Genomic DNA, 288,358 nt, shown 5'->3' with positions numbered 1-288,358 from the left:
GGTGCCTTCTCTAAGATATTTAGAATTATCTCATTCAGCTCCACTGACTTAAAGAAAGAGATGCCTTAGAAAGAAAAATCATATTTGCTTTTCATTACTTTTTTCCCCCAAATCTGAATTCTAAAAGACTTTCTTACCTGAGACAATTCACCCTCCTGGTTCTACCTCCAATTAAATGGTGCCAATTTCTACACTACGGACAACCTGTTAAAGTGCTGTCCTTGAAAAAGTTAACATATTCCAGGAGAATGAGCAGTTGGTTTTTATCAGTATTTAAATATTTAATTCAATACCCAAAAGCCTCAAAGGATCATTTCAGGAACATATTAAAACTTGAAACTCAGAGTTTACTTTGAATATTACTTATCTACGGAAAGGAATTTTCAATAAACTCTAAGGATACTTAAATCAACAAATACTTATCAGCTGTGGTAATTGGACACCCAGTCCTGCTCGTGTCACTGGCATTACTAACAGACCACACGCTGTGCTCGGAGTCTTTCCCTGGGATCTTATTCCACAGCAAAAAAGCACAAGATTTCTTGTAAAGAACTTTTGAAATTCCCAGAGGAAGTGGCTGTCAACAGAAATGTTGTCAATTTGCCTGTCATTTACCCATGGAGATTATTTTCAATCTCTTATTTTTCAAGCTAACAGAAAATGGCTAACGACTATTCATGTGGTCCCAGGGAAAAATTCTTCTGGAAGAAACAGAAGGCAACCTCTAATATCATAACGGAACAACACAACCTTCACTGGTAGGTGGAAAACACAAACCTTGAAGAACCAGTTCTTAGAACCCAGAATCAGTTCTTGAAATCCAAAATGGAGGAAGAGCTAAATTTTATATTTTACTTTTTCAGCTTAAATTTCACTATAAGCCAATCACTTTAAAGTTTTTGAAAAATCACCTTTGCCTAGTTAAAAATATATATATATATATATTTCTAAGAAAAAATGTTAAGGTCTTATGGGGCCAATGCTTTATAGCACGTTTACAGTCTTCATACTAAAATTCTTTTAACTACGTCCTCTTCAAGGTTGCCAGTAATCACAGAACATTTAAATTGCTAGAAAATCCTTATAAATATTTACAGAGGCCAGAAAAGATCTGGTGTTATTTCTACCCAAATCAATTTCTATCCAAATATCCAATCGAGTAAATCATTTGCCATCTTGTATGTAATTTCTCTGCATATTTGATTTAATCTGGTTTATTTTTAGCAAAAAAAAAAAAAAAACAAGTAAATCTGTTCTGTTTATACAAGCCAGTCTTTACCAAGCTGGTTTTATTGCTAAACCAAGGAAATAACTTCAAAATGAAGCAAAGTTTAAACATGTACTTTTTATTTACTCTCAGATATTATGGTGTATGTCTCTGATAAATAATATGAGAAAAAAAGAGACTTCAGATCTGAAAAATATGAATTAATCAAAACTAATTGGGTGTCTAATGTTGTTAGGTTCAAAACAAACATTAAACGAATGTAAGATGACATAAAGGCCGTTTCCCAGAAAAACAGACAAGCAAACTAACTGGAATCCGGAGCCCTGTTCAAGAAGTCTTAGTAAAATAAGTCTTAACAAAGTATTTTTTTTCCTTTTTACTGACTTACCTAACAGCATTATGGCCACAATCGTGGCCCTCATTAACCAAGAATAGCCAATCTATCATACCATAAAAGGAAATTTAACCAGATAAACAGATTCTTTGACTACACTCAACATTTGCACATACATAAATACATAGTAAACACACATTTTCTCGTTTCTAGAGCTGATCTGCAATTTCAAGAGTTGTAGCCCTTTTGTCTTGCCCTATGAACATTTGAGGTGCCCCTTTCAAGCACTAACACGAGGCAGGCTCACAGGCATTAGAGCTGGTTGCTTTGGGGCAACGCTTAGCAATTGCAAATTTTTAAATCTCAAAACTGTGAAAGACTGCAAAGATGCTTTACCAATTCTCTAAAAATACCAGGGACGCTAAATTCTAATGAGAAGCCATGAGAGAGTACAAGTGGTATTTATTAGTCCTGTATTCCCTTATTCTAGTACATTGTTTAAGGAATTTAAGGATATAGGGTTTTGCAGACAAAACTCTATCTGGATCACCCTAATGTTTTAACCTAGGCACTGACAGGAAGTTGGAAGCAACAGACTGACAAAGACTGAAGACAAACACTGTCTTGAAAGAAAACCAAATACTGTAGTTACCATCCCTACACTATGAAGAACCTTTTTTTTTTTTTTTTTAAGATTTTATTTACTTACTTGACAGAGAGAGAGAGTACAAGCAGGCAGGGCAGCAGGCAGAGGGAGAGGGAAAAGCAGGCTTCCCGAGGAGCAGGGAGCCTGATGGGGGCTCGATCCCAGGACTCTGGGATCAGTACCTAAGCTAAAGGCAGACACTTTACCAACTGATCCGCCCAGGTGTCCCACCTATAGTATTAATAATTTCAGTGAACTTCATCAGTTACATGGCTACTTAATACAGCTCCATGCAAAAATACTATTTACATAGAAACTATAGAGAGAAAAGAATTTTTAAATTAATTTTAGTGTATCACACTCAATTTGTAAAACATTAAATTGATTCACTTCTTAAAACTGTAACAGAAACAAATATTTTCTGGCAATTCCAACTCAAAATCTGAGGTCGCCCCTTTCTGTTCCTTTGATGTTAAAAACATTTTGGGGTGTTTTCTTATGTTTGTTTCTTTGTTTTGTTTGCATATTAGGCTAGATATATTATAGCTGAAAATGAGATTATGGCTGCTGTGTGTGTGTGTGTGTGTGTGTGTGTGTGTGTATACACTTGGTCAAAAAATTAAGAAAGCAAATGGGGAAGAAATATATAAATGAACACTTAGGTTAAGGCACCGAGGTGGCTCAGTCGGTTAAGCGTCTGCCTTAGGTTCAGGTCATGATCCCAGGGTCCCAGGACTGAGTACCCTGTCGGGCTCCCTGCTCAGTGGGGAGCGTGCTTCTCCCTCTCTCCTTGATCCTCCTCCCAGCTTGTACTATGTGTGTGTGTGTGTGTGTGTGTGTGTGTGTGTGTGTCTCAAATAAATAAATAAATAATCTTTAAAATTTAAAAAAAAAAAAGGATTTGGTTTTAGGATTCATTCTGACAAAACAGTTTAATCTACTGAGGCTTTGATCTGAACTAGATTTTAATTATCACCATTCATTTCAAAAGATTAGTGTAAGACATATGAGCATGTGTCCCAAAACATTTTGTTTATGAGCACCAAAATTTGAGCTTCAAACTCTCACATACAATGAAATATTATTCTTTTAGTTTTTTTCCTACAATTTAAAAATGTAAAAACTATTCTTAGCTAACAGACTATGCAGAAGCAAGCTGCAGGCCTGGGGCAGTGCTAAGAACTCTGTGTAAACCAGACCTCTGAGTCTGAGCTCTCTCTACTGGGCAACTGAATGAGATTACCTCATTGGGCCTCAGCTTCCTCATCTATAAAATAAAAGGGTTGAAAAGTCCCTTCCAGTTTTAACATCTAGAGATTGTAGTAAGATTATCACCCCACAGTTGATATCTGGGTAGCTATTATTGATAAGATTCGCAATGGTGTTTGGTAGTTAGCAAAATGCATTTGTGCTTTATTGTACTGCATCCTCAAAATTTCCTGTGAGATGATATAGTTTCCCCAACTTTTCAGGGAAGGAGATTGGTTGCTTCAGAAAGGTCCCTAAGATCACACAACAGCTGGTGCTAGCAAACCTTCATCTTGAACCCAGACCATCAGGCCACATTAAGTTCCCATCACATTGCTAATACTTTGAGAAAATTCATCCTTAAAAGCAACTCTTTGAGTAATTTAATACTCATGTTTTCAAAATTTTTATCACCTTGGGAAACTAACTGAAAAGCTTTCGATCAAAATTACTACATTCATCTAATCTTTCCCAAGGTACAGGCTATAATTCTGAGAAGAAGCTAATGATGTCTCAAGAAAGAAAGGGGAAATTAACTGACATAGTAATAGAACATCTGTGTCTCTTCTACATATCTTGTAAAATTGAGATACTGGTAGCTGACACTTACATTTCAAGGTAATAAGTCTTGTGTTTAATTTTACATCCTCATAAATGCAATGCCTATTTTCAATTTGCCTACCAACATAATGGGCTATCTTCTTTATGTAAAGATGGTATCCTCCCTAAACAGAAATAGCAAATCTCTAAGAATTTTGTACCTGGTTAAATGAATAAATCTTTATTTTAGGCCTTTTCTCCATGCCTGATCAATTCCTTGACAATCAAAAAGCTACAAATATTCTGTGGGCCTTGGTTTAGCCACCAGGTCCTGAGAATAAAGGACATGTATGACGAAAGTGTTTGTAACTAGTTGGGGTGAGAATATAGAATAAGCTGAAGGAAAATAAGCCTACGCTATCTTAATTTTCTGATCTAGATTGTGGATAATTTAATTTTTAGTAAATTATGTACATTCATTTGGAAATTATTTTGAGTGACTATTGCTTGCCAAGTACCATTCTAGATCTTTGGAATGCAACAATGAACAAAACATAATTTCTTCCCTCATGAAGCTATTTTTTGTTGGAGGAAACAAGTGAAACATGATTTTCGAGGTACCAGCAAGGATTATAGGGAAAAACAAAGCAGGATAAAGAGGAAAGAACCGATGAAGAGAGAAAAACACATATAAGGACCCTGGGGCATTGTACATTTACCAGGTTACAGCACAGGAAAAAGGGCCACGTGGCTGGGGTCATGGGTGCAAAGGGACAAGTGAGAAGAAATTAGGTCAGACAGGATTTTCTCAGCTCAAAAGAGATCCTTGAAATCTTCCTTGCAGAATAATATCACCTGCCTTACACTTTGAAAGGATCATTCTGGAAGTATATACTATGAAGACGCAAGGTCAGTTATAGGGATAACAGGAAATAATTGCCAAAGTCCAAGTGCGGATTTATGGTGAATTGAGAAAGGGTCATCGTAGTGAAGTTATACGTGGTGGTCAGATTGTTCTAGGCATGTCAAAGAAAGAGCTGCAATTATTTACAGATCGTTTGGTTGTGGCAACTGAAGGCAGTCAAGGCTCCTGAGTACTTTGGCCTGAGAAACTGGAAGATATATAGCACCTTTCACACAAGATGGGAGAGTGTACATGCATCAGGCTGGTGGAGGTGGGGAGCGTGCAAATCAAGAACTGGGCTTCAGACATGCTACATTGGGGCAGCATATTACATATCCAGATGGAAATGTTAAATAGGCAGTTGGATATGTGAGACCCGAGTTCAGCAGAAGTCTTTGAAAGTTGAGTCCCCCCAGAAAGTAAGCATCGGTAGAGAGAAAATACAGGAGTTAATGCCTGTGGGGTGTGCAAATGTTGAGAAGGCAAGGAGAAGAGTAACAGAGCCTGAAGAGAAGCAGCCAATGAGATAGGAAGAAGAGAGAAAACCATTCTGGAAGCCCAGTGAAGGAAACATTTTAAGAAGAACATGCATTATATCCAATGCACTTAAAGACTGCATACAATGAGATATAAGAAACTGACCACTGAGTTGGCAATGCAGAAGCCCCTGATAACCCTAACACAAGCTGTTTGAATCCAGTAGAGAGACAAGAACTTGACTGGACTTGGTTCAAGAGAGAAGAGGAATAAAGGAAGTGGAGGCCCAAAGTGTAGTGAACACTTTTGAGGAGATTTGCTACAAAGAGAATTGGAGTAAGAGGTAAAGATTGCGGCATCAAGGGCAGGTTATTTTAAGGTGGGAGCTGTTATAATATGGTTGTATAGGAAAATATTAATGCAGAAGTGGAGGGGAGCTATTTTAAGAGAGTGATGCTAGAGCAGATAATGGGATGGAATACAGGGCATAAAAAGGACTGCCTTAGTCAGGACAGTACAGTCACCAGAAGAAGGAGGAAGAGAATATCGTACACATGGAGGAAGACTGGTGATATGATGGTAAGAATGTGTGGAAGGTATCTTCTGCTTCAGTATCCTTAGGAAAATACATAGCAAGATCACCAATGGATAACTGGGAAGGAGGTTTGGGAATTTGGGGGAAAGATGTGGAATAACGTCCTAACACCAAGGGAGAACAAAGGAATAGGGGGAAACACAGTATGTTTCCTGGCAACACTTTAAAGTTCACTGGAGATCAGTGGTCATTACTACAGTTTTTAAGTTGTTGTGACTGTATGTTTTTCTCCAGCGTTGGTCAGCTACTTAGGTACCAGTGCAGAAGGTTCAGAGTAAGACTGAAGGAAGAGTGAGGGCTTTCTAGGATAGCACTGTGGAGATGGCAAGTTCAGCAGTCCCGGGGAGGTCAGCGAGTTACTGGCATCTTAGACATTTAGGGGAAGTGAATGGGAAAGATGAGATGTAGTTTTCAGAGGATGAGCTCCTTGAAGTTAAGGTTATGGAGGTGACAGATATGTTCACGGCAACAAACTCTAGAGTATGACCATGGAGGTGGGTGACTGAACATGGAGAAATAGGTTGTGGAGCAAGGCAATGAGAGTCCACTGCCCTCTGGTTCCCTGAACAGCGGTGCTGTGGCTTGCAGACAAGAGACAACACCGAGAGCGAGGGGGACCTATGCAATCCTCTGGCTGACCTCTTTAGAAAAAAAAGTGGGTCTGCGTTTTTGTTTTTTCAGTTCTATAGGCCTTCATTTCTAAAACCCTAAGCAGAGCTACAGTGAAATGTGTTGAAAAATGGCAAATGGACCACTTATCAAAAACTATGATTTATTTATTAAGGAACAGTAATTTTTAAAAAAAGTTCCTCCTTGCATCCCAACTCACAGGATAGGGAACCCAGTTACAACTAACGCGGAGATCGCATCAAATGTCTTTCACATCCCTCTCTTACTATTAGACCACGAATTATTTTGTCAAGACAAAGTAACTTCCAAGAATATAATTTTTAATATACTATGCCATAATTTGGACATACGACAATGGAATGACCAATTATCCTACCCCTGAGTGTTAAAGTTATAATTTAGTAATTATAAATGACACCCAAGAGAGAAATACTTTTATATAAACCTGTGTCTGCATCTCTCATAATTTTCTTTAAATAAATTCTGGGAGTGAAGTATATGAACCATTTTAACGAGTGCTCTCATCTCTGTACCTCTCTGTTCCCCCCCTCTCCTTCTGTGTCTCTTTCTTTGTGTCTCTAGATCTGTCTCTATCTCTCCTTCTATCTCTGTCTCTCTCTCTTCTTCTATCTCTGTGTGTCTCTTCAGATAGATAGGCAGATAGATATCCAAATTACTCTCCAATAAGATCACAGCTTTAGCAAAATCTCATCAGAAATATATAAGAATATTTTCTCACTGTTTTGATATACCTTTATAAAAACTAAACATTCAATTTTAAAAATTCTCATGGCTTTAAGAATACAGAATATTTTTTATAAGATGTGTTGAGTGAGAAGATAGAGGCTTTCAATAATTATGTACCCATTAGAAAGTGATAAACTTACAGAAGAAATAAAATTATTAGAGCACATTTGGGTAAAGCTAAATGAAGGGAGAAGCAGACAATGAAGCTGAAACAGAATTTACATATAGCAGTGATGGGAAACTTCATCCATTCACAAAGTTGACAAAGACTCATTAGCTCAAAGGAGGACAGCTATCAAGGTTTGACCTTGCTCATATTTTCATTGATCTGAAGTCAGAAGCAGCATGGAGAGAGACTGTCATATCAGAATTAATTCTAATCAACAGGGAGAAACACATTAGCAATGGAAAAATTATGATGAGACAAAAATAGGTAAGTCATTTCAGAGGAAAGGACAGAGCTTCCTTTGTATAATTCTTTGAGGCAGACCTCACATTCAAACGAAAGGATTTGATTCTGTATTCTGGTTCTTTCTTAAGAAAGATGGATTAAGAGAGTTTGAAAGCTCTAAAAATGTAATTATCTAAGCATAACTAATTATTCCAATGAGGTAGAAAACTGACAGGCAAGTGAGAAAATACATGAGTTCCACAGGCTGTTCTCAGTAAATTAAAGTCATAATAGATGCATATAACAGCAGGAAGATTGAGCACATAGACAAAGACAAAGCCATCTTACAAGCGATGTCAGAGTCTGGCTTAGACAAGTCAAGAAGGTGAAATCCCCAAGATAGCAGGGGGCTTATACTATGAAATGCTAAGGAAAACACAAACAAGAAAGGGATAGACCCTACTAGAGTCAACTGTTTGAACATTAATGGATAATGGAAAGAAATAAAAGCATCTCCTAGATTTTTATTTTATTTGGTGTTCTCTCAGCTTTATAATGACTTTCAAGCTCCAGAGGAAAAAAATTAGTAAAAACAATCAACAATTTGTTCAAGCAATGCCGGCTAAAACCATTAGGTTAAGGATTATTGGGGAACAGAATATTTCCAAAGTCTTGTGTCACCCAAAGATTACTTACATAACCTTTATGTTGGAGAGATGTAGAGCTCACACCTTAACAAAAGCACCAATCTTTGCATTGTGGGATAACCTGATATTATACAGTTAGTGTTAAGGAGTTCAATATATGTCAAAAATGCCTAATCCGAATATAAATAAGGTTTTAGAGCTAATTTCCAATTATCAGAAAATGCAAGGTTTAGAAGATTCAATTCTATATATGCCAATTTAGGATATTTGACCAAAAAATATCCTAATATCTCCCAAAACTAATGTTATGAAGGAATTTAAATATGTGGGAGAAATGTTCTAGATCAAAATAAAAAACAAAAGTCATCCATAAACTTTACTGGGCATTGGTTCAATTCTGACCATGACAAGGAATTAGAAAAAAGAGAAGGACACTAAACCCAACGTTAGCAGAAGGAAGATTAGAGCAGAAATAAATAAATAAGAGACTAGAAAACAACTGAAAAATTAATGATACAAAAAGGAGCTGGAGGATGGGGGATATGTGGAGATGTTTGTCAAAGAGTACAAAGTTTCTGTTATGTGGGAAGGAAAAATTCAGGAAATACAATGTAGAGCTTGATAACTGTAGTTAATAACACTACACTGTCTACTTGAAATTTGCTAAGAGAGTAGATCATAAGTGTTCTCATGACCAAAAAAAAAATGATAATTATGTGAAATGATGGAAATGTTAATTAGCTTCATATGGTAATCATTTCATAATTTATATATCCTAACATCACACTGTACACCTTAAATGTATCAGTTTTTAATTTGTCAATTTTATTTCAAAAAAGCTGGAAAAGAGGTTAGAAGAAAAGTAACTGAAACCTAAAATAGATGATACTATACAAGTTAGATGTTATAAATTACCAAGTCTTCTCATTCAAATGAATTAGACCCAATATGTTCAATGTACAACTACTGTTCTCTGTGTAATCAAATAAAATGGCAAGGAAAAATAAAATACATAGTTCCAATGACCCAAAAGTGAAGGATGCAGGAAGTGTTAATGTCAACAAATTATGTATCAGTAAGCTTGATATTCATCTTGGTCACTTACCAACATCAGTAATAGAAGACAAAATATGACTACTTTAAAAAGGAAAACATGATAACTAAGACTTAACAAGGTTATACTACACAGACATATGTCAAATCAATCATTTTTTATTTTGCAGATTAGTAGATTCTGAAGTTGATCAAGGGAGTCCTATAAACATACTATACTTGGATTTAAGTTAAAAAGTTGATAAAATTTATCACTTTAATCCTATAGATAGGGTTTGGCAAACTGTACTCTGGACGCTAACTCCAACTTACCACCTGTTTTTGAAATTAAAGTTTAAACATTAATCATGTTCACTCAAATATGCATTGCCTATGACTATTTGTGTGTTACAACAGCAGGGTTGAGTATTTGTAACAGAGACAGAATGTCCTATAAGCCAAAAATCTGTAATATTTGACCTTTAGAGAAAAAGTTTGCTTACTCCTGTTGTAGCTAAATAAAGAACTATAGACAAAATATGTAGTATATCACTAGGTGTATCAATAGTTAATTTGCCAGAATGGGTACAACTTTATGGGATTAATATCATTTTGAATAAAAATGTATAGCTTATGTTACGGAAATTAGTATTTAATGCTGTGAAATATAACACATTTATCAGTTATTTTTGGAAAATATATTATGTGTTACATAAACTTACAATCAAAAGATGTACCTAAGAATATTCACTGCAACATCATTCATAAAAGTATATAAAGAACAGAAGAAAGCCAAGGACAGAATGCTAGGACACCCTAACATTTAGAAATCCAATACAAGAGGAGGAAAAAATCTTAAGGAGTACTGCATCAGCTAAAAGAAAAACAGAAGAAAGTGATGTCATGGGATCCCACAGAACAGAAGAATTTCAGGCAGGAAAGAGAGAACAATTGTACCAAACGTTTTTCAGAAGGCTGGCAAGATGAAAATCGAGTTAAATCTATTTTAAGATTAGTCTCTGGTGGGGGTGCCTGGGTGGCTCAGTGGGTTAAAGCTTCTCTGCCTTCAGCTCAGGTCATGGTCCCAGGGTCCTGGGATCGAGCCCCGCATCGGGCTTTCTGCTCAGCAGAGAGCCTGCTTCCTCCTCTCTCTCTGCCTGTCTCTCTGCCTGCTTGTGATCTCTGTCTGTCGAATAAATAAATAAAATCTTAAAAAAAAAAAAAAGATTAGTCTCTGGTGACTTAGATATAAACCATTTCACCAGAATGGTAGAGATAATTGACCCACGGGGTTGGGTCGAGATGATACGTGGAAAAGTAGAGACAACAAATATAAATAACTCGTTCAAAACTTTTAGCTGAAAACACAAAGAGCTGGAGAAGGACTTTTTTGGGAGGGGGGGTGCTGGTTTTTTGCAGGAGTGATCTTAAAGAATGTTCACAGGTAAACAGAAATGACTGTGAGAGATAGAGAAATCAGTGCTGTAAAGTAGATCAGGAGTGAGTTTAGCAGCAAAGTCCATATACAATACGATGGAGGCCGAACATGAAGGAAGGAGTCAACATAAGTACTAAATGTGTAAGAAAGAAGGCAAAGTCTGAAGAGAGAGATACGTGTATGTTGGTGGACTTGGTAATTGGAAAATGAGCTACTTTTCGTTGCACTTATTTTTTAGATAACCATGAAGTTAGGTCATTAGTTACAAATTTGAAAAGAGCAGAAATAATTGAATGCAAGAGGAAAGAGTTGTGAAATAATCACATCAGAGGATGTGATTCCCATCAGAGGATGGGAAAATCACTTTAGCAGGTAAGTACAAAGATACGGTTGAGTGCCCATTTAAAACTTTTGTTCATTACATTTAAATCAAGACATGGCAGTGCAGATACATAATTTCTCTCGGCATCCACTCACTTACCAAATAACTACTGATGATTATCTTCCATTTTCCAGGTGCCATTCAAAGTCGTGGAAATACATCAGTGAACAAAATAGATGATAATCTTTGTCCTCACTGAGCTTTCACTGCGGTAGGGAAAGAGACGATAAAATAAATAATTGAGAAAAGTATATAGTATGTAAGTTTATAAGTGCAAAGAAGAAAACTAAGGCAGGGTAGAGGAGGTGGAGGGATTTCGGGATGGAGGTCGCAGACAGATACGTGAGTAGGGTGAGCGGTGCAGGCTTCACTTAGAAAAGCAGAGACCTGACGGTCAGCAAGCCCCATGGGCAGCTGGGGAAGAGCTATCCTGGAAGAAAACAGAACCAGTGTAAAGACCATAAGGCCAGAAGAAGTCTGGTGTGCTCAGGGAACAATGTGGAGGTCAGTGAGTGTCACACAAAGTAAGAAAGGAAAGAGTAGGAGAAGATGAGTGGCTTCGGCAGAGGTGCAGCACAGACCAATTTCTAACTACATATTCTGACAGCAAGAGCCACGGAGGGGATCAGAGACAGGCAGAAGCAAGGTAAGTGCCGAACCATGGGCCTGAATACAGGAGCAGAGTGATGACATTCAGGAAGTGGATACAGTACAGCAGGAGTTGGAACAAAGCACTGGGGACTGCTGTAGGGTGGCAGAGTAGCGAGCTAGCTTCGGGTATCAGAAGACGTGAACAGGCAGGTTGGAACTCAATACGCGGCAGGATGTTTACAGTTCAGGGTTTGGAGGTGTGCGGTTACTGGTATTGGCGATGTCTAGGCCAGAACCATGAAAGTAAGTAATGAAGGTGGCGTGGAGAAGACGACCATGCCGACCAAGGAGGCCAAGGTACCAAGAAGATAGGATGGGTAATTCCTATGGGTGTGGAAGATCCCGAGAATGAATGACGGCAGGAGAAGTTCGTGGAGAAACAGAGTGAACCAGATCCTAAACACACAAAATATTATAAAGTTATGAGATTTATAAAGCGATTTCTAAAAAGGTTTGTTTTTTAAAAGATTTGTAAAATTGTAAAGGGCAATGTCAGAGATGTTCTACTTCTGGCTGTGATGGAGTAACATACAGCAGATGAGCCTCCTGCCACAGGAAATGTGAAAAGCAGATCGTGTGTACAAGGCCCATGTTTCCAGTCATGGGACAAGAGGCATAGAAGGCTGCAATTTCCAAGAGAAGGAGAATCCATGGAGTAAACCCCACAATTGCCCCTGCTCTCTGCCTAAGAATACCCTCCCAACCGTAATGCAGAGACTTGAGAACAAGAGGAGTATAGTGGTCCCGCAGACTGGGGTTTGGGGCTGCCACACCAGCTGGGATTTGCAGGGAGGAGTGCTGGAGAATGTGGCAAGGCGGGCTCTGTGGAAGTCTGTAGATGGGAGAGGGGTCCTCGGCAAGTCTTTGACCAAGGGCTGGGCAACCCGTACACAAAGCAAGTGTGTGCAGGACTTGTCACTGCTAGCGACACTCTCATGCTGAATGTTGGAACAGAGCTAGCAGAGGCTGGCGGGGCGGGGAGTGCTGCAGTTCTAACCAGCCAGAGGAGAGAGACCTTGCTAATACCACAGGCATTTAGCTTAAAAACCCACCAAATCCATGCTTCTTAGGGGTAAGATCCATGCTCAAGAATAAGACCTACTCTAGATCTGTTGTAACAAAGCCTAATACCAAACATCCTCAAGATCTAAGGAGAGACAGAGACTGGGTGATGCTGAAGTGGTGGGGAGTTAGGCGTTACACACATAGGCCTTGAAAAGCATAAAACCAAGCCTTCAAAAGTTTAAGATGATCAATCAGTAACCGAACCACCTCACTGAATAAAAATCAACACTTTAATGATAAATGACAAAACTCAATCTCCACAACCTATCATCACATGATCAAAAACTGCCAGAAAGAAAAAAATGGAAATATGACTTACTGCCAGGAAATCTAGCAAACAATCGAAACCAATCCTGAGATGGTCCAGATGTTGTAATTATCAGACAGACTTCAAAGCAGTTTTTACAAATATGTTCAAAGACATAAAGTAAAATATGGTTTTAATGACTGAATAGGTAATCTTGGAAGAGAAATGGAAATAGTGTGTGTGTGAGTGTGTGTGTGTGTGTGTGTGTGTGTGTAAATAAGCTAAACTGAAATTCTAGGACAACTGAAACGAAAATTTTTCTGAAAGGGTTTTATAAAAGAGTGGTGATGACAGAAATTAAGGTCAGTGAACTGGAAGGCATATAAATAAAATTTATCAATCTGAAAGACAAAAAAAATCAAGAAAAATGAAATAGCCTCAGTGAGCCTTGGGACAATATCAAACAGTCTAACACATGTGCATCTGAAATCCCAGATGGGGAGGAAAATGAGAATTAAGAAGAAAAAACTCTTTGAGAGAAGAACAGTCACAACATTTTTTGATCTACTAATCCAAGTTCAGTGAGACTCAAACAGGATAAATACAGAGACATCCACATCAATGCATACTACTGGCAAGTGGCTATAAGCGAAAGGTAAATAAAAATCTTAAAAACACCCAAAGGTGAGGTCTGGAGTCTTGACTACACTGTGAAAACGGGGAAATCTAAATTATGGCCCACTTCCCATCAGAAGCAACAGTGGACAGGAGACAGAGGTACAACATCATTACCATGTTGAAAACTCAGAACTACCAGCCCCAAGGTCTGCATTAAGCAATAATACCTTCAAAGCCAGGTTGGAAAATATTCAGAGAGAAACAAAAGTTGATCACGCTTGTTACCAGCCAAACTGCAGGACAAAATACACTAAAAGATGTTTTTCAGGTGGAAGGAAGCTGATCTCACATTGAAGCTGGGAACCAGATGCTGGAGAAAGGAATGAGAATCACAAGAAATGGCAAATCACTGAGTAAATGTGCATGATTCTTTGTCTTCTCAATCTCTCTAAGAGACAGGTCTGTTTACAACACAAGGCAGCATCTGGAGGGCAGGAAGACAGAGGATGATGAAGATTGATGACATTAACGTCAAAGATCTGTAGTGTAAGAGGGCAAAGACAACAGGGGTCCACAGGAGGGATAAAGAAGAGTAGCTCTATTTGTTTTTCCAATAAAAAGCTTTTGTTGGTAGGGGCAGGCATGTTCATGAATGTTATAAAAACATTACTGTACCATAAAGCACCAAGCAAATACAGTAAAATCCCCAATTTAGAACTGTTACAGACTATGCACATACACAATTCAAAAGAATTAGGAACCTATGTAATATTTAAAGATTTTTAAATAATATAGGATCAGGGGAAAAGGACATGAAAAGAATATACTATTAAGCTAAATATTACTTAGCGTAATACAGGAATTGTTTCTTCCTTAGATTGGGAAAGAATTTCACTTGAATACTTGCCATAGAGCCATTCTCAGGGTCTTTTCCCCCTAAAACTTCCAATTTCTTTCATAGCTATCCTTTTACTCACATTTTTTATCTTGAGTCAATGTTAATACTTTATATTTTCACTCCAAAATTATCCATTGAATCAAGATTCTCAAATGTGTTTTATCCAACTTTATGTCACCTTATTTTAAAATTTGTTTTTATTTCTGATTCTTTCCCTCTGCTTCTTTATTAGACAGTCCTTATTTACTTCTTGAAGAACATGTTACTTACATATTCTTCATTTGCTTTTTGAAAGACTTTGATCTTGGATTGATTTATGATTTCTATTTTGAAAAACCTTCCTAGTTTTTTCATTTACATATATTTTTAACATTCTCTCTCTCTTGCTTTCCTTAGATTTTTTTTCTTTGTAAGTTTTATTTGGATGTTTAGTTCATTTATTTTTGTACTTTCTAATTCATTACTGAAAACACTTAAGGTGATGAATTTATTTCTTAACAGGCCTATGGCAATAATTCAACCATTTTCTTATACAGTACTGAAATCTACGTCTGAAGCAAAGACGGATGGATAGGAGGATGGAAAACATGAAAATATTTTCAGTGGTTATTTCTGTGCAAGTGGGACTATGGTGTCTTTTATCCCCGATTCACTGAATGCAAGATCTACATGGTCAAACACACTGTCTCATTTATAGGTATTCCGCCAGCGGAGTCTGATAAATATTTGTTGTTGAGTGAATAAATATAAACAGCAGAAGCAAAAGATAAAATGCCCTCAAAGAGGTAGCAGAGAAAATGGGAACCTTGAAATGAGTCTTGAGAAATTCACAGACTGTTTAGTGGGAGAAGAAATGAATGAGAAAGGAGTAAAGAGAGCAATATTCCAGGGACAAGGAGATCCTGAGCTAACAAGGCTGATGTGCAGATGGGAAGAGAAAGCTGGGGAAAGTGAGTCCTCCCAAGTAGCTAAGTCCTCATCCAAAAGGGCATTATATGACGCCAATGATCGGGGGTTAGAGGCAATAAGCAATAAAAATCTAATAAGGGGGGGGTGCCTGGGTGGCTCAGTGGGTTGAGCCGCTGCCTTCAGCTCAGGTCGTGATCTCGGGGTCCTGGGATCGAGTCCCGCATCGGGCTCTCTGCTCAGCAGGGAGCCTGCTTCCCTCTCTCTCTCTCTGCCTGCCTCTCCATCTACTTGTGATTTCTCTCTGTCAAATAAATAAATAAAAATCTTTTTTAAAAAATCTAATAAAGGGTTAAAAGAAGCTATGTGGAATGATATTTATCCCAATAAATACTCTTGTAGAGGTGCAGCATACACAGTAACACTAAGTTTGAATTCTGGCGTGAAACCAACCCATGCACAAATTCTAGCCCCTACAAATTGTCTTCTTGAGTAAGTCACTTAACTCTGAGTAACCAGATTCCTCACCTGAACACTGTGGATAGTATTTCTTGAGAAGAACAGTGAATTCAAAGAGCTTAGCACAACACCAGGTCTCTTTAATACCATGTTTTTATTGGCATAAGACCTCAGGTCAAGAAAGGCTAAAGAGCTTTGGGTTTGTCCAGCAAGATTTCCCTCCCCTGCAGCTTTGTGTGGCTTGATTCCATACACAGACCCCTCCCAACGGGGACAACTCCTCTAGGTGACGCCCCAATTCTTCCTCTTGTCTTATTCCTGGATCTCGACTCATCCCCCAGCCAAAGTTAAGAACTATGCTCTCATGAAAGGCCAGTTCAGTTCCTCCCTGAGCCACCTCTACCTTTTAGCCATTTCTACTTTGTTCTCCTTAACTCTATTATACTGACCGTGAAGGCAAATCATCTCATTTTTAAGTTTTTGTTCATTAAAGGACAAGCCTTTCTCCAGTTGAATTTTCTAAAACTTAACTTTCTCTTGTTCACTCTACTTTCATTTTCAAACTCTCTTGGATACAAATTGCAAATTTACCCACATCTTCCAAAGTCTCAGCACTTTTCCTTACACTAGGTGCCATTTTCACTCTTTTTCAGCACATAGGATCAATAACCCTCCACCAGAGTTGTAGTAAGTTTCTTGTGAGTGAGGACTCCTGATTTATGGTTTTGCCTTCCTACGATCCCTCTTGGTGATTTCCACACCCAAGGGAATGAAGCTCACAAACCCTACATTCCTGGCATCTTCTCCATCAGGACTGTAGGCAAGCCATGTTATCTTTGGTAGTATCTCCATCGATAATGGCATATTCTGATACTACACCCCTTAAAAATAATCTCCCCTTCCTAATTCTTGCTCCTACCAAATACACTCTTGAACCTCAGCTCCTGGATCCTTTCTTGTTCTCTCAAGGGATCAATCTCTAAGTCTTCACTCCATTCTTTATTCAGTCTAGAAACGAGAGCCCATCATTTCAAATCTATACACAAACAACTTTTGAATGAGCCATAATCTTCTGACATGATCAAATCAACACTTCACATTATTTTTCCTGAATGAAATATCTTTCTTCTTCATTTGGAAAATACCACCTATTTTTTAATTACCACCCACCCAAGAAAAGTATTATTTGCCTACAAGTATAGGATTTTCCAATACTTAGTTCTAACAAGATTTTGACTAGGGTGTCTAAGAAATCAGGAGGAAAGGTTAAAATGAATTGATGGTGCCTTTTTACTTGTTTTGCTATTTAACTTTATAAATAATTTTTTAGGGGTAATGTGTTATATTTGACTGTAAATATAGTTTGGCATTCTCCATCCTTTTTTTTTTTTTTTTAGAGCATTCTCTATTTTAGAGCATTCTCTCTTTACTGAAGAAATAACTGATCAGAGTAATCAGAGAAATAACATCAGAGGGATTTTTAAGGCATAATAAGAAACTTACCCCCAAGGGTTGGTGAATGGTTGGGTGAATTAATCTGGGATATCAAATAAAGAAACTCTAAGTGAACTCCATTTTAACCCAGAAATTTTAGCTTTTATCACTGCCTATTGAATATGTCCTTAGGTGAAATATAACAATTAAATCTTAATCTTGGCATATTTATAGGTTATATCTTACATTATTCATATAAATTTATGGCATCATTTTTGGGGAGAGGAGCATGGTGGGGACCAATCACACTAGAAATTAAAATAAAGGATTTACATTTCCCCTTTTGGTTGGGGGTACTATGAATGATATATAGTATTAGATATATATATACATAGATATATAGATATATGTAAAATGATATAATTTATAGTATTAAGTCATATAAGCAAATCTAATTTAAAGATTACAGAAAACTAATAAGGCTCTGTTTTTGGTAGGTGCACAAAAACACTGAAACAAATTCTGCTAAAAGGATTTGATAAATTAATTAAAGCCGATTTGAGGATTTCAAAACCTCAAGACTGCTGAATTTCACAAAGACCTTAAAACAAAATATAATCTAACCTTTAAAGCCTTAGCAATAACAGTTTTCAGCATGGTTTTGATTAAAACATCATTTTTTCCTCTTCAATTAAATAATTGAAATTAAGAAGTGACTCCCTGTAAGTCATGCCTCGCCTTTCATGTATGCTTACTATAATCTGCATTTGATCTTTGGATTTTACATAACGTCACAACATCCAGAGGTGAGCATTCAGCTAGCTTAATTTTGCCCTGTGGAAATAATGTGAAATTAGGTCCTGAGTCATGACTAATCAGTTTGCCTTCAAAGGGGCATATAAACAACAGAGGTGGCACAGGAGATGAGCATCTTTCATGGTGACGAAATGGACATCAGCCAAGTTCATTAACCTCTCTGTGTCTCCACTTCATCATATGTAAAAATTGTATCCAGACGACAAATGGTTTTGTGGTTTAATGAGTTAATACATTATAAAGTGTTAAGATCCTTCTCACATAGAGAAAGTGCTTGGTAAAGGTTAGCTCAAAGAAAAGACAGAGGCACAAGGAAAACTGTATCAGATCACAAACATGAGGTTTTAAGTTCATTGTTAGACACAATTGCTGTTCAGTCAAATGGCCGTATGGTCATGTTGATTTTGTCACTTACAAGCTGAATGACCTTGAATGTGACAATGAATCATTCTGGGCCTCCTTTTTCTCATGGAATTTGGAACATAACAAATTCTCAGTAAATCTTCGTAACAGTTGTAGTGATATCATTAACCCAACGTATCAGAAAGAAGCCATCAACATGACCAACCGCATTTAATGTAACAGCCACTGAAAATTCGAAGCTTTAAACCAGTGAAGTCTCCCTTCATTTCTAATTAAGTCCCCTAAGTCTTAACACTTAGTAAACTGGGCCTGAAAACGAGACCCTGCATAAGTGATCTTGCTCAAAGAGTAAGAGGACATGGTTACTAAGGGGATTATTAAGAAGTTATCTCATGTAACAACCGGGTTGGGGTCACAGCTATACAGCACTGACGAGAGGAAGCTCACATGTCTGTCTCGTGGAAAGAAAACGTCAAGTCTAATCCAGCACAGATGTTAGGATGGTCTGAATTGGGCCTTTGTTATATCCACTCTGAACATGAAGCACAAAAATACACTTCAACAGTTTATTCATAACACTACAATAATTAGTCAATAAAATTAATTCCAACAAAGAATAATGGACTTTATAAGGAAGTTCCATCCAAGTTTTTAACAGGGAAGTCAGCCCAAACTGATAAAAACAATTTTTCCACTGCCGCAGCCACACATGTAAGGGCATAATGTACATACGTACTGGAGTTACTCATTTTAATATTTAAAGTATATAAATTTGGACTATCAACTAGATCCATTTCAGAAAGAAATCCAATGTGTAGAATTTTTAAAAAATCCTTCTATGCTATACCAAGATTTCTGAACTACAGTTTTCTAAAAATCAAAACATGGACTGTAAAAGTAGTAGCACTACTATCCCAAGTCTGCCAAAATCTTCCTGTTGTGATACACACCCTAAGGGAAAGAGCTGGAACAGCCTTACACCATTATACTAATCCACTGAATCCATTCCTAATTGTTAAATAAACAACTTAGCTTTACATTAGATATGGGACATGCGGCAAGTAACAGATACTTTGAAGGACTGGGAAATTATTTTTCAGGATTATTACAACAAGAAAGAGTCGGACTATGGAGAAAAGAGAGTACACAGAACCCGTCTGAATTATAAAAATTGTGTAATGACCTGAAATGGTTATCGAACTTACAGCCTTTTACATTTATGTCTTGTTTTCCCTCCACTAGACTCGGCATACTAACTGGCGCTGACAGTACCCTGGGAAGTATTTGAGGAAGATTTTATACCAAGAAATGCATTCTTGTGCACTTAGAGCAAGTCCACTAGAAGAATTATATGGAATTTAATATATTTCAATTAGGAAGTGCATCCCTAGGCTACCATCCAAATTTGGGGACCTCAGTAAAAAGCCATGAGGAGATCACGCTCAGGCAGCAAACACGTGGCCACGTTCGTTATGGCCACTGATTCAGAGGACAGGGAGCCTCCATAACAGCTGAAATCTTTTTGTTTTCCTGCTAGTGGAAGGTCGACTAGTAGAATGCAGCCACTACCTTCAACTTTTGAAAATTAAACAGGTCCCTCTACATAGGTTGTAGATCACTAACATCATCACCGTTGCTAATGACAGACGACCGTCTCAGTCAGGAAGTCACCTGAAGATACCATTTCCCTGTTTAAAGTTTGTCAACCCACCCCTCCTCCATCTCTTAATCAATAAAGACCAAATTCCTTCGTCTGGTAAAAATGGCCCTTCATGCAGCTCAGACCCCATGTCCCCCAACTTCCCAACAGCCACTCGGGCCCCATCAGCCTCTCCATACTCTCTGTTCCTTCTTTGGGCCCTTTGCATTTCGTGTGCTCTATAGAGCCTGAAAGGGCTTGGTCTACCCATGCCTCCCTGAGGTTCGGAAGAACTAGAACCCATTAGTTCTGATGTAAAGTCTTTCCTGCCTCCCCTCTAAGTATAGTCAAAAACAGTAATTCTAATAGGACATACTGAGCTCTTCCTTTTCCCTAGAAGGAACAACAGAGTCATTACTAAAATTAAAGTTAGCATCAAACCACACAGGCACCCACTCTGGCTCCCTCATCCACTGGTTCTGCAATGTCTCTAGCTTTGGTTTCCTCCTCTGTAAAATGCAGAGTGATAGCACCACCGACCTCATAAGACTGTTGTAATCCATCTTAGTTACACAGCAAGGCGAATGGTAACAGAATAAGATCTGTGATACTCTGGAGGGGACTGGGGTCATCTGTTTGCTGGAGGGGGAAGGTATAGATTGAGCTTAGAGATGCATCTGGGCTGAAGTGACCACATCTGCACGTGTCAGGCCTCCTGTGATGGGGAATAGAGCTGAGCATGAGAAAAAGACAAGTCACAAGCCAGAGGCCAGCTCCAAGACCTGCCATCGCTTTCCACACCAGAACCTGGAGTGGTCCAAGAAGTTTTAAATTCAAACATGCACGTCCAACTCCTAATGAAGGTAACTTTGTTAAGATGTGAGCATAGGACATACTTTATTTAGCATAGCATTAGCTTGGTGTATAAATTCTAGATGCCTAGCCAAACATTATGGGGTCCTACCAGTATACTTTTACCCCAAACCCTGCTAATATTAAGGGAAGACAATAGAGACATAAATAATAATAATAATAAATCAATAATACAGCCACAGCTAAACCTAGAGTCATTTTTCTCTGTTATGTCAAAGAATTAAGGAGCTTAGTAAGGCAGAGAGAAAGCAGTGATACAGTTCTGGGAAAATGGCTGGGTAAACCTGCATCCTTCTTGTTGGTGGGTTTAACCCACATAGGCAGCTTTGCTCATAAGCCTCTATAATTATTCCAAGATGATTAACATGAGAAAGATTAATTTTTAAAAACTCTGGTTTTTCATATGACAGCTACCATATTTATCAGACAATCACTGTCTCCAATGCTATGCTTCCTCCTAATGAGGTCCGTATGTAGGAAGGAGAGACGGCTAGCCATGGAGAGAGGAGCTCTACTTGTCAAGGTGCAAAGTCCCAAGCAGGAAACCTGTTTTCGCTTGGCAGCCCGGGGAGATATTGAACTTAGCATCAGTAGAAACGCTTGTTAGCCAGGTTGCCATTTCAGAGATCCATGGGGGAGCTAGTCAACGGAGAATGCAGCTTCGTTTCCACACCGACAAGGAAATTGCCAGTGTAGACGTGGGCTACATTGTTTTAAAGCCTGGCAGCCTCTCTTATCAGAAGCAAGCAAGCTAAAAAGAAGGGAGGTCTCCAAAGTCTACCTCTGTTCAGCAAAGCAAATGCCATATCAGTTTGGTTTGTGTTACAAGGATGGACATCAAGAATTATAATAAATCCAAGGGGCATTTTTGCTCTTTAAAAAGGGGGAAAAGGAACTGTGGAGCCTTGCAGGGAAGGAAACTGCCAGTGAATCCAATCTGCGCAGAAATCAATTTCACACGGCCATAATTCAAGGAAACGGGCAGTATGTAATGACGTGGACGCTCATTTTGCTTTTTAAAATCTGAACTTTCTTCTTGGCCACTATAATATTTTTAAAAACAGCTGGGATTTTTTTTTCCCCTCTCATCTCCCTCTACAAGCACTTTTGCTAAACATGGGAACCTGCAAAACCCAGACTCCCATCATGACTCATTACTATTGTTTTCTTAACTTTTCTCACCATCTCATCCTGCATCATTTCCCTTTTCTCAAGAAGAAAAACCAGTAAGGAGAAAAATCAGTGTTTTAAAACATGTACTGAACATAGACTGAGAAAGATACGAAGATAAATTCACTCATTTTGCTGTGACTTCCCACTGGCACATATTTTGAAATTCATACACAATTCGTGTTCAAGTGCAGAACTGTATTATTCATATAATGAAATAATTAGTAAATCTCCATTATTTTCCCCCTCTGATAAAACTAGAAAAAGAGGTGCATGAATTTTTTCTGATTTCTACTTCTACTGAACGTACGTCCTGGAGTCTTTCTGTGTATCTGCTACGAAGATAACATTTTAACGTATTTTAAATAAGAATGGTAATGACAGTGTTGATACAGAAAAAAAAATATATGTTTAGGGGCGCCTGGGTGCCTGAGTCAGTTGAGCGTCTCCCTTCTGCTCGGATCTGATCTCAGCGTCCTGGGATCGCGCCCTGAGTCAGGCTCACCACTTGGCAGGGAGTCGGCTCTCCCTCTCCCTCTGCCCCTCCCACCCCGCTCGTGTTCTCTCTCTCTCTCTCTCTCAAATAAAATCTTAAAAAATATGTATGTTCAGGGGTGCCTGGGTGGCTCAGTGGGTTAAAGCCTCTGCCTCCACCTGAGGTCATGATCTCAAGGTCCTGGGATCGAGCCCCCCATCGGGCTCCCTGCTTGGCGGGAGGCCTGCTTTCCCTCTGCCACTCCCCCTGCTTGTGTTCCTGCTCTCGCTATCGCTGTCTGTCAAATCAATAAATAAAATCTTTAAAATAAATAGATAATATGTATATATATGCTCAGATCGGAAGCCCCATATAACTGTTTTATTTGACCAGACCAAATAGGACATCTATGACTTTCAGACTGACCGGCAAACAAACAACAATGTCTAGGTTAACCCTTTAAATAGAAATACCAATATTTTCATGGCAACCTTTTAAGAGAAATTCAGGAGCGAAGAGGTAGCACTTCGAGCCACAGACGGAAAAGAGGCGGCGGAAGAGTCCCAGTCTTCTCAGCAGATCAAGGTCCCAGGAGGACCGCACCGGGACGGGCTGTGGAACCAGCAAGGCGATGCTGCGCAGGGAGCCTGGGGGCTGTCTGCAAACCCGTCGCAGAGAGCAGCAGTCAGGAGCAGCACAGAACGCGGCCCCACGCCCGGACTTCAGCCCTCGGTCATCCGACCCCGCCAGGCCGAGAACCAGGAAACCCCCGGTGCCGCGGCTCCAACAGAAGGGCCAGGACGGCGACGCCTCCAACTGCGGAGTCCCAGGGCAAGACGCCGCCTCTCTGCTTTCGTCATCAGTGGTCACACCTCCTTAAGTATCCGCTTTTTAGATAATAAACCTTAAATTTAGTAACTTTATCAAAGATGCTTCTTCAGGACCGAGAACGCACAACCACCAACCAGGCCGCAGCGCGTCCCCTCACGCCGCCCCCGGCTTCCCGCGCAGACGCGGCCGCCCGCACCAGGCACCACGCGCCGCGCACGAGCGCGCTCCCGCGGCCCCTTCCGCGGTGTCCCGCGCACGACGCAGCGACCCGAAGGCTCCGGGGCGCCGGTTCACCGCGTGGACGACCGCCGCAGAGACCCCGCGACGGGCAGACCGTCCCGAACACGACGTTCTGGGAGGAAGACGGAAATGCGAAGCTGCGTCGTCACCGGCTCGGAGACGCCGGACACCGGGACGAAGACGGGGGTGTAACCTGACTGCGGACGGGGATGGGAGGCGACATTAGGGTCACCCGGGTCGCTCGGGCTGTTGAGCATCGGGCTGCGTGTGCCTCCGGCTCAGGTCGTCAGCGTCGCGGGGTCCTGGGATCGAGACCCACGGCCGGCCCCGGCTCGGCGACGCTGCGGCTCCCTCGGCCTCTGCCCCTCCCCCCACCCACGCTTGCTCTCTCCCTCGCATATAAGCAAATCACGTCTTATTTAAAAAAAATAAATACCTAGAGAAAAATGTAAGGCTGTCAAACAAGTATTTCTATTTTAATCAAGGGTGGTGATTCCCAAAAAAAGTGATTAAAAAAAAAGTGTGGGTGATTAAAAAAAACAAAAAGGAAGCGAATGGAGACTCGAGACTTTTTGGAGCCACAACCGAAAAGGCCGGGGCGTGGGGCGAGGCACTTACCGGGTCAGCGCGGCGTGGGCGGCCCCGGAGAGCGGGGCCCGGCCGGGAGGGCCCGGGGAGCGGCGCGGGGCCGCCGGAAAGGCCAGAGCTGAGGGGCGCTCGCGCTCGACGCGGCGGCTGTCGGCGGCCCCGACGGAGGCGGCGTCGGGAGGAGAAGCCTGCGGGGTCGCCGAGGGAAGCTGCGGCCGGACGACGGCCGGACACCACCCCGGGGCCAACCTGCGGGGTCTGTGCCGGAGCCCCCGGGAGGCCGCGGGGCCGCGGCCGATAGCGACGCGCCCTCGGGCAGTCAGGGGTGCGGTGGCTTCTGTTAAGAATAAAAATCCTGCGGCAGGTGTCGTGGCCAACAGCAGCTCAAGGGCCGCAGGAGTCGAGGGCGGCCTGACCCTGGAGGGCGAGCGGGCCGGGTTCTGGCCCCAACCCCACGGGCCATCTGCCAGGCCGGGCCGCAGGCGCGGACCCAGGCTGCACCCCGCGGGCCTCACGGGGGAGGCGGCCCCCACGCCGGGCCCGGGCGCAGCCAGCGCGCTGCGGCCTTGCAGGGGAGCTGCCCTCGAGGACGCGGCCCCCCGGCCCGCCCTGCTTTTCTGCGTATCTGCGTTTTTAACCCAGATCTGCGTTTTAACCCTTCTGGGGGACGAGAGGGCGCTGGAAGACACTTCTTTCCACCCTGACGCGGGACTCCCCCCCCCCCCTTTGCACACCTCCCCCTGCCTCCTGCAGGTGCTCTCCCTCTCCCGGCTTTTCTGCGCTCCCCAAATGGCGGGAGTGGCTGGTGCAGGGCTTCCTCGGGAAGGAGACAGCGCCCCCTCCTGTCTGGGATGCCACCTCGCCTCTCCCGCGTGCCGGGCGGTGCGGGAGGTTTTCCTGTTGCTTCCGCTCGCTCCGAAAGCGATCGAAGGCTCGCCTGGTGCTTTCCCGGTGGCTTGTTGTCTTAATTGATACTCCAACACCTGGCAGCTCAGTTCTTGACAGGTGGCGGCGGGAATTAATAAAAACGTCGAACCTAGAAGAGACCCTCGTTCTGATTGCCATTCTTGTAAGCAAATTTCTTACATTCTCCGTCACCAGAAATGTAAACTGTGTTTGCAAAACATTTACAGAAGGCTTATTAAAATATGAAAATTAGTTTTCAATTCTTTAAACAATGATGATAGCAGTATATTTCAAATGAAGGATAAATTTCAAAGTTATATACAATATACGAAAAACCCTTATTTCCTGGTATGGACGAATCTAAACAAAATTTTCACATCCCTCGCAATTGTAATACAAATTGATAAGTCCAAAGATCTCTCAATTACTGCACTTCAGAAACGGCATTGAAAAAAATAAATAAACCATGGGGAACCTGCCGTCTCCTGCAACTATGACAATGAGGGGATCCCTGACGTCTATTGGAAAGTAGGGATGTGGGAAAAGGGGAAGAGGGGGATTTATTTACCTCCCTTGTACCCATCGCTGGGATTGAATATGCAAGGGCATACAAAAATCAGGGTGTGTGGATACCGTGGTCACTGTTGTGGCTTTCGGTGGGAATACTGGGGCAGAGTGATTGCCAGAGAAGCTCATCAGTCACTGTTTCTCCAAGGCGGGGAGCCCATTCCCACAACCTCCCCCCAGGGAGCCTGCATCTCTCCCTCCTCTGCTCTATTCTGCATTTTCATCCTGTCCCCCACCCCCACCATTACCCTGTCCGCAGGCTTGCCTTGTCCTTCCTGTGTTATGGGCTGCTCACTTTCCCACATGGCCAGAGTTAGGTAACTGAGTACGTACTCGATCCTATAAGGGAACAAGTGTGAATAAAGGAGGGACAAGAGTGGTGCCCTCTTCTACCTTGTGAATTCTGATGTGTGCATCAATAATGCCACATTTACGTCCTACTGAAGACCTTGAGGAGAAGGTCTTTTTTGTTACGTTGTGAAACTCTCTGCATGTAAGATTTTCAAAATATAATAGCATTTTTTCCTACTCAAACTATTAAACTGTACTATGGCTCATAAAGCTGTTAAAGAGTTGTTTCATATCAAACTTTGTTTCTTTTTTCCTAATTTGATGAGTTGGGCACCTTTTTTGTCATTGTCTCCTGATGAATAACTACTGTTTACATACAGTACCTGAAAACTGGCTTTTTGTATTTAAAAGCTGTATAAATGATAATAGCAGCCAAGAATCCTCAAGAAGTAAAACGAAGAGAAACTGGGTGATTTTTTTTTTTCCTGGCTGCAAAGGGCCTGTGGACAGTGATGATCTCTGTGAGGGGCAGAAGCAGGTTACACTATGATCCCCTCGAAAACTTGGTGCCCCTCCATCAGGAAGAGCCACCAGATACGAGCATAAATGCCTATATTGGAATATCGCAGCCCAGGGTGCCTGGATGGCTCAGCCAGTTAAGCTTCTGCCTTCGGCTCAGGTCATGATCCCTGGGTCCTGGAATGGAGTCCCGCACCAGGATATCTGCTCGGCATGGAGCCTACTTCTCCCTCCCCGCCCCCCTGCTTCTCCCTTTCCCCCTGCTTCTCCCTCTCCCCCTGCGGCTCCCCCTGCTATGCTCTGTCAAATAAATAAAATCTTAAAAAAAAAATTAAAGAAAATAGAGCAGTCAGTCCAACTGTTTCAATGAACCAGTTTGAAGCACAGGAGTCAAACAGAGGCTTACAGAGAGATTATCAGTTTCCCACAATAAATTCTGGATTTGCTGAGAAAGACAGACTGGCAATATTACTCCCTTTAATGAACATACTCTTTGAGGATAAATCACTAATCCCTATTAAAAGGAGAAAGTAGATTTAAAACACAAAGTTTGAGAAAGATCTAAAGATACATGAACTTCAGCATGTAATATATTTTCTGTTGAGACAATCCCTCACTTTTAGAAATGGGAGAAAACTTATCTCGCATAAATTAAGCTTGTTTTACTCTGATTTTATAAAATCTGCCCTTAACTAACAAGCCCGATGCCAGCACCAATGGCTGGATATAATGACTGTTTGTTACTGTTGCAGGAATGATTTAAAAGTGCATTGTTAGACACACATTGGCACAAATACACACCATAAACTGGAGAGCTTTTTTTATTCTACACTATAGAATGAAATCACCTCCTGACATCGACATCAGGGAGTGATTTGCCTTCTCTCGTGTACATACAAATTATTTTACCACAAATTTAAATTCCCCGCCTGCCTTCCCTGTTTTCTCATTTTTCGCCCAGATACACATTTTGGAAACTGAGATGGAGATTTTTTTTTTTTTTAATTAAGTGAGAAAATAAAAATTCATCATTGCTTGAGTACAAAATGCCTCTGGCTCCTGGTAGGCTAATGGGCAGGATTATTATCGTTACAGTTCAACAAACATATCACTTTGACATAATGCAAGGTGATTTCTCTTCTGCAGGTCCTGCGCAGGTGACAGGAAGTGAAGCTGAACCAAAGAGAATGACTGACATCTGCTGGATGACAGGAGAAATGAAAAGAAAAAAATTCAAGTTTATAAATGCTCAGAGTTAACCATGCGGGGATCCATCCATGTCAACAATCTGGAACATAACGAGGTTGGTGTAAATCCTCAGGAACAAAAAACGTCTGTCTCCACGATGTCACATGATGCCAGGTCCAACCAAGGTGTTTCAGACCCAGGGCAGGTACACGACCTCTATAAACACTGCATTTCTGTTACCTGTGACTTTCTGTACCTTATAGTTGATTTCTGTTATCTATGGGTTTCCATCAACTTGATTCTGCCTAGTCTGTACAATCAATCAAATGAGCTTTGCGAAGCCAGGATGAAGAAATTAGTCAGAATCAATCATTAGAAGAGTCAAAACACAACCTAGTTCCCTACTGGACAGATCCCTGACATCTGATTTTTGTTCTCACCTGTTGCTTAAATTGGTCTTTTAAAGTTATTTTCCATTTTATTTTAAAGATTTTATTTATTTGTCAGAAAGAGAGTGTGTGCACGCAGTCAGGGAGAGCGGCAGAGGGAGAGGGAGAAGCAGGCTCCCGGCTGAGCAGGGAGCTGGCCATGGGACTCGATCCCAGGACCCTGAGATCATCCTGAGCTAAAGACAGAAGCTTAACCAACTGAGCCATCCAGTTGCCCCAAACTTATTTTCCATTTTAAAAATGATTTCCTAATGAAATGAGGGGATGGTTATTGAAAGCCTACCATGTTATTTCTTTTTGGCCCCACTACACTTCCCCGAAGTCGGTACTGACATTTAACTTCTCTCATAGAGAAGCTGGGGCAGAGAGGTGTCGCGCCTTGTCCAAGGTTACCCAGGTTGTGGATACAAGAGCTGTAATGAGCCCTCCGGTTCCACCTGCCCTCAAGATCTGTGCTTCTCACTGAACAACCGATTCTAGGGACACGGCTGGTCTGTATCTTTTAGCTCCGGGACCATTTCATGCCACTTTTTAACTGTGCAACTTGTATTAAACAGGAATTGTCCATAAACACTGACTGAGACCCTGATTCTTTACTCATAATCTGGTTCTGCATTTGGACACTATCTAGGTGCAAACATTTTGTAGAAGAGCAGCCGCCCCACGGGACTGTGCTCAAGAAGGAGACAAGAAAGCCCATCGCTCCTTCCTCTCCCAAGGACACTTTAAAATGGGCTCTGGATCCTCGGTTGCTTTGCTTGTACGATGACTGAGATGGATTAGGTCATTCCTAGGACCCCTTCCAGCTGCGTACTCACAGCGAAGAAAAACAGGGGGAGCTGCCAGGCTCCTTGTTATTCTGGAATAACACTCAGACAATCAGTAGATACCGTATGCCCCATTCAGCGATTGAAACCAGTGCTATTTATTGTTCAGAATTTTGTTTTTGTTATAATGTCTTTTGACAATTGAAGTGAAACTAAGTACTCAGAGGTAGTCTATTCTTACATACAAACATAGCCACTCAAGAGGTTTTCTTGCCTGGTTTAAAAAAAAAAAAAGAAAAAAAAATTGAAAGATGGAGCCCATAGTCTTTCAAGTGGTTTGAAAATGTTTCTTCCACCCAGAAAGGAAAGTAGCTATGATACCACCTTACAACACATGTAAAGATCACACACACACACACAAAAAGTATTTGATGGTTAAAAGATCATTTCTATAAATTACAATAAAAATACCATATATAATAAAAATACCGGGTCATAAAAAATAAACAGTGTTTTCAAGCTTCCAGAGGCTAAAAATTTTTATTGTTTTACTTTCTAAATGGACATGTTTTTGGTATTAACGTAGGAGAGAAAAGTAACACAATATAAATGTCTTCTACGTATCAGCCAAATTCCTGCATGAAAATAGGCAGCGGGTTGAATCTTGAACTCAAATAGCACCATCTAGTGGAAATCCACCAAAAATGCTGCTTTTCTTCTGCTCTCCCCCAGCCCTGACAGTAACTAACCCAGTGGTCAAGGAGTTGAGGGAATTTACATGCAGTAAGTACTTTTTTTTTTTTTTTTTTTTTGGATCAAAAATGTTACTAGCGGGGCACCTGGGTGGCTCAGTGGGTTAGGCGGCTGCCTTCGGCTCAGGTCATGATCTCAGGGTCATGGGATCGAGTCCCGCATCCGGGTCTCTGCTCAGCAGGGAGCCTGCTTCCTCCTCTCTCTCTCTCTGCCTGCCTCTCCGTCTACTTGTGCTCTCTCTCTGTCAAATAAATAAAATCTTTAAAAAAAATGTTACTATCTTAAGAATAACTTAAACTTACTGAGGAAATCTACTGAACAAACAGAATGCTATAAAAACATCAATATCTGTGAGCTTATTCTTAACACTCACACAAGATACTGCTAAATGTTCTTGCAAGGGGTTAAATTTTATGTGTGTCCGACAGAAAACGGAACCCACTGTTACAGCCACCTTTCTCCTTCTTGCGATTTCTACCACTGCGGTTTTCGGAATCATCCAGGACACCTGGCTCCTGCTGGCCTCACTTCCCTCTGGCTCCAACCTTGCTTCTATATTAAAAACAAGTCCCTCCTATTCAGTGCGGTTCTCAAATTCTCTTCTAAGCTAATTCTTGGAAGTCGTGAGACCAAATTAGTGAAGATAAATCACTAGCTTCTTGATAAAGTGACACCAGACAGAACAGCCCTGCCAGACAGGAACAGATTCTTCCTTCTCCCTGACAACAACCATGGCCAAGGTTAAGGAGAATATAGATCTATGGGACTTTCAGTTTCAGACCTGAAAGTTGTACTGAGAACTTTGTACTGCCCTCCAGGTGTAGACTGCAACTAATTCTCCTGCTCGGATTACAAAACTCACGGCCCCTTCCACTCTCTTGGACCCCCTTGGATTATAAGTAAAAAATAAATATGTGTTGTTATTGAGCAACTGAAATTCGGGGATACTTTGTATCTTGGCATAATCCAAACAGCCCTGATGGAAATAAGGAGTTAAATGTAAAATAAATACGGCAACTCCTAAGTCCACTGAATTGGGGAAACAGAAATACATCTTCACAGGCGGCGAGCAAGTAAGTAAGGGATTGCCCTGTCTCTGTGCACTTGGAATTCTCTTTCCTGAGGAAACTGTGTATGTCGAATGTGCCTGTCATTTTCTGACACGTTGATCGAACAAAGGTCTCAGAGTCAAAGGATATTTAACCTCTGACCTCACACTCCTGCCTTGCTTCATTGTGGATCTGCAACCATTATTTCTGCTTCATAATTAAGATAAATATTCTCAGTCAGAAGAGTAACCTCCCCACCCCACCATGTGTGTCCAATGGTAGAGGATCTCAAAAGGGCCAGGTTGCTTTATCAACTTTCAGTTCAACAGAATCATCTTTTTTGCGGGACAGAGTGAAAGGTTGTGGGTTGAAGGGTCCCCTGGAAAGTAGGACCTTTAGTGTAGCACATCATGAGGACAGAGATGAGAAGAACAAGATGTACCAGTGGGTCCTGAGTGTAAATGTGAAAGATCACTCCAATTCCCACTTCATTCCTACACCCTGCTATGGCCATGAAAACCAGCACTGAATGCTGGTTCTGCGTATGTTCTATATCCTACCGGAAAGTACCACCACTTGCAAATGTTCTAGGTCACGCGACTCTACAAATTAGCCCCCATAAAGCCATACTACCATTAAAAGTGACTGACTATTCTAGATAAACATATTTTATTCCACAAAAATCGGCCTTACTTCTTTTGCGGTAAAACAATTTCCTCATTCAGAAATAGTGTCATAACAACTCAGACTGTGAATCAGGCATTCAGAAAATTCAGCTGGCGTCAAAATGAAAAGCTGTATTCAAAGTAAGTGTCCATTCCGGGGATGGCAAATCCCTCCTTTCTTCATATCAGAAGTGGTCCACTACAACCAAGTGACCCCAAGGGGACATGATGCCTCCCATCCTCCCTGGGACAAGACACCATATTTATTCGGGGCCATGCATTGGTCAATGCTACTGGCGCTCTGGGTAAAAAACAGCAGTAGCAGCCACCTGTCACTCGGCAAGCACCGGGGATCTTTTTTTTTTTTTTTTAAGATTTTATTTATTTATTTATTTGACAGACAGAGATCACAAGTAGGCAGAGAGGCAGGCAGAGAGAGAGGGGGAAGCAGGCTCCCCGCTGAGCAGAGAGCCCGATGCAGGGCTCGATCCCAGGACCCTGGGATCATGACCTGAGCCAAAGGCAGAGGCTTTAACCCACTGAGCCACTCAGGCGCCCCACCACCACGGATCTTTATGGTTGAATCCGTGAAAACCCATCATGCTTGCTAACAACGGTTGCTTTGTCCTGAGCCCGCTGAACGAGAACTGGAGAAGGCAAAGACGGAACCAACATCTGTAAGACAAGGCACCCTTCACACTTGGTCATGAAGAACTCCGTCTTCAACGAGAGCCCTTGGACGAGCATTTACTTGAGCTGCTCCTGTTTCCACATTCCCTGCACATTCTTGGATGTCCTCGCACATACTCTTCCCCAAGCTTACTTGTCACCTGTTTCCCAATTCTTCTCCTTTCAGGTGCTGATCAACCATCCAAACCATAACCAAGTTCCCAAGAATTGGTGTAGATCGCACACCTCTTACACTCTCTGTCCAAGAAGTGGACCGTGAGACATGCCACTTAAATATCCGGTCACTGGGATTTCCTCCCCACCACCCCGAAGAGCATCTCCAAGCACTAAAAGCCTGTCACTTCTGACTAATGCCAGAAGTCATAGAGCACCATCTATAAACTAAGTTCATTGTTTTTCCCTCAGGTAACTCAGCATAATGTCACAGACACGGATTGAGAAAGGGACGGATGGCAATGAGCTTATTAGCTCATTCAGGGCTTTCCAGATCCCGTATAATCCCTTCAGTTTAATGCTGGAGAACGGTAATGATTTTGAGACTTAGAGGATCAGAAAAAACTTATTTTATAATGTGCCTCTCAAATCTCCTAATAGGTACTGGGTATTTCCTAACCTGATAGTTAGCCAAGAATTACTCTCAAAGGAATATTTCCTTCCTGAAGAGAGCACAGTTTTGCTCCCAAAGCCCAGAGGCAGGCACCAGGATTCCCATCCGGGAGCCAACCACAGGCTCCCATGGCAGCCCAGTCAGATGCTGACTCTCCCAGCACCGCCAGGTCCACCAGGATGCTGGCGGAAGTCTGTGCGGAGCTCACCCAGCAAACCAAAGGATCTTCTTTGATTCTGGGCCACAAAGTTACCAGCCTTTGAATCACTGGTCTGTTGAGTATTTGGATGGGAGCAGCACAGAAATACGGCCTATGCTGCCTCCTAAACCAAGGATGTCCAAGAAGAAAGGTTGCTTTGCGTGGTGGTGGCCGGTACCAGGGCCTGTCATTTGCCTATCACTTTGAGGGCGGCTGTATTACCATGACCCAGATTTCTGAATCCCTGCACCCTTCACCGTAGGGGCAGGCCTGAGAAATCTGTGGGAAAGAGCTCTCACTGCAGCCTATGCATGTGTATAAACACACAAAAGTCTATCAACATAATGTCACTGCAGTACTAAATCATTATCATCCATCTTATAAAACGGTGATGTAAGTAGATTCCCCACTGACTAAATTATAGCCGAAGAATGTCCTGAGACAAGACAGTGAAATGTACTTTAGTGTAAAAGCAAACTTCTGGAGTTTTCTGCTTATTGGGAAAAAGAAAAAGAGAAATAAACACATTTACCAGATCAATGGCTCCATACAAGTTGCTAAGAACTCTATTTTTGTGCCAGCAAATTTTTTCTCCTACACATCTTTATTTGCCATCGTGTTGAACTAGGCCCTCTACAAGACAAGGCCATACAATGAGATCCTAGGTAAAGTAAAACAAATTCCTAGCCCTTAAGAAAATATAAGCTAGCCTCTGGGACTCCTGGGTGGCTCAGTCAGTTGGGCATCTGCCTTCAGCCCGGGTCATGATCTCAGGGTCTTGGGATGGAGCCCCGCATCCAGCTCCCTGCCCAGTGGGGAGTCTGCCTGAGATTCTCTCTCTCCTTCTGCCTCTCCCTTCACTCACATTCTCTCTCTCTCTCTCTCTCTCTCTCTCTCAAAATAAATAAATAAAATCTTAAAAAAATAAAATGAAAGGGTCATGGAAATTATAAAAGAACAAACTAGAACTTGTTAATAAAGAAAATAATAAGAATTCCATAGGTGGGTTAAATAGCTGATTGGCTACAGATTAAAAGAGAATTGGTGACCTAGATACAGATCAGAAGAAAGTATCCAGAATAAACCATGAGATAACAAAGAGAACAAAACATGAATGAAAAGCTAAAGAGCCCTGGAAGACAGGGTGTAGTATAATGTAACATCCATCACAACCCCACGGGGAGAGGAGCAAGGAGACATTTGAAAAGACAGTTAGTGGGAGTCTTCCAGAATCCATAAAAGAATTGAATCCACAGACACAGAAAATACAACTTCTATCAAAGGAAAGAAAAGAATTTCCAAGAAGCCACAAAGAAAACGGAGAATAAAATGATTAGACCACCAGATATATTCTCAGAAGCTAAAAGACAAGGCAGAAGAGAGAGAAATAATACAGCTTAGCCTGGCAGGGCCAAAACCATTACAGACTGGATATCTGACAAATAACCGAGATGTAATTTCTCAGAGTTCTGCAGGCTGAAGTCCGAGATCAGGGCCCCCCTCCCGGAAGCTGATTTTTCTGGTATCCTCACAAGACCGCAGAGGGCATGGAAGTGGGAATCTCATTCACAGGACTCTGTCCTCGTGACCTAATCACCCAAAGGCCCCACCTAACACCATCACGTAAGCACCCGGACTTCAACAGGAGCCTTCGGCCTAAAGCAAATATCTTCATAATGTTGGGAGAAAATAGCAGCCAATCTAGAATCAATCATCCAGCAACAGCTTTTAACAACATAGACAAAGCAACGTCTTTTTTGATAAATAAACACTAAGAGCAAGCATTACTCACATAAGCCCATCAAAGGAACATGGAACAGACTGACTTCAGAAAGGTTTAAAAAAAAAAAAAAAAAAAGCACCAAGTAATAGTCAATCAAGAAACCAGTATCAGTAAATCTATAAACAAAGCTGTTTGTCATGATGATGAGGGTGGTATCACATTTATGTTATTAAATTTTAAAAACATAAATAGATATGATGGACAGCCACAGCATGGAGGCCACAGGCAGGTGAACATGGCTGGTATTCCTCAGCCTGCACAGGCCATGCAGCTGCTGGGAACCCAGCAGTGGGCAGAAGTTCCCCAGCTCTCACGGAGCGCACATTTCTTCAGACTTGACATTCTTAAGTATTCATTTAAGAATCATTAGGCATTTGTTACATATGCATGGTAATAGTTCATGGTTTACCTGGCTTTTAAAAAAATCCATGAGTTAAAAAATGAAAAATAGTCTAATTTATCTGATATGAGAATTGCTACCCCAGCAATTTTGAGGTCCGTTGACATGAAAGATGATTTTACATCCCTCACTTTCAATACAAGGGTGACTTTAGGTTGAAAATGAGCCTCTTATAGACAGCATACGGATGGGTCCTGCTTTTTACCCCAATATGAAACCCTGGGCCATTTCATGGGAACTTTTAGGCCCTTCACATTGAGAGTAACTATCGGAAGATATGAATTTAGTGCCATCATGTTGTCTGTAAACTCCCTGGCCCTATAGATTGTCTCTGTAAATATCTGGTCTATATTACTCTTGGGGTCTTTCTTCTTTTATAGAATCCCCCTGAATATTTCTTGCAGGGCTGGCTTGGTGGTCACATCTTTTTCCAGTCTCTGCCTCTCCTGGAAGCTTTTTGTCTCTCTGTCTGTTCTCAATGATGGCCTTGCCAGATAAAGTACTCTTGGTCGCATGTTCTTCTCATTTAGTGCCCTGATTATGTCTTGCTCTTTCTGGCTTGCAACTTCTTTAAAGAAACATCTCCAGCAGGGCACCTGGGTGGCTAAGTGGGTTAAGCCGCTGCCTTCGGCTCGGGTCATAATCTCAGGGTCCTGAGATCGAGTCCTGCATCAGGCTCTCTGCTCAGCAGGAAGCCTGCTTCCTCTTCTCTCTCTGCCTGCTTCTCTGCCAGCTTGTGACCGCTCTCTCTGTCAAATAAATAAATAAAATCTTAAAAAAAAAAAAAAAAGAAAGAAAGAAAAGAAAAAAAGAAACATCTCCAGGGGCACCTGGGTGGCTCAGTGGGTTAAAGCCTCTGCCTTTGGCTCAGGTCATGATCCCAGGGTCCTGGGATGGAGCCCCACATCGGGCTCTCTGCTCAGCAGGGAGCCTGCTTCCTCCTCTCTCTCTGCCTGCCTCTCTGCCTACTTGCACTGTCAAATAAATAAATAAAATCTTAAAAAAAAAGAAAGAAAGAAAGAAAGAAAGAAACGTCTCCAAAGGCAAGGGAAACAAAAGCAAAAACGAACTATTGGGACTTCATCAAGATCAGAAGCTTCTGCTCAGCAAAGGAAACCGTCAGCAAAATTAAGCGGCAACCCACGGAATGGGAGAAGATATTTGCAAATGACATTACAGATAAAGGGCTGATATCCAAGATCTATAAAGAACTTCTCAAACTCAACACCCAGAAAGCAAATAATCCAGTTAATAAATGGGCAGAAGACATGAACAGACACTTCTCCAAAGAAGACATACAAATGGCCAACAGACACATGAAAAAATGTTCAACATCACTGGCCATCAGGGAAATTCAAATCAAAACCACGATGAGAAACCACCGTACACCAGTTAGAATGGCAAATTTAACAAGGCAATAAATCACAAATATTGGTGAGGATATGGAGAAAGGGGAAGCCTCTTACACTGTTGGTGGGAGTGCAAGCTAGTATAGCCACTCTGGAAAACTGTATGATGGTTCCTTCAAGACATTAAAAATAGAGCTACCCTATGACCCAGCAATTACACTTCTGGGTGTTTACCCCAAAGATACAGATGTAGTGAAGAGAAGGGGTACATGCACCCCAATGTTCACAACGGCCAAATTGTGGAAGGAGCGGAGACACCCTTCAATAGACGAATGGATAAAGAAGATGTGGTTCATATACACAATGGAACATCACTCAGCCCTCAGAAAGGAATACCCACTATTTGCATCAACATGGGTGGAACTGGAGGGGATTATGCTAAGTAAGTCAGGCAGAGAAAGACAATTATCGTATGATTTCACTCATATGCAGAACATAAGAAATGGCACACAGGACCTTACGGAAAGGGAGGGAAAATTGAAGGGGAAGAAATAAGAGAGGGAGACAAACCATGAGAGACTCTGGGCTCTGGGAACCAAACTGAGGGTCACAGAAGGGAGGGGTTGGGAGATGTGGTAACTGGGTGATGTTTATTAAGGAGGGCACGTGATGTGATGAGCACTGGGTGTTATACGCGACTAATGAATTGTTGAACACTACATCAAAAACTAATGATGTACTATATGCTGGCTAAATGAACATAAAAAAAATTAAAACAGAAAGATTCAATCAATTCAAAATGAAACAAGAGTAAAAATAAGCATAGAGAACAAGCACAGGTCATATGTAAAGGACAAAGAAGAGAGAGTAAGTCGAATTAGGTTGATACTCATATAACCATCAATGAAAAGATAGGGAACTTCAGACTGCATTTTTAAAACCCATCCTTATGCTGTTTAAAGGAACTCTCTCTAAGCCTAAGAACATAAAAAGGATGGAAGTAAAATGCTTGCACAATGTCTACTCTTGTAGCTTATCGTTCAAATTGTCCAGAAAATACCTCTTTCTACATACTGTGAGTGGGTTTGTTTTGAATCTAATTCTCAGTGACATTTTATTTTTTCTCTTTATTATTTTTTAGAGCAGGGGAAGGGACAGAGAGAGGAAGAGAGAGAATCTGAAGCACTCAGCGCAGACCCTGCTGCGGGACTTGATCTCACCACCCTGAGATCATGACCTGAGCTCACCGACTGAGTCACACGGCGCCCCTTCGTGATGTTTTAAATTTTACTTGCCTTGTTTCAGTGAGAGGGAATTTGTTGGCACGATGCACACACCTGTGATGAAACATTTATTTCTGTTAGCATCTCTCAAAGAGCTGTAATTTTTTTTTCTAGGACACTGGCTTTTGAGCCTACTCTCAGTTTATGAGATTAGATGTTGCTTTCCCTGGCCTCAACACCCTCAAAGATATTAGCAATTTTTATGTGAGGGAAGACTAAAGGAACTGACAAGTGCACATTCTCACGGGTAATTTTTCTTGACGCTCCTCGGTGTTGTCAATTGGGAGCCTTCGCCAGCCATAGGGTACCCAGAAATGCTGAGCTCTAACTTGCTTTCCCCACCACCACCACCAGAGGGCGCCAGAGCTCCAGTAATCTGCAGTAGCCGCGCATTTGCGAAAAAGACCATCCCAACTATTGGAGTTTTCCACGGCTTTTCACAAGAACATAGCTGCGCCTGGTGGGGAATGTCCACTTCTTGAAGGCGAAATGAAATGCCAGGCCATCGAGGTGTACTGTCTGCACAGAGCACCGTGCCCTGAATAATTTGGCCCTAAAACATTTTATTGTAAAGAAATACTTAAAATCAAGAAATGGGAAACTATTGGTGAAAATTACTTTGCTGTCCAGTAACTTTACAGCTTACATTGAATAAAAAAATACGTCACTTATATAGAAAATTATTCTCCCCTGCCGTGTCTCTAAATGGGTATTGAAAGAACAATGCACTGGATCCGTCTCTCTCTCTATTAAACTCTGTAAAGCTCGCTGGGCCTGTAGTTCTTCTACTGACAGCTGTGTACCATGTCACCATGAGGCAAAACTGGACAAAGGCGCCCTACGTGGGACCTTTGTGCTAGCCCTCAGCCCTGTATATACTGTTTTTCCCGATATATGTGAACGATGAAGTGTAATTTGTCACTTGGGCCCAGTGAGAGACTAACAGTATCTAATCATAACAGAACAATTACACTCTACCATAATAAATGTGAATGTGCTCTCTCTCCCTCTCTTACAGGGTCTTATTTTACCGTACTCACCCCTCTTGTGAGATAAAACACCTACCTGAGGCGCTGAGGGGGAGTGATGTCAGTGTTGTGACCTTAGCGTTATGACATCAGCATTATGACATCAGCCCTGTGACAAAGCACCCGCCAGCTGCTGACATTCTGATGCTACTGCGTGAGGAGGAGCCTCTGCTTCAGGAACAAGGTTACCCAGCAGATCACAGTAACCCTGGATAAAGGGAGACTACTGATTTTCTTCTTTTTCTTTAGAGAGCAGGGGAGGGGCAGAGAGGGAGAGAGAAAGAGAGAATCTTAAGCAGGCTCCATGCCCAGCACTCAGCCCATCCCTGGCTCCATCACACGACCCTGAGATCATGACCCGAGCAGAAATCAAGAGTCAGTCGCTTAAGATGGCCAAGTGCTCCACTACCGACTTTTTTTTCATAGGCAGACAACTTTAAAGTAAAGAAAGAGCTTACAATCTCTTACTACGAGCAGACCAATAGCCCAAGAAAACTTTGTTCTTTTAACAGAAAGAAACCGAATTCTTCTTTTGCCCCAGCTTACTTTTCATATTAAAACTCATTTACTGGGGTGCCTGGGTGGCTCAGTGGGTTAATCCTCTGCCTTCGGCTCAGGTCATGATCTCAGGGTCCTGGGATCGAGCCCTTCAACAGGCTCTCTGCTCAGTGGAGAGCCTACTTCCCCCTGCCTCTCTGCCTACTTGTGATCTCTCTTTCTCTGTCAAATAAGATCTTTAAAAAAACAAAAACAAAAAAACTCATTTACTTAAATTTATTTTAATCTTAGCCAGTCCTGACTACACACAAAATTCCTAAAAGATTTCTTTCCCATAAACCTATGACTTATTGTTGTTAATTTTATTAACATATAATGTATTATATGCCCCAGGGGTACAGGTCTGTGAATCTTCAGTCTCACCCAATCCACAGCACTCGTCATAGCACACACCCTCCCCAGTGTCTGTAAGAGGCAGGGTCGGGGTTCATGGAGGGTAGTAGGGAAGGAAAAAAATGAAACAAGATGGGATCTGGAAGGAGACAAACCATAAGACTCTTAATCTCAGGAAGCAAACTGAGGGCTGCTGGGGCGTCGGAGGGGAGGGATAGGGTGGCTTGGTTACTGACTTTCTAATTAGTAAGGAAGAGCAGTGGAGAAGCTTTTATGACCTGTTACAGTGTTGTAGGAATATTTCATTATCAGAAAGGTTATTGAGGATTTTAAGCAGACAAATGACCAGAAGAGGGAAGTAATAATGTGATACACCGACTTACATAAATATTTAGAACTTGACGGAAAAGGTGTTCAGTAAATACAGGTTTAATTGAATTTATTGATGTGATACAATCAAGTGCAAAGAACTAATGGTTTGTGAACTATCGATTTTAAGTTGAAAGTTATAAACCATGTGATAGAGCTGTGTTTCGTGCTCCTCATCTCTTAGTCCCCTGATTAGGTTTCTACTGTGTCATGTCACTTTCTGGGTAAGGACCCATGGTGCTGTCGGATGATTCTGCAGTCTTCTGCGCGCTCCAAATACCAAGGATAGTGTTGAGCTTTTTCTGAACTGCTCCCAGAAGGAAGCAGTGGTTAAGAAATCTCATGACGTTTTAAGTTCTGGGAAGCAGCTACACTGTGGGATCACCCCCCCCACACACACACACACACATTCTAGGAACTAAAGGTTTCCGCCCTTCTTCATGATTTCCATGTTCCCCTCTCTAAAACTGTAAGCCTTCTTCCTTTTGAGACATTCTTCTGCGGAAATGAATGTTCTCCCAATTACAATGGCCAGAAGAAAACCCTCTCTCTCATCGGCTGGTGCATTTTGTCTTGCACACCAACTTTCGGCCAAGCTTTTATTACTTGATTTCTTTTCCTCGTCCTTTTTATTTCACATGGGTAAAATGAGGACAGATTTTCCTATACTTGTCACGGTCATTAATAAGTTAATCTATCTGACTGAGCTAAGAAATTGGCCTTTTTCCATTTTTACTGGACAAAACTGGAGTAGACTTACCACTTTGCATCACGGGAAGTAAGTAACTACCTAACTTGTTCTATAATTATATGTAAGGGGGGGGGGGACGTGTCTTTGCTGAGACACTTTAAACTCTGAACTGTTCAGCTCTGTTGCCTCAACTCCCCACCCAGCCCCCACCCCGCACATGCCCAACACTTCATAGAAATAATAAAAACCTGCCATGTTGCAAGAATGCTAGAGGGTCCTTTTCCCACACATGCTTATCTCTCACAGCAGTTCTGAGAGAAAGTGATGATCATCCCCATGTTTCTGAGGAGACCGCACCGCCTGAGGGAGGAGAAGAGACCAGGGCTTGGATATTGGCTTTACCACTAAATACCCTCCTGACCTCGGGCAAGTCGATCTCGGTTTCCTTGTCCTTAAAATGGGAATGATAATAGCATCTCCCTCACGGAGCTGCTAGGAGCGTACTAATGGGGAGTTCAGTCAATGCCAAGCACATACAACGCGGTCCATCTCAGACAGGAGGTGTGGGCAGGTGACTCCGCTAGGAAAGTGAGTCTCACTAACCCAGGTTCACACAGCTGGAAAGTGACCGAACTGGAATCCTAACCCAGATACTTCTGACTTCAAAGTTGGCAACTCTTTCTATTATGTAGCCCTGCAGTAGCCGAGGTTTTCTGTAAGATTTTATATACACATTTTGACGGCAAAGACATATAGTAGCGTTACCAATAAAAGACTTTTGAAAATGAGGTACCTGGGTGGCTCAGTCAGTTGAGCGGCTGCCTCTGGCTCAGGTCATGATCCCAGGGTCCTGGGATCAAGCCCTGCATAGGGCTCCCTGCTCAGCGGGGAGTCTGCTTCTCCTTCTCCCTCTGCCTGCTGATCCACCTAATTGTGCTATGTCTCTATCAAATAAATAAAATCTTAAAAAAAAAAAAGGACTTTTGAAAATAGAACTATCTATACTAGTACCCATTAGGATAAATCCTATTGGGGAAAAAAAATGTAAATATGATTTTAAGAAGAAAAAAGAATAGGGGCACCTGGGTGGCTCAGTGGGTTAAAGCCTTTGCCTTCAGCTCAGGTCATGATCCCAGGGTCCTGGGATCGAGCCCTGCATCAGGCTCTCTGCTAGGTGGGGAGCCTGCTTCCCCCTCTCTCTCTGTCTGCCTCTCTGCCTACTTGTGATCTCTGTCTGTCAAATAAATAAATAAAATCTTAAAAAAAATAATAAAGTTTTTAACCTTAAGGAAGGATGTGTTCATTAAATAAATGGTTGTGACTATCAGTCATTACGGTATTTCTATTCCATTTGATACATTTAGATACATTTCTTTTTTTTTTCATTTAGATACATTTCTTGAAGTAATACAACAGCTTATACTTTAAGATGTTAATATTTACATTATGCCAAAAATTATTCTTTCTACTCTTTTAACAAAATGAAAACTTTTAGATTCTAATAATATTCACATTTTCCACTTCCTATGCAAGCAAAAATGTTTGAAGATCTCATTTCTAGAGAAACACAGATGTAGCTACCAGGCTCCCTGTGTAACGGTCCATCATTGGAAAACAGGTGAAGAAATTTTGCAGACTATGGATTGTTATGCATTACTATATTACAATTATTACTCCACAATGAAAACACAAAGACTACAGCTTCCCACAAAAACACTAATAAATCTCTCAATTTACTGTTGAACGAAAGCAGCAAGACTCAAAAAACTCCTATGGTCAGATTCACTTATGTTCATAACCAAAGCTAAATTATATTGCTTAGAGATGTTTGAGAAGTTATGTCATTACTCCCAAGAATTCCCTCCCCCTTCCCCACAAGAGGATTGTGAAACGCATGAGACTTGCACTATTTTATTATTGAATTCACATTTCTGCCCTTTTGAGTTTGGGTCAAAGGCTTTGTCATATGACATGCTTCAGCCAATTAAAAGAGCAGACATGAAGCTTGTCACATTCAACCAGAGGCTATAACGGGTGTCAAGAATTTCTTCCTGTTCTCCAGCTCTGTGCTATTTCAAAGGGAACAGTCCTTTCCAATTTGGATTCTGGAATGAAGAGACGTGAGGAGTAGATCCTAAGCCAAACCATAAAACCTTATCAATTCAAGATACACAGGTTTGTTTTGTAGCCGCTGAGATGTTCCTACTGGTCATGACTGCAAAACTAACATGATGCAATGCGGGTGCTCAAGACTTCCAAGTAAAGCGAGAAAAGGAGGCAAAAGTGAAGGCAGTGGAGAGGGAGGAAGTTGTGATCCAGAAGAGAGAGGGGAGGGAGGCTTGGGGTATTGGTTACAGAGGCATGTGCTGTGTGATTTTTCAATGAACTACTACAAATATTTCGTGCACTTTTCTGTGTTCCTTTTCCCCAACTACAAACATCAGAACAGCAAGATATTCTCCCAATCCCTAATTAACATTAAATTAAATCTAATGTTAAATTAATTTAAATTTAAATTAAAAAAAATTCTCCCAATCCCTATTTAACATTACTTAATATTAAGCATTATCATCAAGCGATATTACTGAGATACCAGTCTAAGCAAATGGAACTAAAAGTTACTCATCACACTCATTTTCTTGGTTTTCATTAATTCATTCAATATGTTTTAAATGTTCCCTGTGTAGAGCTAGGGATAAAACAAAATAAACATAGCTCTCTGCATCGTGAAACTGATGTGTATGTACACTTGTATGTATCAGGGAGCCGATGAGATTATGTAGGGGAAAGATAAAGGGACTGGGGAGGATCTGGGGAAATAATCCACGGAGAGGGATAAAGAAGTGCATTGATTGGGCAACAGGAACCTGCGTGGCAAGCAGGAGGGTCAGCAAGGGAGTCAGTGGTGGCTGCGCGGCGCGTGCGTTATCTGCTGGTGTGCTTTCCCGGACACACATTCTGTGTACGCTCCTCATATGGAAGCGATGGCATCCCAGCAGTCTGAGGCTCTCAACTGTTTATAATTACCTGTACTCAACAGTCTGACTCCCAGGTACCTCTTCCAGGTCCAAACGCAGGGACAACACTAGATCAAAGTAGGGCAAGAGCTTTCAGCAGCATTCACTGAGGTCTTTTGCAAGAAGAAAATCAATAGAAACTGAGTACCCCTTTATTGAAACTTAAAAAATAAAAATTACTCTAAGGAGGGAATACTAGGTTTGTCAGGTAACTCTAACACCTGATAAGTTGCTTTAAAAACCTGACTCTCAAATCCTAATATGCTCACCTTCAGAAAATCCTGAATGCCTAGACACTATAGGTAAGACCCCCCCACACAAAAAATAAATATAAAAAATAAGTAAAAATATATATTAAAAATATTAAAAAATAAAAATAAAAATTTATAGATATAGATATATAGATGGTGTTCAAAAGAATCAATGGGAGCATAAGTAAAATGTGACAGACTAGCTCTGCAAGAAAGCCTTATGCTCCTTGTTCATCTCATGGTTGTTTCTGGAAAGTGAGCACCTAAGAGAACACTATCCTTCCCCAACACTCCTTGCATCTCTTCACGGTTCTGCAATTAGTTCTCACCCCTGGAATCTGACTCGGTGACACTTCTGGGCCAAGCTAATTAAGCAGGTAAGATTCCTCCACTTTTCACTTGGTCCTGATCAGCCAGGTTGAAGGGCTGTGAGCCCTGGGATGGTCATCCTCGGATGGGACGTCCCTGGGTCCTTCAGTCACACCATGAGGAAAGCTGCCTGGACACCATCTTGGCTCCTTGCAAAAGCAAGAAAGGGACTTATTTGCTTGAGCTACTCAAATTTTGGAGTTTAGCTATTACAACAGCTTGCATCATTTTAATTAACACAGAGTACTCGAGCTCTCCAGTGCTGTGCTGAGAGTGACAATTAGGTTGCCATCAGCCTCTTCCAACGTAACTGCACGTGTAAACCTTTAAATGCAGATGAACAGGATTCCCACAGTAGTATAGTCTCTGCTTGTCTCTGCATACATAGTACAATAGTAAGGTTTTTTGTTTTTTTGTTTTTTTTTTTAAGATAATATTTGGAGCAAGAGCAGGCACAGAGGAGGAAGGGAGCAGAGGGAGAGGGAGAAGCAGGCTCCCCGCTAAGCAAGAAACCCAATGCAGGGCTCCATCCCAAGACCCTGGGATCATGACCTGAGCCAAAGGCAGCTGCTTAACAGACTGAGCCATCCGGGTGGCCCAACAATTAAGGGAGTCTGGAAAGCAGCAGGGAAGACTGCAGCAATAGGACAAGCCCTAAGCTGCTCAAATCCACACAACTTGGGGCCTCTTCTAATGGAATCTAGTTCCCTCGAAGCCCAAATCACCTTGCTCTGGTCCCCTTAGAGCAGCTCAGAATCCTCCTCCTCCAGATCCCATCAGATTCCTTCCAGCCCTTTGTACTCACCTCCTTTCCCAGGTAGGTTACAGCCCTTCTGAGCCTCCGTGGGAGTGGGGCCAAGGGCACAGACATGGTGGCATTTAGGAGCAGAGCCTTTTTGTCGCAGGTATCGGGTGCTGATCGGAACCTTTACTTTTCTACTCCCAGATGCCTGTTTCCAACTATACTCAAGAGATGCACCAGTGGGATGTGTATCGACGACACATATTCCAAAGGGGGAAATGCCTCTTTGCAGACAAGTGGGAAGGAAGCGCCAGCTGAGAAACTACTTGAAGCTTGAGGTCTCTTCAGCCAGCGCAGGGCACACCTATTCCAGTGATACATTCTCCTTCTGCAAAGATAACCTGTTAATCAGGCAACAGTTTAATGAGCCCTGAATTCTTGCTTCAACCTACCACCTGGAGAGTAGATGATGAAAGAGTAGAAGGGAAAATGCCTAAGATTAAAGTTCTGACACAGGGTTGCCCAGGTTTGGAGAAAACGAGCAAAAGCAAAATCTAGCTTAACTTTTATCATCCCAGATGACCTATCCTTATGTTAAAAAACAACATAAAAGTACCCTCTAAACTCAGCTGATTCCCTACTCTTGAAAGAGTATTTCTACTGTTTTGGTTGTCTTGAGTTTTCTGGCAAACGTTCTAGATCTTGTTAAAAACTCTTTTGATATAAAAAGGAAAACTGCAATTTCTACAACCTCCTACGTTCCGTGCAAGCCCCTTGGGCCAGATGTGAGGAGCCAGCCAAGCCAGCCCACGTACCCAAGCTGGTAGCTCAGCAAAGAGGGAACTTCTGACCCATTGCCTCATGAGCTGCACGTGCACCTTGACGTTGTTAAAAGTCAGGTCTATGTGGTGGTTTTCTTGTATAAAAGTAAAGCACTTTCCATGTTAATCTCCTCCTTCAGGCACTATCACTTGGCTCTCTTATAACCAAAAGCTGGGTCAAAGAAACAAAGGCAGCATTTGCCACGACTGAGCAGTCTAAGTGGGCCCCAAAGGAAAGAAGAGTCAGATCTAACATCACCAGGAGCTCGAGAGAAAATGCCGGCACCCACAAAGGAAGAAGAGTGTCAACTGGAAAGCAACCCCCGTGATTTGGCCACATTATAAAGACAAGGACTTCATTCATCATCAATATTTATTGGGCGCCTATGACGTGCAGGGCACTATGCTAGGCGCTGGGAAGATACAAAGATAAACCCAACAAGACTGCCCTCAAAGAGCTTACAGTCTAGCAGAGGAGCATACAGTGTCTGGAGAAGACATTTTAGTTGTAAATTACCTCCCCCCACCCCCAGCCCACCAACGGGAAAAAAAAAAAAAAGGAAAGAAAAGAAAAAGACAAAAAGTTAAGTTTCTTAGACTTGGTTTCATCCATTTTCTTTTCATTCAGCAGCTTCACATAAAAAGCAGAAATCTGGAAGTCTTTTAAAATGCGTACTTTCACTACTAAACAAAATTCATTTTCATTAGAAAAAAGTCTGTTTATTGCAATTAAGAAAATCCTCAAACATCTCTTCAGTATTTTCATGAAATTTTTAATGAATCTGTTATTTGTGAAGTAAACAATTTCCCAAATTGCATCAAAACACACCATAACTTTGGGAACCCATCTTGTTAAACCACTGGCAGTCACAGATAATGCACACGGGCTCTCTGCTGAAAGGAAAGCTTCTGAAAGGAACAGGTGCTATTTACTACCAAAGTTCACGGCTTACGGTATTCCCCTTCACCCATTTCGGGTCAAATTCAAGATATTATAAAATAGCACCTCCACTAACATATACCTCAAGGATCCAAAGCTTTAGATAGAATAGTGAAAAAAAATGTTCACTGTAACCTCAAAGCCCATCTCTTAAGTGCTAACACGAGGCCGGCCAGACCTACCAAAGAACTGGAAAACAATTCCAAAAAAGGAAATTCAAATTAACCCACTTTCCTATTATACCCTTAGGAACTTCTGAAGTTTTCTACTATTTTCCTTGAAGCATAAAGAAACCAAACCTCATCAATCAGGAAAATATAAAACACGGTCAGAGCTACATGTCTAGGTTAACCTGCTAGAGAAAAGGAGTCTGTGAGCATAAATAGATGAGCTCACTTCTAACCCCACGTATTTTAGATTAAGTATCTTGCAACTCTTTTCCTTCCCCAGTATCCTGGAAATGTCCGGGCTCAGACATTTCAAATAAGACTTAGGGTTCTGAAAGTTTGAAGCCTTGGGCCTGTGTGGAGACCACAAGACTTCTGGAAACACGGGCACTGAAGGTAGGTGGTGCGCTTCTCAAACCGAGCATGAAGCCATCTGCTTTCACGCAGGATCATAGTCAACAGACAAGGCCGTGCACCCAACAATGAGTTCCTGAGACAGAGGCCTCTTATTCCCATGCTGGAGCATTCCTGTCCTAGCACTTTCTCCAAGTTGAGCAAAAACAAGAAATGGTTTAATCATTGGGCTAGTTGCACCTTTCTACTCGTCTTCCTCACCCAACTCCAAGAAAGCGGGTGGCTTGTCAGGTACACTTTAACTCAAGTAAAGGTCAACATTGACCTCTAGCAAACCCATGATCTGCTCACCACCGAGGGAAGAGGGACTAAGCCAGCGCCTGCTCCCAGCCGGGGCTCCTGCGTTCTTGCGCACGCCTTCCTGAATGCGCGTACCCAATTTTTCAACTTTGACATCTACAGAGACTACATTTCCATGTGTTTTATTTGTACCTAGGAGGTTAAATGTTCTGGGCATAAAAATCTAACAGAAATATAGTCCAATCAGCACAGAACAGTTATGGGTTAGTCTTCCCGGTCATCTTCTTGCCTTCACGTTACTAAGATGCTTTCTGTTCAATCTCTCTGCTGAACGGACAGCACAAATTTTATAGACTTGTGTGGTATATGAAAGAGCCACTATTTAAGTGAGTCCGACTCTGTCATTTTAGATAAAGAAACCGAGACCCTGAACATTTTAATGAAAAAGCTGGGAGCCAAACCCAGTCCGGTATTCATGATACAACAGCTTTGACTTTTGACAGGAACACATGCACTTACATACAACAGCTGTAAAAACCACCGTTAATTAAATGATGTATTTCCGATGAGGTAAATACAACAACTGTTAATTGAAACCCATTCTTAGGAAACATTAGCCCTTTTTGGTTACTGCTGATAGTGTAACTACAGTGTTTGGTCTTGCTTTTAAGGGTAATTGATTTGTAGTTGCTTCCTTGAGCATGTTTATTTGCTCAGGGTAGGAAAAAATCACATTCAATATGATCATATATTCAACCATGTATTATTCTGCATTTAATTTCTAAATCATTTCTACATACATCTGGATTCTTCTACTTTTAACATATGTAATATTAATTTATGCAGAGAATGAAATGAGGTATTATCTCTACATAAGTTGTTGGCAGCTTGAGGGTGTCCAGGGTAACATAAAACATAATGAAAATTGTAAGTGAATTTTGATTGGTCTATACTCTGAGCTACAGGAGAAAGGATACGCTTAGAGAATGACTGAAGTTTTAACTATCTTCCTTGCTAGGTATGAATCCTCAAAGCGATTCAATAAACTTCCGGGTTTCAGTTTCTTCATCTGCAAAGAGCTAACATCTGTACTACTTACCTCGTTAGATCATCGAGGATAACACACAGTAAAAATACAGGAGAGTGCTTCGAAGTGGAAAAGCGCACCAATAAATATTATTACCCCAATAATTATTAAAATGTGGACCTAGAAACTTTTAAATAACTACCACTCATGGCACTAGGCATGCTCACAAGAACAAACATAACTCAGAAGGTAAACCATGCAAACATTTTCAACTTTCAATGGCAATGCTAAAAATTCACACAAAGATATAATACAAAGGAACATTTTTAGAGAAAGCACTGAGACACACATATTTGGTTGACTTAAGAGACTTTAAAATGAGTTAGAATGATTTACAGCATATAAAGAGGTATTTAGTCTTTAAGTGGAGGAAGTTGCTAGTCAGCTGTAAGGAAAACAAGCATATGGGGCATTCCAGAGACAAACGGAATACAATTTCATCACTTCTGGCTATTTTGTAAACCAGGTGTCTTACAAATAACCATTTTAATTTTTCTGGTAATGCAACATAACCTAAAAAGAGAATGTCCACTTCTGCATCACATCCAATGTGAACCTGCATGAATGCGAGGCATAAAATACAGTTCTTCTAACTCCACAGGCACCTGAAAGTCTTAACTACCCTTCATGCTCACTGTATATTCCGTAAGGAACCATGGACATACAGGGAATACCTCAAACATAAATTTTTTACAAATCTTTATTGTGTAGTTGTCTTGTTTTTATATTTTTATAATATTCTGGTGGCCTTTTTTGTGTGTGTTTTGCTTGTAAAATTAAGTAGCACATTAACCTTTCCCCTTCAACTACGCCTTTGATGTTAGTTCTTAAACCACCCCCCGTAAAAAAAGAAAAGGAACAACCAAATGAAGATGCAAGGGAAGAGAAAAAGAAGATATGACTCATTAAGTATAAAAATATGTTGTTTCAAATTCAGAATAATTTAATAACTCTTCGTTATTTCATATGTATCTGGAAATGGGACAGATACGTGACCTGATCCTGTCACAAGAGGTAGAATTCCAGCATTTGGTACAACGTTCCAAGAGAGGGTTAAAGTGACATTCCTGTTTCCCCTATAAAAAGACAGAATAAACATTTTTATTAGATGTCAGCAGAAACATTTTTAGTTCAACAAAAAACATTTTTAGTTCAAGCACTGGGGTTCAAATACTTCATAACCAGCTATTTGTAGCCGGAATCCTAATCTACCAACAGAAGTCCTTTCAAATCTTTGAAATCCAGGAACGACGCTGGAAAACCAGCACTGGTTTTCTGCAGGCATCCCATAATGACCTAACTAAACTCACTCACTTCTTGTGAGTGCCAGTTATTAGAGCTATGGGTCATAAAGCTTAATTGAGTAAAACAGAGCGAGAATATAGAAAGAGATTTGAGCTAGATATCAGAAGGCGAGGATTTGAAATCGAATTCTCTCCTTGTCTAGACTGTGAACAAATCATCACTCATGGCTCCAATTTTTCATCTGCAAAACCTGAGGTCTGGTTACAAGAGCTCTCTCCTAAATTCCTTTCCAGTGTTTACTCACAGAGCTTACGAGCTAAAATGACCCAAAATCTCAGTTATTCTAATTCTTTCCCTGTGCATCAAAGGAAAGGGGGTTCAGAGAAGGTAAGCACAGCTGGAACCCTCAGTGTCAATCCTGGACACACACACTACCTCCTCTTGAAGGGCCCCCTGCAAAGGTCACAGCAGAAACAGCTAAGGGCCTTTCTCAGTACGACTGAGCCATTTCACTTACCGCACAAGAACTCAGTGCTCATCTTAGACCCATGTCTGTGGCAGTGTTTCTACCCAATTTTCCAGATCAGATCTGTATTTATTTTCTCTCAACTTTCCCCTTTTTACCCTCTAATCACTTTCTTAAAAACAAAAGTACATTATATAATTCTCTCCCCCACATATTTAATTACATGTAAAGAATGACAAAGAACCAGGGCGCCTGGGTGGCTCAGTGGGTTAAAGCCTCTGCCTTTGGCTCAGGTCATGATCCCAGGGTCCTGGGATCAAGCCCCGCATAGCCTGCTTCCTTCTCTCTCTCTGCCTGCCTCTCTGTCTACTTGCAATCTCTGTCAAATAAATAAATAAAACCTTTAAAAAAAAAAAAAAAAAAGAATGACAAAGAACTGCTCACTTGAGGCCATTTCCATCGTCAAAGAAAAAATATTTTGTTTTCATATCTTTCAACAGCAGCTTTGGATTATCACCTCGCAGAACAATCTTGTCCCAAAGGACAACTTGGTTCAGAGCCTACATTAAAATGAGAATTAATTAGATAACTCATCAGAACTTACAACTCTGTCACTTCAAATTAAAAGCAGTGCTATGCAAATACTTTAATTTACATTAATGAATACACATTTTCAGGGAATTGCTAAAATCTTAGAACATAACAAAATAACAAGTGGATAGATACAAGAAGTTGAACTTTTCTGGGACAAAAAATTTCCCTAAAGCAAATCACTGCTTTTGCTAAAACAACTGTATTACTTAGGGCCCTCAAAGCTTACTCTAAGGTTTTATTTAGACTCATGTGCACTCCAGAGTGGGGCCCTTGGAGAAACAGAGGGATTAGAATCATCGGAAAGCAAGCAAGCATACTCCTAAATCACTTTTCCCTGTAAAATTTCTGAGACCTTCCAGCCCAGTATGGACTCTGAAAAGTGTCGGGAAACTGAGACAGCTACTCCTGCTCCACCATGCTCCTCACACAGGTCTCTGCTGCCAGATTAGGTCAGGAATATCTATGTATCTCCAAGGTCTTAACATTACCAAGGAATCACTAAAGAAATGAAGTCTTCTTTACATTAATCATAGACACATCATTGTTTTATTATCGAATGTTCTAGAAATCAATTCTTTTAATCCGCTATTCTGACACATCAAAACCAAGTTCTGTTTGGAAAATGAGGGGCATAAAGTGCAGAGAAAACACATCTGTGACCGCTATTAAACCCAAGAAATCTGTTCTTAGTAAGCTATCATCCATTACTATTTAGCCTGGAAGGTCAGTTGCTCAGCGTGTGGTGACTACATTCGCTGAAAAGAAATGTGGACATTATTTCTAAGAAGGTTCAAATCTTCACCACAAAGCCTTTTTCTAGCATAAAACAGAAACATCAAGCCTGAAGAATATATAATCTAAGATATGCCAAAGTGAAATGACTTTAATGCACATTTATTCCTTCACCAAAGGAACGATCTGTTAAGTTCCCAGTTGTATTAACTTACTAGTCACACTGAGGTAAACCAGAATTATGAATATAATTTAGATATACATGTCACCAAGAAGGTTAACATATTAATTCAAATAATCTGTTGAGAGCTATAGAATGATATGTGTGTATACAGTCATTACTCTTACCTTCAGAATAGCTTTTTCTATATGTTCTAACATTTTGTTGACTCTCAAGGGCAGGGTTCAAAACCTACACAATCCAGTAATCCTAGGGCCTAACAAAATATTTGGCATAAAAGACATGCTCAATCAAAATGAATGTAAAATGAATTGAAGTACTAAAAATTCCAGTTAACTGATCAAGCCAATCAGCAGATAAAGTTAATTTTTCATCCCTTGAAAGTGAACATAGTTCCAATAAAATACAGAAGTAGACTCATCTCTAACTACAAATCACCTCTAGACTACGCTGATAACAAACATGAGAGTGAAAACAACACAGAAGCATATTGTAATTCCATGGATTTCACCATCATATTTTAATTCATTTATCACAATCACTCACTTAACACTTTCAGGGATTTCTGTTTTAGCAACATCCTATATAAAAATCTCAGTCCTTCTGGGGTGCCTGGGTGGCTCAGTTGGTTAAGCAACTGCCTTCAGCTCAGGTCATGATCCCAGAGTCCTGGGATTGAGCCCCGCATCAGGCTCCCTGCTCAGTGGGGAGCCTGCTTCTCCCTCTCCCTCTCTCTCTACTGCTCTCCCTTGCTTGTGTCTCTTGCTCTATCAAATAAATAAATAAAATCTAAAAAAAAAAAAAAAAATTCAGTCCTTCCTCTCATCTGCAACAAAAGCTCTAAATCAGACTGAACCAATAAATTTCAATCACAAATTAATAATTTTAAGTGTTTTATTCTAATAGTTTAGTAGCTTTTAATGACAAAACTTCTATAAGCTCTAGTTTATGATTAAAAAGACTACTTTTAAATCCTGAAACTGGTGAATCCCATATAATTCCAAAGCAAAGGAAGATATTTCTCAACAGATGGAGATGTTAATTATAGCTATACGGCTTAGTAAGATGATTAGAACAGCTCACATCAAAACAAAAATACAAATATTTAGGCAGATTTTAAAATAACCTGATAGGATTAAAAAAATGTGTTATCTTTATAGTTTTTTATTACATATATGGATAATGAGAGTTGTAAACACAGGTCACAGATTTTGTTGATTCAAGCATCTTGCCATCTTTTCTCCAAAGCTATGAAAAGAATACTTCATCTTAAAAAATTCGATACTCGCACCGCAACTCCACTTCCCCATTTCTTAGTACACTCCTAATTCAACAGCCTTTCTGAGCTTATCACTGGAAATGGTACCGAAAGATTTGAGCTCAAATTATTTTGAGCACAAATCCAAAATAAGCATTTATTTACAAATTCTGCACATAGTACACATCACTATTGCCATTAGACGATATATCACCACTGATAATGAACATAAATTTGCATTTCTAATAATATTCTTGACCAATGTTTCTCAGACAACTTTGTATTAGATCTCTCTAGGTTCTCTCTTTTTCTAACCCATTAATGTGGCCGAGCACCTCCAAAGAGGAACACACACATCAGCTCTGCTGTGTTCCCGCTGCTTACATGTGGTTGAACCATTTGTGTTATTTTCAGTGTGTAACTTCTCTGCAGGAATGTTTTTAAGCCGTTTTTCCATTTTGTGAGATTTGTTTATTTAAAACTATGTAACATCACCCACTGAACTGGATTATACTGTACAACTTTATAAACCGCTGAACTTGAACAAATAAATTGCATGCAGAACAGTCAACCATTCTGCCCTGCAGAATTCCTCCTCTACCCCTGGAGAACCTGCATGCTGTCGGAGACATGCGACTGTCTGACCACGGAGCTGAGCATATGAACGTCAGTCCATATTGCAAGTACTCATACAGTTTGGCTTCTTTCCCTTTTATTTTTAAACAAAAAACACATAGCTAGAGTACTCGTTTCCAGTACAGATCAGGAGCTTAGCAGTTGCCACTCCATCTTAACATCAAGTGAAAAGTTAATGAACTGAAAAACTAGCAAGTCCTCCTAACTCTATAAGGGAAGAAATAGTAGCTCTTAATGATGTTCCTTATATACCTACAGATTACCCTGCATGCACCGCATTCTGGGGACAAGAATACTAGACAGCTATAGTAACAGAAAAAATAAAAGGCTACCAACCAAAAGAGATGTTTTCTTAGTAGTCACCTCTCCAGAGGCTTAGGATTTTTACTGAACGACTCATGTCAGATATTTTGAATATGTAAGATTTATATCCTTTCATAAAGAATGAGATTTTAAGGATTATTAAAATACATCTCTCTCTCTATATATATATACTTACATTATTTTTAGTTGAATATTCTGCTGATAAATAAAGAAACAATTGCTTAACATTCCAATCAAATATATTCTCTAGATGTAAACATATTAAGGAACATAAAAATCGTAAAGCAGCAAACAACTTCTAAATCAATCTTATTCTTAATTATCCACAGCAATAATAATACTAAAATAGAAAAAAGAGAGGTGGCTCAGAAACATACTGAGACACTAGTTTAATAAAAACACAAAAAAGACAAATAGATTATAAAATCTCATTTCAAAATAAAAAAATATGTGTCAGTGAGATTATTAGCATCATTCCCCTGTGCCTCTAACTATGATTTAATAAGAAAGTAATAGAACAATACAAAATTTAGCTTTCTGTAACATTAGCCAAGTCTAAAAGAAAGAAGATTTAATCTTTGATGCATATTCAATTCCACGGAAGTTCTAAAGTATAACCAATCATCATAGTTTAAATTTACTGACAGACAAACATGAATCAGCTCATGTAATTAAACGAAATATAATAAATGTTCATGTTGCTTTTGAGCCCATGCCAACGGAGATCAAAATGTCTCAGTCCACAAAGTGCTTTGGTAAGAATATGCAGCTGAACGTCAATCCGATTTCCTCAGCTTACCAGAGTGCAAAAAAATATTCACAATGATTAATTACAAGACTGGTGTTACTGCAAAATGAAATAAATTAAGTGTCTGGATTTTATTAAGTATCATATGTAAATGGCTAAGTCATTTTATTACACGCCTTTATACATACTGACAGCAACATGGTCATTATACTCTGCTTTTAGAACTGAAGTCTAAGAATAGCTCTTTACAAAAAAAAGGCCCAATTTCAAGTTTTAGCAGCAGCATTAAGAAAAACTACAAATGATGAGATTGAGAATATATAAGTACAATAATTGAGATGTCAGGAAATTTCACTGTAATTCTCCAGATAAAGTTACTTTATGGAAGAGATCCAAACTCCCTCTTACCAGACTGTTTTAAAATGACACAAAAACTTAAAAGCTGATATACCAAGTTTCCCACAGGCCTCTTCTGACAGTTACACTATCTCCTCACAAAGTGCCTAGAGAACTAATTTCTAGTCTACTTCTAAACCCAACACTTATTTCTAAAAAATCAAGTTAAAGTAATTCCATGGCAGTCAAGAGCCCTATCAGGTAAACTCCCCGGGTTCGTCATCTGCTCCGACTGTTGAGACAGTGGCTTTACAGAAGTCCGGACAGTGCAATCACCATAGCCAATTTTAATCCTGAGGTCTTAAAAAGGTAGGTGTGATCAGACGGCATGGCAGAGAACAATGCTGCCAACATATTAATCTAAGACCATAAAAGATTACATTGGCCAAAATGGACAGTTATCAAATGGTGGAAATTCAAAAGAAAAAGATTAAATCATTCCCATTTTAAAGTAACTCTTATAAACGTTAAGATTTCTCTTGACTCTCATTATAAAAGTACTTATTAAAAAAACCATAACGGCAAAATTCTAATATGGTTTGCAAATAACCATACTGATAATGAACTTCTAAACCTTAACAGATGACAATTAACTTTTTTAACATATGTTTCTCTCTGCTATCATGAAATATGGATATATTACTTGGGATTGTACATAAAATAATCAATCTAGGAAGGCTGAGCACTGCTAACAGTTCTCTTTCTATAATCCAATCGACCTGATTCTATTTTTTTCTTTCTGAAATATTCAGGGGTGCCTGGGTGGCTCAGTGGGTTAAAGCCTCTGCTTTCGGCTCAGGTCATGATCCCAGGGTCCTGGGATCAAGCCCCACATCGGGCTCTCTGCTCAGCAGGGAGCCTGCTTCCCCCTCTCTCTCTGCCTGCCTCTCTGCCTATTTGTGATCTCTGTCTGTCAAATAAATAAATAAAATATTTAAAAAAAAAAAAAAAAGAAGAAATATTGAAACTCTCTTCAAGCTTTCAATCTGTTTAACGTTTCTGTGAAAAGTTTTAAAATCTGTTCACAAAATAATAACTGAAGAATCCATAAATAAATTTTCTCAAGTGTGAATGAGGAGATATTAAAACTATTTTACTAATGGAAATACACCTATAGAAACTTCTAAAGTCTGACTGATTCAGGGGATAGTGAGACTACTGTACCTCCCCCCAAATCACTAAACAACACGTATATCATTATACCAGTACAGAGAAGGCAATAAAATATTTTCTTAAAGGATATCAGCAGTTATATCAAATGTAATGAATCCCAGATCACTTCTTTCTCTAGGTCCAGTGAAGTCTTCTACATTTTTTCTAAAAATAAAGACAAAAGTTTTACCATTCTTCACACATAACAGCACATACAATTCACTCAGTTCCTTAAAGTGAAACACAGGAGCTTGGAGGCACAGGTGGAACAGCAAGAAGTAAAAAATCAGAGAAACTTACAAGTGGGAAAAGAGGATAAAACTTTTAATCCTGTATAAAAATTAGGTCTGTAGCTACAGCATAAACCTTAAAAGAGAATCCCCAGCAAAATGGGGGGCAGAGTGTGAAAACTGCTCCAAGGGAGAGTGAACACCTGCTGTCAGGGAGTCTGGTGGCGGGGCAGAAGGCCACAGGGGACTACAGGGGTGCGGGAAAATTAAGATGAATGGGAAGTGCTGCTGTGTTGACCGAGTGCTTCCTGTGTGTCTGGGAGGCCCAACAGTGAATTTTTCGTAATTATCTCAAATAATCCTCACAACAAGCCTACGACTTGGGTATTATTTCTATTTTTAAAAGGAAATTAAGGCCCAGGACGCTAAGAAACTTGCTCTAGATTAACAACAGCAAAAAGTGCCGGCGTCTGCTGGAATCTAAAACCCGGTACCCCGCGAGCAGCAGGAGGGGGAAAGGTGTGCAGGGCGGGGGCGGCATCTGGAAGCGCGTTGCACAGCAGAGGAGCTCTTCGGTGACTGGCTCGCCGGAGACTCCGACGAAGGCATCTAGAAAACTACGGCTGAAGAACGAGTGACCCTGACGCGAGATGGAACAGAGATGTGAGAACCGGGAGGTGGGGGAGAAGAAAAAGGGGGAAAAAAAACCCACCTACGTATCAAAAACTGTGCCGGCGAACACACATTATCGAGGCAACATTAAACCGGCACATGGACATGACAACGTCATTCTGAAATAAATCCCATTTGGGGCATTTTCGCAGACTCTTCAACCGGCCGCGGGACCCGAGCGCGGGGCTGTCGCAGGCTCTCGGCGCACCGCACCGGCTCCCGCCAACTTCAAAGCGGCTGCGAGTCCGCGCCGCCCGGAAAGAGGCAGCGCCCCCAGAAGGCAGAGCCCCCGAGGGAGGCAGCCCCCACACCCCCGCGAAGGCGGCCGGGCGAGAACCGCGGAAGGCCCGCACGCGGGGCCGAGTCCGGTCTGAGAGGGCAGCGCCGAGGCGCGGCGGCCGGCGGGGAGCGGGGAGCGGGGAGCCGGGAGCGGGGAGCGGAGCCGGGAGCCGGCCCGGGAGCCGGCGGGCGGGCGGCGGCGCGGCTCCGCTGTTGTGTTGCTCCCTCATTGGCCGGCGCGGGCGGGGGAAGTGAGGAACAGGAAGGAAGCCGAGGCACCGGCCTGAGGAACACTCAAAATTAAAATTTAAGAGCAAGCCCGGGAATTCGCGGCGGAGGGGTGGGAGTTCGAGGGGAGGCCGAGAAGCCGCGACGTCCACCCGGGCGTCCGTCCTCGGGGGCGCCGGCCGCGGAGGAGCGGCGGGGCGGGGGGAGGGGGTCCCCCGGGGCGGCGCGGACGCCCTGCCCGCGGCGGCCCGGCCTCGGTGCCCACCCCGGCCCGGTCCAGGCGCCCCGCCCCGCCGGCCGGGCCTCCGCCGCACTCACAGCATGATCCGCGAGACGTGCAGCCGCACCGGGACGCTCCTGTCTTTGAAGGCAGTGGTGATGAAGCAGCCGAAGGTGAGCGCCGCCATCACGCTCAGCGAGAAGGCGAACAGCGAGTTCGCCCGCGACAGCACCGTGTTCATCGCGACCGTCTCCCCGGAGTCCCGTTCCGCACGCACACCAGGGACCCCGCTCCGGCCCCGGACCGGCTCCCTGCGATCCGCGCCGCCTGCGCCGCGCGCGTCCCGGGAGCGCGCGCCGCCGCGGCCCCGCCTCCTTTCCGGTTCCTCCAACGCCGGCGAGCGCGCGCGCACCCGCCTCCCCGGACACACCCACCCTCCCGGCCTATCGCCGCCACCAATCAGCGACGAGCAAGGAGGGGTGGGGTTTCTCCGCGGAAGGCCCGCCCCCTGCCTTCGCTTCCTCTCCTCCGGGCCCCCTGGTTCGCCTACCCCCGTTTCTTGGTCCTTCAGCATGGTGGTCAGCCCCGAGGCTTCTTCAGCGCTACTGTCTTATTAATTTGCACTTAAATCCGGCAGCAAGGCCAGGTAGTTTGGAATGTATTCTGAGGCGTCGCATATGGAAGCAGCACTTCACAAAACTCTTTCCCTTTGTCAAATCTGGTCAAAGTTGGAACAGTTTTTTGGAGGGTATGTATGGGGCAGGGAGAAAGGCCTTCCAGGTCCCCAAAACCAGTTTGCCTTTCCTTTACTTTCCACGTCCAGCCTTAGTCCAGTTCCTACTAATGCTTCGCCTTCCAACTACAGACTAAACCTATTTTAAAATTGATGCTACCAATTTTGAATATTTGCATTTAATGGGGCATTTCCAATAACTAAAAGAATGGTTGCACTGGGTTTTTAGGATCAAAGGAGATAATTGCTATGGAATTGCTATACAGCACAATGTAGAAAAGTTTTAAATTAGCAAGCCGTCAACACATGGTGGCCTCACATCTTGGCTTTGCACTCTGGTTCTTTATTCCCTGGGCCCTCCTGTCTTCAGACTTACTTTTTGAATCTGGCCATTCAGTCCAATGCCTTTGGTCCTCCTGTGTACTTGACTATTTGCCTGCATGAAAAGGTAGCTCATTTGGTGACTGCTGCCTGTTCCTCATGACATGCCAGACTAGTCCACTGACCATCCTTGAGGGTTATCAGAAATTATACCAGGGGCCGTTGGTTCCTGAGGATCTATACCACACTCTCCCAAGGAAAATGAAGATCAAGGGGGCCCTTCCGTGTTCCCTAGACAATCAAAGACATCCAAATTTGCTGAGATTCTTCTAATGGTTTAGGCAGTTAATGTCCAACTTCTCTGCTCACATCACCTAGACCCTATGCTTGTAGGAAAGTGAGAAAATGTTAGTGAAGCTTTTGGCATTTTCTTAGTTGAAGAACCTAATTATCCTTGCTCTTTCTGGCCTCCTCCAATTCACTCAGAGATGCATGGTTGAAACTATATCTTGTACATGGCCATGGTAAACATCTGGTCACTGGAGAACCCACATACATCCTGGGCATGCTAGTCCCACCTGAGTAATCAGCCTCAAGGTTGGCTTTGGGGAATTACCCTATTATAATACATTCAGACCACTGAAGCTCTAGGATAAGTAAGATCTGAAAATTCAGGCCATGCCTGGTGAGGTTTATTTCCTTCCTTAACTCATTTGAATAACCCTTATTCTAGTATATGTGCTGCCAAAGCGAGCACTAAATAACCCTTATTCTAGAAATGTTTCTAGATACCCATTGGCAAACAGAGCCAGCTGTATCTGGAATGGAAATAAAAGGGGAAAATAGTTAAGGGAACTGTGTAGAAGGGTTAACATAACAAGTCTGAGACTTCTATCCTTAGAGGTACCTGCTTGCAAGATTTGCCCTTCGGCATCCTGCCTCTGAAGGCAGGGCTGATGAAGCAGCCGAAGGCGAGTTCCACTTTCACACCCAGCGCTCAGCAAGAAGGCGAAGAGCCAGTTTGCCCACAACAGCACGGTGTTCACTGTCGCCCCCAGGCCCTAGGAAATTGGCAATAAACAGTTCCCTGCACTGATATAAAACTTTTCCTAAATGATTAAAGTGACTCCCTGCACCGAAACTGTTAATTGAAACAATGTGGTTTATGCCAAACACCTGCTTTCCTTCTGGAAGTTTGGAATGGCAGACGGGGTCTATACAACCCTTCCCAAGTGCAAACCCTTGGCACTGAATCTAACGCTTCCTAGGAATTAAGCACATCCACTGCGATTCCAGCGGGAGAGAAGTCTTTGAAGCTTCCCTGGTTTCCTCCAAACCTTCCTGTGCACATTTTCCCTTTACTGATTTCACTTTGTGATCCTTTTACTGCAATAAACCTTGGCTGTGGGTGTGACTGTATTCTAAGTCCTGTGAGTCTTAACACAGCAAACACCAACCTGAAGGGTTCTTGGGGAACCCTAACACAAGGACTATCTCCCGTTTCATAAATTTTAATATAAAAATGGCCTTAAGGATTTCTACCAAAATCTAAGAAAATTTAGCCCATTCTATTCTCTAAGAGGAATAGTAAGAGCAGTAACTTTTTTTAATGCTAAGTCTAATGATTGTGCTCTGTGTTTTGTTCAAGATGGTGTACTGTTTACACATTTTGACCTATCATGCTTTGCATTTATTGTACCTGGTTTTCAGATTCTCTTCTCCTTTCAGTTTCCCGGTGCCTGTGGCAGGCCCTATATGTGCTCTTAAGTCACACGGACACGTCTTGACCTTGAGTTTCTACTTACGCTTGATCTTACCAGTTTTCTGCTTTTACACACGTCCACTGCACAGGATGAGAAGATGTTTTCACTACTTGTTCTTAATCACTGAGCCATTCAGTGTCTTCATCTGCTCATCTGACCTCCCTCTAGGGGGCAGAAACCAGGCAAAATCCGTTATCTCAGTCAAGTATATTTTTTGTGTTGATTTATTACTACTTTCGTGCTCCTCATTTATATATGTGAGCTGAGAAGAACTTAAAATCAATTTATAACAGAGAAGGTTAGCAAACTCTGAGTAAAACCAAAAATTGCTTTCTTTCTGAGAATTTTAACTACTGAAGATATCTGAAAGGTTAAAAACCCATATGGGACTCTATTATTTCATCTTAGTAACTTGCAAAAAAGGAATAAGAAAATACCTGAATTATTTATATTCTTACTTTGAAAGGTCTATTCTGTAGGGGAAAAAATGTTTCAGGAGAATATACTAGGTTTCAACTCCTGAATTCTGGTATATGTTTAAATTTTTTACTCTATTACACTTCTGTGAATCCTTACATCAGAAGGAAGTAAATAGTACCATTCAAGTGATGAGAATATACGACTAAAACTGAAATTCTCGAAGCACAAATTCTGCTTCTGTGCTTTAATCATGTGTCACATTTTAGGAGTTAGTCATAAGTGTAGGGTGTTCTAGAGCAGATGGGGAAGCAAAGGACATGTGACCTGGCCTAAGATCTGTTAACAGATGCTGAGAAAATGGTCTTGCCATGTACCCTGATTTTACCACCCAGTGCTCCAATGGCATTCCCAGGACAGTGGTGACATAAGCAACAATCAGCATACGAGATGTAAGTTGCATGTGCACTCTTAGGGTGTCTTTCTGCTTTTGCATTGCTCATTTGTTTAAGACACATTTCACTCTAAGTTACCACAGTTAACAATAGGTAATTTTTCTGACAACTTCATTGGAAAGATCCCAAGTGATTCCTTGGAACACCAACTGATTCTTGACACAAAGATCCCTAGAAGAAAGCAGTGACTACATCATGTCTTCCTTCTTCTCTTAAACAAGATAAAGAAGAGCAAACCTTGAGCCAACCCACAAATTATGTTTCTTCACTTGGTGCTTTCATTGAGCCTTTGGATACAGATGTGGATACAGAGACGGACATACATGACACTTGTACTTTCCTTTGGTTCAAGAGCTTGAAGTAAACTTTTAATTCTTCTAGAATTATAAAACTACAATGGATGGTTTTAAAGTAAGAGTTATTGTGTGTAACATCTTTTTAAAGCTATTTAAAAGCTTGGGGAGAATTGCTGGAATAAAACATATGCATGATGGATATCTGGGAACATACCTTGACCACTGAGTTTAATTCTTTCAGAGAGAATTCTTGGTAAATCTTTTCACTGAAGTTGGGTTTTCTGGCCACATAATCTTGACATATTACATGCACTCATTTAGGCTTGATTTTTCTGCTTGTAAGAAAAGAACCCCCTGTTGGCAAACTTACAATAGAGGTAGTACTCAGGCATTGGGCAGGTAAGTGGTAATTAAACAAGGTGTCCATGAGAATATAGAATGCTCATGGGTATTCAGGGTAAGACTCCCAGGTACTAAATTGAATAATCAGGTTGAACTTAGAGGTAGAGACTATGGCAGATTCTCAATCCTATCTAAGATAAGGATGAGAATGGGAAGGGAATGTTATAATTTGAGGGTAAACATGGCTCAAAATCACTAAGGAGGCTTATGGAGCAAAGCTGCAACAGCTGGGTCCCAGATCCCAGTTAAGGAACTTTGATAAACAATGCTGCATTCCAGAGCACAGAGGTATTGATACCGTTGATAAGCTTTCTTCCCATGGTCAGGACTGAGTAAACAGCTACAGAATTGAAACTGTAGGTTATAGGGCGGGAGGTTGGGGTGGTGGAAGGATCATCTGTTATTGCCATAAGAAACTTGGAAACAGGACCAGGAGGAGAAGATATGGGGAACAGGAGGGCTGACATTAAATGCCTATTTTTATTTTCTGTTTTAAAATAAAATATCCATGATTATGTGAGTCCCTGAATCAAATCTCAAAACTTTTTTTTATGGGAGGATAATTACAAATTTCAAACATACAAATAAAAATGAGCTGTTTTTAACTCAATTATTCTGTGGACTTTATCAAATGTTTGAAGCTTCTTTTCAATTTATTTGTACATATATTATTTAATTTACTCTATAATCATACGGCAGGTACTATCTTAATGCAAAAGATACTTTTGAAAATTTTCAAATTAAAATAATATCCTATTATTGAATTATTCCAACCACGCATTCTGCAGCATAGACCAGCCTGTAGTACAGGTTTTTTCCCACTGATTAAACACATTTTGCTGCCTGCATTATATAAACTATTGTAACACCTGAATCATGTAGGCACTCAATAAAAGGTAGCTTGTTCATATCGGCACTGCGAAAAGTCAGTTTTATCTAAACATACATTTTGGAAGTCAAGAATACTTGCTTTCAGTGTCGTAGTTAATCCTTCCTCCCCAAGCTTTCATGTAACAATCCCATTTCGATAGAACAGAGCACTGAGTTAAAGCCTAATCAACAATGAATGCCACAGGTGTTGGGAAGAAGGGAGTGTACAAGACAGAAAGAAGACGTTAGACCTATGTTCCAGAGTGGGCTGTGAGCTACTTTGGAGATGACCTGCAAATAGAAACCTATTAATTGTTTAATTTATTGGCTATTACCTGAGGTAGAAGAATGACAGAAGGTCTGGGAGAAGGTGAAGAGTAGAAAATAGAGCACTCATCCAGATTCACTCCCTCCGGGGGAAAGCCTCGTATCTAAAAGCTCGATATGAATAGCGCTGCCATCTGCAGATATGACATCCATCTCGGGCGCCTGCAGACGCCACTTCCATTGCAATGTGGCAACAGAGACCGGTGGAACCCTCTGGCCCCATTAAGCACTGAGGGCTCCCCGTGACGCTCCAGCGAAAGCCCCTGCACAGCCTGGGAAGTCGCCACTCCGAGCTCTGCCATCACACTCTCCAGACAAGGCTGGAGCTCTAAGTGGCTCGGTATTGGCATCTGAGGTCATGCCAAAGCTGTAAAGCGGCAGTGGGATGTTGCTGAAGTACTAAACAGTTCATGACAAAAACCTGAGAAGAGACAAAAGGCGGATCCCCCACGCTGTCCTTCTGCAGCACTTTACGTGGTCCCGACTCTGCCTTTAGAACTGATCTCTTGGGGGGGGGGTGATCTCTTGGGCGGGGGGGGGGGATAGTGATCTCTTTGAACGAGCAAGGCTTAGTTTTTAACGATACGTGTATTTATAAGCCTACTGTGTGCCTAGCATTGTGTGAGCCTTTTCATTTCATTTCCTAGGGATGCAATAATGGGCAAAACAGCTCTGGTTCCAAAGCTCAGGGCTTATAGCCCGGCCGGGGCGGACAGACTGAACAACAAATACACGATCGAAAATTGTAGTAAGGGCTGTGAAGGCAAAGAAGAGGTTGCTGAGAGAGACCGTAAAGGAGATGGCGTGCTTAGGAGGGCCCGTGGGGAATTCTCTCAAGATGCTTTCAACTGCAAGAAAAGCTGAGAACCAAAATGGTAGACACAGTAAGGACATCCCTCCTCTCACCTAGAGGACGTGGAGGCTCAGCTTCATGATGGCTGGATTCAGTGGCCCATCTGGGTCATCAGGAGCTTGGGTTCTCCTTTCTGCTCTGCTGTAGTTCTCTGCTTCCTTTTAAGCTTGGGTCTTTTTATGTCATGTCTCAAACAATAGAAATTTATTTTTCTCACTCTTCACTGGGATTACTCGCCTTTTATTCACATCCAGCATGAGAGAAACAAGCTTATAGACTAAGGACTTCTCTTCAGCTCTCTAGGCTAATTGAGCCATGTTGGTAGAAAGGCTGCTGGTTTTCCACCAACATCCCTTATCCTCAACTTCAAGCAGGGCACACAGCCACCGGAATAAAGATTACATTTCTCACGTTTCCTCACAGCTACATATGGCCTTGTGACTAGGTTTTAGCGATGGAATGTAAATGAAAGTAATTTGTGTAACTTCTGGGATCAGTTCTCACTGGGAGGGAGTGTGCCTTTCCTTGTCCCTTCTTCCTTCCTGCGGCTTGAATGTGAATGCGATGGCTGAGTTGCCCCCACATATTGAAGATGATGAAGCAGTAAGTGTCCTAAGTGCTGGGCACCTATGGCCGTGCTCCGTCCTCTAACTTCTTCCAGACAAGGAGAAACCCATTTGTGTGTTGTTCAAAGCACTAGCTGGGGGCATGTTCTGCTCCCTATACCTCCCAGCAAATGCACTCTCCCTAAGTCACTGGCCAGACCAAAGACCGCCATATGCCAACGGACTGATTCCGGCCACTGCTCTTGCCTGGACTAAGGATGTGGTTAAGACTTCCCAAGTTGCAAAGATCGCATGCAGGAGGGCTGGATGAAATCATGGAGTGGTTAGGAAGGAGGAAGGGAGGGATTTTGCTGAGTGTGACTGACCAACAGTGACCACTACTGAGGATGATTTGTTAACCAGGTAAAAAGGGAAGGGCTCAGTAAGACAGAATGAAAGTGCGTGTTCAGCCTCTGACCAAGAATCTGCTTGGATGTGGATGTGTTCACAGAACTGAAAGGAAGTCGGTTCAATAAATGAAGGGGGAAAATGATGTCAGACCGGGCAGGAGTTAGATTACGTAGACCCTTATGGCAAAGCTATATCCATGTTTGCCCAGGACTGTTCTGGTTTAACCATGTTGTACTGGAAAAATTGTAATGGTATTTCCTTTCACTTTCAAAAATGTCCTGATTTGGATAATAAATTCCAAGAGTATGCTAAAAATAGAGCCTATGTTAAGGAATTTGGGCTTTATTCTAAATACAGTGGGATGCAGTCTTCATCCTCATTCTGTTTTAGTAAAAGTATCAGGCTTTTATAGTTGTTTCAAATTTTATCTTCTAGCTACTCCCTTGTTTGTTCCCCTAGGTCAAGCTAGAAAATTCTTCCTGCATTGGCTGCAAGGTCAACTAGCCTCAAAGAACTGATCAAAGCCCAGTCCTGCCTCTTTCTGAGCTACATGACGTTCCCTACAAGATTGCTTCTCTCAAAGCTAGATTTCTAATCCAGCAGTACAATTACTGCATAAGGAATCTCACTATGTTGTTGAAAACTATATTTCTATGGTTTAAATATTCTTTCTTCTCAAAATGGAACTACCATACAATCTAGCAATTCGAGTTATGGGCATTTATCCAAAGGAACAAAAACACCAATTCTGAGTGTGCATTCCATTGTTTGTTTCACCATTATTTGCAGTAGCCAAGAGATGGAAGCAACCTCAGTACATTCAGTGGATGAAATCATAAAGAAGATGTGATACACATACATACGTATGACAACACAATATTACTCAGCCATAAAAAAGAATGCAATTTTGTCCTTTGTGATGAGGATGGACTAGAGGGTATTATGCTGAGTTATAAAAATTAAGACAGAGAAAGACAGATTCTGTAAGATTTCACTTATGTGTGGAATCTAAAAAAATCATAACGATAAGCAAAAAAACAAAACAGAAACATGCCCATAGACACAGGAAAGTGTAAGTAAGTCATGGAGATGTAAAGCACAGTGTAGGGAATATAATCAATAATGTTGTAATCATTTTGTGTGGCAACAGATGGTAACTACATTTATCATGGGGACCATTTGGGAATGTATGAAAATATCTAATCACTATAATGTACACCTGAAACTAACAGGATATTGAATGACAATTATACTTCAATTTAAAAATAATAGTAAATAAATATTCCTGTTTATGGTACTTCTTTTCAAATCCTTTCTAACTTACTTTGACTGGCCTTGTAGCCAGAAAGTCTGTGGAAAATTCTTCTTCTGTCTGCTTTTTGACCTTAGGCAGGTTATTATACATTTCCTAGGCCTCTTTCCTAGATCTATATAGTTACTTATAAAATGGAGCTATTACTACTATTAGTAGGGGCAGTATTAGTCCTCTAGAACTGCCATCACAAAGTATAATAAGGGTATAGACTAGGTGACTCAAACAGCAGAAATCTATTTTCTCACAGTGCTGGAGGCTTTAAGTCCAAGATCAATGTGCGGTCAAGGTTGGTTTCTGGGAAGGCCTCTCTTCCCGGCACGTAGATGGCTATCATCTTGCTGTGTGCAAGTCCCATGGCCTTTCCCTGTATGGAGAGAGAGATTGAGAGAGAAAAAATGTCTCTTCCTCTTCTTGAAAGGACACCATTCTTACCAGATTAATCTCCCCCCACCCTTCTGACCTCCCCTAATCTTTAGTAATCCCTACAGGCCATATCTTCAAATACAGTCCATTGGGGGTTAGGGTCTCAATACATGAATTTGGGGAGAGATATAATTCAGCTCATCATGAGGGGGATTATGAATAACAAATGAGATACTGTTTGAAAAGCACTTGGAATAAAGTTTAATATCCTATATTTCAATATATTTTAGGATATAGAGAAATATAGGAATTTCTTTATATCCTAAATGTATATTCTAGTTCTCGATAAATGTTATCTGCTACTATTGTGGCTATTAGGTGGGATTCTTTTTTCTTAGGACTAAACTCTATCATTTTATCCCTGCCCTCCTCTTCAAATGGACCTTTATATCCAAGCTCTTAGCGACCGGGACAGTCATGTACTAAATGGGCTTTAATGAGTCATTATTTATCCAAATCAATGATTCTCATATGTAAAATTTAACATTGCTATTTATACTGTCTATAAGAAAACAGAAACTGAGGATATGAGTTAATTGCTTTATTGCGACCAAAGTAGAGGAGGGCAATATTATATACAAAATTAACTGGGAAGAAAAGGGTATCTTTGACACAAGTCATGGTAAGTATTATTTGAAAGAATAATCCAACACAAGCAGTGATAACAGTCATGATTATTGGCCTGATCTGTAGATCCAGAAAAGAAAAAGGGCCTAACTTTGTATCTGTGACTTTGATACATCTGACACAATTATGATATATGCCATCTCGCTATTTTATTATAAACTATATTCATCTTATTCATCACCTCGGGGTTTTAAATAGTAACTACTTATAATGTAGTTAAATGCTATTTTAATTCTCCATTAACTATATTACAGATTCACTCCAAATAATCTTGTGCCTTCCAATGTACAATATCAGAGCCAAGATATTCTAGAACAATAGTTCCCAAATGTGGCTTCACCAATTGGTTACAAAAGAATCAACCGAGATATTGGTTTAATATCATTTCTCAGGCCCCGTGGAATCAAATCTCTGCGGACGATACCCTACAGATTTCTCCCTCAAGTCAGACTTGTTGCAAGGGTTCTTGCTTTATTAACAGTTAAAGCTCAGGAACACCGATGTGAGTATTTTGGTGATATCCCATCATAGTTAGTCGTAACTCCCGAGTTTCTTGAATTTTCTAAGAATTTTATGGAAAGTAATTTGAACCCAATCCTTAATTAAAGTTTACAGGTAGAGTCTTTCATGAAAACCAATGCACTGCCTTAAACACTAAAATTGGTGGAGTTTACATCTAGAGTTGGACAAATGCATTTAAACCTCTCTACAGATTGGCACACTGAAAAATAGGCATGGTCAAAGCATGTTCATCTTCATTATATTATAGAATATCTATATGGAATATTTATTTGGGATCCAGAAAAAATAATCTGGAGTGAGTAAGAGGTAGTGGGGATAAATGCTTATTCTCTAATTTGTTGTATGCCATTATCAGTATTTTATAATAGTTTTTGGCTGCTTCAAACGTTTACCATTTTATGAGTCATTTTCCTGCTCACTTTCATAATGCATTTTCAGATGTGGACTAACCACTACTATTTTCAGTAGAGCTATTTTTAGTTTAGATCTCAAAATGAGAAATACCTCTTAGTGCCTGTCATAGTTGCCAAAGTAAAATCAAAATATTTAATGACAGCAAATGTTTGAAGGGAACTTTTTAGATTATGTAATATAGGAATAGCTAAATTGTCATTTTTATTTGTAGTCTACATTTAGCCCACATAATGCTTTTGTTCAGTCAATGCATTATGGGAATTAAATATGATAATATGTTTTTTTAATTATTTGGAAACTATTTCTTATATGTATATAACTAGTCATAACATAGTTATAACATGTTATAATACATATATATTAATATATAAAATGCATAATAGATATCCAAATGCAATATGTCTCTCTATATAAATGAAGCTAACAGAATTATTATTCTTAAATATAACTGTATATTATTAGACTGGTCAAAACAAAACATCATAATTTTTTGGTTAAGCCAACCACGTTAAGAGTAGGAGTCTGTTTTATAGGCTATGAAACACTGGTTTGATATTTCCATTGTGTTTTTTTAATATCTGATTGTTGTTTTGCCAGAGGGATTTTGTCTCTGTAGAAGACTTGCTTTAATGAAGACTTGTTCATTATCTGTTTTATTACTATGTAAAACAATAAAGTTTGGTAACAAGGTAGAGAAGCTGTTAGCAAGAAAGCTGAAAATAGCAGGCAAATTCCCCATTACTGTGGAAAGGATTCACATTGAGCCTCCTACCAGAAACTGTATGTAGTAGATCATTTCCTAAAAATTGCTTTGGAAGATACAAGAGAGACTGATGCCCGTCAGGCTACTTCTGCAAATTCATATGCACAGAGAACTCTAAAAGCAAAGAAAGTAGAAGATTCTGATAGCACCAGCATACTGAGCTTGCTACGGAGGCTGGTACCCTGACATGTCCCATGCAAAGATTCCTCACTGTGCCTGACTGGTCTAAAAGTAAATTATTTGAAGACCAGCAGAATTAGAAGAGAAACATTTCATTAGACTATCAGTCATATTTAGATCTGACACACTATAAATACATCTCATGCATAGAGACCCACTCTTGTGAGTTCGAATGATCAATTATACTTTTATTGAGAGAAAATAATTTTCTAATATGTGACTTTGTCAGAAGGCAGGTTAACAGCTGACGCATTACTGAAGATACCGGTGCAGATTGTCAAATAATCATTTTTCACAAGGAACATTCTAAATCAAGTATCTGTAATTCTTTGGTTCCTAAATTTTTTTTTTTATTACTGTGGTGGTCAGTATTTATTACCCAGTAAAAAACTGAGTACATTGATGATGGAATCAATATAGCTTAATCTTGAGTGAAGCTTTTGTTAGGTTAAGAGGGCGGACATCTGTCATTCGTGTCTACCCAAATTTTTGTCAGTGCTCTCTCCATACGGGGATAGTCGTCCACACTGTGCATTTTGCCTCCCCAGTGCAGGACCCAAGAAACTACCTTTCCCAGCACTGCTTGTCGCCAGGGTACCAACAACATGTGACTTAGACTTCACCAATCAGATAGAGCTTGATGAACCTCTGATTTGATTGATGACAGGAAAAAACAGAGAACCGACCTCCATACTTGCAGGCAGGGCTGTCCCTGAGATCCAGGGTGAGTGAAGCCGTGTCACTGATAATGGCTGATAATGGCCTACAACAAATCACACCATAATCAGAGGAGTTTGGGTGGTCTTGATGGCAGTGGTACCTTCTAGATCACCATAGAAGCAGCACAGGTCTGAGGTCAGGTAAGGTAGCTGCTCCCTCAACAGTTCTTTCTGTGCTATTTAATTTTCACTTTCTTTTATTCTAGTCATTCACAAATGCTGGCTTCATGTAATTCCTATTTTAAAACGTCATTTTGCAGCATGAGACTTATCAGTATCTTTTTGTTCCTGGAGTATCAAGCCATTATTGACTTCTGAACCTATCCCAGTACATTATAATGAACATGAACCATGTTTTCTCACATTTTGGTAATTTGCTTTATAGTATTTAAGCTCAGCTTAGTTTCAAAGTGACAGATGGCAACTAATTGCCAATAATTTATTAAGCAAATGCCATGTGACATACAGAACTAGAATAGGGAAATCATAAGCTGTGGACATGTTTTTAAATGTACACTGATTACATATTTCTATGGGGTTAATTTTCTAAAATGAAGCCCAAATATCTCACAAGATTTTTAACACTGAAGTCTTTTCTCAGGACTTTTTCCGTTTTGTTTCTAAACACAGTTGTATCCATGCTTCACAAAGCAGTGTTGAACTCTGGTGCCCCAATTTTGTGGTACTGCACATCCAAACTTTTGTTACGCCATCTCTTTGGTATTACTCTTCGAGGCTTTCCGTTCCCTCATTAGCCAATTAATCACCAAGTTCTCGCAAACGTACCCTTCACTGTATATGGTGTTCCTGCCCTTCTCTCAATTTTTACTTCCATTACCCTCATTCGGAGCATCCCCACCTCACCTAGTCTATATTAGCTTCCGTCCTGCCCTCCGATCCTACGCTTGCCCTCTCTGAGTCTATACACACCAGCCAGCATTATCCTCCCTCGCTTTTATTAAAGGCTTCCAATCGCTTGTGTGAAAATCAGCCTTGGGAAGCCTCCCTAATACGAAGTCGGGAGGTCTCGGCAGGGGCGATCTCACGCCCTGTCACTCCACGTCCATTGCAGACCCAACAGGACGAGATGAACTTCACCTTACACAGACTTGATCTTGCACGTGCGTATTAGTCCACTTTCAGCCGGAGGGAGAGGTGCTGTCCTCAAACCCCTGACCTGGCAACAGCTCCACCAGGGAGAAGCCACCACTCCTCGAGCTCCGCGTTCACTGCCGTGGTCTTTTGGTTCCTAGCATCCTTCCGGCTTCCCCGTTTTCCTCCTAGAAAGGCCTCCCTTTCCTTGGTTCCTCCCTCTTGCCCATGGTCTGAGCACGGCTTGTTTGCCCCAGGCTGCAGCGCTTTTATTCACGACTAACCCATCTTTTGCTGGTAAAACAACTGGCCTTTTTACTTTTCAGGCGAGCACTTTCGTGGAATTTAGAGTAAAATCCTATGTAGTTGCTGCGATGTCGCAGTTTGGGGGCCTCAAGAAGTCTCTGAGCCAGACCATCGCCTGCAGGAGGTGGAGTCGAGAGGTTCACGGGCGATTCTCAGGACGACTAACAGCTGAGGGCAGCCCGCAGGCAGCCGTTGCAGCGGGAGATGCTTCTCTTCGGAGGGGGGATCTGGGCCGCACATGTCAGCGTCCACTGGCCATGGCCCTGACTGTCCCCAACCCAGCCCATTCGTGTCATCTCAGCCCCACACAAGTCCTGGGAAGCCAAAATCCTCCCTCCTGGGCCTGGAACGCTCTTCACGTGGCCAGCTCTCTCGTTCTTCAGCTCTCTGATTCCATCACTTTCTCTAAAACGTGGTCCCCTCGCTTCCCTAATCGCGGACCCCACTGTTCTGTTTAGTCCGGTGCTGCCTTTATTTCCCAAATTGCTCACATCACTGTCTCTGTCTTTTAAATTGTTTTTCTTTGGTTTCTCCACAAGACTGTAAGCTCTATGACAAAAGCAAAACCCATTTTGCTCACACTGGTCTTGCTAATATGTAACCTTTCCTGGCACACAGCAGACGCTTAATAAATCTTTATTGAATGAATGAATGAATGAAGTCTTCAGCACGTTTTCGCATTAGGCAAGCTTCATGATCGCCTAGCTCAGAGTGACCTAATTGTGTCAGTCAGACAGGCTAAATGCTGTGGTAACAATTTTAAAACTTAAAGTGACTTAAAAATGCAAAGGATTTTTAATGCTCCCTCTTCTTTTCCCTGCTGGCGAGGTGGGAGGCTCCATTCTGTACTGTCTTCATTCAAGGTCCCAGGCTACGCGAGGCTTATTTTCTTGCTTCTGTTATTTGCTGAGGCAAAAAAGAGGGAACGAAGTGAACTGTGCGCAGACCCCACAGGCTTCTTCTGGAAGTGATATACACGTGCTCACCTATTACTGATCAAAGCAAGTCACACGTTCAGGTTCAGTCATGAACCTGAACCACTCATTCATCCCCTGAATGGCATGCACTCCAACTCAGCTGTGGTCTTACAGGGTAAGGAGACAATGTCCACAAGAAAATGTCTGTAGCATCTAATACATTTGCAGCAGTTTTGCCTTGTGTGATGAAAGTACATTTTTATCTCTGGAAGGTCACGTTATGAAGGACACCTCTGGGCGCATTACATAAAATTCTTAAGGAGAAGCCAACGTGTGGCAAAAGTGAGCCTACTTGGCATAACCCGTCACTGAGGTATAAGCCTTTTATTTATGGACATAAATAGGAACTTGAGAAAATCCACTGATAGCTGAGAATCATTCCAAAAGGGAAAATAAAACCTGCTTTTGTAATACATTTGCAAAATTACTCCACAAATGCCTAATTTTGTCTCAGAGCTAGATTGGAACAATGATTTTTAGCATTTGGATTGCTAGAATATACAGTTTGTGGCATTATTTCTTCATTTGCCTCCACTGAATTTAAGGAATTTGTGGCAAGGCTCTTTTCCAAGTGATCATCTACCAACTCCGTGTGTGTGTGTGTGTTTACATGTGTACTGAAAACTGTAGGACATGTATTTCTGGGACACTGTAGCAATAATTAACACTAATAATGTATCAAAGCAACTTTAAAGTAATTATTACACATGTAAGAATTATTACAGTGACTGTCTTACTAGAAATGCACAATATTGTTGTCATTAATCACAACAACAATAACTAAATTAATGATGGAACTATCCCTACTAATGAGTTGTTCAACGACAAGATTGAGAAAGATGAAAGAAATGATTAAAATCAGAGCTTGATACATAGGTGTGTGGTTACTGGATAGCGTATCTGGTTGAAGGAAATTTAAATGATAATTACCTTACAAGGTCACCTCACACAGTTATAAAAGGCCTATAACATAAATCTGATTAGCAAATGTCACCAGACATTTATCTATGAAACAAATCAACACTCCACTAAAACTAAATGCATCTTGGCCCAGCTGGACATTAACTATCAGTTAATCACTGTATTATCAGAGTGGATTATCACGAGATAAAACTGAGGAAGGAAGAAGCCTCAAGACTTTATATACAAAACTGTTTCTAAAATGGAATGTTATGGGGTATTTAATTAATTAATTAGTACTCAGTACAATTAAACTATTAAATAAAGTCGCTCCCTGTTTGGCGGTGACCTGATTATGGTAATTCTCTGCTGTCGATTTATGAGGATGTATTTTTATATCTACACACAGATGTGGAAGAGAAAAATGGGTCAGCAACAGATGATAGTCTTTACGACTCATCGCCAATCAGTATAATTTTTTAAATTAATCATGGTTGTCTCAAGAACTCAAAGGCTACTCTTCTTACCTTTTTTCAAATAACATTTATTTTTTGTTTACTCTTAGGAAATTATGGATCAAAATTTGGGCATAATTTTTTTTAGTGTTTGAACTAGTGAATGCCTTTTGTTCCAAGATACAAGAGCACAGGTTCCATGACTGCATAGAACCGTCGTATTCGTCACTGTTTTCCAGTGATTACTGAAAAACAAAATGCCTCAAGTGTTTTTAACTACCTTTATTTCAGAGGACTTAGGCATAAGCATTTTAAGAACTATTACTGGTTTATTGAGACACATAAAGCTTTTGCTTCTTTGCTTTTTTCTGCATACGTTTTCTCCAATCCTTTGAGGACTCCTACTAAATATTCTTAACATTTGGCATTGGCTCTTGGGGGGGAATGTGTCCCCTGATGCTTTATCCTAGGTGTAGGGACTTAAGTGATCCCCCCCCACCAATGCTTTATTGACTATCCCCTCTTTTCCATCCCTACACTGAGTGACTAATCTGATTGTCAAGTGTGGGAAGAAGAACCTGGACATGCTCACGTCAGTTCTATGTTCTACCTTTTAGGGCTAACGTCTAACCAGAAGGAGGCATTCTCTGCTGTTCCTCCAGGAGCAAGCTCTTCCCTGCCTCATGGAAGAGTCCGCTTCAGTCCTGAATTGCCAGCAAGTGGGTAGCTAACTGTCCCCAGTTCTTACAGTAAATACAAGAGTCAAATGGACAGTATTCTGAAACCCAGGCTTTACTGATAACCACAGTAATATTTTGACCCTATCTTCATTGCTATTCATCTTCTTCCCTTGGGAAGGATAAAGGTGTTCATTATGAACCCCCTCAGGATTTCAACATTGGTTACATTGGCCAGAATTACAGAGAAATAAGTTATAAGGAAAAAAAAATCTAACATGGAGTCATCAAAGACTCAGCTTGGGGTTTCAGCTTTCACGTGTGGAGGGAGCACCTGTAGTCAGGGTCAATTTACCCCACAGACACCATAGACATACGCCTAAAGCCAGGATTCTTTTAGGGGTCCCCCAAAATGTTTTCATTTCTTTTAAAATCTGAACAAAATGAATAGATATATTCACCTTATAGTTGTCTTTATACAAATGCAGTCATAAAATACAAATTTTGATATTTTAAAATATGTTTTTTCTTATTTTCTTAGGAGTCCCTGAAGCAGAGAAGTGCCTCGGGCACACAAAGAGCATACTGCAGCCTGGCTTGATGGACCAGTGCAGCTTTTATTAAACTGGCTGGACATCTATGGTGGGGTGGTCAGCTTTTATTGCTCTGACCTAAGTTAAATTGGCTGTGGGGCTGTTATCCCGGTACCTGCAGATTATGGCCCCTATATTCCATCCATGGACGAGTGCCTGATCCTAATAGAGGGAGAATTGCAAGAGTGCAAGGCTCTAAGTAGGGAGCACTTGGACAGCGCCTTTGTGAAGCAAAGGCCCTGGGGCAGTGACAAAAGTACAAACTCAGGGTAGGGGTTGCTACCGTGCACAGTGGAGGGACATCTGTAGAGTGTGGGGCCTCAGGGGATGCTGGTGTAACAAGAGCTGGAAGGAGGAAAATACATCTTGCTGCATATAGACGTTTTAAATCAAGGAAGGCAAAATGTAGCAATCATTCTAGAATGCAGGATAACTGACTGCTTTGCTCCCGCAAAGCACTAGTAAGGTTCTAGAATGAAAACTGGGATGTCCTGATTTTTTTCCTTTTCCAAGTTTTTATTTAAATCCCATTAGTTAGCATGCAGTGTAATATTTGGTGCAGGTACAGAACTTCGTGAAGCAACACTTAGATACAAGACCCGGTGCTCATCACGACAGGTGCCGGCCTTCTTCCCCATCATCTACTTCCCCCATCCCACCTCCCTCTGGTGACCCTAAGTTTGTTCTCTACAGTTAAGAGTCTGTTTTTTGGTTTTCTTCTCTTTTCCCTCCTTCTGTTCATTTGTTTCTTGAATTCCCCATATGAGTGAATCATATGGTACTTGTCTTTCCCTGACTGACTGACTTCACTTAGCGGAACACTCACGAACTCCATCCACATCATTGCAAATGGCAGGATTTCATTCTTTTTTATGGCTCAGTAATGTTCCTCTCTGTGTGTGTGTGTGTGTGTGTGTGTGTGTGTGTACCACATCTTCTTTATTCATTCACCAGATAATGGATATTTGGGCTCTTTCCATAAAGTGATTATTGTAGATAACCCTGCTATAAATACTGGGGTGCTTGTATCCCTTCAAATCTGTACTCTCCTATCCTTTGGGTAAATTCCTAGAGGCACAATGGCTGGACCATGGGGCAGTTCCATTTTCAACTTGTTGAGGACCATCCACACTGTTTTCCAGAGTGGCTGCACCAGTTTGCATTCCTTCCCACAGTGTAAGAGGATTCCCTTTTCTCCAGGGATGCCCCAAATTCTACATTTAAGTGCAAGCTGGACTGCAGTACAACAATCTTGAATTCATGTGACTTATTCATGGGGTCAAATGTAAAAATACTCAAAGAATCAATAGATAAACTTCAAAGTAAAATGGTAGAAATCAAAATGGAGGAAAGAGTATCTGAAGCAGTTTTTTAAAAAGACTTAGAGAGTGTGTGATGGGGCAGGGGGAGAGGGAGAGAGAGAATCTCAAGAAGACTCCCCGCTGAGCACAGAGCTGACGTGGGGCTCCATTGCACGATCCAGGAGATCACGAGCTGAGTTGAAACTTAGAGTCAGATGCTTAACCACCTGAGCTACCCAGGTGCCCCAAGTTTCTGGAGAAATGTATACAGACCTCTCAAGGCCTCTCAGGGAACAGGCACTAAAAATCCCAAAAGCAGCCTTTATTTTAGGAGTTTATTGAGGGTGATTTTCCAGTTTGGAACAAATGTAGAGAATTTGATTAACACCTTCTCTGAGATACATGTTTCTTAAACGGTAGCAATCCCACAGGAAAAGACAGTGGCAGCGGCCTCCAAGGCACAAGACTGAAAATATCTGCCAACAAGATATCACAGAGCCCCAACTACCACAGAGAGCTCACACACTGCACCCTAACCTCTGGAAATGTGAGGCTCCCAGGGAAACCGACATTATATGTTTTACTAGATGGGAAGAAAAGTGCCCCCAAATAGGACCTGGTGACCGAAACTGTCCTCACTGCCAATTTCAAATCTTTGCAGAAAGACGGTGGTGTCACAGATATCCCTCCCTGAGAGAGAAGATAGTATGTATAGGTGGGCTTTTCCTTCCAGAAGTTCCTAAGTTCATAGTAGCCTAATTAAACTCTTGCTGAGAAATTCCTTCTCTTGAAGTTCACAGTTGTGGATGCTGTACAATCTCTATCTTTTGATAAGCAATCTGGTGAAGATAAAACCCGATTTTTTTTTTTTTTTTTTTGGTCTACTCTCTGATGCTCAAATACAACTGAGCTCCTGCCACGGCTTCTGGAACAGTAACACTGGGTTCTAGAAATGTCATTTTTCCTGGGATAATTGCCAGGAGCAGGGAACTTGTTTGTTTTCTGCATTTGTTGCGTATGGGGCTAGAACTGTTGATAATCTTACAGGCCCTGCTATGTCTTTGACCTTTTTTGATATGTTAGAAACGTCAGAGAGCTGGCATTGAGCTGAAAGGACTTTTGATGCCCTGAAAGTATTCCAAGTGAGGATCTGGATGGGGATGTTGCGGGAACTCTAACTGTACCCAATTCCTGACGACTCCTCTGACTAGGCTGAGCAGAATGAGAAATTAGTAAAATCATGTTTGGATCTTAATTTAGCTTGAGTTGGTTTTTCTTTTCTTTTCTTCTTTTTTTTTAACTTCAAACTGGTAAGTCACAAGAGCAAATGAGTGTAATTTTGGACTCCAAGTCCTTTACGTCAACATGCTAACCGCTTATTCCCTTTTTAAAACTTATAAAATTCAACAGTATATTGAGGTTGCACAAAACAAATGTCTATCTTAACCAGATTATGAAGTGGTAACCCAGATTCAAGGAACAGGACATTGCCTCCATGCCATGTGCCTATCCTGCACCCAGAGAGTGCTTCCTGCCTAGCTATTCTTCATTATACTCTCAGGGCCTAAGTCTGTATCCCTAAAAATAATGGTCAGTTTTGCCTTTCTATGAGCTTTCTATAAATCAAATTATAGGTCCTTTCTGGAGGGTGGAGATCATTATATCAGCATTCTGTCTATGAGATCACACGTGTGGACAGCTGCAGTTCGTTTCATAAAGAACTAAAGGACTGAACTGAACTGACAGCTTGGATAAGTGGAAACCAGATGGCATCCACAGGGCCGTGATAGCTGTTTAACCTCAGTGCCCACAGCACAGACCGGAGAACGGATGTGGTCTCTCCACTCCCTGGGGGAATTCAATCCTATTCTCTTAGCTCTGGCCAATACTCCCCTTAATGAGCTTCATTAGATTTTTTACGGACTCTTGGGCCATTGTCAATGGCCTACCTATTTGGTCAGCCACTTGGAAAACTACATACTGGCGAATCTGATGCTCTTCTTCGAGGCCACATACTACGGAATCAAATTGTGCCACTAAATGAACCATCTGGGCCACTCATGTGGACGCGCATGGTAAGAGCTCGTTCTGATGAGACCTGCTGACGCTGCAGACTGAATCCACATGCCCAGCTTCCAAGCATCGTTGCCTCCATCCATCATGGCACGGGTCATGACAACACATGGACATAACAGACTGGGCAAAAATGCAAGATTCTGTTTTTTTTTTTTTTGCAGAGCTAACCCTGCCTCAAGACTTGTGACTCTGCCTGAGGCTGACTCATCTGTCCCCCAGTCGGGAAGGCTGCATGGCCCTGCCCCCCTCCTCCTGGCACACTGACTACTTAGGGACTTTGACCCTCTTCTAGGGTTATCAGCAGTGCCTCGCTGCAGATAACTGCCTTCTGTTTATGACCTTTCCTGTTTTTCCAGTCCAATCAGCTAACCACTGTGGCTCTCGAAACTACTCCACGCCATGTGTTTGGCTTTCCGGATTGTTTTCAGTCAGCCTCTCGGTGGTGTGCTTTTTCTCACAAAAACGACTTAACAAAGATGGACAAAGTATTTGATGAAGCTTCTGTGCTCCCTACCATCCACCGGTGTCTGACCCTGTTGGAACAGCTTCCTCAAGAATAAACAAAGCAAGAAATTCTGACCTTACCTTTCACGCTTCTTCCTGACCCACACACCCAAATAAAGCAGAGGGGTGACCGAACGTGGCTGTCTCCAGAACAAGAGCATCCTCCGCTGTGGCTTCCTGGCTGATAATCAGAATAAAAACAGTGGGCAGTTATATAGACACAGTTTGAAAGTTGGGAATTCTACCCTGATCATTCCTAGACATAATGCATCTCCCTTTCCGCTTCATAGCCACGAGCCTGGCTAGGACTCCCGCCAGAAGGCAGCCCAGCTGAGGCAGCCCAGCTGAAGGTGGGCCGTTGGATATTCAAACAATCCTTCTTGAGCCACCTGGATACATCTCCTTCGTTGGGGTGGCATGACTCTAGATCACGAGAATGATGACTGGTTGGGGAATCTGCTTACCACGTCCCCACTAGAGGACCACAGAGGCTAAACTTGGAGATGGAACAGGTCCCTGTGCCTTATAAAAATTCCCTGTCCTAGTGCGTCTGACCCTTCTGGATTAAAAGTCTGAGGGTGAGTAGAGGAACACCAAAGAGAAGGTAAAATTTCAGTTGTTGAAGTGGAGCCAGACCACTTTGTGGTTGTGGAGAGGGGTCCCTAATGAACAGAGAACCCCTAAGACCCTGGGAGTTGTGAGGAGGGAGGATCTCTGCCCTCCAGATCTGCCCGCAGAGCGTTCCTCACTAATAAAAATGGCGTCTCACAGCTTTCCCAAACTGTTGAAGGCACTCTCAGCTTGATGGGTGGCTGGATCTGGCCCAGCCACGTGGTTCTCAGCAAAATTTGATCATCATCCCTGTTGGGGAGTCATCCCTTTTGGAGAGTCTACTGGAAATAGTAAGGGATGGCTTCAGCTCCTTTTTTTTTTTTTTTTTAAGATTTTATTTATTTAGGGGCGCCTGGATGGCTCAGTGGGTTAAGCCGCTGCCTTCGGCTCGGGTCATGATCTCGGGGTCCTGGGATCGAGCCCCGCATCGGGCTCTCTGCTCAGCAGGGAGCCTGCTTCCCTCTCTCTCTCTCTGCCTGCCTCTCCATCTACTTGTGATTTCTCTCTGTAAAATAAATAAATAAAATCTTTAAAAAAAAAAAAGATTTTATTTATTTACTTGACAGAGAGAGATCACAAGTAGGCAGAGAGGCAGGCAGAGAGAGAGAGGGAAGCAGCCTCCCCTGCTGAGCAGAGAGCCCAATGCAGGACTCGATCCCAGGACCCTGAGACCATGACCTGAGCTGAAGGCCGTGGCTTAACCCACTGAGCCACCCAGGTGCCCCATGGCTTCAGCTCCTATACCCCTGTCAGTACCTCCAATGTCTTCGTATCCCCACTCCTGGAGCCCTCACTCAGTTTTCTCTGGGGTGGATGAATGCTAGCAGTTGTGGTAGGGATCAACTGGACAGGTTTCACTATCCTTAGGCAGTATCCCCCCCCCCAAAAAAAAAGAAAATAAAAGAACTAGATTTAATTAGCAAACTACACTGGAGCCCTAAGATTTGCCAGCCATTGGGAGGCCATGTTTTGAGGCACCAGCTCCCTGTGTCCCCCTGACCCCAAGTAATGTAGGGATCACTTGGAGAGTCCTAACAATTGTAGACATGCTTCCTTTCCAAAGCCACCATGAGCATCCTTGGGGTGGTCCCCCTTGTGTAGAAGCCAGATATTAACTTGCCTCCATCCTAAAACCAAAGTGGGTTGCACTTAAGGAGTGATCTAGAAAACACCACCAGTAGATTATGTAGTCCTCGGGTTGAGAGCAGAATGAATTAGGGGTCCCCAGAAAAAGAAAGAGGAGACATAGCTCTCTCCACTGATGAAAGCTCATTTCAGGCCTCAGCTACCTTGAGATGTGTGCCTGACCAGCATTGCTTGCCGAGGGCACATTTCTTACAGAACTTCCTGGATATGCTGAAATTGCAGAGGAATAGACTTCAGCAGTTAATCATTTTAAGGGAACAAAAGAATGTAAGAACAAACAGCCACATAAGGCCAGGAGATACCCTAATCCCACCAGAACAATTAATCAGTGGTAAACTTCCCACTGCTGTTTCAAAAGCAACAACTGACCTGATGCATATTCCATTCTTGAGTTTTCTTTGCAGCATGTAAATGCCTTTGAACACTCAAACAGCAAACCAACTGGAACCAGAGAATTGAAGACACTGACCTTGCTGATCTTCCTGACTTCGATCAACTAAGACCTGGACTCTGGCACCCTAAGAGGATTTTTGCCCCAATTCCTTTCTGAAGTCCCCATTATGCAAGTCCCTTCATGAACACTGCATGCGCCCTTAGCTTAAAATTTCTCTAGTTTTTTGTTTAAGAAAACACTGCTTTGGGAAATACTCCCAGTGTTCTCATTTACTTATGGCAACTAAAACCCTTCCTTTTCCTACTCTGGCGTGGTTGTATCTTTTGGTCTGACACCAAGAGGCAAACCCAGTTTTAGGTAACAAGATGGCTGCAGAGATCTCTCCAAAATGGGACTGGCCTTGATCACTTGGAGTTGCTCCCCAGAGAAATACATGACTTATTATTTATGCATACTCTGGGGATAATTACCCCTACAGTGAGAGTACTGCATTGAGAAAACATGGTTCAAAATTTGTCTCTCCCTTTAGCTAAAGTGATTGATAAAACTACCTTGGCACAAGAAGGCAGGAACTAATGGTTTGTGGGAGTTGTTCAGCTGGTTGGGTCCAGGACTCCGGTGGAATTGTTGACATCAGTGTGGTAAGATTTTCCTCATCCTGCTGCTTGGAGTCTTGTAAGTAGCCTCATGTGCATGTTGTATGAGACAAATTGGATGGATGTGGCCCCATCCCAGCCTCCGTCAAAGCTTCTGTTGTGTCTTCAGATTTATCGCAGGGGCTGACAAGAGTGATGGACTCACGGGAAAATCAACCAGAAGCCAAGATGGTACAGAAATTAAAAGTGAAGATGTTGGCTCACAGTTCTCCAGGTGTCTCTTGAACCTGTGCTCTTCTTCTAAGTAGAGACACCTGCTGCCTTTTTCCCCCTAGACTATCCTTTCAAGAATGTCTACGGAGTCGATAGCCTTGGGCAAGAGATCAATGTCTTTCTCTAGAGCAGAGAGTAAGTTTGTAAAATGATAATGGTCTCCCTCCAGGGCAAAGTTGAGGCTGGCTTACTGATCATTATGGAAGATCTGGACTGCTAAAGCTTCGAGTTCCTCAGCTGTGACACAAATCCTCTGTGTGTGCAGCATACCGTGGGCCCCTCCATGTTGGCCCTGAGGGCCTTGGAGGCAAGAGGAATTGATGCAAACACTCAATTCTTGCTACTCTCTATGCCAGGAATAATAAAGTCCTCTGACCGGAAAGAAAGTCTGTGACCCAGAAGGCTCCCGTCTTCTGTAAGCAGCCAAGAAACTATGGCAAGCTAACTTAATACACTGCAAGTAGAATAGTATCTCAGATCCTTCATAGTTCTTGATGGGGAGGATTTTTTTTTTTTAATTAGCCTCCTTGAGAGTCAATGAGCTTCTTGAATTTGCATATTGATATCTTTTATAAGTTTGTGGATATTCTCAGCCATGATCTTTCAAAATTTTCCTTCTGACCTTTCACCTCCCTCCCTAACACCTTGATTAAATATATGTTAGATTTTCTAAATCTCTTCCTTCTCCTCTTTCTTCTGCCTCTTTCATCCTGGATGATTTGTTCTGACTTATCTTCAGACATACATACTTTCTCTTGGTTACTGCTAATCTGGTATACCCATCCATTGAGTTAGCAATTGTAGTTGTTCTGTTTTTTAGTTCCCAAGACAGATAGATAGATAGACAGATAGACAGATATATTGCTCTTAAATCTGTGATATCCTTTTTAACTATCCCAGTTTCTTGCTGAGAATTTGAAGTTTGGCTTCCATCTCTTATGAGCTTAATATGATACTTGACACATACTACGTTTCTAGAAAACTTCACTCTCCAAATACCTATGGGTCTGTCATTTGTTGTCTGTGCTGGTTTTCGTTCATATTAATCCACCTTTTTGTGCTCCCTATTTTTTAGTGAGTGCTAGATACGTATAAAGAAAAATCTTACCTTGGTTTCATGGACCTCAGTGTTAGGCATATTTATCCTGGTTTATCTTTGTAAAATATTTACAGAACCCACTCCTGCCTTCGGTGACATTACAGTCCATGGCCAGGTGGGGGAGCTCGCCAAAGTACGGTAGGTGGAAAGCTCCACGCGCCAAGCTCTGAAGGCAGTTCCTATGGAAAATGAAGCCTGAATGTACTTATTAGGGGGAAAAATGAGGCGTGAGAAAGACAAGGAAGGAAAAAAAAAATGCTGAGCTAATGCTGATGATGAGGGAACAGAAGGATGGCTGAGGACAAAGCACAAGGAGATGCTCTGCAAACCACAGCCCCCCCTACACTCCTGGGTGGGATGTGTGTGACACTCTTCCAGGAATCTCCCAACTATCTTGATCTTAATGACTTGCTAGAGGGAGAAACCTTGACAAGGGCAAGACCTCTGGTATCCGGTATCTTGTAAGTCCTCTTTAGCATATGAGAGATCTTCTAAAACCTCCCTTTTTCCTTACCTCCCCAACCCCATAGTATAGAATCAGCCACTCCTCACAACCCCAGTGCAGCAGCTCTTTCCGCCCACCCGTCCTGTCCCTGTGCTTTAATAAACCACCATTTTGCACCAAAGACGTCTCAAGAATTCCTTCTTGGTCATGGGCTCTGGACCTCACCCCACCGAACCTCACTTACATTCTAAACTTCATCACTGAGGTTGGTGGTTGAATGAAGGGTTCTCTTGACTTTTCGATGATTTTACATTCTGGGCACTGACAAAGAAAAGAGTAAAAGAACTTGCATAATTTCGAGAAAATCTATTGTTAAAAGCTGGGTGTTTCATCTGTTCCAAGCCCAGACTGAGTCAGCTGAGGGTGGCTTTAGCGTGTGAGAACAAGGACCTCATCTCCTTCGTTTAGCATCGTATCCCGGCGCCCGGCAGAGCCTGGTGCACTGTGTGTGCCCATGAGGTGGACGTTGAACGAAGGAGCCCTTTCCTGACTTGCAAAGCAGGGAAGGACATTGCTGACATTTAGCAGTGGTGAACTAACTGTAGCTTAGTTGTTACTGGAGGGCGAGCTCGTTTATTACTTTAGAAAGGGCCATGAAATCAGAGGCTCATAAGTTGAGGTGTCGCCTTTAAAAGGAAATTAAAATTTTCATATACCTTTACAAGTCTGTTATAGATCTATGACCCTGCTTTACAGGTAAGAGACCAGGCTCAGAGGGTTAAGAATCTTGCCCAAATTTGATAGCTCATAAATAGAGCAACTGGGTCTTCTAAAAACGTCGCCCAGCGCTCCTCACTGCCTTACCCAGTTTATGCTGGGAGATGCCCATCAGACCACACGTCCAGTCTCTTGGATGGCCATACGGCTCCCACTGTCTCTGCTCCCCTTCTTGTACAACTTTAGTTGGTTCACGGGCCAGTTTAGGGTGATAGGAATATATGACAAAATATATTTTGCCATTATTACCCTTCTTATTATCATTGCCATCCATTACCTCTTCAGGGAAGATTTTTACCTTTTCAGTACTTTAGTTTCTTAACCCAGGAACCATGGATTCCAATACTAGATCAGCTTTATTTCTAAGACTCCAATACCTGCTTCTCCCTCCCCACCCCTCCCATGTATCCAAAACTCCGGAGTGTCTTTGTCATGGACCTGGGAAAATACGTAAAGAATTACAAGGGACACCTGGGTGGCTCAGTGGGTTAAGCCTCTGCCATCAGCTCAGGTCATGGTCTCAGGGACCTGGGATGGAGCCCCGCATCTTTCTGCCTGCTTCCCCCTCTCTTTCTGCCTGCCTCTCTGCCTACTTGTGATCTCTATCTGTCAAATAACTAAATCCTTAAAAAAAAAAATTACAAAACATTTGTGATGAATCAATTTCCTAGGAAGTCATAGTTGTCCTTCATATCTTGAAACAAAACGGTATCATTTATTTTGTATCTAACATTGGTTATGAATACCGGTAGTGGAAACGGGCACATTTTCTCACACCGATGGGAGTTTGATAGATTTCTTTTGCATGAGGACACAACAATTGTTGGCTGAGAGTATAGAACTACTGGAAGTTGGATGTTTAGTTAAACAAGTACACAACATTTTAGTGCCTGTGATGCAATGAATTCTAATTTATATAACTTAAATAACAAAATAATAGAAATTATGATGATACAGATAATATTTGTAGCTCTTTTCATGCAGCACAAAGTGTTATGCATTATTGCATTTAAACCCCACAACATGTGAAGCAGATGCTTTTATAATGGGACTCATAACTGAAGGCAAAAAAAAACAGATTTGAAAAGAGATCATATAACAGTACCTATGTTCTCAAAGAAACTGTAATCTCAGGACCCTAAACAGAACTTTCACAGACTCCAGCTGTATTAGCCAACTGACCACATCCCAGGGAAACTGATATGTTTTACATCTTTGAAGAAATGATAATTATTAATTTCTACAAGTATGTATATTAAAAAGCTGATGAAATTGACATCCTGGAAGTGACTGAAACAGCACTGGTGGCTCATTTCATTTCTAACATGCCCCTACCCTTTGGACCTTCAGAAGGATGCCACATGGAAAGGCTTCTTTTTAACCAGTCTTGAAAACAGGTATTTTGTTAAAATGAGATGGCTAGAACACTATCTTAATGTCAAAGATGTGGGTAGGGTCCATTAGCTTTAACTCAGTGAAAAATACACAAGTATGTAGCCAAAGATGATTTATAACCCCAACATGGCAGGAACGTGTGCTGTAAGCCAGAGGGTGCGACAGAGTGGAAGACAGCGAGCCCAGGAACATTTCAGCTGTAACCAGTGAACAATGACATGACTTCTTGACTGCATCAAGAAGAACTAGTGTGGGGATCCCAGCACTTACACTTCAAGAGTGATCATCTTGTACAAATTACCTAGCTTAAGTTTCTGTGTCTTTATTTGCTGCACAAAAGGGATAATAATACCTACACCTCATTATTGGGTTTTGTTTTTTCAGATTTATGTATTTGAGAGAGAGAGAAAAAAGCAGACTCCCCACTGAGCAGGGAGCCAGATCCAGGGTTCCATCGCATGACCTAGAGATCGTGACCTGAGCCCAAACTCACCAAGAGTCTCACGCTTAGCCGACTGAGCCCCTCAGGCGCCCCTCTCATCAACCTTTATAGTGACTCCAGAAAACAGAAATGTATTAGGACTTTTTCTCTAAAAGTGAGAAAACCCTCAATGTTTATTGGTTTAATTCATGACAACCGATTTATTATTCCGTATTATTGTCAGATTCAGCGAGTTCTGATGTACCTGGACCCAGCTCTATATTCAAATGAAGGTGCCACGATGCTACCTGTCCAAATCTTGACTCTGCTCTCCTTTGCACTGGTTTAATTCCTACACAGGCCATTTCCTTCCTGACAGGACAGCTCTTAGCATCTTAAGGCTTAGATCTTGCTAGCTTGACTTCTCTTGCTGGCTTAGCGCATCTCTCCCCAAATTCCGGAAGTCCCCGAAATACCTTTCCCTGGCTTAGTTTGGTCAGCTGTTTTTTCCTAGACCCGAGGTATCAAGTGCAAGGACTGATCCTCTAAAGAAATGCCAGGTTTACAAAAAAAAAAAAAAAAAAAAAAGCTTGGCACATAGTAGGTACCAATAAGTGTATATTAATTTGAAGATAACATCTCCTTTTCAAACTTTCCATATGTAGAGACACCAGCTTTAGGCGAAGTTTCCGTGGGCCACACGTACATGACGATTTGTTTCACCTCAGGCAGCCTCTGGGGAGAGGTGACCGCATATACAACATGTAAATGACTCAGGCTTCAGGATAGAGGCTGTTCTGATCTCCCCTGAAGGTCCCAGTGAAATCTAAGTCAATGATAACCTGATGAATAACATAGGGGTTTTTTGTGGATTACCATAACTCTTTTGTTCTGTTATACTGGAAGTGTGGCTATACTGAAAGCAAGCATTTACTTCCTCATAGTACAATCAAACAGAATATAATAGATCTCAACCAAACTATTCCCAACTAACAGGATAATCATTATTATGATGACTATGAGGTCTATGAGAACTTATCCTTCATCGATAATTAAAGATATCAGTAGGAGCCAGAGTCATCAGTACTGATAGTGCTGCTGTGAATACAGTAGCTACCGATGACAGAAACATTACATGGCAATGTCAAGGTCTCTGTAAGAAGTTACACCAGTGTGCTCTGGGTGGCCTTAGTGAAGCATCTATTTTCCCCAGTATGGCTTTCAGTAAGTGAAGGTAAACCAATTAAATAGAATCCACAGAATCTACTGATTGGGGATAAAGCTAAATTCAGTTACCACTTCCCCTTAAGGATTTCAACATAAAGTGTAAACATTTCTGTGTTGATTTCAAGTTCCTATGTATTCTGAACCTGTAAGACTCCAGTGTATTCTAAACATCAAAAGGCTTTTGTCCCATTTTCACGAGATTTCACAAAATGAGAAAAGGAGCTATTTTTGATGGTGTTTTAAGCACAGCAGTGAGCTATTATGCCACCAATAACGACTTGCATAATTTTCCCCTTACATTTTATTTTTAAGATTTTATTTATTTATTTGACAGAGAAATCACAAGTAGGCAGAGAGGCAGACAGAGAGAGAAAGGGAAGCAGGCTCGCCGCTGAGCAGAGAGCCCGATGCGGGGCTTGATCCCAGGACCCTGGGATCGTGACTGGGGCCGAAGGCAGAGGCTTTAACCCATTGAGCCACCCAGGCGCCCCTCTCCTTACATTTTTATCAGCCATCAGATTTATGAACAAAGGGCTTTTTTCAGTTTGCATTTATGGTGTACAAATCCTCTTCAAAATCCCTGGTCCAAGGCTAGGAAGATGCCTGCCATTACACTGACCATTAGCAAATGTGCTATTTGAAATTATCCCTGTAGTTGTTTTTTGGAATCTTAGGAATAAAAAAGTCCATTAGAGCCTTCAGCTTTCTACCCAAAAATAAGGGAACAGAATTTTTCTTTTTAAGAAAATGATCTTCAATGAGATGTCTGTACTTTATGTAAAAATATTTATGCTAAAGTTTATCAACTGGAAAGCACTAGAAAGAGGCTTTTTCTTTTTATATCCCATTGGCATTTTCAGTCTAATAACTTGCATCAGTCCTGGAGCTAATTCAGCAGTGATTATTCCCATAATCTCTGGAAATGAGATTGTACTATGAGACTTTAAAGGGTGATTCGGGGGCACCTGGGTGGCTCAGTTGGTTGAGCCTCTGCCTTCAGCTCGGGTCATGCTCTCAGGGTCCTGGGATAGAGCCCCGTGTTGGGCTCTCTGCTCGGCATGGAGCCTGCTTTCCCCTCTCTCTCTGCCTGCCTCTCTGTCTACTTGTAATCCCTCTCTCTCTCTGTCAAATAAATAAATAAAATCTTTTAAAAAAAATAAAGGGTAATCTGGCCACATGTGAAAGTCATTATCATGCTCAACTTCTGCATGACATGAAAGTAAGTCTCTGAAACACGCCAAAAAATATGTGTGTGTGTGTGTGTGTGTGTGTGTGATTCCCTGGATGCTAAATGGGGTGGAGCAAGAGACTGGACGGGAGACAGGCTGGGGGCTCCAGGGACTGGCCATGGAGAGGTCTCTCCTCAGACACCTGGGTGGTAGAGAGGAATAGAACCAGAACCGAGAAAGGTGACGACAAGAGGAAGCTAAGGAGCATTTTTCCCTTTGGAAGTTGCTTTAAGGATTATACCTCAACACTGACATCCCCGTTCCTAGCCCATCAACGTATTAAAATCAGAGTTGAAAGTCCCCGTGACCCATTCTGGCTCGACCTAATATCCTTTCTCCAATCCTCATCCTTTTCATTCCTACTCAGTCATTTGACCCTGTTTGGAACACTCAGGATTTCTGACGGACTCACTCTCCACTACGCTCCTCCTCAGCACCGCTCTGTGCTGCTTCCCTGGTGTTTTTATGGGAGCCTGCCGCCGACTCCGTGCTGCGAATAATCCCCAAGTATTGGCTCAGTCATGACCCACTCCTGTTTTCCTTTATTCCCGTGTTGAGCTCACACGTGATCCTGCCTCCTTTAATCATCAGAACACGCGCACCCTGCCCCAGCACCCTGCCCCAGCAGTTCAGGTACTAATTCGGGCTCCTGAGAAAATACAGCTTCACTGTCTGTGTGAATCTGTGTGGCTTGGTCTCCGTGTCTGTTTGCATAAATCGCATTTGCTCATTCAGACTGGAAAGGCTTCAAAACAGAAAATACGAGTGGTGACTTGTGCATGGATTTATCTGGAGTCGGATCTATGTCCAAGCAGTGCTGTTCCTCATAAGGAATGTGTTCAGGTCACCCAAGCCCTCTAAAGCCAACATTCTTCATCTTTAAAACGTAAATAACAATAATAGTCATGCTGAGAGGGAATAAGAGAGTAAATGAGATGAACATAAAACATGTAGCATAACTGGACTCTCAATAAATCACTTCTTCCTGTGTTTTTAAGGTCTCTTGTATCATCCATTCTAGAAGCACAATCGTTGAGCTCAATTTTGAGCTGATTCGTTGATTGACTGAAACTCACAAGATTAAAACAGTTAGGATGGACTGGCTACCTACCACATCATCTCAATAAATCACTTAAGTTACTCATCGATATTTTATTTTTTAAGAAAATGCTAATGCCGGGGAAAATAGGCTCACAATACTTTTCATGTGTCTTTTAAATATTACTCAAGTTACTTCTGGTATTATTTACAAGGGTCTGTAATGTGAAAAATACATCTAGTTTCTATTCGATGATTTCACTTACTTTGAGTTATTTTATTTAGCCTTAATTTTCACTGTGACTGGAGATGGTGAACATTGCCAAGGGAGGAGATCTACCAACACAGAAAACAGAGGTAGAAATCAAGGAACTCCTACAAATAAAACCTGGCATGTTGACATCAAAGCCAAATATTGGGCAGGGGTGATTTTCTCCTGGTAAAACCACAGGACTTTAAACTGGTGCCCCAGTGATCGCAGCCTTATAGAAATAAATGTATTCCTCAACCTGAAAGTATCCAGGCCCCGATTAGCTGATGTGGAGGGAATTATTTATAAAAGCACTTACTGGTAAAGAGGAAGGAGTGAAACCCTAGCCGCACGCTCGGGCGGGTTTTACTTCTGATTCTAAAGCGCTGACGTGGAAGTCAGGCCAGTGACTCAGAGCATTGTGATGGCGCAGCTGTTGGAGGTCGGGCCGCGCCAGTGGGGGCTCCGGCCTGAGCGCCGGTGCCAGAGGGAAGACTAACTGCAAGGGGACTGTCCTGTCAGTACTTCACGGACACAGTCTCACTACTGGGGAGAGAGAGGAACGGCTCGTTCCTTTCCCTTCTGTACCTCAAGGTTCACTGTCATGGATTCCCGGAGTGCACATGCCCAGTCCGAGTACTGGCCACTCACAAGGTCTAGTTCTGACTGTGAAAACCATCCCACTGGCCATTTTCATAGAGAGCTCGGCAGTTTCTTTCTAATATATTGACCTCATTTATTTTTCCGGGAGCCACTGACTCACTGGGGAAGGAAAAAACCTGCTTCATTGAACACATTTCTTTTACATCAATGTCCCCTCTGTCTTAGGAATGTTTCACGTAAATCGCTCCACTCAGCTAAGACGAACAGCATAAAAAACATATACCAGGGCGGATATACCGGTATGTCCCAACATCGATGTGCTCTTTTATCATATTGAGCCACCTCTACTTTCCGAAGTCTAGGTTAATATTATTTTGGAGCTTGTCAGAAGGATTGGGAAGCCATACACAACAGACCCCAAACCTGGTCATAAAACCGTATGAATAAACTCCCTGTATAATATGCCATTTTTTGTCTTGGCATTTGATTTTGGCTTAAGTGCCAAAATATTGTCTTTATAATTTATTCTTCTTAACAATTTGCTTTATTTCTCTCTTAAAAATATAGCTTGCCTAAGCTGGTACAGCCACTCTGGAAAACAGTAGGGAGGTCCCTAAGATGTTAAAAATAGAGCTACCGGGCAAACCAGCAATTACACTACTGGGATACAAAAGATACAAATGTAGTGATCTGAAGGAGTATGTGCACCCCAATGTCCACAACAGCCAAACTATGGAAAGAGCTGAGATGTCCACTGACAGATAAATGGATAAAGAAGACGTGGTATATACATACTCAGCCATCGGGAAAGATTAATACTCACTACTTACATCAACATGGATGGAACTAGAGGGTATCATGCTATTTCACTCAGCATATTATCATATGATTTCACCCATATGTGGAATATAAGAAACAGCAGAGGATCATAGGGGAAGGGAGGGAAAACTGAACGGGAAGTCATCAGAGTGGGGAAAAATCAGAATAGACTCTTACTATAGGAAACAGACTGAGGGTTGCTGTGGGGGTGCGTGGGGGGGTGTGTGGGGGGATGGGGTAACTGGGTGATGGGCATTAAGGAGGGCACTTAATGTAATGAGCACTGGGTGTTATATGCAACTGATGAATTATTGAACACTACATCTGAAAATAATGATGTATTCTATGTTGATTAATTGAATTTAAATAAAAAATAAAAAATCTATAACTTGCCTAAAGATGTCCTTATAAACACATTCATTCACAAATTAAACCAAATTAGGGTTAAAGGTTTTGGGCCTAAAAAGTATCTTGTTTTGCTTGGTTTGGGACAGATTATATAAAACATTCCTGCTTATCTGAGAATTCTCTGAATATGCCACCTCTTCCTGGATGTCTTTTCTGACTCCTTCCAGTGAGGATCAAGCCCTTCCTCTCTGTGCTCCCATGGTACCCTGTCCTCACCTGGATGTATCTGGTATCTGTTTCCCGCTCTCAACTCTGGTTCCTTGTGGCAGGGACACCACATTCTTTGTCTCACCATCACCCGGCAAAATATCTGACACCTGGTGAGTGCTTAAAAAGTGTTCACAAGAGGAATGAACAGTCTAAAATTATTATTCTGTGGCTGTCCCAGCTATCCATTTAGAAGAAAAATTTTTTTGCCCTGATAACAGTAAAAGCAACGTAATTCGCTAATTGATAAGTTAGTCATTAAGATTATCCAGTCATGGACTATTTGATGATTTAGCTCATGGTCTACAAATAGGCCACTTTAAAGGCTTGAAGTGATGGACTGAATTTTACCCAACGTTATGAAAATCATTGACATTAACAACTGGAACCCCATAGACAGTCTTCAAAGTATTTGTGATAATTAGAAGCCGAGAGAGAAAATCATTTGTTTATGACTCTCAATATCTGGGTCTTGAAATTCGGAGCAGAGAGGCGGGGCGGGGGGGTGGTGGTGTCATTTTCTATTGAGAATGGAAAGTCAGGAGCCTTGGCAGCCGAGCACGTGTTGCAGCTGCTTCCAGGGAACATCGTCAGACCAATGGCAGTCTGCAGAGAACTTTTATGGACGGTATAAATATTCTGAGCTCAGGGCATCATGACCAGCTGACATTTTCCTCCCTCAGGACCAGCTGTTCAGGAGCCTCCCAAAGGAGAGCCAGGCACATTTGAGACTTGGCTCAGAGCGGAGAGACCCGCACGCTCTGGTGCAGCAATGTCGGTGTTAGAAGAAAGCCGGCCGTTTGCTCAACAGTTATCTAATGTCTACTTCACGATCCTTTCACTCTTCTGTTTCAAGCTTTTTGTGAAAATCAGCCTTGCCATCCTCAGTCACTTCTACATCGTGAAAGGCAACCGCAAGGAAGCAGCCAGGATAGCAGCTGAATTTTATGGAGTAACCCAAGGACAAGGTATGTTTATGGTAATGCTCTCTTGCTTCACGTGGCGTCTGACTACTGCTCCAGCCACAGCCCACGAAAACATCGCATGTTTTCTCTACGGGCTGCTTCCAAGTGAATATGCCCCGAACGTTCCCTTAGAAAAACATTTGTAAATTTCACGGCTTCATAAAAAAGAAAGTCATCTTGCTGGGTAAAGGTCTGGGTTAATGAAATCCAAGGTATCATTGCAAAATAGAGTAGTGGAAACCTCACATGGAGAAAAGTATTTTAAAACTTTAAACATTGCATTGGCCAAGCTATAATTTTGGAGGCTTCCATTACTGACGGCACTTCAGCTGTCCTTTAACATGGACCCAGACTTTTATGATTCTCAAACTGGCTTTTCGTCATCTGTAAAACAATTATTATTAATGAGAATATCTGAAGGTTGTACTTGTTTTTCACACCTTTTATTTGGCCAGGATTAAAAAATAAAACACGGCGTGTCGAATACTGAGATTTATGTCATGAGTTCTCCTGGATGTAATTGTCATTGCTTTGCTCAACTTGTAAAAAGTCGACTATAATACAATAGGAACATCAATGAACACACTTGATGTGGGCAGCCAGGGACATCAATCCATGTTTCTTAGAAGAAATTGAAGTATGAGACCAAATGAGAAACAGTCATGTTAACCACAGACTTTAAAGGTTATAAAATCATTCATATTCTATTGGACTGGTATTCTGTACAATAAAAACAACTGTTACAGTGACCTTTAAGGTGACGCTTTAATTTCTTACAGCCTTTGGATTCATTGCTGGTTTGAACATCAGCAAACGAGTATGAGCCCAAATGCCTCTAAAGTAACTTCAAATTTCAGAGTCAAAATATACTATCACGGAATTAGAGAACATAATTTTTTTAAAAGAGCATTTAGACTGGAAAGCTTGCCTTGTTAGAATCTATTCTTCTGCCTTTTTGGTTTGTGGAATAATTCATTTTAGAATCTAGGTTAAGGTACATGCAAAGCTGAATGAAGGCAGAAAATCTTTTTTGGAAAGCTGAATGAAGGTAGAAAATCTTTTTTGGTATGTGAGGTGGATTGTAAGTCCATTTGTTGCCCCTGGAGGAAGAGAGTTCTTATGCAAAGTGAGGAATTTACGTACTCATTCAAAGCGAGGAAAATCTAAATGCCAGTATGAAACTCTCAAGAAAGGGTCTCCAGGAAACAGGCAATATGTAATCCTTTACTTCACACCCTGCTTTAGAATGGCCGTCACTATTCAAACGTGGCACACACTATAGTTGTAAGTAGAATATTTTGTTTCAGAAACAGCAAACACAAGAAACTAGATTGTAAAACAAACAAAAAACCCCCCAATATTTCTAGATATAATTTGAAATTGATCATAAGGTGATGAGATTTATTCATTATTTCATAGTCAAATTTCTTGTCTACCTATTATGAGAACTGCCATACATAAAAACATGAAATATTTGCTAAAAATCTACATGTTTTGTGGAGTGGCAAGCATTTTATTTGTTTACTTTTTAAGATTTTATTTATTTGAGAGAGGGAGATTGAGAGAACCAGTGAAAGGGCCAAAGAAGCAGATTCCCTGCAGAGCAGGAAGCCTGACATGGGACTCAATCCTAGGACCCCATGATCATGACCTGAGCTGAAGGCAGACACTTAACCAACTGAGCCACCCAGGCACGCTATAGCAAGCATATTTGAGAAAGCTGCAGAAGCTCCTTTTTGTACACATTCATAAGTAACAGAAGACAATTGTCCTCTGTTGAATCTGATCTCAGAGCACTTTCACTGGAAGCCATAGGAATATATGAAATGGCTCCCATGTTCCCATTTAGCTTCATGAGTCTATGTTTGTTAAGATATATTAGAACTCTAGGATGTCCCAAAAAGAAAAGAAAAAAATCAACACTTACTAATGGAAAAACACTTTTCCTAGAAATATAAATTGGGAACATAGGTTCTTAAAAATTTTTTTGTGTTGTGTTAGTATTATATCAATTTAATAAAATTTTTTTCTCACATCTTGTATTAATCTATAGATTAAATAGACTATATAATTTTTATTCAATGCAAGCATAATTTGGCTCCAATTTTATTGTAATATTAGGAGAACAATCAGGTACCTAACAAACCGATTTTTGTTTTGTTTTGTTTTGTGTTTTTTTACAAACTCATTCTTGATCTCCTAAGAGTTAATTCTTCTTTGCCTAAGAAATTATTAATTTTTTCATTTTGACATAGCTCTTCCTTTTATATACTACAACGAAACTATTTTTATTTTGTTTGTATTTGTATAATTAACCAATCAGGCTTAATTATCTTTGTTTAACCTAGCAATTTCCTCCTTCCTAGGAAAGATTATCACCTTCATTCCACTTTGAATTAGGCTTCTCATTCCTACTTTTAAGACTTAGCCAGATTGTTCCCCAACATTTCTGACGAGGAGTTGCCAAATTCCATGATATAGGAGACGATGTGTGTATTTTCATGTCTCTCAAACCAGAGAGGACGCTGTTGACAACATTCTGGATGTCCTCCCCATGTCATAGTACTTTGGTATGAAGTAAAAGAAACCCTCTCTTACTAGATGCTATTGCAAATGAGCTCATCCTACTGGAGCAACACAGGGAAGGGTTTTTTGTTTTTTTCTCCAAGTACTTTCTAGTCAGACTTGAGACCAAGGTGTGGTTACCCAACGCTGCTGGAAGTTAAATGGCGACTAAAGTAGTTTAAGATTATTTCCTGCTTGATCTTCTTGAAAGGCCAGTAAAACTTACAAATCTGCCTCTTCGTGTTTGAAACGGAAGACTTTTATCAACTCTGCCATCACACAATTTATCACGACTTTTCTCTGTACCTGCTTCCTGTAGTCCTTGCTGTTAAACATCCTGCTTACAATCTTTAAAATATCAGAGCACTAGTCTATTTTTAAAGCTAGCACTATACTTTGAGACTAACAGGGAGGCTAACAGGAGCTGAAAAGTGTCTTCAGCTGTGGTATCAAACAGTATAGACAGATGATAGAGATCTGGGGCGGGGGGTTACATAGATTTTATGAAATCATTCTAAGAGCTGAGACGAAGTCACGAACTACTAATGCCCTTCTGTTAAGAGTAATAATGTTGTCCTGGGCACCTGGGTGGCTCAGTTGGTTAAGCACCTGCCTTTGGGTCATGTTGTGATCCTGGGGTCCTGGGACTGAGGCCCACGTCTGGGTCTCTGCTCAGAGGGGAGCCTGTTTCTCCTCTGCCTCTACACCCCTGCTCGTGCTCTCTCTTTCAAATAAATAAAATCTTAAAAAACAAAATGAAAAGAAGAAAGGATGAATCTGATGATACCTTTAAATGGCATTGGCAGAGAGCAGATGTTACTTTAGGGGAACTTCTTGTCTCCCAGAGTTAGATGTGGACAAACCAAGAAGAAAAATAGGTCTATCAGCAGAGGGACTGATCAGCCATGCAGGCGCAGGTGAGCCCTCAGCGTCCACCCAGGCCACAGAGGGGGCTGGACCCTTCGCTGCTCCGTGAGTCTTCAGACTTGCCTTCCCCCAGTGTGAAACATCGGGGTAACTCGGAAGGTAATAAAACTAGGATCTGCATTCTAGTCTCACATTTGACTTATTTCTGTCTTCCTTTTGTTCCATTTTTTCATCACCAACTAACCTTCTGTTTAGGATTTGGCACTTCCTGTGGCCCTGTCCCCAGAAAGGAAACGAGCTGGCTGGCCCCCAGGAGCGGGGGAGTCCGTGTGACATTTAAGCTTCTTGTAAATTAATGTATTTACATCTTGTTATCACTCTTCGGTAGTGTTCTGTGTTCTCCGAGTTGTAAGTCCACCTCTGACGTGTGAATTTGCTCCAGCTTTGCTGACAGATCGGGTTTCTGAGTCTCCAAGACCACAGACCAGATTTGACACTGTGGAAAATTCATCAAAGTAATGTCTCTCTGTGAGAGACATGTCACAATGTCTCTCATAATGTCACAATCCTTGTGACATCCAGAACTCTTCAGGCACTCCTTTCACAGTTGGGACTTTATATAGAATTACAGAATGCATGTGCAATCATCTGTCTTTGTGATTTCATAAATTTGGTTTGGGGGTTACCATTAAGCATGTTTTTGTTTTGTTTTGTTTTTTGACGTGTCTCTTGTTGACATTTGAAAATAGGCTACAGTGTAAACCTGCTACCACAAGCTCAATGGCCAATGTGCTGGCCATTTTGGAGAATAGGGTAAACTGGATAGGAAAAGCAGTTAGAATTTTATATAATGTCATTCATGGTTTTCTCCATCAAAAAAGCCCATCTCCGGTTTGAAAACAGCTTTAGGAATTTAGCTTTGCATCAGATGTCAACCACAGCGGCAGTGATCATGTTTGCCTGTACCCGAGGAGCCATGTAGTTTTTGATGCCTGGTGTTGACTGTGTTGGGGTTAGCTATGTTAGGAACGTGTCTCAGAATCTCAGCAGTGAAAAACTCCAAGAGGCAAATCTGTAGGATGACTTCTTTCACAGTGTTCATTATATAAAGGTATAAAAATACCTTGACAATGTGAGAGCTTTGGACACATTTTCCATACTTAGGTGGATCTCTCTCTAAGAATAACTTGAGCCAATAGGACTGTTCTTCTATGACAAAAGTATGACAAAAGGCAGGACATTATAATGGAAAATGTTACCAAAAAAAAAAAATTTAAGCTATTTTCATTTTGCCCAAGCTCTATTTTTCTGGAAATGTCAGAGCACTTTTTTTGGAAGAGACCATTATAATCCTGTGAATTAAAGACGGAATGTGGGAACAAAGTTCCAAGTTCACAGAAGACTGTCATATTTCTAACATTAATATCTTTCCTCTTCCTCTATATTTGGAGAAATGAATGACTTTTTAGAATTAAAGAACTTGGCATACTGATAACTTGTGAGGGGTCAGTTTTCCTGGGAATAGTCTTCTCATGCCTTTTGTCTCTCTCTCCTTTCCTTATGTCATTCCATTATTTGCTCCTTTATTACTTAAACTATTGACTTGTGTGTATTATATGTCACAGGCTCTATGCTGGGCCTTAAGGAAAAAATACACAAACGAACCATAATCCTTTTCCTAAAGGTGTATATCATCTAGTGGGAGACAGATAACTGAGTAGTTTAAAAACATGCAAAGTGCCATTTTACAAGGCTAGAGAAGATGCTGTGAGCACAGAGGTGAGAGTATAGGGATAAGAATAGATCTGCCCAGGACATGTCGTGAAAAATAAATTTTACTGGCAATATGCATATTCTCTCCTGTAATCATGCATGTCTCCTTCTTCATAATGCTCAAAACCTTCCCAATTCTCCACTTTCACTGTCCCATTCTCTTTTTCATCTCTATTATTATTATTTCTGACTCACATTTCTTCTGCCTAAGTCTTTATGTAAAAGCTCAGAGTTTTATTTTAAAAGAATGTATTTTTAGGAAAAAAATAAAGCATATTAATTACTTATCCACTGTGGTATTTGTAGGATAACAGGTATTTTGGGAAAAAATTTCAAAAACAGATTTTGCATATATTGCTAGGAGGCACTGGTATAATCAATTCTATAGTTTTAAGATAATAAGAATAGATAAAGAGTGGAAACTTAAGTCTGGACCTTCTGCTTTTCAATTTCCTGTATCTTTTAGACAATGGTAATTTATTGAAATAAGGGTTTTCGCATTAATTGATGTAACTGATACAATTCTGAATTTAATTCAGCTCAGTACTTGGACACCTATTCCATTCCTGGTTCAATGTTATGTGCTACATGTAGACTGGTGAATGCATATGTGTGTGTATGTGTGGGTTTACATATGGAGAGATCTGTATATTATCACAGGTACTACATGACTCCCCTTTTGAGCCAAAGCAAGTGTGCTTAAGTGGGGCCGAACTGTGCCCATGTGAAACAGCCAAACAGCAAGAAAGCAGAAATTCATATGGTGCTAAATGAAAACAGTTAAGTTCTGTAATGACTGTTTTCTAAAGAAGGCCATTGAGAGTATCTGGAGCTTCATCAAGAAGGTGGGGCTTGAGATAAAATTTCTGAGGCAGAAGTTATCTCGTAATTACAAGCAGGGGTGAAAGCAAACTGAATATAAGGGCAAAGAGGAAGTTTAGAATGTCGAACTGAACAAGCTTGGATCGTCGGGGAGCAGACTGATGTATAAATATTAGATGAGGATAGCTGGATTATCGGTGCCAACGTGAAAAATAAATACACATCTTCTCAATCACACATCCAAAAGGAAATTGTTCTATTAAGAGCTTTCTGCTGCCTTCACTAGATTCAGGCTACACAAAAGGAACCACTACGTAATGCTGGAAATAACTACCATGGGGGTGTTTTGCAGACTCTCTGGTGTGATGAGGTAATAGGTCAGGACACGTGAAGTATGCATATTTCATGAGCTGCATCTCAGAGAAGACAAAACACCCCCTCGACGTGGGCTCAACAGCTCAAGTCCTCAGAGTGCCTCGATGGCATTGTGTGGACTGCTGCAGTGATCTCAGCCCGCTCGGCTCATTTCCCAACCGGAGCAGAAGAGAGTCAAGTGTGTCCCCAGTAACAGACGAACCATGTCACGGAAAGCGGTGGAGTATTTCAAACGCCTCTTGCTTTGAAACCACCCTCAAATCCTTAAAAAAAAAAAAAAGAAGAAGAAGAAGAAGAGGAAGAAGAAAGAAAGGAACAAAGAAGGAAAAGAAAAAAAATGAAAGAATAGTTTGCTTAAGGACTCTGCAGATCTTTTGGCATTTCTTCTCTACCAGCTGCAGGAAGAACAAATCATTCCTTCTTTCCAGGCTTCTCTCAGCGGTACTACAAAGGAGACCATTGGCTCTTTAGACTCCAAATGCCCAAAGGATATCAGATCAGGGAAGGAGAGCCACATAAATTGTTAAATTGTTAGCATTTCCAAGTGGCCTGTGATTAAACAAGTCCACTCTGGGAAATTAAATTGGGGGAGACCATATATTAGAATGATTTTTTCCTTATAATTTCATTTCTTAGTCTTATAATTCTACATTGGTTACTGTGGCATGGGTTTTTAAAAATCTGCCTTCTAAGGAGATTTAGGAGTTTTCTAGAAAAGCCCGTGGGATTGAGAGGCTAGGGTGGCATGCAGAGACAAGGTTCCCGTGGGCCCCTTCCTCTTTTCTAAACAGGATAGCTCTACTGTGGTGACGTTCCAGAAGTTGGACTTTCCGAGAAATTTTTCTTTAAAGAAAAGGATGAAATGGTGTTTAAACACAAATGCTCTCAGTGTGTTGAAAATATGATGCAAGTTACGTGCATCTTTACAGAACCAACCACTTTATAAAATGAGTCACAACAGGAACAGCCTTTCAACATTCTCTACTAGGGATGGGAACAACTGTAACATTTTGGGCCCATCAGGAATGTGCGAGACTATGGCACGAGGCCATTCTGTCTCCATGAGGGCAACTAAAATTTCCATGCCACCATCACCTAAAGAGCAAAATAGAAACATTCAGAAATACATACACTCTTTCCAGAAGGCTTAGTGCCGTAAACTATGGACAGGGGACAAGCAAACTGGAACATAAAACCAAAAGGCCATTCACGTTCTTAAATAGAAACACTGGCTCCTCTCAGTCATCAAGTGTGTGGCTTGATTTAAATGGAAACAGACCGTGATACAATGAACTTTAAGGCCTGTCTGTTGAAATCGGCTCTTCGCCCTCATAATGCTGCAGAGCTCCTCAGGAGCTGATGGAGTTGGGTAGGCTGTGACTCTGGGGGACAGAAGCCCTCTGAAGTACCAAACACATCTTTGATTAACCACTGAGGAGATTTATGAGCTCCTTCTGTTTTCCAAACGACCTCATTCACTAGAGAAATGATGATTCCTATAGTCCATCAAGCACAAGGAGTAGGTAAGGTTTAGTGTGAACTGATGCACCAAATGAATTTCTGAATTTGGAAGCCTTGTGTCTTCTTTCCCTCTCGAGCCACCACCCAGAATGGGTAAATAGGAAAAAGAGAAAGTGTTAGTTTCTTCAGAGCTGAAATGCACAGAATCACAGATCTATTGAGTCTGGGAAGGAATGGCTATTTCTTCACAGTGACTCTCCAAGAAGTAAAAGAAAGGAAGCGAAACAAAAATGTAAACATCGCTCTCTCCATTCCCTGTAGTTATGACGAAGCTGCTCATCTAGTAAAATCTAGTTTAGCTGCCAAGTTTTATGGCTACGCACCATTAGTCCAAGAAAGCAACAGAACAAGAGTGATTTGGATTGGAGGGACTACCTCCTACACAGTGATATTAAGTCCTGGAACAATACTTGAGCACCTAATTGGCATGACCTTCCAAAAGTGCAAGGGGAATCTGCTTAAATAAACTCAAACTTTAGGGCCCTCTGGAGGTCGTAATAGTTTTAAAAAGAATTTTATTTATGAAAGCTTGATTCAATGATATTTTGATAACTATTTAAAGGCTAATTTTTAAAAAAGATTTTATTTATTTATTTGACAGACAGAGATAACAAGTAGGCAGAGAGGCAGTCAGAGAGAGGAGGAAGCAGGCTCCTTGCCAAGCAGAGAGCCTGATGCCGGGCTCAATCCCAGGACCCTGGGATCATGACCTGAGCCAAAGGCAGAGGCTTTAACCCACTGAGCCACCCAGGTGCCCCTAAAGGTTAATTTTAAGTAGCATACAAATTTGACCACAAACCTGGTTCTATAGCATTATAACAAATATTTTATTTATTAAAAAAAATAAGGTGTTTGAAATACAAAGGATTTAACTAGAATAAAGGGAAAAATAAGTTTGTAATTAACATAAGGCTCAAGAGGCAAAAAGGATTCTTGCCAAATACTTGGAGACCGAATTGTAACCAGTTTGCAGGGGGAAACTACTTTTTGCTTAGTAAATTATAATTTCCTTCTCCAGAATGATTCTGGAGAATGATTCTGGAGAAGGAAATTATAATTTACTAAGCAAAAAGTCACTGGGACCTTGAAATAGCTGCCAATGGCACGAAGAAAAATAATGCCTTGGAAATTGGAGGAACTCAGCAAATACTTACGGAATGAATAAAATACCTTAATCTAGGGGAAAATAGAGTTTCAAGTCACGTTGCAGATGCCAGTGATTTAGGCATGCATAAATTATTCTGTCATGTTTCTAGCACCTTCCAGCTGTGAGATCCTAGGAAAATTGTCTGAAGTCTGCAGCCCTCAGTTTCTTCATTATTAAAATGGAGATAACGATATTTATTTCAGAGGGCTATTACAAAGTTTCTAGGAGATAGATTTTAATTACTTTTGTCAAGTCAATTTGATAGACAAATTACCATTTGTCACAGTGCCTTGGAATACCGTTACTCCATAAAAGTGAGCTCTTTATATTATGCTTTAAATTTCTTCACAAACAGTACTAAACTGCCTACGATTGAGTACTCAGAGAAACATGGATAAAAAAGGACTGTGGAATTATCATACACTGTGTTTGCTAGAGCTGCTGTCAGCACAGGATGATGCTAAGACATTTTCACTAAGCAACTAAGTTTTCTTCTCCGCATCACGTTAGAGATTTGGGGAGGTTTCAGAACTTAAGTGTTTGGCGCTCTTTATGTGTTTATTTAAGAGTAACCAAGTGAAGTTCTGAAAGGTTGAGTGTTTCCGAGCTACCACATAGAACTGGAGCAGAGCAAGGCAGAGGACTGGCCTGGTGTGTGGCCAGGACCTAAAGGCAAGTTCAGAGCTGACAGTTTTAAAATTACTTGCAGGTATTTCTTCTACCATCTTATTCTGTCAAAGAACACTTCGGACAGAAATCCTTCGGAAGGGAATGTTTTCCAGGGCCAAATACCTAGTCAGGTTATACTGTAGTATTACCAGTTTTTTCCGAAAAGGCATTACCATGACAGCGTAATGGCACGTTACTAATACAGGAGCAAATTTCTCTTCACTCTTCCGCAGTGAGTACCTTACAAAGAGCTGACACCGCTTCATCTCCAAAATACCAAAGCACCGGATATTAACTTCCTCTGCCAAGCCTTCTTGCCCTTTTATTTTCTCTCCTCTTCATCCCTGGCAGCTGAAAGGGAAGACAAAACCCAGTCCTAACAACAGGAGCAGTGAAGGCCTGAGTCAGCACGAGGCAGGGAGTTGGCTTTTTTCCTTTATTTTCTCTGTTTCTCTCCGCCAGCTGGTCTCTCCAGGAAGCAAGCAAAACATAATTTTTCACTGGACCTATCTTATGAAAAAAAATTTTTTTTTCTTATGAGGAAGGAGAAAAATAAGCCTTAAAAAAAAAAAAAGCAGATTTGATCTGGAAATAAAAATGCAGGATTATTTCATAGGCTCAGTGAATAACCTCAGACCATTTTAAATGGTCTGGGGCCCTCTGCACAAGTTGGCAAAATATCCCCCCAAGAGCTTCCATGTTAGGTATGTTACAACTGGGGAACAAGGTGACGATCCAAGCCATGGGAATACTCAGGCTGTTAGCTGCAAGGTCCAAAGTAGGAATATGATAACGGACAAAGCACTTTCTCACAATGGAGAGTCTAACCACGACTTCACTAACTGGGGAGTAACACAGCAACTCCCACATTTTCCTGAGGTAGCTCAAGCTAGCCTGGTCTGCCTTGGGCCACTGAGGAACAATGAAGCTGATGCAATACTGGCCATTTGTTTTAGATGATAGGAATCAGTTCCATGTTGTAATATCAGAATTTTAATATTCCAGCAGAAACGTTATTGTTCCCAATGGCTTCATCCTTGGTGCTTTTAAAGCTATGTTTAAAACTTGGTAAAACCCCCGTCAAATGTACTATACCGGAGTACAAGCAGAGCTGTGCTTAAAAGTTGTGTGCAGGACAGTTTTAGGAAATTACTGGATTTTTATTTTTGTCATCCCATGTAAATGTGTCATGTAAAAGAGTCCCTTTGGGGTTGCTGGGGGTGGGGGAAGGGAGAGATAGGGGTGGTTGGGGGATGGACATTGGGGAAGGTATGTATTGTGGTGAGTGCTGTGAATTGTGTAAGACTGATGATTCACAGACTGTACCCCTGATGCAAATAATACATTATATGTTAAAAAAAAAAAAAAAAGAGTCCCTTGGGAAATAAACTATTTCTAAATATAAAATTTTCATATCTTACATTTTATGAAATTGAGATGATTTCCTAGTAAATATTATGTGGTTAATACTGTAGGAGGAGAAGATGAGAAAAGGAAAAAGTGAATTTGTTTTCCAAATTCCCTATAATTGGACTTAATAGGGGTGCTTAGCATGTCTCTTGACCTCTTCTATCCCTAGCTATGACACTGCAAGACCCACCTCACACTTTCTGAGGGCAGTATGTCATATTTCTCGTGTAATTCACAAAGTCTTTCCATACATCCTATCCCTTTTCATCCTCATAATTGTTCCCTACAAAGTCAAAGGTATTAATGCTTCTTTTACAAAGAAGGAAACAATTTCAAATGTAGCAGAACTTGCTCAAGGTTACCGATCTCCTCAGAGGAAAGTCGAAACAGGAGTGCAGGTATTCTGGCGTTGCTTCTGACATCACTCAACCTGACCATTTGTGGGATGTGTTTTTTTAGTTCACATTATGAAGCTAGCAGTGTCCTTCTTCCAGGGCCAGCTCTTTTTCGGGCTGCAGTCCATCTTTCGCGGACTTGGCAATAATCCCAGTCAGACACAGAATCCCTTTGCATTTTCTGGGCTGCTCCCAGCCCCCGCCACGCCCCCTCCCCACCACACCCACAACCCCCACCTCCCGGTGCCCCACGCATGCGTGAACACAGGGCTTTGCCTCATCCTCAGAGCTCACCTAGCACAGAGACCTACCAAATAATCAAGGAGGTTAGAAACAAAGGAAGGAGGAAAAAAGGGAAAAGAAAGGGATTCAAACTTAAGCCCAGGGATTTTATCACCACTTTCAACACAGCACTTCTCCTCTCCTTCTCATGCCTCGCCCAGCAGTGTGGACCCACACATAGACAGAGTGAACATTCATGGAGAGGCTCAGGGAGTTAATTCTCAAAGGAAAATGAAGACAGAAAATCAATACTGCCCAGAAGTCAAATCTATATTAATGCCCTCCGCTCCACCTTTTTAATCAGACTTTTTGTCCCTTTTCCCTGATTCCTTTTAACCTCATGGACTGGCATGACCCCGCTTCCTCAAATAAAACAAACCCATCATACCTCTTGTTGACTGGAATCCGTTAAAGGCTGTTAATATTTTCCAGTATCTTATTCAGCTCATATAAACTCAAAGGTTTTGCCTTTTGGTGAGGGATGCTACTTGTCTGCTTTTTGATTTCTCATTTTAAGTGAATACATTTTTATTCTTAAAATGTCAGACTTTCTGAGCCAAACTTCAAATATCACTAAATGTTCGTTCTTTGTTCACCTTAAGCTGAATGCCATCATGGCCCTTCAAAGTGTATACAGCATACAGAACACACCCCACATGCCATATATGAGAACTCTGAGAGGAGACTGCTCTTCTTCCTCTAAAGCAAGTCAGAAAATCGTCAAGTGCTAGAAGCTGTTACAAGAAGGGGTTTGGCTGATAGAAAACTCAGAATCACTACCTGCTGTAAACAATACCTCTGGACTTCAGCTCTTCACCCTTAGAGCCTGTGCCCCAAAATCTTTAGTATCTGTTTTAGATAGCAAAGTGGTAGGAATGATTTATATATATATATATATATATATATATATATATATATATATATTCACACACACACACACACACACACACACACACACACACACACACCGGGTGAGCCACCCAGGTGCCCTGGCAAAATCATGATTTAAAAAATAAAAAAAAATATATATTTTTTTATATTTAAAATTTACATTATATATAGTATTATATATATATCTGCCTTCAGCTCAGGTCACGATCTCAAGGTCTTGGAATCAAGCCCTCCACTGGGCTCTCTGTTCAGAGGGGGGTCTGCTTCTCCCTTTTACTCTCCATCTATACCTATTCTCTCTTCCAAATAAAATGTAAATCTTAAAAAAAAAAAATCTTGCTTTTGCCTATGCACACAACTGGCTTCTTCATACACAGGTGGCGAAAGGATCACAGAGGGGAATTTGGTTTGTGTCCATGTCCAGAATCTTCTGTAGTTAAGGTAACACACAGGCAAGAGAGAGTAGTAGCCACCCACAGCAGGGGGTAGGACTCCTGTTTGGCGACAGTTGTGCAAGGATAGCCTGCCCCCAGGACCCCGGAGTGGGCCCACAACGGCGTATGTATGTGGCGCCACCGTGGCTTGCCAAGCTGCAGCAGAAGCCAGCGCACCCGGGTCTCCAGACTTCCTCTCCTTTCTGCTCTGAGACCCAATTCTGTGAGTACCTTCAGTGTGGCAGAAACAAAGGTCAGTACACCCTTCTGTGCAGGATCAACAGAAAACACCTTAGCTGCCGCCAGGGCCTCAACCTTCCATTGAGCATATGGTTCCCAGGGACACAACTATTTGTGGCTAGAACTATGGGGAAGAGAGGAGGTATGTGTAAAATTGTTCTTACACTAAGCCCTTGTTGTAGCATCGTGTATCAGATCTTCTTCCCGGCAGCTGTTGTGCTCAGACCAGAGAACACAGGTTGCTGATTTCATCCCTTGTAGGGATTTGTGGACCTCGTTTAAATTTCAAGCAGGCAGCTGGTAGAGATAGAACACCACAACCAAGTGGGTGAAGAGAAGGCAGGAGGTGGAAAGTGTCGTTTTATGAGAATAAGATACCGAACACCTACCTAGTTCTTAGCTGTGCGCCAGGGACCATTCTAAACATGTATGATCATAAACTCATTTCACCCTAACAAAAAAGCTTATGACGTAGGTACTATAAGTTGTTAAAATCTGTTTTTTGCCTTCCTTATTTTTTTTTTAAGATTTTATTTACTTAGAGAATGGGGCGGGGTGGGGAGTGGGGAGGAGCAGAGGGAGAAAGAATCTCAAGCAGACTCCACAGTGAGCATGGAGCCCCATGCGGGGCTCGATCCCATGACCCCAAGATCACAACCAGAGCCAAAATGAAGAGTTGGAAACCCAGCCAACTGAGCCACCCAGGTGTCCCTTGCCTTCCTTATTTTATGTTCACTGGTTTAGATTTGTCTGCCGGTGGTGTTAAGTAGCAATAGGGTACATTGGAAACCGAACAGGTCAGGAACTGACAATCTTGTTCCAGTCTTGCTTTGCTGGTAACACTCCGGGTGACTCTGGGGATGCCACCCACCCTCTAGCAACTTCAGTTTCTTTATCTGCAAAATGAAGATGTTAGACAAGATCAGTGGGTTCTGAACCTTTTATTTTTTTTTAAGCTGTTGACTTTTTTTTGAATGATCTGGAAGCTCAATTTGTGAGGCTGATAAGAGTGGCAACCACTCTGTTTGAAGGCAGAGCCCCACGCTAGCTGGCATACTCCAAGGCAGCTCGGCTGAACTCCCAGGGCTCTCTGCAACCATACGTAAATCACTGAAGCAGATGGCATCTAAGTCCACTCTTCGCTCTGAAGCACCATGATTCTTCCATGTTATTTTAACTATTGGTGGATCCTTTTTGACCAGAGATGCTTTTAGCACAGAACCTGAGTTCCTTTCGTGAATTTATCCCACCCATGACCTCACCTGCTCTATGGCAGAACGTGGAGACTGTAACTCAACTCTACTGCTCAGAACTGGCTTGAGTCACCAAATAACAGGTAATGACAATGATTTCAGGACAGCCCCTGCAGTCCTGGAGACACATTTCCATATATTCACACCAGGGGTCACCCAAGGTCACTGGAGGCACATGGTTGGTAACTTTCCTCCCCGAGAAGTGCTCTGTGGAGTATTCTCTCTTCCTCTCCACTGTGCACTCTTTCCATCCAAAACAGCCTCTCCCTGTCTCCAGAGAGAGGGGGATTCCTTTTACAGTTATCTTTTTCTTGCCTGTATAGGTTTCCTCCCCCTGACTATACCTCAGGTAGTTGACCCTTTGGTTTAGCCTGCTTTTAAACTTTATGTCAATTGACCCATTCTCTCAATATTCTTTCCTGATTTCCTTTTCTCAGTGAACAACGTGATAGAAAGATTTATCCACGTGTACCTGGAGTTCATTCATGTTCAGTGCTGTAAATTCCAAATTTGGGGTAATTATGAATCACACTGATAGAAACACCTAGTACAAGTAAATTAGTCCAGCTCCAGAAGTGGAACTGCCAGGTCATACAGCATGTGTATCTTTGGTTTTTTTTAGTTGGTGTTACTCTATTTTCCAATATGATTTTATCTATAGTGAGATCCACAGTGTATGAGAATTCATGGTGCTTCCCATTATCGCTAATATGGGGTGTTGTCAGTATTCTTAATTTTTGCTAATCTGGTGGGCATGTGGAGATACCTTGTGGTTTCATTTTCACTTCCCTAATAATGCTATTTTCATGTTTATTGGCCATCTATACCTTCTAATTTTGTGAGGTGCCTTCCAAATATTTTGCCTTCCCTTCTAATGGGTTTTCTGCCCTATTTTTCATTGATTTTAGAAGTTACCTATATAGTCTACAATTAAATGGAGACTGAAAAAAGAATATTACTTCCAAATATCCTTTGTGGCTTGGCTTTTCACTTTTCATGGGTTTTGTTTTTTTGTTTGTTTTTGTTTGTTTACTTTATTTAAAAGTAGTCAAATTTAGCGGTGCCTGGATAGCACAACTGATTTAGCATTGGACTCTTACTCTCATCTGGGGTCATGGGATTGAACCTTGCATCTGGCTCCGTGCTCAGGGTGGAATCTACTTGAGGCTTCTCTCCTTCTTCCTCCCCTACTCCCCCACACACATGCTCACTCGCTCTCTCCCTCAAATAAATAAATCAATCTTTATAAAAAAAGACAGTCAAATGTATAAATCTTTTCTATTTTGGTTAATACTTTTTGTGTCATTTATTTTGAAAATTCCTGCTGTATTTCAACATAATCAAAGTGTTTTTCTGCATTCTCTTCTTAAAGCTTTCCTTTCAAACTATCGACTTGCAATTGAGTTTTTGAATGGTGTAAGCCCATTTTTTCCTAAGTGGGTAGCCAATTATATTCACCCCATTTAATGGAAAGTCGGTCATACATTGTATAAATCATAGTCACTATGGTAAGCTCTCTGCCTAAGAATAGTGTCTGTTCATACCAAGGTCTGTTTATGGGCTTTCTTACTGGGTACATCTCTCCAGACCTAAACCACACTATGTTGGTTTCAGTAGCTTTCAAGTATCTTGATACTCAGTAGAGCAACCCTTCCCACTTCGTTCTATTTTCTCAGTGGCTTTGGCTGTGCTTAGTAATTTGAAATTCCAAATTTTAGAAGCCACTTCTATGGTTCACAAAATACCTGTTGGGTTTTCTGTTGTAGTTCATTTAACCTATCAATCATTTATTAAAGGGAAAATTCACATCTTTGCAGTGCTTGCCTTCCAATGAATAAACATGATATATTTTCCCATTTATAAAGGTTTTGTTTAATATCTCTCAGTAAGATTTTATTATTATCTTTTGAGGAGGTCTTATACATTTTTGTTGAATTCATTCCTAGGTGTTAAATTGTTTTAGGCTACTGTAAAAACTATCTGGTTAAATCATTTCATTTTCTATCTCTATGTTGTAGGCATAGAGAAATATAGTTAATTTTCATATATTAATTTAATACCCAGCAAACCTGCCAAGCTCTCATTAATTCTAATAAGAATCTGTAGGTTCTACGGGTTTTTTTTAAGATAGAAAATCATATTATCTATGAATAACGCCAGTTTGTTTCTTCCTTTCCAAGTTTCATACCATTATTTATTTCTTCTTCCTCAGTTATTCAATGGATTAAAACCTTCAGTGTAATATTCCATGGAGTGGTGATAATTAGTGTCCATTTTTTATTTTTCAATGCAGAGGGAAAGCTTTCAACATTCTGCATTAAGTATAATGTTTTTTGAAGGCTTTTGTTTATTTGGTATTGTTAATAACTTTTACCATTTTTAAGGAAGTTCCTTATTATTCCTGTTATGGTAGCTGAGTTTTGTTTTGTTTTTACTAACTCCAGTATCTGGGTGCCTGGGTGGCTCAGTTGGTTAAGCGACTGCCTTTGGCTCAGGTCATGATCCCAGAGTACTAGGATCAACACCTGCATCAGGCTTCCAGCTCCATGGGGAGTCTGCTTCTCCCTCTGACCTCTTCCCTTCTCATGCTCTCTCTCTCACTTTCTCTCTCTCAAATAAACAAAATCTTAAAAAAAAAAAAAAATAACTCCTGCACCTTCAACTGGGCAGACATCTGGGCATTCTATTTACTGAAGGAACACTTACTTCTGCAAATGCATTTTTTTTCTTTTTAGCACTCCTCATATCATCAGTGCTGTAGTTCATATTTTAGCTTAATTATCTGGAAGACAGTCCACAGTGCCAATACTCGCTTCTTTGGTGATACACGGCGGCATGGGGAGCCCGCTCTGGCATTCTGTGGTTGTGTCTGGTGCCATGATACTAATTTAAACTACCCAGTCTCTCAAACAGTCCATTCCTTACCTCTTCGACACATGGAATGCACATTCCTGAGATGCTCTGGAAAGTTCTTCTTTTTCACCATGAATTTTTTTTTCAGCTTTCAAAAACCTTGTCTCCAAAAAATCTGATCAAACAATATTGTTCTTTCTCCTGTTACATCCTGGTCCACCAATTGTCTTCATCAAAGTGTCTGTAAAAGGTTTAAACAACCATTATTAATTTTGTACCAAGGTCAACTTCGGGATTTTTCTGTGTTTTACTATGTTTACACAGTTTCTGTAATGCGCCTCGATGCTTCCTGGTAATGAACTGAGGAATGATTCAGGTAATCTGCAAACTCTTGAAAAGCCAGGTTCAGAGCACAAATTACAAGGAGTGTGGTGGTTGATGTGAGGCATGGGTCGTTTAAACTCAAGTGTCTATTCAGTTTGGCTGTTTTCACATGGTAGCAAGATACAATGGAGATGTAGCTGAGCTGGCCAGTTTTAGAGAACTATTTTTTTTCTCTGCACTGGATGTAACGTCTTATTTATGAACAGAGCTTTCAGATTCAAATCATATATAATAATTCAGAGTCATAATTGGCAGACAATAAATATTTAACTTTGGTATTTTGTGATACAGATGTAAGTAGCTATGGGTGTCAGTGTGGTTTACAAGTGATGCCCCATATAACAATGAATTTGTGCTTCAGTATAGGGGACGTGGGCCACGCCAGACTTATACTTGAAAGATGTCACTTCTGCAGACACGATTATGGGTATAACTTTATTCTAGCTCTCTTTCCTGTTTGAAGATTTTATTCTTTATTTATTTTTGAGAGAGAGAGAGAGAGCATGTGCTCATGCAAGCTCCTGCACAAGTTGGGGAAGGGGCAGAGGGAGAAGCGACCCCCTGCTGAGCAGAGAGCCTGAGATGCTCTATCCCTGGACCCTGGGATCATGACCTGAGCCAGAGGCAGGCAGACCCTTAACCAACTGAGCCCGCCAGGCGCCCTAGCTCTCCTTAGTGTCTGAGTCTGAGCAAAATATTAGGCACAGGGTTAAAAAAAATACAGTATATAACTTTCAGAGGTGAATAGGGGAAAATGGAATTATAAAATTAAGCAAATCAAAATAACTAAAGAAAAAGAACATAGAAAGTGGGGAAAATACAAAGTACGAAACTAATATGGGAAAAATTAATCTAAATATCATACAAATAGCTAAATACATCAGTAATTTAAATAATAAGTTCATTTTTTTAAGATTTTATTTATTTGTCAGAGAGAGACAGAGCACAAGCAAGGGGAGCACAGGCACAGGGAAAAACGGATTCCCACTGAGTAGGGAGTCCAATGTGGGACTCAAACCCAGAACCCTGGGATCATGACCCAATCTGACCTGAATCACCCAGGCAAACCTAAATAATGATTTTAAGTAAGTAGCTTGAGTTCTCTAGGTTAAAGATAACAATTTCCAGATTTTGGGGGGTAGTACCCAGCAATATATATTTTTTAAATGACCCATCTAAAACATAAGGATTCAGAAAAGTTGAAAATCAAAGTATCGAGAAAGACAGGCCCCACTGAAATACTCCCTGAAAATATCTCACCATATTAATATGATGTAGGACTTGGAGGCAAAAAACATGACTAGATGCTACTATATGATGATAAAAGATGAATTTAGTTAGAAGCTATAACAATTCTATGTATTCACCCGATAAAATTGCTTTAAGATATAAACTTGAAATATTGACTTAAAAGGAGAAAGAAAGGGATGCCTGAGTGGCTCAGTCATTAAGCGTCTGCCTTTGGCTCAGGTCATGATCCCAGGGTCCTGGGATTGAGCCTTGCATTGGGCTTTCTGCTCGGTGGGGAGCCTGCTTCCCCATCTCTCCCTGCCTACTTGTGATCTCTCTCTGTCAAATAAATAAAATCTTTTTTAAAAATTGAAAATGTAGATCTAATCTGGATTTGGAACTCTCCGTCCACATCATTTCATATACATTTTGAAAATGTGAGTTCAATTGAGTTAAAAAATTGAGTATACATGGGGCCATAAAGCATGTCTCTGTAAAAGTTCAAATGATTAGTATTATATAGGTCACAGGTTGGCAGACTTTTCTGTCAAGGATAAGAGAGCAAATATTCTAGTCTTTGTGCATCATACAGTCTCAGAACTGCAAGTTTAACATAGAAGCAGATGATATGTAAATGAATGGGTTTGGCTCCACCCCAATAAAACTGTATTTACCCAAACTGATTGTAGGCCAGATTTGGCCCACAAACCATCATTTGGTGCCTCTGATATGGATCATATCTACGACTCTCCATAAAATTAATGTAGAAATCATTTAACAAAATGTAACTGGAAGAAAACTCCTATGTTTGGAAATTAAGAAGATGTCTTTAAGGAACTCAGGGGTTTAGAAATCAAAATTATAAAAAGAACAAAACTGTCAACTTTCACACACTGAATTAAAAAAGTAAGAGAGCCGCAAGCAGAAATTAATAAGGTGACTTATAAACAAATTATAAACAAAGCTGAAAGGTGATCTGTTGAGAGACTAATGAGATTGGTACACCTATGTCAAAATGGGTGCAAATAAACAATGGTTGGAATTCAAAAGAGAGCATATGGGGCACCTGGGTGGCTCAGTGGGTTAAGCCTCTGCCTTCAGCTCCAGTCATGATCTCACGGTCCTGGGATGGAGCCCCCATTGGGCTCTCTGCTCGGCAGGGAGCCTGCTTCCCTTCCTCTTTCTCTCTCTCTCTGCCTGCCTCTCTGCCTACTTCTGATCCCTGTCTGTCAAATAAATAAATAAACAATCTTAAAAAAAATAAAAACATAAAGCAGGTGTTAGTGATATTTTTAAAAATAAGTGGTTTTATTTAACAACTTAATGCCAATAACTGGGACTATCTGGGTGAAAGACAATTTCCTAAAAAAAAAAAAAAACTTGTCAAAGCTGTTTTTGAAGAAATAAAGAACCTAACTAATCCTAAAATCACTAATAGAGATAAAATCACAAGTTTTAAAACTTCCCCCCCCCCAAAAAAATCCAAGAGCAGAGGTTTTACCAGAAGCCTCTACCAAGTATTATAAGGTAGATCTATGACAGCAGAAAAAGCAAAGGACTCGTCCCCAACTCATTTCATGGAGTTCGTAGCTGTTCCCTGTAGTGGCTTTGTACCATGTCAACTCAGGTATGCCAGAATTCTGTGGCCCAGAATTCCCTTTCTAGTGCTGTTCCAGGTTGGGACTGGCTGGAGGAGAACGTTGTGTAACATTTGGGTGGCAGAAAAAGGAGCTAGTTTTACAGTTAAGGCCGGTGTAGGCACTGCTGTTGGCTTGTACGTGACCCTGGTCATCTGGCCACGTGGATCCGTGGCTCATTCCACTCCCTCCAGATTGCCCACTTTCATATCTCAGAGTCCCAGGCCAGGTGTGTGTGCCTTCTACGGTCAAGGGTGCCAGCTTCTCCTCGGGCCACCCACATTGCTGAGGCTGGAGGTGGGGACAGACAAACTCTGTTCCCGGTTTTCCTCGGAGCTATGAGAAGTCTCTGCTCTCCCTGACTTCGCCTTCGTCTCTGATGCCCACTGCCAGCCAGCCGGCCTACGCTAACGTGCCTACAAAGACAGCAGCCCCACATAGATTCCTTAACCAGCAATTGGAGAGGGTCTATTTGGTATGAAAAACTCCTCATTCTATAACACTCAGAGCGATCAAAGTTTAACTGGTACATTACTCAAAATCGAACAAGTCAGTACAAGACAGGCAAATTATAGGAAGCCAATCTCACTCATGAACAAAGCTGCAAGAATCTTAAAGGAAGTATCAGCAAAGCAAATCTAGCATGAAGAATCGGGTTTCTGAGAACTCTCTTATGATAAGGTTCCTTTTAAATAACATCTCGGCCCATCAATTGAACGGAAAGATAACACTCTATTATGAGACATAAGCTTGCTTTCGTAGAAGCACACAGTCAAACCTGCCAGTTACCTTGGTTGGGATTATTTTGAAGCAAATCTGACACGTGTCACTTAATCAACAGAGAACAAATTGGACAGTGGCCAGAGTGGATGTAGGGCGAACATTTAGTATGCATTACAGTAAGGAATATACAGCAGCTTGGTCTACACCTTTGACTAAGAATTAGAAATGAATGAATGTGGATATAATCAAAGGAAATTTGGGAAGAAAATGGGTGGTGAAGAAATGGATTGGCTTATGCCTACTTCCACATCAACATTTAAAGGATTTTCAGCATAGGCTATTAGAGTGCATTACTGCACATTTAGGAATTGTCATCAGTTTTTTGCCTGTTAAGCCTACATTTATCTAGGAAAACACTTAAGGAAAACTCAACCCAACAAACCTATACTTGGGGATCGTCCAGATCATCTGGCTTCTTCACCATTGGCAAAACCCTCCTAGAACCTAGGGATTGTTGATATGGATAGTCAAGAGATTTCTGTGCTTCTCGAATATTGCTGCTTCCCTATTATTTCAAAATTTGTGCTTCCTCCCTCTTTTAAAAATTTTCTCATATCTAATATTTTAAGTATTTTCTATTTTTTTGTTGTTTTCACATGAAAATGAATGGTCAATTGTATATCAACCAGCATTTCTTTCCTGGCAACCAGGGGACTCACCAATGATGTGGGACAGAGTTTTGGGTCCACAGCTATTTTAGTCTGTGTTTTCTGTTGCTTAATTTTTGTGAGCTATTTTTGTTTGGTTGGTTGTTTTCATTTTGCTGACAAAGTAGCAAAGTTATATCTAGTACCAAGAATGGTTTTCTATACACCACAGTCACTGAGCAACCAAAGAACCAGGAATATTTGTGGGGCTTACCAGTAACTGAAATGCTTGAGTGTTGTGAGTTTTGAATTTGCTTTTTTAACTTTACTACTACATAGAAAGACAAAATTTGATGAAGCAAGCATGAATGATATATTTACATCCGAGAATAAGGTCATAAAATTAACATTAAAGGCTAACCGTGTACCAGGCACAATTCTGATTTCTCTATTAATTCATACAGAAATCCTGTGAGGTAGGATTGTTATCCCACTTTCCAGATAAGGAAATCGAGGCATAAAGAAATGAAGTAACTTTCTCTAGGTAACAAATTTAGTATTTGCCTGGCGTGGGATATGGACCCAGCTTTGGTCATTTGAGGGCAGTGTTGAGGCTCCTAACTACTATACTAAGTCAGAATGAATAGCTCTATTAGAACATCGATTAACAAGGGCACCAGGAAGCTCAGTTGGTTAAGTATCTGATTCTTGGTTTTGGCTCAGGTCACGATCTCAGCGTTGTGAGATCGAGCCCCATGTCTGGCTCCGTGCTCAGTGAAGACTCTGCTTAAAATTCTCTCTCCCACTGCCCCTCCTCCTCCACCCCATTCGCATGCTGGCTCACTCTCTCTAAAAAAAAAAAAAGAAAAAGTTTTAAAAAAAGAAAGCAGATCTCCTGAGATTTGTTAAATCAAGGGTAGGTGCACTGCTGATGCATATGGAGTTGATAAAAAAAATAGTTTCATCATTGAGAGTTTTAAATCTTTTCGTCCTATATAGTTTTGTGGCTAAAACATAACATTAGGAATTTTTTTTAAGGCCTTATATATTTTGTTCTAAACCTATGTTTAGCAGAAGCCTGGAGAAGTGTTGAGATCTGTTTTCAAAATGAGAATTGATATCTTTGGTTAGATTTTCCTTGTTTTTCCTTTCATAATGGCATTGTGGTATCTCTCCATTCATCTCACAATCTGCACGCTAGCCAAATGCTTTCCAAGATATCAGGTTAAGAATAACAGCAACAGCAAAACAAAACAACAACAACAAAAAAAACCCACATTTTTTGGCCACTTTTTCACAAAATTGTTTTGGGCTTCATAAAAATCTTAACAATGGAAATACACTGTCTACGATAAAATCGTGTCTTCTTTATGGAGAATTGCTACTTGCCACTTATGGTTTATGAAATGTAAATGAGAATTATTTTGTGGACAGTTCTAACAGTTAAGGAGCATCACAGCAACCTAACTCTGGGGATTTCCAAGTCTACCATGAGTCTAAGATTGATTCTCAGATGTACAGATGTTTCTTAGACAGTGATGGAGGTCCATGCCAATTCTGAAATGCCAGTCTAGAGCGTAAGGTTCAAGTCACAGCAACTGTCTTTTCATCTCTGTGTACCCAGGGCATAGTACCCAGTAGACATCTAAAAAATATGGAGTGAATGGGTGAATGAATGCATGAATAAATGAAATTTCATACTTACTTGATCATTACACAACTAGAAATTAACATACTTTAGTCGTTAGCATTTATGTTGGTCTCTCATGGTTTAAGCACTTAGAGATTTTGAATTTAAATTGTATTTTATTATTTTTGTGCAACATATGGGCATTATTTGTGTCTTTCTGAAAAACCATTTATGTCTTTTGGTGTATTTAAAAAAAATCCCAAATTCAGAGATATCTTCTATATTACAATGTTGAAAAAGATATTTTAAGCATTTTGAGAAGACATTAACTCTCAATATTAACAAACAGGTGAGTATGGTAGAAATCACCCTTATGTGACAGCTCACAAGGACTTACTGTGTCTTAGACATTAAGGACAAGTACATTTTCTTCAACAGTGAAGTGCCCTAGACATTGAGGACAAGTACATTTTCTTTAATAGAACCCCTTAGCGTTCTGTTTCAAGATCTACCATAAAAAATATGCTTTATGCAAGCATATAATTTTGTTACTTCAAACTCCATTTAACTGGATTTTACGTTATGCTTCTACTTTTAAAAAATCATCCCCAAACAAGTTGGTGATATTGAAAGAGCCTCCTTACCTAACATTTATTCTTAAAGCCCTGCCCACACCGGCTTCTAAAGTATCCTTCACTGTGGTTAGGCATTATTATGATATGTGTGGTTTTATGAGGATCCTGACCGTATGTTCTCGAATTGTGATTTTTTCAGATCCCTGTGACCTTTCCTAACCACTCAGTACCAACTAAGAGAGGAGCAATCAGGGACCACAAGATGTCACTGTAGGTTTCCCAGCAACCTTCAGAGAAGTGAATGACCCTTGGACAAAGGTTCACTGTTAGAGAACAATCACTATGCTTTCCCCCAAGGTCAGGCCTGCCCTCAGACCTCCTCTGCCCTCACTCCCCATCCCTAGGCTAACAGATTTAGGTACCCATGTTTACATAAAATAGAATAAAAAATAAAATGGAACAAGAGGGCGGCTCGGGGATGACGGTTATGAGCTCCATGTGCGTGTGGCCTGGTAGAGACACCCACAGCAAGGCGGCCTCCCGGAACTGAACGATGGCCCGTTCCAGATGCGACTGTGCAAGGGTGGAAATTTGGCACTAGCAGGTACAAGGGAATCTAACATATCCTGTGATGATTTAAGGCGAAGTTTTTATCTTGCATTTAGTGAGTCATCTGTACTTTAGAGAAAAGAAACATTTTTTTTTTAAAGGATGGGAATATAACATTTTTTAAAAAAAATTTTAGAAAATGGAGAGATCGCAGACTTTTACTCTAAGATAAAGAATTTAAACATGGTCCATATAGTTATTATTCTAGAAGGCAGTTTATGAACTGGGTTGCTCTTCGGAAAATAAAAATTAATCAACGTGTGTTTGATGACATATGGAATTACTGTTTTTTGTGTGATTAGGATACTATAGTTATGACTAGACAGAGTCCTCATCTTTTTAGAGGTAGATAGTGAACTATTTATGGGTCATATCATATAATGAGGTCTGCTTCAAAATAATCCCAGGACTGGGGTTGGGAGGGCTGCGGGTGGCTTGAAGATGAAACAAGACAAGTTGTGAGTTGATAATGTTGAACTGGGTGCTGGAGACTGTATGAGTTTAGAGTATTCCACTGTCATATGTGGGGGAAACTGCCAACCAGGATTCCAGCTGGAGTCCCTTCATCTTGATCTGTTTCTGAAGATTTGGGTGGGGGCTCAACGCTGCCTTTTGGAAGCAATGAGCTCCTGAACTTTGTGACTGCTTGTGTAAACAACAAAACAAAAAAAACAAACAGAAGTATTAGTGTCCCACTTGTAATCTTTAAACTGTCAGAAGTTGATCCAACTCTGTAGCTTTTTTAGAATTTCTTGAAAATGTGTACTCACTCCTTACAGTGTGTGGCATCATCACAGATTTCTATCATAATCCCTCTTAGATTTCAACTTTCCATTTTGAAATTTCTGAAGTATTAAGATTCCTCTCCTCTAGAAGTGCCTTTAGCTCATTGACGGTTTCCAGCGTCATCCTTTGAAACTATTCCAGTGTTCACAGTGCTCTCTCACGGAGGACTGGCAACCAGCCCAAACTCAGGTCCCCGAGTTTTCAGACACATTAGCGTTGGTTAAAATGGGAATAGAATGGCCCCGTTTCATTTCCCATATCCTGCCTAAAAGGTGTAAAATTTTATTTTAGCCCTTGTGGGCAGTAATAGTATGTCATCTCTAATCTACACCATATTTAAGACGTTTTTTCCTGAGATGTAATATTTCGGAGTCTGTTATCTTCTACGGAATATAATTTTAATTATTTCCTGGAGTATTTTATCTACTGCTGGTTTGCTTTAAAACTTCTGCCTCCTCACAGGGCTCAATGATATCCTGTTGCTTCCCAAATCCACTTCTGCACTGACACGAGGGAAGATGCTAGATTCTTCTATATATCTAGATATTTCGTAGTGGGTCCGTATTTATACAATCCTAGATGATCAGCATTTAAGTGATTCAGTTGCAAACACTCTTACTTCACTGTGCATTTTTTTAAATGAAATCATACAGTTGAGCTACTCCATAGATTTAATATTCTTTTCCTTATTTTTTCCAGTAAATTAACTGTAACATTTTCCTTCAATTTCTTGGAGTCATTTTTTAAAAATTATTTCTGCTTTGGATGTACCTAAAATTTTTGAAAGAAGTAATTATTATTTCCTGAGTGCCCCTGATTATTTATGTGAATTTTTAAATGTATTCTGCAGGCCAGCACACATCTCACTTAACTAAGTATGTAGTTATGATGAAATCCAATGGCTTTTTTCTCCCCACTGCCCTGGAAATTTATTACCCCCAAAGGACTACATTAAAAAAAAAAAACAAAAAACCCTCTTGAAGTATTAAGTATTCTTTGGAATTCCATTTTCGAATGACATCTTTTTTTTTTTTTTTTTTTTTTTTTGAGTGGCCACTATTTAAGAGATACAGTGTGGTAGATCTGTGACATCTCAGATGTATATACTCTGAGTACCCAACCCAGTGGGGGGGGCTGTCAGAGAAATAATTCCCTTCAGCCTTTCTCAAGGCCTGGGAATGTGCCCCCCATCCAAGCTGCCTCAGCTAGCTGGTCCAGTTTTTCTGGCAAGGTGTGGCCTCCTTTGTGGTCTTGGACTACGCCCCCAGCTCAGTGTCCGAGCCAGAGCCAGAAGACAGTAATCTTATCCAAGTTCTTCATTTTACAGAAGAGGACTCCTAGGTATCATTAAGCCGCTTGCCCCCAGTCCTTTAGTTTAAAGGATTAAAGCTTAATTCAAGATAAGGAAAAGATAGTGGTGTCCATTAGTGATAATTTTGAGATAAATGCTGGCGATGGAATCCGGCAGCAACTCTGAATGGGGTAACGCACAGGAAATAACTTTATTCACAAAACGTATTTGTTCTTACCTGGTTTGTTATATGAAGGCAAGAGCCCATTAATTTTTTTTTTTTTTTCTGTAAATACCAATGGAAGGTAGAGCCTAAACATAGTGATAAAATGGTAAAGAAAGAGAATGGAATCCGTGACCATTTTTCATCAAGACAGACCTGGATATGTTGATACCGCGTAACTGGACTCCTGGCTCAGTTAATCCTTGAAGACCTCCATGGGCCAGTTCCTGCTCTCCACTAGGTCATGGCCAGTGTGCCTTGTTCAACTTTACGTGCCAACTGAAAACACCAGGCACATGTGTGGTTCTTCCTCTCATTGCCCTACCTTTTAGGGTGAATGCTTTCCATCATACTTAAATTGACCACTGATGCCTTCTGGCCTAGAAATGACCTCCAGAAAAAAATCACAATAGTGAGCTGTGCCTATGTAAATAACAGGGCTGTGATTTTTGCATGGAAGCCAATTCTAAACTTAGATTCTTACCAAAGGAACATGAGCCACCTACCAGCTGACCCTAATGCACACACACACTATTTATTCCCGAGGCTGAAGCAGAAAGGCTCACCAGTCACCCATCACCGCTGAGCTCTCTGGGGGCAGCCTTCTGTCTGTACCTATTTTCAAGGGTCAATTTTACAAGGGACAGATTTGTACATAATTCAAATCAGGTTTCCTATTTTAAATAAGGAGTTCATGTTTATTTAGCTTCCGAATAGGAAATGCAATTTTACACATTCTTCCCTTTCTGTGCCGTGCAAATAGTTAAATACTTCCGGCTGCAGCTGAGTCTTCCTTTAAAAATAGAAAATCCTACTGCACTTCTGGCCCATCCCCCACCAGCTCCTTCCCAACCCGATCCAAGTGCTTCTGAATAGAGCTCAGTGTCCCAGCCCCTCTCGGGTTGGCACACAGGAATCTTTGTGAAAGTCCAAAGGGGAGCAAAAAGTAGCTAGAAATCCAGCCTCTGGCATTTCTTCCGGCTAGAGCACTTGACTTTGACACCTGGCTGTAGCAGACAGAAACTATGCCTGCAGATATTGCCGATGACATGAACTGCGTAAAGCAGATGCTCATGAAAACCAGAGCAAGTGTAGAAGAATGTTCTTCTGAACAAAAAGCTAGCTGGGGTATTCTGACCAGTCAAGGTTAGTAGAGCAGCCATTGCAGATCTGTTGGTGTCCTGAAGTAAACTAGAGTGACCTGTGGGTTTTGGGGGTTTTTTTTTGTTGTTGTTGTTTTCTTTTGTTTGTTTGTTTGTTTTGCAAATACTAACTTTCAACTTGGGTGCTTTCCAGAACATGGGTTCTGAAACGTAAATGTATGGCATGGCAAAGGGGTGGACTCTTTTCATGGCTTAGTGTACAGAGAATGCATCTATGGATTCCTTTTTATGACCATGTATGAAACACCACGGTATGATCTCAGTCTTTGCGTTGTTTACCTTTCCACTTCTTGTTTTAAAAATGTGTATTTAGAAAAAAATTGGGAAGGATATACAATCAAATGGAATGGTTGTACTTGGAAAATATCATAGCTTTCTGTGTTTTATGATATATTTGTCGTCCTGTTTAATGTTCCTCTATTGTAACTGGCTAAAAAAATACAGTCATTGTTGCTACGATTTCAAATATACACATTATTATATGAAAATGTAGACAGCAGTTCCACATTTTTTTTTCATTCTTAGAAGGCAACTCTTAGATCATTTAATCAGTTTATTTTTAAGTATTATGGGCCACTATGCGCTCTGGGGTTGAAGAGAGAATGGGACAAGATAAATCTCCCTGAACATTTGCAAGGACTGAGATTGCTTCCGGGCTTGAGTTCAGGCAAAGCACTTAATCTCTGTCTTCATCTTCCCGGGCCACCATAGCAAAATACAAGAGGCTGGGCCGCTTAAACAACAGAAATTAACTTTGTCACAGTTTCGGAGGCTTCAAGTCCAAGATCGAAGTTGTCACAGGGCTAGGCTTCGGTGAGAGCTCTCTTCCCGGCCTGTAGACGGCCACTTGCTCGCTCTGAGCTCACGTGGCCTTTTCTTGATGCAGATCTCTCTCTCTCTCTGTTTATAAGCCCACCAACTCTGTCAGATTAGGGCCCCATCCTCATGGCCTTGCTTAACCTTAATTACCTCCTAAAAGCCATACCTCCAAATAGAGTGAGACGGGGTGTTGGGGTTTACCAGAGGAATTTGGTGGCAGACAAAACCATCGTATCTTAGTCCCTTTGTGCTGCTCTAGCAAAACACCACAGACTGGGCAGCTTATACATGAATTTATTTCTCCCAGCTCCGGAGGCTGGAAGTTCAAGATCACGGTGCCACCAAGGTCATGTTCTCCATGCGGGTCCTCTTCCCGCTCACTGCTGGCGGCTCCTCACAGCATCCTCACGTGGGGGAGGGGCTGGGGGAACCACGAGGACACCGATCCCGCTCGCGGGGGCTCCACTCTCGGCTTAAGAACCTCTCCAAGGCCGCCCCTGCTAATACTGTCACAGCGGGCACCAGGATCTCCACACAGGGATTTTACGCGGACGCCATTCCGCCCACAGCACTGAACCTCGGTACAACGGAGTGACAGGGTTCTATTAACGGCAGACTTTGGATCAAACACTTCCCACACAGGCCCATTTAGCCCTTAGGACAACTAGAAAATGTAGATCCCGGTCACCTCCGCTTTACAGATGAGAAAACAGATGCAGCCACGGAAACCTACCGAGTCGCCGCAGCAAACACCGACGGGCAGACGCCGCACCCTGATCTGCCTTCCTCCGCAGCCCGCCGGGGCCCGTCCCCAGCTCCACACGCCCTCTCAGCGCCCTTCCGAACACCGTCCCGACGACAGCTGAGGAAGCAGGAGCAGCTGCGGGGATGGAGACTCTGCAGAGACTAAGTCGGCAGCGTCGCTCCTGACCACCCAGGAAGGTCGCGGAGGCTCCCGCCGAGCTGAGGAGAACACTTCCGGGCTGGGCTCTGCAAGGAGGTCCCGGGAAAACTGCCTCGTTTGTTGAGAGAAGGCATCTCTGAGGTGCCGTGGTCGAAAGAGCACAGCTTTCTTTGACTTCCGAATTAAATCCGGCCTCAAGCTCCCATCCCGCGGGCTGACTGGGAACTTGATCCTTCTAATAAGGTCCCCTCGGGCCTCTTCAGCTCTGCGCAGAGGTGAGCGCGGAAAGCTGGCGCAGTGCGGAGCCTATCCCGCCTTCAGCCCCTTCCTGCGGCGGACCGGCTGGCCCAGCCCAGTTAGCCTTGAAACAAGTTCAGCCAGTCTGCGGCCGCCACGTCAGACCTACCCCGCGGAGCTCTGTCCTGAGTGGGCGCAGGAGCCTAGAGCCCGCCTCTTCCTCCAGGCTACCACGGGACTTAGGTCCTATCATGTCCCTGGGGCGTGGTCTAAGCAGGGACTAGGTCCTATCACCCCCCCTGGGGCGTGGCCAAAGCTGGGACTCAGGCTCCTGCTGGGCTTCATGCTGGGCTTTCAAAACCTCAAAACCTTTTTCTTTCTTTTTTAAAGATTTTATTTATTTATTTGACAGACAGAGATCACAAGTAGCAGAGAGGCAGGCAGAGAGAGAGGGGGAAGCAAGCTCCCCGCTGAACAGAGAGCCCAGGACCCTGAGATCATGACCTGAGCCAAAGGCAGACGCTTAACCCGCTGAGCCACCCATGCACCCCCTTTTTAAAGATTTTTTAAATTTATTTATTTGACAGATCACAAGTAGGCAGAGAGGCAGGCAGAGAGAGAGGGGAAGCAGGCTCCCTGCTGAGCAGAGAGCCCGATGTGGGGTTGATCCCAGGACCCTTAGATCATGACCTGAGCTGAAGGCACCCACTGAACCACCCAGGTGCCCCTCAAAACCATTTCTGTCGCTCTCTGCCCCCCCCCCTCCCTCCATTCCTTTGCCCCTCCGCTCTCCCACTTCCCTCCGGCCTCTGTCCTTCTTTCTCTTCTCTGTCTTCTCCTCACCCTACCAACGTACCTTCCTCCCACGGACTCTAAATCTCCAGGTGAGGGGAGCCATCTTCCAGCAGCTTCTGCTGTCTGGACCTCTCAAGCCCTGTGAGCAGAACAGATAAACCAGCGAAGCGGATCCACCCAATAGAGGACTCTGTAACAAAAGATGGAGAATTGTGGGGCTCCTGGATGATGCAGTCCGTTGAGTGAGGGACTCTTGGTTTCTGCTCAGGTCATGATGTCAGGTTCATGAGCTCAAGCCCGGCTTGGGGCTCATGCTGAGCGGGGAGTCTACTTCTCTCTCCTTCTGCCCAGTCCCCCTGCACCTGCCCACATGCACTCTTCCTAAAATAAATAAATGAATAAATAAAATCTTGAAAGAAAGGAAGAAAGAAAGAAAATTGAGCAGGGGGAAGACAATATGGAAAAAAGAAAAAATTGGGGGAATGGATACAACAGTCCAGTTTAATTAAAGCATAGGCTGTGTGGAGGCAAGTAATAGAACATCAGAATGGAAGGTCTAATCACATTGTAAATAATCTTTTCTTCTCTGATGGGCATCTTAGGCAGTACTCCGTGACGAGCCATTAAAGTTTCCAGGCGGGAGAGCAACAAGATTCCAGAAGTCTTTTGGGGGTTGGGAGGGCGGAGGGCAGCCCTTTGCATTTGTGTAAACTGAGCATGTGTGCCCAGCATGGGTCTTGGCTGCTATGGAAACGGGTTCCTTTTCTCGTTTTCCTAAAGGCACTGTAGGGGCTGGCAGCAGCTCTGGATGCTCTTGAAGTGTAATTCAGTGGCAGCGTTAAAGAAGGGCGGGGTAGAGTTGGGAACCCGGAAGACCTTTCAGGGACGGTGCAGTCCAAACTCAAAAGGAGGCAGACCATACTTCATCCATCTCTGTGTATCTCTGGCATCTAGAAGGGTGAAAATTGCCCTCGCACATCACCATGTGTTTAATAAATGACTGCATAGTGGATGGACGTGAGGGGCAAGATCACCGCCTTAAAGAAATACCCTTTGGACTCACTCATGGGGCAGGCCTGCGGCTTGGCGGAAAGTGAGGACCCACGACTCGAGGAGCAGAGTGCGCAAGCTCGTCTCTGCAGCTCCTGAGAATGTGAACATTGATTCAACAGGTCGTGAATGTAATCCATATACTAGGTCTTAGGGACACAGTAATGAACAAAATATACCACGTTCTAATTTCCAAGATCTTACATTCTAGCAGCCATCAGTGCTCAGAAGAAAAAACACAAAAGCAGGGTAAAGAGAACAAAGAAAATGACAAGAAGGACTTTCTCCTGTGAGGTGGTCAAGAAAGGGCATGTCCAAGAGAGTGACATGCCAGGGCAGAACAGAAGTCAGAAAGAGCCACGTGCATCTCTCAGAAATAAGGCAGGGTGGGCAGAGTGAAGGGAAGTGTATCTGGTGTGTTGAGGAGAAGCAAAGAGGCCACTGTGACTGATGGAAGGGGTCCAACCTAGAACTGAGATCAGAGAGGGGCCTGGAGACACTTGGAGGTCATAACAAGGACTTTGAATTTTCCTCTGGGTAAGAGGGGAAGCCATTGGATTCTTTCTGACTTAAGAAGGATCATTTTGGCGCCTGTTGTTACAGCAGACTATTGGAAGGGCTCGAGTGGAAACAGACCATCAGCCCAGACTTTTGCAACCAGTTGGGGGGAGGGTAAGGGTGGCCAACGCAAGGGAAGCAACAGTGGCTGGATTATATTTGAGTAGGAGAGGCGAAAGACTCACTGAAGTTTGCCTGTGGGCTGTGAGAAATGGAAAGGAAGGATTACATGGAGGTTTTTGAACTTGGAGCGCCTGGATGGGTGGAGGCGGCAGGTGTGAATAGGGAGGAGAGGTAAGAGGAGCACAGCACATGCTGGTTTTCCGTGTGAACTTGAATTGCCTATTTAAATACCCAACTGGAGAAATTGAAAAGCCAGCTGGAAATTCAAGTCTGGAACTTAGAGGAAAGAGCTGGTCTGGAGATACAAAGTTGGGCTAATCGACCTGTGAATAATATTCCCATCCATGGGGCCAGAAGAGATCCCCCTAAGAGTGAGTAGAGATAGATGCTAGGACCCTGCTTGTGATGATGAAGATACATAGACTGAGAAGAACCCAGGTGATAATAACTAGCTCCTCGCAAAGAAGCATGTAGACCAGTCAACACATATGAAGTTTCCTGGAAAATTATTGTGGTTAGGTTTAAGACCATACCATAAGTTCTTTAAACAATAGTACTGTTTAAAGCAAAAGATAACCAAAATCATCTTTGAGAGAAAGATGATGTGTTTGGTTTTAGAAATGTCTAGAGAGGCCAAAAAAATATTTAAATGTAAATTTTTAAATTGGCAGTAAATTTTGTGGGAGAGACCAGGGAAGAGCTATAGATTGGACAGTTATCCATATGGATGAGAACATTGTCCCTAAATTTTGATCATTCCCTATCTCTTTATATCACCTACAGAGATATAGACAAGAGGAAGAAGATGAGCTAAAGCCTCATAATGTTAAGTAAGTTAAGTTGTTCTAACTTCTATTTAGAAGAGGTAATAAAAAGCTAACAGGCAGGTACAGGGAAATAATTGTCTAAAATGGAATTTCATTTGTGGTGTTGTCATGTTTCTGATGTGTTTGGTACTATGCTAAGTACTTCATGTTCACTTACAACCATGTGATGTACATAGACTTATCCTTCCCTTCATGGCTGAGAAAACTGATGTTCAAGAGGTTAAATCACACAACCAGCATCTGTGCTGGGATTTGAACTTGGATCCATCTGAAGACATCCAGCGTGCTCTGTCCACAGTGCCAGGACCAGTGACAGTTAATTGGGATGACTGAGTAGTCTCTTCCAAGAGCAGCACTGTTACCTGGAGAGGGTGTTAAAATATTTCTCTCTTGATTTTGGATATTTGTGGATATGGTAGGGGAATCCATTGTCTTCACTTGGTTGGAAATTTTTTTTTTTTAAGATTTTATTTATTTGTTTGACAGAGATCTCAGGTAGGCAGAGAAGCAGGCAGAGAGAGAGGAGGAAGCGGGCTCCCCGCTGAGCAGAGAGCCCGATGTGAGGCACTTTGTTGGAAATTTTGTCTTCTTCTTCTTTTTTTTTTTTTTTAGATCAACCCTGATACTTTTTTCACTCGCCTGTTGTTTTTTTTCTGTTTGGGGCCAGACATTATCTTCTTAAGACATAATGAAGGGATCCTAGACCATGAACAAGAGATCAGTTAGAGTAAGTCACATATCCATGCAACTCACCATTTATACCTGAAGTTCCCGGGACACAACTGGTGGTTTCAGATCTGGACTAGATTTTTCTGAGAAAACTTCTAGAAAGTCAACAGGAATGGAAAGAAAGGAGAGTCTCAAGCTTGGAAGGGACTGGTTTTAATAGTATGTTACTTCCCTCCTTGTCAAGCATGTCCCCATGGGTCTGTGTGGTTCTATAAACGTGGTTAAACAGCAAAGTACACAGTCAAGGTTAGTAAATGCCTGGTGATTTTTAATTATTTTGCAAACCTGTGCATAAGGATGGGCCAGATGTTGAGCCTGAAGCTTATCTGCATTTGGGGATCTTCTTTAAGCAAAATAACATAAATCACAGTCTTAGAAAGTGTTCATGCAATGTAGGGGTCCTGAACTTGAGTTTCATTGGCTTCATGGTAAATCCATTGCCATTAGAAAGAAGATTTTTGGTTTAATGCTTTATAGCAAAGGGAGCTGTAAAATGCATTAACATTTGGCACTGATTCAAACGTGAAGATGCCATTGCCTCACACCTCTCCTTACAGTTGCCTGTCTGAGATGAGTGTCCTGACTTTCCTATTTTGGGACCGACTGAGGAAAGTGGGTGCAACCCAAACTCAGAGAGCCCTCTGCACCACTGGAAGGTTCACTCGGGAGTGAGTCTACAGCCTACTTCTGTACTTGGGACTAAGAAGGAGAGGCAGGAAATGACTTTCTAAAACATAAATCGGTTTCATCATAGCTATGGGTAGAGCTATAATTGTACTACTCTGATTTTATTGCAAGGCACATACTGCAAAAAAAAAAAAAAAAAAATCTTAGGATAAGCAATTTGTCAAGGAGAAAGAATCCGTAAGAAAAAGCAATTTGGAAAATAAAACAGATCTTCGCAAGCCGTGTTTGGTTTTAGAGGTGAAAGGTCATGTTACAAGGAGCTCAGAGCTCCTTAAGATGGCTGAATGGAACAAAGCACATGACAAGCGATTTTTTTTTTAATGTTGATAAAAACAAAGAGATATGAGTCGGATTTACCTCAGCAGTGGCTGGCTTGAAGTGCCATGGGGAGACGGCGATTTAGGTATGGTACATACCTTCACCAAAACGGGTATTAGCTAAGAGAGTGGATGTTATTACTCTAGCAATGAGTTGTTTACAGAACGGGGCAGGCGCGCTCCCTGTAAATTGTATCCCAGATGTCTGGGGACGGGTGTTGTGTCTAAATATAGTCAAGTCAGCTCATGTGTAGCCTCAGTGAGACCTTCACAGTAAGCATTCGATTAGCGTGGGGAAAGTTACAGGTGTTTTGTAGAAAACAGTTGTCACAGTGAGTAACTTATCCTCAGGAGTTAAACTGGACCTTTAAAAAAAATCTGAGCTAGCCCATTAAAGTCTGACAAGACTGGAAAGTTACGGAACTGCTATCTATGAAGATATGTATAATTTTGCTTGGTTTCAAGAAAGCTTATAAATCTTTGTAATATAAAGCATACCCATATTGAAAGGTAAGAGATTTTATATTGAACACATTTGAATGGAAATTTGCAATTGCCGAATGTCAGATTTTGGAGGGAAGAAATAGGGCGGGGTAGAGACTTAGTTCAGAACAGGAGCTAGAATTTGATCTGGTAGCCTTTGATTCTCACCTGTTCCTGGATTAATTTCAGAGACTGTTCTCCGGCATTACAAGAAAGCCAATGAAGTGGGGTTGCTTGGGAGTTAAGTAAGCAGAGTTCAAACAAACAAAAAGCTTTTTGCTTTGAATCCAGGCATGGTCATCCTTCAGTAGATGGACTTATTTCCTATGGCTTACTTGGGAAAAGAAAACATGGCAGTAGATGTTGATTGTTGGCTTAAATGCATTTATTAGTCACTCAGCTGCTCTATTTAGTTTAATTAAACTGATAGCAGTGAAGATTATTTTAGTCAATAGTGGCTGCTATTCATGGCTTGAATTTCTCTAGTTTTGGAGAAAAATGATGGTTCCATAAGATTCATATCAAAATCTCTCTCATTTACCAGTTTGTTTAGCAAAGATACTCGGTGATTATCTATTGTGCGTTTATGGATCAGGCACTTCACCTGTTTATTTCCAGTCCCCCCCACCTCAATCCTGTCCAGTTGTTGGTGGTGCTTGCCCATTTTTGGGGGAAAAGTTAGGTGACTTCATGGGGGAAGCCACTGTCCTAAACTGGGATGCAGATCCTGGCCTGCCTGGCCCCTCTGTCTTTCCCCTGGGGAGCTGCTGGGCTCCAGCCCCATTAACTCCTCCCATCAGTCTCCCCCCACCCCACTATCCTAGTTCTTGAAGGAATAATGACAGACAGCAGGGGTCCCATGCACATGTGCAGAGCTGAGTTCATCCCAGGAAAACAACAGGGGGTGCACTCTCACACCCTCTGCCCCTGACTCATGGACCCACGGATTCCTCGTCCAACGTTCTCGATTTGCAGTGGTTTGTCACTGACACCCCCATGTGAACCTTTCCTGCAGATTACGGTGACATTTAACTCCTTTGTCTTGCCATTGGAGGTCATATTAATAGAAATAGCAAATACACATAGGTGTCAGCCTTTTTTCTCCCCATCTTTCTTAGACCTAAGTTTTAGTGATGAAGACAATGTCAGTGGGTCAAAAAGCTGCGGGGCAGTGGGACAGGAAGCTATGGGAGAGTCTGCGGGGAAACTGGCACTTGGCATATGGGACACGGCATTGAAATACTTTTGTTTCTTTATTTTATTACTTCTGTGGCCTGTTTTCTAAATGAGCCTCTCCTTTTTTTTTTTTTTTTTTTTGTCCTTTCTTTTGTGAAGCAAGCAATGCTGAAATTGTTCAGAAGTTTAATATAATAATTTTGATGGGCAAATGCATTCATATGAAAAGAGGGATATCAAGCTCCCGTCGGCTGCAAATACTGTTAGCTTTATTGTCCCTTAAAGGTTTTCATGAACATGCCAGGTAGAAATAAGCCTAAAACGAATCCAAAAGACCACTTCTCTAAGATTTTCCCAATCCCACCTTCTGGTCAGTTGCCCTTTAGCTAGTGACAATGAAAGAAGCAACAATCCTGAGTGGCATCATGTCATTCCGCATCTATCTTTTAGTGATCAATGAAGGTAATGAAATTTATTAAGCCATTATACAGGAGGGAAGGCATGATCATTTACAAATGCTACAAATGACTATTTACATGCATACATTTAAACATTGGATAGTGTAACTTTATTAATTTACTACTGCTCTGCTGAATAAGCTGGACTGATGCGATCTTGTTGGAAAGCGACTGTTATAATTTTCTTATTTAAATATTCACAATAAAATCAATATGTCCAAAGTTCTCCAGAGTTTCACTCTGCAACCAAGTTATTTACTTTGATAATAAAACAGATGTGTATGATTTTTAAAGCATTAGATTTCATCTTAGAAGCTGAAACTCGAAACGTAGTTGTTCCCTCAAATAATATTACCTATGATGGTGATTTTTGCACTTTCTTCAGTGATATCATGTTCTACTTTCTTAAGAATTACTGCTTTGCCACCAAATTTGATCCTATCAACCAACGTTTACTGGTGTGCATTACTTCAATTCTCCTTTTACTATATAATAGGAGCATCACCTACTGGAAAGAAAGGATGCCCCAGAGCTAGTAACAGTAGCTCTTCTTCCAGTTAACAGCTCCAAGAATTGGATGTCTGGCTTTTGAATAAGCTAATCATTTTGAAAAAGCAAGAAATCATGGTGGATAGGAAGGAAAACAGCACAGTGTCATGACCGGAAGGCCCAGCCCTAGTTAGATCATGTGTGACTCTCCTTAACGATTTCATTCCTTTGGCTCTCATTCCCCAGCTTTAGAATAGAACCAACCATTGTACACACTTGAACGCGTGTGAAAAGGAAATGAGAGAGCGCTCAGCGAGCCTGCCCGGCTGTCGTGCATAGTCATTGCTATTTGGCCCCAGCTACTAGTACAGTAAGGAGAAGGTCTGGTCCTGCCCTTAGGATTTTTATCTTTCAAAACATCCCATATTATCACTGGATATAAAAAAAAAAATAGGTGGATGATTGGCAGTTGGCTTCTCTCCTCTCCACCAGGTTCACTTGGTTGTTTCATTTATCCTGTGATATGTGTGTGACCCACATTTTACTCAGTGGAATTTCCTTTACGGGGTTTTGGCAAAAGTTCTGTAAGACCACAGTATAGAAGCCTGGGTGTCTGTGTAGGCGTTCTCAAAGGTACAAAAGCACAGGAGCAGTGAAGTGGTTTCTAAAGTAGGACTCCTTACCATGTTTCCACTAATTTATCTGACCTATTTAAGGAGCTTTGGACATGCCTTTCAAAAAATTTGTTTCTAACAGCTAAGTGGCTTTATTGGAATCGCACTATCACTGATTAGCATGGTTTTTAAAAATTGTATTTATTGCGGCTCTTGGATCCAAAATAGGAGGAAGAATGAGTAGATAAGAATGAGTAGATAAGAAGACAGATAGTAGCAGACATAATCCCATCCCATCCGGAATGTTTTCTCCCTAGTCAGCCGGCTCTTCAGTTTATCACTCATTGATCCCCTCCAAATTAATGTTTTTCTCATTTGCATAGTCTGCATGTTTAATCACAGTAAAAACCTCCAACATGATCTCCCATGTCTGTTCGATAGAATCAACAGTGCTGATCCTGTTTAAATTATAAGAAAATTACTGTGCACCAACCCAGTATCATCTAAAACCTCCCAGACAGACTACAGTGGGAGAGATGGGTGTGGTTGGATGCCTCTTGGGGAGAGAAGGAAGGGGTGATTTTTTCTACATAGGAGGCACTGATTTTTCTAATGGGAGGGTTGCAAAAGGCATGTAAAGAGGGGGAACTCAGGGGGACATGGCAGGTCAGTGCCTTTTTCATCAGGGTATGGGGCTGAGGGATCAGTACTGCCACTGGTACATGGAGAATCAGTGAGATCTGAGTGAGCCCTTGGCACTTTTCAAGACCATTTCCAAAGCTGACAGCAGTCTGCTCCTTCCAACCTGTGACACCCCTTTCTAGGGCCCTCCTAGCTTTTTCCACAGTTCAGGACTCAGGGAAGGGCTCCTCGATCCCCTTGACAACCTGCTGTAGCCCCCTTTTACCCTGGGGCAAGCTGTAAGGGCAGGGCAGTCTGGGGGTGCAGAGAGAAGAGGGGACAAGCAGGGCAGGCATGGAATGTAGGGAGTGCATGTTCTAGCAGCTATCCCTGCTGGAAATGTCCTGAAAAAGTGAAACATGTATGTTTGTGGCATACATGTGTTCACTTCTTTGGAGAATAGTTCAAAAGGTCCAGGAGTTCTGGGGTAGATCAGTTCCAGAACATGCATATATTCCACTGTGTTTGGAAACTGCCCGTCTGGATCCTGGAGACAAGACTCAGATTTCCTGCTAATGTGGAACAGGTATCCTGATCACCTCGTTGAACACAGACTCTGAAGAGTGTGTATTTCACAGGAACTGATTGTATCTACTAGGGTTTAGAACAGAGGACTCACAGATCTTGTTTTCTTTCTTTTCCGCCAGGTTCCTGGGCAGATCGGTCACCACTACATGAAGCAGCAAGTCAAGGTCGCCTTCTCGCTCTGCGAACATTGTTATCACAGGTAAAATAGTACTTATGGCTTGAAATCTGCCCCTTTCCCGTGAGCCTAGAACATTAATTTTCAAGAATAATCAACGCGACAATAAGAAAGCTGCCTAGTAAATGTCGCCTCTCTTTTTTGTTTTAACCCCTATTATCAGTCAGGTCATTCATTTTCCATTTATCTTTGAAATTTCTTTATAAATATTTTGGTATAATCTTATGTCTTAATAGTTCCCATTTCTCATAGAATATACCTTTTCACTGACAGACCTAGTTTAGCAAGAAGGAATTGGATGTCCGTATTGTTCATTAAGCACTTCAAACACGCTTCACTTTATACAATGTGGACTGCTAATTGCAAAGGAAGTTTTACTCATAAAATATCCAAAAAGGGATCATCAGAGCAGAAGCCTCAGCAATCTTTTTTACATTAACAGTAACATGTGGCGGGGAATTGCCCACAGACGGGACGGAACAATCACTTTTCCACCTCCCTCCTCCTCAGATTCATCAGGGAAAAAATGAAAAGCAGAGGTGCTTTACCAGTGTGGAAAGGACTCTGGCTTGGCCTGTGCATTTTTTAAATTTCCCAACGTGATTCCAATGTACACCCAGATCTGGAAGTCATTGTCCTAGTCCTTCCCAGTATCGGGGAGAAAGGGATGTTCTCAGATGGCTGAAAGGGAAGGAAAGGTGATGTTCCCCTGGGACTTTAAGGCACCTGGACTCCAGGCTGTACTTAGAGTGAGTCACCATCTTGATGCCCCTCATTTCCTTACCTAGAGAAGGACCATGTAGGTCCAGAGGCTCCTTTAGGGCCATGATAACTATGCGGCCGTAGTTTGCTCACCACTTGATGAGAATAAAAACAAAACAACAACAACAAAAAGACACCCGCAAAAAAAGTCAGTGATTTCTAAAGATAACCCTTAGCTCCCTACCCCCTACTGAAAGGGTCATGCCATTCTCTGAAAGGAGAGCGGTCTTAGGATATTTTTCAACATGTATCTCATATCCACTGACACGCCAGCCAAAAAGTCAGAAGCTGCCCTGAAAGCCCAACGTGAAAGGGAATTTGGACCTTTGCAGACTCTGCCACCTGGTCAGCCCAGTGTGGGGCAGTTAGGAATTAGCTCCCCGAGTCTGACTGCTGGCTAGACAATTCGAAATTTTTGAAAGGAAACTGAAAAGATCTAAAAAGTTGCCACTTGGTAGTGACCAAGATCTGGCAGAGTTATTTCCTTGCCTTCACTTTAAGATTCCTCCCAACCGTGCTGGTATTACAGACAGGGTAATTCTTAATGCTATGGGGATTTGGATGCAAAAATCTTCCTAAGATAGTGCTTGGTATGATTGTCAATAGACAATGAGTTGCCAAAAATAGTAAGAAAGCAAAGAGTCTCATGTTCTAAGAAGATTTCATTATTTTAGTCTGACATCATTAGTTTAACTAGAATAAGGATGTTTAAAGTGTTTACTTGGTTTTGATTGGATAAGCAAATAAAGTGGAACAATTTCCATCTGCTCAACACTGTAACAGTAATTGCTTTCCATGCATCATGTCATTTAACCCTCACAATGACCCTAACATCTAAAGGTTAATGTTTTCATCCAAATTAAAATAATTACTGCATCATGGAACAGGACTTTAAACCTAAGTGTAACTGACTTCATAATCAGAGTTCCCAATCTAGTATAGACCTTTGTCACTCCTATCTAGGGACAAAATTCACAAAGCAGCTTACTACAATTTAGAGTACTCCCCCCCATCCCCTGATCTGGACTGATATAACTAATATTACAGCTCCAATCAAAGCAAGTGATCCAGCCTATAAATAGTCTTTAGTTCTACAAAACAAAACAAAACAAAAACAAAAACAACAATAACAATCAAAACAACTCATAAAGACCAAAGAAAGTTAAGGAAGGAGAATTTTTAAAAAACATGCTCAATCTCTTAAAATACATAAGGCACTCGGGTTTAGAAAGGGATGTGTTAAAATAATGAGGAGTTTTGACAACTGTTTGACTCTATGGAATCAGAATTGGCCTCCCCTGCTGAACTTAAACCCGATTTCCTGAGAGTCTTTGATCTTGTATATCCCTCTCTAATGATATTTGTATAGATGATTTCATATAACTTTTTGCTCACCTTTCAATATGATTCATGTCATATTTAGGGCTATAATGTAAATGCAGTAACCATAGACCACATCACCCCCTTGCACGAAGCCTGCCTCGGAGACCACGTGGCGTGCGCCAGAACTCTACTGGAAGCTGGAGCTAATGTAAGTACCCGTCCAAACCATGAATGATTTCACATCTACTGACTAAGAGAACGGAACAAAGTTCTCACTTTGCTTTTCTTTCCTTCTTAATAGTTTTCAAAAATAGCAGAATAAAAATCATATTGCTTCAGTCCCTTCAGTGCACTCTAAGAAGGATTTCCAATCATTGCAAAAAATGGGCAGCGTGCTGCATAATAATACAGAAACACTGTCTAAGTTATTTCCCGCTTCCGTGATTCTAAATAACAAGTGGACCTCTTGATGCCTGTAATAGTTGCCCATCTATTGGATGATTTTCTTTAGATGGATTCTCAGAGAATTTCCAAGTTCACTAATTCACATTGCCACCAGCAGGATGAACGGCCTCATCACAACTTTTGTCAACATTCGCGGACCTGTTTTCCTAAGTGAGAGGCACCTAACCATTGAATTAGTTTCCGTGTATTTGATTCTGGATATGTACTTCTTTTCATGACATTTACTAGCTGCATGCCCACTCTTGAAAATTACCTGTCACATCATATTTCTGCTTCTCTCTTGGCTTTTAAGAGCTTTGCTTATTGATGGGTAGGAGCTAAATATACTTGGTGGTATTTACTGCACACGTTTTCCCAATGATTTCTGTTGGATCGTGTACCTGTTTTAAATGCCTCGCATTTCATCACGGAGGACTGTGAGTCTCAGTCTCAAACTTTGGCCTGGTTCAGGTAAATGCCATCACAATAGATGGAGTGACCCCGTTATTCAACGCATGCTCACAAGGCAGCGCTAGCTGCGCGGAACTTCTTTTGGAATATGGTGCCAAACCCCAGCTGGAGTCCTGTCTGCCTTCTCCCACCCACGAGGCCGCCAGTAAAGGTAACATAGTTATCGGAGTCAGCGACAAGGGGACAATGTTCCTTTAGCAACATGCCGTGCTCCATTTTTCTTCCAATGGGTCACTGCAGGCAACAGCGTGGGGGGAGGTGCAGGGGGATGGATATCGAAGAAAAGTAAACTCGTCTCTACCTTCTGTTGGCAGGTCATCATGAATGCCTAGAAATCCTGATATCCTGGGGCATAGACGTTGACCAAGACATTCCTCATTTAGGAACTCCTCTCTATGTGGCTTGTATGTCACAGCAGTTCCACTGCATCCGGAAGCTTCTCTATGCTGGTAATTTTCTTTAAAACATCTCCCATTCTATCCATACTCAAGAGCAATGATTCAGGTCCATATATATTTCTCTAAATAATCTGTATAAAGATATCTCATTGCTCAAAGTGTTCCTGGGGTGCCTGGGTGGCTCAGTCAGTTAAGCATCTGTCTTGATCTCAGCTCAGGTCTTGATCTCAGAGTCTTGAGTTCAAGCCCTGCATTGGGCTCCATGCTGGGTGTGCAGGCCACTTAAAGAAAAAAAAATGTTAAGCATTGTTGCATGTAAGTATATAACCCACAATAAAAGAATTGCATTCTTGATAACTCTACTTCACCCCACAAGTCCAAAAACCCTACTTATAAAGGTCATAAAATTTAAAACCTCAAGGTTGACTCTAATGTCACCAAATATGTATCTGTGCATGAATAAATCCATCAAAAGAAATTTTAAGGATAGTAACTGCTTAGAAAACCTTCTCTTCTACCAATAAGAACTCATGTGTTTTTTCAGACTTTGTCCTGTCCCATTTACCGAAAAGGACTGAATGGCCTTTTCCTCTTACTTAAAACACACCAGTTTCTCAAGGCTCAACTTTAGCCTCCTGAGAAATTTGCCTTCATCTTTTGAGACCATAGTGGCATCTCCCACACTAGGAATGGGAGCTCTTCTAAGGATGTGGATTACCTCTTTTCCCCCATCACCTCCTTTCCCTACCACAGCGCCTGTCATGTGCGAGGGGCCTAAAATACATGTAAAATGAGTAAATGGACTTCTAGACTCTTTACTGTTTATGCAATCATTTGGCCTCTGATACACACTGACAGAGAGTTTTAGTAAACTCTTCCTGTGTTCCTCACATTATCTTAGCTAAATTATAAGCTTCTTGTAGGCAGTTTCTGCAGTTCACTCCCATTACATCTAGTTAAGATTCTTAAATGTGACCTCTGTTAGTCAACAGTGACACATTGCTATTTTCTGGCTGTGGTCTCCCATGGATTTGTAGAACTAGAGGAGTTTTTTATTGCCTTGTTTTGTTTTGTTTTACTTTGCTCAGAATATTAATCTTTCCACCAAATATTTTATATTGGGTAAAAAAGATACTGAGAAGGTATTACAGTAATTGTGGATTGATTGTTATTATCAGGCTCTGTTCTCCCATAAAATTAGCATAAGCAACAGAGTTTATGCTTTCTCTATGGAGATTTTTGTTATGGGCTATCATTCTTTTACTAAACATTTTATATTTTTAAAAATAAGAAAACAATTACATTTATTGAGATTTGAAAGTAGCAGGAAGCCTAAAGGGACTCTTAAAACGTATTGCTTCTTGTAAACATCATTAGTTTTACCGATAGTTTCAGAAAACCGAGTTGAAAGGACTTATGCATTTTTACTGATAGATATTTCTCAGTGTCCTAACCGCTTATGTACTGGAAAATGAGGTTATTATTCTTTCCAGCATTATACAGTATTTATTTGTTGCACATGCATTGAATGATTACCACGTGCCAGGGCTCAGACTAAGAAAAAATAACTATGCAATAATAAATAATTTAACAGGTAAGGTTTTTTTTTTTAATGCACGATTATAAAAACATTATTTATTTATTTGACAGAGAGATAGATCACAAGTAGGCAGAGAGGCAGGCAGAGAGAGAGGGGGAAGCAGACTCCCTCCTGAGCAGAGAGCCCAATGTGGTGCTTGATCCCAGGACCCCGAGACCATGACCAGAAGCGAAAGCAGAGGCCTAACCCGCTGAGCCATTCAGGCGCCCTAATGCAAGATTTTTTAAAAAATTTACTTTGCGTGTAGAAATACAATGTGCCTTTCTACTTAAAGATGCCCAATGCTTTTGTATATTTATTGATTTATACTCTGTGAGTGAGAAGACAGGAAAATATGTATTCATTTTACCTAAATGGCTCACACATCTAAATTCATGAGTTTTCCAGGAAACAGAAAGAGCTCTATTGCTTCAAAATAAATGAAAAGACGAAGAGCATTAAGTTCTTAAACAATCCTAAGAAATATCAATTATGATGAAAGCAGATATGAGTGAATCCAATTGTTTATAATACTGTGTTTATAATACTAGTTAATAGGATTACTTTGGAGACTTCAAAAAATTTAGAAATATTGTTGACTATGGCATCTTTCAAGCATAGAGAAAAAAATCTTAGGGAACGTAAGTGTGTGTACTCCCTACCCAGATGTACCAAGTTGTAAGATTTAATAGCTGTATATGTATATAGAAAGTATATGTGTATATATATAGAGAGAAAAATAAATCATTACATACAGGGGTGAGGTCCTCCTGGTGTTACACCTTCCTACCTGTGCTGAGGTACCTGACTGGTCTAACAGTTTTGGTTTGTATTTATCCTCATTCCTTATTTACATGTAGGTGCTGATGTACAAAAAGGCAAATATTGGGACACTCCATTACACGCTGCTGCCCAGCAGTACAGCACAGAAATTGTAAACTTACTACTTGAGTTTGGAGCAGATATCAATGCCAAAAACACAGAGCTTCTGCGTCCTGTAGATGTAGCTACTTCTAGCAGTTTGGTGGAAAGGTTATTGCTTCAACACGAAGGTAAGAATATGTGCACATTTAAAAGCACAAAAATACATTTGCCTGAAATAGACAAAACTGAATAACTTTTTTGTTGGCATATGAGCTGATAATAGCATAACATTTAAAATGCTTTGTGTGAAAGCAGATAATTTTTTTTTAATCAGATAATTTTTTTAACTTAGTTTCTCTCTATAAAGACGATATCACCATGATCTTAATTTTCTCTGTTTCATCTTGCCTTAGCTTTATATTTGTTTGGTTAAGTTAAAAGGTTCCATTTGTTTTAACAATACATAATACGCAATTCTGTTTAATGTCTGCTAATAAATATTTGGAAACATGCCCTCTTTTCTAAGGGCGTGCAGCTTCTATGATGTGTTGTAGAAACAGATCAGTAAATATTTTCACACCTAAGACTTTAGTTATTCTAAAAGAATCTCTCTCTTTAAAGTTTTATTTATTTAAGTAATCTCTATATCCACTGTGAATCTTGAACTCACAATCCTAAGATCAAAAGTTGCATGCTCTTCCAACGGAACCAGCCAGGCGTCCCTTAAGCAGATTTTCTTAAGCCTGGTTCAGAAACTATAATAAAATTCATTTTGGCTTAACTAGTAAACATAATTTGAGAAAAAAATGTAAAATTTCTCCCTTTAGTGCCTAACACTTCTTGAGGCTTTTGATTTATATCTTCCTTGAAAAGCAGAATTTATTTATGAGGTTTGAAATGCAACAACAGTATCATAAGCCTGAAGATGTTAATGTTTTAAAGAACCCATATGGAGGGGGGCCTGCCTGGCTCAGGTGGTTAAACGTCTGACATTTGATCTCTGCTCAGGTCAAATCTGAGAGTCATGCGATCCAGTCCTGCATCAGGCTCCTGCACCAGGGGGAGTCTGCTTGAGATTCTCTCTCTCCCCCTCCCTCGGCTCCTTCCTCCCATGCATACTCTCTTTCTCTCTCGAATAAATACATAAGTCTTTTTTTTTTTTTAAAGAACCCATATGGAAAAGACCACAATTATAATAAAAACTTATAAATAACAGCAATATAAATGTTTTTGCAAATGTCCCTGGTATAGTGGTCATACTACCCTAGTTTGCATGAAAGCACTGTAGTTTATTTATGGTTTATTTCATGCATCTTTTAGCATATACAAGTCTATTTCGATTTTAATTAACAAATACCTTCCTGTCTTTTGCAGCTACTCCAAGCACTCTTTGCCAACTTTGCCGACTCTGTATCCGAAACTACATAGGGAGATCAAGATTGCACCTTATCCCACAGCTCCAGCTGCCAACATTATTGCAGAATTTCCTACAGTACCGATAAAGCAGTGAAATAATTCTGAATACTTTCAAACTCATTTCTATTTCACCTGCATAGTGTATATTTTATATTGAATTATGTTACCAATAGAGTGTAAGTGACTAGGGGGCCCCATGACAGAGGTGAATTTAAATTTTAAGTGCACTAGTGAGTATTATTGTTTTATGCATTTTTACTGTATTTTGGACTATACCATTTTTAATATCCCTAATGTTATTAGTCATTCCCATGTACCCTTTTGGATTTGGAGGGGAAAGGGGGGGAGGCAATCCCCATTTCTGCCTTTTTAAAGTGAAAAAGAAAAAGTGAACTCTTATTAAAATTACTTATTTTAAAATGCTTCCATTCTTCAAATAATGCATTGACTTTTAAGTGTTCCACTGTCATTGATTATCTCTCTGTATTTTTCATATTAATGCAAAATATGCAAATGGTTTAGAAAATAGCAACTAATATCCTTTTTGAAATAAAGATGGCTATCATTCAGGAAACCCACTATGCTGAATATGCACCTGTCGTTACAATGATCAGCTTGTGAAGAAGAGATAAATTGTCCCTCCATGCAAAGGTCGCACTAGTCACTTCACCTTCAATGTCCCCATTCCAGAAACCGGTGGGACTCTGGTTATGCCTCCTTCGGTCTCATTCTGAGATGGTTGATACATTATAACCCTGCTAAGGCTGTCTTAAGACCTCCTCCTTCTTCAGGGTAGCCTCTGAGGGTCTCTCTTCAGTGCATTGTACATACACTCCAGCCTTCTTGTGCCTCAGAAACCGTCTCTAGCTGGTAGGGTTTGGACTGAAGGAATTGAACTTCATATGCAATTGATTAAGAGGCCTCCGGTCACGCTGCAGGATCAGGGCCGTCTGAGGCTGTGGCAAACAGATCGAAATCTTCTTAAATTGTGGGGTTTTCAAAGAAAAGAAAGAGCGGGTGCCACTTAGCAAACTCAGAGACCTTTTACAATTTACCCCATACATGGACCTTTCTAGTGCTGTTTCCGATCCTTCTTACACAAAGCAAGGGTTCGGCATAGACTGTATTAGCAAGGGAGTATCGGGGTATGAAGTAGTGTCCTCTGCAAGGATTAATACTGTGTTTACTGTCTTCTGCTTTAACTGTACTTCCATGCAATAGAAAACATAATTATAAAACAAATTTTGTGCCTCCTTTGTAATTTAGACTATATTTGAATCTGTTGTGGACTAAGAAATAAAATAATCTGGATACTCACAACTGTGGGAAGTAGAAAATATTGTAATGAGTTTTATCAATTAATCAAATTTTGATAAAATACTTTGATCACTATTTTAATAACCCAGGGGCCTATATTCCTTTCTTCTTAGTTCTTAGCTGACTTTTGGAGACTCATGGGAAGTACACTATTCTTGAATGTAACTGCAAAGTCACTAAGATTGCATTTTTTAAAAATCATGTTTAGATTTTCAAAAATAGAAGGCTGTAGCATGTTTGTTTAAAAATGTCTTTTATGTGGCTAGAGAGTTTTATATGAGTCTATTTTACTGAATATCCCAGCCTAACAAATTTGTAATGTCCTCGTGAATAATGTGCATTCAATTTCTTTATTATCGAGTAACCTCATTACATATAATTAGGTATTCAGACTGCTTTTCTAGTAAAACAGGTTTCTACTACTATTTTCCCTGAGCTAGAGGTAGTCTTAGAATGTAAGGTAATGTGATTCATCCTTTTTCTTTGGTTTTGTACCAATAAGAGAAGTAAATAACAAATATAAAAATTAAAATGGACACCTTAAAATTTTAGTGTGCTAGTATCTTGTATCTTTGCTTGAGTGTGATTGTCTTATCAAAGAAGTGTTCTCATTTAAATATATCATCTGTTTGTTAATATATTAACGTGTGACTATTATCTCTGGAATAAAACACCTTTTCTTTTCTCTCTAATTAGTATTTGATTTTCTAATTGAAGGTAATGGAGAATAAGATTCAATTGCTCTAATTTTTTTCCTCTCCAGTTTTCAAATCATTGTATAATGGGCATTAGGTGTAAAGTAGTGCACATTGAAATAGACACCTCAAAGGTCTTTTAATCCAAATCTTATTATATGTGCATATGTGCACATACATGCATGAAGATCCAAGGACAAAATTCTACAAAGGCAAAGACCAAGCCAAACCAAACTATTGGACTTGAGATTAAAGAAATGCAGTGAAATGAACATTGTAGCAAGTGTTAGACAGTGATCGGGGGCAGATCACTCAGGGCCTTCCTAAGGAAATTCACAATAGGAAGATCAAAAAACAAACTTGCTTCTCCTTGAACTCATCTTGCCTCCCTGCCTTTGCAAATGCTGTTCCCTCTGCCTGGAAGGCAACCTAACTCCTTCTGCTACTTTGTATTGCCTCTTCCCACTATTCATTAGCTAAAATACTACTCTTCAGTTGCACTAAGAATGCTGTTTTTCTCGTTCAACAAAATATTTATATCAAATAAAACTCTCTGAAGTTTCTCCTAACGGGTGATAAGTCAAAGACAACCACTGACTTGGATGGCTGTTTGGCTTCTGTGAACCTGGGTGGCTCTTACTGCGGGACTGTGGTTATTGTACACTTCATTCAGGCAGGAACACCAATTAGAGCTGCTTTGCTATTTGAAGGGTCTTTACTGGAATAAATCGCCCCAGTCCCTAGCAACTGTGACGCTGTTCCTGACCTGGAACTTCCCCCCTCTATAATAATCTGTGAGAATGACCAAAATTAGTTTGCTTTAATTTAGCAGGAGCAATAGTGCATGCTCAGGATCTTGCCTCAGTCAAGTCTCTTGTTCTCTGTCACAAGATCATCCGAGTTTCGGGGAGTCTGAACATCCCATGGAACATCCCATCAGCCCATTGTGTTGATGATCTCACCCTCGGGATCTGAGGAACAGGGAGTAGCACATTCCTCCGATGACTTGGTCAGAGGCAGCTCAGCGAGCGGTGGAGGGAAACATCACCCCACCTATGAAGCGGGGTATCACTCAGCATCCCCTCAGGAAGGCAGCTGGAACTATGCACATGAAACACGAATTTAATATAAGGGAGGGTTAAACAGATGCTGACCAACTAAACTAAACTAAACTAAAATTAAAATGGGACCATCATGGTGTGGGAAACAAAGGCAAAAGAAAAATAATTAAATTTCCTGACTACTTCCAGCCCACTAACAAGTCACCAAAACAGGCAGAGTGACTTTCCTCTGGGGACTCAACTACCTTGATGTTGACACTTTGCTAGGGGCAAGAGGCAAGCCTAGCTTGACTTCCCCTTCCCCTACCCCAGGACCCTGTAAGCCTACTTTAACATATAAAAATTCCTTTGGAAATGTCCTTTACTTGTAAATCCCCCAAGATATTTGCTGGCAATCATCCCCAAAGCATATAACCCACCAATATACATCTGAAAGGTCTCATGATGAGGGTTTTATGAGACAGTAATAAATGACCTTTCCCCAACAATAGCTAGCCCCCTCAAGGTCCTGGAAACCTTGCTTCTAAAATTCCTTAGAGACTTTCATTATCCATAACCCCCTCCCAACTTGAAAGTATCTAAAGAGCCAGTCCTCATGACCCCATTGCCAGGACCTCTCTGCCCACAGGTCCCGTCCCCGCGCTTTAATAAAATCATCTTTTTGCACCAAAGATTTTAGCCCTCGGCTTCGAAACTAATGCCTTTCCTACGTCAGTCAAACTAACAGAAATAGATGATTCAGGAAGCAATTGCCACTGCTAGAACAGATTTAAGAAATTAGGGTTATAAGAGCCTAGAACTTGGAGGGAAAGTTCCATAGAATGACTCTTGAAAGGGGACAGTAACTACGGGGCTGGTGTCGACTCTTCCAGAGCTCAGAAGGGCCCTCCGGGAGTAAAATCCCTGTCTCTGGAAGGAGGGTCACTTCTCAGCGCTTGCTAAACATCTGAGGGAGTATGATGAAATCTGCTCCAGGAGAGCTAAAAAAAAAAAAAAAAAAAAAGGTTGGAGAGTGGAACCAGCTGTCACTGCCAGGTTAAGCTTTGTTGCTGCGGTGACACCCTGAAGAAAGGCCCACAGAGGGGGAAACAGCAAAGCCGGTTCCCTTCTCGCCTTCTCTTCCCGTCCGGGCCTCTCTCTAGCTCCCCCTATTGTCACAATTTAATAAAACTTTTAGCAAAGGAGAAATCACACTGTGGCATTCCCACAAGCTAAATACAGAACGGTGTGTCTGAAACAGAGATGTGTCTGACTAACGAGTGGCATCTTTATTACAGGAAAGGTCTGACTCTTAGCAACACTGCTCAATTGGGCTCTAATCTCCCTCCTTAGCCGTTACTACCTGAATATTGCCTTAGAATTTATGCCAAAGCCTAGGCACTTTCTCTAACCCGAATGATGAGTTATTTCCCCAAACTCATTGAAAGACTCTCAAATCTCAGATGATATCATCTGTGTTTTTGCGCACAGCAATCATTGTGTGGAACTTCCCCGTCGCCCTCATCCCACAGATTCCCTGTCTTAGAAATAGTAATTTACACTTGTTCTAGGCTCTTTGCATGTTGTTCATTTAATCCTTAACACAACCCTCTGAGGTACACGCTATTTATTTTCTTCTTTTACAAATAAAAATGGTTATATAATTTGCCTGAAGTCACATCACTAATAAAAAGTAGACCTGGACCTCCAAAACCTCTGTCATAAATAATCTAAGATACTGCCTTACAAGATCCAAATCTAAGGTCACTTTCTCCAAAAGGACTCCTAGAGTCCCTCAGGCCAAATTGTTTGCTTCCTCCCTGATACTAACATATTTTTATCGTGGCAGAGCTTTCCAGTGTACATGATCTTTTTACTGATATTTATATCTGTGTACCTTCTATAAATAATCCAGCACACAGCTGTTTAATGGAACCTCCCGCAATGACAGGGTAGCTGCACTCTACAACACAGCCACTGGCCACATGTTGGTATTAAACAGTTGAAATGTAGCCAGTGTTACTCATCTTATTTTATTTAAATTTATATCTAAATCGCCACAGGCGGCTCGTGGCTACAGTATTGGATCATGAAGATCTAATGCATAACATAGCACAGAAGGGCTCCTCAAAAAAAAAAAAAAAATTTCACTGAATGAATGAACCTTAAAGGAAAACTTCATTGGGAAAGAAGAAAACACTTTCTTATTTTTTTTTTTAAGATTTTTATTTATTTGAGAGAGAGAGAACGAGCATGAAAGGGGCAAGGGGCAGAGGGAGGAGCCGGCTCCCTGATGAGCAGAGGGCCTGATGTGGGACTTGATCCTGGGACTCCAGGATCATGACCTGAGCTGAAGGCAGTTGCTCAACCAACTGAGCCACCCAGGTGCTCCTTTCTTATTTTTTTTTAAACCATATACAGATTCATTAATAAATGTGTTTATGAGTAAACATTCAGCAAAATATCATAGACTTCCACTACCAAGATCTAACCCATATTTTATCTTGTATAATAATACTATATTATAAATAATATAATATTTTATATATTATATTATTATATATAATATAATATATAATAATAATATAATAATACATATCAATATGCCACATTAAGTGACTTTTTATTTTTTGCAAAAACTTTAAAGGATTTTAATCTGTTATATAAATATTTAATTTATAACTGATGATGTTGGCTCTGCAATCATTTTTCTTTTTTTTATGCATTGTTCACTGATAAATCCCAGATGACTAGGTCAGTGCCTGGCACATACTAGGGACTCAAATAATTGCTGAAAGAAAGAATCATATATACGAGGGCATCTTTGTGAAATGTGAAAACTTACAAATTATTTTTTAATAATTTTGATTATGTAATTTTTATGAATGTCATAACTAAGGAAGCATGTTAAATCTGTAAACGTTAGACATCGTTCATTTTAATTCCAAAAACTTTTTCTTTGGCGTTTTGGAGCAAATACCTTATCACTGACAATTTCTGAACAAAAACCGACCGGCTTTTCACATCCTCCTCAAAATGCTTGACTGAAAATAGGTCTTTTTCACGCCTATCTTGTGGGCTGAAACCACAATGTTTAAAAAAAGTAAATTCATAAGGGCAATCAAGGGGTTTGTGTGGTAGTTCCAAGTTGGTTAGAAGTGAGTCTAACCACAGCCAAAATTGAAAGCGTCCACCCAATGAGGCCAGGGATCATGTTCCCCATTCCCAAGCGTTAGCTCCCCAAACTGGGGGACCCCCTTGGCCCCCGCCTACCCCACTGAAGCCCCGCCCACCCACAGTCCCCGCCCCACAGCACCGAGGCCCCGCCCCACCCCCAAGTTCCCTCGGCCTCGCTGAGGCTCCGCCCCCGCAGGCCCCGCCCCGCCGCGGGTGCTGCCATAGCAACTCAGAAAGCGACATGGCTGCCGCCGGCCTGGGACGAGGGTTTTTGATACAGCCGGCGGCAGCCCTGCCCAAGTCACCGTCATTTTCGCTACAGCCAGCTGCTCCCACCCGAGGGAAGCCTCAGAAATGTCTGGTCTATCCTCATCCACCGAAGAGCTCCCGCCTGTCTCGGTCGGTTCTGCGCTGGCTGCAGGGCCTGGATCTCACTTTCTTCCCCAGGAACGTCAACAGGTGCAGGAGCGAGCCGCCTACACTGGCCTGAGCATCCCGGGGACCCACGGACGACCCCCTTGCCCCTCCTGCCCCGCCGCCGCTCAGGGGCCGCCCCACTCAGCTTGCCTGCTCCGCCCAGTCTAGGTTTCCGAGCCAGACCCCTGCCGGCGCAGCGCACACCCGCACAAATACACCCGCTGCTCTGGGGAGCGGGTCTACACCACACACGAGGACGCATCCTCCCATTTACCCGTTCAGTCAATCATCACAGTTCAGACTTGGGCTAATGTAGAGCGCCTCGGTGTCCACAAAAACATTTCAACAGTCAAGCCTCTTTCTTTAGAGACGCTGGACATCAACTAACACCCGAGGGGATCAGTTTCCCCTCCGGATGGCGTCTGTCTCCTTCAGTCAGCCACCCCACACCTAACAGGCAGCTCATATCTGCTCTGGGAATGCGAACTAACTAACACAAACGGGAAGACGATCACATTTTTTGCAGTCAAGGACTCTGGTTTACTAATTTCAATATTTCTTAATAAAGACGTGCCTGAGATTTTCAATGTGCCTAGGAATCACCTAGGGATCTTGTTAAAAGGCAGATTCAATACAGACTAACAGTATGGGTTCATAAAAAGGACGCCAAAGCCTCTGGTGTGTATCTAACCTTATCAAAACTCTATTCCATAGCAAATCTTCCCCAGAGCACTGATCCAAAAATGTAATTTTATAAGTTATTTCCCATCAGTATGGAATATTCATTTAATCGGTGTTAATTGATTATAAAATACTACAACTGTTTAAGTAACTACATTTTATTTCATTTCCTTAATGCTATCTTATGGATCAGGGATTTTTCAAATGGTTTCCTGATTGCAGAAATATTCACTATATATTATCCCTGGGACCTTAAATTGTCATCCTTTGAAAATGGAACTTCTTTGAAAATAAAGTTGAATAACTGGGCACTGTTGGAGCAGGTAAGTTCGCAGTCACTCGCACTTTGTTAAGAATTTTGTGTCTTTAAAGGTGTGCTCCTGACCTCTCAGATTCTACAATGTGTGGGTGTGGTTGTGTGTTGGAGTTGGCTGCTCATCTCTCTGTAATTAAAAATAATGTTATTAAAGTTTGTCAAGTGTCACTTATGAAACTGAGCATACTCATTTCAAATTGGAATGGAACAGAATAATTGGTTTTCTTGCTGAAGAGTAATAATTTTTAATAATTAACATGTTAAACACAAAAAATTAGTTAAGAGACAAAAGGGGGATTAAAGTGAATTCATTGTAATTGGAGATTTGTATAGAACTTCTGATAATGAAAATACTTTCTTTCTACTATTAAAGTTCCTGGCAAGAAAAAAATTTAAATTATCTAAAGAGCTAATCCATGGAACAATTCATTGCAAAGCTGGAGTACCTGAAATCCTGATCCAAGAGATTTATACCTTGTTAACACATCGAGAGTAAGTCATTTGGAATTTTTCTAGCAATACAGTTTAAGATGAAAATTTGATAATATCAGTCTCGTTACGAAAATGTGGCTTGTCAACAGTTCTTCATTTTTTGTTTCCAGAATTAAAAGCATCCAGGACGACCTCGTAAATTTCACGGACTATAGTTACCAGATGCATTTGCCCCTGGTTCCTCGGTCTACAGCTTCAAAGTCAATTAAAAATAACATCAGGTTATCCGAAATGATAAGCAATCCCAACATACTCAGCAATGAACTGAAAGTAGAGTTCCTCTTGCTTTTACAAATGTTGCAAAGAAAATTGAGCAGAAAATTGAATCCAAGTAAGTTTTCCTTGGAAATAGTTGAGTTCTTCTCAACTTAATGAAGCTATACTTGAGTACAGATGAAAGAAAAGCTGGTTGTTGTCTGTCTCATTTCCACTTTTGCTGTCGCTGGCTTAAAGGGAAAATAGCTACCTTATGCTAGCAGTGGAATGATTTATTATCATTGGAGTGGTTTATGTAATTTTTCTTTTTTTTAAGATTTTATTTATTTGACAGGGATCACAAGTAGGCAGAGAGGCAGGCAGAGAGAGAAGGGGGAAGCAGGCTCCCTGCTGAGCAGAGAACCCAATGCCGGGCTGATCCCAGGACCCTGAGATCATGACCTGAGCCAAAGGCAGAGGCTTTAACCTACTGAGCCACCCAGGCGCCCCTATGTAATAATTTTTCTAATGCAAGCATAGCTTAACCTAGTATATTAATACTTTGAAGAAAAATGTTAGTGAAAGTGTTCACATAAAATTTTGTGGGAAATAAGTTCATATAGTGTCTTGAAATAATAATTTTATTATTATAAAATTAGTTACTAAAGAAGATGAGAATATTTAAGACTTCATCAGGATATAAGTACTACAGGAAAAGCCTGACTACCATGATTCACTCTAGATGCTCTTTATCATATGGTCAGTGTTATGCTTTCTGTAGTAGCTTCCATGCGTAGATTGGGTAGGGTAAGGCAAGGCAGATTGGGGTAATCCTCGGCAACCTTCCACAGGTATCACTGAAATATTCTCAAAGCATCCAGAGCATTTGCCATCAGAGTCCCAATAGATGGCAAGTAAACTTTATCTTTCTCTCTCTCTCTCTTTCTTTTCTAACACCACTCGTGTCCCGGAAGTCCTGGAATTTTTTAGTCCTTGATTCCAGCATGTAGTGACTTCATTGTGACCGTGGCATCCAAACCATTAAGGAATAAGGTAGCTGTAGTCATTAGGATTCCTCTCTTTTGAACCCCAATTTTCTGAAGAGCCATTTTCTCTCTAGTCCCTGGAAGGAAAGAAGAGCAGTAGCTTTCACTTCACCTTAACTGTGAGTTGGGTATATTGCATTTCGTTCTCCGTTACTTTGTTCATCTGCCATTGCCTGTCATTTTTTGTTTCTCTTCCTTGATTTGCTCTCACTTCTGGTTCCACTCATGAATTTGTAAGTAGAGAAAGAATTGAGGTTATTAATCCTGTTGTGGAATTTTATGTTCATATTCTTGTGTATGTCTCTTAAACATTGAAATTTTGCTGTGACTTTCATCCTATATGCATGCATATAATGTGTATGTACAATTTAAAGACGACAATGGTTAAACATTTCTGTATCCCTCCTTTATGCTCTATGACGTGACACGTTATCAATACCTTCACATTCTGCCGGTGTCCTTCTGACTGGATTCTCCATAGTTCCCTCTGAGAGTGACCACTGTTGTGTCACCTTTGTTTATAATATCCTTGATGTTAAAAAAAAAAACAAAAAACAGTTCATGTACACAATTTATGTTCTTCTTAATTTCATTCATGTTTATTTCTTAATTTAGATTGTACCCATCTTTGTAGTAGGCAGAATGGGGTTCCCATTCTTGTTCATGCCCGAGGACCCGGCACCTGTGAATATGTAGCATAACAGGGCAAAAGAGGCTTTGCAGAAGCTGCAGACCTTGAAGTAGGGAGTTAATGCTGGGTTACTCAGTGGGTCCACTCTAATCCCAGGAGCACTTAAAAGCAGAGATCTTTCTCCAAGTGGAATTGAGCGATGAGGCAGAAGAGGAAATAGGAGTGATCTGAAGTGTGAGAGGGCTTCAACCTTCTCTTGTTGCTGGAGCCATGCAGAGACCACAGGAAGGTAGGGGCGTGGCCTCAACGAGTGAAGAACAACCTCGGGGACAGCCAGCAACCAGATAGCGACTTTGAATCTCAAGATGAGAGGAATCACATTCTGCCAAAAACCCGAATAAGCATGAGAGAGGATTCATCCCCAGGGCTTCCAGAAGGAATGCCGCCCTGCCAACACCTTGACTTCAGCCCGGTGAGACTCTAAAAAGGAGCTCTCAGATTTCTATACTCTGAGATAAAAATGGCTGTTGTTTGTAAGTCACCAAATTTATGGAAATTTGTTACGGCAGAAATGAAAAATACAAACTTCATGGTTAATACTGTTGGCATCATGGGGTTATAAAAAAAAAAATTCTCCTATAATTTAAATTTCCTGAAGTTTATTTAGCTTTTCCCTTTTCTTTTTTTTAAATTTTCAATTCCAGTAAAGTTAGCATACAGTGTTGTCTTCGTTTCAGGTGTACAATATAGTCATTCAACACCTCCACGTGTCGCCCAGTGCTCATCACAAGTGCACACCTTCATCCCCATCACCTACTGCGCCCATCCCCCCCATCCACCTGCCTCTGGTAACCTTGAGTTTGTTCTCCAGAGTTAACAGTCTGTTTATTGGTTTGCTGCTCCATTTTTTCCTTTGCTCATTTGTTTTGTTTCTCAAAGTCCACATGTGAGGGAAATCATACAGTATTTGTCTTTCCCTGATTTATTTGGCTTGGCATTGTACTCTCTAGCTCCATCTACATTGTTGTAAATGGCAAGATTTCATTCATTTCTACGGTTGAGTAAAATTCCATTATTTACGTACACACACATACTACCTCTTCTTTATTCATTTATCAATGGACACCTGGGCTGCTTCCATAGTTTAGCTAGAGTAAATAATGCTGCAATAAACACAGAAGTATATTAATCTCTTTGAATTAGTGTTTTTGTATTCTTCTGGTAAATACACAATAGCATGATTACTGGATTGTTGGGTGGTTCTGTTTTTAAGGAAGCTCCATATTGTTTTCCGCAGTGGCTGCATGAGTTTGATTTCCCACCGACAGGCATTGAGGGTGTCTTTTTCTCCACATGGTCACCAACACTTCTTTCTTGTGTTGTTGATTTTAGTGATTCTGACAGGTGTGAAGTGGTATCTCATTGTAATTTTGATTTGCATTTCCCTAATGATGAGTGATGTTGAGCATCTTTTCGTGTATCTGTTGACCATCTGGATGTCTTCTTTGAAGAAATGTCTGTTTATGTCTTCTGCCTATTTTTAAATTGGATTTTTTTTGGGGGTGTTGGGTTGTATAAGTTCTTTATATTTTTTGGATACTGACCATTTATCACATATGTCATTTGCAAATATCTTCTCCCATTCCACAGATTGCCTTTTAGTTTTATTGATTGTTTCCTTCACTGTGCAGAAACTTTTTATTTTTATGCAGTCCCAATAGTTTATTTTTATTTCCCTTGCCTCAGGAGACATATCTATAAAATTGTTGCTATATTAGCCTTTCACTTTTAAGATTTTTTTCAACTTTATTGAGTTATAATTGACAAATAGAAAGTATATATATTTAAGGTATACAACTTCATGTTTTGATGTACATATACTTGTATAATCACTTCAATCAAACATATCCATCATCTCACATGATTGTCATTTTTTTTGTTTCTTTGTTTTCTTCTTTTTTCTTTGTTTCCTTCTTTTTTCTTTTTCTCTTTGTTTGCTTGGTATGGTGAGTATGCTTAGGATCAACACTTTAGGACATTTCAAGTACACGATACACTATTAACTGTACTCACTATGCTGTATATTTGACCTGCAGAATTTACCCATCTTGCATACCTTTGACCAGCTTCTCCCCAGGTCCCCTCCCCCCCAATTCCTGGATGTTACCATTCTACTCTCTGCTCCTATGACTCTATTTTTGAGTCCACCTAGAAGTGAAATCATGCAGTATTTGCTTTTCCATGTTTGGCTTATTTCGTTTAGCATAAAGGCTGATTAATATTCCATTTTGTGTGTGTGTGTGTGTGTCTGTATACACATTCATACCGCGTTTTCTTTATACATTCATGCATTTTGGACATTTCCATATCTTTGGCTACTATGAATAATGTTGCAATGAACATGGTACAGATACCTCTCTGAAATACTGATTTCATTTCCTTTGGATATATACCCAAAAATGGTATTGTTGGATCATACAGTATTTCTATTTTTAATTTTGGGTCTTCATACTATTTTCCATAATGGCTGTACAAATTTACATTCTGCCAACAGTGTAGAAGGGTTCTCTTTTCTTCTAATTCTCACCAACACTTTTTATATTTTGTATTTTTTGATAATAGTGATTCTAACAGGTGTATGATGATATGTTACTGTGGTTTTGACTGCATCTCCCTGATTACTGATCATGATTAGTGATGTTGAGTACCTCTTTAAATATCTGTTGGCCATTTGTATATCTTGTTTTTTAAAAGACTGTATTTTTTAAAAAGATTTTATTTATTTATTTGACAGAGATCATAAGTAGGCAGAAGCAGGCAGAGCGTGGGTGTGGGGGTGAAGCAGGCTCCCCGCCAAGCAGAGAGCCGGATGCGGGGCTTGATTCCAGGACCCTGGGATCATGACCCGAGCTGAAGGTAGAAGCTTTAACCCACTGAGCCACCCAGGTGCCCCAAAAGAATGTATTTTTTAAGTACGATCTACACTCAACATGGGGCTCAAACTCATAACCCCAAGATCGGGAGTCACACACTCCACTAACCAAGACAGGCAGTGCTCCTGTATTCCTTATTTTGAGAAATGTCTACTCAGGTCCTTTACCCAGTTTTTAGTTGGGTTATTTGTTTTGTCCACTATTGAATTTTATGAGTCCTTATATGTTTTGGATATTACATTTTACATAGTTATACATTACAAATTATAAAACATTGATGAAGAAAATAAAAGAAGAGAGATAAATGGAAAGACATCCCATGTTCATGGATTAGAAGAATTAATCTTGTTAAAATGTCTATACTACCAAATCGATCTATAGATTCAAAGCAAGCTTGCAAAATTTCAATGGTAGTCTTTACAGAAATAGAAAAAACAATCCTGAATTCCTATGGAAACAAAAAAGAACCCAAAAAGCCAAAAGCAATTTGAGAAAGAAGAACAAAGCTGGAGGCATCATGCTTCCTGATTTCACACTGTAATACAAAGCTATAGTAATTAAAATAGTAAGATACTAACATAAAAACATATGGACCAATGAAACAAAATGGCAAGTCCAGAAATACATCCATGCATTTACAGACACTTGATCTTCAATAAGGATGCCAAGAACACACAATGGGGAAAAGATAATCTCAACAAATCATGCTGAGAAAATTGGATATGCACTTGTAGGAAGAATGAGGTTGGACCCTTACCTCACACCCCAGCACAAGACCAGAACAGGTCTTAAACACAAGATCCGAAGCCATAAAACAACTAGAAGAGTACACAGGAAAAAACTTGCTTAACACTGGCATTGGCGATGATTTTTTGGAGATGACATCTGAAGCACAAGAAACAAAAGCAAAACAAACATGGGATTCTATCAAAAAGGCTTTCACATAAAAAAGAAAACAAGAGTGAAAAAGGAACCTATAAAATGAAAAAAAAAATGTTTGCGAAGCATAGATCTGGTAAGGGGTTAGTTAGTCTCTTAAGATCTGAATTTGTCTGCAAATGAAATGGAGAACAAGTTCTGTTGCAGACCATTTCTTGAACAATCTTGTTCTTTTCTCACTGGTTCATAACACCCTCATGTCTCAAATGTTTCCGGTTTCTTTATATATATATGGCCTGTTTCTGGTCACTTGCTGGTCTTGTCTACCCCTGTGCGACTGCAACACCACAGTCTTAGTTACTATTGCTTTACAGTAAGTGCTGACACTTGCTAAAGCAAGTCTTGCAATTCATCTTTGAAGTGTTCTGTTGCATGGATCTTTGTTATTTCATTGACTGTGACTTTAAATGTTATGAATTCAGTAGAACTGCCTACTGTTACATTTGCATTCACATCTATCATATTATTTCATGGTCTTTGCTTTCTTTTTCTGTTACTTGTTTTTGTCTCACCTGTCTTTTCTTTCAGATTAAATTTTTTTTAAAGACTCCCCCCACACCTGATCCCTACTAATTTGTTAAATTTTAAATTTCTACTCTTTTTAGTGCCGCCCTAAACATTTTTACATGTAAATTTATCCTAATCTGAAATTAATATCTTTACTTTCTCTAAGGACCCTAAAACACTATGACACTCATGGCTCCTGGCCAGCCCCCTACCACTCTTCAGCATTTTATTTGTCAAGTTATTTTTTTAATACGACAAATCAGATACAATTATTCTTTATACCTAACATTTGCTTACCTTTAGTCGATCTCACCATTTTTGCTTCTCATTGGCTCTAGTTGGGATTTCTAGAGCAAAGCACAACTATTTACTTTTCTCTTTGAATGTCCCTCTTTGTGCAAAGCTAACCTCTATCTCTCTTGTCTTTCTCTGACCAATTTCTCTTTAGCTATGGACCACTTCAACCCTTCAGATTCTTGAACAATATTCTATTCTCACAAGTCTTGATTTTTGAGACTCCTGATTTTAAGCTCAAAGTAATTAACTATGATAATTATAGGTCTGAGAATGTTACTGACCAGAGCTGTATAGAGCACCAACAGGGTCTGACTGATGAGTAGAAATTACCTTAGACTCTTCTTCAAGCCTCAGTGAAGGCTGAGGGCTACAGAGGAGGGGTAAGTGATCTTTAGAAGCACAGGGAAATTAATGCCCAAGTGTGATAGTTATGGATTTAATGAGAAATGTAGGAAACATAGAAGTAGTTTTAAGTCACTCTTTTTATAGTATAAACAGTTTTGAAAAATGAAATAAATCCTGTATGATTTTGTTATATGAAATATAAAAATATCATCTCACCTGTTATGACAGAAGTCAATACAGTGTTCTCTTTTTAGGGTGCTGTATGGGAGGGATAAGCAGAGGATTTGTACTAATAATACACCCCAGGTGTATTCATTCCAAAAATTTGATAGACTGCAAACACATGATTTGACCACTTTTCTGTATACATATTATTAAAAAAAACTTATTAAGAAGCCAATAGGAAAACAAATATATTGTCTTTAAAGCAACTATTTTGTGGCTCATAGGTGTGGACAATGTGGGGAAAGGTCTAATAACCTCCCTCTCCACACCACTCTTAGGACGATGATCAAAGAGGCGTCTAAAGAATTTGCCCAATTTGTAAACTGTGGTGTCTTATTTTGGCCATGGCTGTAGTGAATTTCTAACCAAGAGTTTCTGTACTCATATTTTCTAGAATGGTTTGAGGTCAAGCCAACAGTGGGAGAACTTACTCTCAGTCGTCTTCCTCCCCAAGTCTCTGGGTGCAAGCACAAGGCCATGATTTCGAGGGAAGGCGTTGCTCCTGTTTTACGTGAGTTGTTATTTTTAACTTGTAACCAATTAAATGACGGTTTCTACTTTGTTCCTTTACATTTCAAAAAGTAGTTAAAACGTCGGTCTAGGCCTTCAGTCTACCACTGTGCGTAGGGTTGCTAGGCTGCTATGCTTTTGATGGATGGGAGGGCCCCGGGGTCTGCTAAGCACCATCATTTCTGCTATGATTTCTGAGAGACAGGTGAGTCTGGAACAGGCAGGGCTCATCAGCAGAGCTCAAAGCTCAGTTCTCTAGCAGGGGTGACGGATCGTCTCAAGGCAGCAAAGGACACATGCATGCCTTAATTTCCCCAGCGGTTGTATCATGAGAAGCCACTTGTTTAAACTCTGGTAGTTCAGAAAGCATTGACAGCATGGCAAACCACTGCCCACAGGCCCAAGTCAGTATCCTGCCTGTTTTTACACAGCCTGCAAGTTAAGGATGGCTTTCACATTCTTCTGTGGCTGAAAAAAAAAATACCAAAAGAAAAGTGATATTTCCTGACACAAGAACATTATATAAAATTCAAATTTCCACGTCCATAAATAACGTTGTATTGGAAGCTGGCCACGCCTGTTCTTTATGCCTTGTCTGCGGCACATTTCGCCCAACAGCAGAGCCAAGTCACAGCCCAGACACGGGCTGGCATTGCCCACAAAGAAGTTTCTAGACTTAGCGAATACAGAAAGACAGAACCAATACAACTAATAACTCTGGGGACATGTTGAGGACATATATTTATTAAAAATTATTCAGTTTAGTTGGTGGGAATGCAAGCTGGTGCAACCTCTCTGGAAAACAGCATGGAGGTTCCTCAAAATGTTGAAAATAGAACTGCCCTATGACCCAGCAATTGCACTATTGGGCATTTACCCTAAAGATACAAACGTAGTGATCCAAAGGGGCACGTGTATTCGAATGTTTATAGCAGCAATGTCCACAATAGCCAAACTATGGAAAGAACCTAGATGTCCATCAACAGATGAATGGATCAAGAAGATGTGGTATATATACACAATGGAATACTATGCAGCCATCAAAAGAAATGAAATCTTGCCATTTGCGACAACATGGATGGAACTAGAGCGTATCATGCTTAGCGAAATAAGTCAGGCGGAGAAAGACAACTATCATATGATCTCCCTGATATGAGGAAGTGGTGTTGCAACATGGGGGCTCAAGTGGGTACGAGAAGAATAAATGAAAGAAGATGGGATTGGGAGGGAGACAAACCATAAGTGACTCTTAATCTCACAAAACAAACTGAGGGTTGCTGGGGGGAGGGGGTTTGGGAGAAGGGGGTGGTATTATGGACATTGGGGAGGGTATGTGCTTTGGTGAGTGCTGTGAAGTGTGTAAACCTGGTGATTCACAGACCTGTACCACTGGGGATAAAAATACATGTTTATAAAAAATAAAAAATTATATTAAAAAAAATTATTCAGTTTATCTGAAATTCAGATTTAACTAAGGGTCCATCTTTTATCTGACAAAACCTACCACGAAGTCTGAAATACTGGCTGTCAGGCCTTTGATGGAAGATATTTGGGGACATCTGCTACAGGGGATGCTTTCTACCATGCTAAGGGATTTCATGGAGAAAAAAAGGTCTTTATTTACATAAGGTCTGGAAAAGCATGTCAACAGATTCCTTCCTTTCAACTTAGGATTTCACAGAGCCTTTTATATGCTAATGTCATTGTAAATATTAAAGAGCAGAGGTGCCAAATCGAGTGTTTTCCAAGCTCTATTTGATCACATGTCACTCTCTAGCTAACGGCCCGCTAGAGCTACTGTTTCTCGGGGCGCATTTAACTTCTAGACATTAGGCCAGGCCCTGAAAACCTCCAACTCCTCACATGCCCGAGGCATGGAACTCAGCACGACAGAACCCAACAGAGTGAGTTAATGATGTTTCTATGAAAAAAAAAAAAAATGTATCCATAGTTTCACCCTCAGATTCTGGGCCCACAGCCTCTCCTTCACCCTGTCTCAACCTCCTGCCCATAGGGAGGCCTGCAGTGGAAGCCCCGGCAGGCTGAGGCCCAGTCGGTGTGGGGTCGGGGGGGTAGCCTGCACGGGGCGCTTTGGGTTCACTTGCTCGTGAACCCCTCCAGCTGCTTGGACCTGAGTGGGGCTGGGGAAGCACAGGACCACTTGCTTGAGACCTGCAGAGAAATGGCAGGACAGAGTTGCAGCAGGGCTTCCTTCCAGTGTGAGAAACAGATGCAAAGGGTCCGTATTTGAGAAAATGATGCCTCCTGGGACTTGAATTGCTAAAGAGCATTCCTCATTTCTGTTCTCTTTTCAGAAAAACTTCAAGGTCACATAGGACTTTTTGGAACAATAATGCTATCATTATTTCAGATCAGAACCCCCTAGTAGAGTGGACTCTTGCTTTTACAATTTGAATCATGTCTGAGCCGCTATGAATAACTTCTCCCCCATTTTATGCTCTGTGCTCTCTTTTTCTGAGTCCCTCTCACTTCGGTGGTCTTTTTCTATCCTTTTAAACTAGATGATGGGCCTATGGGGGTTTTCAGGGCAGATCAGGATGAGAAGAAACGGGCTTTTGTCTTTTTACGTCTCTCAGTCCTATTCCAGATACCTGGATTCTCTTAATCTAGGCAGAACGGAAAGTAATGAGCAAATCGAACAGACTTTGGTAATTATACGGATGAGAGCTGTTTTGCTCAACTTTATTTTCTTCCCAAATTCGTTCAAGGGATTCCATTTGTTTCTTTTTTACATTTAAATTCAATTAGCCAGCATATAGTACATCGTTCGTTTTTGGAGTGGTGTTCAGTGGTTCACTAGTTGCATAGAACACCCAGTTCCCCCCACATCACGTGCCCCCCTTCATGCCCATCATTCCCCTCTCCTGTGGGCTACCCCGTCTCCCCACTCTCCTCCTTTTCAGTTGTTTCTCAGAAAAGAGTAGGGTGGTAAGCTCAGGTCAGCGCACAGAATTTGAAAGTCGGTGGAAGGAGAAGCAGAACTAGACCACAGGAACTGGGCCCCACTTTACCGTCGCAGATTGTGTGCACACGACACTGAAACCACAGGCCATACATCTGAGAAGCTTCTAATGATCTGAGAGGTGGTGAAAATTGTTAGATTGGTCATTGCTTTTTTTGTTTTGTTTTGTTTTGTTTAACACTTAAATTCTTCCATGTGTTTTCCTAAACCTCACATCTAGCAAATATGAGACCAGTGAGGGGTTGAGGGGGGCAGATTTCTTAGGTGTCACTGGCTCCTCTCGTTCAAACTGAGTCTGAGCAGCTTGGAGGCTTCAGCGCCAAGTTCCAGAAACTCAACGATGAACTCCGTGCGTCTGCCAAACCTCGGCACTGTGAAAATCATGGCACCATTGCCTCAGCTGCTTTCAGAAGCAATGTCCAAAAATAACAGGCATATTCGGTGTCAGATACACCCAAATCAGCCCTGGCTATTTTAGGCGTGGCTCATGACTTTTGGAAGTGGGTGACATTCAGATTTTTTAATTTATGGCTACTCTCACGCATGCTTTAAATATTCTGTTTACCAGGCATTTGGACGAACCTGCGCTCAGCCTGCTGCCCAGCATTCTGCATGTGTCACGTGTTAGAAACACTGATCGTTGTGCAAATATCTAATAACCACAAACTGATTTTAATGTTGTTTATTTAAATATTCCAGGAAATACAGGTGCTGGTGGCAATCCACTTAAGAAACGTGTGTGAAGCAAGCTGGAAGATGTTCTTTTGAATCTGCCAGGAAATCTATCAGAAACGAGGAAAAGTAAGCTTGAGAAGTACCCATCTAATGACGCTGAAGAAGCGATGCCACCATCTCCTGCCACACTAAGGGGATAGAATTACCTAGTCTTGGATACATTAGTAAATTAAAGTGGTATCTCATCCACAATTGGGCTGAAGAACATGCGTTTTCAATTCAACAACCATTTATTAAACACCCGTGTGGTTACTGTTAAAAATACAAAATCAAATAACACAGAATGAGCAAGAATAATTTTAAAGGTACAGTTTAACATAATTCACCATGACGAGTAAGTCATTTCTCATAAATCCTGTAGGAATGGTGAGTCTACTTTGTAATACATTTTCCTCATTAGAAATGAAAAGAGCTACTACTTTGCCTGATATATATTCACACATCACGTGCATTTATAAGCGGCTTCATCCTGAATGGTGCTTATTACACACCGGCCCGCAGAGAACCTTGTTCACCCTCATAAATAGCCTGGCCTGAAACATTTTTAAAAAATAGGTGTCCCTTTTGATAGTGAGTGGTGGGAAAGGAAAATTGTGCTTCACCAGGAATTTGGTTCTGGTGTTTAGCAAATCATCCAGGTCAATTAAACATTTCCTACTGGTTGCTTCCACTCCCCATAATTTCAGTAGAAGGAAACCAAAGAGAGCTGCTATCTTGAAAGAGCAATGATATTGCATACATTCTTATAATTTTATATTCACATGCAGACATTATTTTTCTTCAATGGGAATTATTCATGCCTTTATGCTATCTCATTAACAGTCTCCTTGGCGACTTCCAACAGGAGTGTTTCGAATGCAGAATCCCATGACGTGCCTGTAAATTTCCAGCTAAACTCTTGTCAGTGGTTCTGCATTTCCGAAGGCTTGGCTTTATTAGAATTTCTATCTCCAGAGACTTCCCAGTTTAATTTCACATTTTGGGGCAGGTGATATTTAGTAAAAGGAAGTAAAGAGAGCCCCAATGAAATAGGATTACTTCTTGGGAGCGTGTTTAGAAACCAGTTTTATCTGAGGTAAAGGGTACACTTTAAATGCATATCTTACCAGCTATAGGTTATTTATCTGTGAATCTTGCGTTCTAATGGGACAAATCTAAAGTAGAAGATTAGGAGAATAACTTTCAACCCATAAAATATAAGGGTTATAGGAACAAGTCTTCTGAACCTTGGCAGGGGAAAAGATCCAGAGAGAAGGATTAGATTTGGATAAACAGTCATTTTAAAAGTTTCTTTTTTCTTCTCTTGACCATATGTTCAATCTCCTGAAAAAGCTAATCACTCATGGCCTAACTATGATAAGTTCCCAGGACTCCTGCAGGGCCTTTGGAGAGCTGTGGAAAGATGAGGTTGTCTTACAAGTTTCACTTCAGAGTGCGTGAGAACATGAAGGTAGCAGGCAAAGGCAAAGCGGCAGCTTCAAGAGCTTCCTGAAGAGGAGTTGTACTGAGAGGCCAACACTACCGGCATATCTGAGGAAGGCCATTTGCTTCACCAGGGATCTGTGGCAGAAGGAAGCAAGGAGCTTTTCTAGGAGCTAGAGCGCCTCCTCTAGGAGTTTCCAATCCACAGAACCCTTATCACGAACGGAAGGCTCTGGATACACTGTTAGTATTCATTAGTTTAGGGTTTATTGTAGTCAGTTTTTCTTGGGGAATCCTCCTGACAGTCCAAAGTGATTTTTCTAGGCTTCCAAGTAAGGCAGTCACTTACTTGATAGCTCAAGCCCTTTACATCTCTGATGACTCAGACCCAGCCTTTATGGAGAAACAGTGTTCTCTCGGGGCTGCTTTGGAGGACAATACTGATGCTCATCTTAGCAGCTAACTCTGTCATGTCTGGTTTTAATGCGGTATTTATTGAAATTCATACCTATATACGTAAAAATCTAGATAACTACAGGCCATATTAAGCACAGTCCTAAGGTATTTAAATTTAGCATAAAAGTTCTTTCATCAGTTAATTTAGGAATAAATGTTTCAAAGATATGGCACAATAAAAACTTAGTAAGAGTTGACAATGAAGATATCTTCTGTATGACTGCTACACTAAATAAGAAACGCTAAATTTTATAAACAATTGGTGAGGCTTTGCTCTATTCAGAATGCCTCTTGACTTAACACTGAAAAAGTGTCAATGTTCCTATTAAAAGGACACAAAATAAAAGTCATTGCTTTACTGCGATGATATTCCTGAACACCTCTGGCTGATTTCATGGAAATATAGACAATAAATATATATAAATTTTGATTGACATGAAAATCACATTTTCACAAGATATAACTCATTTTGATGTTGCAACTGTGTTAACCATCCGGTAATTTTTATAGGCAAAATATTTTTCCAGTGTTATTAAAACCATTGTCTAATGAGACTTCTTTCATAAAAGCATAATTAAACTTGGAAAATAATTTATACACATCAGTAATATAGACATCTTCTAGTAGTAAAATAAGTTCATATTATTTGGGTTTCATGCATACGAAATTTAACAATAGAAAACCTTTTATAAATTTAAAAAATCGCTTTGTTTTTCATATTAAGGCACAAGAGATGCAAACTGACATGGTCAAATGACACAGTTCTATGAGGAATTCATAGTTATAATTGGTAATAAGGTATAGAACACTGTAGAAGTCAAAATAACAGATTTGTACTCGAATCAATCCAATTTAGATTTTAGACACAAATTGGGTTACTCTATTGTCTTCATGTGCTAAAGAGTTATATGAATTTTTCAGTTTATACATAAAATATTTTCCTGCATTCATTTAAAATGAAGAAGGAAACAATCATTTATATATGTATAACTTACAGTCAGTGGATCTTTTAAAGCAGTTAAAGCACAAAATATAGGCTTCTTAATCTATTTTAAGACAAAAATAAAGAGAATTATAGTGGGAGTTCAACTGCTATATATGAATGAAAAGATTTTACTACATACATGCTAATGAAAAATCTGCCTCATCTAAAAAATTCTGAGTTATGCCTATCACTAAGGATTTTAAAAATTTCATACTTTTGATGCACTGCATACATTCTCTTCTGTAATGTTCATTAAATTTTTTTATAAAATAGAATTTAGGCCTGTAACATCTTTTTGACAGTTAGAGCTGATCAATGCAATAGATATATACATAATATATATTGTTTTCTGTGTTAAGAATCTTGCTAAAGAAAATTTTAAATGCAACAAGTTTAAAGATAATAAAAACCACAATTATTCTAATTATAGAAACTCACTCTTTAGTAAGACAAAAACATCTATATTATAAATTCTGTAAAACAGTCTGAGTATCAAAGTACCGTTCTTCCCAGTAATGCATTAATTTCATAGACCTCTGAGTGAGAATTCTACTGCAACTGAAATACTTGCAGTCATTTCTCAGGCTTTTTTTTTTTTTTTAATAGTTTTGTTCTTTTAATATTTAAAAAAAAACTTGAGTTTATAATATACCCCAAATTTCAACTAATATGTACTTACAGAAATTTCCTTGAAGCTAATTTTTTCAAATAAATTATGTTATAGAGTTAATATAAATCAACTAGAAATTACTGTAAATATTAAATGGTAATAAAAACTAATATCATACATACCTGTAAATTCTCATACAGATTTAACTGCATTTGTGTTTTTTACTCCTCAATTTTTACTATGCTTATAGAACCTATTCCTTTATAACTGGACATTTACTTTCAGTTCAAAAGACTTGGTAATGCTTTCTTTAAAAAATAATAAAACTCGGAAGTATTTTGACTGTGTATCCATTTATTGATACATATCAAACTCATTCCTGGAAACTTACTAAATATGAACTGAAACGACTGGTTTACTATATATTTTACGGAGGACAGTATGGGTGTTGGTTAACCTGAAGGTCCGTCATACATACCTTACATTCTGATATCTCAAAACACTCAGTCATTCCAATGTTCAGTAAGTACTTATTCTATGTCAAGCACTATTGTGGGTGTTGCATTATTTAATATGTTTCAATGTTTCAACAATATAATATTTTGGTACTTTTATGAAACTTTGGTAACTTTATGAAACTTACATATGCTCTTTTATATACTTCAGCCTTTTATAATTTAAATATTATCTTTCTCCCTAATATGGCTATTCTATTTTATAAAGGACACATCTATTTTTCCGTGAAATCATATAAATATTTTATTATTTGAAGTTAATTTATAAAGTCAACTCTCATTCCCCACCATCCCCGCTCCCCTCAACCTTTGGCTCTCGGACAACAAAGGCTAAAGTAATACTAACTCACAAAAGGTCTTAAAAAAAAAAAATTAAACAAGGAGAAAAACTTTCTGTCAAAATGGGTTGAGTCGTATTCCAGTCCCTAACGGTGAGAATGGGTTCACCTTTGCCCACATCAAAGCATCATTCAGTGAGATAGTGGATTTCCCATCTTCAAGGAAATATACAGGGCCCTGTACACAGAGTTGAGGAAAGAAAAGATGGGATTATAAATTTGCAATGTGCTTATAAAATTCCAGAAACAGAATCCCTTAAAAAGAAAAAACATTGGCAGTATTCAGACAATGCTAATAGAAAATTTTAAAATACAAGAAAAGTTAGACTTTTTGAACTACTCCAAAATATAGAAAAAATTTTAAATATCTTAATATTATGCCCGGATGTCTTTCAAAATAGAATTTGGTTTTATAATCAGAATTCTCTGAAGACAGTAGTGCTACCAATGACAAAGGTATTGCTAATCCATTAACTAAAACAAGTTAACATTTTATAAAAGTATATATGCTTAAAGAGACTTAAATACACTTCGCTACTTCACTCATATAGCCTACATCAATACAGCTGGGGAAACTATTTAAGCCAGAAGCCCTGAAACTCCTCTCCAGAAGATAAAAAACATGCTGCTGTGTATACACAATTTAAAATCATGTCAATGGTTATGATGTAAAAGTGTATTTATGATTCAGTTACCTCAGGTACTTTGTCAAGGGTAGTTCTAAAGAACCGAATGCAAAAAAACCTTTTAATCTATTTCTCCCAGCTCTCAGAAAGAAAAGCATGATTTCAAAAATACAAAATGGACTAAAAACTAATGTTCTTAATTCTTTTCTAGAGTGAGCAGATTTTTTCTCACGACTTCAAATCACTAAATCATGTGTAGACGTTGGAAAACCCGTCATGTGAAGTAGACTGCTTCCTACTCAAGGACAAGTGACATTTCACAGTTAGAACCAGAACAGTGATTTCTGTCCAAAGACAAAGATCCTGGGAGGGAAGCACCCCATTTATATTAGTGCTAGATGATAATGAGCAGGTTCTCTCCTGCTGCAAGTCTGGGTGCAGAGAGGTAAGGCAGCCTCTCTGCGAGATCATTCGGCTACTGCAGATGGAAGGGGAGAAGCGAACAGGACGGTGCTTCGGGTATACGAAGGAAGGACTGGGAATGGCACGGGGAGGACAGTGAGTAGCAAGAAGATATATTCTACAAATTGCATGATGTTTTTGCTCTTAATTATCAGTTACTGAATTTACTGCTTTGCTTATCTCTGAACATAAGTGGATAAAAAAGCATGCACACAACTAAATGTCCTGTCTGCTTTTTGGACTGTCCCCACTGGCCTGGCCTATCAGTAATAGAAATGTAATAAGTCACATTCCATTAGAAATAAAGAACCCACTGTGTAAAATGTGAACGTTTTTCTGGGAAGTGGTGTTTTTGTGTCTGTACTGTAGCTGCAATTGCAGTCTGTATGGACGCGGCTGCTTGTTCCATGTGGACACCTCCACCTGGCCTGGCTCTGAGCCCATGAAGGCGTCTCCACTTGCCCTAGAAATGGGGCACTGGGAGGTGTCTCTCCCCATCATTACTTCTTATTGTACACTAGGGACCTTCCTTAGGGATTAGCCATCCCTCAGGATTGATCCCAGTAATTTGTAATTGCTGAAAAATTCAGTAAGCCAATATAAGAGTATGTATATCAATAATATACATATGCCAGTTCTTAATTTCTTGTGTTTATAAAATACAAATGGAGACTATAAAGTTAATTTTAATCTATTACGATATGATCATTTATAACTGTGTTGACTGGCTTTGTCTCCTTTATTTAATTTCCCTAAGGATAGGATCTACAAAAAAAAAAAAAGGATATGATCTACATGTACTTTTTAAACATTTGTCACTCAGTACACCTGTTACATGAATTGCTTTCACAATAATAATACAACAACCATCTCTCTGACTGTATTTGGAGGAGAGTCCATTGAAGCTAACCGTCGAGCATTAAGGGTGTATCTTCTCACTAAGGCATCAGTCCTCTTCATAGGTACCTCCTCTTATTCAGATTATGCTTATTTTAAGACCACATTTTTAAAAATAATGAAACACATGAGAACAATGGAAACGAACAATTTATGCCTTACATTAGGCTGTACCTGGATTTTTAATCCCGTAAGACAAGAGATGTGGATATCAGAATGACTGGGCAGATTTGATCCAGTCACGTAATCTGGTCCAACAATTCCTCTGAGTGGTTCTTGTTCTAGTCTCTTTAGTAAAGTTGCATAAACCATTTTTTGTGAATCAGAAGGGGGTGTATAGGCAGACTCTTCCGATGATCTATATTTTCAACAGATATTACATTTTCATTTTTGTAGAACCATAGAATTATTAAGGTTTAAATCAGAAACAGTCTGTAAAGATTATTTGGTCCCCCTTTAGAAATGATGGCAACTTAGACTTGATTTGTAGTGAAGTGAAAGACTTTGACAAAACAGAAAGAACAGGATTGTAAACTATCACCGAATATACGCTGAACAAACCAAGATGCATTATTTGGCTAAGATTAATAGTCAATCCACATTTTCACCAAGTTTGTCTATAATATTAAGTAATACCTCCGCCTTCCAATTTTTCATCAGCTGCACTCACCGGCTGACGGACTGTGTGCATGCTCTCCACGCGTCCAACTCCTCCGAAAGGTGCTCAATTTTTAAAGGCACTGACACCGCCCGACGCTTTAACAGCTGACTGAAACATGTGAAACAGAAATTAACATCGGGCACCCAAGACTAAGATACCAAAAAAGCAAATGTGCTTTAAATAACTGCAATTTCAGATTTAACAACGACTGCTCAAAAATACGTGTGTATACACCAAGGTGTGCATGTGTGAGCTCGTGTGAGCATTTACTTGTATGCCTGGTCTTTAAGTGCCCTAAGTCAAAGATGTCCGGTAAGTGCCAGCTGGATGACGGTCAAGTGAGCAGATGAACGAACGAACCACAAGGGAGGCTTTGGGGGGGATGGGTGAAATGGGGGTGGGGTGGGGTGGGGGACACTGGTCGTGAGGAGCACGGGGTGATGTACGGAAGTGCTGAATCATTACACGGTACACCTGAAACTAATATTACACTGAAGGTTAACGAGATTTAAATACAAACTTGAAAAGTAAAATGTAAAACTAGCAAAAAGTGGGTAAACAAAGGAAGGAACAAACGAACTGTGGAGAAAGGAGAGACGAGCCAAGCAACGTCGTGTACTGGTCCCTCACGGCTGCTGTGTGGCACCGCGCACGTCCGAATTCAAAGTGAATATTAGAGGAGTAAGAAAGCAAGTGGGGGAACAGCAAGAGAAGAATGTCAACTTGGTGGGAAGGAATGGACATGAGGACTGCGGTTCTTTAAAGACAGACGTGTGTGAGAAAAAGCCGCAGAACAGGGACATCAGGGATCCATCACGTCTCTGTAGAGAAAACTGGAAAAGAGACATGATTAGGATTAATTAGAAAGCCTTAGATAAATAATTACTAGTCCTAGTTTCTTTAACAAGTTTTGAACTCAGTGGGTTTTCCAAGGAACTAGCGGAAATTTAAAAGTAAAAGCTGTTTGGGAGATAGAGACAGAACACAAGACCTTAGAGAGGAAGTAAGGGTTAAGGAAGCCATTCTGTAACGTGCATTTTCGGGTTATTCCGGCTAATTGTAATCCTTCCGCTGCGGCATGATAAGGCCTGGTGAGGAAGAAGGTAAAACTCTCCCCCCATACACACGCATGTCTAACACTGTAGAAATATTATCTCAAATTGACTAGTAGCTTATCATGTTCTTTAATCCCAAATGGTTGAACTTAAAATTTTTACTGACAATGTGGCTAGATCCAAAATGAATTCCTTAAACACTCTGGCTTCCCTGTCTACAAATCTGCACTTGATAGGACTTCATCTGTGCAGTCATTTGGGTGATCTGCTATAAACAAAGCAGTGGCAGAGAATGAGGAGAAAAACCAAGGCAAGCAGTGGAGGGACGCTGAGAGACCACCGGGGAAAGCTTCCACACGTTACGGGGCCACGAGTAATTCAGTTTGGCCAGAGTGGAGGACAGAGAAGGCTGCAGACCTTTAGTGTAAGACTAAGGATCTGGAAGCTCTGTGATGGACAGTGGGGGGTCCGGGGGGTCTGGAGGGAACCGAGGAAGGAAGGGTGGTGCTGCCGGAAGGGGATGGAGCAGAACAGAGGTGCAGAGATCAGGGGACCAGACGCAGGGCTGGGGCAGGAGGGAGTTAGGCCAGACCCTAACTATGGCAGTCGGAAGAACACTTAATCAGAACCCTGATCGTGTGATTCTGGGTGGCAGAAATAGGATGACCCAATCAAAAGAAAGAGAGAACACAGAGAAGCAGCCGATTTGAGGAGGACGAGGTTTTCGTGTGGAGCCCACGGAGCGGAGGTCAGACTCTGGCCAGCCACGCGCGTGAGGCCTGAGTGTGAAAACCACCGCGGAGGCGATGGGTGCGGCCACAGAAATGTTGAGGGCTCCACGGAGAGAAAACTGAGGGGAAAACAGAGTGAGGGAGACCCGGAGACTGAGCCGGGACGGAGCCGGGAAGCGGAGCACGGGAGGGAGCAGAGGGCCAGAAACGCCCTGGGGGCTCAGTACGAGGGGCGAGGGGCGAGGGCCAGGGCCTGAGACTAGACGGCAGACACCATAGCCAGGCAGACACCAGAGCCAGCGTAGTAAGAAGTTCCGTCCCAGGAGGGCCCTCTGACTGTCTCGTTTTACACTGGCAGGCTCAGATGCATTCTCCCGAGTCTCTCCTGCCTCACGTGTAAAAGCCTCCTTTTATTTCTGATTCTATTTCAAGGGACCATGTCCCCGTCTCTACTTTCATTACCCAAGTCACATGTAAATGGGACACATTTCACCAAATACTTTCATTCCATGCGGTACATCCTATTGCTCCCATCAGGTATTTAAATATTGTTAAAAACTGCTTTCAGATTTGGGTCTGCCGCCTGCACAGAAATAGGTTTTTCCCCGAGTTTCCCCGCAGTGTCACTCCCCACTGTCCCTCAGTCTGCTCCAGGTGGTAGCCTGAGTCCCATACGTGGCCTTGGAGGAAGAGAGGGAAAGGAGCGAAGAGGAAGCTCTCTGGGAAAGTCAGCCCCGTGTGAGGAGCACTCAGAAAAACTGCTCTTACCCACAGATGCTCAGCATTTTTCGGAGTTAGCTACTCTGCCATGGAGCAAACTAGTCAACTGGAAGGGATGTTTTCTGCAAAGGCGCTCTGGATTTTCTTTCTAAGGATAACAAGTTTTAAGCACAATGGCTGAAGTTCAGCAAAGCGGGTAGAAAATAGAGGAGTCTGGCAGGACTGCTAGGCCCGACTCTAAAGCAGCGAGTCACCCACTGTTCACAAATCCTCTTTGCTTTTCCTTACTCTAGAGATCGGAAAGCTGAAATACCCAGTTGCTCTGTTTCTTCTAAAAACAGGGTTCCATGGTTCTCACCAAAGGGAGGCATCTAACCCAAGTGAGCCTCTCCTTACCGAGTCCGATGGCCTCATGCTTTAGGGTCCCTGCCTTGTCACTCTTCTCTGCTTCCTGCTTAGAATACAGAACTGTTGTGGTGGGTTCCTCTGGCAAATGGAGGGGAGCTGAGGAGGTCAGCGTCAAAACAAGGGAAGAATTCCGTCCTGGATGGACTTCGTGCATAGCTCTAACAGCCCTGGAAGCTGATCCCAAGAATCTTGACACAAGACCAATAAACCCCATGTGTTTAAGCTAGAATTAGAATTTCTATCATTTACATCCTAATTCACTTCTAATTCATAGATTTTTATCACTGCTTTATTATAAAGTGCCTGCTAATGAACCAGAGGATGCATACAATATGTACCGGAGGCCTTCTAGGATGTACTTAGAGACTATCTCAGTGAAAGGAATTTCCCTAAGTTCGAAACAGAAGCGAAATTGGTTTTACCTTGTGTATTCATAAAGTGCTGGAACGATGCTTTGGTACTGTCTTCTGATAGCCAATAGTGCCCCAATATAGCCACACAATATAAGCAATTCATTTCGCGCTCTAGAAGAGAATATATATATACATATAGATATATATCTTTAATTCCATAACTTGAGATCTAGAACGTTACTCACATATGTAGTCACTGTACTTGCATCTCTGTATTTTGATGACTGACATAGCAAAATATGTTTAGAAAATTTTCCAGACTTGAAGATGTTTTATTCTTAAGTTAACTCCTATTCACACACTTATGCTATACCACATGTAAGGTTTAACTCTTGCCTTCTTGCTTCTCTCTATTCCTTGACTGTTTCTTCATGTCCATTTTTCTCTAAATAACTCATTAGGCTCAATTTGGGAATTCCTGGCATACTGTGTAGACTCTGGGAAAGGGCAGAGCATACCCACTCCATTTCTGGCTAGGGAAGCTTGTCAAAGTTTCCCAGGCTGTGGCGTCATCGTTTCCACACATGCCATTAAAGCAAAAATAGCCCAAAGCCTCCATTATAAACTACACAGTCTCTGGGGACTTTCATTCTATGGACAACAGTGTCCTTAAATGATACATGAATGCAGGGATGGTGTCTGTTTTTCACTTTCTAGTACCTTCACTTTTCCCCCAGCCTAGTATGATTTGCACACAGTTGCCATTTTTTTTTTTTAAAAGATTATTTATTTATTTATTTGACAGAGAGAGATGACAAGCAGGCAGAAAGGCAGGCAGAGAGAGGGGAGGAAGCAGGCTCCCTGCTGAGCAGAGAGCCCGATGCGGGGCTCGATCCCAGGACCCTGGGATCATGACCTGAGCCGAAGGCAGCGGCTTAACTCACTGAGCCACCCAGGCGCCCCACACAGTTGCCATTTAATAGATATGACCACTAGCTTCTTGAGGACTTGAGGACTAAGACTACCCCACAGCTCTGAATTAGCCCTATCTGAGCCAGTTAGGGGGGTGTGTGTGTATGCGTGTGCACATGTGTACACACACATATATAAACATACACACTCCAGGTATTAGTAAATAGGACCACTAAGATTATTTGTTCCAAACTGATCTCTTTATTTTTTCTTGGGAATAGCAAATAAAGGCACACCTAGGTAGCTCAGTAGGTTAAGAGTCCAACTCTAGGTTTCAGCTCAGGTCATGCTCTCAGGGTCACGAGATTGAGCCCCAGGGTGGGCTCTGAGCTCAGCCCAGAGTCTGCTTGAGATTCTCTCTCTCCCTCTTCCCCCCTCATCCCCCCTCCCTCTAAAATAAATATATAAATCTTAAAAAAAAAAGAGCAAATAAAAATGTAATTTTTTCTACAAGGGCATCTACTGGTCCAAGATGATCTTTTTTCATGATCTGAACACTAAAAACAATATAACCATTTTAAAACATTACATAGGTTCAGTTATATATTTTGGAGAAAAAGTACTCACTTAGTACACGTATGCAAGACTAATTTTTCAGTACGAATATAACTCAGCAGGTCAAGAACAGGATAAATGGTATCCAATGTCCAATTTGAACTAGTGATGTATTCTGGCAAAATAAAACCAAATACGAGATTCTCTAAGTAATAGTTTTAAATGTGTTCATCCAATTTTTAACTTATATAATTAATTCTCTTATGGTCAATCCCATCTACCCCCTTATTTTCTGGATCACAAGTATTTCCATATTTACTGTCTTTTAAGTCCCCATACTATATAATCACCAACCTCTTTACTTTTTAAATTGATTTTAAGGTTGCTTATCAATATTAATGAAAAGATCAAGTAACTGAGTAGATTTTAGATTATACTAACAACTAGAAACTTACCTTTAATGAAATCAATACCAATAGGAAGGGCTTTTTCAGGTTCCTGACTTAACAAGTAGTATTTCACAGTTTCAAATATATTACCATCTGCATGGGCTGTCTCCGCTAACTGCATACATTCCTCTACCGTGGGTAGCTTGCACTGAAAGTAATTGGTTTGATGATGTTACTAAAATTTATAGGTATAAAAACAGCAGTATAACTAATAAATATTTCCAATATGCCTAGTATGCTTTTCTTATTAAAGTTGTTCAAAATAGATGTAAATGAAATAATTTGTATTAAGAGCATACATTTAGGAAAACACCTTTAGGATCTAATAACAGTAAATAGGGTATTAGCTAATGAGTTAATAGCTTTTCGTCCCATAAACACCTAATAAAAGAGGTGGAAGGAAACTGTGATAATCGGAATTAGTATCCATGCACGTAATTCGGGGAAAAAACAGCTGAAATTTGCTATTTCAAGATACTCTGACCAATGCCAGAAACCATGTCAAATGTAGAAAATGTCAACAGTACACTCTTCCACGACCTCTACGCTCTGGAGTTTAAGTTCACTCGGCCTTTGAGACAAAGCCACGTCATTTCAAGCAGGAAGGCAAAACATATACAAGCTCTCACAGTTTTTAGCTCTGACATTCTGAAATGCCACAAAATGGAGATTTTGAGCCTATGAGATTTCATTACTGTAAAATGCAAAGCAATACTCTCGTTTTTTTTTCCAAATAATTTTTTTTCCTGTTGAAACAGAGAGCCCGCTCCTCCTTAGGTAAGCTCTTCCGCTTCCAGAATGTAGGCAGGAATTGAAAGTTATCTTTTATATTAAAATCTGATGTGTTCATGACATTTGAAGAGGAAGTGTTAAAGGTCTGCTGGTCAGCTTCTAAGCAACACCTATAAATCGTTGAAGGCTTTGTCTCGCTGGTCTTCGGCGACCCCGGAGAAGGTGCTCCTGGGGCAGAGGGCTTTCCTGTGCCTCAGTTCAATCACAGTAGGTCATGGGTCCGCTCACCTTTGAGATTCCTCACACTCGTCCCTTCATACTTCCCCTCTATGTCCCCTCAAGTGACTAAGATGGTTTATTCAACCTATTTATTAACGCTCTTATTCAAGAGCTTCATAACTTCTGTGACTTAAAGTGGGTGGGGAGATGGGTGAAGGAGGTGATGGGGGCTGGGGAGCCCCGGGTGATGTGTGGAAGTGGTGAGTCACTATACTGTACACCTGACACTACCCCCACTGCATGTTAACCACCCGGAAGTTAAATGAAAACATAAAAAATAAATAAAAATTTGGTAAACTGAACATTTTAGATTCCTTAATCTCTCCCTCTTAAACAATTACAACAAACTCGATTAAAAGGGCTTTCATACATATAACATTTCCACATTGTTTCCCCATCTTCATTTACTAAATGCCAGTCTTTACTGAACAACTACTATGTGCTAGGTACTATGCCTGGCTAAAAAAAATAAAGTTTCTTCACTTTGTTACACGCTCCAAGAGTAAAGGAAATGGAAAAATGATTTCTATTGAAATTTTATTCTCAAATAAAATATAAGTAAGATGATCATTCCTGTAACTTCTGTCCCGTCTTAAAATTCTAAGTTATATAAATCAACAAAATATTTGAAAACACAATTTTTAGCATTACTTGTGAAACTGTCCAGAGGTAGTAACATGTGTACACAAACTGACTAGTCTTTCTAAAGAGTTATTAATGAAGTCTGACCAGAAAGTCTGATATCTTTTTAGAACGTGTGATGAAAAGACTGTGTGAATGTCATCTTGCCCATGCCATTACCAGTGTGTAAACACAGACAAATATTTTTCCACTCTAAGCCTCAATATTAGCACCTGCTGTTCTCACCTCGGAAGATATGTGAGTTACTCTTAAAGCACTAGGCAGGGCGTCTGCGTGGCCCAGTGCGTTACATGGCAGGTCCTGATCTCAGGGTCCTGGGACTGAGCCTGGCATAGGGCGCTACAGTCAGCGGGGACTCGGCTTCTCCCTCTCCCTAGACCTTTGCCTCCCCTTCCTCCTGCTCCTGCTCTCTCTTTCTCATATCAATCAATAAAACATTTAAAAAAAAGGCACTATGCAACAAATGTGAAGTTCCTACTTCCTTATTTTAATTTCAACATGGAAATAGCTTTTATTTGTCAGGTTTGTAAAAACAAGCGCAGCTCATTTAAAAAAATAATTCACAAAATACAAAGTATATAAAGAAGTTAAATCCCCCCAAATCTCACAACCCACTGATGACTGTGCATACTTATCATTTCACAGGTATCTTTCCTGGTATCACACACTCACTCACACACACTTCCACACATCTGCTCACACTGGAGCTCACACACACACACACACACACACACACACACCTGGTATATTTGCACTATCACAATACTTAGTAAGTATCCCGTTGTTGAATGAATAAGGCCACTCAGCTACTGGGCACAAATCAAGGGTCATATAAGTGTAACAAAACATGGTTATTTTCAGAGTTAAAGATAAGAAAATGTTTTATTCTATCTTACATTTTTCTTAAAAGAACTGTACATATCTCCTTGAATATGCTATAAATAACATAAGTACATACACAGTTGTTTTCAAAATGAAAATCGCACAGCACGTGCGTATTTCATATTCTGCCTTTTCCTGACTGCTTTACAGCCATCTACCAGCGCCAATAAAAACAGAACTTCATGACCTTTTTAATGGATTAAAAGCACTGAACTACAAAAATGTGCTGCACTTTATATAAACCATCTTCAGATTATGGAGTATTTTTGTTGTTTTTATAGAAAATCATGGTACATAAGTTCCTACGTTCTATAAAGGAATAATTCTTTAAACCACTTTAGAGTAATGCATGGGAATTTCATTATATTTCATTAACTCTTTTATGGATCCTAAGTTGCCTATTTTTTTTAATTTTTTATTTTTTATAAACATATATTTTTATCCCCAGGGGTACAGGTCTGTGAATCACCAGGTTTACACACTTCACAGCACTCACCAAATCACATACCCTCCCCAATGTCCATATAAGTTGCCTATTTTTAAAAAGTCAGCTTACATGTCCCTTATGATGCAGAGCGGCATGATTGGGAAGGCCTTGGGACGCGGACGGAGGCAGAGAGGCTGAACCTGACATTCACCCTCCGCCTTCCACTGAGGGCAGTTCCTTCCCTTCTCTGAGCTCCCTTTCTTCGTGGAATAGGAACAATATCCCTGGGTTTTCAGGGCATCATGAGAATTGAGTAAAACACAAATGCATGTGAAACTGTCCCAAGCATACAGTAGAAGTTCAAGAAATGTCACCTACCGTTACCATTTTTGTTCTATTTATAAAAGGGTTGGAAAGAGATATGTTTGTTTCCCTGCCTGAAATCTGTATGTGCCCGAACCTAGAGTTAGTTAAATCACAGCACTGCGTTCCGACTGGAGAATGGACTGCCCTGACCTTACCTTCTCACGAAGATCATTCAGCTCTTCAGTGCAGCCTGGGTAGAAGGCACAGAGTTTGACCAGCTGCAGCTCGTTGTCAGGAGTCATCAGCAGCAGATCGGCCGCCAGATTCCTATGCACGCAACAAAAGGGGAAACTTCAATGGAGGGAAAAAAAAAAATCTAAAAATAACATTTAGAACTATTTCCAAGGAAGAAAATTCTACCGCCTCCCTCGATTTTCTACTTATATAAACAGCACCAATTTCCTACCTAATTATGGTAGTCTTCTAAATGTGGATGACAGAAACCGAAGAGCATGAAGGATAAATGGATTATGACATTTCTGTAGTTTTTTTTTTTTAATCTAAGTGAATCTTTATATATTCATAATTAACTTTGTTATTACAGGACAATTCTCTAACCAAGCTAAGTAGAATTAGATATGTTCTTTGGAGTGAATTACACGGCAAATTTTGTCAAAGCTAATTCTCATCAGCTTTGGTCATGCTAGTCAACCACGGCTCCCTAAAACCAATAGAACACCTAGATGTTTTAAGTTTAGAATTTGGGGTATTCCGCAACTCTCCTAAACTTTAGGTGGAAATCAAAGATAGAAATGCAATTTTTGGATTTACTTTTTAAAGATTCAATAAATGGAATAAATCACTTAAAAAAATAAGGTACTTTAAACTGTTGTATGGACTTAACAGCTTTACATTAAAAATATTTTGTATAATATCTTCTTAAAAATCACTAGGTAAAGAGTTTTTGGTTGCATACATCATAACTGAGAAAACACTATTTTTTAAGGGTTCGAGATGTTATCATTCCATTTTCAAGAAACTGATATTTGACACATTCGGCATAACCTGAGAATAGACAATATTTCAAATGTGAATTTCTGAAGGTCAGACTTCTGAGAGTAAAATCCTCCTTAACCTTCCTTGTGATGCCTTCAGTCAAATGTACACTGGTCATTTATATGAATCAATCATTTTTAAAACATTAAGAGATGTTTAATTGAGAACACTGTGAGGTTGGAACAGGAATAGATAACTTGTGTGTGTCAAATATTCTACCATCACGGAGCAGGTAAACCTTTGGGTATTTTTACAAGTCTCAAATTAGGGTAATTCATCTGTTCTTGCTAAAAGGTTTAAATGACTCTGTTTTCTGATACCAACATTTAATAGCAGTATTCAATTATGTCCATGAGGATAGGGAAATTACCATTTGCTTTTATAGGGCATAAAATAGCTGTGCTAGGGGCACCTGGGTGGCTCAGTGGGTTAAAGCCTCCGCCTTCGGCTCAGGTCATGATCCCAGGGTCATTGCGCTCTCTGCTCAGCAGAGAGCCTGCTTCCTCCTCCCCCTCTGCCTGCTTCAATGCCTACTTGTGATGTCTATCTGTAAAAAAATAAAAATCTAAAAAAAAAATAGCTGTGCTAAACTTCTATTCAAACTTTTATGAACATTTAAGTCTGACTTTCTCACAGTAGAATTATATAGACATACACTGAAATTTACAGCTATGCAAGTTAATTTTATTCACTCTTTAGTGTAATTTACCGTTTATTGAAAATTCAGGACACGAATTGGGGAAAATGTATATATTTGTAATAATACAGAGCTACCTAATAACCTAAAATCTGAAATTTTGCTGCCAGAACAAGCGTTTTTCACTTGCTTAGTTATTAACTATCATTTAGTACTATAGAAAGTCACAGTTTATTTATTACACAAGTTTTGAGTATAAAATCAGGAGTGATTTTTGTATCTGGGCTAAAGGAACTGTTCTTATTACTTTGTAGCTAGGTTTTACATGCTATAAATTCTATGAAAGAACTAGCATTCTGTGAAACAATGAAGCAAGAAGAGGTAATGATCATTTCTTAATAGAGAGTTCATATTCTAAAACTTCAATATTTTAGAATTTAATATTCTAAAATAAGATATGAGTTCTTTAATTAAATGTTTTTATAAAACAAGATAATACCTGTATCCAACAGATGGAAAGCTAGAAAGAAAATGATTTTAAATATGAATACCATGGATAATATGCAACGAGAACCAGGAAGAAGGAAACTTTTACCAGTAAATGCAAAAGAGGCAAAGCACCCTTGGTTCACAAAATTATGAACATTCTCTTGAAATTATGCAGCTATCCATTTTTACTTAAATTTCTGGAGCTCTATGAATACCATGAGGATTACAGATTCCCCCTAGAAATAAACCTGATTGGTGCCACATAGTTCAGAATTTGAACTTTAATCTAGTTTCGTGTGCATGTGTCTATTCTATGGATAAATAAAGGAAACTTCGTGAGGCAGTTATAAGGAAATGGAAGTTTGTTTTGTAGTAAAAGCAACTAAGACATATAGTCAGTTGAAAGATTCTTTAGACCTCACTTAAATTTAATTGCCCTTTTTTTTTTTTTTTTGGCTATTTTTTACCCTCATCTAAAAAAAAAATAATAACTAATCACATTTTATTGAGATTAGATGACGACTTTTAGCCTGGAGTCGGTCACCTTTGTGACTAAATAGCCTGAGTTAAACCTCATGCTTTGGGATGGGTCCAAGGCAAGTCGCAATAAGTATGTCACTGACTGCTACCCACAGGGAAAACAGGGCACTCGCAGAGGACGGTGGGAAGTTTAAGGCCGATGGTGGGGGAGGGAGCTCTTATACGTGTAAGATTTGGTAAAAATTATAAAATCCCTGAGATTCCTGATTCACTATGAAGCCCCAAGATCCAGAAAGAAGAGGAAAACGGGAAGTGCTGCTCTTCTGCTGATTTAGCCACAGATTAAGGATGTGGCACAGCATGACAGCTGCCACAGCCTGGATGCCTGTGTTGCCCCCTGAATTCCTATGCTGAACCTAATCCCCAATAGAATGGTATTTAGAAGTGGGGTCTTTGGGAGGTAATTAGGTCCTGGTTGCTGAGCCCTCATGAATGGGATTAGTGCCCTTATAAACAAGCTGGCCCCTTCCACAAGTGAGCACAGCAAGAAGTTGGCCAATGATGACCCAGGAAGTCAGCTCTCATCAGACACCCGATCTGCCAGCATCTTGATTTTAGGCTTTGCAGCCTCCAGAACTATGAGAAATAAGTTTCTGCTGTTATAAGCCACCCAGCCCATGACATTTCGTTGCAGCTGTCTGAACTAAGACAGTAGCTAAGTGCAAACTTTGCAGCCAGTTTATGTAACCTTGAACCTTGGCTTTAGTGGTGATGGAGACCTGGGGCGAATCAGTATCGACTGCAAAGTATCTAGTGGGTCATTCCACGTAAAGTGCTTCAAACAGTGCTTGGCCCACAGTAAGCAGCGCAGAAGGATCAGCCGGCCATCGTTATGATTACTATTTCTGTCCTCTGTAGGTGCCAGCAGTGGGGTCTGTCTAGGTCGGTCGTACAAGCGGCACGTGTGTGCACGGGGCGTATGGCAGGAAGAGGTTCAAGACCTGAGAAGCAAGTTTATTTGGAAACTCCTTGGGTTTCCATGTACTTTGGGGAAAGAGAAGATAAAAGTCTACAGTTGCCTTTACTCAACCACCGTTTTCTGACTGTCAGCATCGTGTATTTCCTGGGCGGCTCAGTGAGGAAGGACCGCCTGCCCTGAGATCAGGGCACTGTGGCAGGGAGCGAGGACTGCTGGGGCAGGGCCCTTCCGGGGTCGATGCCTTGGTGCGCTGCCCACGTCTGGGGGAACAGCCTGTTCCAAGTCTCCGGCTAAACACCCTGTTACTCTCCATTAGAAAAGTGACTTTATTTTCCACACCTTAAACTAAGACACAAGATCTGACACGAATGAGTGTAGATATGCAGAATTTAAAATGTGGGAATGTGTGGTCCTGATTATCTTAAGAAGGGCACATTTGTTCTCACAATGTTTTGTGTGCTGGAAAGATCGTGGAGGTGCACCTGCCCCGAGTCCGAATGGGTCACGGAAGATTTCCTTCTATAACGAGGGTAGTTCCCACTGTCACTTCGCTGTCATGGCCCGGTTTCCTCCCATAGTCTCAGCTAGTAATTTAGAAAAAGGAGATGCCGTGCTTTCCCAATACACACCAAATGCAACTAACTTACAGTATTTAAAAAACGTATCCCATTACTGTAGAATCTTTTTTTGAATTTGGAAATTCTTACCATGTGGGAATCATCATGCATTTTCTTGCCAACAACTCCAGGGCGTAGTGGGTGCCAGGGGCCGCGGCCTCCCCCAGCGTGGTGCCCACACACACGGCCAGTTCCAGCTCATTCCCGCGGATCAGGTACGCCATAGCACGCTTGCTCAATGACAAAATAATTGCTTCAGTTTCATAGACGTGGCATTGGCTCATCATTCCCCGCCAAGCTCATAAAGTAGATAAAGCAGTATTAACATATAATCAATCATTCTTACAAAGGATTGAATCTCATATACCTATGAAGTACAAATGCAATTTGCAGGTGGAAAAGCCCATGATAAAGGGTCAGAGAGGAAATTTTTATAAGGTCAGAATTTAAGTTTAAAACCCTCAGTATTGGTCGCCTGGGTGTCTGGGTTGGTTAAGCAACTGCATTCGGCTCAGGTCACGATCCTGGAGTCCTAGGATCAAGCCCTGTATCGGGCTCCCAGCTCCACGGGAGTCTGCTTCTCCCTCGGACTTTCCCCCCTCTCATGCTCTCTCTCATTCTCAAATAAATAAATAAAATCTTTAAAAAAAAAAAAAACCTTAGTATTATTTTTGTAATTAATAACTGTCTCTCTGCCATATCCTCCACGTCTTTCAATCTATCACAAAACACTGTGAATTCTTAAAAGCTTTTTCAGTAGTGTGCAATGATTATCAATTACCCCTTAATACACTATACCTAAGGAAATACGCAAAATAGAACCCATCTTTATTTCACATTCTTCTTATTAGATTAGTGGGTCAAACAGAAAATACCTTAAAAACAGAATATACCAAAGAATACTTAAAAGTAAGTGCTTTCCAAGGTCAGGTATGCTGAGCCCCAGTCCAGATTCTTCCATTTACCACACTATTGTTCCTCACATAAGATGAAACACTTAAAGTAAGGTGGTTATAAACATGTGTCTTGTGATAAAAATAAATAAATTGGGGAAAAAAAAAAAAGATCACATAGTCTCTAGAGTTCATGTCTGCTTATTAGGCCTGGGAGCTCAGGCTTGGAAAGCACGCACAGTCAGATCTCACACAGAAGGTGCTGCATTTTTTCCACTCCAACACCATACCACGTCTTAAGAGCTTCTCATCCACAGACAGCACAGTGAAAAATGTACCTCGGTGTTATCTACAGCTAGCTGGCAGCATGCGGCTAGCACGGCCCGCCCGTCCCGAAAATACCACTCCGCTAGTTCTTCACTGACTTTGTGCAGGAGTCTAGAAGAGATAAAAGCATATATTCTCCATAAACTCAAGGATTCCACCACAGAATGGACTAACGCCCTTTAACAACAAGCTGATTAAATGATCAAATCGGATTTAATTTGATATCTTTGATTAGAGGATAAAGTCTTATTTTTGGTAAAAAAAAAAAAAAAAAATCAGGAAAGCAGGCGGGGCAGACAAACCACCCTGCCAAATGTCAGAAGAAAAGCTTAACTTTCAGAATTCACCATCCTACACTGAGTCATTTATAACTCAGCTATAGGGACAGTAAGCTTAGAAGTGAACGGAAACTTTCAAAATTTAGTAGTGACACCAAGTACAGGCGGTGTATTTTTGAGCTTAGTAATGGCAGAGAACAGCAGCAGAGCACCAGGAAGGAGTTCACTGGTCACAACACTATTTGTTTAACATTTTATGACTCTTTTTTTTATTTGATAAATGTCCTTAAAGTTTAAATATCCAATTTTCTAGAGCAATGAAAGGAGCCAATAGATGTGGCATGGGAAAGTAGATGATTAGATTTTACAAAGGTCAAAAGGCTGAGGAATTCTAATCTCCAATTCTTTTAAAAGCATATATGGATGGATTTCTTCTTTAAAAGGAGCATAAGTTTTATTCCCAACACTAACTCTGGGGTCCTGGGATTATGAACAATGAACAGTTATCCACACTGACTTTACAGTGAAACATTAATAAATAGCACACATGTATTTTCACAGCCCCTCCTTCCCTAAACAGGTCTGATCAGTTCTTAAGTATTTAAGTACTTAGGTGCTTTATTTGGGATCTCTCTACTGAATGTGTTTTCCTTCTCTGGAAGGAAATTTCATAGGCTGTGTCCCTCTGCCTGACCTTGCCCTGTTCTCCACGGGAGGAGCCGAGACAGAGTGTGACTGTGGTGAGAAACGAGGTGACCCCGGCAAGCCTTCTGTATGCAGAGAAATATGAACTTCATGGTTCTCAAAACCTCCTACAGGGAAGCCAACCATGAAAACATTGACCCCATACAAGGGATGAAATGCTCACTCATTAAAGTCCTCCTTGTAGATATCATCGGAAGATGAAGATCCTTTCGGTGTAGAAACATGTAAGGTCTGCATGTTTCCCTCACAAGCAGCCTAGAATTTAATGAAATCTTTCATTAATTTTTAGCTAATTCTTTTAGTTGACCAATTTCAAAATTTTTTTTCAGAATATTATTTTGATCAAAGTACAGTTGACCCTTGAACAACATGTGTTTGAACTGCATGGGTCCACTTCATGCAGATTTTTTTTCAGTAAATATAGTACATCACTGTAAATGTATTTCCTCTTCCTTATGATTTTCTTAATAACATTTCTTTCCTCTAGCTGGAGGAATCATAATACAGCATGCAATACATATACAAAACATATGTTAGTCAACTACATTATCGGTAAGATTCTGGTCAACAGGAGGCTATCAGCAGGTAAGTTTTGGGAGAGTCAAAAGGTGTATGTGGATTTATGACTAGGTGGAGGTTCAGTACGCCTTACCTCTGTGTTGTTCAAGGATCAACTACTTACTCAAATCATGTTTGTAATTTATACAATTTAAAGATACCCTTAGAATTTGGGAAAAAAACAAAATGGGAACTCCCTTTGTATCAACAAGTACACGGTTACTAGAAAAATCTGCTCAAGCACACCTGACATTCATCAGCATGCGGAAGTTCAGATGTCAGGGATACTGGTAGGTCTAAACTACACTCGATGTAATCGGATTGTGTGAGAGTGATGTGGGCAGAGCCGGCTGGGAGGTGGGCGGAGGCCAAGCCATCCACGAGACCGGATCACGTGATGGCAAGTGCAGCCGGTCAACACAGGTCAACACAGCCTTCCTTCCACGCGCCCACCCACCAGGGAATGGAGCCTGTGCGGCTGTACCTGTGCAACAAGCAGAGCTTCTTTAAGCTGACCTCTTGACATAAAAAAGTCGACTAATTTTTTCACATCACCAATGGCGATGCAGTATGGAATGACCTCATCCTTGTCTTCCTGGATTAACTGATCCGCTCTCCTAATAAAATAAGAACAATTTCTTTTATAATATGCTAATTTCAAGGTTCTAGTTTGGACAGAGATTTTCTGAAATATCTAAAACATCCAAATATTCAAAATATGTGGTAGATTTCATAAAGCCCTTTTGTATATCACTTTTCTAAAAGCCTCAAATTTTATAATCAAATCAGATATGGAAGACAAAAGTTTTCTGGAATAATAAATACTACAGATACTTGCTTTCTCTTAGAACACTACATATTTTCATATTTTTAAGTGTACTGAAAATTTTGGTCTTTAAATGAATGTAGCTTATCTATTACAATGAGCAGTATGTTTCTGAAAGTTAGTTGCCAACTAGGTATGTGAGCTGGGATATCTGCTTTCATCTGCATTACTTCAGGTGAAGTAACGGTTACTTCTACTTCATCACAGACAGTAGAATGTTAAACATTTTACTGAGCACAACCATGAATGGAGAGCTTCTAAATATAAGTAGTTTAAAATTATTTAAAAAGATAATATAAAAGTATAAATATTGGTAATACAGAAAATATTATGAGTACCCCAAGCAAGGTAGTTAAGAAAAAATAATGCTCCTGACATATGAGGGGAAGATCAGGATCCTGATCTTGGACATGATAAAGGGTTTCCTTATTATGCCTGACTCTGTCTCTCTGTATCCTGTCTGTGTTTCTCTTTTCCTAAGTCCCAGGTAGTCTTCCAATGACCAAACAAATTAATTCAACTCTTACAGTTTCATTAAAAACTAATCTGGTCTATTTAACTTATGATGGCATTTGCATTAAACTACATTTCAACTGCCAATTTTTGGATAGGTGTAGCAGACTTTTTGTTGTTGTTGTTAACAGTCTTCCATTCATAGGGTCTCTGGCATTCTCCCCAACAACTACGTTTTTAACCACCTGACCCTGATTTCCTTGTTAGAGGAATAATATCCCCTTCCTAGGGACCGGGGCTGAGATATTGCCACTCAGTCTCTCTGAACGGCTGGATTTATACAACACAAACTTGGGCGTTGTGGGGAGACCACTTTCTGGTCAACATGTGAATTAAGGAGCAGAGAATATCAGGTGTTGGTTTCCCAAAATAAATGAAATAGTTTTTGCTGAGGTTGAAACAAAATGGTTTTGTGAAATAATCATTGCTAACTTGGCTTTATTAAGGTTTCCGTGGGAGGAAACAACATTCATAATTATGCAGTGAGGATGCAGGAACTGAGAATTATTGGGGATTCTTAGGACATAAGAGGAGGGGGAGCCTCTCTTAAGGAGAGCCTACAATATGAGGGCTGGAGCCAGCATGCTGATGAACTCACCATCGGGAAAGCGGGTGCTAGCGCACAGTCTATGTTCCTATGACAAGTAAGTTTGTTAATCCTTTTGCATTTCATGCTTAGCCTCTGACAGATTTTTATTTGTACATGTGAACTGCAGTTGAATTTACTTCTAAATCATGTGCCATGAAAGAAAAATCAAAACTTTTTAATGCCAGGAGGAAGAAAATCACTCATTAAATAGTACTCTACGGGCTTAGAGCAGTGACTGGCACCAAGTGAGGACTAACTAAATAAACATTCACTGAATTAATAGAATAGAATAGAACAGAAAGCAGTCTTATGTTGTGAATTGAAACGTGTCTGCCCAAAAGATATGCTGAAGTACGACACCATGATATCTACAAATGGAAATTTATTTGGAATTACGGTCTTAGCCAATGTAGTCAGTTAAGATGGAGCTGTACCGGTTTAAGGGAGACCAAAAATCTAAAATGACTGGTATCCTCAAAGAAAGGGAGACAGAGACACAGGGAATAATGCCCTGAGAACATAAAGCTAGTGTTGGAGTGATGCACCCATGAGTCAGCAGCTGCCAAGGATCGCCAATAACCCCCGCAGGCTGGGGAGAAGCATGGAACTGAGTCTTTGTCAGAACCTTCAGTAGGAACCAATCCTTCCGGCAATCTGACGATGGACCTCTAGCCTCCAGGGCTGTGAGAGCCTAAACACCTGTTGTTCTATGCCAACCAGTTCATGGTGCTTGGTTGTAGCAGCCACGAGAGATGAATACATCTCTGCAACAGTCTTGTCATCAGTACCTCCTTTATATTCATGGAGGGGACATGGCAGGGATTAGTGTCCAGAGAGAAGTTCTGAGTTATAACTCTATAAAAGTTATTTATAGAGTAAGTATTCTGTGAACTTCTGGTAACTGTCAGAAAATCTTACCACTTATTTTTCAATAGCAATATATTTGCCAGTAAGTATGTTTACTGATCTGTCAATTCTGCCACTGACGGGAAAATCTGCCTTCCACTGTTTTTTCAGAGGTCAGGTCAAATACAAGAACACCAAAATGACTTGTAACTGATTCATTTAATTCACTGTATAGTAGACATAAAATTCAGCTATTTTTAAAGACAACATAATAGTAAAAATTCTCAAATGTTACTATCATATTTATATACTGCTTCCACTTTAACATATTTCAAAACATGTATCTGGACACAGACTCTCGGCTTACCTCTGCATTAACTTCTTCCAGTATTTCACAGATACCCCTGGAGCGACGGACAAGGCTTTGTCCCACTAGAACAGAAAAAAAGAACAAAAACATATTGTCTATTTTAAATTTTATGTATTTATTTATTTGAGAGCGAGAGCTGGGGGAGGGGCAGAGGAAGAAGCGGACCCCCCACTGCGCAGGGAGCCCAGGACTCTGGGATCCTGACCTCAGTGGAAGGCAGAGGCTTAACTGACTGAGCCCTCCAGGTACCCTGATTGTGCTTTTAATGGACTTTTTTTTTTTAAATGAACTCACATTTATAATATGAGTTTTTAGTGTTTTTAGAGTGTTTGGATTTCCAGGAATATTTTTGTATTTTACCTGATGCATTTCACAGAGTATAAATATTACCACATTTTAAAATAAAGTAAGATATATAAATTGTATTATTTAGCAGGGGGAATCCCAAACCTAGAGAGCAGGGGGCAAAGTGTGGGAAGGAGAAGAGCAGTAACTAAAGTATACAGTTTGAAAAATATACTAATTCATCTTCTGACACAACCCCAGAGTAATTTGTTTTATGGTAGTCTATAGCCTATGTTCAAAATAATACATGCTGAAATTTTTACTAGTGTCACTTCTCCTTAACAAGTAAGACATTTATTTCTATTTTTATTCTTTCCTTGTTTATTTATAAACTTTATTTCTTGTCACTTCTTCCTTTATAGTTGATAATACTGATCTTCATATTTTAAAAATCAGAGGTTATTAAATATGATCATTGTTCAGTTAAGACAAGTGGACAATTATATGGAAATATAGATTTCACTGAACTCAAGTCTAGAAGGGAAATAAAGGGAAAGTATTCTGAAATATCAAAACATGAATCCAAGTTTCATTTTAATTAAGATTCTCCTAAACAGTAGAATTCTACTAAATTAAGGCTAGAAAATTGGTAATTAGCCTCAAAATAATAGGTTAAATTTTAAATAGGAAACTTTTTTAAAGTTTTTATTTAAATTTCAGTTAACATAGAGTATAATATAAGTTCTGGGTGTACAAAATAGGTAATTTTACCAGTCATATTACCTTTTTTTTAAAAAAAAGTAATCTAAAATATGCTTTGAGGGAAAATTTGCCTTTGTTGGAGTAGAGGCAAATGGAAGACAGAAGTTAAAATATAGGTTAAATTAACTTTGAAATCATCAAGATTTTTCTATAAAAACATGTCTTGTAGGTGAAAAGATTGAATATTTTCCTAACCTCACAGTATTAACCTCAGAGAAACAGAAACTATGGAAGCAGGTGACCATGAACAATTATAAGGACACTCCCATTTTTTAAGGATTGTAAGCGCAGTGTTTTGGATCATTAAGAACATTAATTCTTAAGCTCCAGAAGTAGGTATTTTATTAAAGTATCTAATTAAATTTGAATTAAATATAGTTTAAATATATATATATATATATTTATCTCCATATATAAAACTAAGAAAGATGAAGAATTAGTATCTGTCAAAATTTATGTTTTTTTGTCTTTGACTTTTGATAGATATTCTAATACAGCTTTGTTAAAAGGGTAACTTTTAAGACAAGTCTTAATTTCTTCAGAAGTAAATTTTTTTAAAAAGATTTTATTCATTTATTTGACAGAAAGAGACAGTGAGAGACAGAACACAAGCAGGGCGGGTGGGAGAGGGAGAAGCAAGCTTCCCGAAGAGCAGGGAGCCCGACACGGGGCTCGATCCTAGGACCTGAGATCATGACACTAAGCCAAAGACAGAGCTCTACCAACTGAGCCACCCCAGTGCCCCAGAAGTAAAATTTTTATATTGCTCCTAAACACTTCATAGTTTACAATACCTTAAAAAAATTTTTTTTTCATTTCTTTAAAGTAAGAGAGAGAGAACACATACCCAAGTACAATGGGGATGGGTGAGGCAGAGGAAGAGGGAGAGAGAGAATCTTAAGCAGGCTCCACACCCAGCACAGAGCCAGACTCCGGGGATTGATCTCATGACCCTGAGATCATGACCTGAGCCAAAAATCAAGAGTCACTGCTTAACTGACTGAGCCACCCAGGTGCCCCCTCCTTTTCAATAGCATTTTTAAATGACAATTTTTGTCTTAGGTCAAGCAGTAATTCATTATTTGTCTCTAGTGTGTGGATGGGGTCATAAAAAGGTGAGTTAAATTTAATTTTGATATATTTTAATGTATTGCTTAGTTTTATTTTACATTATTTATTAGTACACTTAATAGCATGCTTTGTAATTATAAAATTAACTAACTTAGAGCTTTTCAAAATGATCAACTATGAAATAAGTCCGTGCCATTCTCATTTTCTTTTTTTGGGAGGGTGGGAGAATTGTTCTTGAACTACAGTGGCCATGCAGAAAAATGAAAACCTTCATAAATTTCACAAAATTTCATAAAATTCACAAACTGCATACACTCAGGTAACCAGCACCCGGATCAAGATATTTGCAAATGACACTTACAAACAAAGGGCTGATATCCAAGATCTATAAAGAACTCCTCAAACTCAACACACACAAAACAGATAATCATGTCAAAAAATGGGTGGAAGACATGAACAGACACTTCTTCAAAGACGACATACAAATGGCTAACAGACACATGAAAAGATGTTCATCATCACCAGCCATTAGGGAGATTCAAATCAAAACCACACTGAGACACCACCTTACACCAGTTAGAATGGCCAAAATTAACAAGACAGTGTAGTGAAAAGAAGGGCCATATGTACCCCAACATTCATAGCAGCAATGGCCACAATCGCAAAACTGTGGAAAGAACCAGGATGCCTTTCAATGGACAAATGGATAAGGAAGATGTGGTTCATATATACCATGCAGTATTATGCCTCTATCAGAAAGGATAAATACCCAACTTTTGTATCAACATGGGCAGGACTGGAAGAGATTATGCAGAGTGAAAGAAGTCAAGCAGAGAGAGTCAATTATCTTATGGTTTCACTTACTTGTGAAGCATAAGGAATAACACGGAGGACATGGGAGATGGAAAGAAGGGAGTTGGGGGAAATCGGAGGGGGAGACGAAACATGAGAGACTGTGGACCCTGAGAAACACACTGAAGGTTTTGGATGGGAGGGTGGGTGGGAGGTTGGGTAAGCCTGATGGTGGGTATTAAGGAAGGCACATGTTGCATGGATCACTGGATGTGGTGCATAAACAATGAATTCTGGAACACTGAAAAGAAATTTAAAAAAAATAAAAGAAAATAAAAAAAAGAAACAGAAGCTCCTTCTCCCTTTTGTTCTATTTTATTTGCCATCTACTTTTCAAAAGAACCACTATCTTGAATTTTAATAGGATAGATACATCTTAATCTTTTTGAAAATTGTGTTTTGTTGAATCAGTCCTCAATACAATCAAGATGTGCCTTAGAAACATCTTTCACTAGGTAATCCTCAATGAAAACCCTCTTCTGGCCAAAGCAGGGTCTCCTTATGACAAACAGTGTTAGCAAGGGGCAAGGGAAGTCCACTGTGTGTAACTCAGCCAATGGGGATATTTACGGGGTATCAAAGATCCTACCCTACGGCAGTGGTTCTCAACCTTCAGCATGCATGTGAATAATGTGGAGGGCTCATAAAAGCACAAATCACTGGGCCACATCCCCAGAGTTTCTGATTCTGGAGGTTTGGGGTGGGACCTGCTTGTCTAACATGTTCCCATGTAATGCTTATGTTAATCTGGGGGATCTCACTCTGAGAAGTATCTCTCGGATATACACCTGATATCAAACTGGCAGAGAAGCAAACAGATCTGGAAAAAGAGAAGCTTAATATTTAGCATTTCACCAATACTTAGAATACTCTGTTAAACACACTGATTTTAGCACTTTACCTCTCCAAGTTCAACCATCAGTTCACAGTATCTCTGAATTTGTCCTAATCTCAAATGTATGTCAGCAGCTTCCTTCAGCCTTTCCTCTTTAGTGGGGACCCCAATGCCACCACCAAATTTAGACATCTTGACTGTTGTCAATTCTTGGGCTTCAGACTGGTTAAAAAGAAAATAAAATTTTCTAAATTTAATTATCAAGAGCTGGTGATAACAGATGATCATAAAAGCATTGCAGGAGCATGTACTTTAAAAACATGTAGCACTGGAAACTAAATATTTTTAAAAATCAGTGCTTTTTCTCTATAAAATATGATACCTCTCCTACTGTAATATTTTGGTGTGGGTATGGGATAAAAAAGTGGATGTGTCTGGTGTGGGCAGGGAGAGGCTAAATCCCACGGTCCCTTAAAACTCACCACGTGTTTTGGTTATACAGAAATGCAGGGCCCAAAAGGTCGTGAGTGATAATGTAATCACTGGAAAAAATACACAAATATCTGGAATAAAAATTAAAAATGACAGGCTCACTGTAACTGGCTCCTATACTGGCAAGAGGTAAGAGCTGCCGTCTTTTAGTGGAGCTGTGACTACAGAAAGTCCTCCTTTAGGAAAATAACTGTTTCGTCTGACCTTCAAATCCCCATCTCTGGCCCAGTTCTCATACTCTAATGGTTAAGTTAACCATGCTATTTCCTTACAAATATAAGACCCATTTCCACTTTCTGGTCCCTGCACTGGTTTGTTGGTACTGGTTATCACTCCACGCATAAGGTAACTGATAATTTTGTAATGAAATTCATTAGGAGCTCTAATATGGCCAGTTTTAATAAAACTTATCCCAGAATACAGTCTATTGGGCCTCTGAGACTAAGGTTAGAGTGGTCCGTATGTCAGGGTCATCTGGTAGTAGGTAAAGCATTTCAAGGAGTACCAAGTGACCTTTGAAGAAATTCATAAGATTCAACCTATAAACCATGGCTGCCTCAATCTGGTCTCAAATAATTCAGACTCTCATGACTGATTTTTACATTTATCTCTCCTCAGTGTTCACTTACTGTAGTCTACTAACTCTAATTTTATATATTTTTCAAAATAATTTTTGTATTTCAACAATGAAAAGGCAAAACTAATTTCTGCTTGAGGACATGATCCTTGCATACTTTACTTACCATTCGGAACTTAATCAGATGTTTCAAATGCATTATTCCTTTACAGTAGTTCTGAGGAAGCAGGCTATCGTCCTGTCCTCTGATCACAGCCACTAAATTCCACAAATTGTCACTGCCACCTGGAGGCTGAAAGGTTGATACAGAATAACCAAAGAGAAAATAATGCACTCGAAACCCCAAAGAATTTAGCATCTTTAAAAATAAGAGGCAGGGGGCTCCTGGGTGGCTCAGTGGTTAAAGCCTCTGCCTTCAGCTCAGGTCATGATCCCAGGGTCCTGGGATCAAGCCTCCCATCTGCTCAGCAGGGAGCCTGCCTCCTCCTCCTCTCTCTCTCTCTGCCTGCCTCTCTGCCTACTTGTGATCTGTCTGTCAAATAAATAAAAATCTTAAAAAAAAAAAAAAAGAGGCAGGCATATATCTAAGTCAGAAAACTGACAAAATAGTAATATATCTCATTTATCGTTCCTGGTTTCCATTTGCTTTCTTATTCTGAACCGACTACGTTCAGAGGAACCGCTGAGTTGGGACGGTAAGTGTAAATATGTGATAACGACAATAGTTGTAATGACTCATTCTGATTACAGGGAAAATGTTCACGCTTAGCTCCTATGATACTCACTGATAAACATTCTGAAAACCATCTTAGTTTTTTTGCTCGAGGATTACCAGTTAGTTTCTCTATTTCGTGTTTAATATCTCTTGACACTTTACCACACAGTAGAGGAGGACTGCCTTGTTCTATAGCATGATCTAAAGAACAGACAATTCAGTGAGAAAGGACTGCTTTTAAGATAGTATTTAAAAATAAAATCTAATACATGCATATTTTCAATACCGGTGTTCCCGATAATTTCTTCCCAAGATCTGTCTGCCAGAATATTTATTAGTAAAGGAGTGATTAAAGGTGTTAATGACCAAAGTCTCACTGTAGAATCACGGGAGCAAGAGGCCATAGTGAAGGGGCGGCTGGGATGACATGTTAAACCTGATGGGAAAAAGAAACCCATTTTAACAAAAAGTAAACACTGAAAAATATTATTTATTTATGTGTACCTCATAAAACTTCTACAGAATTGAAGTTATATAGAAGTGTTTTGAAACAGCATTTCTATTTTGGCTGAAATGATACAAGAATATATTATTTAGCATATTCTCTAAGTATGAATACAAAATTGAGTAATGATTAGCTAACGGTCCTGGTGAAAATGCTGAAATTCCATTTCAGCTGGTTCAGCAGCTAGCACACTGTCAGCAATGGCGTCACAGTGATCTGTGAGGAAATGGAGGATGGATGGAAGTTCTAATATAAGAAGAAAGAGAACTGGGACCTTCCAGTTTAGAACAACCAGAAACACAATTCTTTTCCACACTCAGCCCCTCTGCCTCAACTGAAAGGCCACTGAGGTAAAGTTTACGGACACAAGTGGCTAGAGTGGGGTGACTTTCTCTAAGGAACCATATTTGCCTTCCTAATTCACCACTTATGCCCATCAAGGTTTGGGCCTATAAATGAAAATGACATGCAAAAGACAAGAACTCTGGTTTCTATACCCAGATTAATTGTTTTTACAGACTTACTATTACATTAAAAAGCAAAACATTGTCCTAAATATCCAAGAGTAGAGATACAGGAACGGCTAGATAAGTTACACCTACTTTCTCACTGATTTCCTGTGTTACAACTTCCTTCTGCAGTGATGGTAAAGGAAGGAAAAAAATCCAAGCCATTATGTGTGTGCATGTGTGTGCGCGCACATGGAAACATAAATAACTCCTCATGACATTTTGGATTATCTTCTGTGTATTCTGATATTCCCATAATGAACAAGTACAGTTTTAATAAGAAAAAGGTTATTATAAAAGGAAACAGTGAAGGTTTCTTTAAAAACATTGTATTTCTCATTGTGGTTTTGATTTGTATTTCCCTGTGCTGTGAAGTGTGTAAACCTGGTGATTCACAGACCTGTACCCCTGGGGATAAAAATATATGTTTATAAAAATAAAAAATTAAAAAAAAAAAAAACATTGTATTTCTCAGAAATTATAAACTTCATTAATAAAGCAAAATTTAAAAGTGCATGAAAACACTTTACCATATACATCTGCACCATGATCATAAACAGTATCCAAACAGGTTCCTTCTCGGGTGTCCCATACTTTTATAGTGTAGTCCCAGCTGCCAGAGATGAGGAGATACGGAATCTCGGTGTTCCACATTAATCCCCTCACAGGCGCAGTGTGGCCACTAAGAATGTTTATGCAAGCATCTTGAGTATAATCCCAGATTCGAACCGAACTGAAAACAGAATATCATGTATTATAATACATGTTCTAATTTGTCTAAAGTATTGGCATATGCTTAGAGGAGCACAATTATTTCTCAGTAAATTTAAAAAGCATTTTAAGTTTCAAAGTATGTTATAATTCTTTTATTTATAGCAGAAGAAAATAAACAAATAAGTAGGCTATATTTTTTTCCCTACTTTAACTGGTCCTTTACTAATGATCCTACATCTACCATTTCACAGTTTATAGACCTAAAAAATTTCTTTCTTAAAGTAAAATATTCAGATAAAGCCAAAAAATATTACTAATATGGGTACAATAATTTAACAACACTCACATTATTTGTAAATCATAAAAATATAACATGTACATTGGGTATTATTTGAAAAATCAATTCATCTCTATGCTCTTATGAAAGAGTAAATCATTCCTTCATGTTTTGGTCAATAAAGTAAGTTGGTTAGTTGGTGTGGAATCCCTAAAATCAAGTACAAAATTTAAATATAACTGTATTCATATTATTACTTGAATCTACCAACTGTACAAAATACAGTGGTACTGAAAAAATCTGAACTCAAAAATCAATTTAAGACCTCCAAATTCCAATAACAATTGGATAATTGGATAATTCATAATAATTTTTAGTTACAGATTTATATCAACCTGACAGTGCCAAAATGTTAATACTCCAAAGATTATATGACACTATAAAGGAGACACATCACATATGTATTTTTCATTTCTTTAAGGCATATTTATTTCTGCTTTCTATAAAGACTTCCTTCTTTTTCCCTTTATCCTGGTACCTGTGTCTAGGCATAGCACAACCTAATTTTGTGCTAAATCCTTATGCTAGCACTGAATTGGTTTGGGTTGATACCATGTTTTCATAAGTAAGCTAATGTTAAAGTGAGGTGAATCAAAATACTTTAATTTATCATAAGGGACACTCATTAGAACAGGTGCTCTTGCTTTGTGACGTAATTTAGATTAGGCAAACATCAGACTAATATCATAATTACATTTTGTACCCCCGGGGCAAATAATACATTATATGTCAAAAAAAAATTAATAATAAAAAAATTTTAAAACACAGAAAAAGCTTTATACATCCCATTGTACGTAAGCATTATTTAAAGGTGCTAGATAGCTTATTACCTGTATAGCCATATAAAGGGACCCATAACTACAATTACAGAAGACTTCCAAGTTTCACTAGCATAATTAAGTAAAATAATCTTATTGCTATCTTTCTCACAAATATTTCTTAGACAATGGTTGAAAATTACACTTTTTAAAAATGTAGCAGTAGCATTCAGACACTGAGGTCTGTGTTAAGAGACGAACAATCTCTAAGTCAACTCATTCGCTGGGACATGATAACCTTACTGTAAGCAACATCTCCAGTGATAACCCACAGAACTCTCACAATTGATTTGCTTAGGAAATCTGGATGGATGCCAAAGTTTTAAGATGAAAAGAGTCAATTATTCAATATTAAACTTGTGTTTACTGTACACTATGATTTCTATCTGCATAAAGTAAGATTTTTCTTACCTAAATTTATCTCATATTCAAATAGGGACCAAACTGTACTATGAAAATCTATCCTGTTTGAATATAAAATAGAGACAAAATTTCAGTAACTTTTTACAAAGCCAGGAAAAAATGTTAAATCACTCTCATTTCTAAATAAATTCTCTTCATGCTAAAAATACATGATCATCTTCTTGTTTTCTATTCTTAATGAAAACAGAGTACAGCTGTTTTCCATATTAACTATCAGGACACTACTAAAAATAAACTCTTCTCTATATTTTACAGAGATTTGTTCGTTTCAGATTTTTCGCTTTCCGAAATGATTCTTCCAAAATTTTTGTTTCTGTTAACTATGTTGCTAATAAGATAGAAATAAGCATCCATAATAAGCAAAACAAGTAAGGAAATAGAAATCACGAGCATGATAGCATAAGCATGGCAAAATTTAATTTACTATGGTTAAATGCAATTAGGTAATTGTTAACGGCTTATACATCCTGGTTATATGCACATGTTTAAAACATTTCCACCCATAAGCTGGATCATGTATAAGTATATACATTTCTAGAAGATTATAAGCTTATGAGTTTAAGGACTAAAAAATTAGAATCCAAAAATACATACCCATCATCAGAACCACTACAAAGAATTCCCTCGCTCAGAGGAGACCATTTAACATGGAACACTTTTGCAGTATGTCCACTAAATACTTTTAGTGGTTGATCAGAGCTGGTGGCCACATAATAAACACGAACATTTTTATCTTCACAGCCAGTGGCTATCATGTCTCTGAAACACCATCAATGGCACATTAAAACATGAAAAAATATTGATATTATTTGTTACCAATAACAGAAAATCACAGTCCTAGTTTCCCAATTGTCTCTGGTGGCTGCACCAGCTTGAGATGCTTTGACTCTTCCAACTAGGGATTCTCTGTAAGTAAAATACGTGGATATGATCTTTCAGTGACCTTTGTTTGCTATTCTCAAGAGAATGGGAGTAACTAAGCAACCATTTATATCTATGACATCCTAGCTGTCATACTTGGAACACTATTCCAAATGGAGTCAGGAGGTCTAAGGCAGACCCATAGAAATTATGCCCAAACAGTCTCCCTGAGGAACATTAACAATCATACAAACAGCCCCCATACTCTATACAGAAGTTACACATTTTGGACCCAACTGTTACCATGATCTTCCGCAAACTTCAAACTGTTGATTTTTGTCACGTGGGTTATTATACTTGCATTTATTTAAGCAAAATGGCATGCCAATCTATAAATGTGCTAAAACCTATAAATTTTACATCTGCCTAAGTCCCACTGATAAATGGGCCAGTCTCTACATGTGGGAAAATACACTTTACATAATAAAAATATTTACATGTATACATGAGAATGTTTTGTTTATGTGTATATGGACACATGAATATAATATTTTAAAAATTAAATAATAAACATTCAAGGAATATACATATAGAAAGATATCCAAATTATAAATTCAGAAATATCTTATGAATAAACTTTTATAAGTTCAAGGTATTTTTCACTTATCACTGAAGGGACAATGTAAAATATGGATACTGCTATTAGAACATTTTAAAAAGGTTTTTAAGAATAAAACTGAAATTTATTAGGTATACTTGGTAGTAAGCATAAACGTTAATCAACAAAACATTGCATTAATGTCTAATTTTTATTTCAACTGGTCAAATACTTATTAACCAATAAACAGAAATAAAAATGTGGAACTGTTCTATTGATCAGACACAAGATAATTCTATCCATTTGTTTATTGACGAAATATTTTTTAAACATCTACTTTGCTCTAGGCACAGTGAGGGTTAGCAGCACAGTGTTTTCTAAGAATATACTGCTAACAATAGATAACACAGTTGCTGATCTCACAGAGCTCATATTGTAGAGGACAAGACAGCCAATTTCCAACTAAAATTTAATTATGTTTTTAATTTATTTTTTATTAACATATAATGTATTATTTGCCCCAGGGGTACAGGTCTGTGCAACCACTTTGACCTCAGCCCCAGCAACTTCTTCCTAGACACACCACCAAAGGCAAGGGAAGCAAGGGCAAAAATGAACTATTGGGACTTCATCAAGATCAAAAGCTTTTGCACAGCAAAGGAAACAGTTAACAAAACCAAAAGACAACTGAAAGAATGAGAGAAGATAATTGCAAATGACATATCAGATAAAGGGCTAGTATCCAAAATCTATAAAGAACTTATCAAACTCAACACCCAAAGAACAAATAATCCAATCAAGAAATGGGCAGAAGACATGACAGACATTTCTGCAAAGAAGACATCCAAATGGCCAACAGACACATGAAAAAGTACTTAACATCACTAGGTATCAGGGAAATACAAATCAAAACCACAGTGAGATACCACCAGACACCAGTCAGAATGGCTAAAATTTATAAGTCAAGAAACAACAGGTGTCGGTGAGGATGTGGAGAAAGGGGAACCCTCCTACACTGTTGGTGGGAATGCAAGTTGGTGCAGCTACTCTGGAAAACAGCATGGATGTTCCTCAAAAGGTTGAAAATAGAGCTACCTTACGACCCAGGAATTGCACTACTGGGTATTTACCCTAAAGATACTAATGTAGTGATCCGAAGGGACATGTGCACCTTAAAGTTTATAGCAGCAATGTCCACAATAACCAAACAGTGGAAGGAGCCTTGATGTCCATCAACAGATGAATGGATAAAGAAGATGTGGTATATTTATATACAATGGAATACTACGCAGCCATAAAAAGAAATGAAATTTTGCCATTAGCAATGACGTAGATGGAACTAGAGGGTATTATCCTAAGTGAAATAAGTCAATTAGAGGGAGACATTTATCATATGATCTCTCTGATATAAGGAATTTGAAAGGCAGGGTGGGGGATCCTGGGGGCTAGGGAGGGAAAAAAATCAAACAAGATGGGATCGGGAGGGAGACAAACAATAAGAGACCCTTAATCTCATGAAACAAACAGAAGGTTGCTGGGGGGTGGGAGGGTAGGGATAGGGTGGCTGGGTGGTGGACATTGGGGAGGGTATGTACTATGGTGAGTGCTGTGAAATGTGTAACAAATCAACGAAAGTAGGAGCTGGTTCTTTGAAAGAAGTAATTATGGTTTTTAAAATTATATGTGTATATATATGTGTATATATATATATATATATATATATATATATATATATATATATTACTCATATGGCTAATAGTTCTGTGTCAAGTAATTCCTAGTTGATTTTGTTCATCATGGTAAGTGTGCTCTTCACTATGCATCCCCTTATTTCCCCCATCTCTTCACCCACTTCCTTTCTGGAAAACATCAGACTGTTTTCTACAGTTAGGAGTCTGTTTCTTGGTTTGCCTCTTTCTCTTTTTGTTTTCCTTTGCTCATTTGTTTTCTTTCTCATATTCCACAGATCAGTGAAATCATATGGTTTTTGTCTTTCTCTGACTTAGTTTGCTTAGCGTTATACTGTTTAGCTCCATCCATGTTGTTGCAAAGGGCAAGATTCCATTCTTTCTCACAGCTGAATAGTATTCCATCGTGTATTTCTACATATATTCACCACATCTTCATTATCTATTCATTTTAACATTTGCTCTTCCAACCCACTGAGCACGGAATGCCTTTCCATTTCTTTGTGTTCAGTTTCTTTCATCAGTTGTTTTATCGTTTTCGGAGTACAGGCCTTTCACTCTTTAGTTAAGTTTATTCCTAGATGTTTTAATTGGTTTTGGTGCAATTATAACCAGGATTGTTTTCTTAATTTCACTTTCTGAGGCTTCATTATTAGTGTATAGAAATGCAACAGATTTCTGTACATTGATTTTATATTCTACAACTTTACTGAATTCATTTATCAGTTCTAGTGGTTTTCTGCTGGAGTCTTTAGGGTTTCCTAAACCATCTGCATATAGTGAAAGTTTTACTTCTTCCTTGCCCATATGGATGCCTTTTATTTCATTATGTTGTCTGACTGCTGTAGCTAGGACTTCCAGTAATATGGTAACTAAGAGTGGTGAGAGTGGACATTCTTGTCTTATTCCTGACCTTGGGAGGAAAGCTCTATGCTTTCTGAGTAGGATAGTGACTGTGGGGTTTTCACATGAGGACTTTATTATGTTGAGATATGTTCCCTGTAGGCCCACTTTGCAGAGGGTTATCACGAATGGATACTGTACTTTGTCAAAGGTTTTTCTGCATCGTTTGAAATGATCATAGGGTTTTTATCCTTCTTATTGATGTGATGTATCACGCTGATTGTCTTGCAAATATTGGACCACGTTTGCATCCTAGAAATAAATCCCACTTGATGGCGGTATATGATTTTTTAAAATATACTGTTGGATTCAGATTGCTAATATTTTGTTAGACTTTTGCATCTATATTCATGAGAGATACTGATGTGTAGTTCTCTCTCTTTTTTTTTTTTTTCTCCCCTGGTTGCTTTATCTGGTTTGGGTATCAGGGTGATACTGGCTTCACAGAATGAGTTTGGAAGTTTTCCTTCCTCTTGTATTTTTTGGAATAGTTTCGGAACAAAAGATATTAGCTCTTTTTTAAATGGTAGAATTTGCCTGTGAAGCTGTCTGGTCCCGAACTTTTGTTTCTTGGGTGCTTTTGGATTACTGATTCAATTTCATTGATGGTGATTGGTCTGTTCAAATTTTCTATTTTTTCCTGCTTTAGTTTTGGTAGATCATATGTTTCTTGGAATTTATTCATTTCTTCTAAGTTGTCCAATTTGTTGGCATATAGATTTTCATGATATTCTGTTATAATTGTATTTCTGTGGTGTTGGCTCTTATTTCTCCTCTTCCACTAGTTATTTTGTTTATTTGGTTTTGTTGTTTGTTTGTTTTTTACAATGAGTCTTGCTAAAGGTTTAGCAATTTTGTTGGTCTTTTCAAAGAACCCAGCTCCTGGTTTCGTTGATCTGTTCTATTGTTTGTTTGTTTTTTTTAATGTGGTTTTTTGGTTTGTTTGTTTTAGTTTGTATTTTCTTCCTTCCTTCCTATCTAGATTTTATTTTTAATTAATCTCTATACCCAACATGGGGCTAGAACTCACAACCCTGAGATCAAGAGTTGCATGCTCCACTAACTAGCCAAGTAGGCACCTCTCTATGATTTATTTCTGCTCTAATCTTTATTAATTTTATTTGTTATAATTACTTTTATTAAGTGCTCCCAGGATATCATAGAAGAAATTTACCTAACATGGGGATCCAGAAACACTTTTCTGTAGAAGTAGTTTGATGCTGAGAACTGGAATATAGGTGGATGTTCCCTAAATACAATATAGAAGGGTTGTGTGCATGGGGTGGGGAACAGATTCCTAGATATAGGGAGACAGCATGAGAGAAAGCTTCAGTATGAAAATAAGCTGACTAGTTCAAGAAACGGAAAGCCAGTGCGGCTGAATGCAAAGAACAAGAGGGAGCCAGGCTTGCAATGGCATGATTAAAACACACAGGAACCAGATTATACGGGGGCTCCCCTGTCGCGCCCCTAAGATTTTGCATTTTACCCTACAATCAGTGTAAGCAATGAAATGGTGTACTGAGACCCCCTTGTTAAATACTTTGACTTCGACATCAAGAAGGTGGGGCAGGGAGACAAGGAAGCAATGACACAGGATGTGATTTAGAAGGCTTCTGAGGAAGTCCAAAAGCAAACAAGTAGTATTGGGTTGGGGAGTTCGGAAAGGAGTGGCTGGAAAAGGAGCATTTACATGGATCGCATCACAGGACTTGCTGGCCGACTGGAAATGGAAACAGACCAGATGACAAGGCATAAGAGAAGAGGCCAAGGATTTTGGCTTCGGCAGCTTTGTTATGAACATTATCAGGCCACGTAGATGGGGAGTCCTGGGGGAGGAGCTGGGCACAAGCTCACTTTGCATAAAACCTCTGACAGGTTTTATAGGTTTATAAGGTTTATAAACTCTTCTATATTTACTGAAAGAAATACACAGATCCATCATTTTTTATGTGATTTAACCCAGAACACAAGTATAACAGGTTTTAATATTATAATATGTATATTTTCCACTTGCAATATGGAAAAACGTAATTTCACATTATTTTCACAATATCTAAAGGAGGTTTGAATCTTTAAGTACACTTTATACAGAATAAGAGGTTTGAAATGCAAGATTCTTGGAAGTGCAGTGACTTGAAGGATCAGTTTTAGAGGGGATTTGACTTGGATTAATTTTTAAATCTGACTTGATGTTTACATGGTAAATACTAGGCTTGTAAGGAAGGATGACCCTTCAAAACTATGCACAAGTTCTAAATTTCGGGAAATCATGCAGTTTCAGGGCATTGCAGGGGGGAGGACAGTGGAAAGTTCTGGTGGAATAACACCACTGGCGAGACTCCTGGAAGGGTTTAGGGAAAGGGTCACATACACTTCCACGGTAGAAGCCACATACAGATTCAGACTAAATTTCCATTTTTTATTAGTTAGTCTTATGCTTCTTCCTAAACACCAGCTAATGTAAACAATCAATTACAAGGCCAGACAACGAGATCATTACTCTAAAGAGAGTGATGAGTATTACCTGTGGGAATAACATTAAATTTCAGGTTTATTTAAAATCTCAGAAGTTATTTATCTTGGGAAAAAAAGAAATTCTTACTTGTTGTTCTGGCTCCAATCACAACCAAATACCGCAGCTGGATGTTTGTATTTGTGTAGCACTTTACCATCAATTGTTCGAATAATACTGAAATTAAGTATAATAGATTAATAGAAAAAAAAAATTACGAATACATTATTTACAAAAACAAAGCCAGTATTTTATAATTCAAAAGTAAGTTTTTTAGGATAGAGACCTTGTCTTCAAAGCACAGGGAACATTTAAAAATATTAAGTAAATGATATCACCAATTATGAGTATATTTATATCAGACAGTATTAATTATGGCAATCCACTTAAATCAATTTGAAGGTGATAAATTTTGATTTAGAATATTGCTTATAGAATATTTTTATATTCTATTTCTTACAGAAATATTTTTATAGAATTTCTTATAGAATATTTTTAGTTGAGAAAAAACATAGTTTAACACATATATTTTGAAACAATGATATAACTAACATATGCTTCAAAATTTAGCAGTTCAAAATTTATATTTCAAAGAGCTCATTTATAATGCAAGTTGCATGTACTATTTTACCAAGTCCAAGACACGCAAGCTGTAACATTGTTGTGGCACATTCTGAGTGACATAACTAGAAATTTGGAGGATCTCTTCTCCCCAAAAGAATACATTTTAGCTGCAAAAGTTAAAGAGGCTCTAAAACCCAACTATATCATTGCCATAACAAAGGGCAGCTAATTAAAAAAAAAAAAAGAAAAAGAAGCAGCAGCAGCAGCAGCAGGAACTGTATAAATTAATGTATCACAGAGTTTTAAAAGTCTTTAGAAAAGATAGGCCAATGAAAACTTCTGAGGCTACTGGGAAGTGGTTGCAAATGTTTAGTCACTGCCTATGGTTATTTATCAAATAACCATAATCAGTGATGTCCTGAAAGTCCGTGGTAAAGCTAACTGTGGATCACGTTATCCAAAAATTCTGAAGCACATCTATTGTATTTTGGTATTTATCCATTAGCAAATAGTTCTTTTCAAGGCAAAAAAATCACTAATATGTCTATTTTTGGAAAATTTCCCCTTCCTGGTAAAGATCTTTGGTTTCCATAACAACTGTCTTTTTCACTGAAATTAAAGAGAGGACGAGAAAATTGGGCTGGGCCCTGCCAAACCCAACAGGAGACCATCTCTCCTACATTGCCTGCTGCCACGCGCGATTCTACCACCTGCTGACAATGACAAAACCTACAGCTGCACAATAGCAACATCTGGATAAACACATTTGTTCAGCTCAAAGGTGATTCTTCCCTTACATATATATTCCTTGGAAACCTACTTTCTCCTGGGATCTAGCAGAATTAAGAAAGCACTGGCTTCTGAAACAGAGGGTCAGAGACGTTAGGCGTTTCCCACATGTGTTACCTTATTCTTTCTTGCAAAGGCTATTCATCCTTTTATAAATAATAGCATCTACAAAAGGCGAACAAGTGTCTAGACCACTTGATATCTCTTGAATCACCCGTGAAACTGAAATACCACTCCCTCAAAAACGTGATGAGGATTAATAAGACTCTTAGTGAAAAGTTCTTAAAGTCTCTTTGAGGTATTCACAGTATTTTAGTTACCACTCAGGAAGTATTTTCATTTAGAAAGAAATGACTGGTTTATTTACTTGAAACCTCTCCACACTCTTATTTGGTACCGCTATGGAACACGGTCTGTGCCCGTGTGGGCTTGTACCCATGTACTGACGACAGCTGGCAGAGCCTACAATGGGATCTCGCGGACGACCCGGATGTACGTGCCAATGGGACACAACTGGTACTATCACATGCATCTGTAATAAGCAGTGTAACTTCATATCAAGGACTTACCAGAAGCCATCCCCACTGCAGGTGGCTATTCTTTTGGAATCTTTATGACTCCAGGCAACGCAGAATATTCCATTTTTTCCATGCTTCAAAAAATGCAAAATACCTATCAATAAAAAATAATTCACCCCTTTTTTTCTCTTATTTATTTACTTCTTCTAGTATTGCTCTTCTGTTAGGAACTTACTCTAGATGATGCTAACAGAGGCATTACTGTCAACAGCAGACGCAGAACATAAACTTTAAAAATGTAGGAAGCTATCACACTTAAAAAACCAACCCCCTCTGCTAAGATATCGATTAAGAGGCTCTGTTTCAGTTTTGCAGACGCTGGCAGAGAGCCGAGATCTGCAGAATAAAGCTATGCTTGATGCCTTTTCCAGAAGTGCCTGCATGGAGACAAAGGCAGGGATCTCTCCACTTCCTAACCCGGTGCTACCACAACCACAGCAGAAGAAATACTGCAACTGTTATTACTGGTTGTTGTTCTAAATCCCAAAGGTTTCTGTTTTATAAAAACAAAGAAGGATTTAAGGTTCTTCCTGTCACAAACCACTCTATATTGACCTGTTCCTCTGCTTTCTTGGATTGGGTGGTGGGGAGGGATAGAGTCACAACCAGTATGATGAGGATTTGTAAAACCACAAGGAATATACTACACATGGGAATGTCATTCATCAGCAGGGCATGGGAGAATAAATGTTGCCATCGATCTATTTCCAACTTTTCTTTAACTTTATGTAGCAGTTCAGTTGTGGCTGCTGCTAAGGAGAGACTAAAGTCTTGAGTTTTAAGGCAACATTACTGAAGTGGTCTCTAGCTCGCTGTTTACTCCCTCTGTGTGGATCAAGGGGGTAGCTATACAAAGATGCGCATAAAAGGGAGGCAGTCTCTATATTCAGGGAACTGAAGGAGAGGAGGCCTCACGTCAGCTTCGTTTATCCCAGGAAAAGTGCAACTTAGGGCTTCTAAGACCCGGAATTTCCTTCTGTGAGACGTGGGTAACTCAGTTAATTACAGCCAGCACCACCCCGTATTAATTATCCTAGATTTAGGATCCTAGATTTAATCCCGGATTTAAGCACTTTTTCTATCAGTCACGACTATGCTCCAGAATTCTGGGGAGACATGAAAGGAAGTGAGGGTCACCCCCACCCCCCATGCTAGGATGCTGGTCGGGGGGGTCAGGGTGGGGCCGTCACAGTGCTGATGGGCAGACCTCTGAGGTCACAGGAGGCCAAGATGCTGTAAGAAGAGTTCAACAGAATGACCCCCAAGGATAACTTCTTTGAATGTAGGTCAAAAGTTTCTTTCTCAGATTTATTTCTTTTCTTTGTATATGACTATCATGGGATCAGTGCTGTTCTTGAGCGGAGGGCAGAGGACAGGTCGGGGCACTGCTGACCTGAAAGCATTGCGCTGGAGAAAGTGAGGACGGGAACGCTCCGGGCCTTTGTCAAAGCCTCCTCTTTAGGGGGCAAAATTGCTTACTGGGAGTTGGTAAAGTTTCCCTAATACTCTGCATTTTCCACGTTACTTTAGTGTCCCCTAGAAAATCAAAGCTGCTTGATCCTCAGAGGAAGATCAGTTTTTTGTATAAATAGCTTTAAAGTCATTTTCAAATAGATTATATCTTCAATAAACTCCAACATTAATCATTTGAAATGAATGAAATTTCAAAAGAGAGATCCTTTCTTATTTCCCTTGATACATATCTAACATACTACAGTGAGATCACAGGCAGTTTCCAAGTATTAGGGGACTCAGTAAAACACAGGATGACAATTAAATTCCAGGCAGAAGTCAAGTACAATGTTTGCCACTACCAGCAGGAAGGGGGGGGGCGGTCTTAGCACTTGTCCTGGAGGAACAGAATTTGGGAGGTGGAAGGAAGTCCACGAAACTGTATAAATCCAACTTTCCCATCTTACAGGTGAAGAATCAGGTTCAAGATATTAAATGGTTCTCCCTACGTGAAAAGTGAATTGTAACAGAATTTAGACTGTAATTTGGAACTTGTTTCGAGTTTACTTTTCTTACAACTATTGAATATTTGCCCAGATAATTTTGTGGAGAATAAATCAGAATTCCTTTGAATGTCTAATACAACTATAGGTGAATTCTTTTATCTTAGACCCATCTATATGTTTCAGAATTCATTTCAACATGTGTATGTTCTCTTATTTTTTTTTCCCAAGTGACAGAACATAATGTAACCTGGCGATTATTAAATTAAGAGAGAAAAGCATTTACAAAACATGAGGCAGTATAAGACATTATACTATTCGGCTACCAATAAATACACCTTACCTCATTAAATCGTTGCACCATTTTGCCCTTTCTAACATCCCAAATAAAGGCACCATTTCGGGAAGTTGCTCCAGCAATACAATTTAAGTCACCTTAGGAAACAATTTGTTAGACATTATATGAAATGTCTGCCACACATGTAATTCTTTCCAAAATGTTAATTTTTGAAAAGGACTTGCAATTTACAATGTAATTTTTCTAAGTTATTTATTTATTTATTAAAGATTTTATTTATTTATTTGTCAGAGAGAAAGCGAGCGAAAGCGAGCACAGGCAGACAGAGTGGCAGGCAGAGTCAGAGGGAGAAGCAGGCTCCCTGCGGAGCAAGGAGCCCGATGTGGGACTCGATCCCAGGACGCTGGGATCATGACCTGAGCCGAAGGCAGCTGCTTAACCAACTGAGCCACCCAGGCGTCCCAAATTTTTCTAAGTTTTTAATGATGAAAATTATCAAATGTATGGAAAGAGAAAATAGTATAATGAATGTATTATCAACACAGCTTCAATTATCAAAATAAGGTCAACTCTCATTTTGTTTATAGTCTCTCTTGGGTTTCTTTGGAGCAAATCTCTGACAGTCTATCATTTCACCAATAAATACTTCAGTACAAATGTCTAAAAGACTCTTTCAATAACATGACCAAATTATCATAATCACGAACACAAAAATTATCAATAATTCTTCAATACTATCACTCATCCAGTCAGTATTTACATTTTTCTTTACACTCATCTAACGAGTTGTTTTTTTTTGGTTAGGAAAGCATTTCTGTAAGCAGAACACATGAAAAAATCCAGGTTCTTTAAATCAAAAACCTAAACAATGTTCTTTGTTTGTAAGAAACAGAAAGATCCATGAACATCAAACTGCTGCTAAGTTAGCAGATGTTCTGATACATAAGTGTTTTTTGCAAGGCAGTCAAAGAGGCTTTCTGCATTAAAAGAAGGGAACAATTGTCCTGTGCTACCTACAAGTAAGACATGGAGGAAATACTTTGGAATAGATGATTAAAAACCTTAAAAAGATAAGTCCATACCATTTTTCTAGTATTTTCATTCTGCTCTCCTTTTTTGGGTTCTCAAATTATTGAGAAGTTTCCATATTAATTTGTACTTCTTTTTCTTCTCCTGTGGTTGCTACTCAAAAAAGGACAGCAAGCTACGCAATCCTCTAAACCCTACTCACTTCCAAGCCTACCGACCTTCGTAAATCTTTTAAATTTTAACCATACTTAACTAAAAGTAGTGATTCATCAGTAATCAAATTTCAAAAAAGTAAAGAATTTTCATTTTCCAACAGTCCTGCATTCCAGAGAGTGAACTAATGCTTTAGGTAAGATCAGGTTCTGTGTTATGAATCAGAACAACGGTTTTGACAGTTGCACTTTCTATTTAAGTTTTAGGTGTGAGGCTGAGCTAACACTGTGGAGGAAGAACTGTTCCGCGAGGAGCTGCCATAGCATCATGCCTCTGTGCCACCAGCCGGGGGCCCCGCACGCAGAAGCATACATATGGCACTGAGCGGGAGCCCAGGCCCAACTGGGCCTGTGTAGACCTCGCTTCTGCCATCATTCACGAGGGACGTAAACTGGGGAAGTTACTGAGCCTCTCAGACCCTCTTAAATAAATGTTGGTAAGCACAAAATGTCAAATGGGGATGACTATGAAGAAGGCAGCAGGTAAGAAACCTAATTAGCTCTTTTTGTGCCTCACTTCTTAGTGAAGTGACTTTTTTTTTTCAATTGGCCTTGTATCCAAGATGGCACTAAGTATATTCTGCTTACAGAAACAACTACTGTCAGAGTAAGAGTTGGAAGTAAAACCTTCTTCTGAGATCTTCTGCTCATTGGGGGGAATAAGGGATAAATAAAACAGCACTAGCCTCCTAACCTTTTTTGTATCATGGACCTTTCTGAAAATCTGACTCCTATGATAATCTTTGACAGACACAGGCACGTACACATATAGGCTAAAACTTTCATGCATAAAATCCAAGAGATTCCCAGCATCCCTAAAAACATCTAAAACTCTTGACAGCCCATAAATTCAAGACTAAAAATCGCTGTGCACAAGGAGATAATCTAAAAAATAAGCTATATCCTGGTTATAGGTGGGTTTAAATATGTTACCACTACGACAAGTAAGAAAAGCATTCTATATATTTTATAAAGTGAAAAATTCATTTGGGTGTGCAAAACGAGATAGGGAAATAATGTTTTGGAGAAAAAACTGTCAGGTTTCAAGGACATCTTTTCTCTCCTTTATGTACAGGAAGGTATAAAGGAAGCATTTTTCTGAGATCAAACAAAAGGCCCTATTCAGGCACAGATGTTCTTCAATGTTGCAGTGGTGGGATTTTTATCAAATTACATGGTCAACATTGAATGTGATTTTATAGAATCATTTATATTTAAAAACAGATATTAGGGGTGCCTGGGTGACTCAGTGAGTTAAAGCCTCTGCCTTTCGGCTCAGGTCATGATCTCAGGGTCCTGGGATCAAGCCCCGCAATAGGCTCCCTTCTCAGCAGGGAGTCTGCTTCCCCCTCTCTCTCTGCCTGCCTCTCTGCCTACTTGTGATTTCTGTCAAATAAATAAATAAAATCTTAAAAATAAGTAAATAAAAACAGATGTTATCAGGGAAAGATATACATTATTTTTTTAAAAAATTTCATGTATTTGATTCATATGAAAATTTTAAGGAAAATTTTAAGGAAAACTTTTATCACATAAAATCTGTTACACCTTGGGACGCCTGGGTGGCTCAGTTGGTTGGACGACTGCCTTCAGCTCAGGTCATGATCCTGGAGTCCCGGGATCGAGTCCCGCATCGGACTCCCAGCTCCATGGGGAGTCTGCTTCTCTCTCTGACCTTCTCCTCATTCATGCTCTCTCTCACTGTCTCTCTCTCAAGTAAATAAATAAAATCTTAAAAAAAAAAAAAAAGGAAAAAAAAAATAAAATCTGTTACACCTTGAAAGGCATAGCTATACAAATGCAGCTAAAATTAGATGGTCAAGATCATCCTTACTGACTGTGGCTTTTGTATATGATTATGTCATAAAGAAAGGTCCAGAAATCAAAGTGCCTGCACGGGGCAGTTTATTCAAAACCCTCACAAAAACTGAACCAACATATATATTGGTACTAATTTGTCCCTACAATTATTTGAAGCAAGGTGGCACTGAGAGAAGGATATAATTCAAATGAAAACAAAAGTTAGGAGAGTCATTTAACTGCATTCCTGATTTTAATAAAACACTTCTTACCTGGGGCCCATGACAGGGAGTAAATAACCCCTTCATTACCCGGGGAGGTGTACACAGCTGTTAGTGTGTTTATGTCCCAGACTTTTATAGTGCCATCAAAAGAAGCTGTTGCTAGAAGATTGGGATCATCAGGTTTGAATTTGCAGTCAAAGATCGTTTCCACATGTCCCTAGGAACGTGGCATAGAGAAGTCACAACTACTGAGGAAGATTCGTGTTATTAAAAACAACAGTGTATAATCAAGTTGACATATGTACTACAGTTTTCAAATATTTACACAAAATATATTATACATACATATATATATGTAAGTACAAAATGAGAATCACTGTTGTGGTTGAATGTTCTCTATGCTGTTATTTTACTCTTTCGTACAGACCTAGATTTTATTCAACCATAATGCCTCCAATCTGCAACTAAATACAAAGGTGTTAAAAAACAAAAGAATGCAAAACGTATCTTTTCTGATTATCATATACATGATACTGTCCTAGAAATGTATAAAACAATGAACTAGTGATAGTTATTATGTCCTTCTGGAAGTGTGATAGAAGACTAAGATGAAATTAAAACTACAGATCCTTAAATGCAAACCTTCTCTTTTTTATACCAATGACATACTCCAAAAGAACTTCATGATTTTGGCAGAAATAAAAAGGATCCAGCATAATCTTGATTTTTAATTAGACTTGTTCAAAATTTTCTAACAACCCTTATTCTTCGAAAATTATTAGGGAAAAAAATCACTATGTCCTCTGGCTGGCAGGCATTATTAAAGTGAAAACAAGCCACTGAAATAATTTATAATCAAGGAATATTTTAGTTTTTAATGAGAACTATCAAAAAAATCAGTTTTCTAAATAAAATATTTTAACATGAAGATACACAGTCAACAGAAATGCTACTGAACTTAGATTGCATGATTTCTCCTTTGCTAATACAAGTTTTTATAGATTTAAATGTATTCTTATATTTTTCTCTCTTCCTTTTCATACATTTTTGGGAAAGTAAATGGCAATTTGAAGAACAGGAAGAGTTGACCGTACTGGAAACAAGTTTACATAAAAAACGACATGGAAAGGGAATAATCTAGAGGATATCTGCAAAAGGAATATTTAAAAATAACGAAGCTAAATAATGTTGTAAGATTTTTTTGGCCATATTTCAATTTTTTCACTAGAGGACAAAATTAAATTTGTCCTAAAGTGATAGATACAATATTACTTTCTTTCCCTCAATTTCCTTACACGGGTGATTATAGCTCTAGATTCCTTTTCTAAGTTTTTCCCCAGAAAAACAACCAACATAAAAAAGTTTTTTAAATGTCTAAATGAGGGGGCGCCTGGGTGGCTTAGTGGGTAAAGCCGCTGCCTTCGGCTCAGGTCATGATCTCAAGGTCCTGGGATCGAGTCCCGCATCGGGCTCTCTGCTCAGCAGGGAGCCTGCTTCCTCCTCTCTCTCTGCCTGCCTCTCTGCCTACTTGTGATCTCTCTCTGTCAAATAAATAAATAAATAAATAATCTTAAAAAAAAAAAAAAAAAAGTCTCGGGACGCCTGGGTGGCTCAGTTGGTTAAGCAGCTGCCTTCAGCTCAGGTCATGATCCCAGCATCCTGGGATCGAGTCCCACATCGGGCTCCTTGCTGAACGGGGAGCCTGCTTCTCCCTCTGCCTCTGCCTGCCATTCTGTCCGCCTGTGCTCGCTCTCGCCACCCCCCCCTCTGATAAATAAATAAAATCTTAAAAAAAAAAATGTCTAGATGAGACTAGTGCAGACCTGTAGAAAGTAAGAAGGCATTTTTATGCACTATGAAATGGGATTTAAAGAAGCGGATTCTTGACAAATCGCAATTACAACACAATATACATTATTACATGCCTTCATTCGTTCACAAATTCATTCATTCAACAAAACTGAATAAAGTCTTGCTATGTGCTGGGCATTACTGAGGGAGTTTAAGTATACATAGAACAAAACCAGTCAAAAATGCGAGTCCTCAGCGAGGATGTACTCTTATTTTTATATGGAGGCTTAAAGAGCACAAGAACAAATGTTCACAGAATCCTAGAATGATTGTATTGATTTGATAACAGCAAAATTCTTAGAAGTCTTAGAAATCTCAGGAAACACTGAACCCAACCTTGTTCATTTCACAGATAGGAACAATAAAGTTTGGAGTGACTGGTACAGATGGACTTGTCCTTCCTCCTGAAAGAATACTTATTTTTTGTTTTGCTTCCAAAATATAGTACTGCAGTGTAATTTTCCAATACTATATGAAGGACCAACGGGGCGTACACAAGAATGGGAACACTACCAACCATGCAGAATAATCACAATAAGCTAAATAAACATCAATATTGAAAGAAGTTTAATGCTTAAAATTTTAAGAACTGTCCTAGTTTTGTCATCTCTCATTCTACATGTAATTTTAAAATGTTTCAGCCAACCAAGATAAAGTCCTAACATACAACTCTGTATGAAAATAACGTAAACAGTCATAGCATGTAAGTAAAAGAGAACATCAAGAGCTAACACAAAATAAGTGTGGTGTATAAAAGTAGGAATGCGTTGACAAACATACCAAGTCCCTAAGGAAATCCCATTTCTTGGCTCCCAAGTCATAAAGTCCAACTCCACCATCCAAGAAACAGCACACTGCATGCCCGGGGGGAAGAGAAAATGCCTGATTCTGTGTCAAAGTCGGCTGTGGAACTGCTTCGCTTGTTGAGGACATATAATGATTTTTAGTTGGAGACTGGGCTAAAACTAAAAAAGAAAATATAGACAAGTAAATATTTACACCAACAGCTTCCCACAAACTGGAATGAAACCACGGGGTCTAATTTGTAAAAAGGCCCCTGCTTTCTTTTATCCAGAATTTATGTCAGCAAACCATGAGGCAAGAACCATTTTCCGCCACAGAAGTGCTTCTGCAGCACTGCCAAAAATTATACATAGGGGTACATAAAAGTGGATGTTATTTTGAAGAGATGTATAAAAATGCAGGTTCAGCAAAATGGGTGGAAATTACTGAGTGAGGAACCACAACATGTTGTGACTATTTGATTTCTTATCGCCCCATAAATGAAACGGCAGCATCATTATTTTTTAATTTGAATTTTTTCAAAATGCTGACTAATGACTTACTTCCCCTCTACACATACAAACATGCATGAGAATGTTTTTATTTCAAAGCTAATAACTCTCTTCCACTAATTTCCAATCCAGTGAAAATAATTCTTTTCGAAGTTCTTTATAATTCACTGTAGTTTAGCACCCAAATTAAGAATCACGACTGTCTGACATACATTTGCATCTCAATTTTCCCCTCTTCTTCCTCAGGTTTATTTTCACTGTTCATTCACTTCCATGTCTCAATTTTAAATTATATAAATGTCTCTCTGTATGTTCTTTATCTCATTTTTTGTCTTCTTCCAAGAAGTTTTTCCTTAGAACATGAATATTCTCTTGCAAACATAATTCAAAATAATGAGACTGCTGGAAATGATCAGGCTAATCTATATTAATTATATAGAATATAGTGGAATATAGATAAATATTTCCCAGTAAATTCTCTTTTTGGTCCAAATATTATAAAGTCTTCTTTGCTGCACTCATTTGGATAATACTCATTTCTCAGAATCTGAGAATGACAGTAGGTCCAAACTAGCATAAACTACTAATAACAAAAGAGGCATTTGGTTCAATAAAATATTGCTGACAGCTTCATTAAAATTACTATGTTCGGTGGCCAGTTCTTCTAATATTTTAGAATGGGTTGTGTTGATACCTTTTATGTACCTATGTATCTGTAATTTATTTATTTATTTATTATTATTATTTTTAAATATTTTATTTATTTATTTGGCAGAGAGGCAGGCAGAGAGAAAGGGGGAAGCAGGCTCCCTGCTGAGCAGAGAGCCCAATGCGGGGCTCGATCCCAGGACCCTGAGACCATGACCCGAGCCGAAGGCAGAGGCTTAACCCACTGAGCCACCCAGGTGCTCCTGTAATTTATTTTTTTAAAGGATTTGGTGAGTATGTCTACATCTAAAATTTTTCATTTTCACATCATTTTTCTTATTCCACACTTTCTGTTACTTTAAAAAACTGGGAGGAAAAAACCAAGATGTCTAATAATAGGTAGCCTGAAAGGATTTGCTTAATAATGACAAGATTGGTATGTGCTTCTTTATATTTTTGGTTTTTCCTCTAATGAATCGGGGCTACTCTTATAATAAGAAAGAAAATATGAAAGAAGACAATATGTCATATTTCAGTCATCCCATGATAACAACTAAACAAAGAAACTAGTAACTTAAAAAAATACAGGATATATTAACAGTATGCTAGCGTCCAGCATATTACTTCTCTGGCCCTACCCCAGCGTAGGGTAGAAAAGGAGAGGCTTATCTTATCTTACAGGATAAGATATTATCTTAATATCTCCATTTATTAGCATTTTAAAAATGTAACCTGGCTCTAAATATTTTCAAATCAGTAATATTAGATATCGTGTGGCCTTGATCATTCCTTTAGTACACATACTGTAAAGGCTAATTTTAAAAATCTGATTCTCAGTAACATATAGTATTTGGTACTGTTTATTTTCTTTTTTCTTTCCACATTTTTATCTAATTTCCAGTAGGTTAACTTACAATGTAAATTTATTTTTTTATTATATTCATGTGATATGTTTATATCATTATATCGATCATTTTATTCAATAGCAATAAATCCAACATCTTAAAATACTGAATTTTGATATTTTTACTTACATTTTTTTCTTGGAGGAGAATTAAGCACATGTAAGCAGTGAAACCCTGTTTTCTTTAATTTAAAATTATCAATAGGTGTTGTTCTTGAAACATTCCAAATGCGCAAAACACCCACTTGAGAATCTAGCCAGATCAAGAAAAAAGCATTATGTTAACTAGTTTTATTTGAAACATAAAATGCCCAGAATAAAAGTAGTAACAAAAACTTAAACTTGCAACATTTGTAGTTTACAGACATTCTTGAAACAATAATGTACAATAACCCAAAGAAACAGGTGAAATGCTATTCATCCTTTTAATGTTTGGCTTATTTTGCTTTTTTCTGTTCCAGATCCTTCCCTAGGGTGAAAGACTGCCTGTTTTGGCAGCTTCCCCTATAAAGGTCATCAGAGTCTGATCGCAAAAAAAGCACCCCACTGACACACTGCTCTAGGAAAGCCAGCTACAAAGAACTCTCCACCTCTAACAGTAAATAATATTTTGTCTTTTGAAATGCATGTAAACTGCTCCCTTGCTCACCTGCAACCAAGACTGCCTGATATACCAAAGGCCAATTAGAAAGCTCCCTCCCTTCCCCCAAATCCCACCTATTACGTAGAAGTTACTTTGGGAGACTTTCTGGCAGTTCCTCCAGTGATTAAACAGAGTCACCATAAGACTCAGTGACTATACTCCTACAACACAACGATAAATGTAAACACAAACACATGGCACATGTCGCACATACAGAATACATTCCAATTTATAAGCAGAAACCTGGAAAACTGAGCCTTCATTTCATATTTATTTGTCTTTATGTTAACGACATACAGTATAAATAAAAGTAAAGTAAGCATTTACTATAATAAATGATAACATTAGGATATTAATACATTTTATACAAAATTAACCAAAAAAAAAGAATATAATTTCCCTGACTCAGTTAGAGAATATACATATATTTAAAACTTTGGGTAACAGGGTAAACTTACCCCCAGTTACAAACATCCCAGGAGCACTGGGAACCCAGGCCAAGCACTGCACAGAAGCTGCTGCACTGGGAAAATTAAATGTTGTTATGCAATAAAGTGATTCTGAATCTAGCAGGCGAATTCCAAAATGCAAATTAGCCACAAGGAGATAATCAGTAGACAGTGGGTCCCATTCCACAGCTGTCACTGGGTCCTCTTCATCTGTCCCTTCAAGAGATTCAGGTCTCAGAACATGTTTCTGACTTTTATTACCTATTAAAATATAAAGAAAAAGATTTTAAACAAAATGCTCAAAAGAAAATCAACAACTGAGATCATATTAATTTCCTCTTTAACAGCTCTGGTCTCCGAGAGTACTGGGAACAGAGATCTGGCCTTGGTGTGCAGAGGCCCTAAGAGACACGGGAGTGCAGGGAGCGAGAGGAAAGTCAGACCAAACTGCCCTGCTCTGGCCACCTCTGGTGCCCTGAAAGTTTCTTCTATTTGGTACTGAAATGCCAAAAGAAAAAGAAGAGATAGACAATGCCCATGATCCTGTCATCTACTACAGTTCCTGTGGGGACAGGAAGGACTCACTTACCAAAAGGGACCCTGTGCTGTGTTTAGAACCACAGACTTGGCTACCGGCTGCCGGGGCGCACAGTCTTGTGCCACCACCGACGAGCTCTGTGCTCTTGGACAAGACATGGACTCTGAGGGCTCAGTGTTTTATTTGTTTACTGGAGAACATAACAATACTTAGCTCGTGGAGTTTTGTAAGAGAGGGAGTTAGTCACTTCGGGGGCTAAGTGCAGTTAGTGGGACCCGTGAGAAGCAGCGTGTCAGTATTTCCAGTCCCCCCCCCCCCCCGCCATGCATCGCCACGTCTGTCATAACCACCGCTCGCTCCTGGCAACCAGCACGAACGAGGCAGCCAGAAGAACAGGGACGTAAAACATGCGGAATTAAATGAAGCAAAGGATTATCCAACAATCCTCTTGCTCCTTCCAAATGTAGACACCACTGGCAACGGGGAGAGAAAGGCCTCTGCTGGTGCAGCACGCGGGCTCCCGAGAGCCGCCCCCCGCTCCCAGAGGAAAGGCGGCGAACCACCGGCGTTCAGAGACCACGGTCTCCGCAGAACCAGCTCCCCGAGTATTATAGATGTGGCCAGACGTGTTTACTAAACAAAAACCCAACTGACGGATACCACAGCTCGTTCTGCAGTATCACCATTACATAGTGTTTTTCAACATGTCAGAGAATAAAAGCAGAAAAAAAAATCAATTTCCTTGGCCATATAAGCTATTTGTAAAATGAACTGAAAACCTTACAGTTTCTGTGTTGGGATTAAATTTCTCAGAATACATTATTCTTTATGATGTTAAGCTCACATTTTATTTACAATTTTTGCATATAAGGGCGCCTGGGTGGCTCAGTGGGTTAAAGCCTCTGCCTTTGGCTCAGGTCATGATCTCTCTGCTCAGCAGGGAACCTGCTTCCCCCCCCCCTCTGCCTACTTGTGATCCCTGTCTGTCAAAAAAATAAATAAAATCTTTAAAAAAAAAAAAAGAATTTTTGCATATAAGACCATAGAAGCTATGTGTGATATTTCCTTTATTTGGTTTTAACAAATTTTTGCAATCATCATCAAGAAAAGTTTGTTACTTATTTCCCAAAATCAGCATCTGCTAAATTGCTATTTGGTCTGACAAATAATGAATATTAATATAATCATTACAAGTCAGAGTGAGATAGAAAAATGATTAACCTAAGCTATACTAAAGCTGTCTCTAAAGTAATTTTCAGTTAATATGAATGGTTTATGAAAAATATTCCAGAATGTGAAAAAAATCAAAATAACAGTAACACAAACATGGGAAAATCTGCAATGCAAATGCTATGGTATCTAAATCATGTTGCTTGAAAGCCCGTGCTTGGTAAAAATGATTATAAATTACTGTCCTGTTTTCTCTTCTGTCTAGTACCAACATTTTTATTATAAAAAATAGAAAACTAAGTCTATAAAATTTTACAGCCAGCCATTAAAACAGCTGATAATACTTTCATTATTTAATATACTTTGTTTATTTTTATTTATGTTCTATTTTATTATACAAATATCAGGCAACTTGTGTTGTCAGATAAGGACGAAGCATTTGAGAAGAGTAAGTCAATAACAAGGTAAGTACATAATTTCGGTATAAAAAACAAAAACCATGTGTGTCTTCAGTCAGTTAAGGTCTGCCTTCGGCTCAGGTCATGATCCCACAGTCCTGGGATCGAACCCCATGTTGGGCTCCTGCTCAGTGGGAAGCCTGCTTCTACCTCTCCCTCTGCCTGCCTCTCCCCCTGCTTGTGCTCTCTGTCAAATAAATAAAATCTTATAAAAACAAAAACCAGGACAAGGGAAAATTGGAGTTTAAAAATGAGATAATAAAGTAGTGTATAATCCACATAGCTGTTCAAATTTTTATTTTGAAATTGGTGGCCAAAGCAAAGAGGAAAAAGTCTTAAAAGGTTACATAACTCATGGCGTCCATAGGATAATAATACAATAAAAAGACCAAAAAAAAAAAAAAATGTGTTCAGGAGAAGCACAACTTTTCCCAGAACTGAGACCAGAAAACTTGTGTGTTTTCAGAAAGGGAACACAGTATTACACAGGGAATATATCATCAACATTTCTAAAATAAAACCATGCAAATTAGATTAATGCACATCCTTGGAATAACACCAAAGTCAATTCAATGAAAACATTTCTATTATGAAGATAAAAAAAATTCTGATGACCTAGCCTTGTCCAAAAATATAATTTAAAATAGAGCAGTTTTCTTTTCTTTTTTTTTTTTAATTTTATTTATTTATTTTACAAAGAGAGAAAGGTCACAGGTAGGCAGAGAGGCAGGCAGAGAGAGAGGGGGAAGCAGGCTCCCCGCCGAGCAGAGAGCCTGATGTGGGGCTCGATCCCAGGACCCTGAGATCACGACCTGAGCCGAAGGCAGAGGCTTAACCCACTGAGCCACCAGGTGCCCCTAGAGCAGTTTTCTAATGATTTTGGCTCTAGAGTGCTCTGTTTACTCTGAAGCTTTACATGAAAATCCAATACATAAATACAGAATAAAGTGGTTTTCAGACTGAAAGGGAGGAGGCATAAAAGCTAGCTCCATGAATATTTCCTTTTCCTTCCAAAAGAGATAAAGACCCGACAGTAGAGAGCTTGAGGTCTTAGTCTCCTGCAAGAAGCTGGAGGACATAAATTCTTCCTTGTTATTAGAGATAGAACAATCTGTTGTGCCAGTAAGTCCTTAAGAATGTAAAGGTGACCACTATTTAGGAAAAATAAAAAGCGTAACAATTATCGGTATAATGCTAATAGTCTCAAAGCTTCAAGCCACAATACAGAATTGAGCATCAGAATAAAAAGTAGTATTTCCTTCATGACCCATTAGCTCATGTACACACAAAAGGAAAATACACAGAAGATTATACCTTCCCTAATGTTTTGTACATATCCACTGCTAAACATCCTATGGAATAAATGAGGTCAACAACTCTGTATGGAATTGTTATGCATTGAATTTGTGTCCCCCCAAAAGATGTAGAGGTCGCAACCTCCAAGGATCTGTGAATGTGACTTTATTTGGAAACAGGGTATTTGCAGATGATAAATTGAGATGAGTCATTGGGGTGAACCATTATCCAACGTGACTGTGTCCTTTTAAAGAGGAGAAATTTGGACACAGCACTGCATGCACACAGGGAGAACGCCATGTGAAGCCTGATGCCGGGCTGCTACGAGCTACAGAACGACCAGAAGCTAAGACAGAGCCCTGGAACGAAGGCTTCCCTGGTGTCTCTACAGGCCCTTGCCTTGCTGACACCTTGACCTCCTATCTCGGGGCTCTACAACTGCAAGACAATGCATTTGTTGATCTAAGCCACCCAGAGTGTGGGACTCTGTTAGGGTAAGCCCTAGCACATGAATCCATGGGTAGATCCACAAAAATAATACTTGATGATATGGGAGATATGGGTACAGATGCACAAATTACTTCATTTAATAACTGAAGGTGAGTTGTGGCAGAATGATGGCCTCTTCTGGAAGTCATGGGTCAGATGTCGAAATATTATACATTCCACCCTGACTTAAACCCACAAAAGGGAGACACAAAGTGCAAAGGATGTCTTTATGCCTCCCTATCCTTTCAATTGCAGAATAAGCATACAGTGTCTCAATGTTTTATATCTTAGAGATATAATACAATGTCTCAGAATGTCTTAGGACTTAATACGTTCAAAAATACCTAATTAGAAAAAGTACCTAATAATGATATATTAATAATAATAAAGCAAGAAAAGAAAGCCTTAAGTCAGTGAAAAAGAGATGGTCAAAATGACAAGTTACAAAATGTGAATAATATCTAGAATGAAATTTGGGCCAAAGTGCGTGCACACTCCTCCTTATCCTCTCTAGAGCTCAACAGCACCAGGTTCCTCAAAAACAAAGTACTGCCATCCTCATGAAGTCTCTGGGTACGGGCTCGCTGGGGGAGTGGTGGGGAGGCCCTACTGAGATCTGGTTACACCCCCAGAACGCAATCACGAGGAGGAACCACACAGCACACGGCCATCCTGACTTTCCCTAAATTACCTCCCTGGGACCAAAGAAGACCGCAGGAAATCAAGAGCCCAGGAGGGAAAAGAAGTGGCGTGCACCAGATCCAAACAGAGAAAGTCTGTGAATGAGGTCACTGAACCCTGAGCCTAATGATCAACTCTCAAACAGAATTTTCTCCCAACGCAGAGGACAGAACAGATAGCGTGGAGGTGTCTGAGACAACAAATCCAAATGTAGCAAAAAACAAGCACAGACCTGTCCCCCCTCCAACTGAAAACAGATAAAAGCCTCCCCAAGTTACATTAGTATGACCAGAAGGAACACGAGGATATGCACAAAGAGCAGAGGGGAGGTGGTGAAGACAGACATGCATATTTATTGTCATCTTGCTTTAAGAGGTAAAACAGCAGATCCCGTTTGAATTGTGTTTGAGATAATGGCCCCCAAATAGCAATGTTTTATATACCATTTTTTAACAGTAGGAAGATTTCTTTAGGAAATATTTATTCAAATTTTCAGGATTTCTTCTTTTCAATTTTAATTTCTTTTTTCTTCTCTTAGTTTCAGATAAATTAGATGTAACACATTTTTTAAAAGTAGCGATCTTATTCCTAAAAAGCACTTTTATCCATCTATCTGGCGAGTCCGGAGTCCCATACACCAACAGCAATGCCAGATGGCAAAAAGCATGTTTCTCAAAGGGTAACCATACTACTTTTGAGTGGAGAGCTATCCAGGTAATTTTCAGATTTTCCCACTACACATTTTATCATTGTTTAAATTGGAAAAAATAAACATAAATTAGCTTCTCAGACCCCTTCATTCAGCTAGATTAATTAATTAGCTAATGGGGGGATCGAAAGATTTATTGTTCCTTTCTACCTCAAGTTCAAAGTCTTTGCTAAGGACCTACAGGCATCACATTGGTATTTTAGAAGCAGATGGGAAAATATTTTTGAGTTGTATTAGTAAGCCATCATATTCTGTTGAATGTCCTTACTCATTCAGGCCATTTTCTTAGTAAATGTATAGAAATAAACAGTTGACTTTAAAAAGTAAAATAATGGGGCAAATGACTGTATTTGGGTTAACTCGAAGCACAATCTACACGGTTGACTTAAATATATTACAATAAAAGTGACTTCTTGTGGGGCACCTAGGTGGCTCAGTGGGTTAAAGCCTCTGCCTTCGGCTCAGGTCATGACCCCGGGATCCTGGGATGGAGCCCTGCATCAGGCTCTCTGCTTGGCACGGAGCCTGTTTCCCCCTTCTCTCTGCCTGCCTCTCTACCTACTTGTGATCTCTGTCTGTCAAATAAATAAAATCTTTAAAAAAAAAAAAAAGTGAATTCTTAGTGCTGGATATTATTTGTAGAACTATTATTTTAAAATTAAAATACTGTGAACCTTAAAAATAATAAAATAAAATACTCTGAACCTTGGCTGTATGCTACGTAAACAAGAAATTACATAAGGTAAGAAAAAGAAACTTGACTAAATTAAATTCTTACCTGGTTGAAAAATTGATAGGCTTCCATCAATATGACCAAATACAATCTTTCCCTTTTTTTGGGTATGCCATCTGAATACACAGACATCAGACAAGAAGCTGTGAGCTTCCTTGTGCACAGTCACTCCACTCTCTGGGCCTGAGATGGTCCAGATGAACAGGGGGCCTCTGTGGGAAACAAAGGCCACGGCATCACCTGCGTTCCAGCACCAGCTGAGAGAGGCAGGCGTCCCTAGGAGAAATGAAATACAGACATGCATAGAGACATGAGGAAGAAGAGTGTACCATTAAATAGTATTCCTACTGTATACTTCTAGAACAACTTAAAATACAAGACTAGGCTTGTTATTAAGAAAAAATATTACCACGTTCTTAGTTGGGAGTCAGACTTATAAAGTGATCCTAACAAGTACAAGCAACATAGGCAGGGTGTTTCCATAATGAAAGGAAAACCCCTGTTGGGTTTGAAACTACCCAAACTCCCGTTGGGTTTGAAACTACTCATATTATAATATGCTTCATATATATAGACATTTATGGAGTTTTTTTCTTTCAGAAACTACATATTAAAGCAATGAATTCTTACTGAGTTTTTGTGTGGACTTGCTGTAGGCACTCTAGGTATATAAGTTAATAAGGGATAAAATTCCTGTTTTAAAGGATCTTAAATATAAGATACAAATATAATATCTTGGGAAGATAAGGATTACATAAATGAAAAGTTAAATGCAACTATAGGGATTTAGTAATAAAATTAATGCTGCAATCTATGTCTTATCAGGGTTTAGATTCAAATCTTAGTACTGCTTAGATGAACTCAAGTAACTTTACCTCTTAAATCTGTCTTCTCATCTATAAAATGCAGATAAATAAAAATAGCTGTATACCTATTCCACATGAATAAGAGAAATATAATAATGCATGTAAAAGACCCTTTTAAGCTATAAAAGAAATACAAAAGTTAATTGTATTCCCCTCTCTATTACTGTGATCAAATAAATCATATATAAAATAAGTATTATGGTAAATTTCTAACTCAAGACAGAGATTATGAACCTCCCAACACAGATACTTTACAAATGCATCCGAATCAGCAAACTGAATAAGCACATCAGATCATATGGAATTAGGACCCAGGAATTTATTTGTAACAAGGTTTTCCAGGGGTGCCTGGGTGGCTAGGCGGTTAAGCCTCTGCCTTTGGCTCAGGTCATGATCCCGGGCTCCTGGGATCGAGTCCTGCATCGGGCTCCCTATTCAGTGGGGAGCCTGCTTCTCCCTCTTCTCCTCTCTCTGCTTGTGCACATGCTCTCTGTCAAATAAATAAATAAAATATTTTAAAAAACAACAACAAGGTTTTCCAAATGATTGTGATGTATAGAAAAGTCTGTGAACTGTTGGGCAACTGTCCTGGAAAGAAGCTGGATTTGGATTATACTTTGAGGAAGCAGTAGAGTTTAATGTATGGGATAAGTAGTATTTCCCAGGAAGAGGAAATGATATCAAAAAAAAGACACAGTTTTAATTTGTTCATTGACAGTAAATTCAATTTATGTTCTTAATGTTCCAAGAGGCAGAAACCAGAAGCCTAACTCCTAGTTCAGGGCCTGACATAAAATGGTAACTCCATAAATATTTATAGAAGAAATGGATAAGTCTATGAATAAGGCCAATAAAAAGCTGATGTGGTTTTAGACTACATTAACAGAAGTCGAATTTCCCAATAAGGGATGAGACACTCTGAATGGGTCAAACCACCATCAAACACTTGAAGAACGCCTCTGGAACATGGGTTCTCTGAATGCGTGTTTCCAGAGAGACAGCAAGGAAGAGAAGGAACTAGAAACAATGTCATATAGGTAAAACAGAAAAGACTTCTATAATGGCTCCTTATTTGTAAGTACTTCTAAGAACTCTGTAAAACATTAACTAATTTAATTCTTCCCAAAATAGTCTAAGACGGTTAGGTAGTACTATTATCCATTGGTTTCGGTTTTGTTTTTTTTTTCTGAAAGGATATTATCAAGTGCGATATTTTTCAACCTCATGATAATTTTAACATTTTACATTTAAACAAACTAATACTTGTTTTAAGTAAAATTTTTATTACTGTGGAAAACAGAATGATGAAGTAAAAAATACAGAGGCAGTTTCAAATTCTAATATTGATTTTTTAAAGTTTGACTAAATGCAAATGTCTACTTTGCTTAAGCCAGATTCTGAAAAAAAGATAGAGTCTAAGACATTTCAAAGGGAATTACTTACAATGAAAATAACCCAAATATTCATAATTTTTTTGCAAATAAAGCTTTCAATTTTCAAATTAAGATATTTAGAAATAGCATGAGGAACTTATTGTGAAGAAAATTTTCAAAACAAAAGAGAATATGCATAAGGAAAGGAAAAATATATAAAAGTGATCAAAACTGATACCACAATGATATAATTCTAAAAAATGCAATTGAAAAGCTTTTTATTTTAGGACTTAGCTATCTTTTTAAATATAAATTCAATTAGCCAAGGTACAGTACATCATTAGTTTTTTATATAATGTTCAATGATTCAGCTAATGAAAAGTCTTATTTAATTGTATGCTCAGTGGCAAAAAAGCTATGGTGCACAAAGCTAATGAATAAAAAAACTCTTCCATCATGAAAAGAGGTGATGCACATAGCGTTTTATGACAAATCAGTGGGTACACGAGGTGATAATACAATACTATACTGTCTAAGCTGTACCTATGCATAACATTTAGGAAATGTTATTCTGCAGTTATAACCAAGTATAGATTTTGTGTGACAACCTTGTAAGAACGATGACATCAGGTAGCATTCAAGGAGTATTTTTCACATAAAGATTAAAATTATTTTCACATAAAGTTGAATATAAAGTATTGAGAAAATGCACTCTTGCCCAATAAAAACAATACTGGAAAAACCTGTAGGATTTGTGATTGGTAGAGAAACAGGACTGACCAAAAAAACATGAAAAATCTACTGAGACTTCTGACTGAGGCTATAAATTGCTGTTTTTATCTACCACAAAGCCTTATACTAAAAGTATTATGGCTTGTTCTCATTGATGCATTGAAAATCTTAAGGAAAACTGTTCCTTTAATGGAGGCTCACTGAATAGAGTTGCTTTTAAAAAAATTTTTCTCTGGGATGCCTGGGTGGCTCAGTTGGTTAGACGACTGCCTTCAGCTCAGGTCAAGATCCCGGGGTTCCGGGATCAAGTCCCGCATAGGGCTCCCAGCTCCACAGGGAGTCTGCTTCTCTCTCTGACCTTCTCCTCACTCATGCTCTCTCTCACTGTCTCTCTCTCAAATAAATAAGTAAAATCTTTAAAAAAAAATTTTTGCTCTGAGATTGGAGCAAACTGCACATTATCTAATACTGAAGCTCAGGGGTTGTTGCAAATGAAAATAAGCAGCAGGTTATATGAGCTTGGGAATGAGAGTCACATTTTTCTAGCTGAAAAATTAACCTTGTTTGGCAAATATTTTTTTAATGGAAGTTATATAACAAAACTGGTTTATTTTACTGGTATTTTCAATATTCCTAATGACCTAAATTTGAAAAGACAAGGAAAAAGAAATATACTAAGTATGCTGAACATATCCAAAGGTTCCAAAAGGCATTATTATTATCTTGGAAGCAAGAGTTCCTCCCATACAATTGCCTATGAATTCTCAATATTGTTGCTACACACTGAAAAGAAGATTATAAAGAAACTGAACAAAATAAAATTAGTGAGACGGTCAAGTCTCAGTTTTCTGTCTCAAAGCTATAACCAGTAATTGTTAGAGAAACAACTGGACATGGAAAACACGTCCAGCAGTAGCTCTCAAAATCATAATTAATAACTGAGACACCCTTGGTGTTTAAAAAGTGATTGAATTATTGTGACATCTAACAGAGAAAAATGATAACTTCATCATTATCATGGGATAAGATGTTAGCTAGAAAGAATATCATAATATTCAATTCACTAAGACCTACTTGTGTGAATTAGGACTTTCTATCTTGACCCAATTAAAAATAAAGGAAAGAAACCAGCTCAGCAGGGCACTGATTACATGTGTAACACTGTCCTTGTATGTTTCAGATTGGAATACAGTAATTAAGAGGCTAGACTTATTGTCCCATTAAGAAAATCTCACCAGTTATTATTTTTATATTTATTTTGGGAATTTTTGTTATATTTACATATTAATGAAATCATTTGGTATTGATCATTTTTCAAGGATCATTGTGTTAAGTATAAAATATTTCATGAAATTTTGTTTCAGTTTTTATACATATGTACAATGAGTCATGATATGAAATTTCTTCCACAGATTTGTTACATAAATTAGCACTAGAAAGTTTGAAAAGCAGTTTAAACAGTTTCAAACTAGAAAGTTTGAAAAGCTCAGTTTAAAACCTGAGCTAATTTAAATAAAGTATTTTGCTTATTAAAATAAAAATATTTCATTTAGTAAAATAAAACCCAGTTATAAATATACCTTTTGTATTGTCGAGCTTAGCCAAGACTTTTTGTTCTGCAACATTCCAAATGATCACTAAATTATCGGTACTGCCACTTGCAAACACATCAGGGTTATGTGGACACCAAGAGATAGCTGTGATTGTTTTTTTATGTTCAGACATAATTGCGTGAAGTTTGAATTCATTATAACGGTGATCCAACTAAAAAAAATATATAAATAAGACATTTCAGTGCTTCTTTTTAGATAACACACTTCTCATTAATAATCACATTAATTTTAAAAAGGTACATACATGAAAATTAGTATACCTAATAACATGCATGGTATGAACACATTCCAAGCCTTGGTTTGCTTTCAAGTGTTAAGTGTACTTAATCAAAAGAAAGAAATCATTTCTTAAAATTTTTATTTTAGTTCCAGTCAGCTGATACAGTGTACAACAGAGTGACCGACACTTCCACACATTAGCAGGGCTCATCACCAGCGTCCTCTGTAACCTCCAGCACCTAGTTCCCCCTTCCCTCCACCCTTCCCCATCAGTTTATTCTCTATAATTAAAAGTCTGTTTCTTGATTTGTCTCTCCCTCTCTTATTTTTTCCCTTTGCTTGTTTTGTTTTCTAACTTCCACATAGGAGTGAGATCATTATGGTGCTTGTCTTTCTCTGATTGACTGATTACACTTAGCGTCATACTCTCCAGCTCCATCCATGTTGCTGAAAATGGCAAGTTTCATTCTTTGTTATGGCTGAGCAATATTCCATTTATATGCCGTCCACTTCTTCGTCCATTCGTCAGTCTGTGGACGCTTGGGCTGCTTCCACAGTTTGGGTGTTATAAATAATGCTGCTACAATCATGGGGGTGCATATGGCCCTCTGAATTCTTGTATTCTTTGGGTAAATACCTACTGGCGTGATTTCTGGATCATAGGGTGGTTCTATCTTTAACTTTTTAAGGAACCTCCATACTGTTTTCCACAGTGGCTACACCAGTTTGCATTCCCACCAACTGTGCATGAGGGTTCCTTTCTCTCCACATTCTTGCCAACATCTTTTGTTTCTTGTGCTTTTATTTTTGTGTTTGTATTTTATTTTTCTTGTGCTTAGCCATTCTGGCAGGTGTGAGGTGAGATGTCCTTGTAGTTTTGTAGTTTGATTTGCATTTCCTTAATAAGTGATGATGAGCAGAAAAAAATCTGCTATTGTTTACCACTTAAGCCACTTTGAAATTTTGCTATAAAAAATAATGCTGGGCGCCTGGGTGGCTCAGCGGTTAAGCCGCTGCCTTCGGCTCAGGTCATGATCTCAGGGTCCTGGGATCGAGTCCCGCATCGGGCTCTCTGCTCAGCAGGGAGCCTGCTTCCTCCTCTCTCTCTCTCTCTGCCTGCCTCTCTGCCTACTTGTGATTTCTCTCTGTCAAATAAATAAATAAAATCTTAAAAAAAAAAAAAAAAAAAAAAAAATAATGCTGTAGCGAACATCTCTGCATATAAAATTTTGACTAACAACTTAATTATTTCCTAAGGTTTCCCTTCTATAATTTCTATATTTCTTACTACTTGAACTTCAACTATTCCTGAACAATGTCAGATGAAAATATTGTTAAGAAGAACCAAGTACAAGTGGAGTTTTGCAGTTACAATCATCTTAAGTTGGCTTGTTTAAATATATTTAAGTACATTTTCTGTACATTTAGGAATAGGTTTGTAAGGAATAGGTTTGTAAGTTTTAAGTCATTCAGTGACTTATCTGTGGTAAATACTGTGAATGTGTCTAATGTATCTAACAGAAAAACTGCTACATAAGTTAGAAATTCGGTGGAAGAGTCTATAAATACAGTAAGTACATGAAGAAGCTTTACTATATAAATTATCCAAGTAGTATCTTAAGTACAATATAAATACATATGGGGATTAATTTATTAATACATTCCTATTATATTTACAGTTCAGTATGACGAGTCTATACCATTACATTCAGCTGCACCATAAATTATTTTTAGAGTAGTTAATATATTATCACATCACAATTCAATGGTCAAAGGGAAAATTCTTATGGCATTTACAAGTATCATTTAATAGTTCAGACAGATGTGATAAAACGTCAGTATTATTATACAGAGTGTGACAAACTATCAGACTCTGACTGTACATTGACCCTAGGTATGATTTAATAAATATTCCCTTTGAAAATAACCTTAATATTTTATATTTATGTAGCATAATTTTCAAAGCATTTCAATTTAGACAATAACATTTAAAACAATACTGATTAACATAAGTTGAATATTAATGTCACCATTTAATATAAATGTAATTGTCTATTTGCATACTTTGAAACAAGTTTTTACAGGGAACTCTGTAATGAACTGTCACCTGAGTTTGTTTTAATTTTTAAATCAGGATGATTCTTAGTTTGTTTCAGTCTTTAATAACACATAAATTTTCTTCATAGGTTTTGTATATTAATAATTTTAGCTCAATCTTCCTAAATATTCAAGTCATAAAATGTCATCATAAAACTGGACAAATGTGAATACGAAAAAAAATAAGTTCTGCCTTTATCCATTCTCTGTCCTTACTCGCTGAAGGAATACTTTACCTAGACTGATATGTTATACTAAAACTCAGGTTGATTACTTGGTGTTCCTATAGTCTTGAATAATAGACTACATAAAATCTCAGTATTTTATTATTTAACTAGTTTATAGAGTAATGCTATTTTTTCTTTAATTTTCAATAAACTACACTATTGGTAATTAAAAGATTTTTATTCCAGAATAACGAATCATTTTTTTCTCTTCACTGAAATGCACTGTTGTTTCAAAACAACAACAAAAAATGTATCATTCAAAAAATATTTAATGAGTATCTTAAATTCCAGAGAGCAAAGAGTAACTTGAGAAATTCAAAGGTGAGGAAGACTGATTCTGGTAAAGGGAAGCAGGCAGAGAGACAGTCTATTTTATAAGGTCCTTTGCTATCACAAAAGTGGAAAAGGCAGAATATGGAAAATAGTTTATACACTTGAGCTGAGATTTGAAAGATGAGACTTTTATTATAGTATTTATAGTATTTATTATTTTATAGTCAGAGACTATGATAATAGTCGGGTGAGAAGGCTACAAACCCTAGGATTGCTCCTGGTTAACCTAAAATACAGGAGTGAGAAGCAGGAGCCAAACAGAGCTAACCCTCACGTCCGTGGTTCAGACGAGTGGTTGGCTGCTCACATAAAAATGCTGACTCCAGGTTTAAGAAAGTTTGTCCTGAATTTAAGATGTTTATAGCACCTTGATCTGGGGCAATTCAGAAGGCCATTGGCTCTTCAGACTGGAAACTGAATAGCGATGTCTGGATAGAGTTCAGACATGAAAAAAAGGAATTATAAAGGTTTGTATCTCAAGAATATCTCAAAATATTTTATATCTGCACGGTTTTTAATATAATGATCTCTAATGGGTAACCCATATTCTCTGATTTTTTTTTCTCATATGAAATGCTACTGAGCAAAGTCTGAAACAAATGAATAAATGAATTCCAATTATTTATATGGAGATATATTTTAAAAGCATTAAGTTCTACTGCTCATCACTCATAAACTGGAAGCTTTTAATTCTTGAGGAAATTTCTGACAAACAGCACATAAAGGTTGATGAAATCAATTAAGATTTTTAGTAACTTGAAACTATGATATAGGCATTTTCTAAAAGCTTGAATTACAAAGCCAATAGAGTATAAACAGCAGCAAAATATAATTATCAATTACATTATAGTACTTTTAAAACTTTTATGTAACAGGGATTTTAAAGTATGTACTAAATGTTAATTTTACCTAATAAAATGAGAAACCAAAAGCAACCAAAGTATTTTACCTGGTAAATATAGATGGCCAGAGTGGCGCAGTAGGCAAACCTGTCTCCATTGGCAGCACACACGTCCTTGTGCCACGGCTGACATCCCGCGGCCAGCAGTCCCACCTGCCTGACCTGGGACATGTTTGCCTTGAAAACCAAATTTGGAGAAATATCAGTCATTTTCATTATTCAAAAAACTTATTTATAGCTATCTTTATCAATCCTTATCTTTATGCCCTGAAAACAATATTTCTACTAGGACTATTGATCTCAGGGTATACTTTCAGAGAACGAGAGCTGAAATCCCCAAATGTCTAGAGACATCAAGGCATGTAATTCAAATGTGAAAAGCAAGAGATTAGAAAATGATCAATGACAAAGGACACAGGGCCGAGGACTGGGGATCCTAGAGGAGTGATGGGGAGCACAGTGAAACAGAAGGGGCAGATTCTAAGTAAAGGGCTCCAGTGCCACTGGAGAAGCTCCTCCACTGTTGCCAGATTTATGAAACTTCCAGAGAAATGGAAGCATCCAGAGTTCTGCGTAAAAGCTACCAATTTTTAAATACTGGTAATTCATTCAAAGCAGCAAATTCAAGGGTAAAACAATATTGGGAGGACTGTGGCCTCTGCCAGGGAACATCACTGTGTTTATAGTGACTCAGTGTCTTTGCACAAAGTATTTGCACAGGGCAGGTAGCCAAGCTGCGTTAACAATACTGCTCATTGTGAAGATGCGACAGAAGGAAGATGGAAACTACTGGTTACAAGATGTTGATGCGGCCAGTAGAAGACGGTGGAGTAAACAGGCAGCATCAGTCCGGCTGGGACTCAGCACGCAGGGATGGAGACCCAGCTCCGAGCCGGCCTAGAGCATGAGCTGGAGTCAGGCATCTAACCTCGTGTCTCTGTTCCTTCCATCTAAAAGAACCTTCTGAAAGAGGTTTTCCCTACCATTCCTCTCAGCTCCAGGGTTTCTGTGACTCTATGTGTAAACTTAGTTCTTCTAGGATGCTGGAGAATAGGAAGCCAAGAGTGAGGATGTTTATAAGTCTATGATCCTATTGAAAACCCAGATACAGGGGAAACACCAAAGCAAAAGCAAAAACAAAAAACATATTCTGAATATTACCCTATGTAGTTACTTCAAGAATGGCATTCAAGGGGCGCCTGGGTGGCTCAGTGGGTTAAAGCCTCTGCCTTCAGCTCAGGTCATAATCCCGGGGTCCTGGGATCAAGCCCTGCGTCGGGCTCTCTGCTCAGTGGGGAGCCTGCTTCCCCCTCTCTCTCTCTCTCCCTGCCTCTTTGCCTACTTGCAATCTCTGTCTGTCAAATAAATAAAATCTTTAAAAAAAAAAAAAAAAAAGAAGGGCATTCAAGAATACATTAATTGATCCAAAAAAGCTTTTTCAAGGCAGAATCTAGATCATTATTTGGTGTCTTTTCTAATACGGTCAAAATATTGGTCTAAAAATGAGGACTCTCAACATGAGACAATCTTCACTTATACCACAAAGATAAACCTTGCAATTATCAATTTTTCACTGTTAATTTATATCCGATTAAAATACAGAAAAATAATAAATAGCAATTGTAACCTTAAAATATTTTTGAAAAATTAAGTAAATACCTAGCAGATATAATAAATTTGGGTCACACTGACTAACATACCAAGTCAATTTTTAGTCAATACTTTGTTTATACTGTTTAAAAGTTTTATATTATTTTAGTAGCAAAATGTTAATGCTTTAACACAACATGCAAAATATCATACATGAAACATTAATACATAAATATATATATAATCTGAACTATGACACAAGTCTAATAGGTAACTAATTATTCAATGTATCCCCAGGAACCATCCACCTCAACCTGCCTCTTCTCTCTCTACCCTGCCACCTGGTTTATTTTTATTTATTTATTTATTTTTATTAACATATAATGTATTATTTGTTCCAGGGGTACAGGTTGGTGATTCATCAGTCTTACACAACTCACAGTGCTCACCATAGCACATACCCTCCCTAGGGTCCATCACCCAGACACCCCAGCCCTCCCACACCCCTCCATTCCAGCAACCCTTAGTTTGTTTCCTGAGATTAAGAGCCCTTTATAGTTTGTCTCCCTCTCTGGTTTCGTCTTATTTTTCCCTCCCTTCCCCTATGATCCTTTGCCTTGTTTCTCAGATTCCTCAAATGATCTATGAAATCATATGATAATTATCTTTCTTTGATTGACTTATTTTGCTTAGCACAATACGCTTTATTCCATCCACATTGTTGCTAATGGCAAGATTTCATTTTTGATGGCTGCATAGTATTCCATTGAATATATATGCCACATCTTCTTTATCCATTCATCTGTTGATGGCCACCTGGGCTCTTTCCATAGCTTGGCTATTGTGGACATTGCTGCTCTAAACATTTGGGTGCACGTGTCCCTTTGGATCATTACATTTGTATCTTTGGGGTAAATACCAGTAGTGCAATAGCTGGGTCATAGGGTGGCTCTATTTTCAACTTTTTGAGGAAACTTCATACTGTTTTCCAGAGTGGCTGTACCAGCTTGCATTCCCACCAACAGTGTAGGAGGGGTCCCCTTTCTCCACATCCTCGCCAATACCTGTGGTTTCCTGACTGGTTGATGTTAGTCATTCTGATTGGTATGAGGGGTGGTATCTCATTGAGGTTTTGATTTACAGCCATACCACCCTGAACGCACCCAATCTTGTCTGCTCTCAGAAGCTAAGTAGGGTCGGGCCTGGTTAGTACTTGGATGGGACACCTAGTGGTTTAAAACAAGCTACTCTGAACCAGAGATACTTGGTACCATCATTAAAAAATACAGCAGTGTCTCTTTATTATCTGCTTCTTCTTCAGTATCAGTGGAGTCATGTACTGACCATAACACTGCGTTTCTCCTTTATTTTAATGCTCAGCAATTAGTCTAGTCAGTTACATCATCTCTTAATTTATTAATTAAATTTATCTTAATTTATTAAAAAGTTACTTTCTTGTGTCTTTTCTATTTCATTTTCCACCTTCTAGAAAAGATCCCTTCTTTCCTCTTTCTTCCCCAAATCTATTGTCATCTTTTTTTTTAATAAACTAAAAAGTTATTTGAAGTGAAAAATTCCATGTAACCGAACCGTGCTTCAGTCTTTGAGTGCTTAACTATAAAAGTCTTCTTGCCCCCTTCCCCCACCCCTGCCTCAGCACCTGCATTTCCTCAAGCACTAGCATTCCTGACAAATTTTTTAAATATAAGTATTTGTTTAAACTAGTAATGTTACATTACTTTTCACTGAAAATTATATTAATTCAACCACAGGATGAGTTGAATAGGCTTTTATAGTTTATCTCTGGAGTGTATGATTACTATTAATAAAGTCTGTGTGTAAGTGAAAATGGTTTCTGATTTATGTTTAAGTGAATTTTGAGCTCATAGCTGCGAAAGAAACATTTAAGCAAACAAGTAAAATGGAATCATTTTTAAAATTTTTACTTTCTGTTGTTTTTAAAATCTTTTTAAAACTTAATAAATTGTTTTTAAGAGCAGTGTTAGTTTCACAGCAAAACTGAGTGGAAATTAAGAGTTCCTACTCACTCCCTAACCCCCAGTTACACACAACCTCCCCCACTATCAATACCTCCCATCAGACTAGTACATTTGTTACAATGATGAACCTACATTGACCCAACATCATCACCCAGAGTCCACAGTCTGCATTATGGTTCACTCTTGGTGTTATTCATTCCATGGGTTTTGACAAATGTAGAAGGTCATATATCCACCATTTTGAAATAGACACGAGGCCCTAAAAATCCTCTATGTTCTGCCTATTGATCTCTTCCTCTCTCAATAACCCCTGGAAACCACTGATACTGTTATACTCTCCATAGTTTTGCCTTTTCCAGAATATTGTATCATTGTAATTATACAGTATGTAACCTTTTCAAATTGGCTTCTTTAACTTAGTAATATGCATTTAAGTTTCCTCTATGTATTTTCATGGCCTGATAGCTCTTTTTAGCAATAAAAAATATTCCCTTTTCTAGATGTACCACTGCTTATGTATCCATTCATCTATTGAAGGACATCTTGGTTGTTTTCAAGTTTTAACAGTTATGAAAAAGCTGCTATAAACATCCATGCACAGGTTTTTGTTTAAACATAAGTTTTCAATTCATTTAGGTAAATCACAAGGAATGGCAAAGGAGGTGATTACTGGATCCCAGTAATATATTTTATAAGAAATGATCAAACTGTCTTCTAAAGTGGCTGCACCATTTGCATTCCCACCAGAAATAAATCAGAGTTCCTGCTATTTCCCATCCTCACCAGCCTTTGGTGTTGTCAGTGTTTTGGAGAAGCCATTCTAATAGGGATGCAGTAGTAACTTACTATTGTTTCAATCTGTAATTCCCTATGTCAGACATCTTTCCATATACTTACAGGCCATCTACCTTCAGTGAAGGGTCTGTTCAAGTCTTTTAATTTGCTAGAGGGGCTCAAGAACTCAGATAAATATTTTACTGGATTACTTGTTTATTAAAAGAGGATATAACTCAGGAACAGCCAGATAGAAGAGGCACATTAAGGCAAGGGCTGTGGAAAGGGGCAAGGAGACTGTCTCAGACCACATCAACTGGAGAGCCCTCTGAACCCTTTCCTTTTGTGTTTTCCTGCAGGCTTCATTATAAAGGCATGATCGATTAAATCACTCTCCGCTGTCTATCTTTCAATATCTAACTCTTCTCCTCTCCCACCTTATGGTCAAGGGGTAGGACTAAAAGTTATAACCCTCTAATCATAGGTTGACTCCACCAGCAATCAGCCCCCTCCTCAGGTGCTTTCTAAAAGTCACCTTATTAGCATAACAAAAGACACTTAGGGCCCTCAACACTTGGGAAATGGGGTCATCTGAATGACTAAATATGTATTTCTTACAAATCACAATATCATTAAATGTTATTATTGATTCAATTTCTTTAAAATGTAGGCCTATTCAGATTCCATATTTCTTCCGTGAGTTTGGCAAATTGTATCTTTAAGACTTGGTCCATTTCATCTAGGTTACCAGATTTTGGGGTAGGAAATTGATGTAGCATTCCCATATCATCCTTTTAATGTCCACAGGTTATATAGCGATATCCCTTCTTTCATTATTGGTATTAGTATTATGTTCCTTCTCTCTTTTCTTCTTATTTACTCTAGCTAAAGTCTAATAGATTTTATTGATCTTTTCAAAGAAGAAGGTTTTAGCTTTGTTGATTTTCTCTACTGATTTTCTATTTTTGATTTCACTGATTTCTGATCTAAATTTTTATTATTTCTTTTCTTCTCCTTACTTTAGATTTAATTTGCTCTTCCTTTTCTAGTTTTCCAAAGTAGAAGCTTAGAAGATTAAATTTAGATTTTCCCTCTTTCCTGGTATAAATTTCCTCTAAGCACTGCTTTTGCTGCATCCCATAAGTTATGTTGTCGTGTTTTCAATCTCATTTAGTTCAAAATGCTATTTTTCTTTGATCCATGTGTTATTTAGAAGACTGTTGCTTAGTCTCTAAGTATTTGGGGACCTTCAAGTTACATTTCTGTTATCAGTTTCTAGTTTAATTCTGCTGATGTCTGAGAGAAGACCCTATATTATTTCTATACTTTTAAGACATTGAGATGGATTTTATGGCCCAAAATATGGTCTGTGAATGTTCCACGTGAGCTTGAGAAGAATGTGCAAGCAGCTGTTGCTGGAGGAAGGGTTCTATAGGTGCATCAGGTATAGTTGACTGGAGATGCTATATAGTTCAACTTCGCTCTTCCTGATTCTGTCTGGCAGATCTGTTCAGTCTGACAGAGCAGTAAAGTCTCCAACTATAATAGTGTGCTCATCTATTTCTCCTTGCACTTTTATCAATTCTTGCCTCGTGTATTACAATACTCTGCTATGAAGACACATACACATTAAGGACTACTGTGTCTTTTTGGAGTACTGACCCTTTCATCACTATGTAATATCCCTCTTTACCCTTGGTCTGAATTCTGCTCTGTCTGAATTTAACATACTTACACCCACTTCTTTTAATCAGTGTTAGCATGGTGTGTCTTTCTTCACCACTTTACTCTGAATCCATATATGTCTTAACATTTAATTTGAGTTATTTGTAGACAACATATAGTTGGGCCTCTGTCTTTTTATTAGTGCATTAGACCAGTGATGTTCAGGGTAATTATTGATACACTTGGATTAGTATCTACCCCATTTTTACTGTTTCAGTTTGTTCCTGTTTTTATCTTCCACACTTTTCCTTTCTTTTGTGGTTTCAACTGAGCACTTTATATGATCCATACTTTTTTCTTCTTCCTTAGCATATCAATCATGTCTCATTTAAACTTTTTGTGGGTGGGGGCGCCTGGGTGGCTCAGTGGGTTAAGCCGCTGCCTTCGGCTCAGGTCATGATCTCAGGGTCCTGGGATCGAGTCCCACATCGGGCTCTCTGCTCAGCAGGGAGCCTGCTTCCCTCTCTCTCTCTCTCTGCCTGCCTCTCCATCTACTTGTGATTCCTCTCTGTCAAATAAATAAATACAACCTTTAAAAAAAATTTTTGTGGGTGATTATCCTAGACATTATAATATAGATTTACAAGTAATCCAAGTCTACTTTCGAATCAACACCATATCGCTTCTCAGGTAGTGCAGACACCTTATAATAACCGAATATCCCTGAGTCCTCTTCCGTCCTTTGTACCACTGCTGTCACTCCGCTCACTTCCACATCGGCAACACAGCACATGGGTATGTATCTGTGCGAATGTATATATATGTGATTAAAGCATACGTAATTGGGGCACTGGCTGGCTCAGTCAGTTAAGCATCTGCCTTTAGCTCAGGTCATGATCCCAGAGTCGTGGGATCAAGCCCCACATTGGGCTCCCCGCTCGGCGGGAGACCTGCTTCTCTCTCTGCCTGATACTCCCCCTGCTTGTGTTCTCTCTCTCTCTCTCTCTAATAAATAAATGATATCTTAAAAAAAAAAAGCATACATAATCAAATCCATTGTTGTGTTTTTGTTTTAAACAAACTGTTCAAACTGTTAACAAGGTCACAATTAAGAAAAATGAAAAGTTTTATTTTACTTTTACTCATACATTCTCCAATACTCTTCCTTTGTTTATGCAGATCTGAGCTTTGGATCTATTATCACTTACCTTCTCTGAAAAACTTCTTTTAACATTTGTTGCAGGTCTACTGGCAACAAATTTCCAAATTTTTGTTTGTCTGAGAAAGTCTTCATTTCTCTTTCACTCATGAAAGATAATTTCACAGAGTATGGATTTCTTGGCTGGTATTTTATTTCTCTGAACACTCTAAATATTTCATTCATTCTCTTCTTGGTTTCATGGTTTCTGAGAAGTTGAATCCCGATTTTTATACTTGTTCCTCTGGTTTTTGTTTTTTGGGTTTTTTTTTCAAGATTTTCTTTCTTTCTTTCTTTCTTTTTTTTTTTTTTTTTTTTTTTTTTTTTTTTTTTTTTTTTTTAGTTTGAATATGATTTGCCTAGGTATAGTTTTGTTGTTTTGTTTCTTGTTTTTTGCATTTAACATGTTCCATATTTCCTGGGTTTCCTGGGTCTGTGATTTGCTGTCTGACATTAATTTGGGGAAATCCTAAGTCACTGCTTCAACTGTCGCTTCTGTTGCTTTCTCTTTCTTCTTGTTTTGGTATTTCCAGTAGGTGTATGACACACCTTTTCAGTTGTCCCACAGCTCTTGGATATTCTATTCTGCTTTTTATTTCCCCATTCTTCTTTCTCTTTTCTTTTCCGATCTGGAAATCCCTACTGTCATATCTTCAAGCTAAGAAATTCCTTCCTCAGCCCTAACGAGTCTACTAATGAGCTCACTAGAGGCATTCGTCATTTGCTGGTGTTTCTGGTCTCTAGCATTTCTTTTCGATTCTTCTTAGAATTTCAATCTCTCTGCTTAAACTATCCATCTGTACTTGTATGTTGCCTAATTTTTAAATTAAAATCCTTAGCATATTAATTATAGTTTCTTCAAATTCTTGGTCTGATAATTCCAATGTTCTCTGCTCTAAAAGGTTGTAATAATTTGCCTTGTGACCTCACTTCTCTTAGAGATCTAAAAAGAGTGGTTGATTTTTCAGTTTGTTCAGCTTTTTATCATTTTAGGCCAGAGTGAGACTTCTTAGCTCCTTACCTGCCAGACTAGAAACTCCAAATCCCTCTGCTATGTATTAAAAATAAATAAGTTACTTCAAAATTCATTTTGTCAATGTATTTTTACTTTAATTATCAGTATACTTTGATTAACTACTTTTTAAAATTTACTACTTTTTAATTTCTAAGTGTAGAGAATATAAAAATTTCAATACTGTCATATAATTTGGTATGACCTTGCTTCTAAGCAGCTTTCACAAGTCTTACAAGATAACAACTTAATTCCTTTTTAAATTCAGAGTTGAATAATTTGTCCAAACCAGCCATCAAAGTAATAAGCAGGATAAAACAAAATGGAAATTTACTGTAAAGATCTATGATTTTGAATAAAATTTGAAAAAAATGTACATCATTAAATATATCAATACTATTGCATTTCTAAATCTTAATTAGGTATTTAAACGGGCAGTACTGGGCCACCTGGGCTCAGTCATTAAGCATCTGCCTTCAGCTCATCATGATCCCAAGGTCTTGTGATCGAGTCCTGCAAGGAGCCCCCTGCACAGAGGGGAGTCTGCTTCTCCCCCTGTCCCTCTCCCCTGTTCATGCTCTCACTCTCTCTCTCGAGGAAAAATTAATAAAATCTTTAAAAAATACAAATAAAAAAGTAAATGGGCAGTATTTGAAATTTCCACATTATTTTTCAAAAGTATTATTAAAAACATATGTAACATGATGTAGCTTTTATTAAGTAATGTTTGTAATTGCTAAGGAGAAAAAAGAAACATCTGGAACATTTTGTTATTTTTGTAGTCAGCATGAATGGTTACATAACTAATGATCCTGCATTACTAAAAATGGAAGATGTTCAACTGCAGGTATATTCCAAAATATATGCCTTTTTAAAAACATAAATCCTAAAAAAACATGTCACATATTTGGTAAATAAGCATATATTAACTGAATGTAACAGTTAATTATAGATTTCAGATAAATATTATGTACTTTTTTGTATCCTTACTTTAGAATAGGTTGCATTTTTAGGTGAATGATTTAAGAATTTCCACATCCATTCTAAGGATTTGTTGCTTCAGAAAAATATAATCTTACTGGCCCAGAAACAACATGCACACTTTAAAGACGAAGTACTAAGCCCCTGTGGTACACTGAATACTGTAGAGTTACAAAAGCTTTGGGAAGAAAAGTGTGAGCATTGTGTCACCCCACATATAAGTGACAGTGTTAGGAGCCTGGCAACAGCCTACTTGCAAAGACAATTTTTTGCAAACTCAATTTTTTGTTTCAATCTCATACAAAGCACCACACATACATTATAATTACAGTAAAGATGCTGTTCACATTAAGTATACGAAATTCTTTAAAAAACAAATGGTAAGAGTATATTTACATTAGATTTGTGTAATATTAAAGTTCACTTCTGAATATGCAAGAAAATGTTGATATGAAATAATCACAATGAATTTTAAAATACAGCTAGAGTTACAACACTGCCAAATGCAAAATTGTAAAACTAAGCTAAAATCAAGTTCATATGTATCTATAGAAATATATACCTATGCTATAAATATTAATTATATCAAAATAATGCTATCCTAATTTTGTACTAAAGATCAAACTCACACTTGTATGTGGTTTTTCAAATACTACATTTCTAAATTACAACTTTAACTAAAAAATCCAACTTATCTTTTCCTGTGAACTTTAAAAGAATACTCTATTCCCACCAACAGTGTAAGAGGGTTCCCCTTTTCCTGCATCCTCGCCAACATCTGTTGCACACTGAGTTACTGCTCTACTTCATGTAAAATGTACTAACGCCACAACCATACTTTCATTCACCCCATACAGTCCTTTGTACTATTATCAAATATGTTCTATCTATGGACATTATAAATCCCATGCTTCAATGTTATAACTTTGCTTTTAAATAAATTAGGAGAAAAAATTTCTATTGAAAAATTTGCTATGCTGAATGCTGATGATTACATGGGACATATAAGCACATACACATCATCTGAAAAATACAGGCTATACTTTTAGAAGAAATTGAAGTCCATATTCATGTGCCAGTTTTCATTATTTAGAATAGTATCTTTCATTCTCACCTGAATCTATGTAAGAACTGACTAAAACTTGAGAAGCTCAACCTCACAAAGACAACAATATTGTAATTTCAGGGTTGAACTGTATCTGTATACAGTAACAGCTGCTTCTGTACTCGGTCTCAGCCAGGAGTTCATTTATAAAGGCCGATGGTAGTATTAAAGGGCAGACTGGAGTCATGATGGAAAACAAGATTTTGAATTCCCATCATCTCTACGAACTACCCTTAGTCACTAAAGGAGCACCCAATTTTAGTGAAAAGCATTTCAGCAAGTTAGTATGCCCTCCCATTGAGAAATACATGGGCTATAATTGAAAAAAACACCCTTTGGTTCAACATCAAAAATGCATTTACCATTACATTTAAAGTGCACACACACAACACAAACACAGGGTCCTGGCACTGCAGTGTGTATGTGGTCTGGTGGGACTTATTAAACTCATAAGCTGGAATATTTCCATCATTGAGGGATAAGATTGAAATTCAGAATGACAAGCTACCCACTGGTTCTCAGTCTGTTCTCTGAGAACACTTCAGGGTCCCTAACACGACGATTATTCTCCGGAGTTTGCTATTAACCGGCTGCAGAGATGTTTACCAGTTTGTTTTAGAATTGGGGAGAAAAATTTTTTTTTAGGAAAAGCCCAAAGGCAGGAAGCTTTAAACTGCTGAGGAATTACAATTAAAAAGATAGGGGAAAGGAAGTAAAATACTGAGAAAATGTCTTTCATGGACGTGTGGAGGAGGGACCCCGTGGAAGCAAGGTAGGAGAGAAACGCACGCTTCCTATCTTTGGTATTGTTTGCCCTCTGACTCGACGGGGAGGAAAGCTGGAGACACTGCAGGAAGATACTCTGGCTCTTGGTTCCACTCATTAATAAAAAGAAAAGTCCAGCTGTGTAAGAAAAGAAAAATCCACAAAGTGCTTTCATTTAAATAATAAAGAAATCTTCCATTCAAAACGTGAAAATAATAAAAACGACATTGTATTGTTTTATGCTAAATCCATTTTGATTAGATGCACTTTTAAATAGCAGTTTTCTACTCTTTCTATAATAGATCAGAACAGCTATTTTCAAAATACTATATAAAAGTTGCCATGGTAACAATGCAAATCTTTTGAAACATAATTAATTGCCCAAAAATTCATCAGATAGAACATGGCACCTTTCTTCAGAAAATTTTTGCACTTTCTTTTACAATATTAATGTAATATATAGTATTATCATACACATCTTCTATTTCATTAAATGTTTTTCTTTATGTAAAATGACTATTAAAAGTATTGCTGTTTTTATACGTTAATCTCATTAACAAGAATCTATATTATATTTCAAGCCTGAAGACAATCTGAAAATATTAAGAATTCATGAAACAAGGACAGAAAAAAAAAATCTTTTCATCAATGTACGATTATGACTATATTTATATATTGTCTTCTTACCTCTGCTTTGGAATCTACCAAGTATTTTATTTACCCTCAAAATATTTCAATGCAAAAGTGTCTGCAACATAAATTACAAAGAAATACAGCTGCATGCGCAGGAAGCAGTAAAACCCACAGAAAATCATAATCACAACATAAATATATCTTACTCTTTGTAGTCCTTCATACCAATCATCTTGCTCAAACCAATTTGAAATGTAAGTCATCCAAGCCATAGAACGTTTCTACTTTAATCAAGGCAATTGGAAAGTCGGCATCAGAATAGTCAGCACCTAAAGTAACAATAATGGGTTTCAACCAAACAGCTTTACCAAAATCTGCCTTGTGAAATGTTGTTCAGTACATGAAGCTAGAAGCCCACAAACATTTCAGCTGAAACAGTTTTAATAATTTACAAATTGTAGTATCTGTAAAAATAATGCTATACCAGAAAATGTAAGCCTATACTCCAATAGGAAAGAAAAATCAAATAATCATTACATTGTATAGTACCAGCAAATGCTTTAGCAAACATTAGGCTTTCGGTTTTCATTCTAAAAAAATATTTGATTCAACTGTTGTAAGAAATAGACAAATTACATCTAAAAGTTACCAAGTTACAAATAAGGAATCCAGAGAAACCACAAAGCAACAGGGGGTAGGAAAGTAGTTCTATTTTCAACCTTAGGAGTTGGAGATAAAACCAGAAGAAAGCTTCTAGGTTAAAGGTGTACAACGACAAGGCCAAGTCTGTATTTCTGTTTGCTTCCATCTCTGCACTTGAGAGTTAAATCATTTTACCGTTAGCTGATTGCTAATAACCTAAGGGCCTCAAAAAGTTTGGAGACCCCACATCACTTCGTAGAGGGCTAATATGTTCCACAGAGAATCAAAATCACATGAATCTGGCTTCTTTTTCATTTTACTCACTGCTGGAAGATACTATTTACTAGCCACGCTAAATAAGAGACTTCCTGGTACCCTGGAGGATACGTGGACTTCAAATTATCCTCTAAGGTTCAGAAGGTTCACCCAACGTAGAGCAGCGAGCTCTGACCTTCCCCTCCTTAAACACATCAAACCATGACACCTCCGTGGAGAAAAAAGGAAAGAAGAGATAGAGTGGGGGAGGGGGGCTACGAAAAAGAAAAAGGAAATGTTTGGGTAATTTGAGTGTCTCATTCTTCGGATCCTAAACTAAGACAGCATTTGTTCCGGTGTAACAAAGGTACACTTCTAGGAAAGAATGTGGAAAGCACCACCATGGCTGACTGAAAACAGCCTTATTTCTAAAAATTTATCAGATGGAACATGGCACTCTTCTTCAAACTAATTCTTCTCTCTTTTTTTCCAGAAATAGTTTCCAGTATCTGCTTGAAGCCTCAGGTCAAAATGTTTGGGAACAGGCTCTCACTTCCACAGGAAGTTGTAGGGCTGACATAATCTCTAGTTATATTTGTTTATATCTGATTACTCCTGATTCTGGACCCTTTCAACCACCTCGGAACACTCTTCACTTCCTCCTGCATTCCCCATTTCGGTGACTATCGTTATGCTCAGAGGGTGACCTGAGGTAACAGCAGGCCATCTCCACCTCTTCCGTCACCTTCCCCTCCCTGTTCCACTACAGTCATCACCAAGTCTTCCCAAACGATCTTTAAAATACCTCTTCAAAAGGCCCTTCTCTCCATCTCTCATGTCAATGTTTTAGTGAAACCCCTCATCATGTCTGGGATGAAGAAATAAAATAGTTCCGTCACTCATACCCCTGCTTGCACTGCTATTCCTGAACATGTTCTGTACCATCGCCACTTTGTGCCTGTTAGTTTCTAAATGCTTTTGCCTGAGCTCTCCTTCCCCTTTTGCTGTGAATAATGAGATCTGCCACTTTTATGGTCTTCTAAGACACAATTTAAAAATGCTCCTTCTTTGAAGACTCTCAAATGCACCAAATTCCTCATCTGCTTGCATTTACATATCTGCAAGGATTAGATACTGATTACTTGCCTAGATACAAACTATGAGTTCCCCAAGGCAGAGGAACTTGCCTTATTTGTCTTTGTATAGAAAATACAAAATGTTTGTTCGGTGAATTGACACTCACAGCCCTAGAAGTCTGCCAACTAATGGCAGTTCACATGAAGTAAACTTACATATTTCTGAAATCTGGAAAGGGTCTAAAGAAAGGTATCCAAGTGACAGCAACATACTCACCAGCAAATGAAATGGACTACTATTCAATTCCTTATAGGGAAATGGCTAATCAAATCATTTAAGACATTTAAGCATAAAATTAAATGCCAACTTGAATTGGTAAAATTATTTTATAATCATATCAGACTCAAGAATATTTATTATATCATTTTAAATACAATGTATTTAAAGTGAATACCTTGTTCCAAGGGCACACAATAGTTCGATGCTTTATTTTGTGATATTTTTCCATGAGCACTATTTACCATATTTATAAGAATTAAGAAAAGTAAAATATCTCATGTAATCCCAGATGAAATACTACCTTGCATAAGGATACATACTTCCAGATGGTAGTCAGATGTTTTGAGGATCTGAGAATGAATAGAATCTGGTTCATTTAGTGTAAGAACAACAGTTTTCAACTCACACATCTGCCTGATGGGTTAGGACTGTCTGGAGGGCAGAGCTAAGGCCTGTAGCTGACCTCAGAGGGGAAGCATGTCATGATCACTGTGCAGTAACTGAGGCAGGAAGAAGACAGTCACAGTGGCACTTAGTCCATAGATTTTTTTTATCTGGGCATTAGTTCATGGGGTCTAATTGACTAATTTTTGCTAAAATCACAAATTTAACTTAATTCAGAGTCAGAAAGTCCTTACTACCTCTATGACTAGTGATGGAAGGAAACAATAATCAAAGGGACACGTCAGGTTAAAGAAAATAAAGAGAATGAAGTAAATATTGTATATAGTCAGAAAACTTCCTGCAGGCATTCATATCCAAACACACAAGGAATCTGAAGTTTGATTATCAGTTCTGACTTTTTTATATCTCTCTCTGTATCCATCTGTTTGCCATGACCCTGTCATGGGCAGACTATAAACCACCGCCTATTGCCTTTGGACTTGCCCTGTGACTTGTTTTTCTCAGTGATACGTGGGCAGAAATCAGATTATTCCAGTTCTAAGCTTGGTTAAAGGGCTTATTTCCATTCATACCCTTGTGCCTCAGCCATCAATGCAAGAACATTCCAGGGCTACCCTGCTGGTCAAAGAAGGACAAGAGACACCAGGAGAAGAGCTGCCACAGATCTAAGTGAGAAGCAGAACCACTTGGCTCAGCCAAACCTGTTATATATTTTTTATACTTTATATAAAAAATACTTTATAAAAATACTTTATAAAAAATACTTATTTTTTATACTAGGTATATATATTTTATATACCTAGTATTATACTTGTGAGCATGATAAATGGTTAATGTTGTATTTTGCTGGGTTTTGGAGTGGTTGATAACAAAATGTATTTGTGGCAATAGCTAACTGACACATTACCTCTTGAGTACAAGACAAGAGGCACTCTCCAGGGAGATCAGTTGATGAAATCAATATTCTCTCCTTACCTACATGAGGAAATTGGGGTCTACTGACAGTAGGAAATAAGCAAGATTTATTGAGTTATGCTTATGTCCTTAGCAAAACAGTTTTAAAAGATAGGATTTTTTAAATGAATCAAATATAGCAAGACATATTTATATAAGGAATCTGAGTTATCTCACATTCTTTTTCAAATTCTAAAAATCATTGAGAAACAGTTGAGTTTTTCTTTTCATAAGAGAAAAGTAATCAGCACATTTTGTATGATCCATTCATGTGCATGTGATGTTCCCATTTTGCGAGGACTCTCTCTTTTCAGAAGTTGCTTTATGATTCTTTAGAATTAGACAGAATGGTGAGGACCAAGTAGGAGATATAGCAATTTTAAGTAAAGTAGGGCCTGCTCTCTTTCTGAGAAGCTGGTCATATCGGGCAGTCATCAACATCCTACTATAAATATGGGGATTAAAATCAAGATGCAGGGGCGCCTGGGTGGCTCAGCGGGTTAAGCCTCTGCCTTCGGCTCAGGTCATGATCCCAAGGTCCTGGGATCGAGCCCTGCATCAGGCTCTCTGCTCGACAGGGAGCCTGCTTCCTCCTCTCTCTCTGCCTGCCTCTCTGCCTGCTTGTGATCTCTGTCAAATTTTTTAAAATAATAATAATAAATAAATAAATAAATAAAATAAAATCAAGACCCATGTCAGTAGTCCCTGGTCTAAAAATGAAAGTACTGTAAGTTCTCTGGTTGTGATTTTATGTGAACCTAATTGTGCCACATCCTGAAATGTTTATTTCTGCTTTCTTCTGCCTATGTTGATAATGTTTTCTTTTACTCATGCCTATTTAAAATCCTAAACAGAGTAAAATGACACGTTCTGCCTATCCTAATGTTTGAGCTCTGTGAGGTCTATTTTGATTCTACATTTAGATTTTTCCATCCAGTTTTACCTGATATCTTAGACCAAGATACTGGCTTCATCCTCTGAAATTGTGTTTGCAAGCCATCTTTTCTGTACAGAATTCATCCCTTACCTACTGTACTCTTACCTACTGTACTATCCGCAGTTCCTACACTCACTCTCTTAGTCAGTCCCCATCTCTGCTGTCTTATGAGACAGAAATTATAGTTTAAGCTGCCTAACAAACTAAGTAAACATGTGAGATAAGCACAGACCATTGCTTATTCCAACAGGGTAGAATGAAGTATAAAATAAATGGCATTGCTCACAATTACTCTCTTTCATTTGCCTATATCTGCCCTGCCTAAAGTCATGGTAGGATAGGTTAGGGGAGAGGATGGGGGTTGGAAAGACTCAGGATATGCACACAGGCCTCGTGTAAGGGCCTCAAGATGACCGTGATCGGGGACCATCTGTCTGCTCTCCTTACTATGAACAGATACTCTTGAGGCATCTGTCAGTGAAGGGCAGATGACAGAAGCATTACCTCAGACAATCTGGGGGAGCCGGCCATCCCAACCAGATTACAATTCTACATAAAAATGTCAAGAGGAAGTCTGAGTTAGAGAGCAGACACAAAGTTTACCCGGTGTGTTTACCCGGTGTGCTCCGAAACCTCAGAATGATTCTATAAACTGAAAAGACTGCTACTTACAAGACCCTGGCTTCCAGCAACAGCAGAAAAGTATGTACACACACACACACACACACACAGACACACACACACACACACACACACACACACACATACTTGCATGCATATCTCTAATTCTATTACGCACAACTAGAAAATCTGGATAAAAATATGTAAAATCTCAAACCAAAAAAGAACCCCAAGAGAAGTTCAAAGGGTCTACCCAGGCACTTTTTCTTTGGCAGTAGTGGCAGGGTGTGGGGCGGGGGCAGGGAATTCTACTTATTCCCCAATAAGATCTGCCTATGAAAGTAGTAGCTAAAATACTGAAAAGTTATGGAGAGCTTCAGTATTTCCATGGGGCCTGAGGGGGAAAAAAGCCTGGAATTCAGATGCTGACAAAGAAAGAAGTGATGTAACATTGGTGTCCTTTCAGTGAGAGCTACCTGGGTCTACATTTTAAGATAAAGACTGAAATAGAATGAGACTGTCCCTTACAAGGACTGAGGCTCAGCTTCAGATAAATTCAATGACAGGATTTGGTTGGTCTTCCCTATCCTACTGCTTTCTAAAATCAAAAGTTTATGTTCTCTCTGGAGTAAGATCACATTAAATTTTCAGGCTGGAAAGTAGTCAAAGAAATTCCAGAGAGCAACAGGCCCCTCTCTGAAGAGAGAGAACATACTAATAGTTTCACCATTGACAAGGCAAGGGAGAAAGATGTGATTGTCACAAAAGCAGGTAAGAAAACCAAATCAGATAAAATGTAAGTAATTCCCCAAAGGCCAAAGTGAACTAGAGCATCAGTTTAAGAATGACTAGATGCAAGTTGGGTTTGCACTCAGTTGTGAGATCTTCTCCACGGGACTCAACTGGGTACTTAGGAGAAAGACTGGGGGCAAATCAGACATGGTCCCCCTCAGTGGCTCAGACACGCAGGAAGCAACTGGCTGTAGAGAGCTGACAGGCATGAAACACTACATATGTGCATGATTCCTCTCATACAAAACAAATCCTTCAACTACTAGGAGAGAGAAAACAAACACCCTCACTGCCAGGGACAATGGGGGAAGAGAAAAAGCAAATCTTATCTGTCTCCAGGAAGAGACAGAAAGTCCTCCTTCCTGACTCCAGGTACTTCTGTGAGAAGGGAAGAAGCAAAAGCTGTCTGTCCCTGGGCAGTGGGCAGGAAGGCATCTCAGACTCCCAGCCAGTACCAAAACAAAGCACAGATCTGCCACTGATTGAGGAGATTCAACAAAATGGTCTCCTACTCAACACCCACCATAAATACAAAGCATAGTTTGGCTGCCCCAGAAAAGGCTTCGGGAGGAAAAGACACAAATCTCCTCTAAGAACCAGATTCCCCCAATCTGGGAGATAAAAATCGTAATACAGTCATACACTGGCATACAGTAATTAAAATGAACTATGCACAACAAAATGGATAAACCCTAAATGTAGTAAGAATTCAAAGTCAAACATGAAAGTCAAATATACATATTGCATGATTCTATCTATAAAAAGCTTAAACACAAGCAAAACTAATCTACACTATTAGAAGTTATGAGAGAATTTTCTTCAGGCAGAAGGAAGTAGTGACAGGAAGCAGCCATGAGAGGGATTTCTAGAAAGCTTACAATCTTTCTTTTATGCTAATTATGCTAATGAGCACATTTTGCTGGTACAAAACACTAAACTGCACATTTCTGCTGTCAGGTATATAATCTAAATTTTAAAAATTACACACTAAAAATCCACAGCAGTGTTTTCTAATACTAACACAATTAAAAGGGGGAAAAACCCAAAATGAACTTGTCCATATACAGATACCGTATAATTGGATTCTGTTGGTAATTTCACTTGGACACTTTATTTCTTAGAGTTTTCAGCTTCACTTGCCACTCCCAGCCATCATATTTCGGGACACATTAGCTTAAGTCTCTCTCTTGAGATATGGCACTAATACCTCTTAATCCACAAAGTATTTTCAAAAGCAGTGACAGGGACAAGCAGATGAGGAAGATGGACACAAAGAATGAACTCACAGCAAGAAATGAGGCAAAACTGATCTACCTTGAAAAGCTGAAAAGGACCAAGGTGGACTACATTAGGATGCATGTTTGGCGATCCAAAAGGAATACTAAGAGGGAATGTGATGATTGCCATGACAGTCCAAGTGGTACCATGAATGTCACGCCCACGACACACCCTCTCTCCCCTTAATTTCTGTTATCCCACCAGGAATGTGCACCTGAGCAGATCTCCACAAGCACATTCCAACGTGCCTAAAGAGATCCATAGAGTCAGAGAGTTCCAACCCAAGCATTTCATGCTTCACCAGACCTTCAAAGCATTAAACAACCACATCCAAAGAAACACTGAAAACTCAAATTCCAAAATAATCTCAAAGCTCACCCTTGAACACATCAGTACTGCTCACAGTACTCCCAACTTTTAATGATTCTAATCATTCATAATGAAGTGATAAATCATATAGTATACTTCTCTTTAGCTTAGGTCACTTAGTGTTTTTAATGTGTAGTTATAAACAAAATAGATGAAAGTGTAGTATTTTTAATCAGAGAAGAGAATATATACAAAATTAAAATAAAATGGACACTCTAAGACTAAACGACACCATATCTGAAATTCAGATCTCAGTGGATGATTTTATTGATAGACTGAATACGGCAGAAGTCAGTATCAGTGCAGTGGTATCAGTAACTAGCACATGGCAAAACTAATAGAGAAAAGAAAGAGTGAATAAAACAGAGAACAAGAAAGAGACAGGAGATGCTGAAAAGTTACACAGAGATGGAATGGGAGTCTCCAAGGGGGAAGAAACATAACAGAACCTATACTCAAAGAGAAAAAGAATGAGAAATTTCCAAAATTGATTTTAAAAAATCAAGTTCCTAGAGCTCACCAAATCCTGAGCAAGGTAAGTTAAAGCAGAACTACATCTAGGAATACCACAGTTAAGATGCTGAAAATGATGGCCAAAGGAAAAAAATCTTTGACGTGGTCACAATATTGTCAAAGATCAATCAAAATAACAAAAGTCAAAAGATAATGGAATGACATTTTTAAAGTTAGGAGGGAAAAAAAATAACCACACACCTAGAATGCTACTATACCCAGTGAAAATACAGCTGGAGGCAAAAATTATGATATTTTCATACACACAAAAACTAAGGAATTTATTACCAGCAGGCTGGAACTAAAAAAACATTAAAGGGAGTTCTTCAAGCAGGAGGAACATGGTCCCAGGCAGAAAGATGAAAATGCTGGCAGTAAGTAAGATCATCAGAAAAAGGACATATGTGGTTAAATAGAAGTAGATACTAACTATACAATAATTGCAATGTCTTCTGAAGTTTAAAATATTTGTAACATTAACATATGCAAACAGTAACACAAAACGTTAGAGCAGATTAAATGTAGTTAGGATCCATGAAGAGGTAAAAGTAATCACTTCTATTAAATGGTTAAAAGTTAAAGTTACATATTAGAATTTCCAGTATAACTACAAAAAAAAAAAGTATTAAGTGAATCAAAGGAAAATGTAATTAGTAAAAAATTTGTGAAGAAGAAAACAGAAGTTTGTACATGTAAATCAAATTATAACACCTATACACCAAATGAGAAATGGATTAAAGTTACAAGTAAAAGTAAAATTGGCACTCTCCACTAGAAAGCTCAACCATATACGCTTTATAGGAGTCACACTTTACTGGCAAGTTATAGGATGGTTGAAAGTCAAAAGCAGTAAATTATTTACTAGAAAACTATTAACCAAATGAAAGCTCTTATAGTTGTATCAATAAAAAATAAATTTTAAGGCAAGAAATATTACTAGAGAGACAGAGGGATGTTACTGAAGAATAAAGGGGGATCTGACTAAATGATACGGCGGTTCTGAAACTGCTCCCGCATGACAGGACGTGCAAACGTATAAAGTGAGAATGACAGAATTGAAGGAGAAATATACAGATCTATAATCATAATGGGAAACTTGAAGTAATAAATCTCAATATCTGCTAGAAGAGGAAATCCTGTAGAAGTGGGAAGGACCCGAACATAGTCAATAAAATCGGCCCAACGGACGTATACAGACTACTGTACGTAACAATGACAGAGTTCCCATTCTTTCCAAAGATAAGCCACCTGCTGAACCATAAGGAAAACCTCGCCAAACTCCTAAATATTGGGATTCTTTGAGTATATTTTCTGGTCACAATGGAATGAAGTCTGAGATTAATAAAAGAAAGATGAGTAGACAATCCATGGCTGTCTGGCAATTAAATAATGCACTTCTAAATAATCCTTGGTTCAGAGAGGTAAAAATGGAAGTTAGAAAATATTTAACATTAGATAGCAAAGCCACACAAATACAAATTTGTGTGTTATAGCTAAAGCAATGCTTGGAGGTGAAGGGCTAAACCCTTCATTATATTTTTCTAACAGAAAATGGGAAAGGAGTAACTCAAAGTTTTACCGAGAAATTCAAAGATTTAACTTTCTATCTCAAAAAGCTATGAAAAAATTAAAAATGCAGGAAAAGGAAATAACTCTGAAAAGAGGAGAAAGCATATTTATATTTATAAACATATAGTAGAGAAAATCTTCTAAAACAAATGCTGGTTCCCTTAGGTCAACTTTTAAAAGACTTATCAAGAAAAAAAAAAAACAGAAAAAGTAAAAATATCAGTAAGTAAAAATATCAATATCAGGAATAAAAAAAGATATCACTGTAGGAAATACTGACAACCAAAAAAGAGTAAGAGACTATTATGAACACATGTGCAGCAATATAAAAGATAAACTTGAATGAATGGATAAATTCTCCAAAAAACACAAATTACCGAAGTTGATGAAAGAATGAGAAAATCTAAGAAGCAGGAATATGAGTCTACAATTAAAACTTTCCCACAGACTATTTCTCAGGCCCAGATGGTTTCACTGGCAAATTTTTGCAAATATTTACAGAAGATCTTTTACACAAACTCTTCGAGAATATAGTAAAAGGAATAACTTATTAATTTTTTACACACTGCCAAAACCTAAAAAAGATTTTAAAAGAGAGCGAACTACAGAGCAATCACTCTCAGAAATTAAATATAAAAATCCCAAACAAAAGAGTAAAAACATAACATGTTAATGGATAATAAGATTTACTACTATAAAGATGTAAATTGCCTCAAAATTAATCTACAGATTCAATACAGTCACAATCAAAATTCCAGCATGTGGGGTGCCTGAGTGGCTCAGTGGGTTAAAGCCTCTGCCTTCAGCTCAGGTCAGGACCTCAGGGTCCTGGGATAGAGCCCTGCATCAGGCTCTCTGCTCAGTGGGAAGCCTGCTTCCATGCCCCATCCCTCACCCCAGCCTCTCTGCCTACTTGTGATCTCTGTCAAATAAATAAATAAAATCTTAAAAAAAAAAAATCCCAGCATGTTTTGTTTTCCATGAGTGTTGTTTAAATTAACAAGATAATTCTAAAATTTACATGGATATGTAAATGGCCAAGAAAAGTCAAGGCAGTGTTGAATAAGGCTGAAGGTTTACACTATTAGCTAAAACACTTCTTATAAAGCTATCATAATTAAGCCCCGCATGGGGTTCTCTGCTCGGTGGGGAGCCTGCTTCCCCCTCTCTCTCTGCCTGCCTCTCTGCCTACTGTGATCTCTCTATGAAATAAATAAATAAAATCTTAAAAAAAAAAAAAGTAAAAGTTAGCCAGAGAGTGGGAGAAAATATTAACAATACAAATATTTTTTAAAAACTCATCTACCACTAAAAAACAAAAACAAAAAAAGACTGGCAAGCCAATAGAAAAATGAACATAAGACTTTGGACAAGAGACAAAAGAACTTCAAAATCACAAAAAGAGGGCAATGAACATATGAAAATTGTCCATTATTACTGCAGGTTAAAACCACAAAGAGATACTGCTACATTTCCAACAGAAGGGCTAAAATGAACAATAGCACAGGTTGGCAAGGCTGCGGAATAATTGAAACTCATATGCTGCTCCTGGGAATGTAAATTGAAACAAACAGTCTGAACAACTCATTGGCAGGATCCTCTAAGGCTGTGAACAAATATACACCATATGACCCAGCCTTTCACTCCTAAGTGTTAGCCAACAGCAATGGGTATTATGGGTATCTATGGCCACCAAAGACCTGTATTATAATGTTCAGAGCACCTCTATCACAGGACCAAAGCGGAAACGGCTCAGGTCTATGGTAACAGCAGAATGGATAAATAACTGGTGTGTTCGTACAACGGAAGGGGTTGCAATAATGAGAATGAATGGCAACAGCTCCAGGCAACCTGTAGAGACGAGTCTCACAAACACAATGCTGATCGAAATGAGCTAGACGCAAAGATAATATTATGATCATATTACTCCGTTTACATAAAGCACAAAAACAGACAATATTCACCTATTCTGCAAGAGGTCAGGACAGAGGTTAACCTTGGTGGAGGTTGTGAATGATGGTAACATTCTGTTTATCCTTACGAAAATCTATAATCTAAAAAAAATTCAGAGAAGAATTGTCTCTGGATGATAGGCTTCTTTGAATCCTAGTTATCACAGCCAGAAAGTTCTTTTTAATGAATCCTCATATCCTGAAAGTTTGACCAAGGTTCCTAACTGGAATCTCTAAATTGATCTAGTCTAAAAATAAAAAATGACTTGCACTACAGCAATTTAAGAGGTCTAAGACGTCCAGTACATGTTACGGTGTATCATAGATAAAATATTTTAGTTTTTTTAGACTACCTAATGGAATTCCAGGTTAACTGCTATATACTAATTTGATTTTCTAAGAAAACCTATTTTGAGCAGTTTCTTAAATATACTATATTTCTAAGATACATAAATGTGGTCTCTGTCAAAATTCAAAGAAAAACATTTCCCGTTTTTACGAAAGTGATTCTTTTTATGAAAGTGGACACAGCAGGAAGATTATTATCAACTGTATTTTTAGATAAGACTGTATATTTAGATAAGACTGTATTTCTCTGTATATACGTCATCTTTGCCTTTGCTATTTCATAACACCTAGAACAAAAGATAAATGAATTCAAAATGTCCTTGGAAAAACATCTCATAAAATGCAGATGAACCGCTATTAGAGAAAATTTTTTGAGAAAGAGAAGAAAGTGTATTACTAAACTCTATTTGCCCAGATTCTGGACGGTGAAATGCACCTGGTATGCACTGTCTACCTGAAGAGCAGGGGTGTGCCGTCTGCAGCAGGGGTGAATGATGTCCCCACCTGTATCTGAATGATGAAGGCAGAAGCTCCAAGAGATACCCTCCATCATCAGATGGGGGTTCCCCTCAAGGAACAGCGCAACAGCAGACCCCTGAAAACGAGAGCTAGCCCTCTGAAAGCCTCTTGGACTTCATACCTCCAGCCTTTTTTCTTTTTCCTGTGTGAGAGAAACAGACTTCTATCTTGCTTAAGCCCCCATGATTTTGCATTTCTTTATTACATTTGAACAAACCTTGGGTAGGCTCTTAGCCTGCATCATTCCAAAGTTATATTTTAGAAAGCAGAATTCATCAATAATGCCCATTGGTTATAACCTTCTTAATCGTCTTTAAGTAGAAGTAACTCCCAGGCTTTCATCAGCACAGGCAGGTACTATGATTAAAATTCAGTCACTACTGTCCACCCTGCTACAACAGGCAGAGCTGGGGTTTCCCTATTTTCCTGTCCCGAATGTATCTCTGGGCAACCACCTCATACTCAACGAAAAGCAACTCTATCCATGTGTATCTGCTGTATCACGTTACTCCATTCCTTTCATCAAATATTGAGTGGGTGTTTATCATAACTAGGCACTAATGCTGGTTACGAAAGATGCAAAGATGACAAGAAACAAACAGGGACAAGAAAGCCCTGCTCCAAGAAGCTACAGCATCAGGAGAGCCAGATGCAGCCCATGACTGCTTGTTGTCTAACCAACAACATTTCCGCCTCTCTCCTCCCCTACCCACAGAAACCCAGAATACTCACGTGCAGGTGAGGACCAGGCTTCTCCTATTGCTAGGAGGTGAATGATGCTGGTCTAAACCAGCCGTACTAATATCATCCCCCGGGATAATCACTGCACTAAGTGTGGGCATGTGACTCAATTTCAGCGGATGAAATGTAAGCAGCGTTCTCGATGTCCTTCTCCCTCTGCCACTTTGGACCGGGACACTGGCGTGCTGCTGTTGCTGCAGGAGCTATCTTGAATCCATGACATAAAGGCCAAGAAAACTCCAGAAATGTTGCAATGCTAACACTGTGACGCACCATCTTCAGTCACTTGTTCTACATTTTTTTAAATCTCTCTTGAAGTCACTGGTTTTCTGTTATTTACATTTCACTTCTTTTCTGAGAGACACAAATCAATGTATGAGACAATTTTCAGTAGCTGCTCTTTTTAAAAATAAATTTTATTTATTTATCTGACAGAGAGAGACACAGCAAAAGAGGGAAAACAGGCTGAGGGAATGGAAGAGGTAGAAACAGGGCTCCTGCAGAGCAGGGAGCCCCACGCGGGGCTCGATCCCAAGACCCTGGGGATCATGACCTGAGCAAAGGCAGACATTTAATGACTGCGCCACACATGTGCCCCAGTAGCTGCTTTAATAGAGAATGAGCAAGGGTTTATAGGAGTGAAAAGACAAATCTGCTTTAAGTGCTTAATAAGGCTGTCCAAAAAGAGAGAGAGAAGGGGAGAGAGAGATGTGAACTTTCATTGAAAAATTATTTTTCTATGCCTAAAGAATCATGGTACCTGAGGAAAGCAGTGACTTGTCTGCCAGACAAGAAGGCAAAGATATAATGATGGAAAATCATGTAGATCAGGGTGAGGACTGTGGATTTTATTTTCCATGGGACAGGGAGTCCTTGAAGCAGTTTAAGCGGGGTGATAATGACATCAGCTTTCCCGATTTACAAATATTACCCTGGCACTCAGAGTAGAAGACTCGTGGGCAACAGGGCAGCAAAACATACAGAAGTAGGTGACAAACGATAAGGCTGAACTGTTAGCCTGTGGGAAGTGAGCGCCAGGGAGGACCCCGGGAAGACTGTTTCTCAGCTGGCTGGCCAAAGGACAGAGGCTGTTAGGAGGGGGACAGGCCCCGGGTAAAGCTCTACTGAGATATACGGACTCTGAGTGTGTGCAGGACATGTGGGTAGCTAGGCCTCCAATAAAAGAATAAAGATCAGGAACCAAAAAATGAAAACCAGCTACAGGCAGGCATAGAGAATACTTACATTACTGATAATCATTCCTAGGTTCTATTCTTCTGATATTAATGCATTACTTAATTAATCTGCATTTCATTACCTACATATTATAAAGTCCACAACGATTAAAATGTAAGCATAGCTAGAGAGACAAATAGCTAAATATAAGTTTAATTAAAACTTGTTATACTTTCAAATTCCAACTGAGGAGTGTTGTCCTCCCAGGCTTCAAGGTTCAAAGCCCTATTTTGTTCACAGCTCAGTCTGCCCGAAGTCTCCGTGTTTTAGAGGCATAAGAGGTGTTCCAGCATTTCTCGTGGCTTCCATCAGTGTCTCGTGACTTCCCTTTAAACACGGCAGTGAACATCTGTTGTCTGCCTCCCCATCGTCTTCCTTCCTTTCTTTCAGAAATAGCTCTGCAGTTTTGTCTGGTGATCCCCAAACATCTGCTTTGGTCCAGGTTTAAGTGGAAGCCCCGTCTGAACTCGAGCAGGTGGTTCCAATTTACACTAACCACTTCCTGGGCCGTGGTGATGGTTCAGTGACAGGAACACAGCTTAACTGTGTCTAAGCATGAAACAGGGCTTTTGTAAGCACTACTCCATCCTCTGTCCACATGAGAGCCACAGTGAGCCTGAAATGAGAGCCAAGGCAACCATCGGGCTCTCAAGAGAAGCGATCTAGAACCGCTGGAGACTACTACCTAGAGTGTGAGAAAAGCCAGCACAGGAGACAGGGACTGAGTCACAAGGACAGTAAATGACACGCGCACGCTACCTAACTTTAGACTTTTAGTTACATGAATAGCAATACCTGTGGCATTTTCTGTTGCTGAAATGGAAAGAATTCTAACTGGCTCTTATAAGATCATAGAAAACACACACACCAAAAAGCCTTCACAGGAGTGCTCAAAACAACGTCTCGCAACATTCCAAGGGGAAATCCCAGTATATACCAAAGTTCTCTAATTCTGTCTTAGGTACTAGTGTCCTAGTAGGTCATCCACAGTACTGTTAGAAAGTTAAAACGTCTTTCTCCCCAAAGTATGTCTAAATGAACACTACTGCTGCCTCACTAGCTGTCCCCCATTCAGATCTGCGTCACTCAGACGATCCCGTGTCATGGGAGCTGGAGCACTGCCTGTCACTCCCTTCACGCACTTCTTCGTGTCCACTCCACTCCATCTACGACCTCTACTATTCCTACTCAGCAACTACAAAAACAACAAACAAAAAACCCCCCACAAAACCCAGCTACTAGAAAAGAAATATTGGACATAAGAGAGTACCACTATACTCCGGGAAGTGTAACTCTTTAATTATATATTACAAATGGAAGGAAAAAGCACAAAAATATTTGTATTTTTTAATGTATTTCCTCCATCCATTTAGTCAGGGTGGAGAGGAAAAAAGTCCATCTCAGGACAAAAGAACCACACTAGGAAATGAAAAGCATGCTAGATGATGGCAATTAGGTCAGGATATTGACCTAAGTTTTGGTTTTGTTGAGATTTTTATATTGATCAAATAGTGATGTAATTGATCCACTGTTCAAGAAGACAGAGACTGGGCTCGCAGCAATCTGCATATTGTCTTTTGAGTCTCCTTTACAGGCATCCTCTCATTCAAGAATAAGAATGAGGATACTATCAGCTAAGATAAAAAGGCTCTGGGATGAGATAGTCAAAACAACGATCGTAAAGAAACTGAAAGGCAAGAGCAGAAGAGAGATCCACATCAAAGAGCCCTAAAAGGCAGAATTCAAAACAAAACAAAACAAAACTTGTATTAGTGATTTCAGAAAACAAGTAAAAAAACCTCAAAAGCATTATGGGAAGTGATGCCTGGGTGGCTCAGTCGGCTAAGCATCTGCCTTCAGCTCAGGTCATGACCCCAGGGTCCTGGCATCGAGTCCCACACCAGGCTCCCTGCTCAGCGGGGAGTCTGCTTCTCCCTCTGCCTGCTGCTCCCCCTGCTTGTGCTTTCCTCTCTCTCTGTCTGACATATTAATAAATTCTTAAAAAAAAAATTATGGGAAACAGAAAGATTTTTTTTAATTAGAGAGAAAAGGAAACATACCAGTATACAGGAGATGAAAACCCAAACTACATATTATAAACACGTTTAGAGATGACTCAAGCACAAGTGAAATAACAGAAATAAAAGCAACAACCCAATAAGTAGCCAAAGCAACACTACTTGAACTGAAAAAGACCCTGATTAGAGAGGAATCCTGATTAGGACCCTGAAAGTAGTCTTATTTCAAGCAAAATACATTTTTCAAAAAGATCCATACATAGGTATAAGGCAAATTCAGGGATTAATTTAGTTTTTTACAACCCTATGAGTATCTAAGTAGAATTCTTAAAAATGTTTTGTACAAACGCAGAGAATTCAGACTGATGTCATCTCTCACCACTGCTGAACACATATCAGAGGTACAATAACTATGTTAAATTCAACTATGATGACTTCACTATTCTATAAATGACCAAAATATAATTTATGTGTAAAGGGATAACAGAGAAAAACACTGTCATAGACACAAGAATTTAGAAGGCATTTACTCATGTAATATTCCTTTTAAAATCATTTGAATAAAAAAATACAGGCTTTTGAAAAAATGAACCAGAACAATTCAAATATAGAAGTTCATGTAATTTAAAAATATATTAAGCAAAGAAACGTGAATATCGAAGTTGTATGGTTAAAAAGTTATTAAAAATAATTCAAAAGGGAAAAAAAATTCCAAAGGAATTATTGAAAGACAAGACCAATGATATAAAAGTTATAAAAAAAATTTTAAAATCTTGGTTTTCCCAAGTACTGAAATTAAGGGAAAGAAGAAAACAAAGGTACGCTAAATTTCTCATTTTACAAAAGTAATCAATAGACACAATTTATTTCTTGATATTTAGAGAGAAATTGACTCGAAGTATTTTTATAATTAAAAAATAATCGGGGCACCTGGGTGGCTCAGTGGGTTAAGCCTCTGCTCAGGTTATAATCTCAGGGTCCTGGGTTCGAGACCCGCATCGGGCTAACTGCTCAGCGGGGAACCTGCTTCTCCTCCTCTCTCTCTGCCTACCTGTGATCTCTGCCTGTCAAATAAATAAATAAAATCTTTAAAAAAAAATGCAAAAAGTGATAATGAATCAATGATTTGAAAAAGGTTTCTGAAGTTAACTTAATAGGCATGTTATGGTTATGTCCCAATATTCAAGAATCTACATACAATTTATATATATGTATAAACATATACACACAGACACATACACACATTTTTTTTTTTAAGATTTTATTTATTTACTTGACAGACAGAGATCACAAGTAGGCAGAGAGGCAGGCAGAGAGAGGGAGGAAGCAGGCTCCCTGCTGAGCAGAGAACCTAATGCGGGGCTCCATCCCAGGACCCTGAGATCATGACCTGAGCCGAAGCAGAGGCCTAACCCACTGAGCCACCCAGGCGCCCCACATACACACACTTTAAAAACTAAAGGAATACACACCACAGGGTAAAGTGTTAGCTATTTCATAGCTGGAAATTTATTATTCCTTTGACTTGTTTACGTTTTCTAAAATTTTAATAACCCTTTCTCAATTTCATTCATTCATTCAACAAGTAGTTATTAAGCCCCAACTATGTGCCAGTCAGGCACTCATGAAAAAACACTCTGCAAAACACAAAAATCCTGCCCTTCCACAGTTCTTCTTCTTGAGGAAAGGAATGAGAGAATGAACTAAGCAAACAAGGCAATGGCGTCTCTGAGAAGAGAATTTGTGGCACAGAGAAGAGAATGGAGGAAAAGAGGACAAGGAGTTCTGGAGACTGAGCTGGCATGGCAAATTTTTAAAAAGACTCTGTGTGTGTGTGTGTGTGTGTGTGTGTCTATGTATTTGTTAGAGAGAGAGAGCACAAGCAGGGGGAGCAGCAGGCAGAGGGACAAGCAGACTCCCCCATTAAGTAAGGAGCCCAACGTCCAACGCGGGGCTGGATCCCAGGACCCTGGGAACATGACCCAAGCTAATGGCAGACACTTAACCGACTGAGCCACTCAGACACCCCTCACATGTCAATCTTAAAAGATGGGGGTATGGGTAATATTGAGGGGACACTAAGCAAAGACTGGAAGGAGATGAGAAAGGCAAAATATACAGGCATCTGGTGTCCAGTGCCAAAAGCATGCTGAGCCAAAGCAAAGGTGGAAACCGAAGCTTGTGGCCGGTTTGAGAAACACTGAGGAAAATCAATAAAAGGATATAAAAATGTATTCAAACATCAGAGACATATCAAGATGCGGAGACTCAAGGTAGTTTTGTTTAACTCACCTTTATAATCTCTGGAATTTTGCAAATTTTCTTAATAGAACTATACTGATTATATTAACAAAAAAATAACAAAACCCTAAAAACTTCTTGCTAAAAAATCAGTGTTTAAAATTCGATTAAATCTATGCTCAGAGCTATGCAAAAAAAAAAAAAAAATTGTAATTATATAATCAACATGTGCTCATTAGAAAATATCTGGAAACTGCCCCCCAAAATGTGTTTTTTAATAAGCCATGGGCTCACTAACTTGAGGTCTTCTTCCTCTGTCTAGCATCCGTTAATTCTACAGGACCACTATTCTCACTGATACATGGAGCCATGGATTATCAAGATGAACAAAACTTTTAAAAATCTCTATATCAATGCATTTCAAAGTGTGGGTCTTACTTCTCTTGCATCAGAATTAACCGAGAAACTTGCTAAGTTGCAGGTTCCTGGATCACACCCCAAAGCTAGTGGATCTGAATCTTATAGTAGAGCCTGGAAACCTGCTTTTTTTTTTTTTTCCTTAAGTTTTTATTAAAATTCTAATTAGTTAACATATCATGCAATATTGGTTTCAGGAGAATTTAGTGATTCATCACTTACATCCAACACAGTGTGCTAACCACAACTGCCCTCCTTAACAGCCATCACTCATTGAGCTCATTCCCCACTCAGCTCTCTCCACGAACCCTCAGTTTGTTCTCTAGAGCTAAGCATCTCTTATGGTTTGCCTCCCTCTTTTTTTTCCTTCCCTTATGTTCAGCTGTTTCATGGAAATCTGCTTTTTAACATTACCCCTAGATGATTTATATGCACAGTAAAGGTGGAGAACTACTTACACAGTTTAAGGACAGTAAAGATAATTTAGCTGAAAAACTGCCTCTAGAATCTTGTACTGACCAAGATTCAACTCTTAAATTTCTACCATTCCTAAATTTACTTTTCCTGAGCTTGGCCGGGCAATTTCGGTCAGCATGCCCAGCATATGTCAAATCATGATGTTCTTAAAAGCTTACATGGCAAAATAGGTCACAACAAGCACATGGTATTAACCTACGTTAAAATCCTGGATTAGTTAGCAAACAGAAAAGATTAAGGTCATTATGGTAGTGCTAGTTTGGACTCACAGAACGATCACTCACACCAGCACAAATTCAATTTGATCAAGAAAACACACTCGTTATAAGCCCAAGACACTGATTTAAAGATTTCATCATCCACCTACACAGACTCTATCATCCATCTGCACATTTATTTTTATACTTTTCTACACTTTAACCCCCCAAATGAAAATTATGTGGATTTAAATTATGGAATTAGTTTTCTTAGGTGGTTGGAGGATTTTAGAATCTCGAGCTGCAGTGTGGGGAATAACTCTTAATTTGCCTGAAGAAGTAATCCACTTTTCTTGAACAAAAGGATCATGTATATACCTCAGTGTGACCATTCTGAGTCAGCTAAAGAAAAGCAGAGGAGGGGTGAATTCATATAAATTTTCACCCATAAACTAGTAAGTTAGAGGAAAATATTCCATTGACAGAAACATTTTAATATAAGTATGTACTTGTCATAAAAAGATATAGGATTATTTCTATATTAGGGTATAGAAAAATATGTAGCCTTATTTTTTTATTTTATTATTTTTTAAAGATTTTATTTATTTATTTCACAGACAGAGATCACAAGTAGGCAGAGAGGCAAGCAGAGAGAGAGGTGGAGCAGAGAGCCCAATGTGGGGCTCAATTCCAGGACCCTGGGACCATGACCTGACCCCGAAGGCAGAAGCTTTAGTCCACTGAGCCACCCAGGTGCCCCTGTAGCCTTATTTTTATAAAGAGGATCATTACTCCTGAATGAAAACTTGAGAAGCTATGCCATGAATCATTTTGTAAACCAGGACTCCCACCCCCTTCTATTAGTCTCTTTTGTGGGTTATACCTTTTTTATATGCGTTTTTAAGCAAGGGTGGGCCTTTATGCTTATCTGTTTGAAAATAAGGATTCCAATTTGGCAGAAACTATTACTTGGACTGGCATTTTCTCATTCTTGGCAAGTGGTATTAAAAATTATTTTGATAAGTCAATTTAGAAAAACCAGCAAAGGAAATCCAATGGTGTTAAAGCTGGAAAGCTTTAAAATGAACAGAAATAGCCCACATAAGTCACTAAATCCAAAAATGTCTTCAGTGTATGCATCCATACATTGACAGAAGGCCTGAGATAAATCCTAAAGTTTGATAAGTGAAGGGTTGCGTGGGCTAAGTCAGGACAAATGCAGATCACATAGGTTGCTTATTTACTTGATAGCCATCTGTCAAAAATTATGCTCTTAGGCAACATAAAATTCCCCTCAAAGATGAATTAATGTAGTTAATAATGAAGATGAAACATTATGTCCAAAAAGCTACTATCAGATGTTTATGAAATGTACCCACTATTATGTTTTCAGGAATTAATTCATTTATTTGGCAGTTCATGGTGCTCCCACGTTTCAAAAGTGGAATTATCCAATGGCCATTACCAGCTCATGAGGTGTTGGGGTCCAAGGGCATAATGTACCTTATATCAGTACTTTCCAAACCCTACCTTGTTTAAGAATTACTCGAGGCTTATTAAAACAGATTCTGATCTCTCCCTTAGAGATTCTGATCGGCTCAGGGCCTGATATAAGAATCTGCATTTCTAACAAGCTCATAGGAAAGCTGCTGGTCTAAGGTACTTCGAGTAATACTGCTCTAGATGGCATCTGGTACCAGAGTGGCACAAAGTCTAGAAAATAAACATCTAACTTCAAAGTGATACCTAATAGTAACCATCATCTAGATGGTTACAACTTCCAAAAGATTCTTATTTTTAGTATTCAACTGCATTTAGTATTTAACTGGAGATATGATGGCTAAGGGCACTTAGGTACCACTGAGATGTACTGGGATAAAGAATTTTTAAAATAACTGAATCCCCAAGAAAATCACATAAGACTTTGCAGCAAAACTTAACTTGTATTAATGAACAAATCAATGAATGATACAAATTGTGGGAAAACACTTTCTAAGCAATATTTTAAGTAACCCTTCCATATGATGAAACCAAACACATGTACAGTGTTCACTTTGTACAGTAATTATTTTAACAATATAGAATAAACATAAAAGTGATGTAATTCCTAACTACTCCAAGTTTTGAATTAGGTATTCAAAAAAATGTAATGAAAGAGAAAATGATGGGGCACCTGGGTGGCACAGTGGGTTGAGTGACTGACTCTTGATTTCATCTGGGGCCTTGGTCTCAGGGTTGTGGGATCGGGCCCCACAGCAGGCTCCCCCCATCAGCACAGAGTCTGCTTGAGATTCTCTCTCCCTCTCCCCTGCCCCCTCCACCTCCCCTATCCACTCATGGGCTCTCTCTGTCTCCCTCTAAAATAAATAGATAAATATCCTCCCCCCACCAAAAAAAAAGAAAATGATGCTGGTGACATATTCTACGCTTCTTTAGGGAGCAGCATAATGCAGAATATCAGAGCCCCAAGTTCTATATCAGCTTTCCCACTGACTCATTTTGACCAACATATCATTGCGTGTTTAGTGACCTCATCTACAAAATAAGGGTGTTAGATTAACTGGTCTCTAAGGAGCCTTCCAGCAAACATTCTGAAATGACTCTAATAAGCCTATTTACCACACTTACCTTCAAAATAAAATGTTAACTCTTGATGAAAATTCATCCGTACTGTTTTATCTTAAAGGACCAAATTTAATTAAATATTACCTGCTTCCTATTAACCAACTGTTTAATTTTCAAGACTCCATGTGGAGGTGTTTTACATAGTAAAGGGCAGGTTTTCCTACAGCACATCAAACAGGAGTGCTCTCTGTAATGAGAATTCTTTTCTCCTTTCCAATTGAAAGTTTTTGTGTGTCAGATAAGAAATTGAATTTATTATAGATAATTGCAAATGAGGCTGCCTGGGATATTGGTCCTTGCTCACAACCTAGTGTGTCCGCAACCGGGAGAAAATGAACCTAAGAATAAGGAACACAACTGAACTCCTCTACTGTGAGTCCTCAATGCTGAGCATTCGAATCTCTAAATTAAGGACAGAAGGTAGTAACATCCTTACCAAAGCATGAAAAATTATTTCTTCCATCTCTTCATAGAGTTTTCCCTGAATATGACCATTATCAATAATCCCTATTAATAGCAAATAACTGATAAATTATCTGCTGTATGGTCTTACTGTAGAAGATTTTTATTACTATCTATTGTTAATATAAATGTAATTAAAATGCAGAATTGCAGAGTTTTAGGAGTAATTAGGCTAGAAAATCACAGTGGGTCCCACCTGTAGAGTAATAAAAAGCAAGACTTCCGTCATTATTGTTTTTTAAATTCTCTCACTCCAGTAGACACCTGCATGACAAGTGTCTCCTATGGCTTCAAGGCAGGCTGCCTTTTCTACAATGTCTAGCCTATTTCAAATGTTTGAATTTCTCTTCAGTTACAGATCTAGTTTTTCCTAGTCATTGAAGTCAGGTAAAAACAACCTGAATCTTCTCTCCAAATGTGACAGCTCACATTTTACTATTACAACTTTTGAAATCTTTCTAATCAATCATGATGAGATATTTTCTTGATACACAAAGGCATTGGTCAAAGCTGGTCATTTTATAATATATCCCTATCAATATTTGTAACCAAAGTTACATGTTCTTATTGAACATTTTAAGCAACCCCAGATAAGAAAAAAGATTTTCCTTTAGGTTTTGTTTCTCTATAGAGTAAATTCTTTGGGGAATTTCTCAAATTCTCTTCAGGCATCCACATCTCATTTCTTTCTTTCTTTCTTTTTTTTCTTTTTAAAGATTTTATTTATTTGACAGACAGAGATCACAAGTAGGCCCATAGGCTGGCAGAGGTTGGGGGGCGGGGAAGCAGGCTCCTTGCTGAGCAGAGAAGCCCAATGTGGGGCTCGATCCCAGAACCCTGGGATCATGACCTGAGCGGAAGGCAGAGGCTTTAACCCACTGGGCCACCCAGGGGCCCCCACATCTCATTTCTTTCTCATAATCTCCAGGAAAGTTCTCATCAACAGTGAGAGAATCTCAATGTGATCATCACAGAACACAGCAAGTCTTGAATGTTGAAAAGTGCCAACCAATTCTTAGTTTAATATGTTTCTGATACAAAAGAAAAGAAGGCATCAGAATTAATAAAGAAACCCCTCCCAAATTCCTAACATGATTCTTATGGATTAAAATACTCAATTCCTAGACAAACCATAAGAGACTCTTAATCTCACAAAACAAACTTCGGGTTGCCTGGGGAAGGGGGGGAGGGAGAGGGTGGCTGGGATGAGGACATTGGGGAAGGTATGTGCTAGGGTGAGTGCTGTAAAGTGTGTAAACCTGACAATTCACAGACCTGTACCCCTGGGGCTAATAATACATTGTATTTTAATTTAAAAATTAAAAAAATTTTTTCAGTTCCTGAAAAAAGTTCAGTTCCTGAAAACACACTAAAAGCTGTATGACTTCACTCAAATATTTCAGAGTAGATATACAAAATATAAAAGAAAATTAGTCGATTCTATACAGTAGTAGTAAAGTTTGTATATATGGCATTGCCAAGAATGGGTGAGTAAACTGGTGATTTAGTAATCTGATAAATTGCCACCTTTCTGGAATATACCAGATTTCAATAAATTCTGGAATATAGGAAGGAAATGTGAATCCTTCAAAACTGTTTGAATTTCATTTTGGTCTTCATTTCAGAGGTTAGGCAAAAAAATTAGGTAGTCTGGAGAATTTGAACAAATTTTATTGATCGTGATAACCTAATCACTTATGTTGGACTTCTATTAACTACCAGGGTAAAACAAAGAAAAATACAACTATTCCTAATTGTCTCTGAGTGATTTAAAAACCACCACTGGCTCCTCTGTGCCCAAGCTGAGGGCTAGAGGTAGAGACTAGAGAAAATAACAAAAACATTCCAGCCTTCATAGTCCCTCTACTGGGAGCAGGGGATTTAACAACATTCTTTTCCTAAGCTAAATTAATTTGTGGCTTTCTAATATATGGAATTATTATGAATGAACGAGTAACAAAAAATTTTAGCACACCAATATTTAGTAATAACAAATGAAGAACTTTTAAACTTTCGAGTAAATATACTTGATTTTTTTTCTCCACAGATACCCACAGTTCTTTACATATTTTTATAAATACTAGCACAGGAGAAAAAATCAAATCAATATAATAACGTTCAAAGAGCCATTTTAGTATAAAGTTAACGGAGCTCACTTAAAATACATGTTTTTTATGTTGCATATAAGAAATAAATACAGTGCCCATTATATTTTGGGCTGTTCAGAGGGAACGAATGAATGAATGAATGAATGAAAGAGGATTTTTCTTTCCTTGTGTGCCCTTTGAAACAGACCATTGGTTTATTCCAATTGAGAAGACATCTCAAGAGCTCTTAATGCAATGACTTAAAACTAGCATTTGTGCCATCAAACTCTAAACAATACAGTAAAGTATTTACTATTTCCCAAAATTTTGAGTTAATTGACAATTTTTCATAGTTACTTAATTTCTACTTTAATTATAGATCACAGAACAGTAAAGACTGTCAGACCACTTGGCTCAGATCCCTGCCTTCATACAGATAAGACATAACTATGCCCATTTTCTTGCATACTTAAGCCAGTGAGACAGAACCTCAAAAGGACATTAAAAAGTGCTTTTTCGGGTGCCTGAGTGGCTCAGTGGGTTAAGCCGCTGCGTTCGGCTCAGGTCAAGATCTCGGGGTCCTGGGATCGAGTCTGGCATCAGGTTCTCTGCTCAGCAGGGAGCCTGCTTCCCCTCTCTCTGTCTGCCTCTCTGCCTACTTGTGATCTCTGTCTGTCAAATAAATAAGTAAAATCTTAAAAAAAAAAAAAAAGTGCTTTTTCCATAGTGGTTGTAATCACCATAAGCCCAGCATCAGCTCCCCCCAAACAGGGTAGTGAGAATATCCCAAACCTGCTGTGTTGTATGATAATCACGGGGAGATTATCCTCTCACTATTGATGAGACCATTCCTGGAGACACATCTGTAAGAGAGAGATAGGGATACCTAAAGAGAATTTTATAAATTCCCCGAATTTTAAACTTTAAATTTAAATTTTCTACCGAATTTACTCTGTAGAGAAAACCTAAAGGTTTTTTAAGTAACCTGAGGTTACTTAAACTATTCAAGAAGGACTTCTAACTTTGGTTATAAAACCTGGGAGGGAAAACACGTTCCTCTCCGGGGTGTTCCCGAAATGCTCAGTGCAAGATTCAGAAACGGTCACTCTCTCTTCAAGCCCTCGTTCAAGTCTGCAATCAGTCAATCGGCCAGGAGAAGTTACAATACAAGTGGTACACAAAGTGGTCACTACATTTCATTCACATCCACTGCTTTTAAAAGAGTAAAAGTCATCTTAAATTTGGCTCCTTTTAATATTTGCAGGCAAAAATCTGGGAGGGTGTGGGAAAACAGGAAAGACTGTATTTTTTATGATTTACCAAACACTATGCCTCTCACCTTCAATACTGTCCTTTTCTGGTACCCACTTCCGTCTCACTCAACGCCTTCTCGGTACAACCTGGTAAGACCATCTCCCAGGGGGTGGGAAATCTACACACAGGTGCCCGGCGGGCATACAGTCCGGACTCCGGACAGCCATATACTTAATAACCTTAAAAACCAGAATAATGGTCCGTTCACACTGCAGGGGCAGCTCAGGTGTCCAGACACACGCTGGCTGCCGCTTGTGCCTCGTGATCATCAGGTGCGTGACCCTAAAACTCCGGGGAGTCACGCATCGGGCTGTCGTGCGCCAAGCCCGGGAGGGCGTGCAGCACGCGCTCTGCTATCCTCTCGGGCGCGGTGACACGCCCGCTCCCGCGACGCCACGCCGCCTCCAAGACCCCTCTTCACGCCTGCGCCAGCCCCCCTTTCCCCCGGCGCCCCGCGGGCCCCTTACCTGGAGAAGGCGGCGACCGCAGCTGCGAACAGCGGGAGGTGCTGATGCGGGCGCGGCGGCGGCGCGAGCACGGCCCGAGCGCTCCCCAGCCTCCCCCGCGCCGTGCCTCGGGCTCCGGGGGCGGGGCGGCGGGACCGCGGGTTCCGTGGGGCGGGGCGGCCGCTCCTCGCGCCGGACCGAGCGCCCGACTCTCCTGGGCCCGCCCCCGCGGGCCACGTGACAGACATGCCGGTCCCTGATTGGAGCGCCCGGCTGGGAGGCGGTGGCGACTCCCGCCCCGCGGAGACCGAGTGTGCGGGAGCTTGGTTACCTAGCAACGGGGAGTCTGCGCGGAGGACGCGGTTCCCGGGCCTTGGGCGGGGCTGCTGCGGAGTTTACCGGGAGGCCCAAAGTGAAGGAAAGCGGCGAACCCGCAGCGTTCCCGGAACCGGACAGTTGCCACATCCTGCGTCTGCACTTCCGAGGAGAGGGAGTCAAGCCCGCAGTAACTCGGGGCGGCTCGTCACCCCCTGAACCGCTATGAGTGCCCGGGGCTGTTTCTCTCGCGCTTCATAGTTGTCTGAGTCGGCTCAGCTCGCGGGGAGACCCCTTGGAGCAACCATTTGTCTTTATTAGTGGAGTTATATGCAGTTAATATACCTGCCTTCAGTGTGTGCAGAACATTTTCCTTGTGGAAGTCTGGTGCGGTGGAAATGCTGGGTACTGTGTTCATAACTTCTTCATGTCTCTGGTACCTTCACTGCTCACAGCCCTTATCCAACACACTGGCGACAGCAAGCCTTCGTGCATTCCGGGACAAAGTGTATTTAAGAACATTCACTGAGCTTTAATACTAGGTTAGACTCTGGATTGTTAATAAATTAATTCCTCCGGCCAGGGAAATTCTCTGGGCATAATCCCTACCCACCTGTGCCATAAGATTTTTCTCCTCTTTTCTTCCAGAGTATCCTCTGCAGACCATACCCTACCACAGCACTTAATATTCTATTTTGCAGATTAAAATTTATTTAAAGTTGCCTCTCCACATAGACAGTACACTTGCTTGAAAACTGGAATCCATTTTCACAGCTCATGCCTACATTCTTTTTTTTTTTTTTAATCCTATTTATTTGACAGAGAGATCAGAAGTAGGCAGAGCACCCGGCAGACAGAAAGGAGGAAGCAGGCTCCCCACCAAGCAGAGAGCCCAATGCTGGGTTCCATTCCAGGACCCTGAGATCATGACCAGAGCTGAAGGCAGAGGCTTAACCCACTGAGCCACCCAGGCGCCCCTCGCTCCTGCATTCTAACAACGTGCTTGGTGAGTAGCAGATCTTTAATAACCGATGAATGGATGGATGGATAAATAAATTAGCACATGACATAACAGTGAAAGTAGAGAGGGCAGCAACTAAGTATGAGTCAAGGTAGGTTCTGAAATACAGTTGTGTAAAAGTCCTATGAGAGGATTCCAGGTGAGGGAGGGAGAAATTTTCTCCCAGTGTATTCAGAGAAACTTTCAATAAGAGTGATGTTTGAGGACGGCTGCTTCTCCTTCTCCCTCTCTTCCTTGTTCATGCTTGCTCTCTCTCTCTCTCAAATAAGTAAATAAAATCTTTTAAAAAGTGATATTTGAACAGGAATGAAAAAATAAGTAGGTTTCACTGGAAGGAGAAGGGGAGCAGACATGTGGAGCAGAGACAGTGTGGCCCAAAGCACAAAATGGGGGAAACACATGACCGATTTAACAAGGCAACTTCTTTGCCTTGTCTGGAGGAGGGGAGACTGGGTGTCTAAAGATAGGAGGGAAGAAAGAAGTTGGTAAAAAGATTAAACTGGAAAAATAAGAAAAACAGATTGAGGAAGATATTGGACTTCCTGTTTAGGTTAGACTTTAACCCCTAAAATCAGGGCTTGAGGAAGGATACCCTGGAAATGTTGGAGGTAAAAGGGGTACAGAGAAATGAAAAGCATGGTGGATTAGGAGAAAATGCAGTAGTTCATGAAAAAGATGCTAATGGCCTGAATTAAGACAACAAAAATAAGAATGAGGAAGAGGGAAATTGTAAGGAACATTTTGGGGAGAATAGACTAACATTTTCATTTACCACTGATATTTCCCGGGCGCAGTGCTAAATAGTAATACACATGAAGAGAAAGACTTGTCAAGACAAAATGTCTAGCTTGGCCCTTTAGTTGGATAGAAAAGTCTTTTACGTCTCATTTATTCAAAATTGCTCCAGCCCTCCAGTTAGGAATCATGAAAGTAAACGAAACATTAAAAAGTATCTGGTTATGAATTCACAGTTTAAAGATGAAGGTGCTGAGGCCTGGAAAGCCATAGAAGTTGTCAAGCCCAGACAGCTATGTTAGTAGCAGAACTGATGTCATGAGCCCCGATTCCCAGCTGAGTTCGCTTCTCCCTTTTATGTGACTTGGTTCATTGGTTTTAAAAGGGAAATTCAGGGGCTCCTGGGTGGCTCAGTCAGTTAAGCATCTGCCTTTTGCTCAGGTCGGGATCCCAGAGTCCTGGGATCGAGCCCCTCTGTAGGCTCCCTGCTCAGCGGGGAGTCTGCTTCTCCCTCTCCCTCTACCTGTTCCTGCTCTGTGTCTCGCTTTCTCTGTCACAAATAAATAGAAATCTTCTAAAAAATAGATAAAATAAAAGAGTACTTTAAACAATCACAAATATAGTTAGACCAAGAACCCAGAGAAACAATATAACCTAGTTCCTAAGGGAAAGATCTCTTTACTCTGATTTTCATTCTTTATTCAACAATATTTAATGTGATGTTCTCATCACACAGTGAATAAAGTTGTCAGTCACTCTGGCTGACTGGTAGTTTCAGGGCAATCCTTAGTTCATTTAACACTTAGAGTACACAGAGTTCTTCAGGATGAAATTTAAAGCACAATAATTAGGGGACTCTAATAAGTCTGGTCAATTCATTTTCAAGGTGAGGTGTGGTCTTTGAGGGCAGTGGCTTTGAAAAGGTAGTCAGTGCTATTTAATGTGGCAAGTGTCTTCTGAGTGGGTGTGTGTGTGTTTTTTTTTTTAAGATTTTATTTATTTATGACAGAGACAGCGAGAGAGGGAGCACGAGCAGAGGGAGCTGGAGAGGGAGAAGCAGCCTCCTAACCAGAGAGCCTGATGTGGGGCCTGATCCCAGGACACTGGGATCATGACCTGAGCCAAAGGCAGATGCTCAACAACTGAGCCACCCTGGTGCTCCTTTAATGGATATTCTAAATAAAAAACCAACCAGGAAAGACTTTTTACACTTAAATTTTTAGAAAAGTAAGCCAAAATGCTTTAGATTCACTTTTTAATAAAAAGCCCTTTCACGCTATTTTTTTTTTATTATTTTTAAAAAGATGATTAGAGAGAGAGAGCACAGGGAGAGGGGCAGAAGGAAAGGGAGAGAGAATTTCAAACACAATCCATTCTGAACGTAGAGCCCGATGTGGGGCTCAGTCTACAATCCTCAGATCATGACCTGAACCAAAATCAAGAGTCAGACACTTAACTGACTGAGCCACCCAGGAGCCCCTCACACCAGTTTTAATGTAAAAATGGTAAGAGAACAGAAACAAGCATGACAAAAAAAAGCTGATCCAACTGTATATTAACGATGTAGAGAACTGAATACTTAAAACCTTACTATATGCAAACACACTTTTAAAACTTGAAATGGCTTTTAAAAAAAATATAGTTCTATAATTTTGCTATTAATGTGTGTATATATACATATATATAACATATATAAAATATATATATAACATATATGAAATGAACATTTCTGTTACTATGAAATGTATTACCTATCTTACATCACTCTGGACTTTATGAGATACCAAAATGTCTTAAAATTAATTAACCAATAATTTCATAAAATTTGAGATTTTATCTCTAGAGTAACATTGATTGAATCTTTTAAAATTTTTAAATTATAAAGTTTTTAAAGAAGGAAATACAGAGAACACTACAATAAACATTTGTACTTAGTAAATTGTAGGCTTCTGTCATATTTGTACCAAGTCTTTTCTTAAAAAAAGAACATGAACTGGATACAGTAAAATCATACCTTTTTTCTCTTATCAATGGATTATGTTGCATCTAGTTAGATGTAACTAATCTAACAGATTAACATACATCCTAATTTTTTTCCTGTCATTATTTTTTTTAATTTTATATGTATTGGTATGTGTGATTATAATTTGTTCATTTTGATTGACCTGGATCTCAGTGTACAAATATATGGTCACAATGTATTTATCTATTGAGTGTTTAAGTTGCGTGAACTTTTCTGTATTGCAAAATGCAGTGAAACTCCTTGTATGTGTGCTTGTCTATGAGTTTCTCAGACCACGACGTGGGTTTGCTGGATCATGATATGTGTGTACCTCCCCCATTTTTGCTATAACCAGCAGTATATAAATGTTGTTCCTGCCCCATATCCTCACCAAGTTTACATTTCCAGTATTTTTAATCTAGTAAATACAAAATGGCATCTTCTTATCATTTAAGTATATATTTCCTAAATTTGTTGAAATGGAACATCTTTTCTTGTTTACAAATTATCCATTTCCTTTGATTATTTTTTCTTTATTTGTTTAACTTTTCCTTATTGATTTGTCATTGTTTAAATAGTTGGGGTATTAATTTTTGTTTGATATACCCATTGCAAATATGTCTCCAAATCTTCAATTGTGAAGAATTCTCAGTTATAATTCATTTCAATATTTATCCTATCTCCCTCCTCTAAAATTTCAAGTGGACCTACGTTAGAGTTGTCAAATCTACCTGGCATATATCTTCATCACTTTTTCTTTTCCTATTTTTTCCTATTGTCCCTCTGTACTGAATTTTATACAAATCCTTCAGTACACGTTTGGATTGATAAATTCTTTATTTCAAGTAGTTTCAAAGTGGTGAGTCTGGCTTCTGCCCCAGGCTCATAGGAGCACCCTAGACTCAGTTTCTCAGGTAGACCCAACTCTCATTGGCTTTTACTTGCTTCAGTCTGGAAATCCACAAGGCTTATGTTTTCAGCCCCAACTCATTATATTTAATTTAATTCTCCAGTGTGCTGATCAAATTTTTCAGTGAAGCTAACCCCTTCAGTTTTAAAATTCTCAAAATCATGATTCCCCAGCACCCAGAAATGTTGACTTATTTCTAACAAAATGTTTTCTGTATATTCACGTAAGATTTGCCTGCAATTTCAGAGGGTTCATCTGAAGTCCTTTCAAGGATCCGAAATCCCAGGTTATAAAGCCATATTCTATCGCTTCCATTCTCCCGTAACACTGTTCTTTGCACAACTGAAAATGCCTTGCCGTTGGCTGTATATCCACTATCACAGATGAGTGTCAGACGAGCACACTTTTTCAGCATTCTCCTTCACTCACCTTAAGTCCTTAATATCTTAATATCTTTCGGTTCAATTTAATTTGCGTATAGAGGTAAAGCATGGGGTACATTCCCTCAGGAGGCCGCTGAAGCCGGATTGTTCTGGCTCCAGAGAGACAACTGCTAATATTTTTCAGGATTTTTGCCATCCGTTGTAAAACACAACTACTATTAAAATTAAATGATACAAACTTATAATTTAAAAATTTTAACAAAAACAAAGTAATACTCAAAACTTAGCAGTTCCTAATTTTTTCTTAATATTTTACTTTTGTCTGTGCTCTTGACGTTATTTATGTCTATTTATGTCGGGTCTGTGTGGTAGAAATACAATACGATATTGTGTATTTCTTTTCAACCTGTGATTCAAGGATATCACACTGGTGGCTTGAAATTGGCCCCAGAGGATGTATTTATACTCCAGAAACGAGCAAATGCTCCAAATCAGGGTGTGGTCACCTGTGCCATGTAACATAGTGTGTACCAGCAAAATACAGCTATATAAATTTAAATTAATTTCAATAGAAATTTACCTTAGCTCCTCAGTCACCCTGGCCCCATTTCAAGTGCTCAGTAGTCACTCGTGCTGGGGTGGCTGCCGTATTAGAGTGTGATCATCACAGAAAGTTCTCTCGCTACCTGGTGGTTTATTTGGGGAGTCAGAAAACTGGTCCTGTAAAGGACCAGAGAGTAGATGTTCAAGGCTTCGCAAGTCGTACAACCGCTATCTCAGCTACTCAGCTCTGCGGCCGCGGCTCAGAAGCACTCAGATAATGCATAAAGGAATGGATGTGGCCGTGTCTCCAGGAAACGTTATTTTTTAAAAGAATATATTTTTATTTATTTAACAGAGAGATCACAAGTCGGCAGAGAGGCAGGCAGAGAGAGAAGGGGAAGCAGGCTCCCTGCTGAGCAGAGAACCTGATGCAGGGCTTGATCCTAGGACCTTGAGATCATGACCTGAGCTGAAGGCAGGGCTTAACCCACGGAGCCACCCAGGCGCCCCTCCAGAAAACGTTATTTACAAGAACAGGAGGCAGCTGGATTTGTCATACAGGTTCTCTGCCCATCTCTGGCATAAACTTAAGAAAGCAATGCAATCCAACTGTAAAGTGGGATGCATTGGGGCACCTGGGTAGCTCAGTAGGTTAAGCATCTGCCTTCGGCTCAGGTCATGATCTCAGGGTCCTAGGATCGGCCCCACATGGGGCTCCCTGCTCAGCAGGAAGCCTGCTTCTCCCTCACCATCTGCCTGCCACTCCCCCTGCTTGTGCTTTCTCTCTCTCTCTCTGTCAAATAAATAAATAAATAAAATCTTAAAACAATAAAGTAGGATATAGTTGTTACACAGTACATAGCACAAAAATTGAGGAACTCGGCTTCCAGTATTCAAAAACTATTATCCAGTGCTGCCAAGAAGCTGCTTAGGGCAATGATGAACAAGCCTCCATTGTTTTGCTTTTGACTTACTCATTAACATAAAAAATATTAATCAGCATTAAAGTCAACTGTAAGTCACTGTGTTCATTTTTCAATTGCAACCATAACCTGACTATGATGAGAAGAATTTGGTGAGAATTAATGAAAGAATTCTGTGAAAATCAATTAGCTACATGAACTATAAAATTCAGACTATTGCATATTGTACTGTGTGTAAGTTACATGCATCACACCCAAAGTAAAATTATGTACATGTGTCTATGTACACATTGTTTTTCTTTTTCCCAGAAAGCTAGTTGTTAAATGACAAGTCCTTATATGTCTAAAACTGTGACTCAACAATGCATGATGATTCTTGGTGTATCTAAAGTCATCTGTCTATGTATCCATCTGTCTTCCTATCTATCATTTTTTCTAGCATGACCTTGAAAATGTGCAGCTCAGCTCGAGGTCTGGGGAATGTCAAGAGGAGAGGGCCCCATGGCAAAATGCCCCACTATGCTCTGAATCCACTACCACTATGCCAAAGACACACTTCACCGTGAGTAAATTTTATCTCAATTATGATTACTTGACCTTGGTAGATAGCTAACTGTCCACAGTTAATATTGAAATGTCCCAGTAGTATACAGTTGACCCATCAGACTGAAGAAAAATTATGTGAATAAATTTCTTTAGAAAAATGGGAGATACTGTTTGAACATATATTTGCATTGAATATTGGGAGTGGGGAGTAGCTGAGTGGCTCAGTAGGTTAAGCTTCTGCCTTCAGCTCAGGTCATGATCTCAGGGTCCTGGGATCCAGCCCCACATCCGGCTCTCTGCTTGGCAGGGAGACTGCTTCCCCCTCTCTCTCTGCCTGCCTCTCTGCCTACTTGTGATCTCTCTCTCTCTGTCAAATGAATGAATAAAATCTTTAAAAGAAAAAAAAAGAATATTGGGAGTTGATAGAAACATGAATAAAAATCATTCTTTTCTTGGATAGTCACCTGAGTTTATGCCCTTCATTTTGCCATGTTCCTTTTAAATAATAATATATTTTCAGCTTATATGGAAATATTCTTTGGTAGAAGATAAAGGAAACATTTTAAAAGGTTTTATTTATTTATTTGAGAGAGATAGAGCATGAAGGAAGGGAAGGGCAGTGGGAGAAGCAGGCTCCCCGCTGAGCAGGGAGCCTGAGACCAGGCTGGATCCCAGGACCCTGGGATCATGACTTGAGCAAAGGGCATAAGCTCAACCCACTGAGCCACCCAGGTGCCCCCGTACAGGAAATTTTTATCTGAGATAAATACTCTGACTCCCTAAATCTAAAATCTCCCAAAATGATCACTCAATTCATGTGTGTGTGTAATATGTATTTTACTCTCTATGTATTTAATAAAATTTATCAAAGCTTTATAAATATCATTAAAGAAGTGTATATAATGCACTGATGGAGTGTGACAGACTAAGCCCAGGCAAAATCCAGCAAAGTTCAGATTTCTGGTTCTGGAAAATATGTTAGACCATTTCCCTATGAAAACAAGACAAGACGTTGCTATGAACGGGAGTCCCGGATGAAGCAATTCGCTGAAAATATCTCAGAAGACTTTGGCCCCTAAGACAAAGCTTTCTGACTCTAGAGATGACTGTCAACATTTGTAAGCCACAATTTTAATCTTTAGTGACACTGGGTTGAAGGGCTCTTGATAACTTTTTACCTGTTTTAAAAATGCTTAAGATCATAAACAATAATAAAAAATCTAGCATCCAGAAAGCTTGTTCAGCTCATGGCCGAATTTCCTTTAGCTATGCTTTTGGAGAGCGATTTTAAAATTATACCTCAGAGGATTTCTTCTGTGTTACTGTATTCCCAATCATAGCCATCCTGCCAAAAAACAAAACAAAACAAAAAAACCTAAAAACCAAACCAAACCAAAACCACACACACACACACACACACACACACACACAGAAAATGCTCTGAATACATACTCCATTAAGTATGAAAACAATGCACAACAGGTTAAATTAATAAAAAGTATGTCCATTTTTTTTTGCATATTGTTTTTCCACACTCCCTTTTCACTATGTCATCCTGATTTCACAGCTATTCACAGCTATATCACAGTCTTGGCTTTTTTAAAGATCAAAAAGAAATAAGAAAGCAGGGATTCAAATCCTCTTCTAGAAAAGTTAATATTGAATTTTTTTTTCCTTCAAAGTAAAGTGTGGGCAAAGTAAATAGTAAATAAGCAAATTTTTCCTGAATGCTTAACAAACAAGTCAGCGAATGTGTAATATTTGCCACTTACATAAGTTGCTTTGTTGAATTAATGTTTAAAAATTTTTAATTTATATTTGTTAAATTAAAACTTGACAGGATGGTTGTTTTTAGCTTTTCAAACCCTTGCACTGAAAAATGCCTCATTTTTAAGTTGAAACTTAGTGGTCATGAGGCAAGATCCTTAGGGATTAATTATAAGTTGTCTGTAACCGTTTAATTGCCAGAGCACTTTAGAATAGTTGTTCTTAGTATACAAAAGGACTTTCCCCTTCACTTCTTGAAAACATGGTTAATGTTGGGAAATTTGTTATTGATTATGTACCACTTCCCCAGTTTTAAGAATTTTACTCATAAAGGGAGGAGGTAGGTAAATGTTATAAACAGTTTAAAGGAAAATTCAGAACATCAAAAATGTATATAGTGCAAAAAAATATTGAAATGAATTTCCAACGGAGGCCAACAATGTGTTTTGGGGAGGAAAAGGAAGTCAGTTCCATCCTTACCAGAGAGGACATACCTGAGATACCTATCAGTTACCTACAATTTAGAAAGAAGTGAAAAAACAGCTCAAAAACAATGAATTGGGTTAGAATTAGCCATCCAGGAGGATGGGCTATAGTCAATGTATAGATTTTTATTGTCTTTTCAACAGCTTGTGTTGGTGACATTTATACTCATAGAGGTGACAAATACGTAGACTTTAATTGACTTGATTGATTCCTAACAAACATCCCATGCGGTTTCTCTAGGGTAACAAAGAAAATCTCAGGGCATCAGAGGGCTGAAATAATTTTTAAGACTGAGCTTATGAGCTTATGCTCATTGGTATGACTGTAAACTAGAATCATCTAGTAGCTATCAAAGCATTAAAAGAAAATTTAGTCACCACCACTATTCCAAAATCTTTATTTTCAGACTGACAGTGATTCATACTTGAGATTTTTTGGTGAGGGAACAGTGGAGTATGTTATAGTTATATATAGTGGGAAACATATTAATCTTTTAATAATAATTTAAAAAATCCTGGTTGATTCCTAGTTTGATTAAGGTATGGAATTTAAAAATAAGGTTTCTAACATTATCTGAAACAGTGATACGTTGTCAGGACAATCATCATTTTTCTAGTGATTTTTTAAATTTTAAATTTTTATGTTTTTAATTTCTAATTTTAATTTTTTAATTTTTAATTTTTTTATTATGTTCAATTAGCCAGCATATAGTACCTCATCAGTTTTTGATGTAGTGTTCAATGATTCATTAGTTGCATATAACACCCAGTGCTCACCTCATGTGTGCTCCTAAATGCCCATCACCTGGTTACCGCCCCACCCAGCCCCTCACCCCCTCCCTTCTATAACCTCAATTTGGTTCCCAGAGTCCAGAGCCTATCATGATTTGTCTCCCTCTCCGATTTCTTCACTTTCAGTTTTCCCTCCCTTCCCCTGTGGTCCTTTTTGCTATTCCTTATGATCCACATATGAGTGAAACCATATGATGATTGTTTTTCTCTGCTTGACTTATTTCACTTAACATAATCCCCTCCAGTTCCACCCATGTTGGTGAAATTGGTGGGTATTCATCCTTTCCGATGGCTGAGTGATGTTCCATTGTATACATGGACCACATCTTCTTTATCCATTCACCTGTCGATGGACACCTCAGCTCTTTCCACAGTTTGGCTATCGTGGACATAAGCTGCTCTGAACATTGGGGTATATGTACCCCTTCTTTTCACTATATCCGTAGCTTGGGGGTAAATATCAAGTAATGCAATTGTAAGGTCATAGGACAGTTCTATTTTTAATGTCTTGAGGAACCTCCATACTGTTTTCCAGAGTGGCTATAACAGTTTGTGTTGTCACCAACAGTGTAAGAGGGTTCCCCTTTCTCCACCTCCTCGCCAGCATTTGTTGTTTCCTGTCTTGTTAATTTTGGCCATTCTAACTGGTGTAAGGCGGTATCTCATTGTGGTTTGATTTGCATTTCCCTGATGGCTAATGCCGTTGAACATTTTTTTCATGTGTCTGTTAGCCATTCATATGTCTTCTTAGGAGAAGTGTCTGTCCATGTCTTTTCTAGGGATTTTTTTTTAAGATTTTTTTAATTTATTTGATAGAGATCACAAGTAGGCAGAGAGGCAGGCAGAGAAAGGGAGAAGCAGGCTTCCCACTGAACAGAGAGCCTGATGCGGGGCTGGATCCCAGGACCATGGGATCATGACCTGAGCTGAAGGCAGAGGCTTAACCCACTGAGCCACCCAGGCACCGCTTTTCTAGGGATTTTTAAGTGATGATTCTAAGTTGCCATTAGATGGCACTATTGCATCCTTAGTAAATGTGAGTTCTGTTGGCTGCCCTGAAGGAAATGGAAGTCGCATCGGACTTGGTGGCCAGACTTGATCCCTAGCCGCCTCATTTGACTGCTCACTCCTAAAAATCTACTCAAGCCAGTAATGTTACAGTCCAACCCTGAAAGCTGTGATTCTTCTTAGATATTTGGAGCTGAGCCAATGAAACGCAAGCATCACTTCCCTTCTTCCGGCATTCCGGCACTTCCTCTGCATCTTTGCAGAGCATTCCGTCCTACCTCAGACCCTGCCACGCTGCCTGTCTTCCAGTTCTCCCACCACTTGCCACTGCATTGTGGGTCCTCTGGGCATGGCCCGCCTCGCTCGATGCACTCCTATTTGGAAGCCAGAAGCAGGAGATTTTACTGTAAAACTCCATCGTTCCAGCTTTTCTACACAAATCAGAGCCTTGGCAGCATGGGGCCCTTCTCCCGGAGGACCAGAGGAGGTAGACTTTCCTCTCCACCAGCGGCTGCTCCTGTCTTTCCTCTCACGCCCCCCCACCCCGTTACACTAGTTACAGTACTGGCTTGGCCACGGCAGAGATGCGGTTTTGCCAAATCTGATCTAAGCTGATAAGGAGTAAAGAAGGTTTTTCCAACTGTCCCCTTAGTTAGAAGGTTCTCTCACATCAATAGAATCAGTGCCGACATTGTACATTTGTACCTTGGTTCTTCTTCTTCATCTTCCTTCCCCCATTCCTTCAAAATGGAGCTCTCTCAGTTTTCAAGACATGCTTTGACATAATTGGCTGATGCCTCAGCATCGTTGCCATGCAAACATTTCAGCCATTGTTAGGGCTGACCATCCCTTAGACCCCGGCTTTGACCCTCTTCTCCTTCTAGATTTCATCTGACTGGTACCAATGTCTTTTGCATCGAAACACACACACACACACACATACACACATATATTTTGTTTGTATATATACATACAAAATATAGTTTACAAACCTAAAACAGCTTTGAAATAAGAGTATCAATTATATCAGTGTTTTCCAAGTTTTTCCCTAAAAATGGAGGGGGCGTGAATGAGAGCATTCTGTGACTGTAACATTTTTTGGAAGTTTCTAACAATATTAGGAATTTATGAGAATTTCACATTTGATGCCATAAAATATATCCATATTTTTAATACAAAATACATTTTTAAATTAAACATTTACTATCAACTCTAACTGACATTTCAGAAAGATGACTCCTGCTTTTTTCTGGGGTCTTGAATGGATACCTAAGACATGCATTAATTATTTCTGAGGGAAAAGTACTTCAGAGGTTCACTTTATGAGTAATAACTATAGCCTTTTTGGTTTTTTCAATTTTTATTTTTTAAAGAATTTATTTATTTTAGAGAGGAGTGGCGAGGAGGGGCAGAAGGAGAAAATCTCACACAAACCCTCCTATGAGCACCAGGCTTGATCCCACGACCCTGAGATCATGGCTGTGAGCTGAAATCAAGAGTCAAACACAGAACTGACTGAGTCACCCAGACTCCCCTAAATATGGTCTCTTTCATTTTTCCACCAATGCCTGGAGAAGTCGCACTGAAAAATGCTAAAAGTTAAAATTTGGAGACTGCATGGTTATTTTAACAAAAAGAAAATGAGTTTTTTAGTCCTAGACTTATGGTTAAATACCAGGTTGCCATTTTCTAGTTGTTTTGTGCAGGAAACTTATTCAACATCTTTGAGCTATAGTATCCTAATCTCTAAGTATAAAACACAGGGGTGCCTGGGTGGCTTAGTCAGTTAAGCATCTGCCTTTGGCTCCGGTCATTACCCTGCAGTCCTGGAATCAAGCCCCACATCAGGATTATATTTTAAGCATATAGCAGCCAATCAATACATCATCACTATTATGATTATAATTTAGACAGTAGTGTGAGTTCTAAATTACTGGTTTTTAATCTCTAATGGGTGGAAAAATACTTATTTTTACATATAAATCAATGTAAATAAAGATAAATTACTTATTGCCTAGTAAAAACTATTTTGGGGGGTAGATAAAATCATTGTACTATATGGTTCTCAATCACAGTGAGTTTATATTCTTAAACTAATATCGCATACCCCCCTGTCCAAAGAATATAAATAAAAATCTTAAAACTGGTGTTTCTGAAACCTAGGTCTTCTTATAGCCAAACTGTCAAGGAGCTTGTTAAAAATTCAGCTTTCTAGGCCTTCTGAATCAGAATGCTCTGTTGCCTGGACTTCTAAATTTAAAAAAGAAAAAAACAAAAGGGCTTGCTAAACAAACATTAGGAGTCACTGCAGTAGGTGATCGCTCACTCCCACTTTGCTTAGGACTTTTCTGATTCTGGCACGGGAAGTCCCATGTCCTGTGTTCTGACACCTGCCCTAGGCCCACGCCAACCTGGGTGGTCAGTCCCCCTAAAAAGTCCGATGGTGGGTATTAAGGAGGGCACGTATTGCATGGAGCACTGGGTGTGGTGCATAAACAATGAATCTTGGAACACTGAAAAATAAAATAAAAAACAGAATTTATTACCAAGATCTAGCTATATAACAAAAACAACACAATGTTTGCAAAGCCTTGGCATTTAAATTAAGCTTTTGAAAAACAGGAAAGAAAGGAAGAGAAGTAACAATTCCACTGAGATGAAGCTTAGTCCCGAATTGAGACTGGGGAACTTTGAAAATCACCGATTCATTCGTGGTGTTCGGCTGACCTCTGGTGGAGAGTGCTTTTAACTACAACAAATTGAAAGTCGATTTGGGAATGAAATCTACTCTGCATTAAATTTCTCCTTTGATATTAGACACATGGAGGAAGCGCTCTGTGATTATGCCATAGATGTCCTTTCTCAGGCTGTGTCCGTGCCACAGAATCACACAGAGGGGATGACTGTGCTCACTGCTGCCATTGGTACGCACCTTCTCCCAGGTACTCGCGGGAAGAATCTGCTTTGCATGAAATCTTTAAGTAGAGGGGGCGCCTGGGTGGCTCATTCGGTTAAGTGTCTGCCTTCAGTTCAGGTCCTGATCCCGGGTCCTGGGATGGAGTCCCCATCGGGCTTCCTACTCAGCAGGGAGCCTGCTTCTCCCTCCACCTACTGCTCCTCCTGCTTGTGCTTTCTCTCTCTCTCTCTCTCTCTGATAAAGAAATAAAATCTTTAAAAAAAATCTATAACTAGAGAGTCAATGTAAAACGGAGTCTAAGTCCTGGTCTCTGCATCTGATGTGTCCTCAGCTCTAACATACCCTTGTCCCAGATTTCCATGTGTCTCTCCTTTGCTTCCTTCAGAGCTCTGATTAAATACTGTCAGAGCCCTTCCTGGTCACACTGCACAAATACCAACTCTTTTCTGGCTACTTTCTCTTATCCTTAGCCTGCTTCAGTCCTCATGACACCAGTCAGCCACACCCGACATCTCTTCATTTTTCTCTCTCTCTCTCTCCGTCATTGTTTCCACTAGAAAAACGCAGGGAGTTTGCCTAAATTGTTTGCTGTTACATTGACAGCATTTAGGTCAGGAGGCCTAGCAGGTTATCAGCAGGTGCACAATATGTATTTACTGAATGAATGAATGAATGAATGGTCGATTCTTAATTAGCATAATGCCAACTCTCTGAAAGCCAGCCAGCAGCCAAACACAATGCATGAATCCTTGCAAATCAAAGTTTTAGTTAAAGGAAATCACCCTCCTCCTGTCCTTTCATAAGGAAACGCCCCAGTTACCTAATTTCACAAACTGGAAATAGAGTGGTGATGACAGCCAGAGTGCCTCGCAGGCCAGGGCAGGCCCGGCACAGGCTGGCTGTGAGGCGGTGTGGGGCCCCAGGCACCGGGCGGGCGGGTCTGAAGTCTTCCAGAGTCACCTCAGGCTGGGTACAAAAGCCCTTGGGCAAAACCCCAGGAGGTGTGTGGGGGGTATCTTTATGAAGCTTCCGCATTACTGGATGAATCAAAGAATTAGTAGGCAAACAGGATGGAAAGTGAGAGGCAGGAAGATTAGGAAGTGCTCCCTCAGGCCAAACGCTAAGCTCTGTGTTGGTTTGCACAGTAGGAGAAGCATGTCTGGGTGGGAACAGTTGCCTAGGGACTTCCTAGCTTTGAAATGTGGGCAAGTCCAATCTTGCTGCGTTGTTCTCATCTCAAAGGCAGGATAAAGAAAGGAGATCATCTGTGTAACGTCCCATGGTAAGTACTTGGCCAGTGTGAGCTGTCTGGGGCAGGCACACCAGATGGATCCGACGTTATTGGACAAGTCATGCCATCCAAACACGGTGCACCTGTGTGTCCCTCACCGCACTCTCTCCATGACCATCCGCTCTAAACAACCCAGTGGTTAACTTGGTCATTCCCATTCTTCTCTGGTGTTTGTATTCCCACTAACTTTTATTCAGTCGTTCACAATGGGCCAGAAAACCGAACACCAACATGGCAAAGAAGGATTGCTCAACTTTGGACAATTCTTCTTTCATTTATTAATTGAGTAAACTACAGTTGTGATCTGAAATATAGGGATTTCATAGTTTTACTCTTAGAGAACCTGTTCAAAGGTAGTAGGAAATCCATGTGTTTTTTCTCTTTTTATTCTTTTTAAAAATTATCATTTATTTGTTTATTTTAAAGATTTTGTTTTTATTTTTTTTGACAGACAGAGATCACAAGTAGGCAGAGAGGCAGGCAGAGAAAGAGAGAGAGGGAGAAGCAGGCTCCCCGCTGAGCAGAGAGCCCAGAAGAGGGCTCGATCCCAGGGCCCTGGGATCATGACCTGAGCCGAAGGCAGAGGCTTTAACCCACTGAGCCACCCAGCTGTCCCTCTCTTTTTATTCTTAATCTCTTTATTCAAAATCAGAAGACCACAATAAAATTAACTAGATGTTTTTCCTTACCTCATAATTCAAAGCTATTTTTATTGCGATTTAGAAAGGCAAACTGCCAAGGGACAGTTCCCTTCATTGAAATATCCTACAGTCCTCAACACTTAGAACCAGACTCGTGAAGAAAACTGCTTTTCGTTTCACCAACATTTTATGATTTCTTTATGCTGTGCTAATCACTGTAACATATTTATCTATAGGTAAGACTTTAGCCAAGAATCGGAAAATAAATCTATAAATGCTTCTGTGTTATCTAAAATTACAAGCACTAAAGCTAGCACAATTATATTTTGAATCAGAAGACTATGGACCAAGAGCCAGAGCATACTGATCCTATTAGCAATTCTAACAATGGTTTGAATTACCAAACCCTATTTCCTTTGAAGCACTCAGAAATGGGGAAGACTCCAAGGCCTAGAAAACAACATCGTAAGGTAAGAAAAAATGTGCAGGAACAAAACCTTCTCTATTACTGCAGAGAATAGGAAATAATCACAGTTGGCCCTAAATCTATTATTAAATCAAACAATGCCTTTTAGAGATACCTTGTAAGTCAAAACTCACTTTGATGGGTCAGGTGTCAATTACCTTGACTATTCACTTAAATACAAAATCTTTTTCCAAATAAAGACATGTAAATGAAACAGTATTTGTTTGTTTCATGCTATTCTTTAATTATTTATATACAGAATTACACTTGTGATTATGTTCCATGTGTACGTTTTAACTCAATCAAAGGAAAGATCCTTGAGAGTGATAATAAAAGTCTTTTTTTTTTGCAATGTTTTCAGGTTTCTGAACACAACTTTACTCGTAAAACAAGGATTTTGTTGTTGGTGCTGGTGTTTTTCTTTATAAAACAAATTGTATCATAACTTCGGTGTAGTTAAAGATAATGTCATTTATCCACAGACATTAAGTCAATATTAAAACTTTCTAATATTGCTTAATATATCTATTGCCTTACAAAATCTCTTTACCCCATATAGACCGCTAATGTTGTCCTTAATGTATTCTAGCTAAACTGCCTCTATGCACATAAATAACTACCTTGTCCTTGTTCATGAGGATGCGCAAACAGAACCTAGAGGAATTCATGCTACCAGTTTTTAATATTTCACAGGAAATAATTTTGTTAACAGTCTTTGATTAAATAGGACTTTGCTATAAAATTTTGGACCTTTGACTGAAAATATGTCTGAGAAGATCATAACAACTGATAGTGCTTGAAAACAATGATAAAAAGTGCTCAGAAGTTTTTTTCAACTTTTTACTTTGGTGTGATCTCAGACTTACAAGAAAGTTGCAAGAATATTAAAAAGAATTTCCATATACTTTTTATCTAGATTCCCTAAGTGTCAACATTTGTCACCTTTGCTTTGCTTTATTGCTCATTCTTTTGCTTTCTAATATGTTGTACCCCACAAAGTATAATTTTCTCTCTCTGCATATACTTGTTCTTCAGTTTTTGAAACTAAGTGGCAAAATGATGCCCTGTTATTCTCAAATGTTTCAGTAAATATTTCCTAAGTACAAAGACATCCTCCTACTAATTAAGATAACTATTATCAAAATGAGAACATTAACATTGATATTATGATCTAATCTATGGACATTATTCACATTTTGGCCCATTATCCCAATAAAATCTTTTATAGCAAATGAAAATTCTGGATCACACACCGTCCTCGGTTATTATGTCCTTCTGGTCTGCTTTCATCTGGAACATTCCTCAGTTTTTCTTTGTTTTCATAACCTTGATAACTTTGAAGAATATAGGCCAGTTATTTTGCAGAATGTCCTTAAACTTGCTTTTATGGGACACTGCCACATAATTAGATTCGGTTTATACATTTTTGGCAGGACTATCGCAGGACTATGTTGTGGTCCCTGAGCATCAGGAGGTACATGATGTCACTTTGTCTGACTCCTGTTGATATTTACTTTGATTACATCTTTAAAGTGGAGTCTAGGGGCACCTGGGTGGCTCAGTGGGTTAAAGCCTCTGCCTTCCTCTCAGGTCATGATCCTGGGATCGAGCCCAGCATTGGACTTTCTGCTCGTCAGGGAGCCTGCTTCCTCCTCTCTCTGCTTGCCTCTCTGCCTACTTGTGATCTCTGTCTGTCAAATAAATAAATAAAATCTTTAAAAAAAAATAAATGGGGGGTCTACCCATTTCCCCCATGTAATGCTATATTTTTCGAATGCAATAATATTTATTGCATTATATAATATTTATTTATTTATATTAATTAATCAATATATAAATATATAATATATTTAAATAAATGTATTAATTAATGTTAATTCAATAATGTTTATTTATTATATAATAAAATGATCTCTAATAATAATGCAATAAATATTATTGCAATAAATAAATAGATATTAATATTTATTGCATTATTATTAGAGATCATTTGATAGTAAGGATTATAAATTCCTGTTGCTCATCAGACTTGCATCTACTAGTTTTAGCATCTGCTGATGATTCTTTTGGAATCAATTAATTATTGATATGATGGTTGCCAAAGCATGTTTATCTAATCTCACAATAGTACTTGTTTAATCAGATGTAAGATATATTCTACAATTGTGTTTTGTCTTTTCATAGTTTAAGTCTTAGTGGATTTTTATGTTCTCATTTTTTTGAGACACTCTTTGTTCCATCCAAGAGAGCTATAAACATTGTCTACATCATTTGGTAAAAAGCTACACATGGTATAGTTCATTTCCTTTTTATAATAAGTAATTTTTTGTATTAGCCACATTGTTTTAATAATTTTTAGAATAAAAAATTATGCTGACAGTTTGAGGAGTGCAACATGTTATATATAAAGGGACATCCTTAAGAAAGATGTTCTCCTTTCTTTGACTTGGGCTTTAGGTACCCTCACTAAGGCCTAAATTTATCAAGCGCAGGTCCATTTTTTTACACTATTCTGATTATTTGCTGTTGAAAACAGGAGCTGTAGAAATATTTTTAACAAAAGTACCACTCATTTTATTTTTTTTTTCTTAACTCTATGACACAGTGTGGTTCAGATTTATATGACACAGCAAAGATTTTTCCATAATTTTTATATTCTGACTCTTAAAAAAAATGCCACTTTAGTTACAATGCTAGTGGGCAAAAAGGTTTTAAAAATTCTATATTATTGGGTAGTCTTTGCAAAGACATTTTTTCAATTTTACCAACCCAAATAGACTAGACTTTAATGATATTCTACCATTCTCCATCTGTATAATTACACTATGGAGATCTGAAGAGTGGATCTAATGCTTATCAATCCATAAACATTACCTCTAAATTTAGGTACACTTCATCTCTGAGTATTGGAATGTCATATTTGAAAAATTAGTGACCCAGTTAAGAGGAATGGGGAAGGTCTTTATCTTTTAAAAATGATTTGAATTGGTAATATTACAGAGAAAAATTGAGAATTATTTTGTGATAAAATGGGAAATAAAATTGGGGGAAATCCTAGCATAGAACCATGGAATGACATTTATTGGTGGTAGCTGACACTCAGGTAATCACTTTCATTTTATTATGCACCCTATCATCAAATAATGCCACGGAAGTGGTTGATTAGTACTTTTGGACCTATGCTTCTGGATGTATAACTTGTTACCATAAATATCTGCTGGTTGGGATCATGGATTAAATGAATAATACCTTAGTACAGCTGTTCCATGGTTTCTGATATTCACATTTAACTTAACTATTTTTTTTTTGTTATTGTTTCTTCTTACTTTGCTTTGGCAAAAAAATTGAGGAAATAAGTTCACTGAACGGATGTTAACATTCATTTTTATTCAGATGAGACAGGGTGACACCATAATTTAATGATACAATTTGTAACAAGGACAAAGGACTGTGAGGGTAGAAATCACATTACTGTATCTCCTCTCCCTGTATAACTTTATAATAATAAAGTTATATATATATATATATATATAACTTTATATATATATATATATATATATAAAATAATCTACATCATTACCCTGTCTCCTCCCAAACCTCACCTCCACATCCAATTCACTCCCAGGCCTTTTCTCAATCCCTAACCATCCTCAAACTGCTCTGCTTATAACTTAACTAGAATTCATTTTATGTTCAGAGATAAATATTCATAATATGTAGTTTTCACAGATTAATTTTACTATGGAGCAGAAGATGAATGCTTTCTTCTAACCATCAAGAACTTTCAAAATTGACCCCCAAAGCCCCTTAAATACATATCAGTACAAGGATTTTACAATAATGTTTCTAGTTTTAAAATAATGTTTTACAAACCTCAAATCATCTTAATCTTTAAGTATTCTATTGGCAGTGAAAGAAGCATGGCTTTGTATGTGTATATACATATACATCATACATATATTTGTACTGTACGTCATATATGTATATGACATAAATTATTTAATAAATCAACTGCTCTCCTTCAGTCAATGCAGTTTTCTTTTGTTTAAAGATTTTATTTATTCATCAGAGAGAGAGAGACACAGTGAGAGAGGGAACACAAGCAGGGGG

The 288,358-nt window shown here is 39.6% G+C and overlaps 4 protein-coding genes and 1 long non-coding RNA gene across 14 annotated transcripts; 3 read left to right on the top strand and 2 right to left on the bottom strand.

Moving 5' to 3' along the window:
• Positions 1-49,296: 49,296 nt before the first annotated feature.
• On the bottom strand, positions 49,297-58,745 carry SPCS3 (signal peptidase complex subunit 3). Its single transcript, XM_004775566.3, has 5 exons — positions 58,464-58,745; positions 56,828-56,901; positions 54,616-54,692; positions 51,160-51,275; positions 49,297-50,080 (listed from the first exon to the last, which is right to left on the bottom strand). Exons 1-5 carry the CDS (start codon positions 58,604-58,606, stop codon positions 49,948-49,950), a joined length of 543 nt encoding a protein of 180 aa, XP_004775623.1. The 5' UTR covers positions 58,607-58,745; the 3' UTR covers positions 49,297-49,947.
• Positions 58,746-93,200: 34,455 nt separating this feature from the next.
• Positions 93,201-142,817, top strand: ASB5 (ankyrin repeat and SOCS box containing 5). Of its 4 annotated transcripts, XM_004775565.2 has the most exons (8): positions 118,193-118,433; positions 127,171-127,217; positions 133,496-133,575; positions 135,737-135,844; positions 136,552-136,702; positions 136,866-137,000; positions 139,389-139,580; positions 140,767-142,817. In XM_004775565.2, exons 2-8 carry the CDS (start codon positions 127,211-127,213, stop codon positions 140,892-140,894), a joined length of 801 nt encoding a protein of 266 aa, XP_004775622.1. In that variant the 5' UTR covers positions 118,193-118,433; positions 127,171-127,210; the 3' UTR covers positions 140,895-142,817. The 4 variants fall into 4 exon arrangements, with proteins under 4 accessions (XP_004775619.1, XP_004775622.1, XP_004775621.1 ...); XM_004775562.3 differs by lacking the exons at positions 118,193-118,433; positions 127,171-127,217 and adding an exon at positions 93,201-93,509; XM_004775564.2 differs by lacking the exon at positions 127,171-127,217.
• Positions 142,818-147,251: 4,434 nt separating this feature from the next.
• On the top strand, positions 147,252-160,487 carry SPATA4 (spermatogenesis associated 4). Its single transcript, XM_004775559.3, is given in 7 exon segments — positions 147,252-147,496; positions 148,329-148,458; positions 148,825-148,943; positions 149,054-149,274; positions 156,456-156,572; positions 160,254-160,286; positions 160,289-160,487. Coding segments are annotated over 7 exon segments (909 nt in total). The 5' UTR covers positions 147,252-147,278; the 3' UTR covers positions 160,360-160,487.
• Positions 160,488-164,503: 4,016 nt separating this feature from the next.
• WDR17 (WD repeat domain 17) lies at positions 164,504-267,682 on the bottom strand. 7 transcript variants are annotated; one of them, XM_045069418.1, is made up of 32 exons: positions 267,525-267,682; positions 266,536-266,606; positions 240,939-241,061; positions 229,058-229,186; positions 225,200-225,383; positions 220,694-220,924; positions 214,584-214,835; positions 213,613-213,735; positions 211,416-211,600; positions 208,833-209,001; positions 205,565-205,656; positions 203,258-203,340; positions 201,426-201,512; positions 195,365-195,529; positions 193,009-193,211; positions 191,751-191,900; positions 191,535-191,665; positions 190,916-191,041; positions 189,747-189,902; positions 185,873-185,937; positions 183,216-183,348; positions 182,337-182,428; positions 181,202-181,301; positions 180,061-180,200; positions 177,905-177,925; positions 175,928-176,039; positions 172,451-172,592; positions 172,068-172,170; positions 170,598-170,699; positions 167,271-167,369; positions 166,763-166,958; positions 164,504-164,793 (listed from the first exon to the last, which is right to left on the bottom strand). In XM_045069418.1, the coding sequence occupies exons 3-32, from the start codon at positions 241,002-241,004 to the stop codon at positions 164,674-164,676; spliced, it is 3,957 nt and encodes a 1,318-aa protein (XP_044925353.1). In that variant the 5' UTR covers positions 241,005-241,061; positions 266,536-266,606; positions 267,525-267,682; the 3' UTR covers positions 164,504-164,673. The 7 variants fall into 7 exon arrangements, with proteins under 7 accessions (XP_044925353.1, XP_044925352.1, XP_044925357.1 ...); XM_045069417.1 differs by lacking the exon at positions 266,536-266,606; XM_045069422.1 differs by lacking the exon at positions 240,939-241,061 and having other exon boundaries at positions 267,525-267,681.
• A 1,012-nt stretch (positions 267,683-268,694) lies between these two features.
• On the top strand, positions 268,695-281,961 carry LOC101692239. The gene is made up of 3 exons (XR_201039.3): positions 268,695-268,824; positions 274,775-274,897; positions 281,751-281,961. It is a non-coding gene; the product is annotated as an uncharacterized LOC101692239 (long non-coding RNA).
• Positions 281,962-288,358: the final 6,397 nt, after the last annotated feature.

The sequence above is a fragment of the Mustela putorius genome, unplaced genomic scaffold, assembly GCF_011764305.1.
Source record: "Mustela putorius furo isolate JIRA1106 unplaced genomic scaffold, ASM1176430v1.1 tig00003932_pilon_pilon_pilon:0A:0A, whole genome shotgun sequence".
Taxonomy (NCBI): Eukaryota; Metazoa; Chordata; class Mammalia; order Carnivora; family Mustelidae; genus Mustela; species Mustela putorius.
Note: the sequence above shows the minus strand (reverse complement) of the source record. Positions and strands in the feature narration are given on the sequence as shown.

Coding starts and splice junctions, on each gene's coding strand:
- SPCS3 (XM_004775566.3), bottom strand. CDS start 58,606: ATGAACACGGTGCTGTCGCGGGCGAACTCGCTGTTCGCCTTCTCGCTG. Junction 56,902..58,463: donor CACGTCTCGCGGATCATGCT/GTGAGTGCGGCG, acceptor CTTTATTTTTAG/AAAAAATGTAGAAGACTTCA. Junction 51,276..54,615: donor AATATTCAACTAAAAATAAT/GTAAGTATATAT, acceptor ATTTTAATGTAG/GCTCTGAACCAAGTTGTCCT.
- ASB5 (XM_004775562.3), top strand. CDS start 93,314: ATGTCGGTGTTAGAAGAAAGCCGGCCGTTTGCTCAACAGTTATCTAAT. Junction 137,001..139,388: donor CCGGAAGCTTCTCTATGCTG/GTAATTTTCTTT, acceptor ATTTACATGTAG/GTGCTGATGTACAAAAAGGC. Junction 139,581..140,766: donor GTTATTGCTTCAACACGAAG/GTAAGAATATGT, acceptor TGTCTTTTGCAG/CTACTCCAAGCACTCTTTGC.
- WDR17 (XM_045069418.1), bottom strand. CDS start 241,004: ATGGCTTGGATGACTTACATTTCAAATTGGTTTGAGCAAGATGATTGG. Junction 195,530..201,425: donor GATTGGAGCCAGAACAACAA/GTAAGAATTTCT, acceptor ATGGTGTTTCAG/AGACATGATAGCCACTGGCT. Junction 191,901..193,008: donor TCATGGTGCAGATGTATATG/GTAAAGTGTTTT, acceptor TTTTCCCATCAG/GTTTAACATGTCATCCCAGC.